General features: G+C 46.3%; 1 protein-coding gene and 1 pseudogene across 2 annotated transcripts; one reads left to right on the top strand and one right to left on the bottom strand.

Moving 5' to 3' along the window:
- Window positions 1–28,757: 28,757 nt before the first annotated feature.
- Window positions 28,758–206,395, top strand: ADGRD1 (adhesion G protein-coupled receptor D1). Of its 2 annotated transcripts, XM_006063071.4 has the most exons (26): window positions 28,758–29,418; window positions 29,508–29,544; window positions 38,247–38,330; window positions 40,480–40,575; window positions 42,430–42,552; window positions 57,398–57,577; window positions 61,814–62,068; window positions 64,994–65,058; window positions 65,774–65,929; window positions 69,125–69,184; window positions 72,117–72,234; window positions 73,469–73,579; window positions 75,410–75,485; window positions 87,986–88,127; window positions 146,840–146,913; window positions 151,012–151,135; window positions 171,183–171,286; window positions 172,910–173,021; window positions 175,537–175,690; window positions 181,609–181,675; window positions 183,989–184,055; window positions 195,754–195,845; window positions 199,681–199,807; window positions 201,063–201,104; window positions 202,690–202,782; window positions 204,165–206,395. In XM_006063071.4, exons 1-26 carry the CDS (start codon window positions 29,353–29,355, stop codon window positions 204,258–204,260), a joined length of 2,721 nt encoding a protein of 906 aa, XP_006063133.4. In that variant the 5' UTR covers window positions 28,758–29,352; the 3' UTR covers window positions 204,261–206,395. The 2 variants fall into 2 exon arrangements, with proteins under 2 accessions (XP_006063133.4, XP_006063134.4); XM_006063072.4 differs by lacking the exon at window positions 40,480–40,575 and having other exon boundaries at window positions 28,759–29,418.
- On the bottom strand, window positions 30,619–30,830 carry LOC123330055 (annotated as a pseudogene).
- Window positions 206,396–288,358: the final 81,963 nt, after the last annotated feature.

The raw sequence follows: 288,358 nt of genomic DNA on the forward strand, positions 1-288,358 counted from the left end.
TCTGGGTGGACTCCGGGAGTTGGTGATGGACAGGGAGGCCTGGTGTGCTGCGATTCATGGGGTCGCAAAGAGTCGGACGCGACTGAGCGACTGAAATGAACTGAACTGAACTGATGGTAACTCCAGTTTAGTTTTTTTTTTTTTTTTTTTTTTTTGAGGAATCTCTATACTGTTCTCTATAGTTAAGCTGGTTTCTCCAAATGAGAAATCCCCCTATGTGGTCTAAACTTTCATGATACAGGATTTAGTAAAGTCATATGTGGAGTCATTCTTCTTGTAAAGATGTGAAATGTTATATATGAGACTAGATGACCTTTTTGACTTCTGGCCCCTTTATTTCCAGAGGTACATTCTTTTCTGAGTTTGCTGCCTGTGCTTCCAGAACATTTTCTATGCCTTTGTATACACTTAAGTGTTCTGTGGCAAATTATGTCACCTTCCACTACAGTAAACAAAGGATTTGCAGTAATAAAGCCATCATCCGCTGCAGCCCTGAGGGGATTCAGGATGGAGAAAAGCTGGATGCTGGTGCTACACTGTTAAAGTGCATATCTAAGGAATCATTTCAGTAAGCCCAGACTCCTACATCTCTGCATATATAGAAAAATTCTAAAATCATTAACTTGAGATGTCTGTTTTTTGTGACTGGCAGTAATCTTTAAAATTTTTTTTATTTATTTGGCTGCACACAGGATCTTCATTGCGGTACATGGACTCTCTAGTTTGGTATGGGCTTAGTTGCTCCTAGGCATGTGAGCTCTTAGTTCCCCAACCAGGAATTGAACTTGTGTCCCTTGCATTGCAAGCTGACTCACTGGACCACTAGGGAAGTCCCCTAGCATGAATCTTTTGATGTTTGGCTGCATTTTTCTCCTCACCAAATCTCCTATGTATCCTGCCCCTCCCTGACTTCTTTGGAGCTGTCCCTTAGAGCAATCTGAGAGGCTACCATCCCAGGCTAAAGTCCTCAGTAAGGCCACCAAGTAAAATATAATTCTCAACTTTAAGGCTGTGAATTTTTTTTCAGTCAAAAGTATCTAGATAAAAATGATGGTATGTGTGTGTGCATGTACTTTACATAAATGCATGAAGGCTTGGTCGCTCAGTCAGGTCCTACCTACTCTTTGTGGTCTCGTGGACTGTAGTCCCCCAGGCTCCTCTGTCCCTGGCATTTCTCAGGCAAGAATACTGGAGTAGGTTGCCATTTGCTTCTCTGGGGGATCTTCCTGACCAGGGATTGAACCCATGTCTCCTGCATCTTCTGCATTGACAGGTGGATTCTTTACCACTGAGCTACCTGGGAAACCCACTTTACATACATAGTGTCAGTTCAGTTCAGTTCATTCAGTTGTGTCCGACTCTTTGCAACCCCATGGACTGTAGCATGCCAGGCGTCTCTGTCCATCACCAACTTCCAGAGCTTACTCAAACTCATGTCAATCAAGTCAGTGATGCCATCCAACCATCTCATCCTCTGTCATCCCCTTCTACTCCTGCCTTCAATCTTTCCCAGTATCAGGATCTTTTCCAATGAGTTAGTTCTTCACATCAGGTGGCCAAACTATTGGAGCTTTAGCTTCAGTCAGCATGAGTCCTTCCAATGGATATTCAAGACTGATTCCCTTTAAGATGGACTGGTTGGATCTCCTTGCAGTTAAAGGGACTCTCCAGAATCTTCTCCAACACCACAGTTCAAAAACATCAATTCTTCAGTGCTTAGCTCTCTTTATAGTCCAACTCTCACATCCATACATGACTACTGGAAAAAACATAGCTTTGACTAGACAGACCTTTATTGGAAAAGTAATGTCTCTGCTTTTTAATATGCTGTCTAGGTTGGTCACAACTTTCCTTCCAAGGAACAAGTGTCTTAATTTCATGGCTGCAGTCACCATCTGCAGTGACTTTGGAGCCCCCCAAAATAAAGTCGCTCACTGTTTATATACAAGTGTATGGTTCTGCATCAGTGGTTCTGTAACTTGTTTTTTTCACGCAGTATTTCTTGGACATCTTCCTAGATTGGTACCTGTAAATCTTAATCATTCTAAAGATCTAAATCTTAAATCATTTATTTAGCTACTTCTAAAGCATTTAGGGTATGATGGGACCTCTAAAAATTCATATAATCTGACTTGGTTCCATTATCAGGGAATGAGTAATCTTGGATATTTTTAAGCTTCCTAAAAACCCCAGTCATTTTGAGGATTTCCCCCTTCAATATCTGCAGCAAGTTCAGGGTTCCTTTTGGGAAAAATGGTAGAGTTCTCTTTACCTAACTCAGGTTTGACTGCTCGATGCTTGAAAGCCAATACTTGAGAGACAAGCGTTGGTTGGAACGGAAAGTTTCCTTTATTCAGGAGGCCAACAACCTGTGTTAGTCACTCAGTGGTGTCTGACTCTTTTGTGACCCCGTGGACTATATAGCCCGCCAGGCTCCTCTGTCCATGGAATTTCCCAGGCAAGAATACCGGAATGGGTTGCCATTTCCTTCTCCAGGGGATCTTCCCAACCCAGGGATCGAACCCACGTCTCCTGCATCTCCTGCATTGGTGGGCAGATTCTTTACCACTGAGCCACCTGGGAAGCAACCTGGGGAGGAGGCAAACTGGTGTCTAAAAACCAAGATCGAAGATTCTGCTCAAACGGAAAAGTTTTTAAAAGGAGAATCATTTGGGAAGCAGGGTCAGAGTTTCTGTTATCATCTGCTGTGTGCAGGCTTTTTCTGATTGGTGGGTGGTGAGGTAACAGGGTGGGGCTCCGGGAATCTTGCGCTCAGCCTGAAGTTACCATCCTCCACCTGGGTGGGGGCCTTAGTTTCTGCAGAAGAACTCAAAGACTTTGTTATGTATCTTCCTTGAGGAGGAACCGGGACCCTGCCCTGTTGCTTCTTGACTGCTCCTCCTCTCTGCAACCCCTTCCTCCCCTTATTAGCAACGGTTGCTTTGAATCTGCCCTTTGAAACTCAGCAAGGTCAAGGAGGCTGAATGAAGCCTATTTCCTACAAATGAGAAATAGGGAACACAGAAAGAATTTGTTCCTGGGAGGGTCCCACAGAGTCCTGCTCCCCTTCATTCTCCCCCATGAGGCTCCCTTGTTCTCCTATATGTTTATTTCAGGAAGGGGACCCTTCCGGGTCCCGAGAGTGAGCTCTTTTCTAACACCTGGAAATGAACTGTCCAAGGATTCATGTGTTGACAAAGTAAGAGCCTGTTGGGAAGGGGTGCCCTGACAGAGAGCAGCAGGGTAAGGTAACCCAGGAGGACTGCTCTGTCATGTGGCTCGCAGTCTCAGCTTTTATGGTGATGGGGTTGGTTTCCAGCTTGTCTCTGGCCAATCACTGACTCAGGGTCCTTCCTGGGGGCACGTGCATTGCTCAGCCAAGATGGATTCCAGTGAGGATTCTGGGAGGTTGGTTGGACATATGAACTGGCAATTCCTCCCTCCTTTTGACCTTTCCTGAATTCTTTCAGATGGTGGTAGCTTGTTAGTTCCGTGTTCCTTACCAGGACCTCCTGTTCAAGATAACTCATGCAAGCGGTTACTGTGGTGTGTGGCCAGGGCGGGTGGTTTCAGTCGGTGGTTCCCCTAACATGTTGACTTGCCTAGATTAACTTGTTGCTATGTCCTCTCCCACTCCTTGATGACTGAGGTTTGAATGGTCATGACTTCTCTGTGGTCTTTGTCAGAAACTGGTCTGAAGACAGAGACACAGTGAGTCAGAGAGGGAACCCGGGCCTGGAGCTGCTAGCATCTTCCCACAGGTCTTCCCACAAGGACAAGGTCTGAGGACAGCTGACATAGGGAGACAAAGCTGCGTAACAAGATGCCATTCAAGTTCCTGGATGCAGCTGTGCCTGCAGCCAGAAACCTCCACTGGCCATTTCTTCCCGTGGACCAATAGTACATTTTCATTTTGCTTCCATCAAATGGGTTGGCAGCAGGTATGGAACTCACTGGCAGAGCTTCTATGTCAGACTTTTTTTCACTATTTTGGTGTGTGTGTGTGTGTGTGTGTTTCTGGTTGTAGCATCTTCCATGATGCCCTTTCTTCACTATTTCTCTCATCCTTGCAGGAGACCAAAAAGGTCAACAGTCTGTATACCACTTTTAATCATCACAGTAAATTCCCTGCATACAAACAAGTTCCATTCTGAGAGCGCCTTTGTAAGTCCAATTTGTTCACAAGTTCAAAAAAGTTAGCTGAGGTACCCAACTAACACAATTGGCTATAAGTAATGTACTGTAATAGGTTTATAATACTTTTCACACAAATAATGCATTAAAAAACACAAAAAATAAAAAAGTGATCTTTTTGGTTTGTTTCTTCAAGTCTCTGTTTTGTATTGGTGTAATGGCAACCCACTCCAGTGTTCTTGCCTGGAGAATCCCAGGGATGGGGGAGCCTGGTGGGCTGCCATCTATGGGGTCGCACAGAGTCGGACACGACTGAAGTGACTTAGCAGCAGCAGCAGCATAGCCAATAAACAATGTGATAGTTTCAGGTGAACAGCAAAAGGACTCAGCCATACATATGTATGTAACCATTCTCCCCCAAACTCTCCTCCCATCCAGCCTGCCCTGTAACATTGAGCAGAGTTCCACGTGCTATACAGTATGTCCTTACTGATTATCCATTTTTAATATTGTAGTGTGTACATGTTCATCCTAAACTAACTATCCCTTCCCCCCTATTCTTTGCTCCCCACCCCCAACAGCCATAAGTTCATTATCTAAGTCTCTGAATCAAAGAAAACAGTTTTTTTAATCTCACAGTACAGGACCTTGAAAAGTACAGTGAAAAAAGTGAAAGTGAAGTCGTTCAGTCATGTCCGACTCTTTGCGACCCCATGGACTAGAGCCTACCAGGCTCCTCCCTCCATGGGATTCTCCAGGCAAGAGTACTGGAGTGGGGTGCCAGTTTCCTTCTCCAGGGGATCTTCCCGACCCAGGGATTGATCCAGGCAGATGCTTTAACCTCTGTAAAACAGCTGGCATACAGGGGCTGGTATCGAGTGAACAGACAAGAAGAGTCACTGACTGGAGGAGGGAGAGGAGGTGAGAGATGGTAGAGCTGAAGGAACGTCAACAATAGGAGACAGAGGGCAAGTTGCAGTTTCACTCATGCCTGAGGTTGATGGACTTTTCCATCTTTGAAAGTTCGAAGCTTAAAGGTTCTTATGTAGGGCACTTACTGTACTTGCTTGACTGCATCATGGTTACTATGGATGTTGTAGGCCTAGGTAATATGGCCAAAAAGGAAAAAAACCCTCAAAATCTAGCAAGAGTTCTTTTCTCTGCAGCTATAGCGTAACCTATTTGGCAACACATTTTACTGGGAAAGTAACATATGGAGAAGTGTTGCCGCCTCCTCTTTACATTTATGTTTCCTTATATTTATCATTCTTGAATTCTTTCCAAAAGTTTACATCTAATTACTGCTACATCACATTTCCCCCCATCAAACAGAAAAAATTGCCTGCCTTATAAATTGTTATAAACATGTTCACTGCACATTGATTTTGTTTTCTTGTTCCACACGGACTCACAATTTAAAAATTCTTCGTAAGGGGCCTCAGACTTTATTTCAGGCAGAGCGAAGTGTGAGTGGTACTATTTCTCCTCTAATGAGAGTCCTGCTGGGCATATTGGCGGGCTATTTCCATGCTTTATTATTGTGGCAAATGGGGAGGGACAATTGTTAAAAGGCTCAAGCAGGGATGGAATATGAAGGCTTTTTTTTTTTAAATAGGTTAAAGAAAGAAGCATTCTCCTGAGAGGAAGATGCTATGAAACTGGGAAGGTTTCCACAGTCTTTGAATCACTGCACGTGAAATCACTGTGAAAAATTTAATCCCTTCAGCGGTGCATGTGAATGTGAGCCTGTATGTATATTTGAGAAAGAACGAAATTGAGGCAATCGTATATTTTGTGTGTATGTGGTTGTGATAACTACATATTTGTGTACTAATGAATAAAATACCCAGGAAGGAGTAACCTTGAAAAATTTTTATGAGACATTTTTCTTTTGGAATATTTTGGACATAGGCTGCACAGTGTAGTGGTTAAGAATGTGGGTGCCAGAATAAGACTTCCCGGGTTCCAATCTTTATACCCCTACTCATAAACTGTTTGATCTTGGACAACTCACCACACTTCTTTGGGCTTCAGTTTCTCATATGCAAAACATGGATGAAAAATAAATCTCCAGCACCCTCTCCTTGGTATACTTTCAGAAAAGATAAAGCTTCTAATTAAAAAAGACACATGCACCCCAATGTCCATTGCAGCACTATTTACAACAGCCAAGACATGGAAGCAGCCCAAATGCCCATCAACAGATGATAGGTTTAAGAAGATGGAATATTACTCAGCCATATAAAGAATGAAGTATTGCCATTTGCAGCAACATGGATGAACCTAGAGAATATTATACTTAGAGAAGTAAGTCAGAGAAAGACAAATATTTTGTGATGTCACTTACATGTTGAATCTAAAAAACAATAGAAATGAATCTATATACTAAACAGAAACAGACTCACAGAGACAGAAAACAAACTTGTGATTATCAAAGGGAAAGGGAGGGAAGGGATGATAAATTAGGAGTATGGGATTAATAGATACAAACTGCTATCCCTGAAATAGATGAGGGGCCAGAATTTACTGAATAGCAGAGGAATGATATTCAATATCTTGTAATAACCTATAATGGAAAATAATCTGAAAAGAAACGGGATCACTTTTTGTACACCTGAAACTAACGCAATATTGTATATCAACTATCCTCAATTTAAAAAATAGCATGTATTTCATTAGGGTTGTTGTAAGAAGTCAGTGAACTATTACAGGTCGGCGCATAGAAGGAGGTCTGCACAGGGTTATTGCTCCCTAAGTGTCTGCTTTGAGGAGGAGGATGAAGGTGGTAATGATGAAGATGCTGATGAAGAAGATGATGTGACCTACCATGGTGATGAGGAGGAGGAAGTCTGTGATGATGATGGCTGCAAAGACGGGAAATGATCTAATCTACTTCTGCCAAGACTTTGCAGTGTCCAGTAGTCCGCTTGATGGAGGAGCTCCTTATGAGTGCTGAGAAAAAAATGTCAAAGGAAACTAAGGATATGCTTGTTAAAAGTCTCAAAAAGGTCATTGTTTCAGATATATTTTCTCATTTTCCAAAATGAATGAAAACTTCCTCATGCCACTGCCTCTTCTTTGGCTCTTAGAGTCTGGGTTCCTCTGGATATCCAGAGGAACTGCAGCTGCACAGATTCGAGGAAAACGAGATTGGTTATAGACACAATCATGCTTTTGCAGCGGGGCCACATGCAAGGATTTTTTTTCTCCCTCTTTGATAATGGCTGTTTCTATAGGTCTAAGTAAGGTGTGTGACCGTCTGCACACTTCAGGTCAATCTGTCAATCTGTCTTTCTGATTTATAAGCAATGGTTTATTATTATTATTATTATTCTATACAACAGCCTTCGTGGTGCTTTAACATCTTGGAAGTAACCTTCATTCTGAACTTTCAAATGATTTTTTGCAAATGATTTTGAGAGGATTTTCCTGACATTGTGAGTGTGTAGATCATGACATTTTAGCCCTATGTTATACTCCAGTTTTCAAATGGACTTTGGCCAATCCACCATTCCTCACTACAGGATATAATTTGGAATCTAGACCAACTGCTCTCAGAAGAATATACTATGGAGTAGTTTAATATGATTAATTTAGATAAATTAGAAACAATATGATTTTCCACATTTATAATTTTCATGTGTCATGTCTGATTGGAGAAGGAAATGGCAACCCACTTCAGTATTCTTACCTGGGAAATCCCATGCACAGAGGATCCTGGTGGGCTACAGTCCATGGGGTCCCAAAGAGTCAGACATGACTCTGCGACTGAGTGCATGTCTGGTAATCTCTGAGTACACATACAAGGGAAATAAAGAAAAAGATAGTTCCTGCCATTATAGGAATAATTTAATAAAAAGAAAAGAAGTGCACAAATGATGCCCACACAGCCTGCATAGTAACAGTAATAACAGGAATTGACTAGTTTGAAACAACCTGTAGGAGATTAGGTCCAGGATTCAGGTTATTGGACCTTTAATGATTGCAGAAAGAAAATATTTTTCTTCAATGATGTGGAACAATTCGCGACTGTTAAATGTGAGACAAACAGATGAGTTCAGGGCATAAAAACTTTGTAATTTCAAAAATTCTTCATGTTCTGAGGCAATTTCTTAAATATGGTTTAGAGGCATCCAAAATTTAGGGTCAAGGAAATAAAAATCATTCAGACTGGGACACATGAGCTATTTAGACATCTGAGTTCTATGACCTGGGTTACCCTACTCTGTGGCAAATGTGAAAATATCCAGTAATTAACATTAGTGATTACTGGACAGATGTTTTCTGTTGTCCCTTGACCCCCTGAGGCTGAGGGGTTGGACACTATTTCAAAAGTACAATTTGAGCATTGCCAGCTCACACTCTTCTTGCCACACCCCATTTCCCCTGTACACCAAATCTATAAATGTACTGTGGCCTTCGGTCCTCAAAACCATCTCCCCATCAGCAAAATCATTCCAGTAACACCATCTTTTTTTTAATTTTATTACTTTTCTCATGAGAGTAGTGTCCAACCCATTAAACGGTCAATGGCAGTCATCACTTTATTTTAGAAACACTGCTGAATGAGATAACCCATCTTCTTTGGAATTTTTAGTGGGTTGTAAGTCTTCATGGGAAATGCGGTTGACCAAGAATGAAATGGAACAGCTGGAAGTATGTTCAAATCTTTTCTCCCAGGATTTACGAAAGGTTTTAGGACCAGCAAATACATTGGGCCCTCTTAGATATATTACCAGCTAAATCCCAAGTAAATTTGTCTTTTTTTTGCTTTTCAAAGATAAAATGATAGAGTATCTTCTTTGGGACAACGTGAGATTACCCAAAAAACCCAACCAACCAAACCAAAAAAACAACAAATAAAAGCAAACAAAAAAAGCCAGTGAGCAAACACCAAAACAGCCTGATGAGATTTCTGCTGGCCACAAAGGGAGAGTTTTAGTTTGCTTCCCTCTCCCCTTTGACATACCCAGTAGCCAAAATCACCTCTAATCTACTGAATTCCAAGTCATTTCATTCAAGAACAGGGTTTGGCTGGGGTCTGAGGGCTCAGAGGTTGATATTGGGTCTAATCATGCTCCAGGGTCTCAGAAGAGAAGATTGAAGGAAGGTATCTCATATTCTGGGAAGATCTCTGATAGCTGAGAAAGGAAGAGAAGCGGAGAGGGTGCTTCCTCCTTGTTTTTTTCTAACGTTACTTTTAAGGAATTGACTATAGTGTCAGCTGCCTGCTTTCCTGTTCTGTTCCAGCTCAGTTGGCAAGAGAGGAACATTCCACGGACACTTAGCAAAACACCACATTGAAAACAAATAAATATGGGTGAGCCCCCTAGGAGGATCCTAGGGAGAGGTCTACGGGGCCGTGAAAGGTTCTTTTATGAACAGCTCCAGCCGCTGGAGCCCAGGGACAGACACAGTGGGACCACTCCGCTGAAGTGGAGATAAACACACTTCAGAAAGCAAACTGAGCAAGTGGGTGTTTCCACCCGTTAAAATTACAAGCCAAAAAGTCAAGAAGGACATTTTTAGTTATACAAATAGTTCCTAAAGTGGTTCTTGTGGGCAATGTGTGAATTCTCCAGAGCTCCACCAGCCCATGCTGTGGAGCAGACCATGGAGCTGTGATGTGTGATTCAACGCTGAGATGTAAGGATGCGAGAAGCTCTCGGGGGTCCCTGGGTCCCTTCTTCTGCCTCATAGCAGAAGTTTGCTCTTGGATCCCAGCTGGGAAGCTTTCACATTCTCTGATGTTCTTACAAGACCCCCGAGTCTCCTGGTGTCCAGGCCACTCCTTGAGGACCTCCAACATGGTGGAAGGGGGAGGATGTGCTCTAGTCAATCTGTCTTCACACTGGGGCTCACAGCTCACATCAGGCATCACTGAAGACCCACATGGGCCCTGGCAGAATGGGGGCCCCCTTGGAATCTGGTTATCTATCTAATTCTGGATTTCCTGTGGGCTTCCGTGGTGGCTCAGAGGTAAAGAATCTGCCTGCAATGCAGGAGACCTGGGTTTGATCCCTAGGTAGGGAAGATCCCCTGGAAAAGGGAGTGGCAACCCACTCCGGTATTCTTGCCTGGAAAATCCCATGGACAGAGGAGCCTGGTGGGCTACAGTCCACAGGGTTGCAAAGAGTTGGACACAACTGAGAGAGTAAATAACAAACAAATAAAGTGGGTTCAGTATTGCCCCCCACCTTGATTCCAAGTCTCCTGCTGCCACCAGCCAGTTCCTGTTCAAGGTCCTTCTTGGTTTCACCATCTACTTGGTTTCTCAAACCAATAACCCAGGAGTCAGTGTTGACTTGTCAGAGTCTCTTCTTGGCCTTATCCAATCCATCATCAGCTCCCACCCACTTTATTTTCAAAAGTACATCTTCATTCCCATTACTACTACCCTGCCCAAACCACCATTACCTCCTGGCTCAATGTCCCCCAAAGCTTCTAAGCTAGATTTCCTGTCTGTGGCCATACCACCCTGGATGTGTCTGATCTCAGGAAACTAGGTATCCTGCATACAACGGTGCCCTGCCCTCCAAGTGTTTAGCATCCACACAGCCTCTGGAGCAGTCTTTTAAAAATATCAAGTAGCTCATCTTCTCTCCACTTCAAAACTTTCCAGTGGTTTCCCACTCTCTGTTGAATCCAGTCCAACCTCCTTCCCATGGTCTACAAGAGCTGTTCATGATCTAACCCCTGCATCTCCCACCTTCCTTTTGGACCATTCTACCCCTTCCTACTGTGTTCTAGCCATGTCAGTTTTTCTAATTCTCATGGACACCAGGTCACTTTTGCCTTTGGGAATTTGATCTTCTCTTCATCTGGCATGCTTTTCCCTCAAGGGTTGTACATGCCTGGTCCCATCAAATCATTCAGGGCTCAGCTCAGATATAACCTGTATAGCAAGGAAGGTTCTCCCGGATCATCACCTAGTCATACCTCCATTCCCTCTCCCCAGTCTAGGACACCAAACAGTGTTTTATTGTATTTAGAATACTTTTCACAGTTTTCTTATTTTTTGTTTACTTGTGTCTTATGTGTTTCTCCTATCCACCACCGCCCTCCTCCCCCGACTGGAATATACGTTCCTTGAGGGCAGGCATTTGTTTTTCTTATTCACTGTTCCATCTCCAGGAGCTGGTGTGCAGTAGATGCTCAGTAAATATTTAACAATATAAACAAATCCTCTGAAAATGTAGTGGCAGAGGGACTGCAAATGATGAAGTGTTTTGTTCAGGGTCTTCTATGATGATGGGTTTATGGGTATATGTGAAGCTTATCCACAGATCACTTCTCCCAGCTGAAGCTTCTGTGCAGGTGTTGATGCATTAAAAATCAGTGTTTTGGGGGAAGGGAGTTAGTGGGTGCAAGAAAAAAGGCTGATGCTTAGCCTTATCTCAAGACTTCTTTAGCTTCCATAATCACATGAGCCAATTCCTCAAAGTAAATGAATCTTTCTCTCGTATCTCTCCATCTCAATACATATTTGTTGTTGTTGTTCAATCGCTCAGTCTTGTCCAACTCTTTGTGGCCCCAGGGATCTCAGCATGCCAGGCTTCCCTGTGTTTTGCCATCTCCTGGAGTTTGCTTAAACTCATGTCCATCGAGTCAATGATGCCATCCAACCATCTCATCCTCTGTTGTCTCCTCCTCCTCCTGCCTTCAATCTTTCCCAGCATCAGGATCTTTTCCAGTGAGTCAGTTCCTCACATCGGTGGCCAAAGTATTGGAGCTTCAGTTTCAGCACCAGTCCTTCCAATGACAATTCAGGGTTGATTTACTATATATCTAGACATATATACACTTATGTATATAGAATATACATATGTATATTTATTTATTCAGTTTACCTAGAGAACACTCACTAATACACCTTCTCTCCCTCCCTCTCATAAATTTGTTTTCAGCTTGAATTCTATTTAATAGGGAGTAGATATGACCTGGTCTTTGTGCTCTAGGAACTAATAATCTAATAAGAGAGTTAAGGATACAAACACTCAAAATTCAAGGCAGGATTTAATTGCTGACACAAGACAGGTGTAGACACAATACTCTGAGGATTCAGAGAAGAGAGACAGACCTTAAAGTGGTTGGGAGGATTAATTCAGGAGCCAGGCTGTCTGAGCTCAATTACCTGTTCCCCTTTTAATTACCTGTGTGATCTCTGGCAAGTTATTTAATGGTCTGTGCCACACTTTCCTTACTTACAAAATATAGAAATAATTAGTATCTACCTCATGGAATTATCAGAAATAGTAGGCAAAATAAAGCATGTAAGTCAGCATCATAATATTAGAAGTATTCAATATGTAGGACTGAGGATGGAGCATTTTATCCTAAAGTTGGGACAATTTAAATTTTAAGGTGAAGATTGGAAAGGAAATTCCAAGTGGAGTCTTGTGAACAAAAGGAGCTGGAAGGGGTGAATGACAATGGTTGAAATATTCAATTTGATTGGAAAACAAGAAGGAGAAGAAGATAATATTGGGAAATGATGTGGGAGCATAATAGCGAAGGACATAGTAATAACCATCCTCCCTTTGGTGAGTAATTATATATCACCGAAGATTTCCAAGCAGAGAATTGTTGAAATGCCTTAAATTTCTGCAACAATTTACTGGCTCAGAAATCTTTGGTGACCTATAATATCTTAGCAAGGGCTTCTCTGGTGGCTCAGTTGGTAAAGAATCCACCTGCAATGCGAGAAACCTGGGTTTGATCCCTGGGTTGGGAAGATCCCCTAGAGGAGGGAATGGCAACCCACTCCAGTATTCTTGCTTGGAGAATCCCCATGGACAGAGGAACCTGACAGGCTACAGTCCTTGGGGTCACAAAGAGTCGGACATAACTGAGCTACTAAGAACAGCACAATGTCTTAGCAAAACATTTCTTTTGATTTGGGTTCTTTCCTCTTTATTTGGGTTTATTTGACTTTCTTTTCTAGTCTTAACATGGCAGCTTAGTTTATTGATTTGGGATCTTTCTTTCTTCATTTTAATGTACTCATTTCATGCTATAAATTTCGCTCTAAGCACTGGGTTAGCTGTAGTCCACATTTTATGTTGTGGTTTTCTTTTTGATCTGTTCAAAATATTTTCTAATTTCCTTTGACTGTCCCTCTTTTGCCTGTGGATTAGTTGGGAGTCTGCTGTTTTATTTCTAAGTGACTGGAAGGTTTTCTGCTCCTTTTCTCTCACTGATTTCTAGTGATAAAAAATCTGCCTGCAAATGCAGGCGATGCTAGAGACAAGGCTTCAATTTCATTATGTCCAGAGAGCATACTTTGTATGACTTCACTTATTAAAATTGGTCAAGATTTGTTTTATGGCCTAGGATTTGGTCCATCTTGGTGAATGCTTAATGTGCACTTGTGTATTTTGCTGTTATTGGGTGGAGTGTTCCATTAATGCCAATTAGATCCAGATGGTTGATCATGTTGCTTATTTCTTCTAAATCCCTTCTAACTTTCTGCCTCCTAGTTCTATCTGTTACTGAGAGAGTGTTGAAGTCTCCACATCTTACTCTGGCTTTGTCTATTTCTCCTTTGAATTCGTCAGTTTTTTCTTCATGTGTTTTGAAGCTCTATAGTTAGATGTATATACATTTAGTATTGTTATATCTTCTTGATGAATTGACTCTTTTATGTATGTGATATTCCTCTTTATCTTTGGTAATTTTGTTTTGATGTCTATCTTGTTTGATATGAATATAACCAGCCCATCTTTTTTTTTTTTTTTTGAAGGGAGTTAGTATTTGCTTGCATGTCTTTTTCCACTATCTTACTTTTAACTTATTTATATCATTATGTGTGAGTAAGTTTCATAGAGCTAGCATATATTTAGGTCATCATATAAAATCTAATCTGACAGTTGTCTTTAAAATTGGTGTGTGCTCAGTTGCTCAGTTGCCTTCGACTCTTTGTGACCCCATAAACTGTTGCCCATCAGGCTCCTCTGCCCATGGAATTTGCCAGGCAAGAATACTGGAGTGGATTGCCATTCCCTACTCCAGGAGATCTTCCCAATCCAGGGATTGAAACTGCATTTCTAGCTTCTCCTGCATTTGCAGGCAGATTGTTTATCACTAGCACCGCCTGGGAAGCCCAAAATTGATGTGTTGTGTATAATTTACCATTTCATTATTTTTTGTTTGTTTAATGTTTTTGTTTCTCTATTTCTTCTTTCCTGATTTCTTTTGGTTTGTTGGATTGTATCTTAGCATTTCATTTTATATATTATTTTCATTTTGACTATGTCTATTTGTTCTAGAGATTACAAAATACGTTCTCAATGCTTCACAATCTGTTTAGAATATTATTAATTCAATTTGAATGTAGATGTCCTGTCCCTCTAATGTTCTTTAACCCCAAGTTTTGTTTTTTTTTTTCTTGGCCACACTGCATGGCATGTAGGATCTTAGTTCCTCGACCAGGTGTCAAAACTGTGTCCCATGCAGTTTTAACCACTGGACTTCCAGGAAAGTCCTACCCCTCTCTTTATGCACAATTGTCTTACATATTACATTCACATATGTTAATGACTTCATCTGTCAATATTGTTGTTGCTATTATTTTTATATTATTTTGCTTTCAACTGTTAACATGTTTAAAAGAACTTTTGGTGAGGGGAAGTATAGTATATGATATTTAGCCATATATCCACTTTTCCTGTTATTCTTTCTCTATTTCTAGAGAATTGAGCCAACAGAGAGTAAATGGAGACTGACAAATAGAACCTAAATTTCTGATGACCTTGACTGAGTTCTGAATATGGCTGTATTATCCTCTGGACTTTTCACAACTTTTTTTCCCTTTTGTTGAAATCTGTTTTCAGTTTGATTTTCTGTCCTTTCTAATGGAAAGCAGCCTGGTTGACACAGTCTTACAGGAGGATGTTTTGGGGAAGGGTACTATGAAAATTCTTTGGTTGTGGTTTAAGTTGTAACAGGCTAATAAATCACAAAATTTATTTTGGGTGTAATTCAACTTGATTTCAAATCCAAATGTCTTTAAAATTTTTCTAGTTTAATTTCATTTGTAGTTTAAGAAAGTCAGGATTAGAATATTTGTTGTTGTAGTCTCTCCTGGAATAAATCCCTTGAAATGCAATTCTACCTTTGAAGGTTTTTATGGATCTTGACATTGCTATTCACTGAGACAGACAGTAGAGTATTAATTAATTGCCAGTTTCACTACAGTGGTCCAGGATGGTTTCCTAAAAGGGGCACGATGACTGTCCTTTTCTCTGCAGCTGATTTCACTTCTAGATAGCAAGTCATATTGTTTGCTGGAGGATATGTTAATTGCTCATATGATGATGGTGGTGATAATGATGTACGATTATTACTTAGTGACTCATTGGCGCTGGTCCCATCTGTTAATATCTAGAGTTGTTTATCCCTCAGTTTCAGGTAGATGAAAATGAACATGGATTTGTAGGTAGGTACCCATGACTGTTTAAGTGGCTGAGTTTAGAACAAAGTGGAAAACTCACTGTGGACTGAGAAATCACTTACGATGAGTAATTATGATGAGGTCAAAATTAGTTTGTCATTTTGTATCAGTTGGAGATTATTTTCAAGTACACGTAACTGAAACTAGACTCCATTGGCTTAGGCAAATAGAGGGACAGGTATGATAGTTCATGATGTCATCAAAAGACCCAAGCTTCTGCTTACCCTTGTCTCTGCTGTTATTAGTCTACAGGACTTTTGGGACAGGTATATAATTTATATGTAGAAAAAAATCATCCCTTTTAGAGTACAGTTCTATGAGCTTGGACAAACACATAGGGTCATGTATCTGTCACCATAGCAAGATATGGAACAAGCTGAACATCCCCTACGTTTTCTCTTGTGCCCCTTTAGAGCTAGCATGTCCTTTCACCCCCACCCTGACAACCAATGATCTATTTCCTGTCTCTACTATTTTATCTTTATAAGAATGCCATATAGATGAACTTATTCTTTCACTTGGGATAATGAATTAAAGCCTTATGCTGCTGTGTGTGTCAATATTTTTCCTTTTTAGAAAAAAGAAGTACTTTTATGGATATCCCTTTTATGGATAGAGTTTGTCGATCCATTCACTAGTTGAAGCACATTTGGGTTGTCTCTAGTATTTGTTGATATGCTATCAACATCTGCATGCAGGCTTTTGTGTGACCATGTTTCATCTTGGGTACATACCTAGTAGTGGGACTGCTGGGTCATATGATGGGTATGTGTTTGGTGGTGGTGGTGGTTTAGTCACTAAGTTGTGTCTGACTCTTGCGAATCCATGAACTGTAGCCCACCAGGCAAAAATACTGGAGTGTGCTGGCATTTCCTTCTCCAGGGGATCTTCCTGAACCAGGGATTGAACCCTGGTCTTCTGCATTGCTGGCAGATTCTTTACTGACTGAACCACCAGGGAAGCTTTGGGTATGTGTTTCAGTTCAGTTCAGTTCAGTTGCTCAGTCATGTCCGACTCTTTGCGACCCCATGAATCGCAGCACGCCAGGCCTCCCTGTCCATCACCAACTCCCGGAGTTCACTCAGACTCACGTCCATTGAGTCAGTGACGCCATCCAGCCATCTCATCCCCTGTCGTCCCCTTCTCCTCCTGCCCCCAATCCCTCCCAGCATCAGAGTCTTTTCCAATGAGTCAACTCTTCACATGAGGTGGCCAAAGTACTGGACTTTCAGCTTTAGCATCATTCCTTCCAAAGAACACCCAGGACTGATCTCCTTCAGAATGGACTGGTTTATACAAAACCGAAGACTTGTTCTTCAAATGGCTGGAACATTCTTAGCAGTAATGTTTGAGAGTTCCTGTTGATTTACCTCCTCACCATTACTTGGCCTCATAGTTTCTTTCCAATCTTATATGGGTGTAACAGTATCCCCTATTTAAAAACTGTTTTCAATTATTGTTTTGTATTTGGCTGCGTCAGGTCTTAGTTGCAGCATGCAGGGTCTTTGATGCACCATGCGGAATCTGTTGTTGCAGTTCACGGACTCTCTCTAGTTGTGAGTTGTGCATTGATTCTAGAGTGTGGGGCTCAGTAGCTGTGATGCCTGGGATTAGTTGCTCTGCAGCATGTGGGATCTTAGTTCCCTGACCAAAGATTAAATTCATGTACCTACATTGCAAAGGATGCTAATTTTCCATCAAAATGTATCTTCCTTGGTAAAGTGTGTCCTCAAGACCCTTTATCCATTTTGTACTGAGTTGTTTTATTGAGACTTGAGAGTCTTTTATGAAAATATGCATTTTGCAGATATTTTCATCTAGTCTTCTGTCTTCATTTTCTTACTTACTGTCTTTCTGAGAGTTTAGGTTTAACATTTAGTTTAGTTGGATGAAGTCCAGTTTCTCATTTTTTTCTTTTATGGTTTGTACTTTTTGTATCTTTTCCAGTAAGTCTTTGCCTTACTCAAGGTCACAAATATTTCCCCCATGTTTTCTTCTAGAAGTTTTATATATTTAGATTTTATGTTTATAACTATGATTCAATTTGAGCTAAGTTTTTGTTGCATGACAAGGCTTCAGTTGAGTCTTTTTTTTTTTTTCCTTAATGTGAATGTCCAATAGTCCCAGTCCCATATGTTAAAAAATCTATCCTTTCTCCATTGTGTTCCCCTTGTTGAAAATCAATTAACAATGAGTTTGGGTCCACTTCTGCATCCTCTTGTCTATTTCATCTATTTAAACAAATAATTTTTTTCTAATGCTATGCTCTATTGATGACTGCAGGCTTATAGTAAGTCTTAAAGCTCTCCCATTTTGTACATGTTTTCCAAAATAGTTTTGACTAATCCAGTTTCTTTGTCTTTCCATATTCCTTTTAGAATCAGTGTTGATTATATATATATTAAAAAAGTGGGATTTTGATTGGGGTTGTAGAATTGGAATATGAGTTGGATTACTTGGAGAGGGAATATATATTTTAACAGTATTCAAGAATACAGTGCATCTTTCCATTTATTTAGGCATTCTTTGTACATATTTTGTTAATTTATGCATATTTAATTTGGGGGCACTACATTATTAATGACGTTTATATTTTAATTTCTAATCATTCCTTGTTCAGTTCAGTTCAGTCGCTCAGTCATGTCTGACTCTTTGCGACCCCATGAATTGCAGTACACCAGGCCTCCCTGTCCATCACCAACTCCCAGAGTTCACTGAGACTCACGTCCATCGAATCAGTGATGCCATCCAGCCATCTCATCCTCTGTCGTCCCCTTTTCCTCCTGCCCCCAATCCCTCCCAGCATCAGAGTCTTTTCCAATGAGTCAACTCTTCTCATGAGGTGGCCAAAGTACTGGAGTTTCAGCTTTAGCATCATTCCTTCCAAAGAATTAGCATGTCAAAATACAATAAATTTTTTATGTTGACCTTGTTTCATGTGACTGTGGTAAGCTCACTTGTTAGTTCTAGTAAATTATATACTCTAAAGTTCATCGATTTAAAGTGTACAATTCAGTATTTTTAGAGTATTGACAGTCATGTAACCATCACCATAATCTAATTTTAGAACATTTTCATCACCTTCAATCCAGGTAGCTCTCTTTCCTTTGGATTTCTAGTCTAACTCCATTGATTAGAGACCATACTTTATATGATTTCAGTATTTTATATTTGTTGAGGTTCTTTTTATGATCAACTTTGGTTAATGTTTTATGTGCATTTAAATATTGGAGAAGGAAATGGCAACCCACTCCAGTACTATTGCCTGGAAATCCCATGGACAGAGGAGCCTGGTAGGCTACAGTCCATGGGGTCACAATTGGTTAATGCTTTATGTGCATGTACAGGGATATCATTTCTCTGTTGTCGAGTGGAGTGTTTTATAAATGTCATTATATACCCCAGCAATGTACATTGATAGATGTGTTGGTGTTGGTCAGGTCTGTATCCTTAGTGATTTTCTGTCTACTTATTTTATTGATTACTGAGAGAGGAGTCTCCAGATATAACTGAAGGTTTACCTCTTTCTTCTTTCACTTATACTAGTTTTTGTATCATGTATTTTGTGGTTCTTTTGTCTGTTGAATGCATATTTAGAGTTGTTATGTGTTGTTGCTGAATTCATCCCTTTGTAATGTAATGACTCTCTTTATCCCTGATAACCCCCCCCCCCCACCCCCGTTCTGAAACCTACTTTGTCTGATAATATTGCCACTTCAGTGTTCTTTTGTCTAGTGTTTGCAAGATATATCTTTTCTGTCTGATTTTTAACCTTGCTGTGTATTTATATTTAAAATGTGTTTCTTATAATAGACAGTATATTTTTTGGTCTTTCTATTTTATCCAGTCTGAGAATCTTTGTCCTCTATTTGGTGTTTTTGGGTCAACCAGATTCAATGTGGTGACTGTATAAAATCTACTCTCCTTGCCAGTTCTTTTCTTTGTTTTGCTAGTTATTTTCTATTTGTTTCATTCGTCCTTCCTTATCTTTTTATCTCTCATTTATGGTCTGCTTCTGGATGAATTCAGAATTTACTATGATTCTATTTTGTGTATTACTGGAGTGTGTGTATAGTCACTCAGTTGTGTCCAACTGTTTGTGACCACATGGGCTGTACTGCACCACGCTCCTCTGTCCATGGAATTCTCCAGATGAGAATACTGGAGTGGGTTGTTATTCCCTTCTCCAGGGGATGTTCCCAAACCAGGGAATGAACCTGAGTCTCCTGCTTTGCAGGCAGATTCTTTACCATCTGAGCCACCAGGAAAGCCCTTATGTATTATTATTAGCTTGTTATTTGTACCTCTATAAAAATTTTTTTCTGGTGGTTGTTGTAAGGTTTTCTGCATTTTCTCCCAATGGTTATCGAAGGATATATTTCTTTAATAGGTTACATGCTACTGTTAACTTAAAAAACGCACAATGTGAGAGTTGTGAGTCAAGTTTCATTTGGGGGCAAAATGAGGACTGCAGCCTGGGAGCCAGCACCTCAGATAACTTTGAGAACCTGCCCCAGAGAGGCCAGTATATGGTGAAATGGGAATACATGCAATCAAGCACATATTTCTCTAGAAGATTTCTGCTAGTCTCATGAAGCTTTTGCTAGTCATGAGGAACAATTGTCACCATGAAGGATTTTAACACTTTTCTAAATGTGAGGAGATATAAGAATTGGGCTCATAGAATCTGCTCCTGAAAATATCTATCTGAAGACCTGTCCTGCCAGATTTCCCAGAGCACAGTGTGCCTCATTTCTGCTCTCTACCCTGAACTCCTTTCAGGGGCTGTTGAAGGTCAGCAGCTGCAGCAGCACATGACTTAATCCTATGGAGATAGATGGCAAGTGCCAATTTGTAGTTGACACTACCTCCAACCATATTATACCACTGTGTGTGGGGCAGGCCCTTCACAAGTGCATGTTCCCACTTTCTCCCTCCCTTCTTCTGTGGTTCTTCTCATACATCCTGCTTTTACACATGCTATCAACCTACAGCATGTTCTACTCTTTTTTTGACAGTTTAAGTTTTATAGCAATTAAAAATAAGAAAAATAGTCTTTCCTATTTACCTCAATTGTAACCATTTCTGGATATCTTGAGGGCTTCCCTCATGGCTCAGCTGGTAAAGAATCTGCCTGCAATGTGGGAGACCTGGTTTCGATCTTCTAGGTCCATCCAACTCACTTTTTTAAAGTGCAAAATTCAATGACTTTTAATATCAAACCATGATTTGTGCAACCATCCCTGCTTTCTAATTTCAGGACAGTTTTATCATCTCTCAAAAGAAACTCTATACCCAGGATCAGTCACTCCTCACTCCCCTATTCTCAGTCTCTTCTTTCATTTTGAAAAATACTATTATTAGATATAGACTTTTGAGTCACAGTTTCCCTCTTCCTACCATCCCAAACTCCAGATATTTCACTTTATTGTCTTTTGACTCACATACTTTCCGATAAGAAGGTTATTGTAATTCTTGTCTTTGCTCCTCTGTATGTAATGTATATTTTTCTCTTATTTCTCTTTTGACATCACGTGTCTAGGGGTGTGTGGTTTGTGTGTATGGTGTGTTTATCTGGTGTGTGAGGTGTGTGTGCATGTGTGTGTACATGTGGCATGAGGAATATGCACATGCATATGTGTGTTCTTTATGTGTGTACATGTGTGCGTACATGCACATGCATCTCTGTGTTGTGTGTATGTGTGTGGAATGATGAGCGTGCACATGCATATGTGTGTTGTGTGTGTGTGTGTACATGTGTGTGTGTGCATAGTTGTGGTATGTTTGGGATTTATCTTTTTTGGGGAGTGTCTGCACTTCTTTAATTTGTGGTTAAATGTAGCCCGTTATTTTCCAGCATTCTTAGTCATTTGCTCTTCAAATATATTTTGTTGTCTCAGTTTCTCACTTCTACTTCTGGAATTTCAGTATACACATATGAGAATATTGTGACACTGCTCCTTCATGCTCTGGTTTTTAGAAGTTCCTTTTTTCACTTTGTGGTTTAGCTTGGATAATTTTAATCGACCCATCACAGGGTTCACTGATTCCTTCTCTGCCTGTATTGCATCTCCTTATGAGCTCCCAGAAGGAGTGTTTGATCTGTTATATGTTTTATTTTTAGTGGCAGCATTTCCATTGATTCCTTCCTATAATTTTCATCTCTCTGTAGAATTTCCCCTTCTGTACATGAATACTGTCACACTTTCCCACTAAAGCATTTAACGTATTAGTCACAGCTATTTAAAACTTTCTGATATAGTTTTGATTTTTTTTTAATCTCTAGACATGGTTTTCCCTGCTTTTTTGTGTGTCATACTTTTAGAATAAATGCTGGGCATCAGGTGTAACACAGTGAGGACTGAGGTCAACAGTAGTGCTGCTGGGAAAAGAGTACAACAGCTCTTTTCTGCTGGGCATTAATGTGTGTGTGTGCAGTAGTGCACACGTGTGCTTATGCATGTGTATAATGCATGCGTGCATAAGCATGCATTTTAACTCATGACTGTGCACTACACATCTATGCATGTTATGTGTGTATGCATATGTGTGTACATGCATGAGCACATGTTTACGTGTGCACATGTATGTTCATAATATATGCACACACGTGAACACATATATGCATGTATACACGTACGCATGTATATGTATGTGTCTGAACATGTTCCCGTGTATGTGTGTATGTCTGTGTGTGCATGCATGAGTACAGGTTTGCTTGTGTGTGCAAGCACACACATGCATGTATATGTGTCCATGTGTACATACACATGTGTGCATATATGCGTGTGTGCATATGCCTGTTTGCATGCATGTGCATGTTAAATCAGTCTGGTGGGGAGTGGAGCTGGCTTGGGTTCTGTATTCATGGTTACCGTCAGCACCGCACTGGCTTCAGTCTCCTCTGGCATAGCCTTGCACTTGGGGTGGGGTTGGTTCAGCAGAGGGAGTTCCTCACTGTTCCTGCTCTACTTTCAGTTCCAGGCCTTTCTCCTCAGCCAGAACAGCTCCCCATGCTCTCGCCTCTCCCATTCCTAAGATGATGAGTCCAGCTGGCCTGGAAGTGTGGTGGTGGGAAGTCCATTTCCCTGGTCAGCCTCGGGCTCAGGTTGCCCTGCATTGTGGGCAGATGTCCTCAGTGGCTCTGCCCCTCTTTGGGTACAAGGGGACCTTTCTGCCCCTCTCCAGGGACAGAGAGTGGTGTCTTGCCTTCCTCCAGCCATGGAGGTTCTTCCCAGTACCCTGGGGTGCAGTGGCAGCTGTCCTTCTTCAGGAATGTCAGGATTTTGGTCCCTGGGGGAGAAGGTCCAGGCAGGTGTCATGCCTGTGCCATGGTGGCCACTCACTTCTCCTGTGAACCCCGCTGAGAGGCTGCCTCCCGGCTCGCACCACCACCATCTTCTTCTTAGCACCTGCTGATCATGGAGAAGGGCCTGGGCTGGGGTGTGAACTCCCCTCTGTCTGCAGCAACAGGGGGCCTTATGCTCTCATCTAGCTCACACCTGCCTTTCCAAATTCACTGCAGTTCTTTTGCTGAATTCTCCTTACCTGTCTGGGCCCCATTTCCTCATGCGCCCTCTCATGTGAGCCAAGACTCATGCACTCCTCTCCTTAGAGGGGTCTGTCTTCCTCACATTTCAGGCCTGGTGGGCACCCTGACCTCTGCGTGCTAGTGGACTCAAGAAATTCTCGCTTTTGTAGATGTGGAGGCTGCTCTTGTGGTGAAGGGAGTAGTGCTCTTTCCAGCCTTCCATGTCCTTGGAGAAAAGTTTGGGTTTCCATGCCCACAATCACAGCACAGCTGCTCTGTCTCTTCTCATCATTTCTGTGCTTGGGCCAGAGAAAAGGTAAAGATCAGCAGGCTTCAGGAAGAGCAAAGGTCAAGAGTGTTTTCTTGGATGCCTGTATCTCACTGTGTGTGGTCCCCTGGTTACCCCAGCTGAAAGGGAAGTGACTGTTTTTAACTGAGTTACTGGCACACTAATGCACTTATTATTTTTTGGCCATGCAGGATCTTAGTTTCCCGACCAGGAATTGAACCCATGTCCCTGCAGTAGAAGCACAGCGTCTTAACCACTGGGCCACCAGTGAAGTCGCCCCTGCCACCCCATGCACTTGGGATTCTGCCTGGGGAGAAGGGAGAGACTGGATTTGGGGCAGGCAGTTAGCCATGTCTTCTAGGCAGTCTTCTTAGAACCCTCCTCCCCAAACTCAACAATTTCTTAAGCTCTAACCCTCCCCCCATCTTTGGAAATTGGATGAAAGCTATGGAACACTCTCCCCTCAAAAGGTCATGTGTTTGCGTTCAAACAGAATTGTGCATGTGACTTCAGAGTGTTCAGTGACTCTATGAGGCTCTGCCTGCATGTCAGGACCTATGGGACTGTCACCCCTGAGGCTTAGTCTTTTTCTTAAAAAATTTTAAATTGGAGGATAATTGCTTTACAGTATTGCATCAGTATCTGCCATAAAACACAAATCTGCCGTAATTATATATACATATCTCCTTCCTCATGCGAAGAGTTGACTCATTGGAAAAGACTGTGATGCTTGGGGGGATTGGGGGCAGGCGGAGAAGGGGACGACAAGAGGATGAGATGGCTGGATGGCATCACTGACTCGATGGACATGAGTTTGAGTGAACTCCAGGAGTTGGTGATGGACAGGGAGGCCTGGCGTGCTGCGATTCATGGGGTCGCAGAGTCGGACACGACTGAGCGACTGAACTGAACTGAACTGAACTGACTGATCTCCTCCCTCTGGAGCTTCCCTCCCACCCCCAACCCCCACCTCACCTCTCTAGGTCATCACAGAGCACTGAGCTGAACTCCCTGTGTTATACAGCAGCTTCCCACTAGCCATCTGTTTTACACGTGGTAGTCTATTATGTCAGCGCTAATCTCCCAATTCGTTCTACGCTCCCCTTTCCCTGTTGTTTGCACAAGTCTGTTCTTTCTGTCTGTCCATTCCTTCCCCGAAAATAGGTTTGTCCGTACCATTTTTCTAGACTCCATATATATGCATTAATATAGGGTATTTGTTTTTCTCTTTTGGATTTACTTCACTTTGTATGACAGGCTCTAAGTTCATCTGCCTCTGGTGGTCAGTCGTATTCTTGGTTGCCCAGAAGCAGAGCCTGGGGTTGACAATGTGTGTGTATAGCTTTCTTGGAGGTTGATTCCAGGCATGAAGGTGTTTACAGGGAAATAAAACAGGCCGGTGAGAAAGTCAATTCAAAGGTTGTTATTGGGTTGCCAACCCTCGAGTAGAAGAGAAGGAGGAGGTGTTTATCTGCTGGGTCCTGAGCCCACTGGGCAGGGCTGCTCCCTGTCAGTGAGCGCCCCAGTTCTGGGTACTGATGCATGTGGCCACATGGCCCCCCCACCCCCACATCTCATCTGTCAAGTGGGAGGGGTCCTAGGCGGGCAAAGGCACACTGTGGGGAGTGAGGCTGGCAGGGGCTGCTATCAGGAAGATCATCCCAGTGTGTGGGACTAAGGAGTGAGGCTGACAGGACCAGCAGTGATGAGCAGGAGAGCCTGGGATGCCAGCAGCCAAGCTCCACCTCTCTCTCCATCCCCCCTCCCCTCCTGCCCCTTCCTTTCTGTGCCTACAGGTCACTGAAGGACAAACGACTGCAGCTTCTCAGAGTCATCCCTTTCGCCAGGACTCTTGATCACAAGGGACAGAAGCCAAGCTCAAACTTCCTCCAGGGAAATGTGAATTGATTGCTGCCTGTCGGTGAAAACTGGCTCTAGCATCGCAGATCCAGGAGCTCGGCAGACACTGTCGAATCTCTTAGTTCAGTCTGTCCATTCTTTCCACCATAGTAACTCTTTATAGTAGAAAAGCGGGTATGAGCAGCCTTAATTTAAGATCCTTTGGGGTTATAGCAGCTCCAGTGGGGGTGGGGGGGCCTCTTCTCTTCCAAGGCGCTGGTCTGGGAATATTAGAGCCTAACAGTAAGATGCACGACAGTCACAGGCCTGGGACACAGAGGTGCTGTGGGGGGTTCCCACCCTCCCCCACCACCTGCCCTCCCGACAGAAGCACGTGGGCTGATGGAGGGCGCACTCTCCAAAGGAAGACCATTTACTTGTAGCCACAGAAGAGGAAGGGGAAGGCTGGGCTGGCAGAAACAACACAGGCCCTTGGTACACCCCAGGCTACTTCCGGAATGTCTTTCCAGAATGTTCTTCCTTCCCTTGTCCCTTAAGAGGGAGAATTCCCCAACTCCCTCCCACCATTTCTACAGTGCATTCATCTCTCAAGCTCTAACCCTGTTGATTTCTATGGTATCTGTGTGTTGCTTGTACCCCTAATACTGGCTGGGGGCATCATAGTTCTTCCTGGGGCGGCATCTCCACGGAACCCAGTGAGACAGGGTCAGCCCTGCCCAGGGAGCTCTTTACAAATGTGATGGTGTGTTGAAGGCTGTGTGGGTGGGGAGGTGCTGCTGAGGGAGAGGAGAACCAGGCACTGAGAATTCATCACCCTGCCAGCGTCTGGGCAGCTCTACAGGGCTCTTCATGAGCTCCACGCTGTCCTCCTGCTGAGCAGGAGGACACATATCCAGCTGTGGGTGAATAATCCAGTTAAGCCTCTATTTTCAGTCAACTTTACACTTTGTTTCATCCCTGTAAGACTGTATTGAATAGAGCCTAATTGGAATTTAAGCTTCCTTTGATTTGTTTCAGCTTTATCACAGTGTAATTGACAAAACTGTAATATATTTAAGGTGTGCGATGTGATGATTTGATATACATGTACACTGTGAAAGGACTCCCACAGCAGAGCTAATTAACACATCTGTCACCTCACATCTCACATATTTATCTTTTTTGGGGGATGAGAACATAAATTCTACTCTCTTAGAAATGTTAATTACACCATATAGTCTTATCCACCAGAGTCACCATATTATATATTGGATCCTCATCTTATAATTGAAGGTTTACGTTCTTTTACCAACCTCTGGTAAAGGGATTCACAGGGATGGGATTCCAGACCCTCACTCCATCAGTATCTTTTCCAAAATCCCCCCACCATGGGAAAGGATGCTTTACACGAAGATGGGCTCATCTCAGCACCTGAAAAGGAACCGAGAAAGGTGAGAGATGTGAATGAGCACAAACCTGCTATCTGGGATTGAGACGAAAAGCAAGTCCATGGGGAGTGAGGGCAGGTTCCGCTGACTTTGATTTCTACGCAGTTTTTATTGCTGTTATTGTACTGAGATGCCTCCTGTTATCTGATGGTGATTTTTAAAAAATGTTTATTGGAGTATAGTTGGTTCACAATGTTGTGTTGATTTCTGCTGTACAGCAAAGTAAATCAGGTATGCGTATACACATATCCACTCTTCTTTAGATCCTTTCCCCATGTAGGTCATCACAGAGTATTGAGGAGAGTTCCTTGTGCTATACAGTAGGTCCTTATTGGTTATCCATTTTATATATAGTAGTGTATATATGTCAGCCCCAATCTCCCAATTCATCCCTCCCCCTTTCTACCCAGTAACCATAAGGTTGTTGTCTACATCTGTCACTCTATTTCTGTTTTGTAAATAAGTTCATTTGTACCATTTTTTTAGGTTCCACATATAATTGATATCATATGATATATGTCTGACTTTCCTCACTCGGTATGACCATCTCTGGGTTGATGGTGATTTTTATGGTTAAAAAAAGAACACAGCCAGCGTGGTTCAGTCTGAGTGATGGGACAGGTCCATTTAATCAGCAATCTGTCTAATGTTTCGTAAATTAAGAAGTGGACTAAAGAAAGTCTGCATTGGCTCCCCCTCCTCTTGCATCTTTCTCTTTCTTCCAGAGGGAGGCGGTGGGAAGGAGACAAAGCAGATGAAATGCAGAGATAAAGGCTGTAAGTTTCCGCTGAGGCCATCAGTCTAGGCTACAGGATAAAGGTGCAGTTATGACAGTGGAATCTGCCATTTTTTTCAAGTGCGAAGAGATGGAGAAACGTGCGCAGGAATTTTCTGGAACCCTGCTGCTGCTGTGCAGGGAAGTTCAGGCTATCAGATCATCTGAGAGGTTGTGGGCTACAGGCGCAAGTTAAAAATAATCACTTCACAGTTTTGACATCACTTTTTTTTTGTTCTCTCCCATGGAGACTGGAGGTCATTTTCTTATCCTCTTTAGGAAGTACTTGGACTCTGTTCCCATTTAAAGTCAGGACGAAGGAGCTAATAATATTAGTTAACATTTAATGAGTGTTATTTTCTACTTTATAATAATAATCACAGCTAACATTTATTGAGTGATATATATATATATATATATATATATTTTTTTTTTTTTTTGCTTGCGAAAAACAGCGAGCATTTATGGGGTGCTACATATTTTCCAAGCACTGCTTGGAAAGCCTTATATGCATCATCTCATTTCTTGTTACAGCTCTTTGGAGCTGAAACTATTACCTCCATTTTATAGATGAGGAATTTGAAACAGAGGAGTTCAGTAACTTGCCTAAGAACACACAGCTAGTTACGTGTTGGAGAGGGTACAGGGAGGTAAGTATTAGTTAATTAAGTGTGTATTAGTTAGGGGCATCCCTGATGGCTCAGACAGTAAAGAATCTGCCTGCAACGCATGAGACACGGATTGGTGTTTGTGTGGGTTAACTGTGTTACTTAATGGTGTGTGTGTGTGGACATGTATGCAATATAGATTAAAGTTTTAGTTTCTAGTAAAGTAAGATGAGGCTGGCTAAGGGTCCCTGGATGCTGTGGTTGGGGGGGAGATGTGGGGTTTGGTGTAATGGCCCAGGGCACCTTGTAAACAGTTTCATTCATCTCTGAAAGGGTTAAAGAGAAAAGTGGCCAGCATCCTGTGGAGGGCATGAGCTGGGGAATGGGTGTGGGTGTTTTTTTTTTTCCATCCCTAGATCACCTTACTTTTTTCTTTGGGCAAAGAAGACTCAGCTCTTAACAGAGTTTATTGTCTGTTGTATGTTTTGTATTTATTAGTATTTACACTGACTTTGAGGGTGTTAAGGGAAGGCAGCTAAGGTATGTCCACACCCTGGCTCTGTCTGCTCTGCTTCAGAACCGCAGATCCTGAAAATAATTCCCAGTTCTTCTTAACAGACCGGTGTTAGGACCCAGGAAGGATCCAGCAGCCATGGGATATAAACAGAGGAGCAGAGCTGAACAAAGTTTGAGGAGAGAGCCTTACATCACTCACTCTCTCCACCCCGAGCGCCGTGCCGGGGGACAGACGGAGGTGTAAGCCTGAGTCACACCAGAAGAACTTAGGCAGCAACGCGCTGGCCGGAGAGCCCCGGGAGCTCCAGACACAATTCCTCCCGCTTCCAGGAAAAAGGGCAATGTCTGACTCCGGACCTGAATGGGGACAAATGACGGCTGTTGACAGCAAAAGAAAACCGTGAGGGACCCAAGATTGCCCCCTAAGCCTCGCCACTGCAGTCCCAGCCCTGGATAGCTTTTCAGGAGTTTGGATCGGAAGCAGTTTCTCCTCCCCTCATCCCTGGGCCGGTTGGTCGCTCCAATGTGTTTATTGATCACCAAAGACTCTGAAGTTTGGAGACAGGCAAGAAACACCTCTTAACGCTCCACGACTCTGCCTTCACTCTGAAGTTCACAAACTCTAGCTAAACAGATGGTGTTCTTCTTTCTGGAACCTGTGACAATGTCCCTTTCCCAAAGAAGTGAAAGTTAAAGGCAACTCTTTGTCACAGACCCTCAGGAATTCCACTTGGATCATATTTTCACCTCTGAAAAAACCATGAAGAAGCTGCTGCCTCTTTGCTGCTGGCACTCCTGGCTGCTGTTATTTTATTGTGATTTTCAGGTAACGTCCCCAGGCGGTGCTCGCTGAGACGGGAACAGATTTCTGCTGGGAGGTTGCTTGTGTCTTATAGTGTGATGTTTTGTGTGCAGGTGCGCGGGGCCCACGCCAGGTCACAAGTCCATCCAGGTAAGGCAGCTTCCCCCATCTTCTGCTCACTACTTGTTCTCCCTGCCCAGTCCGGGGTCTGGAGGCAGTTTGCTTGTGTGTTTCTGAGGCTCTTGGGGAAGGAGCCCTTCTTGGGCTCCGCTGGCCCCACCAGCTGTCCTGACACCTTGTCCCCTGGGTCACTCATCATCCTCCACCTCTGACTTGGAGAAGCAGGTCTCTCTGCACCCCGAGCCTCTCCCTTTGGGGCATCTGAACACTTGTGATTCCGGAAACGGGATGTTCGTAGGTGAAGCATCTTCTGTCCTTGACTCATGTCGTGCGTCTCCAGCGCAGATTCACTTGAGCTGCCTTAGAGCAGCTTTTGTCCCCATCCTTTTGTCCCTGCCCTCTTTGGTCCCCATCCCTCCGATGGGAGCTTGACTGCTCCAGCCCCTCCAAAGAAACCCCTCGCCCACCCCCGGCTGGGTTTGCTTTCCCTTTGCCATCGTGAGTCCTGTCTGGATGCCTCACCATGAGGCTTTCCGTGGGGAGGACGGAAGAAGCGAGAAACTTTTCCTTGCTCCTTCCCAGAGAAGGAGGTCTCTGGGACCATGGCGGGGGTGTACTTACTGGCCCTTGTTCCCATTTGCTGCTTGGCTGGTACATGCATGGTGGAGAGGACCTCACACTAACATCCCCAAGTCTTTGCCTGGGAGCCGTGAGAGCAACACTGGCCTGGGGGTGAGCGTGCCTCTGGCCGTGATTCTTGTCTAGAGCAGCCCTGCTGCCTCCACAACCCACCAGAGATGGTGGGCGCAGCATCCCCACGGTGTGAATCCAGGTCCCAGGAGACGGACCCCAGTCTGGTGGGAGCACCAGCGTGGTGCTGGGTGAAGGTGGACGTGGGGTGGGGGTCTGTCCCTGTTGGAGTGACGCGGCCCTCACGGCGGGTGCTGGGGCATCCTGTCATCTCCCTGTCTCTACCTGCAGGTTTATCCTTAAATGTAGAACAGGTTCCAAGACAACACTTCCTCCTAGCTATAGGTGGCATCAGACATTATGGCAGGGAATCCAGATGTTTAAGCAGAAACAGGATTAAGGATCGTCATTGCCTCAGGCACCAGGACCAGCAGATATTTCTCCAGATTTCTTTATTCCACCTGTGGCCAGGGGCGTTTCCCTGGCAGCCTTCGCTTTTAGCTCCTCTGCTTTCTTCTGCTCCTCCTCTTGTTTCGGCTTGGATGTCTTATCTTCCTCATCCTTCTCCCAGGCTTCTTCTTGGGCTGCTTCAGGGGCTTCTTCTTGCCACCTTGGCAGCTCAACATAGCACCTGCCGCCCCTTTCCCAGACCCTTCCAGGTTGTGCTGCTGTTTCTTTTTATCTGCACATTCAAGTTCAATCTTCCGTTGAAAAGAATGAGAAGGTGGTAAATTTTCACCGGCTCCCCTTTCCTTGGCCAAAACGCTGAACGATTTGGGGATAAATAAATCATCCAACATCGCACTAGAGGGAGGCTGTGTGAGCCCTAACGCTAACCCACGCCTCATAGCTCACGCGGATTTCCCGGGAGAGATGAGGGGAGGGGTCTGGCCAGGAACATCAGGCAGAGCGAACAAAGCGGTCCTGAGACCCCAGCCCCGTCAGGGAGGAAAGAGAGCTGCAGGGGGGTTCCCACATTGTGCCTTTGGCCACATCTCCCCACATCCACTCGCATCCTAGGCTCTTAGCTTCAAGGAGCGGCTTGAATCCAGCCTTGGTTTCGTAGAGAGACTGTTCCTCTCACATCCTAATTTAGTGTAGAAGATGTTTTTCTGTTGGTCAACTAACTACCTTAGAGAAATCATACTAATACTGACGATCACAGACATGTTACTAAAAAGGAGCAATAGACACTGAAACCTGGGTGGGGAGAGTTCAAGTTCAAAAACCCGGATTTCTGACACATACATGTACACACACACACACACACACACGCACACACACACACCAGGCCTTGTTTTAAACAACTGGGATATGGTACAAACAGAACAGTCTTTGCACTCAAGTCGCAAAGAGTCTAATAGAGGAGACAGACTACAAATATACTAACAAACAAAAACTTTTAAATTATAGTGTGAGTGCCATGAGAAGACAAACAAGGGGGTTGGTAGAAAGAGTGGATGGTGGGCGATAAAAGGTGATCAGGGCAGGCCTCTCAGAAAGACAGAGCTGGTTATGCACAGCAAGAGAGCAAGGGGACTTCTGGGCAGGGGCGACAGCAGGGAGTCCTGCTGTGGCATGAACTCGGTGTGTCATGGGCCAAACAGGAGGGGACCACGGTTGGCACGGGATTGGCAGGGACCAGTTTTCCTCTGTGTGGTGTAGATTTCTGTCCAGTGAAGTCAGTGGAACCCTGGAGACATATTTCTCTCCACACATTCAAGGGATGAGGGCTTCTCTCTACTGACACAGAGATTAAGTAACAGGGAAAGGATGGAATAGAAAAATCTGGAAGAAAAACTGAAAAGGAAAAACAAAAGCTTTTATTAACTTTCTTTCCGAGTATTGATACCCCTCCCTCCCTCCCCCTCTCACCAAACTGGATCAACGAAACATTAAATATGGATGAGAAATTATTCCTAAAGAACTGATTTTTTAAAAATGTATTTTATTGAAGCATAGGTGATTTGCCGTGTTGTGTTAATTTCTGCTGTACTGCAAAGTGATTCAGTTATACATACGTATGTGTGTATATATATATATATATTTTTTTTTTTTATCATACTCTTTTCCATTATGGTTTATCACGAAATACTGAATATAGTTTCCTATGCTATACAGTAGGATCTTGTTGTTTATCCACTGTATATGTAATAGTTTGCATCTGCTAACCCCCAACCCCCAATCCATTCCTTCCCTCACTCCCCCCAACCCTGACAATCACAAGTCTGTTCTCTATGTCTGTGACTCTGTTGCTGTTTCATAGGTAAGTTCATTTGTGTCATATTTTAGATTCCACATGTGAGTGATATCATATGGTATTTGTCTTTCTCTGTCTGACTTACTTCATTTAGTATAAGAGTCTCTTGTTTCATCCATGTTGCTGCAAATGGCGTTATTTTACTCTTTTTCATGACTTAATAACATTCCACTGCTTACACAGGCCACATCTTCTTTATCCATTCGTCTGTCAAGAGACATTTAGGTTATTTCCATGTCTTGGCTATTGTAAATAGTGCTGCTGTGAAATAAGGGTGCATTCGTCTTTTTGAATTAGACTTTTCTCTGGATAAATACCCAGAAGTGGTATTTCAGGATGGTATGGTAACTCTGTTTTTAGTCTTTGGAGGAACCTCATGCTATTCTCCATAGCGGCTGCACAGTGTAGGAGGGTTCCCTTTTCTCCACACCCTCACCAGCATTTATTTAGTTGTAGACATTTTGATGATGGCGATTCTGACTGGTGTGAGTTTTGCAGTTTTGATTTGCATTTCTCTGATGTTTAGTATCTTTTCCTTTACCTGTTGGCTATCTGTATGTCTGAAGAACTGCTTTATAGTTGTGACCTAGGCTGGAAGTCTGTCTCTCTCAGTTTATTTTTTAGGGCTGGGGGATGTTTTGAAGACCCTGTATGAGCCGTGTTACCCCCCAGCTGTCGTCTTGTCTAAGTGGCATTTAGTCTGTTTAGGTTTCTTTGGTGAAAACCATGGTGACTGTACAACCTGAAGATTCCATATCACCTTCTTTTTGGGAAAATAGCTGAAGTGTCTAATTCACAAAAGAATGAGACCCTTTTCGTCTGACACTTTTAGGGTCATGGATTGTTTACTCTTTAGGTTGGAAAAGGAAATCTATGTGTTCAGTTCAGTTCCTTGATGTGTCTTGTTAATGCCACATAATGTTTTAATTAATTAAAAAAACCCTAAATTGCTGACATTACCATGTGGGGAGATTTCAAATTAAAAAAAATATGTATTTCTGATTTAAAAAATATTTATTTAGTATCTATATATTTGGCTGTTCTGTGTCTTAGTTGTGCATGTGGGATCTTTAGCTTTGGCATGCAAACCCTTTGTTGTGGCCTGTGAGATCTAGTTCCCCAACCAGGAATTGAACCTGGACCCTCTGCATTTGGAGTGTGGAATCTTAGCCACTGGACCACCAGGGAAGTCCCTCTGATTTCTTTTTGAAAGTGGGAGACCTGGCAATACTGGGCATATCCTCCTACAGAGGTGGGATCATTGGCTTGGGAAGAAGTCACTTTTCTTTAGACAGGACACTCATTTTCTTCCCCACCCAGCCACCACCGCCCTGAGACCTGGGAGTGAGAAACGGGGGTGGTCCCGGTGTGTGTTCCCGGCACCTTTTCTGATCACCTGTGCCTTCCAAGTCGGAAGCCACAGTGAGCACCATCCCTGGCCTCCCTGCAGGTAGCTCCTCATGCTCCTGGCCCTCATGGATATTTCAGTGTGCACCTCCTTCATGACTTACTGGACAAACTCAATGTTGATAGTTACGTCTGGGCCATTGGTGGGTAGCATGCAGGCCCTCTCCTGGTCATAGACCCCCTCACCCAACCACTGATACTTCCCATCACTGGGCACTGGCTGGCAGGCAGGTGGGGGGGGCATCTTTCTATGTGAACAAGACACGATCCCTTGATTCTATGAGCCTTCCTGCCCAGGATGGACATGGCCATTTGTCAGTGGAGCTGATAATGGAAAGAAATTTATTACCCCCAGGCTTCACTTTATGAAGACGAAGATTCTGAAGATATAACATCTGTTCTTTGCTCAACAGATGTTATTTCCTTTTCCTATTTTTTTTTTCCTCAGATGAGTTGAATATCAAGTTAATGATGTCTTCTTCTCTTCAAAATTAATATCCCAGATTTTAGGGAAAAAAATCATGGTAGAAATAGGGATGAATATTTTTGATTTTTGCATTTCATATTCTTACTGTGGAGGTCCTGGAATAGAACCACTGATTTCCCAGAGACGTCAAGTCCCTAACAGGTACAAGAGAGTTAGTTGTGCACACAGCTACCTCTCTTTGGCCCCTATTGTAGAATTAGCTAGGTTCTTGGCTTCCATTTTTGATGCATGTACATAACCCTGAAGGGACAGCCTCACAGATGCAAACTGAAAAAAGAACCCGATGATCTGGACCTGGGCACATGTTTGGCATCCTGGTAGAAATTCAGATGTTAGATGGAGTGCTTCAGTTTTCTCTGAAAATTTCATACGGACATTATCTATGGTCACTTTAATTGTGAAAGCAAGACTTAAATGGTTGTTAAAATACAGGTCCTAACATTCAATTGCTTCCCTGGTGGCTCAGAGGTTAAAGCGTCTGCCTCCAATGCGGGACACCCAGGTTCGATCCTTGGGTCAGGAAGATCCCCTGGAGAAGGAAATAGTAACCCACTCCAGTATTCGTGCCTGGAGAATCCCATGGACAGAGAAGCCTGGTAGGCTACAGCCCACGGGGTTGCAAAGAGTCGGATACAACTGAGCGACTTCACTATAACAGTCAATAAAACAGAAATGAAAATCTCGCATCTTACACCCCATTTCTCAATTTTGTCACCCCAAACGAATCTTCTCAGTTTCTAGAGTACACAGCCAAGCACCCACTCTTTCTCTTTTCCCTGCCCTCTGAAACACTGTATTTTACACAAAATAGTTCACAATATACATATTTTTTTCACCTTGATTTTTTTTAACTTAACAATATGACTAAAGAATATTCTATGTCAGTACATGTAAATCAGCCTCATTATTTATCCTAGCTACACCCTAGATCATTATATAGATGTTCCATATTTATTTAGCCAGCCCTCTGTAAATGAGCATGTAGGCTGTTTGCACGTTTCTGTTACTATTTTAAAAATTCTGCAACAAGTATCCTTGTACATAGGTCTTTGATCATATGCATGAGAATATGCTAGATCTTCAGGATAAATTTCTAGGAATTAAATTGCTAGGTCAAACATCATGTGAGCTTAAGATTTTGATAGATATTGCCCTCCAGAAAGGTGAACTCCCACCAGAAAAGGTGGTAGAACTTGCCCACTTCAGTGTGGTGTTGTTCAGTCAGTAGGTCCTGTCTGACTCTGCGACCTCATAGACTGTAGCTTACCAGGCTCCTCTGTCCTCCACTGTCTCCTGGAGTTTGCTCAGATTCATGCCCATTGAGTCAGTGATGCTATCTAACCAACTCATCCTCTGCCACCCCCTTCTCCTTTTGCCTTCAGTCTTTCCCAGCATCAGGGTCTGTTCCAATGAGTTGGCTCTTTGCATCAGGTGGTCAAAGTATTGGAGCTTCAGCTTCAGTAACAGTCCTTCCTAATGAATATTCAGGGTTTATTTCCTTTAGGATTGAATGGTTTGATCTCCTTGCAGTCCAAGGGATACTTAAGTCTTCTAATAAGTGTAACTTTTCATTTGCCAGTCTGATAAGTGAATAGGCTAGCTTGCTGTAGTTTTAACATGCTTTTTAAAATTATCAGCATGGTTGAACTTCTTATATTTCTAAAAGTAATTTGCATTTCTTTTTCCTTGAACTGTCTATATCTATTTTGTATATAGTATTATATATATTTTAATCCCAAATTTGTAATTTATCCCTTCCCCTACTTTCCCCTTTGGTAACCATATGTTAATTTTCCATGTTTGTGAGTCTATTTCTGTTTTGTAAATAAATTAATTTGTATCATTGTTTTTTTTTTTTTTCGATGCCACATATAAGTGATATCATTTAGCATTTGTCTTTCTCTGCCTTGTTTACTTCACTTAGTAAGATAATCTCTAAGGCCCATCCATGTTGGTGCAAATGGCATTATCTCGTTGTTTTTTATGGCTGAATTGTACTCCATTGTATATATATGTGCCACTTCTTCTTTATCCATTCATCTGGTGATGGACACTTAAGTTGCTTCCATGTCTAGACTGTTCTAAATAGTGCTGAAATGAACACTGGGAGTGCATGCATCTTTTTGAAATAGAGTTTTCTCTGGATGTGTGCCCAGGAATGGGATTTCTGGGCCATACGGTGGTTCTATTTTCAGTTTTTTAAGGAACCTCCATACTGTTTTCCATAGTGACTGCACCAATTTATATTCCCACCAACAGTGTGGGAGAGTTCCATTTTCTCCACACTTTCCAGCATTCATTATGTGTAGACTTTTTTATGATGGCTATTCTGGTTGGTGTGAGGTGGTACCTCACTGTATTTTTAATTTTTGATAATTAATGTTGTATTTTTGATAATTAGAGATGTTGAGCATATTTAGTAGATATTTTTTGATTTTTGAGTTTTCTTTATTAAGAATAGGTCAAGTCAACCCGTGTCTCCTGCATTTCAGGCAGATTCTTTACCAGCTGAGCTACCAGGGAAGCCCTTCATTTATTCAAGGGTTCTTTTACATCCTTCAGTATGATTTGATTGTTTTCTTCGTGAGAATGTTGTATAGTTCTTATTCTTTTGTCCTTAAATGTCTTCTCTTTATTGATTGCATTTATAAATTAAAACCTTTCTTCTATTTTTTTAGCATTATTATATGAATACAAGAGAGCTATTCACATTTGCATGTTTAATTTGTATCAGCCTCCTTACTAAATTCTTTTACCATTCGTAACAGTTTTTCACTTACTAAATTCTTTTCTTATTTGTAATAGTTTTTCATTTTCATTATCAGGCATACATCATTTGAAAATAATGATCATATTATCTCTTCTTAAAAAATATTTTTTACAGTGAGCAACACAAAGATTACTTTGGTAATTTTAACTTTACTGGGACCTGGCAGACACTGAAGGCAGTTGATTATTATTTAGTCATCTGGATCTTTATTTCCATTTCTGGGAACTGTTCACAGAGAATTAATCCAAGAGAAGATTCAAGTTAGGAGAACAGTTGAGTGTGTGATGGTGCAGCCTCTCCAGAGACTATTACCCAAACTCCATTATTAGAGTTAGAGAGAGAAAAAAAAAAAAAGAAATAATTCATATGATATTAAGTGAGAAGAGCAGAATAAAAAAGAACATGTCTGCACAATATGATGTCTACTCAAAGCACAAGGACCCTAAAGGAGACTTTTAAAGGATTGATTTTTAGTATGGAGGAAGCAGAGCAAAAATAGAAAGATCAAGATCAATTCAGGAGATGTATATGGAGGATTGTATCTAAAACCAGTTGGCTGGGTGACTGCTGAGGTGGCATTGTATTCCTTGTCTTAACAGATGGCTAGAAGTACAATTATTTTATAGATTATTGTTAGACTGAAATGAGGACGTATTTGTAAAGAATCTCACGCGATGTCTGCACAATATAGCTGCTGGTTTCCTCCTCTTTTTCAACCTTTTTTTCTCTCTTGTCTGGTTGCATCAGCTATTTCTCCTAAAGCATAGGAACTAACGGTGGGATAATGGACATTCTTATCTTTTTCTCTGACACATGTGGGCATGCTTCATGTGTTGTGCCATTAGGCAGAACGGCTTTTATTTTCTTTGGGCTAAAAGGTATCTATTCCTATTTAGTATGTTTTATCCTGTAAAAATATTCATTTATTTTTAGTTTATTGAGTTTTTGAAACCTAGGAGTGTGTGTTGAATCTATTCAAAGACATTTTGAGTACCTCCGCAGTCACTCTGATAATTAACTGTTCCCCCAATTCCTGATGTAGGTAGTAAGTAGCTCCTTATGTCCAGCTCTTTCTTTCCTAATAGTGATGTAACATTTTTATTCTTTTTTCCCTCAAGGGTTTGAGGTCCTGGCTTCTGCTTCCCATTACTGGCCATTGGAAAATGTGGACGGGATCCACGAACTTCAGGAGACAACTGGAGGTAGACAGGGGTGGAAACAGAAACTGGGGCCCCATGGGCATCTCTCAGGAATCAGGGGCAGTCTAGAGAGACAGGGAACAACAAACAGCATCAGCTGTGAAGCCAGGATGACAGAAATGAATAGATATTTGTGTTGCTTCCCCTTAATAATTGTTATTGCAAAGTATTTTCACTAGAACTTTTATATGTTTTTATGATTAAAAGACAACATTTATGTTGCAAAATATTAAGATGTGCATTTTCTCCAACAACCTTAAAACGAAAGCAGCGGTTTTCAGCTTTAACTTGTGCCTGATGGATCAACCTCTGTACGAGTCAGGATGTATGTTTTCTAGGTAGACACAAATGGTATAATCTACACTCCTGCCAAAGCAGGGGCCCATCTGAACCTAGGGCCAAAGGTTGTGCCAGTGAAGACTAATGCCCTGTTTGTGGGGTCACAATTTCATTTAGCAAAGGTAATACCACCTGCCCATCAGCTCTTCCATGCTTCACTGAAAGCCCCCCTCCACCCCCACTCCTTGAGAAGATCAAACATCACCTAACATGATTCCAGTGGTCTGCAGTTCCGTGGAAAATAAAGTTTCTATCTGACTCAGTTCAGACTTTTACCAAAAGGAGAAACCCCAGACAGCCCTGAGTACTTTTTCCATTCCAATAAGATTTTTTAAAGTGTAAGTTTTGAGCAATTTGGGATGTTCTGACATTTTAATTTTTATTCCTCTTGATTATGTCCAATGATTGATTTGTACAGCAGGAGGCTTATGTACAACCAAGCTAGCACATGCTCAGATTGTCTGTACTGGTTCTTTGCAATGGATTAAAAAAAAAAAAAAAACAAACCCACATTGCTGCTTATTAGGATTCTCATACCAGCACACTGATTTGTTCCTTATTCCCAGGACGTCATGTGCTGCCATAAATTGTCACTTCAGATTCTAAAATGTCTTTCTTAAACTTTGCAAATCAGGAAGTATTACAGTGAATGTCTCTGTTGCTGGCATCCTTAGAGGCACTCAAAGAGCAGGGCCCTCCAGAAGGATGCTGTCCTCCTGTGCACGGCTACCCAAAGCCCTGCCTTCATCTGGCATTATCTCTTCCTTGCCTGCATGTTGGGCAGCAATGGCGGCCATGATGAAAACTTACATTGAACCACTGGGGCTTCATATATTCTCCAAATAGTCTGTGCTACAGCGATAGACTGTTCCTGTGGCAGTTCGTTTTGTGACTATCTCGGGTCAAAAGAAATGGCTTTCCCTTGTCATAATCTAATTTTCTCTTCTCAGGGCTTTTATTTTAAAGCCTTTGAAAGGAGATCATTCCAAGTGGAAAATGCATTGTCAAAATAGCTCTGTGTTTAGGACCCGGGTGCTAACATTTCCGTAATTACTTTAAACAAGAGTTCAAATAATGATCCGTATAGTTCTCTCCTCACCCTGTCAACTCATCTCATTGTCATAGGTTATCAGATACAATTACATTGTGGTTGGATTTTGTTCACCCAAAATATTAATTTCCCATAAAACTCAAACTACATTGGTGTTTGTCCCAAAACACTCGAATAATAAAGGTTTCACTGCCCTTTTCCACGGGGTCTATTCTTTATGTTATAGTGCTCTGCTGGCATATTTCAATTTGATTACAGGTTTCTTAAGGCAAAAAGAAAAAGGGGGACGGTTGAATGGTGTTGGAAATTATTGCATGGATGCACTGCTTTGTTATTTGTTGCTGAGTTAAATCTCTGTTGTTTTGTCCATTTGTTGTAATAACGTGTAGTTGTTTTCATGCTGTGCTTCTGTTTCATCAGTTCTCGTGACATCACAACCGTTAATCCTTTTTGTTAAGGCTACTTTGTGGCCGAGTTCAATTTCATATCTCTCAACTAAGTATCTGAATGGGAGTTGGGGCCAGCACGTTGGAACCAAATACAACAGCCACAGCACCCTAGCTTGGGGACAGTATGGGGCTGCTGGAGTTGCCATAATGTTGACTGAATAAGTAAGAGGGAGGTGGGGCTGGGAGAGAGAACCCGAGCTGTTTGTGGGATGGAAGCACGCTTATGGATGTGTATTATGTTGAGAGATATGTCAGTTCCATTTGTTTTTTGTGTCACTCATTCATTGTGCTTTTTTTTTGTTGTTTCACCCAGCATCACGAACCCACAACCTCACTGTGCTCCCTTCTCATAATTCTACCTTTGTTTATACCAATGACTCTGCCTACTCAAATTTCTCTGCAACCGTAGGTGAGCATGTGTTACTTCTGTGTTAAGTTTGGATCTGCAATGAATTGAAAGGCCAATCCGATCTGGTTCTATATGAATTCACTATATCTTGACTAGCAAAGGAGCAAATATCTCCCCAAGAGCCAAAGAGTCAGGGTATTTGATGGTAAGGACTTAAGACTGCAGCTTAATTCCAAAGGAAATATCACAGACTAAAGGATAGTCGGGTAGGGGGTGTCTACACACTTTCAAGCAACCGGGGTCTTCCAAACCAGCTGCTTATTTTCAGAACAGTACAGACATAAGATGAGATAGTTTCCAAAAAATAAACTTTGTTTGGATTTTTTAATGGATTATATTCTTTTGGGAAGGAAAAACATGCCCTTGAAATGAAAAATTAAAGTCAATTTTAAAATACCTCATCAAAAATGTGATGTCTTGCAAACACTAGAATCAGCATTTCTTCTGTAGCTGAAATTTTTTTTTTTTTTAATCATTAGAAGCTGTTTTCTAAAAGACACACCCACAAGAGTCATGGTTAAATGATTATCTTATTTAATAACCTCCAAGGCCCACATGTTTCAGATTTTTCTTAGGCAGCACAGAACAGGACAGATAGTAGCAATTGGGCAGCTTTCTGGTCAGTATGGAAAGTTGGCTCAGATAACTTAGGTCTTGCTCCTGACCTTTTAAAAAATATATAACCTGATCGTTCTTTCAACTATGGGATGTTTCACTTCCAAAATTAATTTTGCCAAGCAAATAGTCTGGTTTAGGGGTTTATACAGCCTCATTCAATCCTGCAACTTCAAGTTGCCCATTTTAACTATGTAATATATAGATTCCCCATCCCCAGCAATAAATGAGATAGATTAAAAAAAATGAATTTAAAACAATAAGGAAAGATGTTGAAGTCCTTCAGGTTGGTATCTACATGCCAGTGGTTGTTAGAGAACTGACCTGGGGTAGTGGTCAAGTCAAATGGCTCCTGGCGCTTCTGTCCATCTTCAGCTGGACCACCAGCTCTGAGAGCAGGACGCAGCTGCCACAGGGCAGAGGCGGCATCTGGGTGGCTTTGGTCCCAGTCAACCATGTGTGACTCATCACCCTTGGCTTTTAGAGTCTTCCCTTATCTATTCTGTAAACCATGTACATCACACTGACACCATCAGAGAGGTCTGCATTCAGAATGGGACAAAATGATGGGGGAGCTGGCGTCCCCGCCAGGACTACTGGCCCTGTGGTCCAGTCACTGGCAGGCTCTGCTGGATGCCTCGAAGTATGGCTCTGAGTTTCCCTCCTAGAGCCTGAAAAGGAATGCTCTTAAAATCATGGGTTCCCATGTGTCAGATCACGGGCTTTCAATGAGAGAATTCAGAAAGAGAGAGAGTACAGGTGTAGTTTTACATTTGAAATTGAATCTCAGAGTTTCACCTGAAAATTCTCGTGTGAAGATGACAGTGAGAAGGACTCATGAAGAGGTGGATGGCATCAAAGTTTAGGACAGTAGGAGATTCTAATCATATGCCTCCTGGTAACTCAACTGTTGACAAATACAGTACTTATAATGTGGTCATATTACAGTGCATATTATACACTGGTGTGATATTAATTACTAGGATACAATATTAATAAGAAAGAATATTATTTAATATTGACACTAATATATTACTTATAGTCTAGTTTGCAATTATGAAATGTTAAATACCATTAATATTAAATAATATCTGTAACATCATTGAATAGAAATATTTAATTATAAATAGAAATAATACAGCATATTTAGATCAAAGTGGTTTGTAAGCCTGACACGTGTCCGGACTTTTCATCTCCTGCAATTATTAATCTACAATGTTTGCCATTCTTCTTACTTAGATATTGTAGAAGGAAAGGTCAACAAAGGCATTTACCTCAAGGAGGGAAAAGGAGTCACATTTCTCTATTACAGAAAGAACAAAACTTCCTGCATCAGTAATCCGGCACAGTGTGGCCCTGAGGGTGAGTGATGCGCTCCATTCTTTTCTTCCTTTCTTTGAAATTCATCTCATTGCCAGGTGGCATCTGTTCCTCTGGGCTGTGGCAGATGTGAAGACAAAGTTCAGCGGCACCATTCGTGCGCATGCCACGTACGGACTTGAGGGGAGGGGTAGGGACGGGGATGCAGAGACTGGCCCTGGAGCCGGAATTAAAACACCATTTTGCAGAGGCATGAGAGCAAAGTATTTAATCTTGTAAAGCAAAAGACAACAAACAACAACAACCAAAACCCCCAAGAAACAGACAAAAAAGAACCCTCCATAAAAAGCAGACATGGTGATGTCGCAGTGGAGTTTGGATGGGACCATGGCGTTTGTGGGCAGGAAATTGATGGTGTGGCTCACGGGACGTTATTTCTGGCTCCAGGATGTTGGCCATGGGTCTGGGCGGGGCATGCCTTTTAAGACTCGTGCCATGGGTTCGCTTCTTTTATATCCGTGGAGATTGGAGGGGGCAGTGGTGAGAGCTGTCCCAGCGAAAGGTTGTGGGCCTGTGGTTAAAATAATACCGTGGGTGAAACACATAGGTACAAAAGAGAAGTTAGGAACCTATTCCTTCTTCTTCTTCCTTTTTTTTTTTTTTTTTTATCTCTATGAAAAGTAACCAGCTCTCTAGGATCTGAGCTTCAGAAAATGAAGATTTGAGCCACATTTCAAAACATTCTGGGAAACTGTCCTCTGCCATCCAAATAAGTTTCGAGCCTCCAAATTCCATTATCCTAAGTAACTGAAAATTTTTCTTTCTAGGAAAAAAAAAATTTAATGCAAGCGGGTCTGAAAGCCCTAAGTCTTTTGGAGCATCCAATGGGCTTATCAAAACTGCCCTGTGATGAATTCATTGTTCTCCAACTCCCCAGGCCCTATGGGTTACATTCCAGTAAAAGCAAACAAAGCTTAACAAGGTGATAACGTGTGGGAGGATACCTTTTGGACTTTGCAGAACCCAGAGTTTTGAGGAAGGGATTTGAGGTCTAAAACCACAGCCAGGTTTACAAATCCACAGTTCAAGCTGTTCCTGAATTCAAACAGCCCTATAAACACAGCAGAGTTGTTTATTTCTCTAAATTTAAAACAGCCCCGCCTCAGCTACAAGGACTAAGAGAAACAAGAGGGCAGCCGGTGCCTGCCCCACCCTTTCCCTGCCTTGATCGGGATGGCCGAGGAGGAGAAGCAGGATAGGGGTGTGTTTCTGTCCAGTTTGTCTCTGGGTCTGAGAGGCAACAGCTTCTCTTTGGAAGAAAGGTGTCTCTACAGCCCCAGCTACCAACTGGAATTGACTCAGGTGGGAAGGGAAGGTCCCAGGAATTCCAGTAACTGGGCACTGTCACAGATAACCAGCCTTTGAACGATGACTATGATGGGACCAGTGGTGCCTATGATAGTGACCAGCTACTGGAAATCAGAACTATCGGAAAACTTTACCTGAATTCTCAGGTCATAAACTAGAGGCCTCTGAGCTCACCCTGCCCTGTGGCTGTGCCTGGTTTTGTAGGCATGGAGTTAAAATTTTTTGATTAGCTACCAAAGTTGAAAAATAGGACAATTTCACATAAAAACACAAATTCCCGGTTTCTCTTGAGAAATCTCCCTCCCTTATTCCGATTTTGTGGGGCTGAATGGAGGGGCCCTCTTTTGTGTTGGACATTGCCCTTCAGCTCATCACTGACTCTGACCCTTTGATCATTGGACCTGCTGGACATAGAGCATATTAATGGTTTGGGCTCCAGGGCCAGGCGGCTTGGGTTTCAGTGGTGTTCTAATCCTTTCTGTGGTGACCTTGGGCAACCACCTAACTTCTGAGTCCAAATTCCTTACCTGTAACATGAGTCAATCAAAGCCAGATTTTAGTTCCCTGCTATGGGGTTGTTCTGAAGACTGGCACGTGGCTGGTCCAACACTGAGAAGCCCCTGGGGTCCTGTCCTGTATGGGTGCCTCCCAATGTGCCTCCTATCCCCAGGATTGTGGTCCTCACTCCATCTGCCTGCTCAGATGTGACCCTCTGACAGGGCCTGACATGGTTGGACCAGTCGTCATAATCACCCACAATCACGCATCGTTTACTTGGTGCCAATGTTCTTGGACTGCAAGGAGATCAAACCAGTCCATCCTAAAGGAAATCAATCCTGAATATTCATTGGAAGGACTGATGCTGAAGCTGAAACTCCAGTACTTTGGCCACCTGATGTGAAGAGCTGACTCATTGGAAAAGACCATGATGCTGGGAAAGATTGAAGGCAGGAGAAGAAGGGGACAACAGAGGATGAGAGGTTGGATGGCATCACTGACTTGATGGACATGAGTTTGAGCAAGCTCCAGGAGTTGGTGATGGACAGGGAAGCCTGTGCAGTCCATGGGGTCGCAAAGAGTTGGACATGACTGAGCGACTGAACTGAACTAAATTGAGTGTTCTAATCCCATTACATGTATTAACTCATTTCATCCTCAAAAAAAAAATGAGACAGACAAGAGCTCACGTGGTATAGAGAGCTGTAAACTTTGGCTTCATGTTACCACCCTGTTGATAGCTTCTCATGTGTCCTGGTTAACTGGAGCCTTTGAAGGTATTTTTTGGGTGGCCACTTTTCTAGAGTATGGCCAGATATGCGGTGAAGCCAGGAAACCTCAAGTCAACTTTGACCCCCTGGGACATGCTAGCAGGGGTCTTAATGTGGCAGATGCTGAGGGAGGTTGGGTATTTCTTGGTCCACATCCTTCAGTTTGGATTTCAGATAGGACCACCAAACATGGGTGTCACCCTAAGGATCACTGTAAGCATTTCTCCATTTTATTAACCATATCCTTTGCTCTGGGGGATTTCCCTGGGGCCTCAATGAGCTTACATTTCTAGGTTTAAGGAGAACAGGATTTGAAAAGGAAAGTCCATCCAACATTTTTCAATCAAATTCCACATGGCTTTTGAAGTAGGTGAGATGATTTCAAGTGCACTTTTAGTGATTAAACTTTTTTTTTTTTTTTTGCTTTGCTGGGTCTTTATTGTTGCTTGAAGTCTTTCTCTAGTTGCAGAGAGCAGGGGCTACTCTGTAGTTGCAGAGCTGGGACCATATATATATATATGTATATATATATGTTTGGCTGTGCTGTGTGACTTGTAGGATCTTACGTCCCTGACCAGAGATTGAACCCAGGCCCTGGCAATGACAGCACAGAGTCCTAACCACTGGACCACCAGGGAATTCCCTCAACACTTAAACAAAGAGAGAAACACTTCCCACACCCAGTCAAGCAGGTCAATTATTTTCATATTTGTGATTTCCCAATTCTCTTGTGGTCTCTGTTCATATTTTTGGCTGATTTTTTTTTTTTTTTTAAGAGCGTTGTAGGAGACAGGGTTGAGGTTTGAATTTTTCAAAAAAGGATAAAACATCTGAGCAATTTAGCTGTTCCTTCTCCAAGTTCTCAGCTAGAACGTGGGATCTTCCTTCTCTGCCAGCTGCTCACTCTGACATTTTGAACCCATGACCTGCTTATCTTAGGGCTCTTCTCCACCCGCTTGGCCAGTTTCTCTGGGCTGACTGTGTGACCTGCCTTTTGGCAAATTGTGCCTCCTGGGAAATTTCCTCATGGGCGTTGGGTGCAAATGGGAGAGAGGCTCTGGAGGATCCTTTGAGAGAGAAAGTCTATTTGAACATTAACCAAAGGAAGCACAGTCTGTGTTCCTTCAATACTGAGGCAACTCTCCTCCAACTCCCACGACCAGCAGAAATCCACATGAGGAGGGAGTCTTCCTGGAGTGTTCCAGCATCTTGTTTCACTCCCCTGTAAACCTTATTTTAATTTTATTGTTTTATTGGCTTTGCTGGGTCTTTGTTGAGGTATGTGGGCTTTCTTGAGTTGCTTTGCACAGGTTTAGTTACCTCTCAGCATGTGGGATCTTTGTTCCCTGACCAGGAATTGAACGCACATCCCTTGCATTGGAAGGTAGATTCTTAATCAGTTGGAAAGTGGATTCTTAACCACTGGACCACCAGGGGAGTCCTCCCTATAGACCTCGAGGGCTCAGCTCCAGTGTGGTTCTTACAGAGATGAGTCCCACACCAGTTGCGTTCCTCTTTGCTCTCACAGGTTCCTGTATGTCCCCCTCTGTCCCTTGCATCTTTGGTGATGACCTGCTCATTATGTGTCTTCCTTCTTGGACATTTAGCTCTGCAAGGGCAGGGACTCGTCTGTCTTAGTCACTGCTGTATTTTCAGGGATGAATATCAGCATGATAGATGCTTGATCCCTGTCAACTGAACAGATACATCTAGTCTGTCTTTCTGATGCTTAAATGCCTTTGAATCCTTCCCCAGCACATATCTGATGGGCCATTATTTGCATATCACCTGTGATGAGTCCTCCTCCATCCTGAATGGGCCAGTCCCGTTTTTGCACCCCTCTGATACTTCTTTCTGATATTGGACTAAATTCATTTTGAGTAATTATCTCTAATTCCACCTCAACTCTCAATCACCTTGGATGCCTGCCAGAAAGACCTTCTTCCTGTTTTACTTGTTAATTTTTCCTCCCTCCGGAAATGTACCCTTCTTTTTTCCCTCTTGTGCATTAGAGCTTCCTCTGCTTATAAACACCAAGAAACCTGCTACTGCTCCATAGCAGCAGCTGGAAAATCTCAGCATCCACATTCTCTTCTCAGCATCAACAGGACTTTTTAGACTCTTTGCATTAGGTTACTAACTTCAACTTTGCATTAAGTCATTAACTTCAGTGCCATCAACAAAATGGTAAAATATTCTGAATGGTGTTTCAGGACAAAAATTTCCAGAAGGGCCTGATGGTTGGGCACAGATCCAGCTTCTGTCTTCCTTAGATGATTGGGGGTTTTAGGGATGTTTGAAAGCCTGATGGAGCTTCAGAGAGAAGTATTCATTCACCACGTCCATTTCACAGATGGGGAGACTGAGGTCCAGAGAAGGAACAAGATAGCCTAGAGTCACAGGGTGATTTAGTGCCGAGTTTCTTTAAGTATTGTTCCCAGACCATCAGCAGAAGAGTCCATTGCAGAGACTGCTAAAAATGGAATTTCTCAGTCTCCAGCCCAGGGCCCACTGAATCCAAATCTGTGGACAGGGCCTGGAGATCTGAATTTTAACCCAGGCCCTCTGGGTGGTATTCATGGACCAAATCTCAGAACCGCTCAAGGCTGACTCTAGCCCACAAATGTGTTTTGTTTGCTGGCATTATGTCGGTTCTCACAAATTTTCTATTTTAACAAGTTTTCTAAATTGTTTTTTGGCAGAATGCGTGCATGCTAAGTTGTTTCAGTCATGTCCAACTCTTTGCAACTCTATGGACTATAGCCTGCTAGGTTCTTCTGTCCGTGGGATTCTCCAGGCAAGAATACTGGAGTGGGTTGTCACTCCCTCCTTCAGGGAATCTTTCCAACCCAGGGATCGAACCTGCATCTCTTAACATCTCCTGCATTGGCAAGCAAGTTCTTTACCACTAGCACCACCTGGGAAGCTTTTGGCAGAATGGGTGGGTTCAAAAAGACTGCCTAACTGTTTGCAGAAACAGAGCCTCTCTCATGGTGCTTTAAATGTTTTTTTTTTTAAATTAATACTCAACTCCCCTGAAAGATAAAATTTCATTAAAAAACCTCTACTTCTGTATTCTCTTGAAAAATCAGTAAATCCTAGTGTTATCCACCCTCCTGGCGTCAGTTGGTTAGAGCTAAGGTGACTGTCCAATGGTCTCCAGGTTTCCTGAGTCCCTTGGACTCTCAGCTCTCTGGTAGTCCCTTGGACTCTCACAGCTTCCCTGGTAGCTCAGCTGGTAAAGAATCTGCCTGCAGTGCAGGAGACCCCGGTTCATGATTTCTGGGTCAGGAAGAGATTCCCTGGAGAAGGGATAGGCTACCCACTCCAGTATTCTTGGGTTTCCCTGGTGGCTCAGCTGGTAAAGAATCCACCTCTAATGTGGGAGACCTGGGTTCAATCCCTGGGTTGGGAAGATCTCCTAGAGAAGGGAATGGCTACCCACTCCAGTATTCTGGCCTGGAGAATTCCATGGACTGTATAGTCCATGGGGTCGCAAAGAGTCAGACACGACTGAGCAACCTTCACTTTCACTTTGGACTCTCAGCGCTCTGCTTGATGAAACTCAAGGGAAGTGGCCACTCACCTGTGGCTTTCTTAAAATAATATTGAGGAGAGAAATGGTGAGAGTGAAAGAGAGTCCTACAGCATCAGATATTTCTAGAAGAAATTAGAGAGCCTTCTGGGGAGGCAGGAAGCATAGGCATGAGTAGCATTTCATATGCAGGGCTTGATCTGACAAAGAGTGTGTCTGCAAGTTGAAAAATACGGCCTGAGCTGCCTACAGGAAATACGCTGGCTCTCTTATGGAGTCAGTGCCCCTGGGAAGACAGGCTTTTGAGCTTATGGCCTCTGTCATGTATATTAAAGTCAGAGAAACACTATCCCTCTGGCTCTCGATCATCTTTTTCTCTGCATTTCATTGATCACTTCTCCTACCATTGCAAACTCAACTATGACTGAAGATGCAATTCTTCATCTTTCACCCAGGGTCTCTTCTGTTAACCAGGTTCTCCACCACTATGACATTTAGCTTTTTTTCTCTCCAAATTTTGCTCTTCGTTATATCATTTCTCCCAACCTATTTTGCTTATTGCTTCCTTGTAATCATGGAGCTGAGGGGGAAAAAAAAAATCGAAGGATACAGTGTAGAAGCTTCAGCATCTTCACCACTTCTCTGTGTCAAGTGAGAATCAAGATCTTTTTAGGAAAGACAATGAATTTTGGGCCATAGAGTTGATACCTTGTAACATTTCTACTTTATGAGTAAGGTCTCTTGCATTCACTTAACCATGTATATATAGCCTCACACTTTGCTCCTCAATCGTTCTGTGATTTTTAGGATGAATAAGAAAGTCTTAGGAGCCATTCCTAAAGACTGTTTTAGCACCTGGCTCTCTGCACTCTTGAGAACAGGTGAGAATAGATCACTTGAAAGTTTTACCGAGGAAATTTACACAGCCAGACATAATTCTATCCTTACAGCCCTAATGTGGACCAAAAAAAAAAAAAAAAATGGCATGTCATCCCCTTAACTCAGCTTATATAATATAGACTATGAAGGCAGCAAGGCAGGATGTATTTATGCCAAGGAAGTCCAAGGGTGGGTTATTTACTTTAATTGGTTGAGGTTGAATGATGCAATTATCTAAATTGCCAGTCAAGCTAGAATGCTTTTAAGACAGTTTTTAAGATTCTCAAATTTTTCTCACTTTTAAATTTCTTTTATGATTTTTTTTTTTTACCGTATACACATAGCACCTGAACTATAAAACTTGGGCTTTCCTGGTGGCTTAGCTGGTAAAGAATCTGCCTGCCATGTGGGAGACCTGGGTTCGATCCCTGGGTTGGAAGATCCCCTGGAGACCCCCTGGAGAAAGGAACTGCTACCCGCTCTAGTATTCTAGCATGGGTTCATGGAGAATTCCATGGACTGTATAGTCCATGGTGTCTCAAAGAGTCGGACATGACTGAGCGACTTTCCCTCACTCACTAGATTCAATTGAAAAGGAAACTTATCATCCCCAAGAACTGAAACCCAATCATCATTTTTTTAAGTAGAAGATTCCTGCATTGTTGAATTCCATGTGGGTACCATTGCCCACCAGAGGCTCTGAATTCAAGATGTGGCATTTCTTTGTTAAAACAGAGATTAGCAATTGTTACTTACATACAAACGGACTTTCTTCTCATCATAATCAGAACTGAAAGATGACTGAGAAGGGATTAGCGTCTCATACTGTGATTCCTGTTGTATAAAGGCATGAAAGTGAAAGTGTTGGTTGCTCAATGGTGTCTTGATTCTTTGCGACCCCATGGACTGTAGCCCACCAGGCTCTTCTGCCCATTAAATTCTCCAGGCAAAAATACTGGAGTGGATTGCCATGCCCTTCTCCAGAGGATCTTTCCAACCCAGAGATCAAACCCAGGTCTCCTGCATTGCAGGCAGATTCTTTACCATCTGAGCCACCCAGGAAGCCCATATAAAGGCATGCTGATATGCTAAAATTCTCTTGGAGAATCTGTCTAAGACCAGAGTGACTGAAACTATCAATTCTTAGAAAGATGTTGGAAGAAATCAACATATTGCCCTGTACTCTACTGAAATGGGGAGGTACAGATTACACTTTAGGGTCTTAAGAAAAATCAGAGTTAGAAATCTGATTCGATGGCAGAAGCTTGCTGATTGATTGCCACGAGGTGTCTGGTCTTTTCCCAACTTAGCCAGAAAGCCCAAACCTCCCCATCATTGTCTCCCAGCCTGTGCTCTTTTAGACGCACTCAGCAGGCGGCCACTCCGTAGAGATGCTCTGTTATCAGAACCCTGTACATTCCTCTCCTCCTGCACAGTGGCCACACCACATGGAAAACCCGCTTAGAATCCTACAGTTGGTAGATTCCCTTGATGTCTTCTATTTTTTCTACAAATAAAGAAACCAAGGCCCCAGTTCTGGAGGCTCTCTTGACCAAAAACTGGGAGAACATCCAACTCCCATGCCTGAGATACGCTGTAATAAAATTGGACTTTGAACCAGCCAGATCAGATTAAAGGCCTTCCCGACCCAGCAAAATCTCTTTTATTTTCTTTTATGAGATCCTTTTTATTTTGAGATAATTGTAGATGAACAGGCAGTTGTAAAAAATAATACACAGTGATGCCATGTACTCTTTACCCATTTTGATGAAGTTGAGTGGTTAAGTTGAGGAACTTGAGATGGGGACTGTCCTGATTGTCTGTGTGGGGCAGACATCACAGGAGTCCTTATAAAGAGAGAGGGCAGAGGGGCAGAGTCAGAGATGTGGCGATGGTTTAAGATGGGGGAGGGGCTATCTTCTGTACCCATTCATCTACTGATGGACTTTTAGGTCATTTCTATGTCCTGTCTATTGGGAATAGTACTGCAATGAACATGGGGGTGCATGCATCCTTTTCAGTTACAGACTTGTCCAGATATAGACCCAGGAGTAGAATTGCTGGATCCCATGGCAACTTGATTTTTAGTTTTTTGAGGAATGTCCATACTGTTCTCCACAGTGGCTGTACCAGTTTACATTCCCATAAACAGTGGAGGAGGGTTCCCTTTTCTCACACCCTCTCCAGCATTTGTTATTTGTAGACTTTTCAGTGGTAGCCATTCTGACTGGTGTGAGATGGTGCCTCACTGTAGTTTTGATTTGCATTTCTCTGATAATCAGCAACGTTGAGCATCTTTTCTTATGCCTGTTGGGATGGCCTTGGTTTTCATGCCCTCAACTCCCCATTCCAGAACGTTCTTGAGCCTGCTCTGCAGGCTCTGGGTGGTTCTCATGGAAACTTGCTTTTAGGTGGCTGACAGGTGTGGATGAGCTCATTTCATGCTATCACATTGTAGGTGGACATGTGTCTCACGTAGGCTGAGGGCCACCTCTGTTTTGAACAAAGTCCTCTTGGAAACAGAAAAGAATAGAGCATCTCCTTGCTCCCTCTTCCCTGGTGGCTCAGATGGTAAAGAATCTGCTCAATCCCTGGGTCAGGAAGATCCCCTGGAGAAGGGCATGGCTACTCACTCCAGTATTCCTGCCTGGAGAATCCCCATGGACAGAGGAGCCTGGTGGGCTACAGTCCATGTGATTGCAAAGAGTTGGACCTGACTGAGTGACTAACACTCACTTTGCTCCCTCAGCTCACCCTGCAGCAGCTTCCCCAGCACCCTCCCCCTGAATCTGTCACCCAAAGTGATGGTCAGGAAGGAGTGAGGAAGCCATGTGCACATCCTTGTGGTGGCCTTTGGTGGCCTTCAGGGTCAGGAAGGGGACTCATCCTCTATGGACAGTCATAGTCAACTGAAAGTTTGTAAGCAATGGGAATTCAACTCAGCTAGGCTCGGGGGATTTATTGAGAGGCTCCAAGTAAGACTGTGTTCTGGTTATCAACTGCTGCATAACAAGCACTCCCAAACTTAACAAGTGAAATGCAATTTAGCATCACCTCTCACAGTTCTGGGGCTTGGCAGGGTTCTCTCATGGCTATAGCCATGGCAGCCAGGACTGGGTCCTCAGAAGGTGCCCCTGAGCTGGTTTCTCAAGACCACTTTCTTCACTCACATCTGGCACCTCTGGCTCCTCTATGTGGTTTCTTTCTCTACCAGCAGAGCCTGGACTTGTTCTGTGCTCCAAGAAGCCGAAACCTGAAGCTTCCAGACAATTAATGGCTGTCTCTGGAACCTGGCCAGGGCCACTTCTGTCATTTTTTCTTGGTCAGATCAGCAAGAGGGCAGGTGGAGAAACTGGCCTAAGTCTTGGAGGAGAATGGGAAGGTCACATGGCGTGAAAGCAGATGGGCTGGGAGATGCTGTGGCTTCTTCAGGAGATTCAGTCTACCACGACGATCTGGGTCCAGGTGCTTAGATGACGTCACCGGAAGCTCGTGTCTCCATCACTTTGGCTCTGTTCTCAGGAGGGCTTTCCAGGTGTGATAGCAATGTCCACTCAGAGCCTCCAGGAGTCCCTTTTATCAGCTGATGCATGGCCATCCCTGAACCAGTCACTGTGATTCAGACTGCTCCAGCCCTTGTGAGCCTGGGGCTGTGTAATCAGTCCGCTGTGTAATTAGTCCCACTTAACCTAGAGGACACAGAGGTTGTGGGGGGGTGGTGGTGGCGGTGATTCTCCCCAAGAATGCTGTGCTGGGTGAGGAAGGATGGATATCCAGGCTGCTACACCACCTGTGGGTCTCCTTGCCCTCCCCGCTGGCCACCGCTCTGGTCTGTCTTGAGTTATGAACGCGCAGGACATGGTGCCGAGTCTGCGGGTCTGGTCCTCTACCTGGAGAGATTCCCTGCCCATTCCTACCTGCTGCTTCTGCCCCACTCACCACAGACACAGAGATGATAATGCACAGCAAGACTTCCGCATCTGTAGGCATTTTTCTCCTCCATAGAATTCTTGAGAAACTTTGTTGTCTAATTCAGTAAGTGAGCTCTCTCCCAAAGAACGTCATCTCCATGACAGGATAGAGAGATGACAGTCGCAGATTCCAGAGCCAGACTGCCTGGTTCCAGTGTTGACTCCATCACTAGCTATGTGGCTTTAGACAAGTTACTTTACCTCTCTGGGCTTCAGTTTTCTCACTTGTAAAATGGGGACCATACTAATCCCTACTTCACAGGGTTGTTGGGAGGATTAAAAGAGTTAACTCAGGTAAAATTCTTGGGACATTTTATCTTGCACGAAGTAAGTTCTTAAACAGTAGAACTTATTTTTCTTTTTAAAGTGTTCTTTATATAGCAAGGACATTTATTTCTTGCTTGTTAAATGTTTTACAAATATTTTTTTCCTGGGTTGTCATTTGTCTTTTGACTTTGTCATGGCTTTAAGTTTTTTGGCTTGCAGAATTTTATAATATTTATGCACTCAAATGTATCCATCTTTTCTTGGGACAGCTGGAATTTTTTTTGTTTGTTTGTTTTATCAAGAAAGAACTTTCCTCTCTTTACTTTTGGGATGGATGAGGATTTAATGCTCGTAAGAAGAAGAAAAGTGTTGAATCAATTTGTCAATACTGCACTTCTTTTTCCTTTAGACTTTTTCTTCTTTGTATTGACAATTTCAAGCGCAAGAAGCAAAGTTCCTGAAAATACTAATATTAGAGGACTCATTGTGAATCTTTGAAGACTCAATGAAGACGTAAACTGATGTTTAAATACAAGCTCTTCCTCAGAGAGAAATGATTGTTTTGTCGGCCGAATGAACCAAAATGAAAAGCTTGGCTTGTAGAAACCATCATCTGCTTTGATCTTCCCTTACCTAAGCCCAAATTGAATGTTTTATGTTTAATTTTTCTTCCTGGACAGAAAGACATTCCGCCAAGACAGGATTGAGTGAAAGGAATTTTTCAATGCAGCTAAGTGTTTGGGAAAAAATGGACTTTTGTGAATCCCACTGGGACATCGTTTCATAACAGAAGTTTCACAATGTGCTGTGTTCCTGTCCCTGTGAAATTGGTTGTTTCTGAGTGGACAGGCAAAGCAAGAAGGCTTGGGGTTTAGTTTTCGGGCTCTGTGCCCCTGCAGTGGATGGCAGACAGAAGACCTGGGGGACCCCGGGCCTGGGACTCCCCTCCACCTGGTGCCTTTGCAAAGGCAAAGAAGAACAGTGTCTGGGACAGCCCAGATGCTCTCCGGACAACCTACCAAAGTCCTGTCATTTAGTTGCAGTGACCCGTGTCCCAGGGCACTTTTGAGGACTTTTTTCTTTCCTCAATAGCCCTAAGAACATACTCCTGGAGATGTGAAACTCTGCTCTGCAGTCTCTCTGAGCCTCATTCATTATTTCTCGTTTCATCTTTTTAAAAAAAAATTATGATATTGTTTTATGAATTTTTTAGAGACACGTGGTATTATGCTGTACATATTACTTTATTAGCTTTTAAAATGTATTTATTTATTTATTTTTGGCTGTGCTGGGTCTTTGTTGCCGCACATGGGCTTTCTCTAGTTGCGTCAAAGTGGGTCTACTCTCTAGTTGCGGTGTGCGGGCTTCTCATTGAGGTGGCTTCTCTTATTGTGGAGCTCACGTTCTAGGGTGCATGGGCTTTAGTACTTGTGGTGTGAGCTTAGTTGGTCTGTGGTATGTGGTATCTTCCTGGACCAGGGATTGAACCTGTGTCCCCTGCATAGGCAGGTGGATTCTTAACCACTGAACCACCAGGGAGTTCCAATCTTGGGCCTATTTTGATCAGCCCTGAGTAACTCCTCTTTCAGCATCCCTGAAGCCTGAACTAGGTTGAGGGGGCCAAGGCTGCCTGATTTATTTCCAGCTAGTACAAGCTGTGCCCGTCAGGTTGCATGCATTCTCTCTCTCTCACACTCACACAGTTTACTCTTATGCAAAGAAAGGGTAAATGTTACTGGAGTTGGAGAAGCAGAGTGGGGGTGATCGGGCTCCAAAGGGCAATGACAGGAGCCTCTAGCTGGTCTGGCCTTTGTCGGCCCTCCCTGGGGAGCCTGTCCCCCTCCCCTTCTCCTCCTTCCTCCCTTGTCTGCAAGGTGATCCTGGGTCAGGTCTTCACCATTAGGACTGGACTTGGCTGTCTTGGCTGCCAGGGCCTCCATGGGCCCTGCTTTGTTGGAAATGAACAATTATAGGTTTCATAACCTTTCGAAGTGGGCTTCCTCTTTGACTAAAAATGCTCTACTGGGAATCTATTGTAAAGGCATATAATCTGAGATGTGCAGAGAGGTTTAGTTTCCAGTTCGGTTTGGGAAATTAAAACTTGGAGAAAACTTATAAAGACTTAGTCATGGGGAGGTTGCTGTTTAAAAAAAATCTACAGGACTTCCCTGGTGGTACAGTGGATGAGAATCCTCCTGTCAATGCAGGGGACATGGGTTCGATCCCTGTTCTGGGAAGATTCCACATGCCGAGGGGCAACTAAGCCTGTGTGCTGCAACTACTGAAGTCTGCGAGCTTAGAGCTGGTGCTGCTGCTGCTGCTGCTAAGTCACTTCAGTTGTGTCCAACTCTGTGCAACCCCAGAGACGGCAGCCCACCAGGCTCCCCCATCCCTGGGATTCTCCAGGCAAGAACACTGGAGTGGGTTGCCATTTCCTTCTCCAATGCATGAAAGTGAAAAGTGAAAGTGAAGTCGCTCAGTTGTGTCCAACTCTTCGCGATCCCATGGACTGCAGCCCACCAGGCTCCTCCATCCATGGGATTTTCCAGGCAAGAGTACTGGAGTGGGGTGCCATTGCCTTCTCCGGAGCTTAGAGCTGGTGCTCTGCATTTAGAGAAGCCACCGAAATGAGAAGCCTGCACACCACAACAAAGAGTAGCCCTCACTTGCCGCAACTAGAGAAAGCCCTCGAACAGCAGTGAAGACCCAGTGCAACTAAAAATAAAATAAACATATAAAAAATGTACAGTTCTTGCTTACTTATTTGTTGCTTTACTTATTGGGTGCACCAAGCAGTTTGCAGGCCCTTAGCTCCCCAGTCAGCGATTGAACCTGTGCCCTCTGCAGTGAGAGCAGAGCCCTAAGCACCAGGTCTCCAGGGAATTCCCTACAGTAACTGTTTAGACTGTCATATTGTGCAGTTAAAAACAAAGATGACATCAAGGCATACTTATGAACATTGGAAGGAGTCTATGATAACACAAGTTTAAAAAAATGTGGCTTATAAACCAGTATGTATGAATTGGTTCTTTTCTTTGTAAAATGCTTATGGAAGAGGTTTTGGAAGGATCTGCCTTAATAGATGACATCTGTGCATCAGATTTTTTGAATCTAATCAGAGTTGGTCTCTAGTTTAGGGACCTTGGGCAAACCAGCCTTAGTTTCTTCATCTGCATAATGGGGGTGATAACCTCATTTTGTAATATTAAATTTTTAAGAGGTATATGCTGTGTTTAGTCGTGTTTGACTCTTTGCAAACCCGTGGGCTGTAGCCCACCAGGCTTCTCCATCCATGGGATTTTCCAGGCAAGAATACTGGAGTGAGTTGCCATTTCCTTCTCCATATTTAAGAGGACAGCATTTGTTTAAAACCCTTAGAAAAGTGTCTGGTACCCAGACACTTAATAAATGAGCTCTTAATAAATATTACCTGTTATTATTGTCTGTATTTTCTGCATTGAACATACATTGTCTCTAGAATGAGAAAAAAAATTACCTTTTGAATGAAAATCAAAAAGCAGGGAGACTGACCTGCTTCTATGAGGTTAAGGCCCATTCACTTTTCATTAATAATAACCGCACGTCTTTCCTGTCCTCAGGGGTCTCCTTCTCTTTTTTCTGGAAGACACAAGGAGAACAGTCCACATCAATCCCTTCTGCCTATGGAGGACAGGTCATTTCCAACGGGTTCAAAGTCTGCTCCAGTGGCGGCAAGGGCTCAGTGGAGCTATACACGCATAACAAATCCGTGACATGGGAGGCCAGCTTCAGCCCCCCAGGTAAGGGCGCCACTGGCCTGAGAGATGCTCGGGGAGGTCAGGGATGGGGGAAGGTGGGAGGAGTTCCGGTGTCCCGCCCCCTCCACCTCCTGATAGGAAGCGGATGAACCCAATGGATGTAGAGCTTCGGGGCGCTGTCCTTGGGGCACGTGAGCCCCTTCTTCGTCCAAGGGGCTGCTTGGGAAGACTTACTGGAAAGGGTGAGATAGCATCCTTTGCTTAGATGTCTGCCTGGTTAGTTAAGGGCCAGGATTCCGTCTGACTGCAGACAGTGTTACCGCGTCACGTTACTTAGTGCACGGGAGCTCAGTTTCCGTGCAGTGAAGATATTAACGATACCTCCTTCACAGGCTGGAATATAGCTCTCGGCCCAGTGCTTATTGTTTCTCCTTTTCCTGTCTTCCCCTCTTTCTCCTGCATCTTCCTTTTGCCTTCTCCTCCTCCTCTTCAATTCCTTTCCTCCATCTCTGGCCCTCCTCCTTTTTAGTGGTGCAAACTTGCAAATGTTTCGACTTTGATGTGAAAAAGCCTTTGGAAAAGAGGGGCTGATGATTGAGGGAAAGAAAGGATGCTGGAGGAGAGGCAAGGGCACCAGGCAGGGAGGGGCCCCGGGATTCAGGAAGGATGCTCCAGGACCTGGGAAGTGGAGGTGGAGGGGTGGGGAGCTGGGTGTGTGCAGATGTGCCTGAGATCCTAGGTGGGTGTTGGGAGGCCACATGGTTCTGTTCCACAGATTCCTGTTTTCTCGGGGGCACAGTGTGATTCTAGCTGACCAGGCAGGAGGGCAAAGGTGTGGGGCAGGCACCTGGGGGAGGCTGGAGGTCTGTGAACTAAGATGGAGAGAGGTGACCAGGGACTCAGAGCATCTTAAGGTAGCATGGAGGGGGCATCCAGTCCAGACTAGAGACTAGGAAGGGAATCTCACAGGTGGAAGGCAAACTGAGAGTCTAGAATGGTCTCCTCCAGGAGGAAGTGATGACATTCCTGACCTAGTTAAGGAAAACTCATTTTCTGGACCACTTCAAGGAAGGCTGCGTGTCTCCATTTTTTTTCTTTTTTTTTTTTTTAAAACATGGAGCCAAGCAGCCTGGGTCAGGTCTCGCTCTGTACCCTCTCTGCCAGCTGTGTGGACCCAAGTGCCTTACTCACCCACCCTGTGTCTCAGCGTCCTCACCTGTATCATCAGCACAGTGACAGTATTAGGTCAAAGGGCGACTGTGAGAGTGAAGTGAGTTAACACGAAAGGAACCTAGAAGAGAGCGGCGCCCAGGGAATACCGAATGCATCTGCCTGATTCTGCTGGTACTATAAGCTGGGGTCAGGCTTGTACCTCTGGAAAAGGGGCAAATTCAGTGCGTGCAGACTTCGAGAGAACTTTGCACGTCTGCCCTCTCTGATCCTCAGGGCCGGAAATCGTCTCTGCCTCGCCTCTCCTCACGGACGTGCACGTCCTGCACCTTGTTCACAGCTCTTATCATGTTCTAACTGCTATCAGTCTCTTATGTAACAGTCTGATCTCCCTGCCCCTTTGGGGCTGACACTGTATCAGGTACCGAGAAGGTTTCTTGGTATGTTTTAAGGTCAAATCTATTGAACCCTGATTGTTCATCTACCCAGAGAAATGGGGAGAATTGTAAATATTTCTGCCTGACATTGTGCTCTTATTTGTTCCTTGAAGGTATTTTCACATTCAAGGACAATGATACTTTTCTAAAAATTATGAAATGAAGAGAAACATTTTTATTTTTATTATTTAAAAAATTTTATGTATTTATTTACTTTTGTCTGTGCTGGGTCTTTGGAGAAGGCAATGGCAACCCACTCCAGTACTCTTGCCTGGCAAATCCCATGGATGGAGGAGCCTGGTAGGCTGCAGTTCATGGGGTCACTAGGAGTCGGACATGACTGAGCGACTTCATTTTCACTTTTCACTTTCATGCATTGGAGAAGGAAATGGCAACCCACTCCAGTATTCTTGCCTGGAGAATCCCAGGGACGGGGGAGCCTGGTGGGCTGCTGTCTATGGGGTCGCACAGAGTCGGACACGACTGAAGCGACTGAGCAGCAGCAGTGCTGGGTCTTTGTTGCTGTGTGTGGGCTTTTCTCTAGTTGCGGTGAGCAGGGATGTTGCTAGTCAAAATCTTGGACTTCTCTACCCACCAAAGCTGAATAAAAAAACAATATGAAAGCAGAGTTTGAAAGAAATAGAAAGGTGGCTTTAATTCTCAGCCAGCAGAGAGGGTAACACAGTAGGCTTATACCTTAAGAATTGTGCCCCCCCCCCCCACCCCATGAGGAGTCTAGGGGTTTATATAAGGCAAGGGCTCACAGTCAGGAGTCAGTGATGAGGAACAAAGGTGATAGGATCTTGACTTCTTCCTCTTGCATTGTTTCAAAGACTGTCATAAACTGGCTTCAGTAACCCAGTCATTGAGTCTGGCAGTTGGGTGGCTCTGTGGCCTTCTTTATGATATGTAACTACAAGGAGAAGGGTGTTGTAAGGATAAACACCAGATAAGGGATGTATTTAGCATAGAGTCAAAGGAAAAAATGTGAATTGTAGCTTCTGCAGAGTTAGGAGGCAGAAGAGCGAACTTAGATACAGACATGCAGAGTTAAGAGCAACTGAAGTAAAAAAAACTAGGACTATTCAGGCCTGCTCACTGTTCCCTTTATCTTCTTTGTTTTCAGGAAAGGGAAAGATAAAAACTCATTCTCTTTTTTGCTTTTCACTGCAACAGGGGCTACTCTCTAGTTACAGTGTGTGAGCTTCTCATTTGCAGTGGCTTCTCTTGTTGCAGAGCACAGGCTCTAGGGCTCGTGGACTTCAATAGTTGCAGCATGTGGGTTCAGTAGTTTTGACCCAAGAGGTCTAGAACACAGGCTCAATAGTCGTGGAGCATGGGCTCAGCTGCCCCATGCCATGTAGTATCTTCCCAGACCAGAGATGGAACCCATGCCCCTGCATTGGCAGGTAGGTTCTTTAACCACTGGACCACCAGGGAAGTCCTGACAGTGATACTTTGGACCTGTCTGGGATCCATGCTCTCCTGAGACTGAAGGTTAGAAAGTTGCCCAATCCTGAGCGAGAAGCCTGGGGTAACTGCTTATACATCCTATAAAGGGCCCCTTTCAGCAGCAGGTCACTGGGTGCATCTGAACACTCACTGAAGTGAGGCTCTCTGTGGGGCCAGCTGGTGTCAAAGTCCCGTGAAATTTCTTCTTGTGGGTCATTGTGGTTCTCATGCCAGAGCCATGAGTCACCACCAAGGCTCCTGATGAAGGGTCTGGAGGAGCCAGGAGTGGTCTGTCCTCCCCCAGGCTGCCATCACACGCTCAAGGTCAGGACGGAGTTGGGTACCGGTGGCCTGAGGGCTGAATCAGGCTCTCAGGTATGTCTCACTGACCTGCCTGGGGGTGGCCTAGGCTGGATTAAAAAATATTTTTGAACAAGTTAATTTTTTAAAATAAGCTCTCCTTTTTAAAAGTTTGCTTCCCTGGTGGCTCAGATGTTAAAGCGTCTGCCTGGAATGTGGGAGACCCAGGTTCGATCCCTGGGTCGGGAAGATCCCCAGGAGAAGGAAATGGCAACCCACTCCAGTATTCTTGCCTGGAGAATCCCATGGAGGGAGGAGCCTGGTAGGCTACAGTCCATGGGGTCGCAAAGAGTCAGACACGACTGAGGGAGTTCACTTCACTTTCACTTTTAAAAAGTTTTTTAAGTATTATTTTTTTGACATGTACACACTGGACTGAGCATTAGTTATTATTTTCATTTAACTTAAAATGGCAAAGGATATCTTTGAACAGGCTTCTGGGCTTTGGGGAGTGAGAGTAACTTCTTTCCTGAGCTCCTAAGACTGAGGGAAGTCAGATGTGTATTATGACCTGTGTGTGTGTGTGTGTGTTAGTTGCTCAGATGTGTCCGACTCTTTGTGACCCCATGGACTGTAGACCACCAGCCTTCTCTGTCCATGGAATTCTCCGGACAAGAATACTGGAGTGGGTTGCTATTCCCTTCTTCAGAGAATCTTCCCAACCCAGGGATCGAATCCAGGTCTCCTGAATTGCAGGCAGCTTCTTTACCATCTGAGCCACCGGGGAAGCCCATATTATGACTTAGGACTCAACCAATGACCTATATTGTAAGGGAGAGAAATGTGTATAAAACTAGGATAACCACTGAGTGTGGAGCTCGAACCCACGTCTTCAGAAGGTGTGTCTGCTCTTTCCCAGGCCACTACTGGACTCACGTCCTGTTTACATGGAAGTCCGAGGAGGGCCTGAAAGTCTACGTCAACGGGACCCTGAGGACCTCAGACCCAAGTGGAAAAGCGTCTCCTGCCTACGGGGAGTCCAATGACAACCTCGTGCTGGGGTCTAAGCAGGACCAGACCAAGAGCTACGAGAACAGAGCTTTTGACGAGTTCATCATCTGGGAACGGGCTCTGACACCGGATGAGATCGCCATGTACTTCACAGCTGCCATTGGTCAGTGAGAGGGGAGGGGCTGCAGGCCGGGTGTGACGTAAACTCTGGGGGGCGGGGACTTTCCTATCTACCGCCCCTTTACCCGCAGCAGATAGTTCTCTGCTCTCTCCTGCTGGGCTGTTGGTACTGCAGGGTGAATGCGTCCTGATCAGTTTTTTCTAGAACCCCTTCTCCCTAAGATGGAGGAATTCATAATTTACCAGAAACACACTGAGGCGAATATTCTCATGCTGGTCACCAGGGAATTTTTGAAGTTTGTGATAGATGGTTATGGAAAGTTTTGGGAAGCAAGTGTTCCCGGTCCATTTGATGCACAAATGTTTGCCATATCCCTTCCGCGTGTCAAACTCACCCATGGACCCTCAGAGAGCACCCCTGCCCACCTCCCTTCCTGCTCAGCACAGAGCGGTGGTTCAGATCAGGGACCTGGTGGACCGGCAGACCTGGTTTCAAAGTCTCACGCAACCACGATGAGCCGTGGGACTTGGGAAGTCACTTTGTTAAAAATTGAGCTAAAATTCATGTAGTGTGAATGTCACCATTTTACAGTACACGATTCAGTGGTACTTACTATGTCCACATGTTGTGCAACCATCCTCCCCAGAGAAACCCAGCCCCCATGAGCTGTCCTCCCCATTTCCTCCTCCCCTGTCCCTGGCAATCACTAACTTACCTTCTCTGTGGATTTACCTATCCTGGATAGTCCATATAAGTGGAATCATATAATATGTGACCTTTTGTGGCTCAAGTGATGTCACTAGGGAATCTGTTTTGGACTTTGCCTTCTTTTGTTTTCTTGTGGTGCCAGGATGGCTGCCATTCCCTCCAGGAGCACATTCCTCCCCCCACCCCCCTATCCCCACGAAACCTTAGCAGGAAACAAGGAGCTTCTTTTTTCTGTCATCCACTACAACCCGGCTGGCCATCACTGTTGTTGGCCCACACTGACCACGAACCAATTACTGTGGCTGGGGATGTGGAATATTCTGATTGGCTTAAGCCTGGCTCACAGTCCACCCCACTGAAATGGCAGTGAGGTCAGGGCTCCTCGCACCAGTCCCCCTCCAGAGCACAGTCAGGGCGCTGATCTCGGAGCCACTGTGCAAGCAAAACCAGCCTATATCCACAGCAGCCTCTGATGTCTCCATCTTTCACTGAGAAAACAGAATTCATTCCCTTTCACAGAGGTGACACAAGACAAAATATACCGTCCTTTAGGAGGAAAAAGGATATCAATCGACAGCAGTTTATTGCCTAAGATTCCGAGATTTGTCACCGAGAGACCAAGATAGCATCTGTACTTGTGTTATTGAGAGTCTCAAACGACTCCTGCCTCCCCAGGAGCTTACTGTTTTAGCATCACTGGAGAGAGGCTTTAATGTTCCTGGCCCTTTTAGCTGTCACAGCAAAACCTGTCACCAGGACATCTCTGGCCTCAGGGATGTGGCCTGTCAGTCTCCCCATCCCCACCTCCACCCCACCCCTCCACCCCCCTGCTGCCACCATGCAGTGTGTCAGGAAGTCCCTGCAACTGAACCACGTGTGTGTGTTCACCCTCACTCTTCACATTTGGGGAGGGCTCTGTGCAATTTTGGGAGACTGGAGAAGTGTTCTCTTAATACTTGTGTATCCTGGGGGCTTCAGGTCCTACCTTTACTGAACCAGAACTGGACTCCTAATCCCACATCACTTTGGGGGTTTGGTTCTGAAGATAGAGGCCATGATGTAAATCCTGTATTGAAAAGTGTCCCTCAAAGACCCCTCAAGACCTGGTGTGGGGCTCCTGGACCATTACTTAGTCCAGCTCCGCTGGGTTCAAGGCAGCGGTGCTCAGACAGACATCTAAGGCTGAAATCCAGCTGCTGTGGTGCTGTGCCCACAGGACAGGGTAGAACCTGTTCTTTGCATAAAGATCTGTCTGTACATGAAGCTGTGAGCTAGGCTGCAGGTGCCCAATGGGGGAGCATTTCCCTGGGTGACCTGTCTGGAGGGGGCCCTTCTCCTAATCTCTTAGCTGTTGACAAACAGGCAGAAAACAGTAAATCATGGCACATGTTTTGTCTTGTTTCTTTTTGCCTGTGCTGGGTCTTCGTTGCTGTGCACGAACTCTCTCTGGTCGTGGTGAGTGGAGGCTACTCTTCCTTGTGGCGTGCAGGCTTCTCATTGTGGTGGTTTCTCTTGTTGCAGAGCAGGGGCTCTAGGCGAGAGGGCTTCAGGAGTTGCAGCTCGAGCACTTAGTTGCCCTGTGGCATGGGGGAGCTTCCCAGACTAGGGGTTGAACCTGTGTCTCTTGCATTGCAAGTTGGATTCTTAACCACCGGACCACCAGGGAAGTCCCATGGCTACATCTTTGGTTTTGGATGTCTTGATGATTGTGGGCGTTCATAACTGACCGCATGGGGTCTTTGAATAGAATCCTTGGGATGGGAGGGGCTCAAGAAGATGGTCTCCCCACCACTGGACTCGGTTCCAGTGTCATCTTGCTGGAAGGGAAGGGGCCAGGTTCCCTGTCTGTCCCAGCCCAGTGATTCACAACCCTCTGTATTTTATGTCTAACTAGTCCACAGGGTGATGGAAATCCATTTCTTTTGCTTTTTTATTTATTTGAAATTGGTGCAAGCTTGTATGAAATCATCTTTTTATATGATGTTTTGCCTGAAGGGTGTTTCCAAGCAATTTAGACTATAAATGGAAAAATAATTTGATCTGTGAAAATCCATACAATCTCCCCATTTGGCTGATTTATTACACCTTTATCTTTCCAGAAACATTCCTACTCACAGCGTTCTCAGGGTCTCTTTGTTTGTGTCTGAAACTGGTAGATTTTTGTTAAAAAAAAAAAACCAAATAGGCCTTCCTGAAGGTGAACAAAGTGACCATGTTTCAGTTCTTAATTAAGTATTATTATTATTATTATTTTTCCAGGAGAGCAGCTTTTGCTGTCTTCAACATCTCCCAGCTTCTCCGTGACACCCACAGTGAACACCATGGTGAGCAGATGCGTTTAGTTTTGCCCCCCATCTTGGTGATGTCTTTTTGCTTGGACTATGTGCCAGGAGAGTGGGGATCCCATTAGACTGACTGGCTCTGTCTTGGTAGCCAGCGTTAGCACTAATTCTTGACGCTCAACATGACTGAAGGGAAGACCCTTGGCTCCCCGCGACCTGTAGCCTCAGGTGCCCACATGGAGTCAACAAGACTTACCAGGGATCACCCAACATGAGGCTGTTTCTTGGTGCACTTGGCACCATGACTGGAGAGCGAGAAGGAGGTGTCCTGGACACTTAGCTTCTCTCTGTACCATCTTCTTCTGATGTTTGAGGAAAGGATCCATTCCTTTAGAAAGTGTTCCCTTCTGATATGAGCATTTGTAATCAATCAACTTTCCTTCCATGAGAACTTTAATGTAATAGCGAAGGAACAGACTCTAGAACCACCTGTTTGGGTTCAAATCCCAGTTCTCTCATTTATTTCTGCATAAGCCTCTCCATGCTTAGTTTCATCTATCAATCGCGTGTGTATTTCATGAGGTTGTTGTAGGGAGGAAACGTTAATATATGTTAAATGGTCACAAGAGCATATAGGAAGCACTGTCATCATGATTATTACGGTGTGAGAAGTATGAGGCCCAAAGGACAGACTGAACTTCTGTAGACATCTTGGCTTTAGTTCTTAACAGGAACTCGTGTCACTGATTTCTTTCAGGCGCCCACCGATGCCTACCATCCCATCATAACCAACTTGACAGAGGAGAGGAAAAACTTCCGGAGTCCTGGAGTTGTTCTGAGTTACCTTCAAAATATGTCCCTCAGCTTACCCAATAAATCCCTCTCAGAGGAGACGGCATTCAACCTCACCAAGGTAAAGGCTATGTGATTTCTGTGCCCAGTCGATCAGGGATGGCAAACTGCCAGACCATGGCTGACAAGTGTGTCTTGTTTGACCTACATGGAGCTGAAAAACTCAGAAACTTTTATATGGAAGTCTGGATTTCAGAATTCTCATGAACAGCCAGATGGCGTGGACTACGCACTGTGTAGTCAGCTCTACACAGCTTGGTGGAATTTCCTTCAGATGAGACTCGACTCTTCATCTCCTTTTCCCAGTGTCCAGCCAGGCTGGCCTGTCTCTCCATCTACCTGGTCCCTTCGCATGCCTAGTCTCTTCAGTCGTGTCCAATTCTGTGACCCTGTGGACTGCAACCCACCAGGTTCCTCTGTCCGTGGGAGTCTCCAAGCAAGAATACTGGAGTGGGTTGCCAAAGCCCTCCTCCAGGGGATCTTCCTGACCCAGGGACCAAACCCAGGTCTCCTGCATTGCAGAAAAATTCTTTACTGTTTGAGCCACCAGGGAAGCCCCACTTGACCCCTGTAGGCATTTGAATTTGCAACTCTGGCTCTAAACTCTGGTACCTCCCTTGGCAACAGCTAGAATGCAGAGTTGGGTCTTTGGCAGATTTAGCCATGGGGTCATAGTGTGACCCCAATGCTGTGACACGTATCTCAATGGGAATTCCCAAAGTTATTGAAAACAGTGAATGCACTGTGTATGGCACGAGAACCAAGGTACTTTCTCTTTACATTCTCCTTAAGATCTTTCCAGGTCAAGGTAGAGGAGGATCCTGGGCTTGTATGCGCCTGATAACTTCAATCTCAGCACAGGGCTCTTGGCTGCTGATATCCAGAGAAAAGGAATGTGAGACTATCACACTTCAAAAGTGTAGATAAGGGTTAAGAGCAGGATGTATAGGGTCTGATTGCTGGGCTGAACATCTCTCTGCTGGTTTCTTACTGTGCACCCTTGGTCAAGTTACTTTATATCTCTGCCTCACTTTGCTCATCTGAGATATGGGGAGATAATAGTAGGACTTAACTTTATTGGGTTCTTAGAAGGCTCCTATGTGCATAGTATGACTCTGGCACTTTTTAAGAGTTCTCAATCCTTCCTGGTTTCCTTGCTGATGACTAACCCAAAGAAGCAGCCAAAGAAGCACGGGAAAGCGTGTGTTCATTAAACAAGACGTCTTGATTTGCTAGGAGGCATTTGTGCCAGTAGCTCTCCTGCCCAGGTGAGAGAAGCAAGAGTAAGCCTTCTAAGATTTTGTTCATTCATTCATAGAATGTGGTAAGTTCTGGGGATCCAGGATGACCAAGAACTACTTCCTGCTTCCAAGAGGCTCAGGACTGAGAGGGTGAAGATGGACCATGGAGCCTGAAAAGTGTCCTGAGCTGCAGCCGCTCAGTGACTCTGGAGTCAGGCAAGCCTGGGTTTAACCCTTAGATCTATGCTGTTTTCAAGCCTCAGTTTCCAAGTCTGTGACATAGGGATACTTCGATGACCCAAGTCTGTCTCTGTTAGAATGGTTTTGGTTGCAAGTAAGCAGTAATATGACCAAGTATTGTTAAAATAGGGGCATTTAATTGCTTCACTCCAGGTTTGATTACTTCAGTCTTTCATTCACAGCAGGGATCTAGGTGGCAGAACTGCAGTTCCCTTGGCATTCTATTCTATTTCCAAGTGACTGAAATGGCTCCAAACACCACACCTCACTGACAAAGACCAGGAGGAAAAGGAAAGGCAGGGGGCACTTCTGTCTTTACAGGGCAGGAAATTCTTTCTCGTGGTTCCCCTTGCAGTTCCCCTGACATGACCACGCCTAGACCAATCACCAGCCAAGGGAACGGAACTGGCTTGGTGGCTCAGCCAATCTCATATGGAGAAATGGGCGGGGCCAAGACAGCCCTGTATAAGCACTTCCAGGCTTCCTGCAGGAAGTACTTCGGGTTCTTCAATTGAGCTCAGTGGGTGGGAGTGAGGCTCCCCAGAGGGAGGGTTGAGGCCCTTCTGTAGTCTTGCAGGGATGTCTATATGGGAACATAAAATTCCATGCACGTCTACACAGGAAACTGTTAAAGCTGGGTGATTTACTCTTTCAACTCCCCTGTTTCCCCTCAGATACATTGGACAGTGTCAGAGGTAGCAAAATCAAATGCATTCAGGAGCCAGAGGAACAAAGTAAATGGATATTAGGTCGGACAGACAAGAAGGAGGAGTAGAGACTGTGGCTCACCGGGAAGTACCCACCCATGGGGAGTAGCAGTGAGCTTCTCGAAAGCCTCCTGATTTTAACCATTATGTTTACTTCTTCTGATTTTGCAAGCAAAGAAAAAACCCAGAATTTTAAAATGGAATCTCACCCATTAAAAAAAAAGAAAAGTGGGCAGCTAACAAATTTAAAAGCAGTTGTGTACAAACCAAATAAAAGACCTTTATGAATCGGATGCAGCCTGTGGGTCATCAGTTTGAAACCTCTGGTGGGGGCCGTGTGGGGATGGATGCTTGACTCTGAGTGTCCTGTAGAGGAATCATGTGGATTTACCCCAAACCCCACCAATTTGGATTGAATGAGAAATAAAAATCTTTGGCATCCATTATCCAATTCTCCACGATGTCCTGGCTTCTCACCACCAATAGTTGAACAAGAAAGTGAAAAGGAATTTCTTATGCTGGGTAATAAGGTGGCCATTAGCCACACGTGGCTCTTGAATACTTGAACTGTGGCCAGTTGAAATCAAAGTGTAAATACACACTGGAGCTCTAAAGTTTAGTGTAACAGACGAATGTAAAATATCAAACTGGTGATTCTTATATTGATTGCATGTTGAAGCGATATTTTAGCCATATTTGGCTAAGTAAAATATATTATTAAAAAGTAATTTCACCTATTTTCTTTTAACTTTTAAAAATGTGGCCACTAGAAAATCTAAAACAAAAATTCGGTTGCATTATATTTCTATTCAAATGAACTGCTCTAGATCAGGAGTCAGCGATGTAAATACTTGCCACTGACTAATGAGTGTCACCTGGAGCAAATAAGATCCCATCTATCAAAGTGCTTTGTAAATATAACCTGATGCACTGATGAGAGCTATTTTCGTTTACTGCTGTATGTATGCAAAACCCAGCCTGTGGTTGATGGAGATGAGAAAATGAAAGGTCTTATGATTTTGAGGCTTAAGAATATATGCTAAGCAGTGTCATCCTGTCTGCCTTTAGACTTTCTTAAACACCGTGGGAGAGGTTCTTCGTTTGCCCAGCTGGTCTTCTGTATCAGAGGTAAGAGAAAAGAACATTTTGGTCTTCAGAAGTACCTTGGGAACCATTTTGTCTTCCTTGAAGTGGCATAAATATGGCCCAGTTCACATCTATAAGAGAAATGATGCATCTCTCAGTCCTGAGATCTGGGATATTAGAGCTCATTTCGACAGGATATGTGATTAATTTTCAATGCTCTGTTTTCTCTGTGGATCAGAGCTCTGCAAACATCAGTACATGGTGCTGTCCTCAACACAGAGCAGGGAAATGGTTGGATTTCTTCATGAGGAATGTATGCTTGTTTATCATTTTAGTAGTTTTCTTTTTTTTTTACCATCACATTGTCGTTGAATGATAATAAAACATATTTGATTAAAGATCACTGTATTAAATGAGAAAAGTCAAACGTGTGACAATATACACTTCATGATTATGAGTGATTATATGTAGAAATCAAAGCAGCTTCTCCTTTTCTCTGTACTCTAAAGAATTAGGAGAATGAAATGCTTTTTCTTTTCTTTTTAAAAATAACTTTCCTGATTTTACTTATTTAAGAAATAAAACAAGTGAATATGTTTGGAGTAGTTAGAAAATACAGATAATAAATACATATAAAATAAAAATCACCTGAAATTCTCAGACTGAGTGATAATGATTTTTCATATTCTTATATATATGTGAAAGTGAAAGTGGAGTCGCTCAGTCGTGTCTGATTCTTTGCGACCCCATGGACTATATAGCCTACCAGGCTCCTCCATCCATGGGATTTTCCAGTCAAGAGTACAGGAGTGGGGTGCCATTTCCTTCTCCAAGGGATCTTCCCGACCCAGGGATCGAACTCAGGTCTCCTGCATTGTAGGCAGACGCTTTTACTGTCTGAGCTACCAGGGAAGTCCTATATATATATATATATATATATTTCTTACAATCTAGTTTTCAGTTCTCTTATATGTGTATAATAGAAATTTCTCTCTCTCTTTTTTGGCCACAACATGTGGTTTGTGGGATTTTAGTTCCCTGACCAGAGATTGAACCTGCACCCTTGGTAGTGAGAGCACAGAGTCTTAACCACTGGACTTCCAGGGAATTATATAATTCTTATATGCATATATATTCTATAAATATGCTATCTGAATTCACCAGTTTCTCTTTATTTAGGATCTTTCCTAATGATGTTAAGTGTTCTTCAGCAACGCTGTATAAGCAGGCTAGGTTAGGCTATGTCGCAGTAACAAATGGACTATACATCCCAGTGGCTCCACGCAGTGGACATTTAGTTCTCACCCGTGCCAAATATGATGTGAGTCCGGGGAGCCTCTTCTCTGCCCAGTGACCTGGTTCCTGGCTCTGCCCATTTTCTGAGGCTACTGTTTCAACATGTGACTTCCTGGGTTGCCCAGCAGGGGTGGAGAAGCGGGGAGGAGGAGAACTCTTGACTGTCTTGCCTGGAAGGGCTGCAAACACACCATTATTTAAAGTACTCCTTCTCCTGAACTCCTATAATGTTTAAAATGTATCTGCCAGTTTGTGGCAGAATGCCCTCTCCTTCTCATTATGAGTGAGATTGCTCCAAGATTTACACCTGAACTTTTTATTTGAACAGCTTCAAATAGAATGGGATGAGACTTCACAGTGGCAAAGGAAGAGAAAAACAGTCATGAACTTAAGATCACTATAATATTCCCTAGAAACAAATTCTGTTTTAAAAGACACAGTCCTCCAAAGTTGATGATTTCCAGGGGGACAGAACTGCCACCTAGAAAGCTCCCAGAAGATGGCCAAGGAGAACCTGAGCAAATATACTTTCAGCATCATTTTACATGAACTTTTTCTGAATGCTCTGCCACAAAATATGAATAATCATGAAACTATTCAGACTCAGGCAGGCTCTACTGTGCGTTAAAGGGAAGGTATGAATCAGCCATACCCAACAGAACTGCATGCCAGAAACACAGATTTTCATGTGCTTAACTGTGCTTGGCTGATTGAAGTCAGGCCATGGGCCTGAAAGGAAATATCTAAAATTGGCCTCCATGTTCTATTTCCAGCTCATTAGACTCTTATGGAGCATATGTTTGTGAGAGAACGCCTGGGACACTTAGCAACAGATGGATGCTTTTTTCAGAAGGGCGGGAAGGAGAGAGGGGTGTGATGGCAGAGATTCACACACCACACCCTCAGGGGAACTGAGATGCCCCCTCCCTGCTAGACGTGTGTCTGAGGATAAGGGGCAATCAGCCCAGTCTGAGCGGGCTGCAGAGATATAAGGTGTCCTAGAGGGACTCCCTGCCTCCTTGGGGGCAGCGCCCACTAGGATCGCCTCTGCTTTGGGGACTCCGAGTGGAGAGGCCCTTGGAATAAGGAAGAGACACACCAGGCTTGTCAGGGAGGCCAGGGGTGACTTGGGGTGCTGGCACCTCCAAAGTACCCTCCCCTTTGTGGAGATTGGGACAGAACTGCTGTCTTCATCCTGGAGGGTGTTGGGAGCAATGAGCCCCCTCCTCATGAAGCAGAAGAGGATGGAGTAGGGGGTGCAGATCAGAGAGATGCCAAGGTCTGCAGTGAGTTCAGAGTGGACCCAGGACCAGGTCCGGTTACTGTGTGTCTGAGCGTGGAAGCCTTGGAGCTGATGCTCTGGTGATGCTCGGGGGTCAACTTCAGCCAGTATTCACGTTGTGTGAACTCTGCTGGGCTGGGTGACCTCAGTGGTCAGACCTCCGCGCCTGTGAAATGAGTCAGCGGTGTGACTGTTTCTCCTCTCATCTGGTCGTCGTGAGGCCAGAGCTTGGCCGGAAACATCACTCAGCCAATGCTGGGTGTCCTCCTTTGCAGGAGTGTTGACAGTGAACTTGAAGCTTGATCTTGTGCGTTTGTGCGTTTGATGCCTCCTACTCATGCACGTGCTGAGTGAACACCATCTTCACGTCTCCTTCCTGTCATGATGTTGTTTCAGGACAGCGCTGTGGTGCCGGGCTTGATAGACACCATCGACACCGTCATGAGCCACATAACTTACAACCTGCAGGCAAGCAAGCCCCAGGTCGCCATCGTGGGTTCCTCGTCCATGGCAGGTAGCTCAGCAGTGGGGGTGTGGGTGAGGCTGGCTGTGCGGCAGGCGAGGGCGGGTGGAAGCAGCGGGTGCAGGCAATCCCACCTGCTTGTTGAATTTTGCTGCACTCCTGCATTTTCTTGCATGCGCCCAGGTACACACAAACCTCACACGCCATCAGTGGAGATGCACCTCTTCATTGTCCTAAACTACGTTGTCTGATGTGCAGTGACATTTTGGAGGAAGACAGAGTTAGCTCGGAACAACCGTGCTCAGTTGGGATGTACACACAGGACCACGGGAGCCTTTGAGACTGACTTAAGGGCCAGATTCATCTCGGGTGACAGCTGTCTCAGTGCAGGGCAGGAGATGAGCAGCAGCAGCCCCTGGAGTGTCTGTGGGGTACCAGGTTCCCTAGGGTCAGCTGCAGGTTTCTCCAAGATGTTGGTCACATGGTCTCTTACAAGTGGACATCACGGTTCTTGATATTTTCAGAGTCTGTGTCTAGGGAGCATGTGTGCATGCTAAGTTCCTCAATCATGTCCGACTCTTTGCGACCCCATGGATTATAGCCCGCCAGACTCCACTGTCCATGGGAGTTTCCAGGCAAGAATACTGGAGTGGGTTGCCATTTACTCCTCCATGGGATCTTCCTGACCCAGGGATCTGACCTGCGTCTCCTGTGTTAGAAGGCGGGTTCTTTGCCACTAGCGCCTCCTGGGAAACTTGGTACCCTAATACTTTATCACCAGAGCCACACTTCTGGAAAGGAAGCTTCATTCACTCACTTGGATTGGCTTTAATGGGAGTTTGTCAGCTAAGGCAGGTCCCTCCATGTGGTGATGCTTTTGCCTCACTTAGAAGATGAGTGTCATGGGCATTTCATTTGCCTGTGTTTTGTGGGGTCCCCAATGAGGAGGAGGAGCCCCTCAGCACGGGGGTCTCCCTGCCAGATTGGATGCAGTCAGTGCTGAGGCATCTTAAGCTGAGGGGCTGCCCTGAGGGCAGAGGGGTCACCTCAGGCCAGGAGCCCCACCCACCCCCACACGCAGCGGGTGGCAGTCAGACAGGTCTGCCACATGGTCACAATTACTGCTCTGGACACTCATTTTTTAGGTTCTTATTTCCTAAAGGTAATTACGCTCCCCAGGAGAGCTCATTCTGTCAAAAAAAAGCAAAAGCAGATGGGATTTTACAGCCCAGTTTCCTGCCCTGGAGTTGACTGACTACAGCTTCCCCTCTCTGGCTTGTTTTAGACTTTTCAGTGGCCAAAGTGCTCCCCAAGACCATGAATTCCTCCCACTACCGCTTCCCGGCCCAGGGGCAGAACTACATTGAGATCCCCCACGAGGCTTTCCACAGCCAAGGTGAGTGCAGCTTGGGACCCTTGCAGAGGGACTCAGCCTGTGAGCTGTGACCCGGCCGAGGGGCTGCCCCAGTCCTCCTCCCTGTGCCGATGGGGCCAGGTTTCCATGGTGGGAACACTGTGTGTCATTGATGCTCCTGAGATGTCTTCATAATGCCGACTAAAATCCAGCCTTGTGCACTGGGACTGAGGAGGCAGGCTGGCAGTCTGCACTCTACACTTGCTCACTGGAGGATTCTCAGTGGACCATGAGCTGATGTGGCCACCTCCCCTCCCTGCTGGGGTGGCCTCTGGCTGGGCGGCTGGGTGAGGGATTTTGTCTGCTCAGGAGTCTGGGGTTCTCCTCCTGGGAAGTCAAGGATAGTGATGGGACAGCAGCCAAGGTGATCTCAATTACTCTCTAGGGGGACCTGGGTGGCTCTGGCCATTTTTGCTATCATGACTGTCCCCTGCCCCTTGAAAGATGACTATGCCTCTGCAGGGGTGTCACTCTGTCCCAGGAACCTTGGGAAGTCAAGGGAGTTGTAGATTCTCGGCACCTGACCATCTGGCCAGAGGCCACACTTTTCCCATTCTGCCTTCAAGACTGAGGACCAGTCTGAGTGGTGGTCCCCTCTCCAGCTCGGGGCTCTCACTCCCCAGCCCTTGGGATCTGACCTCTGCTCCCTGTACCCTCTAGTTTGCTTTGTGAAGGGTGCTTAGGGATATTGGGGTGTCCTGCTTTCAGGGGACTGTCCTCCCACACTCGGAGTGAACTGTAGAAGGGAGAGGTCCAGGGGCAATGCCAAGGTTGACCTAATACATACCACTGCACGTGGGGTCTCATCTCATGTGCCCGCATGACAGTTAGAAATCTCCAGTTTTTCAGAATCAGCAAGATCACAGGCTCGTGTGGTCTGCCCACATGGAAACTTCTCACACTTGGCAGTAGAACTAACTGGTCACAAGCACCCACTCCGTGGCTGAAATTCCTGGGCTCGAATCCCAGTTCAGCCACTCAACTGGGCAAGTTACTGAACCTGCCTGGCCTCTGTTTCCTCATCTGTGACTTAGGGGACAGTCTTAGTATCTGCCCCAATATTTTGTGGTGAGAATTAGAAGAGACAGCTCTTACACCAGTACCTGACCAATAGTAAATGTGACGTGAATTGTTAATATATATTCCTGAAATTTCAACACACTCAACAGATATCCTGAAGAACTCAGGAAGCATTGTGGGACTTGCTCCTCCCAACCTCCTATTAAGCTAGCAGAGGGAGGTAACAGAATGGATGATTCCTGTTTCCAAGTTGGAATAGCACAGAGAGGTGGGACCCAACAGAAGGAGTGCCAGGTGTCTAGGTGACTTGTGAATCCTGTATCTGCTGCCTCACTGGAGTGCTGAGATTGCTGTAAATACTGCAAACACAGATAGCCACTGACATTCGCTCATGGCTGCAGTGCTATTGCCTGGCACCGCCAGCCACAGCTCAATCGGGCTCTGCCTTCGGAGGCGCGTGGTGTTCCTGGAATGTCTCCCCGCCCACCCCCCACTCTCAGCCAAGAGTTGTAGCATCTATGTGTCCAGAGCTGGCTCAGGGGCGGAGCAGGGAGTGGTTGCCTTGGTTGCATTCACAGTTGAAGGGTGGAGTGAATCTCTACTCAAACTCTGTCCTCATGGTCAGTTCTGCCCCTGAATGTCCCTCCCCTTGCCCTTGAGGAGCTGCTGGGTTCCCAGGTCTGAGGTCTACACTGTGTGTTGCTGGGCAAGCACTTTTGATGGGGGCTTTGTGTTTCTCTTGTTTATCACTGGGGATGCTGACAGGTGTCTGGTCGTCTGCTCTTTCCCCAGCCTGGACCACCATCGTGGGGCTTCTCTACCATTCGGTGCACTATTACTTGAGCAACATCCAGCCGGCCAGCACCAAGTGAGTTTCTGGGGGCCATGTAGCATGGAGTGGGGAGGTGGTGCCTGTTTGCTGGGTAGCAGACCACTGGGACACCCCCACCTCCATGCCACCAGAGGCTCATGCAGTATTGTTATCAGAGAACTTGTGGTGCCAGTGCCTGGTGTTTCTCTGTTTGAGCAAAAGAAGAAGACGCGGGGATGCCTACACTGGGGGTTCAGCAAGCCTCAGGGGCCTGGGCTGATAGTGCAGTGGTCAGGAGCACCGGCTGAGTGACCATTCCACCTGGAACTGTGTGACCTTGGACAAGTCAGTTAACCCCTCTGAGCCTCAGTTTCCACTTCTGTAGAATGGGAAACGAGCAGCACATGCCTACATTAGTCAAGACTGTGTTGGATATAACAGCTTAGACAGAAGGGAACTGAGGGCTCATGGGACTAAGAAGGGCAGGAGTAGTCAGCTTCAAGCATGGCTGGCTCCAGGGACCCAGAAGATAGTGCTTTGACCTGGTCTTTCCTTTCCCTGCCTCTGCTCTCCTCCATGTCAACTCATTTCCTGGCAAGCCCCTTCACAGAGGCATTGCTGGCTCCTGTAGATTCAGACCCACATCGGTTTGGGTCCTGAGATCTCAAGAAGGAAAGTAATTGTCTTTCGTGAATGAAAAGTCAGTTTCATTCGAAATCTAGGGAAGATTGTGATTGGCCAACTTGGGTCACGTGCCCATCCTGGCCCCCAGTCATGGTGGGAGAGGATCCTGCTCTCTCATTGGCCAGGTCTGTTCACATGACGTTCTAGGATTTGGGGGTGGATCAGCTGTACTGAGACCACAGGGAGGGGCTGGTTCCCCCAAGAAAGATTAGGCATGGGACCTGTTCCTCCCTTTCAAGGGGTCCCTTGGAGGGGACAGGGAAGCAGAGCCTAGGGCCGGGGCAGAGAAATTGCCAATGAGGTATGAGCCCAAGAGCCCAAGGGGCCCATTTGTACAGTTAATATTTGGAAGGCAAAGCCGTTTCTGTTGGCCGCAGATCCGCCCTAGACAGGGGCCCTGCAGAGGGCAGCAGGCAGGCTCTGGTCCATCTCTCTTCCCGGGTGTCTGGCACAGCGCCCGGCCCAGAGTGGAGGCTCTGAAAAAGTTCCTGGAGACAGAGCTGTGCATCTCAGAGGAAGCCGCGCAGCGCCTCCACCCCTAGCCCCGACGAGGCCCCGCTTCGCTGCCCTGCCAGGACCACGCCTGGAAGAGCTGATAGTATGAGAAAGCGTGTTCCTGCAAGCTCACTATCTCTGTTGATGGGAAGGCGCTGCGGGGGCGGGTTTCAGACACTGGTGCCGCTGCTGGGTATTTGGAGTCCTGTGTGATGGAAAGCAGGCAGCTATTTTTAACCGCCTACAGATAAACGAGAAATGATAAATACTTTCTAATGATGCAAATAGTCCTGTTATCGTGGGCTCTCTCAGAGGAAGACTCTTCTCCCATCTGATACCAGGGACCAGCTCTTGGTACAAAACCCTAGGCTAGGCCTGGGGGAAGCAGGCAGTCGTGGCTTCGCTGACTTGGAGGGAAGCCTTGTTCTGGGCGTGATTGCGGGGGAGAGCCTGCAGGTTGTCGGGTTCACTTTTAACCTGGCACCCTGGGTGTGCTTTCCAGAATTCTTCAGGAAAGTCACAATGGAAGCAACCCGCTTTCCTCGGAAATATGCCTTCTAGACTATTTAAGGGAAATTTCTCCAAACCCAAGATTATGAATGAATAGTGGACCCAGCCTTAGCCCCAATTTATGTATATACCTCTCTCACTGCTGGAGGTTCAGACTGAAACAGACTTTTCAGTGAAATCCATAAAAATGTGTATTTCTGGGGATGGCCAAATCCTTCTGTGGGTTGGAGTAAGGGTGTGGGGAGGACCGTGTTTATACCACATCTGCAGTGCCCCTCATCCTTGGGAAAGGGGACAAAGGCAGAACTGAGGGTTACACACGGAGAAGGCAGTGACACCCCACTCCAGTACTCTTGCCTGGAAAATCCATGGACAGAGGAGCCTGGTGGGCTGCAGTCCATGGGGTCGCTAAGAGTCTGACACGACTGAGCGACTTCACTTTCACTTTTCACTTTCATGCATTGGAGAAGGAAATGGCAACCCACTCCAGTGTTCTTGCCTGGAGAATCCCAGGGATGGGGGAGCCTGGTGAGCTGCCGTCTCTGGGGTCGCACAGAGTCGGACACGACTGAAGCGACTTAGCAGCAGCAGCAGCAGCAGAGGGTTACACATGACAGTGGGTACTTTGATTCACTGTGACCAGAAACACACTCTCTCTGGGTGTTGGCAAAGTTTTGCATAAAGGTCCAGATGGTTAATATTTTTGGCTTTACCTGCTGTACTGTTTCTGTCACATCTGCTGTGTAAAGGCAGCCCTGGACAATACATAAAGAAGCGGGGGTGGCTGAGTGCCAATAAATCTTATTTACAGGCCAGGCAGTGCCTATGGTTTGCACAGCCCTGGGGGACACTGTTATATCGGTGCTGGCGGCAGGGACGGGGACAAGGCTAAGTCTGCCCTGCTCTGGGGAGTTGAACCCCATTCTTAAAGCTTGACCACCAGGTGTGATTATCCTCCATCCTAAGCAGGGGTCTCCAACCTCCAGGATCTAATGCCTGATGATCTGAGGTAGAGCTGATGTAATAATAATATAAAGTGAACAATAAATGTAATGCACTTGAATTATTCCAAGACCGTCCCTCAACCCCACCCCTTGTTCATGGAAAAATTGTCTTCTACAAAACTGTTCCCTGGTGCCAAAAATCTGATCCTAAGGGGTCCAACCCTCCCATCCCTCTGCTACTCTCACTGCCCGGGGGTCTCCAGGCAGGACTCCCTGGAGCCTCAGGACCCAGGGCGCCATGATCTGCTCTTACACCCTCTGCAAGTTGTGGGCTGAGAGACTCACACAGGCAAAGAACCCCCCAACTCACAGCCCTCTACCCACTGAAACATTAGTACCATGGACCTCTGAACTCTGCCAGCAATGAATACAAGCATTCAGTTATTTTCCTGAAGTCAAAACAGAATGATTTTCTGATGATGGCCACTTATTTTTCAGGTGTTGGGTCTTCAGTTCTAAGGTTAACACGTGATGCAAAGATGTCTTGTTGTCAACATTAACCTCAGAAAGAATCACCCTGTGGGCTCATCAAGTGTGGTCCCTATATTTGTTGTCTTAGCTCCTGTAGCACGAGGTGGCACAGGGGTGACGCCAGCTGTGGTTCACACGCAGACTAGGAGCCAGGCTCCTGGCTCTTTACTCCCAGTCGGCCACCCCGCCCAGCTGCTGAACTTGACACAAGCCTGGCGGTCCCTCTGCCTGCTTGCTTCTTTCTAAGATAGGAGGGCTGTCCTGATTTCTGAGGACTTCTGTGAGCTCTGAGTTAATGGTTTAAGTAAAGCTTGGTGCCCTTGAACATATGTAAGCTCTTCCTTTGTCATTGCATAAGATGCTTGGCTGTTCTCCCGTTCTCTGCCTTTAAGATAATTATCAAATTCCATGCACAATTAGAAGCAGATTAGTGCAATCGCCTTGATAATGTTCTGGTGTTCCCACTTGCTTGCACAGCTGATGTCATTCCACTTTAGTTTTGTGTGTTATTACCCTCACACATTTATGTTTTTTGGGTGTGAGGTTGAAAGGATGAGGTGGAATTGTGACATCCTTTAAACCTCCCTGGGGTGTGGAGTCAGTGCATGAGATTAATGGGGTAGGAGTGCGACAGGGCTGGATGGGCTCTTCCCCCCACCCGTCCTCTGTTGACCACTCGGGCCCCACTGATGTCTGTCCTGGGGCAATGACTGACCATCCACAGGTCCTGGATGGGGGTGTCCTTTGTCCCTGCATGGGCCTGGACACAAGGGATCCTCTGAGGTCCCTGTCTCTGGCCCCATAGTGATGAGAAATGTGCAGTTCATCTGCCAAGTGGGCAGCTAGGACAGCTGTTCCTTCAAACCAGCAATCCGAGCTGGACAGGGCGCAGAGTCACCTGCTCCTCCTCCATAGATGGGCCTGGGACTCAGAAGGGATGGGACTCCTTGACTGCAGGGCTGGGACTCGGGCCTCTGGATTTCAGCCTCTCAGTGATGGACTCACTTGTGCTTCAGAAGGATATGTTCCAGGGGGTAGACTTTAATGTCTGCATTTCTTTTTACTTTTAATGCTATATGTTTTCATTTATTTTTGGCCATGCTGTGAGGCATGTGGGAGATCCCCGGCCAGGAATTGAAGCCTTGTCCCCTGCATTGGAAGCATGGCGTCTTGAACTGCTGGTCCTCCAGGGAATTCCCCTGTCTTCATGTCTTTGTAAAGCCAAGCCATCCAGGCAGAAGGAAGGACAGGGTCAGAATCACCGTGTAGCAGCCCTCGGTATAGCCACTGATTCGGGCAGTCGTCCTCAATGCTGACACCCCTGGGTGAGGGATTATGTGGAGACAGGGTTCTTTCCTGTTGTCCCACAAGGTACCTGTTAATCACTATGTGAGAACGTCCTGGAGAGCAGAGATCACTTTAGTCAAGGGGTCATGCTCAGTCTCACGGGCATTGGGGCAGGCTGATATACTGCGTCCCCCGATGGGAGGCAGTGGCAAGAGTCATCCTGCCCCCAGATGCTCGGCCTGATGCTTCCCATGAAGAAACAGTCAAGGGCTGTTTTGTAAAACCTCGGTTTGGACTATCACACGTCCATGCAGTGGAAGCAGTGACAGGAGCAGGGCCTGTTCCAAGTCAGAGGGGACGAGGGGACATGGTGACTAAATGGATGCTGCCCCTTCCTTGACAGGAAAGCAGAGCTCTGACAGACACCCTGGGGACACTGAGGACGTTCGACTGTGGACCAGGCACCAGATCACGGGTTGAAGCTGGGTCAGATTTCTGAGCGTGGTGATGGTTAGGGTGGTTATGTAGGAGGCAGTCTTTATTTTTAGAAGATACACTTAAAGTATTTAGAGTTGGAGTGTCATGATGTAATTTCTGATGATTCAGCAAAAAGAAGGTGTGTGTGTGTGTGTGTGTGTGTGTGTGTGTGTGTGTGTGTATGTGTGTGTGTGTGTGTGTGAGAGAGAGAGACAGAGACAGAGACAGAGATGCCAGACAAAGCAAAAATGGCAGAATGGTAGGAGCTGGGAATCTAGGTGCGCTGCTTATACAATTTTCTGTTGGCATGACTCTTGCAATGCAAGGTTTGGAGAGGAAGGTCCTGGTTGGGGCAGAGATTCTGGTTCTTGCCATTGTCTCTTGAGAGACCCCACTGAACTACTTTATTATATATTGGCTGTGCTGAGTTTTCACTGCTGTGTGGGCTTTTTCTCTAGTTGCAGTGCACGGGCTTCTCGTGGCAGTGGCTTCTCTTGTTGGGGAGCATGGGCTCAAGGCCACGGGAGCACAATAGTTGCTTGCAGCATGTGGGAGCCTCCTGGATCAGGGATTGAACCTGTGTCTCCAGCATTGGCAGGCATATTCTTTATCACTGAAACACCAGGGAACTACTTCTTGATACCAAGAACTTAGCGACTAAGCCACCTGAACACCACAGAGGTCATGTCCACCATCCTGGTGGATGCTCTCTTTTTTTTTTGTCTGTCAGTCAGAGGCTTCTCATACCACTTGAGAATTCTCCCAGATCTCTCCAAGGCCCTTCCCATGCCTCCATGTGCAGCATCTTTCAGGTCTTTCAGGAGGTTTAAGTTTCCTTTGCTTAGCATTTCCTGTCTCCTCACTGCTGCCTCAAGCATCAGTGAGAATGCAGCTCTGATAGAAAGGATGGAGATAGACTCCAGAGTGAGCAGGACACCATGTTTGAGCAGGAACTTGCTAGAAAAGGAGTTCATTTACTACAGGATATTTCCAGTTTTACTTTTTGTATTAAATCTCCCTGTACAACCTGGTTTACCTGTTGCTGTTGTTCAGTCACTCAGTCATGTCTGACTCTTTGCGACCCTATGGACTGCAGCACACCAAGCTTCCCTGTCCTTCACCATCTCCTGGAGTTTGCTCAAACTCATGTCCATTGATTCAGTGATGCCATCCAACCATCTCATCCTCTGTCACCCACTTCTCCTGTCCTTGATCTTTCCCAGCATCAGGGTCTTTTCCAATGAATTGGCTCTTAGCATCAGGTGGCCAAAGTATTGGAGCTTCTGCTTCAGCCCCAGTCTTTCCAATGAATATTCAGGGTTGATTTCCTTTAGGATTGACTGGTTTGATCTTCTTGCTGTCCATGGGACTCTCAAGAGTCTTCTCCAGCACCACAATGCAAAAGCATCAGTTCTTTGGTGCTCAGCCTTCTGGTTCACCTGTGGGTTCACCTCATACCTGGAGTGGTCTTTTAATGAGACCGCTTTTTCTTGTTCCATGCATGCTGATTTCTCTTGCTTGAGGACCAGAACTCATCTCTCCATGTGCTTGGGTGTTCTGCTTGCAGATTTCAGAGTTCCCAGATCTGCCCTAGAGATCCTGAAATCTTCCATCCTCTCTATGCTTTCTTTCTTTTTTTAATTTTTAAATTTTTGCAATGTTATGTTTGTTTCTGCTGTACAACAACTTGAGTCAGACATACATCTATCCCCTCCCTGTTGAGTTTCCCTCCCCTCTCCCATCCCATCCCACAGAGCACCAGACTGGGCTCCCTGTGTTACACAGCAACTTCTCACCAGTTATCCATCTTACACATGATGGTGTATATATGCTGATGCTACTTTCTCCATTCGTCCCACTCTCTCCCTCCCCCATGGTGTCCATGTCCACAGATCCATTCTCTACATCTGTGTCTCCATTCCTTCCTGCAAATAGGCTCTTCAACACCATTTTTCTAGGTTCCATATATATGTGTTACTACATGATATTTGTTTTTCTCTTTCTGACTTACTTTACTCTGTATAACAGGCTCTAGTTTCATCCACCTCACTAGAACTGACTCAAATTCATTCTTTTTTATGGCTGAGTAATATTCCACTGTATATATGTACTACATCTTCTTTATCCATTCATCTGTTAATGGACATCTAGGTTGCTTCCATGTCCTGACTATTGTAAATAGTCAGTGTGCAATGAACACTGGGGTACATGTGTCTTTTGGAATTGTGGTTTCCTCAGGGTATATCGGAGAAGGCAATGGCACCCCACTCCAGTACTCTTGCCTGGAAAATCCCATGGACGGAGGAGCCTGGTAGGCTGCAGTCCATGGGGTCACTAAGAGTCGGACACGACTGACCGACTTCACTTTCACTTTTCTCTTTCATGCATTGGAGAAGGAAATGGCAACCCACTCCAGTATTCTTGCCTGGAGAATCCCAGGGACGGCGGAGCCTGGTGGGCTGCCGTCTGTGGGGTCGCACAGAGTCGGACATGACTGAAGCGACTTAGCATAGCTTAGCTTAGCTTAGCTTAGCAGAGTATATGCCAGTAGTAGGATTCCTGGGCTGTATGGTAGATTTATTCCTAGTTTTTTAAGGAATCTCCATACTGTTCTCCGTAATGGCCGTATCCATTTACATTCCCACCAACAGTGTAGGAGAGTTCCTTTTTATCCACATCCTCTCCAACATTTATTTTTTGTAGATTTTCTGATGATGGCCATTCTGACTGGTGTGAGATGATACCTCACTATAGTTTTAATTTGCATTTCTCTGATAATTAGGGATGTTGACAGTCTTTTCATGTGTTTATTGGCCATCTGTATGTCTTCTTTGGATAAATGTCTATTTAGGTCTTCTGCCCATCTTTGGATTGGACTTTTTGCTTTTCTGATACTGAGCTGTGTGAGCTGCTTATATATATTCTGGAGATTAATCCTTTGTCAGTTGTTTGTTTTGCAGTTGTTTTCTCCCATTCTGAGGGTTGTCTGAACCTTGTTTATTGTTTCTTTTGTTGTGCAAGATTCCTCCTTGACCCACCTCCTAGAGTCATGGAAATAAAAGCAAAATAAACAAATGGGACCTCTCCACGCGTAATCTCAGGCACAGATGACCAGCAGAGGGGTCGTGGCTCAAATGTGCTGAAATACGTGAGGCTGCAGGCCTGGACTTTGGCCCGTGTCAATCAGGTCCCCAGCAGACCAGATGGTAATTTGGGGGAAGTTAGAAGGCGAGGCCATTTGCCAGGCTGTGCTCAGGGTGTGCTCCCTACTATCAAGGATAGAGTAATAACAGGAGGGCTTCCCAGGTGGCTCAGTAAAGGGGGTAAAGAATCTGCCTGCCAATGCAGGAGACTCAGGTTTGATCCGTGGGTTGGGAAGATCCTCTGGGGGAGGGCATGGCAACCCACTCCAGTATTCTTGCCCAGAGAATCCCATGGACATAAGAGCCTGGCGGGCTACAGTCCATGGGGTCACAAAAGAGTCCACACGACTTAATGACTAAATGACAACATAATAACAGGAAGTGTTCTCAGAAAGAGGGAGTGGGGCATGATGCTGCCACCCTGGGCTGATGGGGTCTGGAGAACACAGTTCCTAGGGCAAAGATGCAGGGCTGTGGGGATGGGCACCACGCCCTTTTTGTGACCCCGCAAAAACAGTGCTATCTGGGTCTCACTCTCCTCTCCGACTGGCTCTGATTTCCTGTGGATGCTGCCATTGGCTGAACGCCCCAAAGCAGAGGGCAGGGCCTGTACAGGGGGGCGCAACCATGTGGCCCCTACTCCCAGGACTGTCTTCTTTGCCATTTCTCCCCTGGCATCTAGAAAGAGCCTGTTTTCTTATCCAGGAAGGCCCCTAAGCCCTGGTACAGTCAATTCCAAAGTGACAGATAATCCAGTCTCCAAGTGTTACTGCTCCCCAGATAACAGGTTAAAATAAAAGAAAATCAAGCCTGGATCAGATTTATGAAGACAAAGGAAAACCCTTATTAAAACTGGAGGTACCAGAGAGATTAAATGAAGTCATAAAAAAACCCTCTTTTTATTATGAAAAAAAATCGAACATCTGTAAGAACAAAAGAGACGGTCATCACCGGGTTACAACCGGGACCACCCACGGCCGTTTGGGCTTCCTCTGCCCACCCTGCTCCCTCACCCTGGCCCCACCAATTATTTTGAGGCAAATCTCTGACATCATGTAGTTTCATCTGTAAATATTTAGTCTCTATTTTTAAAAGACAAAGACTTTTAAAAATACAGAATAAACTCCATGCCATTATCCCATCTAAAAAGTAAACAGTAATTTCTTAGTCCATCTGATGTCTTGTGATTGTCGACTTGGGTGGTGGTGTTGGATGGTGGGCTCCTCCTGGCTCAGCCACCATGGACCCCAACCTGGGCCTCTCTGCAGGGCAAACCCAGCCAGAAGGAAAGGCTCCCTGGCTGCATGAGCAGTGAGTCACTGGAGACCATCAGTGTAAACCCATCCGTATTGGGAAATTGTACTTTTCCAGATTAAAAATGCTCCTGAGGGCACAGTGTAGACTGTTGAGTCTGATATCAGTTCCTGCCCTCAAAGGCAGTGTTTACTAGGCTACATTTGGCTGAATCCATGTGTTCCTGGGGCCAAATCCAGGAATCTGCTCTGGATTTGCACTGTGTTTGTGGAGAGAAGATTCTCCATAGGTTTTCCATTTTTTACATGCTTTTCTTAAGATTTTGATCTAAGTCATCATGGTCTGTCTGTGAGAAGATTAATTCACTGAACACATATTAGTTGAGAACCTACTGTGTGTCAGGCTTGGTTCTAAGGGCTTAGAGAGCTGTGAACAGAATGGGTAAGAAGCCAGCCCTCAATGGAGCTTACATCCTAGTGGGAGATGACAGCTGACCTGATGAATTGTTAGAAAATGGACGTGGATGATGTGACAAATAACGATGTGTTTGTAGGGTCTTATGCTCATGGTTGTGATTTTACTGTTGGCTAATATATAGTCCTAATTTTTGCTAGACAAATGATTTCTATTATGTTGGTGGAATTACATACATGCTGACTTCACAGAGAGAAGCATAGACTGTGAGGTGTTGGCAAGCATTTCACCGTATCTCAGTGGGTACTGCGCTGAGCTCAGAACATCTCAGCTCCCTGAAATCACAAGCAGAGAGGTGGTCTACCTGGGCAGCCTCATTGTTCTGTAAGAGAGCAGGCCTCTGTATCACTGAAGACCACTCTTTCTATCTTTGGGTCTAAACTGGTCCCTGGTGACATCCAGCCAGTTTTAACTTTCCATAGCAGTGGCTGAACTCCCTGCCTTTTCAGTGGGGACAACATCACCTCCAGAAGGTGAAAATTGGTTTTGAGGGCAAGGAGTCTGAGATATTACAGTGTCTGTGGCTCTGCAAAGTTACCTAAAGCGTATTGAAGTACATAAGCAGATTTACTCTATGTGTGTGGTACTGTGATTTCACGGGATGGGCAGGTGTTGATGGAGTAATGGTGGGGTGTTAGGAAAAATGGGTCTAATAGGACTCTTTAGGGGGCCATAATGGAAAACAATGGCTGAGAACCACGAGCTGGAGTGAGACTTGCTTTTCAGTTTCTTTCACTTTTTTAAACCTGTGTGACTTATTCCATATGTGTCTTGTAGCTTGGGGCTTGCACAGTGATGCCTTTCCAGAGAAGAATGATCAGATAGCAAATCAGCCGTGTTCTCTGAGTTTCCAGCAGCTCCTCAGCTTTCCAACCTTGGTGATACTCACAAACATGAGGAATCCATGCCTCTGTTTTGCTACAGGAAATATTTTCTGTTGGAAATACCCTTAAGCAGGGTATTTCCATGAAGGCAGGGCTAGGGTTTTAAATCTTTTTTTTTTTTAATTTTGGACTATGCTTGGTCTTCTTTGCGGCATGCAGGCTGTTTGTGGAGGCATGTGGACTTCTTTAGTTGTGATGTGCAGGCTCAGTAGGTGCAGATTCTTAACCACTGGACCACTAGGGAAGTCCCAGGGGTTTTAAATCTTTATGATATTTTTAAAAAACATCTCACATTGACAATTCCAGGAATAGTTCTGTGTGCTGCTGGGGACCTGCTCTTTTTTAAGGAACTCATGTTAGGGGCTTGTTTAAAGAGCTGGGTCCCATGGTGATGATGGTGGTGTTAGCGGGGAGACGCGTGGGTCCCACTGGCTCTAGTCCAGGTCACCAGCTTTGAGTCTAGTTAACAGGTAAAACTAGTTGAGGGAGGAAGTAGATTGTACACCCAGCTGCCAGGGATCTGCTTGATGTTATGAAGATGGTTCTGTGAGTATAAACACAGGGAAGGGACAGAATCCCCATGCAAAAGTCCAGATTAGGAAAGAAATCAGCAGATGACTGGGTGACCTGAGTCGGGGCTGAATGACTTCATGTCGCAGGCATCCTAGTGAAATGTCTTGGAATTCAGAGTAAGGCAACAGACATTTGCTGATTACTGACCATATACCAGGCAGGGCGAGGGTGAGGGCTAGATAAGCAGTCACCAAGAACACAATGTTCAGAGTGGTGTTCATTCTTGGAGTCATTCATGTGCTGCAAGTGGCAAACCCTGAATGTGAACACCTTCTTAGATCTTGCACCCCAAGTTCCTTGCTTCCCTCATCCTAGTCCTGGCCCTGAATGTCATTTCAGCTTCATAACTCCATGAGACAAGCACTATGTCTATCAGCCAAGATTCTTTTGATTGGGCATAAGCAACAGAAACCCAGGCGTAAGCTGCTTTAAACAAAAGGGGAGTTTGTTGGATCACATAAGCTGAAAGGTGCATGGACAGCCGGCTTCAGGAGTAGCTTGATCCAGCATCCAGTTGCTATCACCCAACTCCATCTCTCAGCTTTTCCTGGACGTGGACCTCCTTCCCAGTCAGTCTCTCTGTTCATGACTATAAGCCACTGCTGGAACCTCAAGGTTCTGGATTGACATCTAGCAGAGAGAAGTGAGGATCTCTGACCCAGCATTTCCATCTGAATCTTGTTACGTCTCTTCAGATCTTAATGGAACATGTGCTTGCATCTGAACAATCAGTGTGGTCTGAGGAATGCAGTGCACTGATTCACTCAAATTGTGATAGAGGGGTTTACTCTTGAGTTAAGGATGGAGGTCCCTCCAAAGCATATGGGCTACAAGTCAGGAAGCGGTGGTCACTTGGAGGGAAGCTGAGGTGCCTTTATCAGGGGAGGGATGAAGGGCTACTGGGTGACAAGACAACAGGTGTCCATCACATTACTGTTTGCCACAGCGGTTTATAATTTGGGCATGGAAAATTCCAACAGGTAAGTCACTTGTCCCAGGTCAAGTGAATGTATGGCTGAGATTTAATCTCATTGTTTTGATCTTCCTGTTCTTCCCCACTTCCTGGGTTACCCTCTCCTTCTACTTGACTGTAGACTCTGTGAGGTCAAGGGCTCCATCTCACCTTTTAGTACCAACACCGAGTCTTAGAGCAGAATGTGCTGTTTGATAGAAATCAAAACTCCACCCCCAAAAGATTTCAGTCTCAAAAGTCCCAGGCTTAACGTGAAATTTTAAACTCAAGGTTTTTGTTTTTGTTTTTTTAATTTCTGTTTTGTAATGATTTTTCATTTGTTCCCAAGGATTGCTGAGGCAGCAAATTATAAAAACTGCTTGCTCTCTGCGACCAGCTATCTGATCTCCCTGGAGGTCTCCCCGACGCCGAAGCTCTCCCAGAATTTATCGGGCTCCCCTCTTATCACTGTCCACCTCCGGCACCATTTGGTGAGTTAGAGTGAATTTGTCCTCATTTCTGCTCTTTGATTTCCTTTTGCAGCAAGGAATATTCGATTGTCTGTATGATTGTAGAAAGAATCTTGGATGGATTGGTGCTGGCCAGAATTAGGATTTTGGCATCCATTCTTGTGATTATTTCTGAACAGCAGTGGAAAGTCCCCTGGATAGCTCTGGGGTTGGACACACAATATTAATTTTGTGTAAAAAGGCCTCTGAGATCAGACGTTGCTTTTACAGATGTGTGCACAGCAACTGTGGCTATTTCTGTTTTACAATAAATGTTGTCTTTGGAGGATGGGATATCTTGGCTCATTCTCACTTATCTTAGTTGATAGCCATTAGCGAGACAGAGAGTTTGGTTCTTTCTGGGAAATATGTTAGCATTTCAAAGAGCTGTTTCTATGCTTTCAGTTTTGAGCTGTTTGTTTTGCCCCGTTGTAACTGTGACTGTCTCCGCCTTCACTCTGTCTTTGTCTGTGATAAGAATGACAGGTGTATCAGGGACACAGGTGTGCACCTGTCTTTTAAAAAGTGTGACTTTCCTTGTGCCAGAATCGTGCACTGTGGTTGAAGCTTGACGTTCTCAAGGAATTTATTAAACAATACAATATATATATATTAAAATTTTATTGAAGTTTAGTTGATTTACAATGTTGTATTCATTTCTGCTGTAGAGCAAAGTGATTCAGTATACGTTCTTTTCCATACTGCCTTCCATGATGGTTTATGATAGATGTTGAACAGGGATCCCTGCACTGAACAGTAGGACCTTGTTTATCCGTTCTGTGTGTAATAAGAACTCAGTCCACTTTTGATCCTTTGAAGTCCTACAAAGACTGTTCCCGCCAGGATCTTCTGTTTTGTTCCATTTTGTACTGTTCCATCCCATTCTGCCAACATTATCTGAAGACCTACTATGTGCCGACCCCTGTGTCTGTCTACCTGTGTTTTTATCACCTCCTCAATGATACAGCATTGAGGGAAGCTGACGAGTCAGGACAAGTTGCTCTCACTGCAGCTCCTGTCTCACCCTGTCACCCCCCAGCCCTGATTCCCCACGGAGGTCAGGCCCCTCAGAACCCAGCTTTGCCCATTTGTCCACACTTTCCGGCCAGTGTCTGTCTGCACTTGTGCTTTCCCAGGCAGATAGCCACCACCAGACAGCTTGCTCTTGGTTGCTCCATTACCTCTTTCATCCTGACCATCTTGCTGATTGGTATTGAAATGAAAACAGACCTTTTCCAGTCCTGTGGCCACTGCTGAGTTTTTCAAATTTGCTGGCATATTGAGTTCAGCACTTTCACAGCATCATCTTTTAGGATTTGAAATAGCTCAGCTGGAATTGTAGCGCCTCCACTAGCTTTGTTCGTAGTGATGCTTCCTAAGGCCCACTTGACTGAGCACTCCAGGATGTCTGACTCCAGGTGAGTGATCACACCATCATGGTTATCTGGGTCACTAAGATCTTTTTTGACTAGTTATTCTATATATTCTTGCCACCTCTTCTTAATATCTTCTGCTTCTGTTAGGTCCATACTGTTTCTGTCTTTTATTGTGCCCATCTTTGCATGAAATGTTCCCTTGGTATCTCTAATTTTCTTGAAGCAATCTCTAGTCTTTCCCATTCTCTTGTTGCCAGAGGATGTTCAAACTACTGCACAATTGCACTCATCTCACACGCTAGCAAAGTAATGCTCAAAATTCTCCAAGCTAGGCTTCAGCAGTACGTGAACCAAGAACTTCCAGATGTTCAAGTTGGATTTAGAAAAGGCAGAGGAACCAGAGACCAAATTGCCAACATCTGTTAGATCATAGAAAAAGCAAGAGAAAAACATCTACTTCTGCTTCATTGACTATGCTAAAGCCTTTGACTGTGTGGGTCACAACAAATTGTGGAAAATTCTTAAGAGATGGAAATACCAGACCACCTTACCTGCCTCCTGAGAAATCTGTATGCAGGTAAAGAAGCAACAGTTAGAACTGGACATGGAACAACGGACTGCTTCCAAATTGCAAAAGGAGTATGTCAAGGTTGTATATTGTCAACGTGCTTATTTAATTTATATGCAGAGTACATCATGCGAAATGCCGGACTGGATGAAGCACAAGTTGGAATCAAGATTGCCGGGAGAAATATCAATAACCTCAGATATGCAGATGATACCACTCTTATGGCAGAAAGAGAAGAGGAACTAAAGAGCCTCTTGATGAAAGTGAAGGAGAAAAGTGAAAAAGCTGGCTTGAAACTCAATATTCAAAAAACTAAGATCATGGCATCCGGTCCCATCACTTCATGGCAAATAGATGGTAAACAATGGAAACAGTGACATACTTTATTTTCCTGGGCTCCAAAATCACTGCAGATGGTGATTGCAGCCATGAAATCAAAAGACACTTTCTCCTTTGAAGAAAAGCTATGACCAACCTAGACAGCATATTAAAAAGCAGAGACATTATTTTGCCAACAACGGTCCATCTAGTCAAAGCTAGGAGAAGGAAATGGCAACTCACTCCAGTATTCTTGCCTGGAGAATCCCAGGGACAGGGGAGCCTGGTGGGCTGCCATCTATGGGGTCGCACAGAGTCAGACACGACTGAAGCGACTTAGCAGCAGCAGCAGCAGCACTCAAAGCTATGGTTTTTCCAGTAGTCATGTATGGATGTGACAGCTGGACCATAAAGAAAGCTGAGCGCCGAAGAATTGATGCTTTTGAACTGTGGTGTTGGAGGAGAAGACTCTTGAGAGTCTCTTGGACTGCAAGGAGATCCAACCAGTCCATCCTAAAGGATATCAGTCTTGAATATTCCCTGGAAGGACTGATGTTGAAGCTGAAGCTTGAATACTTTGGCCACCTGATGCGAAGAACTGACTCATTGGAAAAGCCTGTGATGCTGGGAAAGATTGAAGGCAGGAGGAGAAGGGGACAACAGAGGATGAGATGGTTGGATGGCATCACCGACTCAATGGACATGAGTTTGAGTGAATTCCAGGAGCTAGTGAAGGACAAAGAAGCCTGGTGTGCTAGTCTGGCATCTCAAAGAGCCAGACAGCACTGAGCGACTGAGCTAAACTCGCTGATCTTGCTGATTCCTCACTGCCCCTCTCATCACTCCTTCCTTCTCTACTCCATGGCCAGCCTTTCTTCAGGAACCTTCCCTCCATCCACGGCCACCCCCTGCCCTGCCACCTGCTCCTTCGCCCTTCTCTCGTCCTCTTCATCCACCTGCAAACAGTCTTCACCTGAGAATGTTCCCCCACCCTGTCTCTCTCCTTTCTTTTTGAAAAATCACAAGACATTAAAAAAATTGTGGTAAAATACACATGACATAAAATTCACCATCTTGACCATTTTTAAGTGTACAGTTCAGTGGTGTTAAGCACGTTTGACATTGGTGCACATCCTTCACCACCATCCCTCCCCAGAACTTTCCTGATTTCCAAAAACCCAAACTCTGTCCTCATTAAACACGAATTCCCCCTCCTCATCCTCCGTCCCCGCCCGGCACACACTGTTTTCCTTTCCATCGCTATGGCTTTGACTACTCTGGGGCCTTCGTGTAAGTAGAATCAGAGAGGATTTGTCTCTTTGTGTCTGGCTTATTTCACTGAGCATCAAGTCCTCAGGGTTCATCTGTGTGATAGCAAAAGTCAGAACAGAAAGAACAGAATGTCCTCCGTTTTTTTTTTTTTTTTTTTCTGTTATGGCCTCGCTGTGAAGCATTTGGAATCCTAGTTCCCAGTCCAGGGATCGAACCTGCGCCCCCTGCAGTAGAAGTGCAGAAATTTAACCATTTGGACTGCCAGGGAAGCCCCAGAATGTCCTTCTTTTTAAGGCTGAATCCTAGTCTATGGTGTGGATGGACACTTTGCTCATCTATACATCCATCAGTGAACACTTGGGTTGCTCCCACCTTTAGGCTGTTGTGCGTAATGCTGCCATGAACTTGTGTGTGCGCAAGCATTTCTCCCAGATCCTACTTTCAGTCCTTCTGGGTATGACTTGCAGAAGTGGCTTCGCTGGATCTCATGTTTCAGAGATCTTATTCAACATCCATCTCCCCTTCTCTTCTTCAAACTAGGTTGATTTTTACCATCTCCACTTTCTATATACATTTTCACACTGCAGAGATGGTCTCACATGTCTTCAGAGGAGCTTCCCAGGTGGTGCTAGTGGTAAAGAACCTACCTGCCAATACAGGAGACATAGGAGACTCGGGTTCCATCCCTGGGTTGGGAAGATTCCTCCAGTACTCTTGCCTGGAGAATCCCCATGGACAGAGGAGCCTGGTGGGCTATCGTCCATGGGGTAATGGAGAGTCAGACACGACTGAAGCGACTTAGCCTGCATGCAGTGCCTCTCCAGAGTCCTCTGCTCACCTGCACTCTGTCAAAGCCCATCCCACCCCCTGCAGCCCCTGAGGTTCCCACTTCCGGGTCTGCAGGACGTGTCCCCCTGCAGGTGGTGCCCTTACTCTGGTATCAGCCCCTCCTCCGCTGCACCTCCTGCTCCAACTCCGTCTGCAGGAACGTTTACCTCTCTGAATTCATGGGGTTGCCTTGATTTCAGCCACCACTCCCGGACTGATGTTCCTGGTGACACAAAACCCACCTCTCCCCATGGCGTCACTTCTGTTCCCCGGCAGGTTTCTCCACCCAGGTGTGCAGGTGGGCACGTTACCCCCCAGCCTTCATGTCCTCTGTGACCTCCTGTCACTGTATCGCCTTCTCTCTGCTCAGAGCCTGGCACCCTGGTGCCCTCCTGGCTCTTGGTCTCTGGGTGGGACCAGCTGTGACCCTGTTTTCCAAGCATCCCTCACCTTCTCCCTCCCGCTGCCCCACCCCTGGTTCGGAGTCTCATTGCTCGTTTGGTTCTGCCTGAGCTAGAAGCTTCCTGACTGTTCTCCCCACTTTATTCTCCCCGAGTTCCCAGGCTTATCTTCCAGAAACACATGCCAGGTGGTCTTACTCAGCTATTTAAAATCTTTCAGTAACTCAGGTTTCCCTGAAGACTCATTTCAACTTCGGGCCACACGGTCAGTCTTGAGTGGACCTTTCCAGTGTGACTTTCTGCTTGAACCTCTGTCCAGAGGAACAGAAACACTCGCTCTCCCGTGAAGTCTGGGCCTGGTGGGCCTCTGCCTTTGTGTGTGCCTCTCCTGTTATCTGGAAGGCCTTCCACATCTCGGGTCTAGTCCCACCCGTGTCAAGGTCACTGGAGAAAAAAAAAAAAAGTCACTGGAGTCATTACTGACTCCTCCACGAAACCCTCTCTGATCTCCCCAGGGAAGAACCGCGTCTCCCTCTTTAACGTCTTTGCTCAGCCCTAGTGCCGCCTCCAAGGATCGCATCTTACTATTTATGCAAACTGACCATCTCTTCTTTTTTTTGACATTTGTGTGCAAGAAGTTTATTCGAGAGGGATTGCAAGCTTGACTTATATGGGAAAGGAAGGAAGGCTGAGTAGAAGGAGAAGGCGGCCTGTGATGCAGTCTCAACAAAGACTGAAGGTTACCCCGTGGTGAGCTCTGAAGCTGGGATGGCCCTTCAGAATGGTCCCCTTGAAAGTTAGGGGCTCTCGCCTTTAGTCCAGTACATGACTGAGGGCTGTATAGGAAGGGAGTGACCTTGGACAGGGAGCTCTTACCTACTAACAGCAATTCTGGCAGTTGAGGACTCTCAGTAGCTGAACTCAAAGCAGTTGTGGGTGTACAGAAAGTATATGTAAAAGGGAGGGTAGCTAGAGAGGAGTGGGAATCAAAATAAGCGTTCAAACTGACCATCTCTTAAACCAGCCTGTGCATTTGCGGGGAAGCTGCCCTGGACCCCATTTGGAATCATCTATTCCTTCCTCTTGATGCCTGGCATTGAGCTTTGGCTCAGAAAATATTTGTTGAACGAGTGCTGAGCTCAGAGGCAGCAGCACCATATAAGTAGCTCTGTCCTGATTTGTGTGTATTTGTGTGGCTCCTCTTTCTATGGAGAGGGTGCTCACCCAGGCCAGAGGCTCTTCCCCGGCTGACATCCAGAGGAGGCAGCTAACTAGGCAAAATGAGCTCGGTGGGCTCGCCTGTGTTGGAAATTTGGTTCTAGTGTGAAACAGAGGCATTTTTAGTGCTTCTTGTGTTGGGGGTTTTATGATGTGGCATGGAGGTATTGCAAGTCTGTAATCCAAGTGCATAAAAGCAGAGAAGGCTTGCTCTGAATGATTCTGGAAGCGATGTGTGTTTGAGGTTGAAGTGGCCCTAGGAAAGGGGGCTGTGAGTCTTGGCGGATGTCGGGGGGTGGGCTGAGCTGGGGCTGCAGGTGCTGGGGAGTTGGGGGCTTGGGAACAAGGTCCTGAAGCTGAGACAGGAGGCTGAGTGGGCAGGGGAGATGGGGACAGAGGACTGAATGCAGGGCTTCTTGGTGTCCGGACCCCCCGTGAGTTCACAGGGCATGGATGTCCATGTGCACACACACACATCCCCAGGACACACACTGCCACACAAATAATATGTGCACAACCAGATCCAGCAGACACAGACACACACACATACACAGTATACACACCTAAACACACATATATGCACACACTATTATGTAGCACACATACAGACACACATGCATACACACACACCCCAGTACATACACTCACATACAAATACACACACAAGTGCAGACCCAGCATATATATAGACACACACATGCACACACAGACACACACACATACCCACAGCTCCCACAACCACCATCCTTGTTAGATCAGGCTGGTGTGAACCTGGATTTGAAGAGTAGAAAGGATTTTGTTTATTTATCTCGGCTCCCTCCCAGTCCCTTTCTGAGTCGGATGGTGTCCAAGACCCTTGGGCACCCTCAGGACCTCGCATCCTTCCCCTCTCTCACTTTTCCTCTCCTTCAAAATAGGCTGCCCCATGTTCCGATCCACAGAACCCTCTCCCAGCAAGTCAGCAAGGCCATAAATGGAGTCCCCCCATCGTCAGGTTGTGGGGATGCCCTTGACATTTCCTGATGCTTGTGCATCTGAGGGGCTCTGGTTCTGGGGTCGCATCCCATAACACACCTGCGATGCTGCCTGATCCAAACTGTACTTTTAGAGCGAGTTTCATTCTAGAGTTTTCCCAGAGAGACTTTTCAGCCAATGAGACAAAAACTCACATGTTGCCAGAGTCAGCTGTCCCTGCCGGCTGGTGTCCTGCTCAGCCAATATCTTTTGTGATGTTTTGCCATCAGTTTATTTCAAGCCACACAATACTTTTTAAAATTTTATTTTATATTGGAATACAGCTGATTAACAATGTGACAGCTTCAGATGGGCAGCAAAGGGACTCAGCCATACATATACAGGTATCCATCCTCCCCCAAACTCCCCTCCCATCCAGGCTGCCACCTAACATTGAGCAGAGTTCCCTGTGCTATACAGTAGGTCCTTGTCGATTATCCATTTTAAATACAGCGGTGTGTACATGTCCATCCCAAACTCCCTAACTATCCCTTTCTCCCATCCTTCTCCGCCCCCTTGCCCCCAGAAACCATAAGTTCATTCTCTAAGTCTGTGAGTCTCTTTCTGTTTTGTAAATGAGTTCATTTGTACAGTTTCTTTTTAGCTTTCCCATATAAGGGATTTCATGCAATATTTACCCTTCTCTGTCTGATTTACTTCACACAGTATGACAATCTCTAGGTCTATCTGTGTTGCTACAAATGGCATTATTTTATTCTCTTTAATGTCGTGCCACTTGATTCTTTACATTAAAACAATGTTCTCACTATTTTTTCTTTTTTTAGGAAACCAACTCAAGTCAGTTATGGGTACAGTGAAATAAACCAGAATCCACTGCCCTGATATCAAGGGGCCTTGCTTGGAGACCCCATTGCTAACTAAGTGTTCCATGTTACCTGTGGGTGGGGACCTGGGCCAGGTAGACCATGATGGCCAGTGTGGCCTGGGCTCCTGCTCCACACCTTGTTCAGAGTTGATGTGTCAGGCGTGCCTGGTACCCAGAGTGTGTATCATCAGAGCCCATGCTCAAACCATCACAGTGTCTTCTTACTTCACATTCCTTGCTCCCCAAACCATCAAACAGTCCAGATTCTGACCCATCCTTTGGCTGATGCCAGTTGTGCTGATTTGCAGGTCTCTGCTGACGGGTTCCTGTAGCTCCTCTGAGTGTCCTGTCTGGTGTGGGGAGCCTGCAGGGCTGTTACCTTCCCAGCTCAGAACATGTGGCCGGGCAGCTGGCACCGGGGTACAGGCTGTTGCAATAGACAGTCCAGTTGAGGGGGATGGAAATGGGGAGCAGATGTACACCCTCGAGACGTTACTGAGGGCATCTCCTTGCTGTAGTCAATTCTGGGGCAAGAGCCAGAGTCCCCTGCCTAAAAGATGCTTCATAAATGGCAGCTCTCTGGCCAGTTAGAATTGCTCTTAGCCACTAATCAGAACCTTTATTTGAGGATCAAGATGGAATGGTCAGCTTTCCTTGGTCAATGAAGATGTGTGCATGCGTGCTCAGTCACTTAGTCATGTCCAACTCTGTGACCCCATGGACTGTAGCCCACCAGGATCCTCTGTCCATGGGATCTCCCAGGCAAGAATACTGGAATGAGTTATCATTTCCTTCTCCAGGGAATCTTCCCAACTCAGGGATCGAACCCGCATCTCTTGCATCCCCAATGAAGATGAGACCTTTGTTAACCTCAGAAAGAAACAGACTGAGAGAAGCAGATTCTTTGGAAACTTTGAGAATTCGAAAACCAAAAGTCAGTGTCTTGAAGCACTAAGCGCTGTTAGTTTAAATAGCTGTTGTCTAAAATTCACTCATCTATTGGCCTTCAATCCATCTGACTCAGTCCTAAGACAGGCCGTCCATCCTTCAGGCTTGTCATAAAGTTTGGAAGGGATTGAGCCCAATATTGGTGATGTTCCAGTAGCAGGACTCTGGGAAGTGGTCAAAATGGAGGGTCTGTCCCTGGGTATATCTGATACCATTTCCTGGAGGACCAGTGACGGGGCTGTGGACAGAGCCAGACGGTGCTGTGTCTGCCTGCCTCTGACCCGAGGCTGCTGTGCGTTTCTCAGCGGGAGCTGCTGCAGCCACCACGGGGGAGGAGACCCAGGCGGGATGGGGACCACAGTGACCAGCCCAGATACTGGGGAAAGTGTGCTGCCATCGCAATTCACAGTGTGAGCCTCATGTGGAAGGGGCTGGTATTGCCTACCCAAACTCATTTCGGGGTAAGAGAGGTGAGTAATCTAGGAGATAGTAAGAAAATCTGCATCACAAAACTATCACAGGTATAATTTGTCCTCTGAGATGATGTTTATTCATTGGCTCATACACTGACTCAACAAATACAGCTGTGTGCTCCCCAGTGAGGCACTAGCCTCCCTGCTTCTGTTTCATCCTTAGTAAGCTGAGATAATGACACCCACCTAGGAAATAGTTAGCGTGTGTTCAGTTCATAGTCTGCAACACAGGAACAGACTCCAGCTTCGGCTGACTTTAGCGAAGAGAGAGTTTTCCAGAAGGGCACCTTGCAGCTCGCAGGACTGGAGGAGCTCCACCCAAGGGTGGTCTGGGCCGGTTAGGGACCCCGTGCTGGTGCTGAGTGAGGACTGCCTCTCTGTGCATGTCCCCTTGTTACCATGGGAGGCCCCAGGAGAGAGCAGGAGGGAGGGTATGTAAGTTGGTCTGCCTGGACCATGAGCCTGTCCTGGGCCAGAGGGTGGCAGGCAAGTGGGTGCAGTTCCCCCAGGATCACATGTGGGGAGTCATGCACCTGGACCTCTGTAGCATCTAAATGATGGAGTGCAGCTCCCCAAGCTGTGGACTGTGAGAGCAGAAACCCTGATGAATTCTAGCACCTGGACTTCTGAGTCTCAGGATGCCCAGGTTCTTGAGGACTAGGGCTCTGAAGGAAGCCCTGGACTCCGCCCTGTGGGGAGCTGGGACCCATGTGCCCTTGGGATTCCGTACCCTCTCAAACCGTCTGACTGCCTGGGCTGAGCCGTGCAGTGTGCGAACACGGCTCTGGGACACCGGGGCCTTTGGTCCTGAGGATGGGGGTGTGCAATGGGGCTTCCTCGGCAGTAATGCCACAACTTCTGATGTTCTGAAAGGAACCATACATCTGGATGTAAAATTGCATCTCTGGATTTGTATTGTTGGCAGCTCATTCAAATTTGCTTTAAACATTTTCAACCAAAATTCATACATCTGTGGGTTGAATTGGGTCAGCTGATCACCAGTTGACAACCTCTGTGATTTTTTTTTTTAGATTTTTATTTGAAATGATTTTAGACTTAAGGAAAAAAGGGAAAATTGCAAAATAAGACAGAGTTCCCATATACCCAGCTCATCCTAATGTTAATATTTTAAGGTACAATTCTTTATTTTTTTATTTTTTTAAATTTAAATTTATTTATTTTAATTAGAGGCTAGCTACTTTACAATATTGTATTGGTTTTGCCATACATCAACATGAATCCGCCACGCGTGTACACATGTTCCCAATCCTGAACCCCCCTCCCACCTCCCTCCCCATACCGTCCCTCTGGGTCATCCCAGTGCACCAGCCCCAAACATCCTGTATCCTGTGGTCCTCGGGCCTAGGTCTCCAACACAGGGATTTTGGGGGCACAATTCAGCTCAAATACAGACATTGAAGATGGTATTCATTATCACCAGTGATGCTCACTTTGATTGCTTGGTTGAGGGGGGTGTTTTCCTAGTTTATCCACTTTGAAGTTATCATTTTCCCTTTGCAAATCATAATCTCTTGTCAGAGAGGTACCATGACACTACACAGCTGTCTTATATCTCATGATACTTTCTCCATGAATTTTAGCATCCAGTAATGGTTATTACCTGCAGAAGTTATTACTGTAGTATTTGCCAAAGGTTGATTTTCTATGTCCATCATTCTTTCTACATTTATCAATTGGAATTTTAATACGAGGGAACCTCATTCTATTATTTATTTATATCAATGTATTTTAGATACTTATTTTTGCTCAATAAGCTATAATCCATTGCTATCATTACTTATTTTGTTGTTTAAATTGTCCCAGCTTTGACCTTTGAGGGCCTTTTCCAGTTGGCTTCTGTGTCCTTTTGATATGTCCTCATCATTTTTGAGTCTTTCCTAACTTTCTAGCACTAGAGATGTTCTAGGCTCATGGAACCCACCATTTCTCCATGGAGCCCTGGTTCATTTTCTTGGAGAGTAGTGTTTAGAAACCAGGCTCTGGGTGCCACGTGTGCTCATTTCTGTTGTTGTTGTTCATTTGCTAAGTCATGTCCAACTCTTTGCAACCTCATGGACTGCAACACACCAGGCTTTCCTGTCCTTCACTTTCTCCCAGTGTTTGCTCAGATTCCTGTACACTGTGATACTGTCTAACCATTTAATCCTCTGCCACCCCCTTCTCCTTTTGCCTTCAATCTTTCCCAACATCAGGGTCTTTTCCAATGAGTCGGCTCTTCACGTCAGGTGGCTGAAAGATTGGAGCTTCAGCTTTAGCATCAGTCCTTCTTCCAGTGAATATTCAGGGTTGATTTCTTTTAGGATTGACTGATTGGTTTGATTTCCTTTCTGTCCAAGGAACCCTCAAGAATTCTACTCCAACACCATAATTCAAAGGCATCAATTCTTTGATACTCCTTTATGGTCCAACTCTCATATCCACACATAACTACTGAAGAGCCATAGCCTTTGTCAGCAAAGTGATGTTTTTGTTTTTTAATATGCTCTCTAGGTTTGTCATAGCGTTTCTTCCAAGGAGCAAGTGTCTTTTAATTTTGTGGCTGCAGTCACTTTCTGCAGTGATTTTAGAGCCCAAGAAGATAATATTTGCCACTGTTGCCACTTTTTATCTATCTATTTGCCATGAACCAATGGGTCTGGATGCTATGAGCTTAGGTTTTTGAATGTTGAGTTTTAAGCCAGCTTTTCCACTCTCCTCTTTTACCCTCATCAAGAGGCTGTTTAGTTCCTCTTCACTTTCTACCATTAGAGTGGTATCATCTGCGTATCTGAGATTGTTGATATTTCTCCTGGCAATCTAGATTCCAGCTTGTGATTCATCCAGCTTGGTATTTTGCATGATGTACTCTGCATATGTTTCTGCTGGAGTGTTATTGCTTCTTGATCCTCTGAACAGAATTTGGAAATGTATGTATGTACTTAAACAAGCAAACACATGCATCATATTATGTATTTATATTAATCCATCTGTATGTTTTTCTAGATTCCATATTGAGCCTTTTCTCACATCCTTCATTCTCCAAAACTGGCTGTTATGATTCTCAGTGTTTTTACTGATTTGTGTAAGCCCCTCACACATACACAGTAGTTCTGGGATTGCTAACCCACCCCCTGTGGGAAACAAACATACCAACTAGAGCGCGGTATTTGTTTCTCTCCTCTCTGTCATTTGCTTAACTATACAGTTGAAATTCTCTTTTATAAAGTTACCTAGGTTCGTTTCTTTCTTGCCTGTTCCCTTCAAGTGATTTAATCATTTGTGACCCAGTTAGATTCATCTGTGCTTGTTTGTGTTCTGTGATGGCTGTGCCCCGTTCCGGCTGATTTTAGCGACTGATTTATTTGGGAAGTATGTGGGGTGTTACCGCAGTCCTAAGGGTTAGGTCTCCACGAATAGGTGCGCTCGGAGGAGTGACACCCTCCTCTGCCCTACGCCTCCTCTGCGCCTGCCACTCCATCCCACCACACGCTCTAGGCGAGCAGTCCTCTTGGTTTCCGGTTTCTCCTTCCGTGTGCCATTGTTGCTGAGCAAACAGGTGCACGTATGTTTTCTCATATCTCCTCTTCATTCCACGAAGGGTAGCATGCCATAAAAACTCTTTTAAAAAAAAATATTTTATATTGAAGTATACTGATGTACAATGTTGTGTTAGCTTCAGGTATGCAGCAAAGTGACTATCAGCTCAGTCGTGTCTGACTCTTTGCGACCCCATGAATCGCAGCACGCCAGGCCTCCCTGTCCATCACCAACTCCCGGAGTTCACTCAGACTCATGTCCATTGAGTCGGTGATGCCATCCAGCCATCTCATCCTCTGTCGTCCCCTTCTCCTTCTGCCCCCAATCCCTCCCAGCATCACAGTCTTTTCCAGTGAGTCAGCTCTTTGCATGAGGTGGCCAAAGTACTGGAGTTTCAGCTTTAGCATCATTCCCTCCAAAGAAATCCCAGGGCTGATCTCCTTCAGAATGGACTGGTTGGATCTCCTTGCAGTCCAAGCGACTCTAAAGAGTCTTCTCCAACACCACAGTTCAAAAGCATCAATTCTTTGGTGCTCAGCCTTCTTCACAGTCCAACTCTCACATCCATACATGACCACTGGAAAAACCATAGCCTTGACTAGACGGACCTTTGTCGGCAAAGTAATGTCTCTGCTTTTGAATATGCTATCTAGGTTGGTCATAACTTTCCTTCCAAGGAGTAAGCGTCTTTTAATTTCATGGCTGCAGTCACCATCTGCAGTGATTTTGGAGCCCCCCAAAATAAAGTCTGACACTGTTTCCACTGTTTCCCCATCTATTTCCCATGAAGTGATGGGACCGGATGCCATGATCTTCGTTTTCTGAATGTTGAGCTCTAAGCCAACTTTTTCACTATATATATATCGCTCTAGGAGTTGGTGACGAATAGAGAAGCTTGGCATGCTGCTGTCCATGGGGTTGCAAAGAGCTAGACATGACTGAGCGACTGAACTGATATATGTGTGTGTATATATATGTGTGTGTGTGTATATATAATATCTGTCTGTTAATCTGTTAGTTGCTCAGTCGTGTCCAACTCTTTATGACCCATGGACAGTAGCCCACAAGGTTCCTCTGTCCATGGAATTTTCCAGGCAAGAATACTTATATTAGGTATAGTTTCTTGTGCTATACAGTAGGTCCTTGTTGATTATTTAATATATAATAGTGTGTATATGTTAACCCCAACCTCCTAATATTAAAAACTCTATTGAACTTTACAATTTTTACAAAAGCTTTGTTCGTTTATGTTTGGCTGCCTAGGCTCTTCCTTGCTGTGTGTGGGCTTTCTTTCGTTGTGGCCAGTAGGGGCTCCCCTTCGTTGCTGTGTTTGAGCTTCTCATTGCAGTGGCTTCTTTTATTGCAGAGCGCAGGCTCTAGGACACGCTGGCTTCAGTAGTTGTGACACAAGGGCTTAGTTGCTCTGCAGCATGTGGACTCTTAGTTCCTGGACCAGGGATTGAACCTGTGTTCCCTGCATTGGCAGGCAGATTCTTAACCACTAGATTGCTTTTTCACTTCACAGTTTACCCTGGAAATAACTCTAAACCAGTTCATGGAGATTGTCCATGTCTTTTTTTTTCTTTCCACTGCGTAGTACTCTGTTGTGTGGCTTTATTCAACCATCCTGTGGTTATCAACTCCTGTCTTGCATATGGGCATTTGAGTTGTTTCCAGTATTTTGTAAGCGGTTTGTTAGAGGGAAAGACCTTGTGCATTTTCCTGTTGTGAGAGGTACCGCCTCTATTCTAGGCTCTTGGGAAAGTGTGTGTCTACTTGCAAATAGACCCCAGGCTGCTCCCTCCCTCCCCTGTCATGGCCTCTGGCTGTTCTGGGGCAGTGGAGTGACAAATAACAGAGACAATGGGAAGAGCTCAGTCTCTACACATGAAGTCACTTTGAGAATGGATGCTGCCGGCCAGATTCCTTCTTCCTGGCTGCTCTGGTGATCAGCATGTCTGTGTTTAATTAATTTCAGAAAATGCAGCATTAAGAGCTGTCAACCACACGTGATATAGAATAGGTCTCACAGATTAAATATCTCACTCCGGTTATCACCCACATGACCCAGATGAATAGCAGTGTGGGGAGCAGCAGAGCCTGGAACTAGCCACCCCCATAGAGACAGAGTGTTCCTGCCCTCCAGCACAGAGGCTCCGGAAGGTGTGGGTGGGAAGCAGGTGCAGACAGCTCTGCCTGAGCTGTGCTGGGTAACCCGGGGCCTGGCTGGAGGAAGATGGGGGTCGGCTTCAAGGGGTGTTCTATGTATGATGCAGGGAACCCAAAGCCAGGGCTTTGTGACAACCTAGAGGGGTATGATGGGGAGGGAGGTGGGAGGGGGGTTTGAGAGGGAGGGGACATATGTGTACCTAATGCCGATTCATGTAGATGTATGGCCAGACCCATCACAATATTGTAAAGTAATTATCCTCTAATTAAAAAACCAACAAAAAGCCACTGGCCTTCAGGTGTGGCTGGAGAAGCAACACCAGATACAGCTGAGTGTTGCTGTGCTTTTTGAAAACATTTTTTTTTTTTTCTTTAAGAACACCACCCTTCCAGACTCCAGCAGCTAAGGAGAGATGTTTCGATAAGCATCCCTTTACTCTAGAAGGCTCTGGTCAGGGGCTCCCGGTGACACTGTCTCTCCCTGGTTCTTGACACCTTCTTGTCGCTGGATTGGTTCAGAAAGTGGTGTGCATTAAGGGAGTGAGATGGTGGGGGACTTAATCCTCCAAAAATACATGTTCTCTTTCTTGGTGGAGCTTGAATTCCAGCTTCTGCTGGACTTGCTGCAGCTGCTGGACATTTTGTAGAGGTTTACATTTTTTTTTTTTCCTTCTCTGAAATCAGGAAGGTGCCAGTTTGGAAACCAGAGAAAAAGAAAGGGTGGATTAAAATGCAATCCCCATTTTAATAGTGGGTTACTGTAGTTATTTTTAAAAAAGAAAGTTTTCTGAGTGAAGACTGTCATCCAGAGGCGAGGCGGAGAGGAATTTTTATCAAACCAACCGAGGACGATAATTGAGGCTTGTCTCAGCCAAGCGTTCTCCAGGGTTTTGGAGGTTTTTCTTTTGAAGGTTGCTTTTACATTTCTGAGGATGTTTTTGGAGGCATGCTTTTTTAAGTTAAAATGATTTGTCCGATGGGAAATGTTTTTTGTGGAGGCTCGTGCCAGCGGGCAAAGTGGGGGTGAGCGGGGCTCAGTGGAAACGTGGGGGCTGGGGGACTGTCCCCATCATCACTGAGAGACACGTGGCTTGGAGCTGCTGCACTTTATCGCAGCAGCAGGGACAAGACTGATGTGGCTGGCATCTTTTCCTGGCACAGATCAGGGGCTCCACGGGGTCTCCAAGGGACAGTGGCCACAGGCCTGTCCTGGGAGTCTTGTAGAGGACACTTAGTTAAGCCCAGGCATGCAAGAAGGTGACCCACCAGAGGGTCCAGGTCTGTGTTTCTGGGACACACAACCATGCCATTCAGTCCACTTCCAGGTTCCTCAGGTACCGTCAGTTAGTCTGAATGGTCAGGGTGCAGAGGGCAAGTTGGATCAGGGCATTTGTGAGCCCAGCTTGGCCTCTGACCGTGGGCACTGTGAGAGGACAGAGGACTCAGTCACCGCCTCAGCCTGTCCCCGTGTCCCCCGGTTTTACTAAGCTTTCCCATCTGAGCAGGACAGATTTCCTCCCTGAAGAGTCTTGGGGGCACCTTGACCCGAGTCGGCATATGTGTCTCATCAGCCAGGGCATTTGAATCGAGAACCTCTGGGGATGGACTCCAGGTGGGTCCCGAGGGACACCGAGCTCCGGCATTAACGTCCCCACCACAAAGAACCGTGGCTCAGATGTGCTTGGGCACTTGAGATGGTCAGCATCACTTTGATGAGATGTGTGTTGACAGGGCTTCTTGTGTGCAGAACTATTGAAGTGGGGCGTCACATGCACCTGAGCAGCTTCCCTGACCTCTACCCATGCAATGCCAGTAACCGCCTCCCCCAAGTAGTGACAACCAAATACTTCTCCAGATAGTGCCAGAGGCCCCAGAGACTCTCTGCTGTGTTGTTGCAGCACCAGCAATGGCCAGGTTGCTCTCAGGGCGGTGTAATAGTCCACCCAGTTTATTTCTCCATGATCAATGGATTTGGTCATTTCCTGCTTTGTACTATTAAAAATAGTCACTTTTCTATGCTTCTTAAATTTTAATATTCAGAACCAGATTGAAGAGAGAGGCACAGAAGTGGGCTGATATTATTGTAAGGAATGAACTCTCCTGGCTGGGGTCATGGCATGCAGCTGTTATTTCTCTAGGGTTTATTGTGGAGGAGAAAATAGTTTTATTTGGCATGAAATAAAAGTTTTATTTTCTTCCTAGGGTCATTCTTTGGTGCACTAGGGACCTAGGTTATTCCTGGTCTGCAGACTGCCTTGCACACCATGGTGCCTACACATGGCTATTAAAAAACACACATGTACCCACACATGTCTGCACACACACATGTGCAAACATATAGACACACATGTGCACACACATACACACACATGCACACACCCACACGTAGCTCAGTATCATTTGAAACTCCCCCAGTATGAACACCAATATGAATGAGCTTCCTGCAGGAGCTTCTGGGTAAACGTTTTTGCTGTGCACACAGCTTCCTGTCATGGGGCCATGCTTGTGTTGTGGTGTCCACTTTTGAATGTTTGTTTTCATGCCAATAGCGATACATTAATCATTTTCATGGCTGCATGATAGCCTATTTATTTATCATTCTTCCATTGTTGTCTATTTAGTTTATTGCATGTGTTCATGATTATAAACAACTCTATAATGGGCCTTCTGTGCTCTAGTTCAGTTATCTCTTTAGGATAAGTTCTTAACAAGTAAAATGGCCCTGCTTAATGTCTACTCATTACTCTTCTTTGAAAATTTCTTTTGGGATGTTTGAGCTAGATCTCCATTTCCTTCCCAAGGGAGCAAATAGAATCAAGGAATCCAAATGTGAAAGCTGGGAGTTCAGATTATTCAGAGCAAACTTCTCATTGCCTCCTGGTTTGAAAAGCAGATGTCTTATTCAAGTAATAATGGACTTACAGAAAAGCACACACAGACATGTGCAGTGTGACACTTTTGCAGAGCAAACACACTCATGAAATCATCTCCTCCCATCAAAAAACTGAGCATGACCAGCATCCCAGAGTACCCCTCTGGGATTCCCCCATCAGACCATTTCAGTTCAATTCAATTCAGTTCAGTTCAGTCGCTCAGTCGTGTCCAACTCTTTGCAACCCCATGAATCGCAGCATGCCAGGCCTCCCTGTCCATCACCAACTCCCGGAGTTCACTCAAACTCACGTCCATTGAGTCGGTGATGCCATCCAGCCATCTCATCCTCTGTCGTCCCCTTCTCCTCTTGCCCCCAATCCCTCCCAGCATCAGAGTCTTTTCTAGTGAGTCAACTCTTTGCATGAGGTGGCCAAAGTAGGAGTTTCAGCTTTAGCATCACTCCATCCAAAGAACACCCAGGACTGATCTCCTTTAGAATGGACTAGTTGGATCTCTTGGCAGTCCAAGGGACTCAAGAGTCTTCTCCAACACCGCAGTTCAAAAGCATCAATTCTTCTGTGCTAAGCTTTCTTCACAGTCCAACTCTCACATCCATACATGACCACTGGAAAAACCATAGCCTTCACTAGACGGACCTTTGTTGGCAAAGTAATGTCTCTGCTTTTGAATATGCTATCTAGGTTGGTCATAACTTTCCTTCCAAGGAGTAAGCGTCTTTTAATTTCATGGCTGCAATCACCATCTGCAGTGATTTTGGAGCCCCCCAAAATAAAGTCTGACACTGTTTCCACTGTTTCCCCATCTATTTCCCATGAAGTGATGGGACCAGATGCCATGATCTTCATTTTCTGAATGTTGGGCTTTAAACCAGCTTTTTTACTCTCCTGTTTCACTTTCATCAAGAGGCTTTTTAGTTCCTCTTCACTTTCTGCCATAAGGGTGGTGTCATCTGCATATCTGAGGTTATTGATATTTCTCCCTGCAATCTTGATTTCAGCTTGTGCTTCTTCCAGCCCAGCGTTTCTCATGATGTACTCTGCATATAAGTTAAATAGGCAGGGTGACAATATACAGCCTTGATGTACTATTTGGGATATTACAAATAGTGCTTCTTGAACATGTCTGGGCCATTTGGTGACTGTGTACAGACATTTCTGCCTGGCGCAAGCTTAGGAGAGGAACTGCTAGGTCATAGGGTGTGCATATGTTCCTTGAATAGGCAAATGCCAAACCAGTTCCCCAAAGTGGATTGCTGGTTTCCACTCTCCCATCAGTGTGAGAGTTCCAGCTGCCAGCACTTGGCATTGTCTGCTGTTTCCAGGTTAACTATTCTGTTGGTTAACAGTGTCTCATTTTGGTCTTTATTTACTGTCCCCTAATGACTAATTCCTGGGTTGGGAAGATCCCCTGGAGAAGGAAATGGCGACCCACTCCAGTATTCTTGCCTGGAGAATCCCCATGGACAGAGGAGGCTGACAGGCTGCAGTCCATGGGGTCGCAAAGTGCCATGTGACTGAGCACGTGCGCGCGCACACACACACACACACACACACACGGGCACACACACGTGCACACACATGCACAGGCAGAATGACTAATGCAGTCAATCACCTGTTTATACACTTATTGACCATCGTGATATGCTTTATTTTGTCCATATTATTCAAGTCTTTTGCCTATTTATCTATTGGATGTCTGCTTTGTCCCCGTGTGATTATTTTAGGCGTTCTTTATACATTTTGAGTGTGAGATATTTGTTGACTATATGAACTGCAAATATCTTTTCCGACTGGATCTTGCCTTTTTACTCTGAAGCTGTCTCCTGGTGAACTGGAGTTTGAAGTTTTAGTGTGGTTGACTTCATCAAACTCTCCTTTTACGCTTCATGCTTTTTGTGTCCTGGTCAAGGAATGTCGCCTCACCCAAGGTCATGAAGATAGTTCTCTGAGTTACATGAAAGTTTTATTGTTTTCTCTCTCACCTTTACATCTAGTCCTTCTGTAAGGGTTTCTGTGTGCTATGAAGGAGCGGTCAAGATTTATTTTTCCCAGGTGGCTATCTAATTTACCTCGCTCTAGTTGTTGAAAAGCTATGCCCCCGCCCTGTTTTTTACACTGCGGTGTCACCTTTGCCATAAATCAGTTCACTGTTTACATGCAGTTCTGTTTCCGGACTCTGCCCCTACTTCACTGTGTATTCTGTGCCAATACCTTGCTCTCCTAACTGCTGCAGATTCCTGAGAGATCCTGAGATGGGCTCAGGGCCCCCAGCTTGGTTCTTCTAAGGCTGGGTTGACAACTTTTGGTGTGATACACATTTTAACATTTGATACACATCAACCCACACATTTGATACACAAAACGCCCTTCAGAAACCTTGTAACAATTTGTATTGTCCAGAAGAGGCACCTATTTCCCCACATGATTGCAAATTCTCATGGCAAGAAGTCTCGTGCTGTTCTTGTATTTTTATTTGCATTTCTTTGATTATGAGTGAGGCTAGACACCTGGTCCTATTGAATCAGCGATTTGCATTTTTATTGCTTATATCCTTTGTTTCCTTATTGACTTCTAAGGGCTGTCAGCCTCTCACAGTGTTAACTCTTGTCTGTTATGTTTCATTTTGACTATTTTGGCCACGTGCAAGTTAAACATTTTTAAATCCTCAAATGTACCCACCGTTTTCTCCAGAAGAAGGATGTGTTTAGTTTCCTACTGTTGATGTAACAAAACACCACAAAACTAGTGGTTGAAAACTGCACAACCTAATGTACAGTATTTGTTTTTCTCTTTCTGACTTACTTCACTCTATATGACAGACACTAGGTCCATCCACAGCTCTACGAATGACTCCGTTTTGTTTCTTTTTAAGTCTGAGTTAATATTCCATGGTATTTATGTACCACATCTGCTTTATGTTTGCAGATGAACCTGTTTGCAGGGTGAGAATAGAGACACAGATGTAGGGACAGAGTGGGGCGGGGAGGAGAGGGTGGGGCAAATTGAGAGAGTAGCGTTGACATATATACACTACCATGTGTGAAATAGACAGCTAGTGGGAAGCTGCTGTAGAGCACATGGAGCTCAGCTTGGTGCTCTGTGATGACCTAGATGGATGAGATAGAGGGGTGGGAGGGAGGTCCAAGAGGGAGGGGATATATGTGTACATATAGTTGATCCACTGTGTTGTAAGGCAGAAACTGTTTAATATCACAACACTGTAAAGCAATCATTCTTCAATAAAAAAAATAGACAAATGAGATACACGCACACTTTATCATCTTACACTCTAATATTGATCCCCTTGGACTGAAATCAAGATGCCAACAGGTCTGCATTCCTTCTGGAAGCTCCAGGGGAGCTCTGTTTCCTTGCAGCTTCTAGAGACCCTGGCATTCTTTGGCTCATCGCTCGCTTCTGCTCCCAGAACTTGCAGCACGGCATGTTCAAACCTCTCTCTTTGACCGTGGCTTCCGTTGTCTCGACTCCTCTGTTTCTGCCCCTCCTCCTTCCCTCTTATAAGGACCCTGGGGATCATACCAGGTCCTTACAGAACATCTAGGATAACCTCCCCATCTCAAGAATTTTAACTTAACCCCACTTGCAAAGGACTTCCCTGATAGCTCAGGTGGTAAAGAACCTGCCTGCAATGCGGGAGATCCGGGTTCAATCCCTGGGTTGGGAAGATCCCCTGGAGGAGGAAATGGCAATCCACTCCAGTATTCTTGCCTGGAGAATCCCATGGACAGAGGAACTGGATGGACTGCGGTCCATGGGGTCACAAAGAATCAGACACGACTGAGTGACTGAGGACACACCACCTGCAAGTCCCCTTCCCCTATAAAATAACATTCCCAGATTCTGGGGATTGGAATATGATCTCTTTGGGGGAGGGGGCATTGTCTTGTCTACCACAAAGGGTAGTTTACGAGTCTAGTAAGTCAGTAGGGCTACTGAAACACTCAGGGAGGGTGACCAGGTTGCTGAGTTGACATCCATCATTCTTGGGTGGGGAGACTTCTCTAAGCGGTGAGATTTCTGTGCCCAGACCTTTCATTCTGATTAGTGTAATGGGTCACAGAGGCAGATACATGCTCACCGCACCTTGTCCCTCCTCCACAGAGGAGCCTACTCAGCTGTACCTCAGGGCTAGGATGCAGGATGTCAGCCTGCTTTCCTAGGAACTGTGGTCCTCCCACTTCCATGGAACAGTGCTCTCCTCCTTCTTTTGTGGCCAAACATGAATGCTGGATAATTCAGCGTGTATCGCCTGCCATGTGTCCCAATCACACTGAAAAGAAACAGAAGACCAGTAATCTACATTTGTGTAGAAGCCCATCACTTAACCAGCCAGTTTGCTGAACACAGAACATCTGTTGTGTGCTGACAGTGTGGTCCTGGAGTGACCATGGGTACCAGGCTCCTCTCATCTCTAAGTGAATCTTAACCACGTAGCATCTTCCCGTGGGGCATTCTGGCTACACCTGCGCAGAGGAGATACTGCTTCTCATTCTGTGTTTTTGAAATCACTACACAGACACCCTGGGAACAAGGACTAGGCAAAGCTTTGGTCCTCACTGCCTGCAGTTCTAGTTAAACATGGATGGAAAGGCCTGTTTGAACTCTCTGTGTTTAGTTTTATGGCTTTTCCTGAGAAAACTGCTGAGATTCAGTGCCTCCAGCTGGTTCGTGTCTTTCCAGTTCTTTCTCCTGGGCCTGCCCACTTCCCTCCCTGCAGATTGCTGGGCTGAGGCCTTTGAGAGCAGAGCCAGCTTGGGTGGGGGAGGAGTGAGTGGCAGGTGTTTGCCCAGCTCAGCTAAAACCCTGGGTTATCATCTTATTCTCTCCCTTCAGGCCTGGCTTACTGTCTTCCAGGATCTGAGTCCATGGGTCCTGGTGTATTTTGTGGGGTTGATGGAGACTCTGGGGCTTGGCTGGATGCATCTACATATTGGCCCGTTATTGGCATGACTTGTTCACAACTCAAGACACCATGCAGTCACATCACACATATGTTCTTTTCAATTGATCACCCCTTTACCCAACTCCAGCTTCCATGTTCCCAACGCTCAGATTTATTCTCCTGTTATTTCTCATTCATTCTCATGCTCTTTCCCAAAAGGTTGGTCTTAGCAAACACCAGCCCTCCACCCTTAATTCAGTCCTTGTCTTCCATAGATCATTGGCTTCAGGGGCTTCAGCCTAGACATCCCCTCCGTCAAGGCAGGGATGCTTCTAGGCCACACTTCCTTTCTCTGCCACTGACCTTGACTGGACCACCCAGGTCTACCGCAGAGAGCTCTGAGACTTTGCAGCTCATGATGGGGGTGCCAACTCCCTGTGTCCCCAGAGACCTCAGGCTCCTTAGGCAAAGTGACCTACCTTCCCTCCAGGGACCAGCTCTGTGTTCCAAATAGTGGGGTTGCTTTTGTGCATGTGTGCTAAGTCCCTTCAGTAGTGTTCAACTCTGTGAGACCCCATGGACTGTAGCCTGCCAGGCTTCTCTGTCCATGGGATTCTCCAGGCAAGAATACTGGAGTGGGTTGCCATGCCTTCCTCCAGGGGATCTTCCAGACCCAGGGATTGAACCCAGATCTCTCATATCTCTCCTGCATTGGCAGATGGGTTCTTTACCAGTGGTGCCACGTGGGAAGCCCCATGGCTTTTGCTACTGCTCAAAAATCTACAAGATATTGTCATCCCCCACCTCCCACATCCGGGGTGTTGACCTGCTGTTCAAGTGAATCCTCTGTGAAAGGCCACATGGGCAGGATGCCTTTGAGATAATCCTAGCTGGCCTCTTTCCTGGTGCAGATTCTGACAGCCCCATCCCCACCACTGCCCTTTATGGGCTATGCCATGTCATATGGGATCTTGGTTCCCTGACCAGGGATCAAACCTGTGCCCGGTGCATTGGCAGTGTGGATGGAATCCTAACCACTGGACCACCAGGGAAGCCCCATGATTCATACCCCCTTGACCCTCAGAGAGAAGAGGTGATGTTTCCGTCCAGATGCAGCCCTGAGCCCTTCAGACACAGCCACGAGAGCTTAGCCCAAGGAATCAACACCAGCTCACAAGCTCTCACCTGCAGAGGTCTTATCAGCTCCATCCCTGACCCCTGCCACTGGGTTGCCACTCCCAGGCTGGCTGGAGCAGCCCTCCTGCCTGGGGTCCTGATCGAATTCATGAGTTCTTCTCTTTAGAGACAGTCTCATAAATCCACCCTTTATTGTTCAACTTTGGACAGAGGAGCCTGGCAGGCTACAGGTCATAGGGTCGCAAATGTTCTGACACGACTGAGTGACCAACGCTCTTGTAATTCCATTTAGACCCTCCCCATGGAGGAGTCATCTAACGGATTCTGACACTGAAAGTTCAGGTTTGTGGTAGGTTTCACAACTCAGTTTGTTTTCCTGGAAATAATCTGATGCCTCGGTTGAAGCTTCCAGCCATCATCCTGTGACTTTTATGATGAGCAGTGGCAGCCAGCTAGCTTATGAGGTACATGTGGAAGTTCCAACTACGAATCCATCTGTTTTCCTCCAGGGAGGCAGCACAGGGTACTGACCCTGCAGCTCTGGTAAAGCTTGGTGGGTTTTCACCAGTGATCTCTCTCCTTCCTCCCCTCCCCGTCCCGAGGCGGTTATGTTTGTTGGAGAAATACCGAGACTGTCCCCACAGCCACTTCATTAGTCTGATCACTCTCTTCCCCAATTAAATAAATCTGTCACTAACACTCGTTTCTGAAATTCTTGATGAGTCTGTGGTTCCTCCCCTGGTGGCTCAGTGGTAAAGAGGCTGCTGGCAGTGCTGGAGATGAGGGTTCAATCTCTGGGTCGGGAAGATCCCCTGGAGAAGGAAATGATAACCCACTCCAGTATTCTTGCCTGGGGAATTCAGTGGACAGAAGAACCTAGTGGGCTACAGTCCATGAGGCTGAAAGAGTCAGACAGAACTTAGCGACTAAGCCACCGCCTGTGGTTTGTGCAGCGAAACGTGGTGAGATTTGCCTGCATTTATCACTCAGCCATGCAGGAGCCTAGCTGGCGATGCTGTTTTCTGTTTTGTTCGAGAGCTGGCGTTTGGGTGGGTCCCCTCTGAGCTCATCCAGATGGGGTTGGGCTGTGGTTTGGAGCAGCAGTGGCAGGGGTTGGGGCTGGTGGTGGTGGGGAGGAGTCTGAGGAAGCAGAGGTTTCAGAGCTGGCCATGTCCTCGGCTGCCTTCGTGTCGGGTGGGAATCCTGCAAGCTGGCAATGCAGACACTCCTTCGTTCATTCAACAAACATGCTTTAGAGCCACGTCCGTGCTCTGCTCCTCTGTGGGCTCTGGGAGGGGCGCAGATGAGCAGCACAGACTTGCCTGCACGTGGTGTTCTCTTCCCCACTGGGGCGGGGGTGGGTGTGCGGTATTGGATTATTGATTTTTTCTCTTTCGAGGTTAGCCTGGATACATGGAATTCTTATGTGTGGCTGGGCTGAGCCAGCAGTGTGTGCCCTGATGAGGGATCTAGACAGGCACTTCTTTGATGCGAAAGGGAGTGAGCACTCCTTTTCTCTAGCTAACAGGAGTTGGGGTGATGGGGGCTTGGAGCTGCCACTCTGCCTGCCATGGGGAGCACAGACTGTGGGTGGGGGTGACCACAGAAGGGGAAGGGACGTGAACCTAGCCAGGGGCTGGCCCAGCTGCATGATGCCCGGTGGTGTTTCCATGGATGCTGCATCTGCTTGGACAAGGGTGTGTGGGGGGGTGACAGCTGAGTCAGGTTGGGGCCTCAGTGAAGTGGGTGAGGGCTGGGGACACACACGGAGTCACCCAGTGCTGAAGAAAGTTCTGGGTGTGTTGATGACCTGGGGCATCCCTGCCTGCAGTGTAGGAGATGCAGGAGACACAAGTTCCATCCCTGAGTTGGGAAGATTCCCTGGAGGACACGGCAACCCGCTCTGCTATTCTTGCCTGGAGATTCCCATGGACAGAGGAGACTGGTGGGCTATGGTCTGTGGGGTCACAAAGAGTCAGACATGACTGAGGGACTGAGCATGTACTTGCCAGGACAGAGCCTGCCCTCTGCTGGCCCCACCACAGGGACGGCTCTGAGCAGGAGCAAACAAGACCAGCCTACTGGCTGGGTTCCCAGCTTGTGTCCCAAATCCATTCCTGTCTGGTCTCCACGGTCCTTGCCCAAGAATGTCATCTCCCCTTCAACTGTATGACTATCTACTGCCAGACTTGTCCCCTCTACACACAGCATCCAGAGGAATACACTCAGTCCTCCATACCTGTGGGTTCAACCAATCTTGGATCAAGAATATTAGAAAAGCAAATTCCAGAAAGGTCCAAAAGGCAAAACTTGAGCATATTGTGTGCTGGCAACCATTTGCATAGCATTTATATGGAATTTGCAATGAATTATGCAGTATTTACATTGTATTAGGTGTTCTAATGGGCCTCCCTGGTGGCTCAGTGGTAAAGAACACACCTAGTGATGCAGGAGATGCAGGTTCAGTCCCTGGGTCGGGAAGATGCCCTGGAGAAGGGCATGGCTACCCACTCCAGTAATCTTGCCTGGGAAATCCCATGGACAGAGGAGCCTGGTAGGTTACCGTCCATGGGTTCACAAAAGAGTTGGTTACGACTTGGCAACTAAACGACCATAATGACAGATGTTTTAAACATTCTAGAGATGATTTGAAGTGTGTTGGAGTGCGTGTATAGCTTACGTGCAAATATTACACCATTTTAAATAAGTGACTCAAGCAGATTTTGGTGTTTGAAGGGCGTGCATGAGCCAGTCCCCTGCCGATACTGAGGGACGACTGTCTTTGAGGTGTCCATCGCATCATGTGATTTCTGTGCTTAAAAGCCTTTCCCACCTTTTTTGCATTTTGAATAAGTTCTAAGTCTGCAAATTCTTGTCTTTTCTCTCAGCCTCATTCTGTGCCAGCCTCCTGCCCCCTCTCTGCCTTAGCCACAGGGTCTTGGCACGCGCTACATCTGCCCACGGCTTAGATCGGCTGTGTTGTCATGTTCTGAGAGGCCTTCCTTCCCTGCCCCACCTGGACCAGGTGGGAGTCACTGCTGTGGCCTGTTCCCTGGTGGTACTCACACTCATCATGCAGTCATTTGATGAATGCTTGTCTTTTCCCCTAAATTGTCTTGTGCATTTTTACGTGTCATGCTGTGTGCAGCACGTGGTGCCATAGTAGGATCTTTTGATGACAAGGACACTGAGCTTGGAAAAGTGGGATGACTTTCTCCTGGTGATCCAGCTGGGAAGTGCTGGCTACGGGGATTGAATCCAGGTCTGTAGCCATCCAAGCTCTGCCTTAAAATGCAGCCTGGATTCTCTGTGGAATAAATGTAAACTTCAGTCAACATCTTTGAACTTGGTCCGTGTTTTATGCCATGAACAAGACAAATACGCCACTCAAGACTTAGCTTTTCTACATTAAGCTGTTGCTGTGATGTTAATAGCTGGGCCCAAAACATGATGTTTAGTTGTTTAAAGATCTGAACATAGAAACACTGCCATGGTCCATCACTTAATTGGAGTGATACTGTTATTATTTTTTTCTAAAGGAACTCATATTATATTAATGTTAATAGAAGTCAAAATAAAGGAAGAAAAATTTTCCTAGATATGGACCTATTAATACCTTATACACACGCCTGCATTTTATATTGCGCGAATTACAATGTGGAGAAGTTTTTGTGCTCTCAGTTAATTATTTCCATTATATTTATAAAAGGCAAGATGATTGCTTGGAGATTCATTCACATCAAAACCAATAGAGAGAAAAATTATGACGCTATTAAGTGCTCTTAATCTCCTTCTTGTTTATGTACTCTTAAAAAAAAATAAGCAAAGCTTTGAAAACAAATCCGTGTCAGGGAAGCATGAAGCTGCTCCTGTGTCCAGCCTGCCCAGGTGGGTGCTTGTTCGCACCATCCATACACGTGTTCCCACCACTGCCGGGGGCTCGGTGACCCGGCACCTGGGCCAGCCCCACCTCCCTGCCAACTGAATGGGTCCCCAGCTCAGCCCAGGCAGCATCTTGGCTGTTTTATTTGGTATCTCCAGGTGAGGGTTGTGTTTGTTGGAGAGTGTATGTATTTTCCAAACTGGACTTGACAAATCTAGTTTTTCAAGTGAATCTGGAATTTTTAATGAGAAATTTTCCAAAATTTTGGAACACTGTTCAGGCCATGTAAAATACGCCTGGAGGCAGGGATGGGCCAGCTGCAGGACTGCCCCTCCCTCGTGTTGCTCACAGATAGTTTGCTCTGGGACGGTGGAAACACAACCAGGAGAGGGGCTCTCCAGTGAAGATGGGGGAAGGGACTCAGTGGGCTGGGACGTTGGTGGGGCATGGATAAGGAATTCCAGAGCAGGCGAGGAGGGGTGGGGCTCTGCAGGGGCGGTGACTCCTTTCTGTCCTGAGGGGATTAAGGGTGCTGGGATGACACCAAGTCAGATGGAGGTGGAGAGCTGGTCAGCTCAGGTCCCTCCAGGGGTGAGCCTGCTTTCCCAGGAGGATGGACATCACCTCTGCCCACCACCCTCCACTGTGATCATGACGCCAACAGCAGTAGAGGCTCCTGAGCCCTGCCCTGAGCTGGAGCTCCTCCCAGAGGGATGAGCCCACGCCCCTGTCTTCCTGAGAGCACACCCTCTCTCCTCCCCTACTGACGCCAGACAGCCAGGGGACTGGTACTGGGATCCTGGGCAAATGTAATGAACTGATGCTCCCCTGGCCAGCCCCAGGTCCAGTGGTAAGACACATGGACACTCACCCCTCTCCCCCAACCTGTGAGAGCTGCCCCTGCCTGGTTAGAGTCAGACGTAATGGAGGGGCCACCTTCCTCTAACTCTGTGACAAGACCAGTGGCCCCGGAAACCATGCCTGGGATGGACCCTTGACCTTGGAGTCGGGAGAAAACTGGGCATGACTAGGGACCCCCCCACCCCACTGATGGGGCAGCAGCAGCAGGGCACACATCCTGTCTCCTTGCCCTGTAGATTTTCCCAGAGAAGCTGCTTTTACATAAAACCTGATTTTTCACTACGGGTATGCGTGCGTGCTAAGTCACTTCAGTCGTGTTTGACTCTTTGCGACCCTATGGACTGTAGCCCACCAGGCTCCTCTGTCCATGGGATTCTCCAGGCAAGAATGCTAGAGTGGGTTGCCATTTCCTTCTCCAGGGGATCTTCCCCTTCACTGTGTACAGCACTCAAAGAAGAAGAAGAACAGGTGCAGGCTGAGGGGGAGGGGGTGGATGCACCTCTGGGCCCTCATATGGGGGAGGGGCAGGGAGCACCCCAGTCCTCGGGGGGCGGGGGAGGAGGAGCCACTGACCTCTTGTTAGGGACCTTGAGACAAAATTCATAAGGGTGCACATCTGAGGAAGAGGCCTATGTCTTGGCCTGGACAGAACAGGTTCCCCTAGGGGAGCCCCAGAGAGAGGCTGCTGGCTGATCCGGGGATCCACTGCCTTCTCTTCCACAAGGACAGTGGGCGGAGGTGGGGGGCGGTCAGTGGAGGGTTCAGCTCTTCCAGGGCCTCATCTAAGCTCCCATCCCAGCAGGATCCTCACAGCGAACACAATTGCTCTGGTCTCCAGGACCAGGGACATGGGGAGGGGGTGGGAGCCATGCATACACACAGGTTCCCGGGTTGGGACTGCATGGGCATCACCTGGAGGATCGCACCTAGCGCTACTCAGGGCCCACGGAAGCCGCTCACAGACAGCGGAAAAGCAATGAAGCAGGGAAACAAGCGTCACCCCTGCAGAGGTGCCTGAAGGGAGAGCTGGGCACAGGAGACTTGAGGGGGCTGGCTTTGTGTTTATCAGGAGGGAGCCGACCCCAGCCACACACCCACTGACAGCAGGGTGGCGACATCTCAGCATGAGGAGGAGCGTCCACCTGGCGAAGGTCAGCTCTGCCCTGCGTCTGGAGAGGCTTCCCGCTTTAAAATAGTGATTTCGTTGCAAACACTTTAAGATTGGAGATTTCTCATGAAAAATCTGGGTTTCTGTCCGTTTTCTCCCCTGGGCTCTGGGTCCCTGCAGAGGCCCACCCCCTGCAGAGGGACTGGACTGCTCTGGGCATCACCCCCCTGGTCCTGCAGAAACTCATGTGAGACCCCCGAAGTGACTCTCTCCACTGGGGTGAGGGGTCTGTTGTGGCTCCGTGGGTTTCCCAAGCTCTGGAAGAGATGGATGGGGTTTGTTGTCCCTCTAACAGGACTCGGAACTGTTGACCATGAGACGTGGGTCTTCCCTGGTGGCTCAGACAATAAAGAATCCACCCGCAAGGTCAGAGACCTCAGTTTGACCCCAGGGTCGGGAAGATCCCTTGGAGGAGGGCATGGCAACACGCTCCAGTATTCTCTCCTGGAGAATCCCATGGACAGAGGAGCCTGGCGGGCCCTAGCCCATGGAGTAGCAAAGGGTCGGACATGGCTGAGCAACTGAGCACGCACGTCGTGAGACATGTGCAGCCAGAGCGGAGAAGTGCTTTGTCGCTGCCTCCTAGTTCTCCCCTCCCCTTCCTTCCTTCCACCCTCCCCTTCTTCCCTCCTCCCCTCCCTCCTGTTCCTCTCCTTCTCATCCTGCCGCTCTCCCTCCTCCTCTCCTTCCTTCTTATCCCCATCCTCCCCCTTCCTCCTTTATCTTCTCTTCTTCCCCCCCACTCCTTCTCCCCCCACATCCTGTCTCTCCTCTCCCCCTCCCCATCGTCCTCTCCCTCCTTCCCTTTCCTCCTCCTGCCTCCCTCTCCTCCCTCTTCTTCCTCTGCTTCCGCCCCCTCCTTCAGAAGGAGCTGACACTCATTAAAAAGAACCTGCTTGTGAATCATGGATTTGATGTGTGGTTATGTATATTTCAGTTACTTAGTAAAATAGGTTTACATTATTTTCTTAAGACAAGGGTAAAATCTTAAGCACCAACATCCATGACATCTTGTGCTTGGCCAACATTTTTCAAATATACCTGGAGATATATTACTGTTAAATAGAAAACGCTGACATTTCTCTCCCCTGTGTGGACCTGACATCACTTTGCAGCGCCCGTGGTAGACGACCGGACCCTCGGGAAGCTGTGGGCTGACTGGGGCTCAGACAGCTCTCGCCAGATCCCGATGTACCCCTGGATTTTGGGCAAACAGTGTGATTTAGGGTAAATCGTGCACCTGTGGGAGTTTGTTGTCCACACTGCAGAGACCACAGTAGTGATGTCTGCTCCAGCCTTGTGGGGCAGTTGGCAGGACCCATCCATCACAGGCGAATGTCCCCGTGAACCTGCAAAGTTGAGTTCACACTTGGCTCTGAGCTTGCACAGTGGTGGCCCTCGGACCACCTTCAGCCCATAGAAGACCTGGGCCCTGTTTCAAACAGTTTTGAAACCATTGCCAGTATCAAAATCAGGGGATTTTTAACCTTAACATCTTAACTTCCAGGTCCTCTCCAGAAACCCAAGCAGGTCCTGCTGCCTGGCGGGATGGCGGGGCTGAGTGACAGCTGAGTGGTGGCTGCCTTGTCCCACTGGCCTCCCCTGTGGACACCTGAGTTATGACCTCGGTCAGCAGGGTAGCCATTCCTGGGACCGCCCTTCTGTGTTCTGGGTGGGTGTTCCATGTGCAGTTACCGGGAGGGGGAGCGGGGAGCAGGGACTTCATGCAGCATACAAGTTGGGGGCGCTGGTCCCTGTGGGGGTGAGTTTGAGAATGCAGCCTTGGGCTGAATTAGGGATCTGTCTGTTCTCCCTCATGTGAGAGCCCCCAGGGCCTGGACTTCTTAGAGAGCAGGCTGTGCACGCAACACTCCACCTCTGAGGCCCCAGGGCAGCCTGAAGTGTCACCCACAAGTCCTCTTTCTGGCCCTTGGCTCCTCCCGCACTTCTGTCTTGCTCAGAGGGGACCAGACCAGGGCGGGGCAGGAGGCAGACAGGTTACCCCCTTGGCTCATCAACCTGGATTCTGGAAACAGCTCTTCTCCTTGGGGCTGGTGGGAGTCCTGAGCCCCAGGCTATGAACTGAGTGATGAAGTCAAGGATGGAAGGGGAGGTGAGGACACGCCAGCTAGGGCAGGAGGCTGAGGAAGCTGCTGGGGGTGGGAGTGTGTGCCCAGCAAAGGACAACCCAGCAGACAGAGGCTTTCCAGGTCAGTGTCAGGGGCCAGAACCCCTAACAGGCATGGGATGACAAATGGGGAGGTGACTCAGAGGACACGGCCCGTCTGAGGTCACAGCTGCAAGGGGCTGCAAGGCCAGAGGCTTGTGTGGAATCGCCTTATTTTCAAACATTGGCATCTAACCCTTGCATTCCCACCCTTACAATTCCCAAGTTCTGTTTTACTTTTCTCCATAGCACATAACAGAGTCTAAATATTATGTATTTCATACATTTATCTTGTCTCCCTGCATTAGAAAAATAATTCCATGGAGGTGGGAAATAGACATTTTACTCTCTGCCGTGTCTCTTCTCATAGCAGACATCTAATAAATGTTTGTTGAATGAATGATGGATGTGTAGGTTGAAGAAAAAAATGCATCTTAGTTTTTGACTTCATATATTTTCTGTTCGCCAAAAAAAAAAACCAGTTCCCATTAATCACTTTCCAAACTGAAGACGTTTTGTTTTTGAAGGAAATACCTGCCATGTATAAGGGATGTCCCCCCACCTCGCGCTGTCTGAGGGGCCCCTGGGGTGACAGCTCCTTGTTTATGGGGTGACCTAAGTGAGCAGGAGGATGGAATGTGGGTGAACTACGTCCTGAGCACGTGTTCGGTTCTGCAGCACGAGCTCTGGAGTTTGCGTTTCTTCCAAGCGAGTTGGGGGCAGGATTCAGGCCACAGTTTGACATGATGGCTTCCCGTCAGATGGATAATTTGGTTTAACTGGGGACATTTAAAAACTGGTCAGTTTCATGTGAGTTCCGGTCACAGGCCCTGTTGGGGAAAACTCAGAGTTTGGGGCGGAGGGGCGCCTCCCTTGGTCATGACAGTTGTCTGAGCTGAGTGGCCTCTGGCTCCTTACATGGAGGGGGAGGTTAGGGAGAGTTGGGGGGTGGAGGTGTCTCCTACCATTGGCCCACCCGCACTTCAGTTCTCTTACCTGTCACTGCCTGTCTCCCTGGGAAGGTGGTTTTGTTATTCTTGCTCTCAGCTGGGGGCCTCCAGGTCTCCTGAGTCCACCCAAAGCCGAGCGAAGTGTGGAGTTCGGGGAGGCCTGGGGTGGGTTCATTCAATCACATGTTCATTCTGACAGCGTTACCAGACTGGGCCACCCGATAAGTTACACACACACAGGACTGGGAAGGTTATTGCACAGTGTTTCAAGGGTCGAGGCAGGACTAGGCATGACCCCCTTCCCCACAGCCAGGCTCTGAGTCCATCTTCCACGAGGACCCCTTACTCCAAATAGGCTGCGGGGTGGCTGCCCTCAAACCTTGCCTCCGGATTGATTCTATAACCAGTGAAGTTATTAGCACGATTCTCACGGCTGCGCCCACTGCTGCAGGGTGTGGTGTCTGCGGAAGTGGGACTCCGAGCACTGCCTGCTTGTCAGCAGCATGTCCTGTAGAGTCGCGATGGTGGGCAGGCCGCAGGGAGACATGCCAGCAGCCTGCTCCAGGACAAGGCAGCCCTGGCCTAAGGATCTCTGCCCCCAAAGATTAAGACTGTTTGCTAGTTGATTCTTTTTTCTGACAACTTGATGGTTTTGAGTTGGCTGTGATCCAGGGGTGTTCAAGTACTTCTTTGAGGGTGGACCTCTGGCTGGGATTGTGCTTCAGCAGTCTTGAAATGAGGTCCCTGGCTCCCTCGGGCACGCAGTCAGGGAATGTGACTAGCATCCCTAGAAGCAGCCAGGATGGTATTAATTCTTTGTTGTTGTTCAGTCATTAAGTCATATCCGATTCTTGAGACCCCATGGAATGTAGCCTGCCAGGCTCCTCTGTCCTTGGGATTCTCCAGGCAAGAATACTGGAGTGGGTTGCCATGTCCTCCTCCAGGGACTCTTCCTGACCCGGGGATCAAACCTGCATCTCCTGCACTACAGGAAGATTCTTTACCATCTGAGTTCTTTGCTGTTATATAAACCACTCCCGTCTGTTTTCATTCACTTCCACGACTCTGGGAAGGAGATGATGGAGCAGGTGTGCTGTGCTAGGTGGGTCAGGACCCATCTCTGAGAGCAGGCAGAACAGGAGGGGGCCTAAGTGTTTGGACCCTCTGGAGGAAAGATGGCTGAATGAGCCCAGTGCTGGTCCCGTGCTGCCCCACAGCCTGTGTGGACACAGCACAGCCATGGGTATGTCAGTGCACGGTCACCTCAGGGTGGGTGTGTCACTTTCTGCAGTCAAGTGTGCAAGTAACACTAGGGTTACAGGTGACACTCCTGGAGGAGACCCATGTGGGTATCAGCCACGTGCTCTCATGCCCAGGAGGTGACTGTACCTGTTCCCATTTGCTCCCTGGGAGGGGGGCGGTGAAAGGCAAGAGACCCACAGCCAGGAGGCGCTGATGGTTCCCGTGAGCCCCCTCGCCACTGCCTAGCCCTTGCACCCACACCTTGTTCGTTGGGTGAAGGGTCTTCCGGGGACCCTCTCCAGTGCTGCCACCCCTGGTCGGCTGCTGGGATGGAAGCTGATATGATTGGGGTCTGGTCAGCAGCCCTGATAAGAGAAGGGGCAGAGGCAGAGGGGATTTCAGCTGTGAGATGTGGAAATGGCCAGCACTGCCTTCATCACCAACTGCGTCCTTCTGCTGAGTCAGGGTGGGAATTCTCGTCTTTGCGGACAGAGGCTGGCATCAGCGGGAGAGGCATTCCCGCCACGTTCTGGGTGATGCCATGCGTGCCCCACTTCCGTGCTTCATGGCAGGCAATGAATCAGTACGAGAAGTTTTGGCTTCCGTCTGTGGGGTCGCACAGAGTCGGACAGGACTGAAGTGATTTAGCAGCAGCAGCAGCAGCAACATGACATCCTCAAAAATCCTCACCACCTCCCATGATAGTGGCGTGAACAGCGGGCTGTTTCTCTCTCGGGGGTGGTGCTCCACTTGTCATCCCCACATCACACATCGGCGTGGGGGGAGATTTGGGGCTGGGGGCTCCATCAGCTCCTCAGCAGGAGGCTCCTGACATCTCGATGCAGCGTGTCCACCCATCAGCATTTAGTCACGGGGCAACTCCAGCTTCACAGGAGGGATGTGTGGTCGCTGTTGGTGGTCAGTCAGAGATCCTTTCCCTGCACAATGGAGAACAGATGTCCGTCTGTCACAGACCTCCGTCTTGCTCCCCACCTGGCACTCAGGGTTGTGTATCCTGTTTGCTGAGAGGGAGTCTGTGAACGCAGGGTCAGTCCAAGACCAGTGACCTTTCTGAGACTGCATGGGGGCAGAGACGACCCTGGGTGGGGAGTCCCTATTATCTGGGAGTCTCCCCTCCTTGGGGAGGGCGTTTCCTTCAACTGTCCTGCAGCTGGCTGGGAAGGCACGGCCACCCATCCTCTGGGCTCGGAGTCCAGCCGTAGTTCTGGTGCAGCCCAGATGTGCCTGGGGCTCACCCGAGTCTCCTGGGTTTGAGCTCCCGACCTCCGGGAAGCAATGGGATGGGAGAGTGCTTGGGGTGCAGCCCGGGAGAGAGATGCCGGTGCTTTGGGCTCCTTGAACTTGTAGGGTGGAGGCCTTCCAGGCATCCCAGCTGACGCTCAGATCAGTGACTCACTCCACAATGATAATAGGTTGCTGATCCAGGAACTTTTTGTAGCTCACATCAAAGGTTCTTGTCCTCGTTTGTGGGGAGGATGAAATCACTTTCAGATGTTGGTATGGCTCTTCTTCACAGCACGGGACAAACCTGAATTCAAGGGCATCCAGAACCAGATCTGTAGTCCAGGGCCTGGGCAGCAGGACCTACCTTCTCTTCTCCCCGAGACTATGAAGGGACCCAGACCTTCTCTTCCACTTGCCCCCTCTCCTGCACTTCATTCTGCCAAGAGTCCTGGTGCTCAGAGTGCAGTGGGGAGGCTGGCTGCCTTGTCCTCCTCTAGATCCTCCATGGGGCTAAACCAGGCCACTGCTTTCCCCATCGGCTGAGTGCAGGCTCTGAAGCTAACCCCCATGTTGAAGTCCCAGTTCTGTCATAGGTTACTCTGTAACCTTGAGCTGGTTGCTAGAGGTCTCTGTTCTCAGTTTCCCCCTGTGTCTAATGGAAGCCGTGATGCTGTCTGTAGACAGGCATGAGGGCTATGTGAGCCCCAGGTGTGAAGCAGGTGCGGCAGGGCTGGCTGGTGAGTCAGTGGCTCTCAGGAGGGCGCAGCGGCCAGGTTCAGCCCTGAGGCCCACTCTCAGCATTGCTCGTTCACTTCCAGTCCACCCTTGTGGTTTTGCATGTCTGCACCCCACACACTTGTCTGCCTTCATATGCTTTTCTTTAACCTGCACATCTGCTCTTCTCTTCGTGGTCCAAAATGCTGGGAATGAAACGCTCATCATAGTATTTTCTGTGTTAGATGCAAATGTAACCAAGACATAGCCTTCATCCACGCACCCCCTGCAAAATGATCAGGTGCTCCTGGAGGGGTCAACTGAGCTGGCTTCTGGTGGCAGCCGAGTAGGGATGTTTGCTTCCTTCTGACCACATGGCATAACTGTGAGGCTGACCAGATGGCATAACATTTGGAGGACACATGCTCTGTGGGTTGGGTGTGATACCAGGGTCACCCCTGAGGACATCTGTGAGTGAAGGTGAGTCTGGTACCCAGCTCTGTTGGATGAGAGCAAGATGTGAGCCCCTCACCAAGGACTGGCTACATCTCTACTTGGGGCTGGTGGTGAGACCGAAAGTCTGTCACCCAAAGGAGAGGTGTCTGGGGAGGTGGAGCGGGGGGAGGTTGAGCAGTGGGAGGTGCACCAGGAGGAGACCAGAGCCAGCACTTGAAGCCTGAAGTAAGTCAGGGCTTATGAGGTTACCCTGGGTGGTGCAGGAAGGCATCCACCCACTGCTTCAGCTCTGTCTCATCCCTGTGAAACTAGGCAAAGATGCTTCATTTGCAAGGTATTTGGAGCGTGTATTGGATCTACGAGGTTCCAAGAATTTGTGCAGAGAGCTGGGAATTTAGCAACTCCCAGTTGCCTCAGTGGTAAAGAATCCGCTTGCCAGTGCAGGAGATGCGGGTTGGATCCGAGTCAGGAAGATCCCCTGGAGAAGGAAATGGCAACCCACTCCAGTGCTCTTGCCTGGGAAATCCCATGGACAGAGGAGCCTGGTGTGCCGCAGTCCATGGAGTCACAAAATAGTCAGACAAGACTTAGCAAGTAAACGATGAAAACAGCGTCTGGGACAGCACTGCACTTGTGGCTGTTGGGGCCCGTTACGCAGTACAACAGCAGACCTCTTGTCCTTTCCACAAGAATTATCACCATCATCACCACCATCACCACATCATCATCATCAACGCAGTTCTCAAGACTCACTGGCTGCGTTTGTGGCAGGAAGTGCTGTGAACTGGGCAGCCAGGTGTTCTGGGGTTGCTCCAACTACAGTTTGAGTTGCATTTTCTAGCCCAGATTTCCGGATGCTGTGAACCACTCCTATGGTCCTCCACTGCTGATGTTCACCGTCTGTGTTTAGCTGGAGGAACAAGGACGCGGTCTTCTTGGTGAGGCCGTACCAGGGTAACATTGAGGATTCTGCCGCTACACCCCAGGAAATGAGAATTCATTGTCTCTTTCCGTAGATTCCAACAAAGGCTGCTGGCATACTTCACTGTCTTTTCTACAATTTGATTTGACACAGAACTTGGGTGTTTGTATTTAAATGATAAATTTCCATCGAGAATCCTCTGTTGAAACAGACTGGGAAATCTGAGTAACGACATAGACTTGTCTGGAGTGTAAGATCTTTGGGACAGCAGTAAATGTCTGAATTTCTAAAGCTTCTTAACCTTTCTTCACTAATAAGGAGCTATTTAAAGGAAGGCACTTCCCTGGTGGCTCAGTGGGAAAGAATCCACCTGCCAATGCAGGAGACACGGGTTTGATCATTGGGTCAGGAAGATCCTCTGGAGAAAGAAATGACAACCCACTCCAGTATTCTTGCCTGGGAAATCCCATGGACAGAGAAGCCTGGCGGGCTATAGTCCTTGGGTTCACAAAAGAGTCGGACATGACTTAGCGAGTAAATAATATGTAAGGGAAGAGGAGGGCTTCTCTTTTCCAGGATGCCTGGGACAATGAAATGATACTCACCTGAGAAGGGACTCAGGCTTGTTTCAAAGTATGTTTCCAAACCCATATCTTACCCAGCAGTTTTTAATTAAATGGTTCACATTGAGTTCTCCTCTTCCTCACATTTCTGCAGAAATCTCATCTTTTGTAGCCCGATCTGGTGAGTGCTGATCTGAGAATTTCCAGATGACTCCTGGGGTCTGTTGGTAAGACCAAGAAAGACAAAGTGTCGGGAGGGGAGGGGGGTCCCAGGAGCAGAGCTGAGGGAGGTCACTGCCCACACCACATGGTGGAAAAGCTTTGCCTGTAAGTGATGCCCTCTGGAGGTGGCCACCTCCACCCAGGTGCTCACATTCCGTCTCTGGCCACTCTGAGTCTCATCCCAGAAGCCGGCTTAAGGGCTGGAGGAAGACAGGTGGGGCTGCAGCTGCAGGAGGGCCCGAGAGCCTGCACTGAGTTCAGCTCTGGAAGGGCTGGGGTCCTGAGCTGTTCTGGGGGTGCTCCTGCCTAGCCTCCTGCCACTCCACTGACTCTTGTAGTCACTCCTCATTCATCTCTCTCATCTGCGCCTGGACTCAGCACAACTTCTGCTTGGGGCAGGAGCACTGGTCTTTGTGGAGGCGGAGTGACTGCTCCTGTTCACCGTCACACAAGAGCCAGCGATGCTTCCAGGGCTTTCCTCCTCCAGGGGCCGACGGACTTCTCTTTCAGTGAATGGTCAGGAGGTGAAGGTGCATGGATTAGCTTAGACCCAAGTCACGTGGAGCTGTCGAGAGAAAGGGAGAGTGAGGAGAGACCCACTAGAGTGAAGTCGGGGGACACCGAGAGGTGTGAGGGCAGATTCCGAGCATCCAGAGTAATGGGAATCGAGGGTGCTATCCTTTCTTGGTGGCTTTATGGAATCGAGTCAGGAAGACGGTTTCATGAACTCTTTAGGGGATCATAGGAGCCTCTGGAGGGGTGAAGGACAGTTGTGACATCACCCACCGGACCGGCTGATCCTGCGGTGGACTGAGCGCTCCCTGCGCAGTGGGTTCAGGAGCTGCGCCCCAGGCATCTCAGCCCTTGTTCACAGCACAGAACTCACTTGGGGGATACTCCGCCAGCCACAGGGTCCCCTCACATGCGCAGAGCCTGGGCCTGTTCTCTCTCAGATCCAGGCACTGAGACCTCCCCTGTAGGGTGTGGGTTTTCCAAAACATCATGTCCAGTCTTTCTTGCATTTGCCTTTCTGACATTCCTCATGGCCCCGCCGCTGTCATGGCAGAACCAGGAGTGTTCACCGGCCGGATCCCCTCCTCGCTGCCGTCTGTTGGCTTTTTCTTTCGTTGTCCTGTGCACTCACATTTGCATCTTCCTTTTTGTCGTATTTACATCATGACAAATGAGAAGTGTTTTTTTTTTTTTTTTCTTGGAAATGCTTCTTGATCCAATGCTGCTAAATTCTAGCAAAGTACTATGCCAGATCAGGAAGAGGTTTATCTTTAAGTAAGAGCCTTGTGTTGAAGCAAACATGGTGGTTTGGAAAAAAAAAAAATCTCAAATGGCTTTTATACCATGAGAATAACAGGTGTTCATTTCACAAGTAATTGGTCGTGTTCATATTTTAGGACCTTCGGGATCTGGCTTACAAAATCATTTTCTGTGAACTGTTCACATTGAAATCTTTAATTCTTCCCATTGAAATGCAAATGTTGTCTGGCAGAGACAGAGTGTCAGTGAGATGATTCATATCCCTGTGGATTGCAACACCGTTTTGCCAGTTTTGTATCTATTAAGTAAATTTATTTCAGTGTTCCTGATGGTCTCATAGGTGCATGATTCTTTGAATTTTCCTTTGAAGTGATACTAACATTTAGTGATTGCTTCATTCATTAATGAGTTAGATAATATAGTTTATAGATATTCATTGTATATGGCTTCCCTGCTGGCTCAGATGGTAAAGAATACGCCTGACCGTGCAGGAGACTCGGGTTGGATCCTTGGGTCTGGAAGATCCCCTTGAGGAGGAAATGGCGACCCACCCCAGCATTCTTGCCTGGGAAATCCCATGGACAGAGGAGCCCGGTGGGCTACAGTCCATGGGGTTGCAGAGTTGGACATGACTTAGCCACTAAACAACAATAATTCTTTTTAATTCTACAACATCATATGGAAAAATTCAAATGGACTTTTTGGCCAACCCAGTTTATCTGTTTGAGAGTCATGGTTTTACCCTTTTCAAAGGTAGGCTTTTAATATGTGGGAAGAGAACTTCAAGGGAAAGGTTTTATGCATTCTCTCTTGCTTTAAGAAAAGGATGTTTTTACATGTGTGAGTTTAAGGCCTGGGGAAATTTGGGTTAAACTATATGGCTTCCCTGATAGCTCAGTTGGTAAAGAATCCGCCTGCAATGCAGGAGATCCTGGTTCGATTCCTGGGTCAGGAAGCTTCCCTGGAGAAGGGATAGGCTACCCACTCCAGTATTCCTGGGTTTCCCTTGTGGTTCAACTGGTAAAGAATCCGCCTGCAATGCGGGAGACCTGGGTTCAATCCCTGGGTTGGGAAGATCCCCTGGAGAAGGGAAAGGCTACCCACTCCAGTATTCTGGCCTGGAGAATTTCACGGACTGTATAGCCCATGGGGTCACAAAGAGTCAGACACAACTGAGCGACTTTCAGTGTCACTTTCATATATAATATATGAGCTAGCAAAATAGAATAGCAAACAGGAAAGTGGGAAGCAAAGATGATTAACAGGAATGTCTCACGGTGCACACTGAAGAGAGTTCTTAGGCTGTTCAAGAATGAGAATTGTGGGCTTCTAAACTCCTGCTTTCTTTTCTAAGTAAAATTGCTCTTCATTCATGAAAAATAACATCATTTTAATGTGGTTTATTAGAGGGTTCAAGGCTGCAAACCTGATTTATTATTATTAACAGCCACAGAACCAGGCTGTAAAACAGATCAGAACTTTATAACCTTTAAACCTTTCTTGTTATTTGCATAGAAATTAAAGTATTACACTCCCTGGGACCTGCCCATGTGACCCCCAGGGGCATACCTGTAATTGAAATTTCCTGATTATGTGCAAATCCTAAAAGTTTTTACGCTGAGAGTTCTGCTTTGTGGTTTGTGATATGAAAATTATATTTTTCCCTCCCATCTGAGGATGCATATACATGAGGCACCATTCACCTGTTTTAATTGAAAACTCTTTTCAGAGATACATTTGAGATTATAGTTGAGTTTATAGTCCTGGAAGCTTTTCAGGCTGTAGGAAAACATTCCAATGGGTGAGAGCAAGAACCGATGTAGTCGATTGATTTAGGGACCACCTCCCTTCCTTTTCCCTTCATGGAGACAGTTGTCAGGGCGGGAGAGAAGGGCAGTAAGTTCATTTGAGGAAGATCAAACAGATCAGTGTTGAAGCCATATTTTAAGTCTAGCTTCTTTTTTCCCCTTCTTGTATCACAGTTCAAATAACATTAAAGTTTGTGGAATATCTTTGAAAAATTCAACCCAGGTATCCAGGGAAAAAATTTTTTAACACAAATATTCTATGAGCAAGAAGCATGTGGGAAGAAAAATTTTCCAGAAGGAGACCTGGGGGCAAAAGCTGACCACTTTGATGTGGGTGTGGGATGGACTCTGACATGGAGGGGCGGGGCGCGGAAGCCTGTGGACCGACCCTCTGTGGGGCCATCGCTTCCCTTTGTTCTGGCCCAGACCACACAAGAGATACTTGTGCTTCAAAGGGGGAACAAAACACAAAAATCTCAGGATGCAAAGATGGGCGTTAATGTAGCAACCAGGGCCCCGCGAGATGGAAGGAGGCCCCGGGGAGGAAGTGAGGGAGCCTACCCAGCCTACGCCAGGGTCTGCCTGCATCTGTCTGTGCTGGGCTTGCCTGGGACTCATATGTGGTGACAAATAGTTGAGATCCAAGGTGCTGGGAGGAAGGAAGGATAATTACAAATCTGGTAGTATTGGCCCCAACAAGGAGAGTAACAGTCTATCACCTGTGATCCCCTTAGCTGGCTTACTGACAAACTTCTGTGTTCCTCTGCAGATTTCATCTAATCAAAATGAGGCTTAAATATTAAAATCCCAGGCTTAATGGTTAGGGACATTTTATCTCCTGCTTGAGTTGTGTTTATTCCAGCTAGAAAGCTTGGCTGGGTGATTGCTGATCTGATGCTAAACTTTTTTTTTTTTTTTAATTGGGGTAGAGTTGTTTTACAATGTGGTGTTAGTTTCTGCTGTACAACAAAGTGAATCAGCTCTATGTATACGTGTAACCCCTCCCTCTTGACCCTCTCTACAGCTGCCTCATCCCACCCATCTGGGTCATCACAGAGCTGTGGAGCTGAGCTCCCTGCTATGCAGTGGATTGTATGGTACCATCCCATGAGCTATCTATTTACATCTACCTATAGAGATGGTAGTGTATATATGTCAGTCTCAATCTCCCAATTCATCCCCCCGCTTTCCTCCACAACACTGGGTCCACACATCTGTTTTCTACATCTGCATCTCTATTCCTGCCCTGAAAATAGGGTTTTAAAACCATTTGTTTTGGGATAATGCTCGATTCACCAGAACATCACTGAAATCAAGGGGCAGAACCATCTTACCACCCAAAACATCTCCTTTGGCTGTACTTCCTTCCACTCACCATCCCTCATTCCTGGCAACCAATGATCTGTTTTCCATCTTTATGGTTTTGTCATTTTGAAAAGGGTGCCTAAATAGAAGCATACAGATGTTGCCTTTTGAAACTGGCTTTCTTCACTCAACCTAATGCCCATGAGATCCATGCAAACTGTCAACGTGTATCACTAGCTTAAACCCTTTCCGCCAAATAGTCATCTGGGGTCTAGATAAACTGCAGTGTGTTTAGCCAGTCACCCGCTGAGGGATGTTTTAGTTGTTACCCGGTTTTGATTATTACAAGTAAAGCTGTAATTCTACTTCTTGCATGGAAGTAGTTTCTATTTCTCTGGGGTAGATTCCCAGGAGTACAATTGCAGGATCATGGGATAAGTATTTTCAATATTTCTCAAAACTTCCAAACTCTTTTTTAGAGTGGCTGTGCCATTTCACGTTCCCACCAGCAGTGTATGAGCGATTTAGTTTCCCTGCATCTTTGCCAGTGTTCGGTTCAGTCTTTTATTTGAGTTGTTCTCATTGTGGTCTGAATTTGAATTTCCCTGAGGGTTAGTGATGCTGAAAATCTTGTCTTCTGCTTATTTGCCATCTGTGTATCCTCTTCAGTGAAATGTCTGTTCATGCCTTTTCTCCCTTTTCTAATTGGATTCTTTGGTTTTTTTTTTTTACAATTGAGTTTTGAGAATCCTTTATGTATGCTTGATATGACTCCTCTGTCAGATGTATGGTTTGCAAATATTTCTCCTAGGCTGTAGTTCATCTTTTTATCCTCTTAACAGGGTCTTCCACAGAGTGTGAAGTGTTTAGTTTTTATGAAACCCGATTTATTTATTTTTCAATTTTATGGCATGTATTTTTGGCGTCATAGCTCAGTACTCTTTAATGAACTCTAGGTACTGAAGATTTTCTCCTGTTATCTTCTAAACGTTTTCTAGTTTTATGTTTTACATGTAATGAAGGGCTTCGCTCGTGGCTCAGTGGTAAAGAACCCGCCTGCCACTGCAAGGGACATGGGTTCTACCCCTGGTTCGGGAAGACCCCACGTGCCACAGGACAGCTAAGCGCCTGTGCCACAACTACTCAGTCTGCACCCTAGAGGCCAGGGAACTGCGACCACTGAGCCCATGTGCCGCAACTACCGAAGCCCACTTGCCCTAGGAACCGTGCTCTGCAACAGGGGAGGCCACTGCAAGGAGAAGCTGGCACACCACAACTTGAGAATGACCCTCCTTGCCACAACTAGAGAAAAGCCTGCACAACAGTGAAGACAGCACAGCCAAAAATAAATAGATAAATAAAAATTATCTTAAAAAACCCATTTAATGTAGGATCTGTTTTCTTTTACTTTTCTTGTAAGGTTGGGATTTAGGTTGGGTTATTGACTGACTGATTGTCCTATGGATGTCCAGTTGCTTTGGCATTATTTAGTGAAATAGCTAGCCTTCCTTCATTAAATTACTTTTGTTCCTTTGTCAAACGCCAGGTCACTGGATTTGTGTGGAGCTGCCTCTGGGTCCCTGCTCTGCCCCACTCATCTACTTGCTGACTGTCCGGATGTGTCTTTATAACTCATTTTCTTTCTTAAAATCCACCCTGTATATTATGGCGATATCATTAGCTCAGGCTCATGGATTCATACAGAATGTATTTTGAGGCACTGTAAGAAAAATAATGGCATTTATTTCTTTTTTTAAGGCGTATATTTTCTCATGGGAGGAGATGATCCCAGAAAAACAAGGATTTCATGTTTTCCATAGAAAAGATATTTTTGCTACTTGAGTGAACTTGTCCTAATTCAGACAATTTTAGGTGTCTTCCACTCTCCCCTCTTGGATTAGGAAGGAGAGGGCAAAGAGGGTCTCCTTTGGGATTTAAACCCTCCAGGGTCAAGGTGCCCCTTTTGGGTATAGCTGGCCTGGCTCTGAGGTCTGTGAGGCACCATTCCCTGGGGGTTTTCTGGGGACACCTGCTGTCTCTGTGTTAACTTGAGGGGGGAATAAGTGGGTGAGGAGGGAGGTGGGAATAAACATTAGGGATCTGAGACCAGGACAGTTGCCTTTGTTCTTTTATATTTGAATCAAACTGGAAGCAAACCTATGTAGTGACCCCTATTCTTGTGAGCCATGAGTGTGTGGCTCAACACAAGGTTTTCCTTGTGTTTTACAAGCAAGAATCTGGACTTCTCTGGTGGTCCAGTGGTTAAGAATCCACCCGCCAATGCAGGGGACTCGAGTTCCATCCCCGGTCCAGGAAGATCCCACATGCCACAAGGCAGCTAAGCCCAAATGCCTCAGCTACTGAGCCTGCATGCCCTAGAGCCCACGCTCCGCAACAAGAGAACCCACCACAATCGGAAGCCTGGGCACCACAAGTAGAGAGCGGCCCCTGCTTGTCACAACTAGAGAAAAGCTGGCCTAGCAACGAAGAAAAAAAAAAAAAACACACCAAACAACCAGCAACAACAAAAAACAAGAATCTTTGCAGCCCATTCATGTGAAATAGGGATGGAGACTTTTAGAAAGAACCCCAACCTCCAGGCTGACAAGAGCTCATAGCTGCCCTCGTCCCCACACATTCCTGCCTCTTTCTGCTTCTGTTTTCTGCCCCGCACTCTGCCTTCCCTGGGACTCATCTCTCTGAGACATCGCAGCTGTAAATACCACATGTGGGAACAGGCCTGGGGATGTGTATAGTTTATGTCCACGCATTGTCCACTGAGACATTCCTGACTCCTGTTACCTGGGCCACAGGGATAATGTAAGAACATTTTCTGTTCAGTTTGAAGCAGGCTGTTCTAATTCCAGATTCCCCTGTAACTTCTTGGGTTTTTTCCTTTTTTTCCTTTTTTTTTTTTTTTTTTTTTTTGCTGGAAGCAGCAAAGCAGTTTTCTCTCTGCATGTTTCCCTCACCTGCCTTGCAGGTTTACACACCAAATATAAACCATGAATGTGAGAATCAAGAGGCTGGGGGCCTCACACTGGACCCATGAAATTTAACAGAGGAGAGAGGACTTGGGTCTGGAGATCACAGAGGATCACATTTAGAATTTAATTCCCTTCTGTCACCAGACCTGCCCCTGCCCAGAACTCCACAGGGACAGTGAAGGCGGAAAAACTCAAGTTTCCTGCAGGTGTGGGACTCCGCCGTCCCCAGGCCTCTGGATGGGGTTCTTGGTGGGCATCTCTGACCCACTCCTGATGGCCGTGGGTGTGCTGATGTGTCCCGCCCAGGCCCTTCTCGGTGTCTCCGGCTGTGCTCAGCTTGCACGTGGAGGGAAGAGGCAGGTCGGGAGGCTGGGGTCCATCTGGGACTGAGGCCCAGCTGTCCTCTGAGGATGAGAACAAGTGTGTGTTAGTGCCTCTGGGGCCATCCGTGCATTGTGTAGTCAGGATGTGTCTGTCCACAGAGAGGACAGACAAACTTAAGCCCAAAGGAGCTTCTGTTGGCTGGTGGGCCTTGTAGGGTTGATGGAGATGGGGATTCAGGCAACATTTGAATGAAGAGAGCCTGGGGGCCGTGGACAAGGGTCTCTGATGAGCTGATCACACACTGAGGGATCTTGGGAGGGTCTGAGTGCAGCGCTTGTGGGTTCTCAGTGCCCCAGGCATGGCCCACTCCTCCTGGGAGCCAGAAAGGGCAAAGCCCAGTGCAAATGGTGCTGGAGTTGGGGGGCTGGTGTGGAGCCAGAGAGCCTCCTTGATCTGCTCCAATGGGGTCAAAGGTCTCAGTTTCTCAGCCCGCCTGAACTTTCACCCTCAGCATTTGTGCAACTCAACCCACCAGGCTGCCTTGGTCTCCCCGTCCAGAGGTGAATCTCAGGGGTCTCTTTCTTGGGGCCCTGCCTTGCCCCCATCCTGCCAGTGCTGGAACCTGTCTTACCATCTTCAGGAGGGGCTGCTTCTGCTGTGCTGTGCTGCCTGTGATTCTGTGAGCAAAAGAAACACCTGAAAATTCCAGAAGGCTGAGGCTGGATGAAGGGTGTCCCCTGTCATCCCCCACTCAACAATACCTCTGCCATTCTTGCTTCCATAAAATGGGAATACATTTCAGCCATGCAGAGGCCTGGCCCTTGGCTCATGAGATGAGCCTGGTCAGAGAGGCGGGTGACCAGCAGAGGGGGGCTGCAGCAGACCTCCTGCTGACTAACAGTCTTGCACACATGTCTGCAGCTCTGGGTGGGAGGCCGGGGTGCGCTAAGACCCCTGCCATTGCTTCTATTGTTCAGTCTCTCAGTCATGTCCAACTCTTTGAGACCCCCTGGACTGCAGCATGCCAGGCTTCCCTGTCCTTCACCGTCTACCTGAATTTGCTTAAGCTCACATCCGTTGAATTGGTGACATCATCTAACCATTTCATCCTCTGTCATCTCCTTCTCCTCCTGCCTTCAATCTTTTCCAGCATCAGGGTCTTTTCCAATGAGTCAGCTCTTTGCATCAGGTGGCCAAAGTCTTGGAGCTTCAGCTTCAGCATCAGTCCTTACAATGAGTATTCAGGGTTGATTTCCTTTAGGATTGACTGGTTTGATCTCCTTGCTGTCTGAGGGACTCTCAAGAGTCTTCTCTAGCACCACAGTTTGAAAGCATAAATTCTTTGGTGCTCAGCCTTCTTTCTGGTCCGCCTTTGCTTTACTAAGTGTCAAATTAAGGGACATAGTGCTCCATGTGTGTTTCTTGGCACAGTGAAAGACAAGTGTCCTTTCAACTAATGCGTAAGTTTAACTATATACAGTTGGCCCTCCATATCTGCCAGTTCCACATCCATAGAAACAACCAACCTCCACTGGAAAATATTGGAAACAAATTTCAGAAAGTTCCAAGAAAGAATATCAGTTTGCCTTGCACTGACAACTATTTTGCATAGCATTTACATTGTATTAGGATTATACATAATCTACAGATGATTTAAAGTATATGGGAGTTGCTTATTTTGAAGAATCCATGCATCCAGGGGATAAATCCCACTAGATCATAGTGTATGATCCTTTTAAATGTGTTCTGTTTAATGTGGGATTCTGTTTGCCAGTGTTTGGTTGAGGACTTTTGTGTCTATGTTTATCAGTGATATTGATCAGTAATTTTCTTTTTTTGTGATATCTTTGTCTGGTTTTGGTATCGGGATGATGTTGACCTCATAGAATGAACTTGAGAGTGTTCTTTTCTCTGCAGTTTTTTGGAAGAGTTTGAGAAGGGTGGGTGTTAGCTCTTTAAATGTTTGATGGAATTTGCCTGTGAAGTCAACTGGTTCTGGACTTTGTTGGAAGATTTTTAATTACAGTTTCAAATTTATTACTTGTGATTTGTCTGTTTGTATTTCCTATTTCTTCTTGGTTCAGTCTTGGAAATCTGTACCTTTCTAAGAATTTGTCCATTTCTTCCAGGTTGTCCATTTTATTGGCCTATGCATGCTTATAGTAGTCTTTTATGATCCTTTGTATTTCTGTGGTTTCAGTCACAATTTCTCCGTTTTCATCTCTAACTTTATTGATTTGAACTCTCTTTTTTCTTGATGGGTCTGGCTAAAGGTTTATCAATTTTGTTTATCTTCTCAAAGAATCAGCTTTTAGTTTCATTGATTTTTTTAAAGATTTTTTTTCATATAGACCATTTTTACAGTCTTTATTGAATTTGTTACAATATTGCTTCTGTTTTATGTTTTTGTTTTTTTGGCCCTGAGGCATGTGGGATCTTAGCTCTCTGACTGGGGCTCTGACTGGGGCCCAGACTTATGTCCCCAGCAATGGAAGGTGGATTCTTTACCACTAGGCCACCAGGGAAGTCCTAGTTTCATTAATTTTTGCCAATGTTTTCTTCATTTCTCTTTCATTTTTGTGCTGACTTTTATGATTTCTTTCCTTCTACTAACTTTGGGTTTGGTTTGTTCTTCTTTCTCTAGTTGCTTTAGGTATAAATTTAGGTTGTTCAGTTGAGATTTTTCTTATTTCTTGAGGTAGGATTGAATCGCTATAAACTTCCCTCTTAAAACTGCTTTTGCTGCACCCCATAGGTTTTGGGTTGTTGTGTCTTTGTGGTCATTTGTTTCTATGTATTTTTTGATTAGATGCTCAGCATCACTAATGTCGACTGGAAAAAATAGTCACAACCTAAAAGTTGAGAGTTATGTTTTGTTTGGTGGGAATTTTTAGGACTTCAAGCCTGGGAGACAGCATCTCAAGTGACCCTGAGAGAACTGTTCTGAGGAGGTGGTGGGAAGGAGTCAGGTTATATAGACGTTGGCAACAAGGGGCAGGTAGGTTGAACAACAAAATATTGAGGAAAACCAGATATCTCAAGTTAAGGACTTTAGCACTTTTCTATGTATGGGAAGATGTAAGAGTCTGGGCTTACTGAAATCATTCCTTTCGTATGCATCTCAGCCCTCTGGGGCCAGCATCCTCGTTTTTTTCGTATCCCCAGGCTCCTCGGTGCTCACAGTAGGGAGTGGCTGCAGCTTGCTGCCAAATCACAGGCCTCATTCTTCCTGGGCCCCCTCTGGGCTCAGAAACTCACATTTGGAGGGCCGGAATTGCTGATAGCTGTAACATCCTTGTTTATTGATATGGTGGGAAACACTCCATTCCTCACTAATTATTAGAGAAATGCAGATCAAAACAATGAGGTGTCACCTCACACTAGTCAGAATGGCCATCATCAGAAGTATCTGCAAACAATAAATGCTGGAAAGGGTATGAAGAAAAGGGAACCCTCTTGTTCAGTTAATGGGAATATAAGTTGATACAGCCACTATGGCGAACACTACAGAGGTTCCTTAAGAAAATACAAATAGAACTACCATGTGACTCAGCAATCCCACTACTGGGCATAAACCTGAGAGAACCCATAATTCAAAAAGACACTTGCATCCCGGTGTTCATTGCAGCCCTATTCACAATAGCCAAGACATGGAAAGAATGTACATGTCTATCAGCAGATGAATGAATAAAGAAGATGTGGTACATATATACAGTGGAACATTACTCAGTCATAAAAGAAACAAAATTGGGTCATTTGTTGAGAGATGAATGAACCTGGAGTCTGTCATAAATCAGAAAGAGAAAAACAAATCTTATATATTAACGCGTACATGTGGAATCTAGAAAAATGGTGCAGATGAACCTATTTACAGGGCAGAAATAGAGACGCAGACATAGAGACCTGACGTGTGGACACAGCAGGGAAGGAGAGGGTGGGACAAACTGAGAGAGTTGCATTGACATTTATATACCACAGTGTGTGAACCAGACAGCTCGTGGGAAGCTGCCGCACAGAACAGGGAGCTCAGCTTGGGGCTCTGCGATGACCTAGAGGGGTGGGATGGGCACTGGCAGGGAGGTCCATGAGGGGAGGGGATATGTGTATACATATAGCCAACTCACGTTGTTGTTCAGCAGAAACTAACACACCATTGTAAAGCAACTCTACTTGCCCCCCCTCCCCCTCCAAATACACTGTCCTCTCTGCCTAGATAATAAAGGAAGGCATTGACCTTGCTTGTGAGGCTCTCCTCAGTTCCACAGCAACTGGGATAGGAATGAGCAGATCCTGCCTCCTAGTTAGAGGGCAGTGTGGCAAGTGATGCTCTCATCTCATTTAAAGGGCCTCTGTGGTTGTTTAGTCACTCAGTCATGTCTGACCCTTTGCAACCCCATGGACTGCAGCATGTCTGTATCTGACCACAAACAAAAAAACAAAACAACCCCCATAGAAATAGATGCCCGATGGAACAAAGCAAAAGCCCAAAATGATATAGAAAGTGAAATGGATATGATGTAGCTTTTGAATTTTATTGTTTGTTTTATGATTTATCTCTTAATTATTAAGAATTTCATGAGGGTGCTGGTGGGATAACATGTCTTACAGACACGTATCAATAGCATGAAGCCCTGGCTGAATCACGACATTTTTAGATGCTCTCCTGAGATTTTAAGCAAATGATCTTTTCTAATACATAAAGTGGGAGTAATGATTCCTACTTCAGAGCGGTATTGTGAATTAAAAGTTGTAAGTACTCATCTACCATGTTCAATCCATAATAGGCACTCAGTGAATAGACTCTATACTGATTATTCTATGGTTAGAATTTTCAATGATTTTCAATAAAGCCAATCTAAGATTTAAAAAAAAGTATATGGGAGGATGTGTCTAGGTTATATGCAAAACCTACACCGTTTTGTACAAGGCACTTGCGCATCCATGGATTTGGGTGTCCTCGGGGGTCCTAGAACAAGTCCCCCATGAATACCCAGGGACGATTGTCCTTGAATGAAAAGCAAGCAAGTTTCTAAATGAGGAACATTCACAGGCTGCTGTGGGGTAGATTTTCTCTCTTCTAAGGTGTGTCTTTCAGATAGAGACATCTTGCCGAACCTGCAGCAGACAGTGAACACCTGATTAATCCCACTTGCTTCTCCCCAAATGGGAAACCCTTATGGTTGTTTGTGGGAGTCTCAGATCCCATAGGAGACGTTCCCCGTGTAGCCTTTTCCCCGTGGGAGTTTGGTGCTTAGGAAGAGATGTCTGGTGAAGAATCAGACTTTCCCTATGGACCACAGGGCTCTGCAGGGTCCTCAGCCTCAGGGCCCAGGGAGGTCAAGGTGGCTGCTGCTTCTCCCCCTTCCCAATGGGGACCCCCGTTTCCTGGGTCCTGGGATGACTGATGGGGATGGTTTTCACGATAGCCAGACAGCATCTCCCACATCTCTGTGGGAAAGTGGGCCATGACCTGGCAGACCCGCCCTCCTTTCTCAGGCAGCACCACGCCCAGTGCGTTCACACGCCCTTCCTTCCTCCTGTGCTCCTGGGAACTGTCTAGTCTTTCCTAGAGGCGTGCTGAGAGCCTTTGTTCCATTTTGGCTGCAGATTCCAAACAGAAGGAGGGGATCTGCTTTTCCCATCGCAGGAGCCCAGCCGGGAGGAACCCAGATGGGGTTTCCTGTTTCGGGTGTGATCCTGGCCCCAGATCCCGGGGAGCGCCGTCTGCTCTCCACCCTGCCGACCACACAGGCGCTTGGCTTCTGGGTTGTGCCTGATTTTTAAATTCCCATTAAAGAGTGATTTAGGTCCAGAGTCAGAGGGTCAGGGCTCCAGTCTCTGTGCCGCTCCCACGTGGAAATACTTCCTCGTGCTCAGAGCAGGGCTGGTGATGAGAGAAGGGATGGCTCCTCTTCCTGGGGAAGCCCTCAGGGCCTCGGACAACGTTGCTGGCTTGCTCCTTCTAGTCCTGGCTGCCCTAATGTTTATTCCATTACACAAGCATCACACAAATGCATTCCTTGTTTAAAAATGGCGCATAGTAAACAAATGGGACCTAATTAAACTTAAAAGCTTTTGCAAGGCAAAGGAAGCCATGACAAAATGGAAAGACAGCCTGCTGAAGGAGAAAAGGTATTTGCAAATGATATGGCTGATAAGGGGTTAATATCCAATGTATACAAACAGCTCACACAATTTGACATTAAAAAAAACTGATTTAAAAATAGGCAGAAGAACTGAATAGATGTTTTTCCAAAGAGGAAATGCAGATGGTCAACAGGCATGTGAAAAGATGCCTAACATCTCAAGTCACCAGAGAAATGTAGATCCAAACCTTGAGGAGTTATCACATCACACCTATCGGAAAATGGCCATCATCAAAAAATAACACAAAGAGCAAATGAGGATGTGGGGAAAAGGGAAAACGCTGTTGGTGAGAATGGAAACTGATGCAGCCACTGGGGAAAAGGGTATGTTGTTGTTTGGTTGCTAAGTCATGTCTGGCTCTTTGCGACCCCATGGACTGCAGCACACCAGGCCTTCCTGTCTCTCACCATCTCCCAGAGTTCGCCCAAGTTCATGTTAATTGAATCAGAAAATAGTATAGAGATTCCGTAAAAAACTGAAAATAAGAACTGCCATATATATGACCCAGCAATTCCATTCCTGGGTGATGTCTAAAAAAAAACCCCAGAGCACTAATTTGAAAAGATACACGTACCCCAGTGTTCACAGCAGCATTTACAATCTCCAGGGTATGGAAGTGTCCATTAACCAATGGATAAAGGAGATGTCGCATATATACACAATGGAATACTTCAGTTCAGTTCAGTTGCTCAGTCATTTCCAACTCTTTGTGACCCCATGAACTGCAGCACGCCAGGCTTCCCTGTCCATCACCAACTCCCGGAGTTTACCCAAACTGATGTCCATTGAGTTGGTGATGCCATCTAACCATCTCATCCTCTGTCGTCCCCTTCTCCTGCCTTCAATCTTTCCCAACATCAGGGTCTTTTCAAATGAGTCAGCTCTTTGCATCAGGTGGCCAAAATATTGGAGTTTCAGCTTCAACATCAGTCCTTTCAGTGAACACCCAGGACTGATTTCATTTAGGATGGACTGGTTGGATCTCCTTGCAGTGCAAGGGACTCTCAAGAGTCTTCTCCAACATCACAGTTCAAAAGCATCAATTCTTCTGCACTCAGCTTTCTTTATAGTTCAACTCTCACATCCATACATGACTACTGGAAAAACTATAGCCTTGACTAGGTGGACCTTTGTTGACAAAGTAGTGTCTCTGCTTTTTCATATGCTGTCTAGGTGGGTCATAACTTTCCTTTCAAGGAGTAAGCATCTTTTAATTTCATGGCTGCAGTCACCATCTGCAGTGATTTTGGAGCCCCCCAAATAAAGTCAGCTACTGTTTCCACTGTTTCCCCATCTATTTCCCATGAAGTGATGGGACCGGATGCCATGATCTTCGTTTTCTGAATGTTGAGCTGTAAGCCAACTTTTTCACTCTCCTCTTTCACTTTCATCAAGAGGCTCTTTAGTTCTTCTTCACTTTCTGCCATCAGGATGGTGTCATCTGCATATCTGAGGTTATTGATATTTCTCCTGGCAATCTTGATTCCAGCTTGTGCTTCATCTAGCCCAGCGTTTCTCATGATGTACTCTGCATATAAGTTAAATAAGCAGGGTGACAATATATAGCCTTGATGTGCTCCTTTTCCTATTTGGAACCAGTCTGTTGTTCCATGTTCAGTTCTAACTGTTGCTTCCTGACCTGCATACAGGTTTCTCAAGAGGCAGCTCAGGTGGTCTGGTATTCCCCTCTCTTTCAGACTTTTCCACAGTTTATTGTGATCCACACAGTCAAAGTCTTTGGCATAGTCAATAAAGCAGAAATAGATGCTTTTCTGGAACTCTCTTGGTTTTTTGATGATCCAGCAAATGTTGACAATTTGATCTCTGGTTCCTCTGACTTCTCTAAAACCCGCTTGAACATCTGGAAGTTCACAGTTCACGTATTGCTGAAGCCTGGCTTTGAGAATTTTGAGCATTACTTTACTAGTGTGTGAAATGAGCACAGTTGTGTGGTAGTCTGAGCATTCTTTGGCATTGCCTTTCTTAGGGATTGGAATGAAAACTGACCTTTTCCAGTCCTGTGGCCACTGCTGAGTTTTCCAAATTTTCTGACGTATTGAGTGCAGCACTTTCACAGCATCATCTTTTAGGATTTGAAATAGCTCAACTGGAATTCCATCACCTCTCCTAGCTTTGTACTTCCCAAGGCCCACTTGACTTCACATTCCAGGATGTCTAGCTGTAGGTGAGTGATCACACCATTGTGATTATCTGGGGCGTGAAGATCTTTGGAATACTTACTCAGCCATAAAAAAAGAATGAAATTTTGCCATATGCAGCAACATGGATGGAGGGCATGATGCTAAGTGAAATAAGTCAGACAGAGGAAGACAGATACTGTGTGATATCACTTGTCAGTTCAGTTTAGTCGCTCAGTCGTGTCCGACTCTTTGCGACCCCATGAATCACAGCACGCCAGGCCTCCCTGTCCATCACCAACTCCCGGAGTTCACTCAGACTCATGTCCATCCAGTCAGGGATGCCATCCAGCCATCTCATCCTCTGTCGTCCCCTTCTCCTCCTGCCCCCAATCCCTCCCAGCATCAGAGTCTTTTCTAATGAGTCAACTCTTCGCATGAGGTGGCCAAAGTACTGGAGTTTCAGCTTTAGCATCATTCCTTCCAAAGAAATCCCAAGGCTGATCTCCTTCAGAATGGACTGGTTAGATCTCCTTATATCACTTGTAGGTGGAACCTAAAAGAATACAACAAACTACTGATTATAACAAAAGAGAAGCAGACTCACAGATATCAAGAACAAACTAGTGCTTGCCAGTGGGGAGAGGGAAGCGGGGAAGGGTACACAGTGGTGTTCTGAAGAGGTCTGGTGTTACTCAGGGCCAAGGAAGCCTTGCTGGTACTGGGTGGGGCTCTCCACCAAGTTCTTATTGTAGTTTTGACCTTATGGGTTTCACATGTTGCTGTTTCCCGCTAATGACCTTCTGTGGTTCCGAATGGCTGCAGCCACAGGGCTGTCTGTGTCTGAACACAAAGGCCACAGCAGACTGAGACAGGAGGAGGGGACAGAAGAGGGAGCCTCTTGCTAGCTTTTAGTGGTTCTCAAGTTCGTGTGAGAACCTGAAGGATTTGTGAAAACCCAGAGGCTGTTCCCACCCCCAGAGTTTCGGGTTCTGTGGTGGGGCCCTGGGATGCTGAGGCTTCTGTGGGGACCACACTTTTTTTTTAAAGGTTATACTCCATTTGCAGTTATTATAAAAGATTGGCTATATTCCCTGGGTTGTACAGTTTACCCTTGTGGATTGTGTTTATGTGTTAGTCGCTCAGTCATGTCTGACTCTTTGTGACCTCATGGACTGTAGCCCACCCGGCTTCCTTGTCCATGGAATTTCCCAGGCAAGAATACTGGAGCGGGTTGCCATTTTCTACTCCAGGGGTCTTCCTAACCCAGGGATCAAACCTGCATCTCTTGTGTGTCCTGCATTAGCAGGCAGGTTCTTTACCACTAGTGCCCCCTGGAAAGCCCATCCTTGTAGCTTATTTTATTTTTATTTATTATTTTATTTTTTTGTTTTTTAAAAAATGTTTTCTCCTTGCAGCTTATTTTATTCATGTTAAGTTGTTCAGTCACTAAGTCATGTCCAACTCTTTGCAACCTCATGGACTGCAGCACGCCAGGCTTCCCTGTCCTTCACTATCTCCCAGAGTTTGCTCAAATTCATGTCCATTGAGTAAGTGATCCTGTCTAACCATTTCATCCTCTGCTGCCCTCTTCTCCTTTTGCCTTCAATCTTTCCCAGCATCAGGCTCTTTTCCAATGAGTTGGCTCTTCGCCACAGGAGGCCAAAGTATTGGAGCCTCAGCTTCAGCATCAGTCCTTCCAATGAATATTCAGAGTTGATTTCCTTTAAGACTGCCTGGTTTGATCTCCTTGCTGTCCAAGGGACTCTCAAGAGTCTTCTTCAGCACCACAATTTGAAGGCATTTATTCTTTGGTGCTCAGCCATCTTTATAGTCCAACCCCCACATCTGTACATGACTACTGGAAAAACTATGACTTTCACTATATGAACCTTTGTTGGCAAAGTGATGTCTTTGCTTTTTAATACATTGTCTAGGTTTGTCAGGAGAAGGCAATGGCACCCCACTCCAGTACTTTTGCCTGGAAAATCCCATGGACAGAGAAGACTGGTAGGCTGCAGTCCATGGGGTCGCTAGAGTCGGACACGACTGAGCGACTTCACTTTGACTTTTCACTTTCATGCATTGGAGAAGGAAATGGCAACCCACTCCAGTGTTCTTGCCTGGAGAATCCCAGGGACAGGGGAGCCTGGTGGGCTGCTGTTTCTGGGATCGCACAGAGTCGGACACAACTGAAGCGACTTAGCAGCAGCAGCAGCAGCTAGGTTTGTCATAGCTTTCCTTCCAAGGAGTAACATCTTTTAATTTCATGGCTGCAGTCATCATCATTTTCCGCACTGATTTTGGAGCCCTAGAAAATAAAATCTGTCACTGCTTCCACTTTTTACCCTTCTATTTGCCATGAAGTGATGGGACCGGATGCTGTGATCTTAGGTTTTTGAATGTTTGGTTTTAAGCCAATCGCCCCTCCTCCCTTTCCTCTACCCGCTGGTAACCACTAAACTTGTTCTCTATATCTGTGAGTCTGTCTCTTTTTTGTTATATTCACTTTGTTGTTGTTATTCAGTCAGTCGTGTCCAACTCTTTGCAACCTCATGGACTGCAGCATTCCAGGCTTCCCTGTCCTTTACCATCTCTTGGAGGTTGCTCAAACTCATGTCTATTGAGTCAGTGATTCCATCCAACCATCTTGTCCTCTTTGTCCCCTTCTCCTCTTGCTGTCAATCTTTCCCAGTATCAGAGTCTTTTCTAATGGCTCAGCTCTTTGCATCAGGTGGCCAAAGCTTTAGAGCTTCCGTATCAGTCCTTCCAGTGAATATTCAGGACTGATTTCCTTTAGAATTGACTGGTTGGATCTCCTTGCAGTCCAAGGGGTTTTAAAGAGTCTTCTCCAACATCACGGTTAAAAAATATCAGTTCTTCGATGCTCAGTCTTCTTTATGGTCCAACTGTCACATCCATATATGACTACTGGAAAAACCATAGTTTTGATTATATGGACCTTTGTTAGCAAAGTAATGTCTCAGCTTTTTAATGTGCTGTCTAGGTTTGTCATAGCTTTTCTTCCAAGAAGCAAGTGTCTTTTAATTTCATTGCTGCAGTCACCATCTGCAGTGATTTTGGAGCCCAAGAAAATTAAGCCTCTCACTGTTTCCATTGTTTCCCCATCTATTTGCCGTGAAGTGATGGGACCAGATGTTATGATCTTCGTTTTTTGAATGTTGAGTTTTAAATCAGCTTTTTCACTCTCCTCTTTCACTTTCAGCAAGAGGGTCTTTAGTTCCTCTTCACTTTCTGCCATAAGAGTGGTGTCATCTGCATATCTGAAGTTATTGATATTTCTCCCAGCCATCTTGATTCCAGCTTGTGCTTCATCCAGCCCAATATTTCGCATGATGTACTCTGCATATAAGTTAAATAAACAGCATGACAGTATACAGCCATGATGTACTCTTTTCAAAATTTTGAACCAGTCTGTTGTTTCATGTCTGGTTCTGACTGTTGCTTCTTGACCTACAGACAGGTTTCTCAGGAGGCAGGTAAGGTGGTCTGGTATTCCCATCTCTTGAGGAATTTTCCACACTTTGTTGTGATCCACACAGTCAAAGCCTTTAGTGTAGTCAATGAAGCAGAAGTAGATGTTCTTCTGGGATTCTCTTGTTTTTTCTATGATCCAACAGATGTTGGCTATTTCATCTCTGGTTCTTGATTTATCGACTGGGAATTGGTTAGATACCGTTTATTCTGGTTTCCTATGGAACTGCTGGCTTCCTGAGCTCCCTGGCAAGATTCTTGGAGAAGCCTCTGTGTGTTGCTGAGGGCAGAGCAGCTGATAGCAGATACCCGGAGTTGGCATCCAGGAGTAACCTGGGGACAAGACTTTCTCTCTTAGGGGAGTGAGAATCCTAGTAACAGGGCTGTTGATGGATCTGTTCACTTGTTCATTGGTTCAGTAAGTATTTAGTAAGCACGTGCTGTGTGCCAGACACTAGGGTAGGCACAGGGGATATGAGGAAACCAGATGCCACAGGTTCTCTGTGTGCACGTTCTAGAGAGGAAGCTAGCAAACAAGGAAGTAAGTAAATATGCAACATGCTGCGTGATCAGTACTATGAAAAATGCAGTAAGAGGAAGGGGTAGGTTGAAACTGATTTGAATGGGCAGGTGGATCTCCTGAGGAGAGACCTGAAGGTAGGGAGGGTTGTCTTGGGGGAAGACCTTTCTAGCAGAAGGACCCAGCAAGTGCAAAGGACCTGAGTGCAAAGGAGCCCTGATTTGTGGGCAAAGGAGCACCATGTGAGAGATGGGGCTGGGTGACCCACCTTCTCTGTCCACAAGGGTTGCAGTGGAAGGTCAAGGGCTTTGTGTGTCCACAACCTGGACTCTTGGGGGTCGTGAGCGTTTGGCTCTCCCATCAGTGTTGGCAACTTGTCTTCTTGGCTGTATCATGAGGTGTGTCCATCCTCTCTCATTTCAGACTCAAAGGCAGTACACTGAGGCCACCAATGAGAGCAACCGAATCTTCCTGTATTGCGCCTTCCTGGACTTCAGGTACTGTCTGCATGGGAGGGTCCCTAGGCGAGGAGGGGGCAGAGGAGGGGACGGAGGGAGTGGGGAGAAGAGTGAGGGAGGTGGCCAGGATGTCCATGCTCGATCACACACCCGACCAGCTCATGATCTACTTTTATTTTTTTGCTTCTTATATTCTCCCTTTCTTACTCCATTTGGATTTTTCTGTGTATTTTTGATGCCATTTTTTCCTCTGCTATTGACTCCTGGTGTCTACTTCCTTTTAATTTTTTTGTAAGGTTGCCCTAGAGGGCTTAGAATATATATCTTTAATTCATCTGTGTATACCTGCCAATTATATTATACCACCTCACATGTACTTGGAGACAATACAACAATCATTTCATAACTATTCTTGCCCATAATTAGTAGTATTCTTATTACACGTTTTATCTTTACAGATGTCATAAATGCACAGTATGTTGGGAGTATTGTTACTCTAGGTAATTAGTTGTCCTCTAAGGCAATTAAAATTAAGAAAGTGATAATTGTGGGTACTTCCTTGGTGATCTAGGGGCTAGGACTCTGAGCTGCCAATGCAGGGGCTACAGGTTCAATCCCTGGTCAGAGAACTAGAGCCCGAATGCAGCAACTGAAGCTCAGAGCAGTCAAATAAATAAATAAAAATAAATATTAAAAGCATAATAATTTCCCTTCATGTTTTCAATCTCCAGCTAGTTTATCTCTTTGTGTAGAACACACTTTCTGTCTGGTATGTTCCTGTAACTCTTCTTGTAGTACGAGTCTGCTGGCAGCAAGTCCTGTTATTTTTCTGAGATCGTGCACTTTTATTTTTGAAAGATGGTCTCATTGAGCTTAGAATTCTACGTTATTTTTTTCCTAGACTTACACTTTAGCAAATGATAGCAGCAATATATTAACGCGTTATTCTTTTAAAAAATAAAACATTATTTAGAAAAGCACATGTCCTGTTGGACTTTTAGATCTTATCCTGATCTCCTTTCCTAGAGCCTGCAGTAACACAGCGGGCAGATTTTTGTGTGTATTTTTCAGTAACTTGTGCATGTTTTATATTTACATTCCCAGGAAACATATGGTTGTTTAGTTCCATGTTTCTTGCATTATTCCACCATCCTTTCTTGTGTGTGTTCTGCCCACATCTACAGAATATGCATAATATGAAGCATTTTCATATTTATATATACATGTTCCATTTATGCATATGGGTGAATGGTTTTCTGCTCAGATGCCAACTTCCTCGGTCACAGGGTGAGACGCATATTTTCCTGTTATTTGACATCGCTTGGCCTGGCTTCCATGGTGGATTTATTGACGCACAGACTGGGGAGCGAGGCTTCTTGTTTCCACAGGCTCCCTGGGATGCAGCTCTTTACACGCAGGCAGAGGCAACACTACACGGGGCCCAGGTCCCCTGGCTAATGAAGACATCGTCACGCCTTCATGGCTCCGTTTGGGAAAATGTGACTTTCATGGTTGGTTTTTAATTCATTGTCACTCTTGGCGTCCATGCAAGGTGCACTTTCCACCCCTGTGATTGTGCTCCCCAAATTCTGTGCCTGCTAGTTTTCCGGTCACCCTCTAATTCAAGTATGGCATTCGTATATTCAGTAGACAGAGGTCGCATACAGCCCAGCAGCAGGTGTCTCTGGCTTTCCTCAAGGAACAGGAGCCAGTTAGCCCTAACAGGTGGCATGGTGGGGGAGTTCCTGCCCATCTCTAAGGCCCTTTTATTCTGATCTCATCGGGGGGTGGCGGCTCTAAACTGATAGGTTCCAGTGGTCCTGACTGTGCTGTCTGGTCTCTGCTAAATGCCCCCACCTCGCTTGACATGAACCTCGCCTCCAAAGTCCCTGTTCCCATGTCATCAGGCTCAGCACCACCCCGAGTCCCTGCCCGATGACCCCTTCAACCCCACTCACCCTTAGGTTGCATGCTGCCCAAGGCTCACCCAGAGTTATGATCACAGCATCCTCATGGGGACACCGTATGCCTCAGGGATGAAAATAAAGATGCCGCCTGTGTGTGTTTCGTTCACTGGGCGTGAGCAGGAGCAGGCAGGACTGTCTTTATACACCACCCTCTGGGACGGCCGCATTCCTCATTCACAGCTGATGTTGTCATGAAAACTGAACATAAAGCAAAGCGGAACTAGAGCCTTTAAACTGCTTCAGCTTTATAAAACCTTTCCCCAAGGGCCCCTGCCTTTGGCCAAAGCAAAGATTTGTCTTTGCTGATCACTCAGAGTTGCAGTTTCTGGGAAGAACCATTTAAACATCTCTCTCTCTTTTTTTTGAATTTGAAAATATACAGCAGTACAGAGAGGAAAATTGTAATTGCTAATATTCTCACCACAAGAATGAACCCCAGTTAGCATTTGAGCACCCTTGCTTCAAGTAATTTTTGTCTTGGTTTGTACTTGAAGACATGATGCAGGTAATATGTCAAAATGTGATTGTTTAAAGAATTAGAACATTATAAAGAAAAGCAAACACGTAAAAGATGTTTACATCTTATTCTAGTCTTTTGCTCTCTCTGTCGGGAGTTTTCTGAATAACTTATGTATAGTGTGTAGTTATATTCATAGAAAATATTTGATCTTCTTTTGCGTCATGCCCTTGCTTCATTATTATGCATTCAACATTGGATGTTATGTTTGTGTGTTTTATCCGTATGAATACATGTTGCTTTGTACTAGTGTTCATGCCTTATCCAGGTCCCTGAGGTAGACATTAGTGTGAAAGTGTTAGTCGCTCAGTTGTGTCCAACTCTTTGCAACCCCATGGACTGTAGCCTGCCAGGCCTCTCTGTCCGTGGGATTCTCCAGGCAAGATTACTGGATTGGGTAGCCATTCCCTTCTCCAGGGGATCTTCCTGACCCAGGGATCAAACCCGAGTCTCTTGCATCACAGGCAGATTCTTTACTGTCTGAGCCACCAGGGAGGTGGACATTAGGTAACTTTAAAGTGTTCTCTAACATCACCCGTCATTCAGGAAACATCCCAGATGTGTCCCTGTGCACATAGCTCAGCATTCTCTAGCTGGGGTTGCTGGGTTGCAGGACCTACACACTCCATTTTTATGAAATTTTTACTGAAGTATAGTTGATTTACAATGTTGTGTTAATTTATTCTGTACAGCAAAGTGACTCAGGTATATATACATATCCATCCTGTTTCATATTCTTTTCCATTATGGTTCATCACAGGATGTTGAATATAGTTCCCTGTGCTATATGGTAGGGCCGTGTTTACCCATTTTATCTATAATAGTTTGCATCTGCTAGTCCCAAACTCCCAACCCTTCCCTCCGCTTCCCCTCCCCCTTGGCAACCACAAGTCTGTGCTTTGTGTCTGTGAGTCCTTTTTGTTTCTTAAATATATTAATTTGTATCATATTTTAGATTCCACATGTAAGTATATATGGTATTTGTCTTTCTCTTTCTGACTTATTTAGTGTGGTCATCTCTAGGCTCATCCATGTTGCTGCAAATGGCATTATTTCATTCTTTTTAATGGCTGAGTAATATTCCACTGTATACATGTACCATATCTTCTTTATCCATTCATCTGTCAGTGGACATTGAGGCTGCTTCCATGTCTTGGTTATTGTAACTAGTGCTGCCGTGAATATTGGGGTGCACGTATCTTTTCAAATTAGAGTTTTGTTTGAGTACATGCCCAGCAAAGGAAACCGTAAGCAAAAAGAAAAGACAACCACAGAATGGGAGAAAGTATTTGCAAATGATGTGACCGACAAGGGGTTAATTTCCAAAATATACAGACTGTCCATACCACTCAGTAACAGAAACAAAGACACTTGATCGAAAAATGGCACAAGACCTGCATAGACATTTCTCCAAAGAAGACCTTCAAGTGGCCGAGAGACACTTCGTGTTTATTGGACCTCAGACCAGGTGTTTTCCAAAGTGATTGTGCTAACATGGCTACACAGCTTCCCCCTCCCAGAAGGAAACAGGTGCTTGTTCCCTTGTGGCCCGATCAACAAGAGTCATCAGCCTGATGAGTGAGAACAGTTTCTCAGCCCCTGGGGCAAGGCTGGGCGGTTGCTTCCCGCTGACCTTTCCTTCTGTGTCCTCAGCTCCGGAGAAGGCATCTGGTCGAACCAGGGCTGTGCGCTCACGGAAGGGAACCTTAGCTACTCCGTCTGCCGCTGCACGCATCTCACCAACTTTGCTATCCTGATGCAGGTGGTCCCACTGGAGGTAAGCGCCAGGCAGGGAGGGGCTCCTGGGCTTCGAGGAGGCGCCCTTTCTCCATCAGCCCACGGTGGAGGCCGGGTCAGGTCTTTGTCGTCAGTCCCCAGGGGTTTCGGTTGCAGCAGGGCAGATGGGAAGGGAAGCCCAGTGGTTGGGGACATCTGCGAAGCTCCAGTTCTTTGGTGAAACCCCCTTTGCTCTAGGTTTACTCGGGCAACATCTGTGCAGACTCTGGGTCCCTCTCGAGGATTCATGTGCAGCCTGGGAGGTGGTCATTGCAGCATTTTCTGCCTTTGGATCACTGGGTGTTGAAACCCTTCCTGTGCCATGGGATCCAGCAGAGCATGGTCCTCGACTATAAGCAGTGTGCCTGGATGTCCAGAGAAGGTGTTGCCAGTGGTGACATGCAGGAGCATGTATGTCCAGGGTGGCCACACCATGTTCTCTGAGCATTTCTGCCATGACATAGGAAACCTTGGGCTTCGGACCTGTTTCTAAGGGACCTGACTTCCAGCTCCAGCAGGAGTGAGTCCTGAGGTGGGGGAGGGGATTCCCAGCTGACTCCTGGGTCCTCCTCTCCAAAGAGGGCCAAGATGTCTACCCTCACGTTAAGGAGCCCCTCCTGGCTGGGTTTCTCTGCTTCAGAATATTTCATCTTTATTACCTATTTGGCTTGGTCAGCACTAAGGAATGGAGATTAATTTCTTTGGTTCAAGGCAAGCATAGCTTTTAACAGGAGAGAAAAATGGCCTTTAAAAATGCAGATGCCCTAAGTATAGCCCAATAACAAAATTGGAAATTGACATTGGTACAACCCATAGAGTTTATTCAGACTTCTCTAGTTCTCTATATGGCAGTCTTATCGTGTGTAGTTTCGTGTACATGTCCAACCAAAATATAGAATTGTTCCATCAACACAGGCTCCCTTGGGCAACCCCTCTAATTTCCCCTTCTTCTGTCCCAAACCCCTGGCAACCACTAATCTATTCTCTGTGTGGAATTTTGTTACTTCAAAAATGCTATATAAATGGAATAAGACAATATATAGCAGATTGACTTCTTTGCTCTGCATAATACACTTGGAGTCCATTCCAATTGTATCAGTAGTTCATTTTTCAAAATTGCTGAGTAGAATGAACTGATTCCATGGTATAAATGTACCACAGTTTGTTTAACCATTCTCCTAGTTTGCTGACTGCTTTTTATCATGAAAGGGTACTAAATTTTGTCAAATACTTTTTCAGCATCAACTGAAGACATGTGGCTTTTCGCCCCTTAATTCTGTTAATGTAGACAGTTTTTTTTTCTCACAATATTGATAGTTCTTTATTCAGTCCAACTACAAGTCCTTTGTTGAATAAGTGATTTACAAATAGTTTCTCCCCAACTAATTTTTTGTTATTGTTGCTATCCTTTTTGCTGCTTGCCTTTTTTTTGAGGTAACATTGGTTTATAACATTATATGTTTCATGTGCAACATTATTTTTCTACTTCTGTATACATTACATTGACAAAGTGGCAAAAGCAATTCAATTTCTCTGAGAAAGAATAGTCTTTTCAACAAATGTTGTGGGAGCATCCATAGAAAAAAGGATGTATGTTCCTACACAAAAGAATGAACCTCAACCAAAACCTCCCAGTTTATACAAACATTAATTTGAAAGAGATCACAGACAAATATAAAATGTGAAACTACAGAACTTTTAGAAAAAAAAAAAAATAGGAGAAATCCTTAGGACCTAGACCTGGGTGAAGAGTTCTTAGATTTAATTCCCAAAAAAGGGAAGAATTGATGAATTAGACCTCAGCATAATTAAAAACGTCTCCTTTTTGAAAGATTCTGTTAAGAATATACAGAGATTTTGAAGTAAAAATGAAGGGCCTTGATAATCATGGATAGTTTTGCAAAAACAGGAATCTTCAGCCTGGCCTTCCAGATACCTTAAAGTATGTCAGAGCTTAAAATCTACTAAAAAATATTATCTCAGGACTTCCCTGGTGGTACAGTGGATACGAGTCTGCTTGCCAATGCAGGAGGCACAGGTTTGATCCCTGGTCCATATGTCTGATCCCTGGGAAGATGCCTCATGCTGCAGAGCAACTCAGCCTGTGGGCCACAACTACTGAGCCTGCACTCTAGCGCCAGGGAGCCACAAATACCGAGCCGGCGTGCACCAACTGCTGACGCAGGCGTGTCCGGATCCCACGGTCCATAACAAGGGAAGCCAGCACAGTGAGAAGCGCGATTGCCGCAACTAGAGGAAGCACTTGAGCAGCAACAAAGCCCCACTGCAACCAAAAGTAATAAAATTAATTAATTAATAAAAAAGAATATTATCTCAAACTGCCTCTCCCTACCTACCCTCCCCCCGTTTCCATCCCCCACACTTGTGTTTATACAAGAACAAGACAGATGTTAGGTGGGCCAAACCTTAGACTTCCTAAAAGTATATCTTGCCCTGTGATAGAGCAATTCTACAGACAGGAATGAAGAAATGACAAGAGTTATGTGCAGAAGTGTTCGTAGCATCTTTACTTATAACTCAGATCTGGAAATCATCCAAATGTCCACCAACTCTATACTAGATAAAATCTTATATAGTCATAGAAGGAATGATTACAACAATGATAATGATATGGCATGAACTTTGTGTCCCCCTAAAACTCACACATTGGAATCCTAATACTTAATGTGATGGTCATGAACAGGATTAGTCCCCTTATGAAAGACACCCAAGAAAGCTCTTTTGCCGCCTTCCGCCATGTGAGAACACAGAGTGAGTTTGGCAGTCCACAGTGTGTGGGCCCTCACCAGAACCTGACTGTGTTGGCACTCTGATCTCAGACTTCCAGCCTCCAGAGCTGTGAGAAATAAATTTCTGCTGTTGACAAGGCAAAACAAAAATGCAAATGCCCTGGCATGGGATTCTCTGAACCACAATGGGTCCCTGTGCGTGATGGCTTCCTTGGCTTCTTAGGGCCCCAAAGGAAATTGAGTTTTCCTGGTGGGGGCGGGAGAGCAGCGAGGTGATGGGATGCCTCCTGGGATCTCCTAAGAAGCAGAACAGGCCAGGCACCTAGAGACAAGTTTGGTTTCATCCCATACTGTGTTTTGGAAATTGAAAAATTTTATTTATGACTCTGAATTTCTGGCTCCTTTTGAAGATTTTGGGTGATGCTGGGACAGCGTTCTCAGAATAGTGAGGCAAGAGCTGGGTAGGGACCTCTTCTTCCTCCTTCGTCAGCAGCGCTGAACCCTGCTGGGAAGTGAGGTGCCAGCACAGGGTGGGTCTCTTTGGCCATATGACCTTCCCTGGGAGGCACTCCGGCAAATCCACCTCCAGTTAACAGGGACCCACTCTCTCGGGGCACATCCATTCTTGGGTCTGTCTGTTTATGAACAGACTCTATTCTCCTGAGGTTTTGTAGTCCAGGTGCTGCATATATTGGGTGTCAGCAAATATTTGATAAGCCCACGATTGTATCAGTTTTGTTAGGGAAGGAGAGATCTCTATAGCAACACCCAGGCTGCAAGCAGTGTTTACCTAAGGATCGAAATCTCATCCACCATCATTCGACAAATACCCATCAGGGACCTAAGGTGTCAGGCCTGGAGTTTCATTTGTAAACAAGAAAAGCCGTGCATTTCTGCTTTGGAGTAGTTTATATTCTAGTGGGAAAGACAGATCATAAACAAATTAGCAACTAAATAGGTAATTTCAAAGAGCAATAAGTTTAGGAAGACCCTTGGGGAGAAGGATGGAAGAGATGGCAGGTGGGAAGGAGGGAGGTGGTGGGGAGGAGGCAGGTGTCTCCGAGGAAGTGACAATTGAACGGCCAGAAGAGGCTCATCTCTAGAAGGCCTGGGAGAGGAATATTCCAGGTTAAGAACCAGCAAGTGCAGAGGACAGCAGGCAGGAATAGATGAGGTTGGTGTATATGGAGGGAGGGCAGTGAGCATGGGGATCTTCCTGTTTGCAAAGCACATCATGGGTTTTCCAAGCAGACTGTGAATTACTTATAGAGACTCCAGAGAGGACTTCCGGGGGACGTGGGGGGGCCCGACACCCCTACACAGTCCACGCGTGTACATGCCCGATGCTGTCTATCTGGACAGACGACCCCCTTTGGTCTTGTGATGAAGCATCAAGTGAGAGTTGGGTAAGCAGACTTTTCAGCAACCCCATCAGACAGAATCGCCAAAAGCCTCTGGGTTTTGCCTGGGAATCCTGATGACGCATGAAATGAAGCCCAGGTCTGACGTGTCTGGGTCCTTTGGGTAGTGAGTATTTAGAGGTTCAGAGCAGATGGTTCTATCATAGGCCTGAGGGGCATGAGCCCACCTCTCCGCCCAGCACCCTTCGTGGTGAGTCTTTGTCCAGGCAGGTATGAGCCCCAACACTTCCAGTGGGAATGGTTTTTTAAAGGTGTGACATTTAGGGATGAGTTGATCGGTGCTCCTCCCTTTCTGTTTTCAGCCTTCCCGCGTGTTCAGTCAAAACCCTTTCTCTTGTTGACCTGCAGTTCTTTGATCCTAAATCAGGGAGCATGCTGGGTTGGGAACCAATGGTAGCTGGGGAGACCAGCCGGGGGCAACTGCTAGTGATTTAAAGAAAAATGAAATAAGACAGCAAGAGTGCCTTGAAGTGGAGAGGGTAAGTCCCTATTTGCAGGACCCAAGCATCAGCTACTTTGACTGCAAGAGGTGGACCCATTCCAGCCGTCCATCCACTTGGTTCCTTTCTCTGCCTCCCTTGCTTGTCCTGGTCCACAGGTTCTGCTCCCACTCGTGTCTCTTAGCACATCAGGCTCCAGAAATGAGGAGCATGGCCTCCAAGAGGCTCAGTCCTCCCCTCTGTCCTCCACACTGGCCCCTTTGTCCTCCCTCCTGCCAGGGCCTTGGCCCTCACGGCTCACTCAGCGTCCCTCTGGTGTCATGGGGAAGATCCAGCCACTCTCTTTAGTCCCTGGAAGAGGCACTGTGCTGCCTTGACGCAGAACCTATGTGGTCCTGTGGCCAAGCCCCCTTCCTTGACAAGTGGAGAAAGTGAGGCCCAGAGGGCGGGGTGGCCCGGCCTGTCGTCCATCCATTCATCAGTGAATTGCTGAGTTCCAGGTGACCCCTAGGTTTTGCCTTATTCTGGAAAATTCAGTGCTCAAGATCTTGAGTGGGGATGGAGAGACAGCATGTGAAGGCAGTCATGGTAGGGTAAGGTGGGAAGACAGAGGTGTCCCTGCGGGGCCTCCTGAGCTGGGGGTGATGGGTAGAGATCCCAGGGGAGTGAGGGAAGAACCATGCAGACGTGAGAGAAGGGAGCAGCAGATGCAAAGGCTTGAGCAGGAGTGGCCAGGGGCTGGTGCAGCTCCCAGGAAAGGTGCCAGGGACTTCAGACCTGAATTTCTGGGGGGCTGAGAGTGGTGCAAGTGGGGGCCGTCATGGAGGGTGGGGGCAAGGTGAATTGAGACCCCTCACCCAGCTGACCGGGCAGCCACTGCGGATGCAGATGATGTTGCCCCTTCTTCGATTGAGTAAAACTGGAGATTAGTTTTGTGCAAAATCTCTCGATTGTTTAGATGTGTCGTTAATTATCCTTTCTAGGCCACGTGTCAGAGGTGTATCCGTGGCCTGGCCCAGTCCGATGCCCACAGACCAGCAGCCTGAACTGCACGTGCTCAGGGACCACTGGGTCTTGTGAAGATGCTGACCTAGGCTCCACAGGTCCGGGTGGGGCCTGAGTAGTGCTCAGGCTCTACTGGCTCCAGACCGCGCTCTGAATAGACCCTGGGTGCAGCCATCTCCTCTGTAAAAGTCAGGTCAAGCTTGTGCTCACGTCCTGTGAAAATGGCCAGGCCGATCATTACAGATAAGAGGGGCGGGTTAGGGTTAGTCTGATTCCAAGTGTGTGCTCACTAGAGACGGGTGATCTTGGGTGATTTTGGTTGGGGTCTGAAGGGAGGGAGTCGGACAGATCCCCGCCAGGAAGTTAGGTGCAGAGGAAGCTAGTGAGACTGCCTTTGGGGAGAGGAGTACCAGGGACACAGGAAACAAAGAAGACAGTGAGCCGTGGCCAGGGCAGACCCAGAGTCAGCAGGGCTAGTGTTCTGCCCACAGGGGGGTCTTCAGGGTGCTCCCCTGACAAGGGCGGTTCTGGAGTCCTTGGAGGCAGCTGTGGTCCAAGGGTGGGTCACAGAGCTGGGTGCCTGCTGATGACAGTAAAGACAGGACTGCTTGGGGTCTGTTGCCTCCTTCGGGCTTTGCCATGTGGGTGGGGGGTGGGGGACTTTCACCATCACCATCACAGATGAGGGCTTGGGGACTTGCCTGAGGTCACCTGGGGACAGAGTCTGGAACTGAGCTCTGCTCTCCAACCCCAAAGCTTAGGCTGGTGGCCATGCCCATGGATGGCCCACAAGCAGAGCTTCCTCCTCTGCATCCTTTACGTGGGTGTGTGTGTGCTAAGTCACTTCAGTCATGTCAGACTATGCAATCCCATGGGCTGTGGCCCACCAGTCTCCTCTGTCCATGGGATTCTCCAGGCAAGAATACTGGAGTGGGTTGCCATGCCCTCCTCCAGGGGATCTTCCCCAGCCAGGGACTGAACCCACATCTCTTGTGTCTCCTGCATTGGGAGGCAGATTCTTTACCACTAGCGCCACCTGGGAAACCCTGATCCTTAAAATACCAAGGACTAAATCTGATTTCCTGTATGATGTGGGTAGGTCTGCAGAGCAGTGGGAGCGGGCAGGGGCTCCCAACACTCAGCAGGAAGTTGTGTTTGTGCCTGTGGGTGGGAGAGGATGGAAGGGAGGAGCTCAGTCCAGGAAACTAAGAAACCGGGGTCACAGAGCATCTGTGATTACAGATCCATCCCTACTCAGCGGCGATGCCAGATTTAGACAGCCTGTGGGTGTCTTCATGGAAGCAAATCATATCTACTCATTGCCAGGAAAGGTCGATTTGAAAATGGTTTAAAATTATCCATGCTAAAAATGAACATTTTCATGAACATTCAAAAAAAAAACAAGGCAGTTATCACAAGTAGATGCCAGATCTGTGGTGCTTTTGGAGAATTAGTAAAAACAGCACAGATGCTTTTATTTTCCTGATGTTGAGGCTAAATCTTCCTAAGCTCTGCCTCCAGGCCCAGGTCTCAGGCTCTTGGACAGGTTCTCTCCTTTGAGCTTACATCCACCTGTCAAGCCCTTCTCTCTGTCCGTCTCTCCTGGCTCCTCTCCCACCCAGCTTCCTCCTTGGTGGTTGGCTCTTGGAAGACCTTTCCTCCCAGAGTGAGTCAAATAAGAGTCAAGAGAGACTGGGCTGAACCCCGGCCTGTGTGATACACTCCCATTGAGGCACTTGTGTGGAATGATCCCAAATGAGTGAGTAACGATTCACAGCTTGGAGAAGCAGTTGCTAAAGACTGAGAGCATATCATTGAGGGCTCCTTCCTGACTCCCAGTGCCATGTGGCTGAACAAGTGCATGGATGAGGGAGTCAGTTCCACCCAGGAGAGGAGCTTAGGGAAACACAGAGTGTTCTTCCTGGACGCTGGAATGCTGAGTGCATGTGGGGTTAGTCTGTAACCCCGATTCCCAGGCACAGGGACTGCAGATGCACAGATGCTAGAACCTCCCTCATCTCCAAGGATTGACCAGCAGGGGGCGCCGGGGACCGAGGAACAGAGGCTCCTACTGTCGGGCTGCTCAGGTGGGCTGGTCCAGGCAGGATCCGGGGATAGGGGCAGGTGGGTTTCTTGTTGAAGCGACGGTAACCGCAGTGTCAGACTTATGCATGGAATTTATAGGCAGGGAAATCAGAACAGGCAGGATTTGGAGGAGGTGAGAACAGAGAGACTCTGGAACAAAGGCTGAAGGTATCTCTTGCCTTGGGAATTCAGTCCTTCCTGTGTCTGGGATCCCCACCCGAGGCTTGCATTTCAGAGCACAGGCTTGCTGTCTAATGTGGGAAAGCTGTGCTAAGACAGACATGTGATGGCTGAACCTGGTGATGCTCAAGGTGAGGTGGTGGTGGGCACAGCCCAGAACTGGCGGGAGCACTGGAGGCCCACGCAGCACAGCTCAGACTTTCTCCAGGGCGCTGGCCCCTGGCTCCCTCGTGGGCTCTTTCAGAGAAGCCTGAGTGTGGGCATCTATCCTGGTGGGGGCAGGAGCTCTGTGCCAGGACAGGTGCCCCTGGGAGAGCTGGACCCCAGGGGCCCCCTCATGTTCCCGTCAGCCAGGTAGCCTAGGGAAGGAGCAGTTCCCTAAGACAGGGTCACAGCCTGTGGTCTGCAGGCTGACTTTGGCCTGTAGACCTGTTTTGGTTAGCCCTTTTGTCCATGAAAGTGAAAGTGTTAGTTGCTCAGTCATGTCCAACTCTTTGTGATCCCATGGAAAGTGGCCCGCCAGGCTCCTCTGTCCATGGGGTTATCCAAGCAAGAATACTAGAGTGGGTTGCCGTTCCCTTCTCCAGGGGATCTTCCCAACTCAGGGATCGAACCCAGGTCTCTCGCATTGCAGGCAGATTCTTTACTGTCTGAGCCATCAGGGAAGCCCCCCATTTGTCAATATTTCTTTTTTCAAAAAATTATTTTATTGAAGTATAGTTGATTTACAATATTGTATTGATTTCTACTGTACAGCAAAGTGACTCAGTTATGCATATACACATATTCATTTTCATTATGGTTTATCACAGAATATTGAATATATTTCCCTGTGCGATACAGTGGGCCTTGTTGTTTATCCATCCTGTATATAACTGTTTGATCTGCTAACCCCAAACTGCCAGTCCTTCTCTCCCACAGCTCCCTTCTCCCTTGGCAACCACAGATCTATTCTCTATGTCTGTGAGTCTGTTTTTGTTGCATAGATAAGTTCTTCTGTATCATATTTTAGGTTCCTCATATAAGTGATATCACATGATATTTGTCTTTGTCTGAAAGACCCTGATGCTGGGAAAGATTGAGGGCAGGAGGAGAAGGGGACGACAGAGGATGAGATGGTTGGATGGCTCAATGGACATGAGTTTGGGTGAACTCCAGGAGTTGGTGATGGAGAGGCAGGCCTGGTGTGCTGCGGTTCATGGGGTCGCCAAGAGTTGGACACGACTGAGTGATTGAAGTGAGCTGAACTGATTTGTCTTGGCTGTTGGAAATAGTGCTGCAGTGAACTTAGGGGTGCATGTACCTTTTTGAATTATAGTTTTCTCCAGATATATGCCCAAGAGTGGGATCGCTAGATCGTATGGTAGCTCTATTTTTTGTGTTTTGAGTAATCTTCATACTGTTCTTCATAATGGCTCTACCAATTTACATTCCCAAAAACACTGTAGGAGGGTTCTTTTTTCTCCACATCCTCTCCAGCATTTGTTATTTGTAGACTTTTTAATGATGGCCTTTTTGTCATTTGTCGATACTTCAAAATTCAGCTATTATCTAAAATTTTGGATTTCTGGTTTTCTTTTTTAAAAAAAGGAAAAAAAAGATCTGACCACAGAGAGCTTCCACTCCTGAGTAAGCAGCCATGGCCCCTGCAGGCAGGGGTCTGCACTGCAGTTCTCCACAGCCCCCACCACTCCCTATCGCCTTCCTCATGAGGGGCCGTTCATCATCATGTTCGCACTGTGCTTTTAGGAAGGCAGCAAAATGCTGCTTATTCTTTTCTAGGGAAGAGAAATGACATATCCACTGAGAGGAACTTTGGGAAAAGAAATGCAGATAAAGATGTTTCTTTCTGGAAGAATAGTCTTGCTTGTTTATTATGTATGCAAGCTCCCAGATGGCCTCATGAATTTATATAAGCTGCCTCTCTGAGGGCAATGGTGTTTGTGGTCTCTGACTCAGAGGAGTCCATGTCCTGAAGCAAACTCCAGGTTTTTCTGGGCATTTCTAAATCTAGCCACTGGTGGGAAAGGAAGGGCATGGCTAGGGCACACCACGCGCTCCTGAGACTGGAGCTGCAGTGGTGGTGGGGGGCACCTGCTTTCACCAGAGGCCCTCCCCCACCTCTCAGGGCCCATGTCCACTCGGGGCCAATGGTTAGAGGATCGCCTGGGCTGCAGCCACCTGAGGCCATGCCCCCAGCTCTGGCTGCCAGGGAGGGCACGAGGTGGGTGTGGGGTGGAACCTAATTACAAGGCAGCCCTGGGGCTAGTGAACTGGCACCTCTCTGAGCTGTATTTGTGGTCCTGGTGGGTGTATCAGAGACAGACTGGGCCAGAATTTAGTTGGTGCTGGCAGAGGGCTCAGTTCACCATCAGGATGATGTCTCCAAGGGTGCACATCACTTACTCTGATGAGTACCTACTGTATACAGCTCTATCCCTAAGCAGTGGCCCCATTCTGTCTCTTGGTCAGTTGAATGCTTGGTCCATCCCCTAACACTCTGCATGGCTTTGGGCAAGTGCCTTCTCTGAACCTCAGCTTACCTGCCTGTGACATGAGTGGGGACCCTGTCCTTGTGGAGTTGTAGTAGGGAGTCAGATGCATCTCGGCCCTGAGAACTGAACTCCAAGCACCCAGTTGTTAGTACTGAGTTAGAGCACCCAGCCCAAGTACTGAGCTCCAAGCACTGAGTCATGAGTACTGAGCTCTGAGCACCCAGCCCCAGGCACTCAGGCTGATTGAGACTGCAGTGATGTCAGCAGCAGCACCCGCCTGGGATGTGGCCAGTGGAGCCATGTCAGAGAGGAGTAGGCAGGGGACTGGGGTCCCCTGAGCCTGGGTACCCCAGACCTCCCCACGTGGCAGTATCACAGCATGCGTCCCAGCGTCGTCGTCCTCCTTTCATTCTTTGAAAGGACAGTAGGGTCCTGTGCTCTGGGCACAGAGTCGGGACTACCATTTCCCTGTTAATGGGAGTCCTGTGGGAGGAGGGAGCTGAAAAGTCTCTTGTTTTGCCCTTTTCTCTCCCAGGGTGTGATGCCTCACCCTGTGGGTTTCCCCAGAAGGGGGCTGTCCTAAATGCCTTTCTCTTATGGATGCAGAAAGTCTCCCTACATCACTCCTCAGTTCCCTTGCCTGTTATGTAGCAAAAGGGGGAGCTGACAGGCTCCCACTGGCTCCTGGCTCGTCCTCTGGGCTCTGACTTGCACACCTGCCCTCTGTGCGTGTGTGTTATTTGCTCGGTTGTGTCCAACTCTTTGAAACCCCGTAAACTGTAGCCCACCAGGCTCCTCTGTTCTTGGGATTCTCTGGGCAAGAATACTGGAGTGGATTGCCATTCCCTTCTCCGGGGCATCTTCCAAACTGAGGATTGGACCCAGGTCTCCTGCATTGCAGGCAGATTCTTGACCATCTGCACCACCAGGAAAGCCCGCCCGCTCTCTCCCTTTTGCTGATTCACCAGCCAAGGCCTTCAGGCTGTGTGTGGACCAGGAACTTCCTCTTCTGACCCTGCACCCTCCATGGAGCCTGAGAGCCTGGGATGGTGCTGAGCTGGGCACTGGGGACTGCAGAGAGTGCCTCCCTTCTCCCTCCTCCCTCCCCCCTCCTCTGCCTCTCCCATCTCTCTCCCTCCCCGTCCTCTACCCCTCCCACTTCTCTCCCTCCTGCTCCCTCTCTCTCCCTCCAGGGCTCCCAGGGCCCTTTCCTTGAGTCCTCACCTTGCTGCCTCTCTGGTGGGCATGTTGGCTGAGCTCTGGGGCTGGGCCACTGCCTGTCATCCTTCTCTCCCCTCTAGAACCCCAGGCATGCAGGCACTGACCTGGGAAAGAGTTGCAGGAGGAGGAATCAGGTGTTAGGGGAGCTCAGCTTGTCCATGAACCTGACCCTGATGTCCTGGGGACAGTGCCTTGCTGTGGGCTCAGCATCCCCTCCTGGCAAATTTAATTATCCTCCTGTCCTTCAACCAGACCCAGGCTACTACCTTAGAGGAAAAGCAGCTATTGCTGTATTTATCCTAGACTCTTCTGAGAAACCACTGCTCAGGGGGAGCTGACAGTGGGATCCTGAGGGCTCCTGTCTCTGAACCCCCCTCAGGAGGGAGAGCTCGCTTCCTGTGGGGAAGGGGCGGTGAGGGTAGCTGCCAGGAGCAAGGATGCAGGGGTGGAGTCAGGGTGGAGCCGGGGGCATCTCCATCTCGAGGTAAAAAGACTGCTGTGCAGCCCACTTGCCAGAGGGAGGCCAACAGGAGGGAGAGACAGAACACAGGGCAGAGAGCCCAAGGGTTCTGTAGCCATTCAAGGTGGTCAGCTCTGGGCTGGAGGACTGAGCTGGGGACTGAAGTGCGTTCTGACCCAGATTGGGTGCACTCTGCATTTTTTGTCATAAACATCATGGATCACCACATGGTGATGGGAAAGGGGACCCTCTTGGAGAAGTTACCTCCCCCCATGTCAGGGGTGAGGTGAGGGGCCCTGCAGGAGCCCGAGGGCTCCTTGCAGGACTGAGACAAAGCCAGGGCCAATTTCTCAGGCTATGCTTGCTGTAAAGATGCTACGCTACTTGGGAAAATGCAGTAAATAGCACAGAAGGCGGAGGTGAACACATGGGCCCCATCCCCTCTCGTGTCTCCCAGCCCCTTGCCCAGAGCAGGGCTGACTCTGTCACCTCAGAGACAGTCTTCGTGTCACCCTCTGCTCCTTAAACACAGAGTTGTGTGCTGTAAAAACCATTCTGTGCTTTTGAGAGACGTATCAGTACATCCTGGCAACTGCTTCATCTCTGTCTATGCGGACCTGCCTCATTCATTTTCACCACTGGGTACCCCCCTTCCCCCACCCTCAACTCCGGGATTTCTCTAAGCCTCTGTGGATCCATGTCAGGTGACAACAGTCTTTGGCTGCTGCAAACAATAAATATCTGTGAGCAGACACCCTTCCCGTCACTGCAAGTGCGTCTGTAGGACAAATTACCGCAGTAGACTTGCTGGGTAGAGCAGCACAAGGTTTGAACTTCTCGTAGGTGCTTGAAGCCACCATGTATGGGGAGGGCTGCTCCAGCCCCGCCTCTGTGCAGAGAGCGTCGGGGCGGCTGATGTGTTGGCTCCATGTCACCCCATCGTCCACATGCCTCCCGCAACAGTTGCTCTGTGTGCTTTGCAATCTCGGTCTTGAGTTCCCCCCCATCCCCACCCCCACATATAAAGCTGAGTTCCCCCTGATCCCCACCCCCATGTGTAAAGCCGGAGATCACACAGCTTCCAGTTAGCATCTTGGGATCTGGCAGCCTCACAGCCATGCTGGCAGGCTCAGGGGCAGAGGCACGGGCTCCCTGACTCCCACGGCCCAGCTGCCCAGGGCTGGATGCAGGAGGGATCCAATCCCCAGGACCCTAGGCATGTCTGGATCCTGGGCCTTTGCTCTCAGACCCACCCCTCCCCCTGCTGGACTCAGCATCCTAGGGCTGACCAGTGCTGGCTGCCCTTTGGGGCTCTGGCAGGAGATGGGAAGGGTGAAGCCAAGTGCCATCCTCTCTTCCTGAGCCTCAGGCAGCTTTCCTGGCAATGGCCTTGTCTCTGCAGCCTCCTTCTGGCAGCTCCTCCAGCCCGTGGCCCTGGCTTCCCCAGGTGACCTTTGACCAAGGCCGGTGGCTTCCGGCTGTGATTTAATTAATACCTGGGTAACACCATCATTCCTGTGGCATCTCTGTTCCCCTTTGCAAACATTGCCCTGAATTAAATTTCTCATTTTTTTTTGAAAGACTAAAGTAGTCTTCCCAGTCAGCCTCAGACTGGTACACAGCTGTATGACTGAGTGGAGATGGTTAAGACAGCCCAAGGGGCCTAGTCTGGGTAACCAGGGAGTGAAATGGCTCAGTTCTAGCCCCCAGCTGACTCTTCTGATGAGGTGACTAGCCTGAGGAAGGCAGGTCGATGACACCTTTTTAAAGACATGGACCCAAGTCTTCGTGCATCTGGTGGGGTTTCTCCCTGACCAGTGCACCCCTGTAGGCCACGATGGTGCCCTTCAAGCAGCCGAGAAGCTTGGAGCTCTGGTCTCATTTTCATCACTGGAACATAGTGAAAGTCACCTGCAGTCTGGACTGCATGCAGAGGGTGTTGGTAGTGAAATCCACAGATGATTAAGCCCAGGGACTGTTGTCAAACCGCGGCTGCCCAGTGAGCCACATGCCCCTCCTGTCCAGGGCTGAAGGAAGGCACGTGGTTTAGCCAGGGGCAGAGGGGACCAGGGGAGGGGCAGGCTCCAGCAGAGCCTGGGTCCCAGCAGAAGGTAGACCAGAAGGCAGGACGGAGCAGGCCTTGCAAAGAGCCAGGGGTGGGGTGGTGGAGGCAGGGGAAACTGACGGAACACAGGGTCCAGGAGCAGTGAGAGGCTGAGAGCATCTACATCTGGGCTGACCCAGTAGGTGGGCTGCATGCTCTCAGATTGTCCCCACTTGTCCTTCACTCTGCTCGGCGACAGGTTCCCTTGACAACTGGCTTCCTGCCGAGCCCAGCCAATGAGAGGCAGGCATGAAGTGACACCCATCTGCTCTCTGCTCAGATGCTCCTATGCCGCCCGTGGCCCCTCCGTGGTCCCTGCTCCCGCCGTACCACCCTCCCCCCATGACCCCAGCTCAGGGGACAGGCCTGTTGTGTTTCCAGCACTCCAGTGGTCCTGGCTCTGCTCACATCACCCCCCCCCTCCCCGTTGTCCTTCCCACCCTCAAGGGTAGAAGTTCTCGCTGCGGCTGTTCTCTGGGGACTGTCACCATCATCTCCTTTTCTGAGGGTTCCCATACTTTGTCCCCCACTTCCTATGTTCAGTCCCCTCTGCTGAATTCCCAGGAAGGCCTTCCTTTCCTGTGTGGACCCTCCTGAAAGAGTAAGTGTGTAAGGCGGTGAGGCAGAGATGCTGGCGGGACTGAGCACTGGGGGCCTTGCAGACCCGGGCAGGAACGAGGATTTCATTCTGGGTGCAAGGGTGCCCACGAGGTGGGTGACCTCAGACCCATGTCTTCTGAATGGAGACTTGGCTGAAGATGGGGTGCAGTGGGGGAGCAGCAAGGCAGTCCAAGAAGTAGAGGAGGTTAAGATAGAGGCTCTGGAAACTGAGGATAAGGAGATGTATGCCTACGTGTTAGCAGAGGAGCCAACAGGACTGTGTGGGGATGAGCTCTGAGGGGAGAGAGAGGCCCTGGAATGACTCTCACATCTAGGTACCCCCTCCCGTCCCTGACAGTCACCTCCAGCAAGGCCTCTGATTATTTCCATCTAAGCCTGATCAAGCTCAGAACTAGTGACCTTATTTATTCACTCATGTATTTATCAGTATCTGTTTGTGCCTTTGTTCATTATCTGCTTTCCGTACTGCAAGTTAAGCCCCAGGCTTGGCACTCAGTGGGTGCTTAATACATGCTTGCTGCTGATGGGGGTCCAGGCCATCTGGGGTCAGTCCAGTACTGCCTTGCCAGCTGTGCAGTGATGGGCAGTCATGTTTCTTCAACATGAGAACCAGGATCCCCACTCACAGCCTCCTCTGCTGGTTTGGTGCCTGTATACAGTAGATGCCCAATAAAGGCACTTCTGTTATCCCCATCTTAACCATCCAGTCTGCTGTGAATGCTTCACGACCCCAGGTGAATCTGATCTTTGGTTCATCTCTCGAACATCTAGAGTTTGCCAGTCCTTGTCAGACGCTGGGGATCTGGACAGGAGCAAGACAGACAACCCTTGTCTCCATGGACCTCACCACAAGAGTGCACCCTGCTTCCGGTCCAGGAGGTCCTCTCCTGTCCTCTCTGTCTGCTTCTGGTTGCATGCTGGAGCCAGTGTGAAGCCCACTTTCCCTCCTATCCACCTTCACAAGGCACAGGCTGTTGGCAGCTTACAGTGGAGCCATGTTTAACACAAGCTCACTTAACACACTGGCAAACCAGTGGGCTGAACATGCGTTAAAGTTATCAAGCTCTTATATAAAAAGAGAGGGGGAGTAAACCCTTCAGGCAAGCAGAGTCTCTCAGATTATCCCAACACCAACACACACACCATTCTGCTCTGTGGATTTGACAGCTGTTTTAAACAAGAAAAATCTGAAGCTTTTTCTTCAAATTCTGCAGGCAGGTTCCTCCTGTGGTCTGCCTCAGTGTTACTCGGACCACTGTGCTGAAGAATGATGTATGAGGTTACCTGCACAGACCATGGTTCGTAGGGGACCTGAGAGGTTTTCCAAGGTCCTTCTGATCACCTCTCATTTTCCTCTCATAGGCGTGCTTTATCATGCAAGTGCCGTGTAAAGTATGACCTTCCGATATATTAATAGCTTGCCTTCTGCTCTGTATGAGCATTTTGAGACTGGCTAAGAAGGCAATGGCACCCCACTCCAGTACTCTTGCCTGGAAAATCCCATGGACTGAGGAGCCTGGTGGGCTGCAGTCCATGGGGTCACTAAGAGTCAGACACGACTGAGCAACTTCACTTTGACTTTCCGCTTTCATGCATTGGAGAAGGAAACGGCAACCCACTCCAGTGTTCTTGCCTGGAGAATCCCAGGGATGGGGGAGCCTGGTGAGCTGCTGTCTATGGTCGCACAGAGTCAGACACAGCTGAGGCGACTTAGCAGCAGCAGCAGCCAGGGTGATAGCTCTGCTCAAGGGAGGGGCCTTATCTCATTTCTAAAGTGTTCCCTATTGTGGTTGGCTTAAGGCTGGCTTTGGTGGGGTTGGCAAAAGCTGTGATGAAGAGTAGGTTGATGGTGAGTTTTGATTAATGGTCAAGTTGGTCGATGGGTTGAGTTGGTTGGTAATAGGGTTGGCTAATGGTGGGGTTGATTGACAGTGGGGTTGGCTGATGGTGAGATTAGCTGATGGTGGGGTTGGTTGCTGGTGAGATTGACAGATGATGTGGGGTTGGGTGCTGGTGTAGAATTGGTTGATAATAAAGTTGTTGATGGTGAGGTTGGCTGATGGTGGGGTGGGTTGATTGTTGAGTTGGTTGATAATAGGGTTGGTTGAGGGCTTCTGTGGTAACTCAGATGGTAAAAAATCTTACTGCAATCCAGGAGACCCAGGTTTGATCCCTGGGTCAGGAAGATCCCCTGGAGAAGGGAATGGCTACCCACTCCATGATTATTGCCTGGAGAATTCCATGGACAGAAGAGCCTGGTTACAAAGAATTCTTTGCATCAGGTTGCAAATATCAGCCTGAGCAACTAACACTTTCAGTTTTCCGCAGGTTGGTGGACAGTGGGGCTGCGGGGCATATGGTAGAGTACTGGGTGGCTGTGGGTATGAGGCTAGGGCTGGACTCATTTATCAGAAGCACTAGGCAGAGCCTGTGTGCAGAAAGCAGGCAAAGATTTCAGTGAGTGTGGCTGGCCAGGTATAGCCCTCACATCTGGAAGCTTTTATGCTGTGCAGTGAACCTCACATGAGCCCACAGGAAGCTCACTAGAGCTCTGTGAATGGAGGAGGTAAAGTTTCATTATTTTTCTAAGAGGTATACACACAATGGTGTACATTAAATTCATCTTTTGTGGTGAATCAGTGGGGGAGTCAGGGGAATAGACTCCAGGGCTCTTTCTACCCTGAAACCTTCAGCAAATGAACCCTCATTCTCAGTAGTACCTGCTGGTCTCAGAGCTGTGGGTGATCAGGCAGTGGAAGTTTCAGGAACGTAATCTCTGTCCTCAAAGAGCCCCCCATCTCTCTGGGAGAGAGAAGACTCCCCCCATGAAATATGACTGGTGTCAGAGAGTGGGATGCTCGCACTGTGGGGATGTGAGATGTTTGGGCAGTAGAGCGATGAACAGGGAGGGGGACGAGCTGAGACCTCAGGGTGCAGAGGACTCCATGCACGTTTGCACTTCAGGGCCAGACTAGGGAGGGGACTTCCCAGTGGCAATGAAGTGAGCATGTCACCAGAGCCAACCTACCTTGTTGATACAGACATGCGGCTATATTTCATTTGCTGGCATTTCCATTGGTCATTTAAGTTAATTTCAATTTAGTGAGTGCTGCCGAGGTCGATCTCAGTTTCCAAGAACTGTTGATGGCCTGCTGATGTCTATAAACTCTGGTAACCAACACTTCACACCTTCTCTTGTTGGCAAGGATCATTGTAACGGTGACAAGACACTTCTATTGTCTTATGAGACAGCAAGGAAAGATGACATAGTCAGTATAATGTTAGTGTTTCCTCTTTGGGTTTTCATTTCCGTTTCTCAAAAGCATCACTTGAAGTAACAGCACTTCCAAAGATGTACTCTATTCCCCTCCCCCAAAGAGTTTGCGAAATGCCAAGTTTAACACAGCGCTCTCTCTCTCTCTCTATATATATATATTCACCTGTAGGATTTCTCAGAAGCCTTATATTGCTTATATTCACCAAAACATCTTTAAAGGCAGATAGAGAGTGCAGCTTCTCTGAAACTTATCTAAAACCAGAAACGTCATTTCACAGAAGACCAGTGACAACATCTCACAGGAATTAGAGTGTTGAGTGATACCGTGTGGGAGCGTGGCTCCAGGAATATATTTCCGTTTGTCTTCCTCGGGGATCTGATGACTCGGAGCACCGTGTGTTCCATCTGCAGATGGGGAAGTTTAGGATCCAAGATCTTGTGATGTTGCTGAGAAGGAAGGCTGCTGGAGGAGCCCACTAGTGGCCCCACCCGCCTAGGAAGCTTGCTGTGCTGCAAAGATAGGAGTTACTCACAAGGGCCCTGCCTTGACGTCTAGGGTTGCTGGGTCCAGGCTTCAGCCTCCCCCACCTCCCTTCAGCCAGAGATCTGAAATGTTTCCTGACCCCTGGGGATGAGTTGAGTGACTCAGATCGGAAGGAAGTAGACCCCATTAAGTGATGAGTCCTCAGGCACAGACCTGCTGGCTCCCAAATTGTTCCTTGCGATCCACTTACATTTCCTGGTGGGGCCTCCTGTGCCTGTAGCATTTCCCTCATCCTGGCCAACAGCCCTTTTACAGATCTCAGTGTTTCCTCCTTTTGTTCCTGGTTAGGTCCCAGGTGGCTCAGTGGTAAAGAACCTGCTTGCCAATGCAGGAAATGCAGGTTCATTCCCTGGGTTGGAAAGATCCCCTGCAGGAGGGCATGGCAACCCAGTCCAGTATTCTTGCCTGGAGAATCCCCACGGACAGAGGAGCCTGGCTGGCTACAGTCCATGGGGTCACAAAGAGTCAAATGTAACTGAAGTGACTTAGCATGCATGCTCAGGTCCCAATGAACAGGGAAGAAGGTGGTTTAGCTGGAGGTCAAGGTTCTGGGTGTCCTGGACAAGGCTGGAGGGTCCTTGATGTCCAGGGCTGGACACAGATGCAGAATGAACTCCAGGCTGGGCCTTTAATGCTGGTGGAGGAGCCATGAGCCCCAGCAGGGAGTGTACTGCAGCGACCTCTGCCGGAAGCTGGTCTTCTAGTTGTGTGGCTTAGGGAGCTCAGAGTTTCTTGGATCCCAGGTTCAAATGTGTGTGACCTTGAGATGCTAGCTCCTGGAGTCTTGGATTGGTCTCTTAAGTGAGCTGTGGTTTCTGTCACCATCCTTTGTGACTTTGCATCTACTTAACCCTCTGAGTTTGTTTATGTTGTATTTGACATCAGGGATAATAGCAAACTCTTATGTCACTCTGAGCATTTTACATGTGTAAATTCATTCCTAGGTCATTGGCTGGGGACAAGGGCATGTTGTGACTTGAACCAGGGCCTATGGGTCAGGCTCTTAAGCAAACACTACATCTCCTGGGCAGCTGTGGATGTCACATTCTAGACAGGGAGGCACGGAGGAGGCAGGCTGCATGGGGGTGGGTGGGGGAGGGGTAGGCAGTAGGCTCACAGAGACTGGTGGGTGGAGGAATCTGAGAAATTGGTGGAGCCGTTTGGAGCATCTGAAATGTACAGAACCAAGGGCCAACATCAAAGGCCTCATCCTCTTGATGGCAACAGCAGGGTATCTGGCAGAGGCAGGGACTGTCAGTCACCACCAACTCAGAACGGCCCGATGACTACCTGGTGCTCAGCTGTGCATTAGCCCGGGACCCTTTCCAACCTGAACTCTACCCTCCGTCTCCTCAGTCAGGCTCGGGCGGTACTAACCACTGGGCCAGTCCCCCTGTAGGACCTGGACCAGATGGCTGACCACCTCCGCTCTGCTTCCCGCACAGCTCACACGCGGACACCAGGTGGCGCTCTCGTCCATCAGCTACATCGGCTGCTCGCTGTCCGTGCTCTGCCTGGCCATCACGCTGGTCACCTTCGCCGTGCTCTCGTGAGTCATCTTCTGTTCTCCTCCAGGGGCCAGGAGGTTGGGCAGCTTCGTGCGAATGTCAGTGCCACCCCTGCCCACCTCGATTTCCCTTCTGGCACTTGTACTGGGCTGGGAGTGGGGATGGGACGGCAAATGCTGGCCTCTGTTTAGATTCACACACGGTGTGTGACAGGTGGATGGTTGTTCTTCAAGTACCTTTTGTTTTGAGATCTGGGGTGTGGGGGGCCTGTGGGGTGCTGGAAAAGACGGAGGAGAGAGGAGGGGTTGTCGAATTGGAGGGCACCTGACTTGAGCTTAGCTGGAAAGTTCCCCAGCCCACAGGACTTTCTGGCCTTTGACCAGGTGAGTGCCAGAACAGAGGACCCCCCGCCCCCCCCCCCCAAAATGTTATCAAAGCAGCCAGATCCTTGTGGAGCTGGGCTGCTGGAAACCCCAGGGGTAAGATCCCTGGAGGGCCCCTTCCGCCGGCTGAAGTCACATCAGTCTGGTCAGAGCTTGAGGGGATACCCCCAACTCCCGCCACCAAGTGGATACTGGCAGCTAAGTCTGCCCATGGCTCTTTCAGGACTGGGACAGAAAAACAAGATCAGAGCCGAGAGTCTGGGCAGTCAGCCGGGAAGATGGGTTTGCACACTCCCCTCAGAGCTGTTGGACCTCTAAGAAGGGCGTGTTACTCACACCTGGATGGGCCTCAGTCTCAAGGGGCGCTCAGGTGCTTCCTCTGGTCACGGGGTTCCTCCTGGAAGTTGGCACCCCTCCTCACCTGCCCTGTTCCCTGAGGACACTGGTCACCTGGGTGACTCTCTGTCTAGAGGGGTCCCTGGTTTGGTTGGTCCGGGATCTGCAGCCACAATGGCAGGGGAGGCTGTTAGCTTCCATGGGCCCCTGCTGCAGCCCACCAGGGACCTGGGCACTTTGAGGGGTGGAGCAGGGGTTCCCACTGTACACAGGAGCTTCTGGTGGGATCTGAGCCAGGTGAGAGGAGATGGAGGCGGGTTTGGAGGGGCCTCAGTGTTACGCTCAGGATGTTCCTGCTTTGATTCCCTTGTTTCTCAGCCATTTACTCAGCAAGTCCAAACCCATCACCACCCCCACTCCAACCCACCCAGGCCTATAGTCACCTCTGAGAACACAGTTGCACCCCAGACAGTAAAAGCATGCCTGATTGGGGGCAGGGGTGGGGAGGCAGATGACAAGTGAGGATGCAAAGGCCTGAACACACATCTCCACAGCCGTCCGAGCCCTGAGGGCAGTTCAGAGAGGAAGTGGGGCTCCCTCAGGCTCAGGAAGTTCTCTCTAAGGGGAGACCCGGGGAGGGACTTTACTGCAGAGTAATAGCTGGTGCAAAGATGCCGAGGATGGAGCGGGCTGGGGATCTTGGAGAACCAGAAAAAGGGGTCTGTGACCAGAGGAAGGAAAGAGCTGAGTCGGAGTGATGGGCAAGGGTCAGGTCCTGCAGGGCCTGTGGAATGAGCTGGGTCATTTCCAGGAGTAATAGGGAGGCACTGATGCTTCATAACCAGAAGTGGCAGCACCCAGGCAGGCTTATCAAGACCTCTTTGGTGGTTCTTGGAGGAGCAGTAGGGGGCAGCCACAGCTGAGCCAGTGTCTCTCTGCCCCCAGCTCTGTCAGCACCATCCGGAACCAGCGTTACCACATCCACGCCAACCTGTCCTGCGCTGTCCTGGTAGCCGAGGTCCTGCTGCTCATCAGCTTCCACTTTGAGCCAGGCACGGTGAGTGGGTCCCCTGAGTCCTGATGAGTCCACAGTGGGCCTCCCTCCCATCCCCTCCTCCTATCACCAGGGGGGCATCAGCAGGGGTGGCACCTGCTGATTTCACTTCCGAATTCAGACCACGAGATAGCCAGGCTGTGGTTCCTCTGGGAGAGACAGGGAAGATGACCGGCATGAACTGGCCTCCCTGCTCACATCAGTCTTGGTAGTGAAGACAGGTATGGCCCTGACTGCATGCTGGGCGCTGTACTGAGCGCTTACATAGATCCACTCAGTTAATCCTCATATCAAGCCCAGGAAGTGATGCCACAGAGGCAGGACTGAGGCACAGAGGGTTATAGTGACTCGCCCAGGTAAGTGCCGACCAAAATCTGACCTTGTGCGGTCTTGCTGCAGACACTTCTCTCCATTTCTGCTCTGACTGCACACAGCCACACCCCTCCTCTGACTACCCAGGGCAGGTGCTCTCCACAAACAGACTGTGAAGACCTAGACCCACATTTCTGTACCCTTTGAATCAGGCAGGGAATTCTCTGGGGAGCTAGGAAGTCTTAGATCTCACAGTAAGTCAAATGCTGAGACTAGAATGACCCAGGCTTGGGTGATGTGGGTTATAAGCCTGGTTGATGGGAAGGAGAAGCAGAGATGGGCTTGCTCTAAAGTAGGACAGAAAGAGACCCGAGCGGTATGAATCAGTGGTCCTGGGATACAATCATATTTGGCTAAAGGAAGATGAACTCTTTATCCCCCTACCTGAGGGTCAGCAGAGCCTCTTATCCTTATGCCCAGCAGTGTCCTCAGCCCACCTGCCTGTCCTGGGGCTGCTGCCTAAGGAGAGATCCACTTTCCTCTGCTCGCAGGTTTAGGGGTTCAACCAAGCATCTAAGAAGTTCTTGGCTGTGCCGTGGACAGAAGAACCTGCACCAGCCTCATTCTCTCCTACAGGATGCTTTTCAAAATCCACTGTGGATCATCACATGGGATTTTCTTAAAATGTAGATTCAGGTTCAGCAGGATCTGGAGTTCCTGTTTCCATCCAGTATCTGGGTGATGCTGCTGGCCCGGGCCACACTGAGAGGAGTGAGCTCCTGCGGTGTGATGGCAGCAGGACGGGAAGTGGTCCAGGCATCCACTGTCCAGATGATGATCCCAGGGACCCGGGAGTATTCTCCCTCTCAGAGCCCATGTGTCTGAAATCCAAGGCAGGGCTCCAGTGGGTGGATCTGCTTGAGTGATCCACCCACTGGATGACCTCTGTGGCAGACAGGAAAGGTGACTGTGGTGGCTGGTCTCGTCCAAGCCTCGTGTGCATAGGGGGGTAAGGTGCTCCCCACACCAAAGGGGAAACTGGGTCCTGAAAGACCCAGAGCCATGAATACTGGGACCACAAAAACAGTAGATGTGTCCCATATTTACATCTAACTTTAACAGAGCCTGGTGACAAGAAACACAGCATTTTAGCAACTTGTTCCTTTTTCTTCCCCAAAGAATTAACTGTCCAGGGGGCCTTGGGAGGGACAGGACATAGAGCCCCCACAGAGATGGTTGTTCTTGGTTTTCATCTTTGTTTTCCTCCCTGACTCCTGGTTCCCTGGCCCTTTGATCTGAGCTTAGGGATGGGTGGCTGTGGACTTACAGAGAGCATAGTGGCCCGGGGGGGAGAGGGGTTGAAATTTCTGATCGAGGTCCCGGGAGAATCTGAGGCCACATGGCTGAGCCTGAAGCTGTGGCCGTAACACTAGGAGCAGGAGGGACCAGATGCCCGTGATGCTCTGAACAGAGGAGAGGAGCACAGCTGCCCTCCTCATCTAGTCAGAGAGAAGGCAGGTGGGCCTTCTGGATATCAGTGCCCCGAACAGCCAAGAAAAGCAGACATTACAGATAGTTTGTACATTTCTTGTTTATTACACACCCTTGAGAGTAAACTCCAGAGAAGCGGCCGTGTCACTCAGGCTGTTCAGCTCCAGGTAGATAACCAACACCTTGAAGTAGAGAACTAAAACAGACACATCACATGCTGATTTGTCTCTTCCCCTCAATTCCATTCCCCTCATACACTTTGCTCTGCAGCACCTCCCGACTGCAGAGCCAACGTTACTTCATAAGCTCCAGGCTAGGGTCCTTAGGTCTGGAGCTATGAGGGAAACCCGTTTGCTGATGGCTCCGCCCCCTCCAGAGATCAGGCCATCCACCTGGCCAGTCACATGCCCGCCCCTGGACCAATCCCATGGCAGGGATGGGGATATTTATGCTGATTGGCCGGGCCAATTCCCTGCCCTGTCATGAACCAATCACTGTGCCTGGGAGGGGTTCTGATTGGCTACTGCTTGAGTCACGTGCTCCACTCAAATCACTTCCCCCCGGGAAAAGCAAAACATGACTCTCCAGAAAGAAATGAAGCCACATGACCATAAGGCACCCCCAGAAAATCTGTGGAAGGAGGTTGGGACAACAGCAAACACGCACTGCTCACACCCTGAAAGAGCTTATTTTCTATGCATTGCGTTGATCCTAGGCCCCGTGCCAGGTGCTGGCCATGCTCCTGCACTACTTCTTCCTGAGCGCCTTTGCGTGGATGCTGGTAGAAGGCTTGCATCTGTACAGCATGGTGATCAAGGTCTTTGGATCAGAAGATAGCAAGCACCGCTACTACTATGGGATAGGATGGGGTAGGTGGATGAGATGGGAGGTGGGGATGGGATGGGGAGGTGGGGATGGGATGGGGCCCGGGGCAGCGGTGGGTTGCGATTTCATCTTCATGTGAAACACCTTGAAGAGGCCAGGTACTCTTAGTCTTGAACTTCCCCACAACTCTTTTTCAAAAAAGTCAGTTCCCATGGGGAGTGCTTTGGAGTGTTCTATTCTAATGGTTGGCTTCCCTTCTGTCTAGTAAAGATCTCAGAGGCATGCTCCTGAGCCAGTGCGGGAACAGTGGCCTGCTTCTCTTGTATTGACACCCAGCTTTAGTGTAGGGTGCTGGGCGGGGGCGGTAGCCTCTAATACCACAGTATATGGGTGCCCTAGGGGGAGGGCAATCGGATCCCTGTGTTCCCAGCCAGTCACACGGTGGGTGGACTCTGTAGACTGTGGGTTGTGGTTGGAGGCGGAAAGGAATTCCAGTCTCTTGGCTGCTCATACCTGGAATAGAGTTTCTGCACCGTGGTGCTAGGGAGAATGAGCTATGCAGGCAGTCTGCCCCAGGGAGATATTGTGGCTTTGGATTGGGCCCCGGGGGAGGGCGTCTGTCTTGTTAGCCATGCCTGCCTTGAGTGGAGCAGATTGTAGCCCAGGTGTCCTAGTCTCTCTGTTTTCCTCTCTATTTTTAGTAGGTTTTCTTGAATAAATTCTTAATTTGCAGCAAGCCCGTAGGAAAATTTACAGAGACTTTATATGCTTATGTTTTTTTAAAAGCTAACTTTCATCAGTTATGGTAGTACTTTATCCTGGGAGTTACCTCCCCATCGACGTGACTTGTTTGTTGAACTTCCTCCTTGCCCATCTTGTGGTGGAGCACCGGAGCACAAGAGACCCTGCTTCTGGCCAGAGTAATGGACATCTTGAATTCTTGCATTTGCTATAAAGCATTAGTCCATCATCAGGGACCTGCTACTCCTTTCTAGTTTTCTTGCAATAGATTTAATTTTCACAGTCTTAAGCGTCTGTCTACAATGTGGGAGACCCGGGTTTGATCCCTGGGTCAGGAAGATCCCCTGGAGAAGGAAATGGCAATCCACTCCATTACTATTGCCTGGAAAATCCCATGGACTGAGAAGCCTGGTAGGCTACAGTCCATGGGGTCGCAAAGAGTCAGACACGACTGAGCGACTTCACTTCACTTCACTTCATGGTGCAGGGAGCAAACAAACATTTTATTTTGTGCTTTGAGCTGGCTAACGGAATGGAGAAAGAGGAGACTCACGGGCCCCACTCAAGCATAATTGTCTCCTTTCATCCTGCTGTGACTCCCTGAAAGAGGTGGGTTGCTCCTGCCTCTGACTTCTTCATTTAGTAAGCATTTAGTAAGCTTACTAAATGCTTCATTTAGTAAGCATTTACAGGATGATGTGTGATCAACCACCTGTGATGACTAGTTTCTTTATGGAAATGGCCATACAGTTTGGATTTGTGTGTACGTGCGCATGCACACACGTGCGTGTGCACACATGCACACCCCATAGCCACAGCAAGGACGGCTGAAATGAATTTAGTGTGGAATTTGTCTCTGCAGTGACAGGAGCCATCTATGCTGGTTCAGGGTAGAGGTGGGGGTCACAATCCAGCCATGAAGGATGGCTTCTTTAGCCTGCAATGTATTAGAGGAAAAACAATGAAATATCTGCCAATATATAAAAATGGAGAAGGTTTACATAAAATTATGGGGTTCTTTTGAAAAATGAGGAGATCTGGAAACCCTGAGTTTCCATTCCTGCTTGACAGCAGTGGCTGTGACTGTGTGGTTTCTGGTCCCAGTGTCTTCCCTGTGGGTGTTCTTAGGCCTCCACAGCCTCCATCGGAGACTCCCTGCAAACAGAGGGCTGGGATGGGTTCCAGCAGGCCTGCCACCTCTGTCTCCAGTCTGCGTCCCCTTAACTGATTTCATCAGGGCTCAGAACTGCATCCTTCCTTAAGATTGGTTAGACTTAGCTCTGGGCCTGAGTACAGACAGTCTGCAGGTGGCTGGACTCTCTCTACATGCAGTTATTAACTAGGAGGAAGCTGGAGGCTGATCCAAGGCCCTGGGAGGTCACCTATAGGAAGGATCCCCCAGAGAGAGGCCACTTCCCTAGAGATTTTCAGCCTGCTCTTACAGCGACCTTCAAACGGTATCATTTTTTGAAACTCAAGGATTGTGGTTTTAGCTGACTTGGAATTGGAGGTGTCCCATGAACAACCTACCCAGGGTTTTTCTATATGTCAGGCCCTATGCTTGAACTTGTAAGGTGGGTAAAATGTAACCTGTGTCCTCAAGGAGTCCACCTGGGAACCAGGAGAGGGGGTGAGTGATAAACAGTTGAGTGTTTGTTTACGTGTTGGTGCAGCAGACATGAATCTCTGACCACAAATTCAAAAGTGGTCAGAGAAATGATCATAAACTCAGAAGCGAAAGAAATGCAGCTTACTTCATTTTTCTCTGTTATGACTTCATTTCTTTTGTGAGCATCCACTCATCTAGGCTTCCCTGGTGATTCAGATGGTAAAGAATCTGCCTGCAATGCAAGAGATCCCAGATTCGATCCCTGGGTTGGGAAGATCCCCTGGAGGAGGGCATGGCAATCCACTCCAGTATTCTTGCCTGGAGAATCCCCATGGACAGAGGAGCCTGGTGGGCTACAGTCCATAGGGTGGCAAAGACTGGGACACGACTGAGCGACTAACACTTTCACTTTCACTCACCTAGGGTTGAAAACTTCATCGTAGTTCATTCTGGACCCTGCCTTTCTCTGAAATCGTGCTGGTGTCCCAGGGAAGTGAGATAGTACCGAGATCTTGGGAGGTGTATCAGTCAGGACAGGCTAGGTCACGCTGCCATAACAAGCGGCTTCCAACTCACATCGGTTGAAAACAGCAACGTTTGTCTCCTGTGTACACTGTGTATCCTCAGTGGGCTGGTGGCCTCAGAGGGGCTCTGCTCAGGGCAGTCCCTCAGCAGCCCAGGGTGATGGGGAAGTTGCTGCCTTGAGCCATAGCTGGTTGCTGTGAGAGAGAAGATGGTCTGGGTGGATATCACCCTGGAAATGAAACACTTAACTGATAGAGGCATGTGTCCCTTCTGTTCACAACTCACTGCCCAGAAGGAGTCGATGATCCAACAGCCTTGGATAAGGAAGTGCAAACCTCTCATGTGCCCAGAGCGAGGCATCCAGAATACGGCCTCAGTGACTTCTACCAGAGGGGTGGACCACTTGTCTCCTGGCATTGTTATCTCTCTGCCCCTTTCTGCTGAGACCTCCCTGCCCCTGTGTTGGATTTCACATTATCCATCCTCTCCATGTGTTGCTCTGTGTGTCCAGGTTAATATTTCATAGCAATGCTCCTTCTGGTCACTCCTTACATCACCCCTCCCCACTTCCCTGAGTCTTAGGAGGCAACAGCCAATGTGGTTCCTCTGAAAGGTCACCACATTCCAAAGAGAACACTGCTTTCTTTAAAAGATTTATTTATTTGCTTGTTTTTGGCTGTACTGGGTCTTTTCTGCTGCGTGGGCTTTTCTCTAGTTGCAGAGAGTAGGGACTACTCTCTAGTTCCGATGCACGGGCTTCTTATTGCGGTGGCTTCTCCTGTTTCAGAGCACGGGCTCCAGGGCACATAGGCTCAGTAGTTGTAGCTCCCAGGCTCCAGAGCACAGGCTCAATAGTTGTGGTGGACGAGCTTAGTTGCACCATGGCATATGGGCTCTTCCTGGACCAGAGATTGAACCCATGTCTCCTGCATTGGCAGGCGATTTTTTACCACTGAGCCACCAGGGAAGCCTAAAGAGAGCACTTCTTGAGCTCCATAAGGTCAGCATCCTTGGACAGGGCCAGAGGGACTTCAAGTTGTTTGCAGGAAGCAGGTCACGTGTCTGCATGGGTTATTGAGGTGTGAATTTCAGATGATAGCAACAGTGGAAAAGACATCTGAGTTTGTTAGTAATAGTGGAGGTTATTGTACAGAGATGGACTTTGTACATCAGTGCCTCCTGGACCACGTCCACAGCTCAGCTCGTGTGGTCCTCACAATAAGTAGCCTGATGTCACCTCCATTTACAGAGTGAGAACCTGGTGACCCAGAGAGGTTCAGCCGAGCCCTTGAGGCTTCACAGCTGGTCCAGGTTGGCCCTGGGGCTAGAACCACGTGTCATTTGGCTCCAAAGCCCAGGCTCTTCCTGCTGGCTGATGTCTGCATCCTGCTCCCATGCTCATCCTCCTGCTGCCTGTGACTTTTCCTTCTTAACAACACACTCACCCGATCCCTGTGGCTCCTGTAGCGTGTTTCAGAGAAAGCAGAGTGGAGCTTGCCCTCTTCTCAGACCCTTCTGGTCACCTTTCCGTGGCCTGTCCTCTGCAGGACACAGAGGATGGTGCAGGGGAAGCTGCGACCAAGGACTGTCAGTGTTGCTTTGGGGATCATGGGAGAAACACATCACACTGCAGTTGTGAAGGCAGAAAAAGAAGCTTCTACTCTTCATTTAACTCTGGGCAGTAAAGAGATGACAGCCTCTGACTTGGGCCCCCGCCATGGCCACGATCAGCGGAGAGAGGTGTGGCGGCTCCAAGTGAAGCCTCAGCCACTGAGTTTGAAAATCTATCCTCTCTGGCACCTCCAGTTCTTCCTGCACCTTTCAGAGCCCATCCAATGGGGCCCTGGGAACTCTGCAGGGCCCCATGTGCACCTGCCAGGCTGTCCTGTGGACCCAGTGCTCCTGCAGTACCTGCTTCTCCTGCACCCCGAGGCTTGGGCTTCCTCGGGAAGATGGGAGTGGGGGGACCTTGCTGTGCGATGCCCCCAAGGTCCCTCACCATCTCAGGTCCCGTGTATTCCTCCCACCCCAAGTAAGCCAGGCAGTGGGGGTTCTCTGTGACATCTGAGGAAATGGAGGCTCTCAGTGAGTGAGCAGCAGGGTGGGGGCCTGGTTCCAGGTCTCCGCTTGTCTCCTGTGACTCTGGGTCCATCAAGGCAGGAGGCAGCCAGTGGCTCCAACACCTGGAAAGGCTCTGGCTCCTATGAGGTTGTGCACGCGGGTAGAGAACCCAGTGTGGTAGTGGGTCAGCGATGAGAGGCGCAACTCCTCCTGGCCCCGGCACCTCTCCCCAGAGGCTGCTCTTCTCCTGTGAGAGCCCCGGTGATGTCTTATGCAGACGTCCTGTGATGCAGACTATTTTGACATCAAATCAAAGTGTTTCAGAGATGGGATGTTTCTCCAGAAACTCCTTTTCAAGATAATTTAAAATTGATCCTCCAAAGGGCAGGTGTGCTGTCTGCTGACCGAGCTGCCAGACATCCCAGCCGCCAAACATCCCAGGAGGGCTGCGGCCTTCAGGTCCCAGGCCTGGAGTGAGTGGGGGTGGGGGGGAAGAGGAGCAGGCTTCCCTCTGGGTCCTGGAGCTGGTCTCCCGTGGGCGGGACAGACTCAGCTCAGGGGCGGGCGACAGAGAGCCACTTGTTGTAATGTATCCCCCCACCCTTTTTTCCTTGGAATCTGCCAAGTGCAGTTTCCTGGTCGGGAGCCCTTTCTCCTGGAGGGGAGGGTCAGTGGGTGGAAGGGACCCCTTGCTGTCTCCGCACCTCCTGCTGTCCCTTCCTTGCAGGGGAGCAGAGGGAGACCCTGTGCTCATGGCACTGATCAGTCAGAGGCCCGGAGGATGCACGGCTGCTTTCTGAGCAGCCAGAAGTGGTTGTTTTCAGATAAAGAATAGATTAATAACGGATCTGCCCTAAAATGCACCTGTGTGTTATCTCTTTGTTTAGACTCTAAGTCCTTGGAGCCTAGAGGCTGTTCTGTGCCCTCAGCACTCAGCACACAGGTTTTTGTATCCGTCAGGTATAAAATGAATAAATGCATCAAAAGAGAGTGGCTAATACAATACTCTGCTCTCATTTTCTGCAGGTTTTCCTCTTCTGATCTGTATCATTTCAATAGTCTTTGCCATGGACAGTTATGGAACAAGTAAGAAGTAAGTGAAACAGTGATTCCTGTGTTGGCAGGACTCCCGTGGGGAGGGTCCCCATGGCCCCGGCTCCTTGTCTTCCTGTGTTCTTCTGGGGGAGGGGTCTGTCCAAGGCTGGCATCTTCTAGCCCTGACAGTTTTTTTTAAAAAAGTGTTTTGGGCTTTCTCCCACCTTGAAGCTAGCAATGAGGGCGTTCTAGTGCCTCCAGGACTGGGCGGCCAGTACAGGTTTCTAATGGGAACTTTCCATCCATGCAGTTTTCCTAGACATGCTGTCTGGTCCCCTGTGGAGCCCAGTTTTGTGTCGAGTCCTTTCCTTGGTTGGTCAGCAAGTGCTTAGTTCATAAGAAGTCTCATTCAGTTACAGCCCAGTGAACATAAGACTGTGTGCGTGTAGACCAGCGCGTGTCAGCAGTGGGCCCCAAGGTTCTCCTCGCGGGGGCGGCAGCAGATGGGACCCTGTATGTTCTAGACCTCATGCCACCGTTTTGAAACTGCAGCTGGTGGGTCCAGAGTTGAATCAAGAAGAGGCTGGGTTGGTGCTGTGCAGCCAGGCCAGGTGTTCAGGTTCTAGAAAGTTGATTTCCTTTCCTCCCAAAGAGAAAAAGGCTTTAGCTCAACCGTCTTTAGGAGGCTGCCCCCTTGAGCCACTGAGAGAAAACACCATGGAGAGAGTTTAAGAAGAGAGAGGGAGTTAAACTTGGTCACAGCTTCAGCCTGAGATAATTTCTCAACTGAGTCACTAAACTGGGAGGAATCTGGCTTATTCCACTTTAGGGCAACAATTTCCTGGAGATGAGGCTTTTAAAGAAAGTGCTGTCTGAGTGCATACTGAAATAAGAATGATTAAACAACCACTGTTCTGGCCCATTCCTTGCAAGCCTGCGTGGTATCCAAAGTCAAGGTGCAAATTAAAAGAAGAAATTTCGTCTCAAACACATCTCGTTGGCATTTGTTCAGTGTCTTTCCATCTGGGAGTGCAGATGCTGGCCGCCCACAGCATGTGGCTCAGCTCCAGGGTCTGAGTCTGATATAAACCTCTTATCCACTCATGTGCCTGAGAGCGAGGCATCCTTGGCAAATGTCCAGAGGGTCACTGAGTGTCTGGTGGGGATGGGGGATCTGAGGACACCCGTCCACTTAGCACTCTGCATGACAACAGTGGAAAGCATGGGCTTCCTCCTGCAGAGCCATCACCCTCTCAGGGAGCCTGGGTTGGAGACCACTGTACTCGCCGTGTGTTTCCATGGGAGATGGCGCATCCTCAGACAGGAGGCTCTTTCCCCAGGGTCTGGGTTCCAGACAGGAACAAGCCTCTTACAGGCACTGTCACGTGTCTGGGGCACTTCATGTCTCCTGATCCAGGAGGTCTCAGGTTGGGGGAGGACTGGGGCCAGAAAGGCAGGTGCAGGAGCATGGACTTGGGTCCCCTAACCTCCCTGGGCCTCAGCCTCCTCCTCTGCAGGGCGAACGTCATCAGAGCGCCTGCCTTGGGGGGGCGCTATGGAGTTTCAGGGGATGATGTGTCTCTGGGTTTGCGGAGCTGGGGGCGGGGTCAGGCTCCTTAAGTAGCTGTGAGTGAGTGACCGGGTGACATTCACGTCCTGAGTCAGTGAGGATGTGTCGTGGGCCTGACCAGATCCCGGAGGGTGTGCCAGGCCCCTGGGGCTGCACCCAGATCCAGGGAGGGATGTGTCTAAGGGACACCCAGGCTCTTGGCAATTCTGAGGCTTTGGAGAGAAATGAGGTAGTAGAATGGCTGGCGGTCCTGCCTGAGCCCCTGGAATCACATCTCGGAATCCAGGAGGAATTTCACAACCTTAAAACTGGACCCTACATCCCAGACAAGGCTTCTCTGGAAGTCAGAGCCCTGGCTGGGATCCACTGGGGAACCATTCCTCTCAGCTGAGGGGGCACCGCCAGGAGGGGCACTGACAGATAGCTGATGAGCCGATGAAGATGGTCAGTCCTGTGCCACGTAATGCCTCCTCACTCCTCCAATAGACAAAAGCCTATTTATCATAATAAAATTAAAGCCTCTGTTGGATTTTGGCTAGACTCTTCAGAGATGGTGAAGTTTTTCACTAACTAGGTGACCTGTAAAAGCCTTCTTTTCCCTGAGCCGGTCTGCAGACCCAGAACGTTCTTCCCAAGAGTGGAGTGCTCTTGAAATTGTGAGCAGGATACGGGCACGTCTGTTGGGATTAACGCATTATTGTCACCATGCCCACATTGTCCCTGTCCTGTTCTGGATGCAGGGCCCCTGTGCTGGAGTGGGTGGGGTGATGCACTGAAGTAACCGTCTGTCTCCCTCTGCAGTTGCTGGCTATCACTCGGGAATGGCGCCATCTGGGCCTTCGTGGCCCCTGCCCTGTTCATCATCGTGGTATGTTCTCTGTCCTGTGGGCACGGAGCTGGGCGGGGCTGGGCGTAGTGGAGTAGAGGGAGCACTGGGCTGTGTGGAGATGGGGCTGGGATCCCTGGGAGTAATGTCCGAGGCTGTGGCAGCATCAGTCCTGTTACAGCCCCTCTTGTGGCCCGTGACCCAGAGCCTCATTACTCCAAGAGAACTTGGCAAGGTCGGCCATGTTTTCAGATTTAATGCAGACTGGATTAAGGCCCTTGGTGCTTTTCCCGCCAAAGCAACCGGTATGGATGTGCACCCAGGAGGGGCAATGCAGACCCAGCTGGTTCTTTTCCTCCTCACTGTTCTTTCATAATTTCCTCACATGCACATCTCCATGGTCAAGGAGATGCAGGATCCAAGGCTGCGTTAGGAAGTTTTAGTCAAAGCTCCCTGGGAACCACAGGTAACAGAACTCCTGTGATTATGAAGGACCTACTCAGAGAGGTTGACAGAAATCAGGATTTATAAACTCATAGTCAGGAATGCTTGCTGTGACTGCTGGGTTCAAGATTCAGACGTGGCCATCTCCACGTGTTTCTGGCTTCTCACATCTCAGCTCTGTTTTCCTATAAGTTGGCTCCATTTTTAGGCTGCCCCAGATGCTGGTAAGAAACTTTTAGGACCATACAAAATTCCATTATCCGTCTTAGGGGGAAAAAACTCCTTTGCTCTTCCTGTTATTGTTCTGCTGACATGTCCCACAAAATCCTAGGATCAATTCTCTTCATTTCTAATGGGCTTGACTTGGAACTCTGCCTGCCATGGACCCCCTCACTGAGGTCAGAGGAGCAAAATGCTCTGATTGGCCAGAAGAATGGAATGTTCTGATTGGCCAGCCTTCACTGAGGCCAGTGGAAACAGAATGTTCTGATTGGCCAGAGGAATGGACTGTCCTGATTGGCCAGCCCTCCCAGAGGAATGAAATGCTCTGATTGACTAGGCCTAGGTCAGAGTTCTCGGAGAAGGCAATGGCACCCCACTCCAGTACTCTTGCCTGGAAAATCCCATGGATGGAGGAGCCTGGTAGGCTGCAGTCCATGGGGTCGCTAAGAGTCAGACACGACTGAGTGACTTCACTTTCACTTTTCACTTTCATGCATTGGAGAAGGAAATGGCAACCCACTCCAGTGTTCTCGCCTCCAGAATCCCAGAGACGGGGGAGCCTGGTGGGCTGCCGTCTGTGGGGTCGCACAGAGTCGGACATGACCGAAGCGACTTAGCAGCAGCAGCAGGTCACAGTTCTAACCCTGGATCCTTATACTTGGTTTCTGGTGAAGTTATTTAACATTAATGATAAAGGTTCAAATTTATAGAGATCTTTTAAAAAAGATGTTTTTACATTAAATGTCTCTTTTCCTTGCCCTTAAAATAGCTACTTGAAGAGATGGTGATTTCTGTTTTATAGAGGAGCAGATTGAATGATAAACTCCTGGCCAGTGATTGCTTTAGATGTGCCCTTCCTCTCCTCCTCCCCTTCTCCTTGCCATCTTCCTCTTGGTATCCTCTTCCTTCTTCTCAGGTGCTAGTAAACCAGCTTGAGCTCTCTTGAGCAGAAAAGGCTCAGTCCTGGGAAGCACAGGGGGAATCAGATTTGGCTGGTTCTGGGCACTCAGTGCTGTCAGCTGGTATCTCCTACTTAGCTCTTGACCCCACTGCCTCCTTGCTGGCTCCATCTGGATCAGGCTTTCCTGGGGAGGAAGTGATGGAACTGGCACCCTAACAACATCCTCCAGCTCTGCAGCTCAGGGTGGGGAGGAAGGCACTGCTCCCAGCAGTCCTAGCAGAAGTCCCAGGGCAGATTCTGATTGGCTTCTGTGGGTCAGGTGCCTGTCCCAGAGCCAATAACGGAGGCTGAGCTGGAAACCGATGATTGTTCGGCCTGAACCACATGACTGCCCAGGGATCACCCCCCTGAACTCCAGGGTCTGGAGGTGGGGGTTCTCAGGAAGCCCTGTGGGGAGGAGGCTTTGGGGAGAGGGGAACAGCATCCTTGCACCCTGCTCAGTATCTGGGGTCTGGTTAGGGCTGAGGCATCCCCATGCTGTCCCAGTCTGAACATCTCTCCTCTCAGGTGTTGGGGACTGACACCGGGGAACCTCCCCCACATCCCTCCTGCCCACCCTGAGCATCCACAGAACACACTCTTCACAATCTGGGCTGGGACTCCAGAGCATGCTCTCCACACACCCCCAGGGTGGGATCCAGGCTGTGTTTATTACCTCTCCAAAGGGTGCTGTCTTTGAAGCACCCCTGGGCGACCCTGATACTGAAGGCATGGGAAGGGACTCCAGCCGGAGACACTTGTGCCTTCGGTGTCCTTATTCATCGCCTCCCAGTCCTAATGACAAACCCAAGGTCCCATGTCACCAGTGATGGTGGTGAGAGGATGGACTTAGAGAGGGTCTGCGGATGGCACTGAAGCCACCACCCTGCTCCCCTCCCCCATGTGGATATTGCCTAAATATTGTGAACCCAGCCCTCCTTTCTCTCACCCCCTGCTCTCTTGCCCAGCTGCTGATTTGAAATCTTCTTTTTGACTTTGTTGCATATTCACTGGCACTGACTGAAGCCGTGGGCCCTGGTGGTTAATTAGAAATGTGTCCAAGGGAAGATGCCTGAAGACGTGGCTTCCTGCTTCTTAATTAAAATTCCACTCAGGCCTCCTCATGCCACACAAAGTGCAGCAGCATCTTCTTGGTAAAGGATTTCCGGAAGGGCAGAGAAGGGACCTCATTGTGGTGTCCTTGTCTGTCTGGGACCCGAGGGAGGGTGGGTGGTGCCAGTCCCGCACACGATCCCCTCGTTCTGGCTGCACTGACTCACTGCCCTCCATGCCCATCTCCTTCCAGGTGATGTGGGCTCTGGGGTGTCCACAGGTACAAGCAGGAGATGGGGAGTTGGTGGGGGGTGCTACAAGCCTCCTGGATCCCCAGTGGTCCCAGCCTTCAAGCATCTGTGCCAGAGGTGAGGCGGGGCTGCACTCCCAGCTCTGTGGGGCTTCAGGGCCCCTGGGCTATCTGTAGGATCCACGTGGAGCCCTGGTGGGAGGGGTGGGCATCAACCAAGTGCCCCTCCTGATACTGTGCCCCTTCTGCCTGGGGTGGAGGGGTGACCTGTGTGGATGTGGACGAGACTCAGAAGAGGAGGGCCCAGGAGTGCATCCCCAATTCCCTCAAGCAGGACAGTGGGTGGCAGGGGCTGCTCCATCCCCCACAGGCCACACTCCTGTCTGCAGCGGTAGTGCAGCCTTGGCCACAGACTCCCTGGGGCCCAACACTATCCCTCTGCCCTCAGCTCCTCTGTCTCGCAGGAGCCAATGTCCCAGGCACCCCATCTCCAATTGCTGGCTCCCTTGTGGTGCTTGGGTGTTTTCTTTCTTTGTCTGTCACGGGTAGTCAGAATCATGTAGCTGGGTCACCGCCATGAGGGAAGGGGGCACAGCTGTCTCTTCAAGGCCAGAGCGACGCACACCTGCTCTGTGAAGGAGGGCTCCTTCCAGGAAGGGCCACCAGGTTGGGGAAGGGGTGGGACTGTCAGCTCAGGTGTCCCTCCTCTGCGTGAACTCCGGGCTCTGAGCACAGACCTGGGTTCTTCAGTTAATTGCTTTCAGCTGCAGGAGGTGGCACGTTACTGTGGTGACGTGTCCCTGAGCTTTCAGTCCAGGCTGTCCCCTGTCCCAGGGCTGTGTGAAGACTGTCTACAGTCATGTTACACCCAGCCTTTCACAGGATGACAGAGGCCCCCGTGAGCGACCTGGCGGGCACTCTCGCCTCCTGCTCCTGGGGTCAGGGAAGACCCTTCACTTTGTCACCCAAATGGAGACATAGGCTCAGACTGACTCCAGTCCCCCCGACAATTAAACCCTCCTGGTCAGAGCATGGGTGGCGGGCAGGGGTGGAAGGGGAGTAGTTGAATGTGTAAGTCCCCTGTTCTGTCTGTGCTGACCTAACCCACCAGGTCTGGAGGGCTCGGCAGCATCGCCCCCTCCGACTCCCTGGGTGATCTGAGTGTTTCATCTGACTTCAGTCAGTGACAGCAGGGGATCCAAGGCTGCCCTGCCTGGATCCTTACCCCCTACCCATGCAGCATGGGGTCCAGCTGCAGCAGGGTCCCCACACCTTGAGTCCTCCAGGATCACTGGAGCCCCACTGTCCTCCCTGGGGGCGGTGTTACCTCCAGCCCCACTCCAGCCCCTCTCCTTGACATCAGCCATCAACACCTGAGGACTGCAGTTCTCAAACTGGTTAGTAAGGGAGTTACTGGGGAGCATGGGAGCAGTTCCCACCTTAGAGGTTCTAGATTTACTGGATGTGGGCTCCAGGACCTTTCAGAGCTCCAGGGGAATCCCACCGTGGAGCCAGCTTGGGGTCTGAGGAGGGCCAGGGGAAGTCAGGGAGCCCTGGATGATGAGGAGGGAGGTGTAGGCCTAGAACTGTTCAGCGACTTCACAATCGAGTGCAGGGTCAGCGGGCTGTGGCCCACGTGGTAAATCCTGTGCAGCAGCACAGGTGATTACTTACAAGTCGTCTGCAGCGGCTGTCATGCTGCAGCCATTGAGTTGTTTCAGTAGAGACTGTGAGGCCTAGAAAGCCAAAAGTATTTGCTACTTGAACCTTGAGAGAAAAATCATGCAGACCCTGGGCTGGGGGACGCAGTGGAGGGGTCCAGAGACCCAGCCTCTCTGAGCCTCAGGGCTCACGCTGGCTGCAGTTGGGTGTGTCTCATGTTCCTTGTCTCCTCTGAGGACCCTGGGTTTTGCATGTTGAGTTGTTCCCCATTGTTCAGAGGGGCCCCCTGAGGACAGCAGTTTTCAGGACCCAGGTAGGGCCTGGCCCCATTGTGTAAAGTGTGCACAGTTCTGTCTGGGTGCAGGCTCACATGAGTATGTCTGTGGGAAAGAAATGTCTGGACGGATGCAATGGGATGGGGTTCCCTCCAGAGGGATTCATGTCTGGGGGCTACCTGCTTGCATATCCCATGCATTTAAAAAACACCCGGAAATTTTAAACTAAAACACTTCAGCAAGGTGCAGGTTCATGTTGGGGCATGTGGTTTCTGTGTGTCCTGGTGAGGTTGATCTTGGAGGGCAGGAACCTGGGGGACAGAGATTGTCACGGTGATGCCTGCTGGGCCCATGGCGGGGGCTGGGGAAGGGCAGATCCAAGCCCCTTCTGGGAACAGCTCATCCTTTACCCCACTGTCAGATACTGACCCCCCCCTCCCAACTGTCCCTTCACAAACCATCCTACCTGATTATGAAGGGACACGGATGTCATTCCCTGGGTGACTTCAGTGAGCCTGAGTGCAGATGTACCTATGGGGCCAGCAGGTCTTACAGAAGCAGGGACACAACCTGAGCCCCCTAAAGGGCTTGTTCCATGCCAGCCCCACTGGGGAGAGAGCCTCCAAGCCAGGGAAGAGAAAAGTCTGGAGATTTAAAGTCCTCTCACATGAAACAATGGACTGGTTCAAAACTGGGAAAGGAGTATGTCAAGGCTGTATATTGTCACCCTGCTTATTTAACTTATATGCAGAGTACACTAGGTGAAATGTCAGGCTGCATGAGGCACAAGCTGGAATCAATAACCTCAGATAAACAGATGATACCATCCTTAAGGCAGAAAGTGAAGAACTAAAAAGTCTCTTGATGAAGGTGAAAGAAGAGAGTGAAAAGGCTGGCTGAAAACAACATTCAAAAAACTAAGGTCATGGCATCTGGTCCCGTCACTTCATGGCAAATAGATGGGGAAAAAGTGGAAACAGTGGCAGGTAATATCTTCTTGGGTTCCAAAAATCACTGTGGACGGTGACTATAGCCATGAAATTAAAAGATGCTTGCTCCTTGGAAGAAAAGCTATGACAAACCTAGACAATGTATTAAAAAGCAGACATCACTTTGCTGACAAAGTTTTGTATAGTCAAAGCTGTGGTTTTTCCAGTAGTCATGTATGGATGTGAGAGTTGGACCATAAAGAAGGCTGAGTGCCAAAGAATAAATGCCTTCAAACTATGGTGCTGAAGAAGACTCTTGAGAGTCCCCTGGACTGCAGATCAAACCAGTCAATCCTAAAAGAAATCAACACTGAATATTCATTAGAAGGACTGATGCTGAAGCTGAAGTTCCAGTACTTTGGGCACCTAATGTGAAGAACTGACTCATTGGAAAAGATCCTGATGCTGGGAAAGATTGAGGGCAGGAGAAGAGGGTGATAGAGGATGAGATGGTTGGATGGCATCACTGACTCGATGGACATGAGTTTGAGGAAACTCCGGGAAAAGGACAGGGAAGCCTGGTGTGCTGCAGTCCATGGGGTTGAAAAGAGTTGGACACAACTGAGCAACTGAACAACAACCACTTCTCACCTAGGAAGAAGCCAGAGTGGTTGTGTGACTCTACAAATACAGGTGCATAAAGATACATCAGTCAGTTCAGTTCAGTTCAGTCGCTCAGTCGTGTCTGACTCTGCAATCCCATGAACGCAGCACGCCAGGCCTCCCTGTCCATCACCAGCTCCCGGAGTTCACTCAGACTCATGTCCATCGAGTCAGTGATGTCATCCAGCCATCTCATCCTCTGTCATCCCCTTCTCCTCCTGCCCCCAATCCCTCCCAGCATCAGAAGTCTTTTCCAATGAGTCAACTCATTGTATAAAGATACATAGATACGGATATAGTTGTTTAGTCACTAAGTCATATCCGACTCTTTGTGACCCTGTGGTCTCTAGCCTGCCAGTCTTCTCTGGGCAAGAAACTGGAGTGGGTTGCCATTTCCTTCTCCAGGGGATCTTCCCAACCCAGGGATTGAACCCACGTCTCCTGTACTGGCAGGCAGATTCTATACCACTGAGCCACCAGGGAAGCCCCATGGATACAGTTACCAATTCCTAAATACAGATACAGAAATGGGCACAATTACAGTTACAAACATATAAATACAGAGTCATAAATGCCTATGCTGCTAAGTCACTTCAGTCGTGTCCGACTCTGTGCGACCCCATAGACGGAAGCCCACCAGGCTCCCCAGTCCCTGGGATTCTCCAGGCAAGAACACTGGAGTGGGTTGCCATTTCCTTCTCCAATGCGTGAAAGTGAAAAGTGAAAGGGAAGTCGCTCAGTCATGTCCGACTCTCAGCAACCCCATGGACTGCAGCCTACCAGGCTCTTCCGTCCATGGGATTTTCCAGGCAAGAGTACTGGAGTGGGGTGCCATTGCCTTCTCCATAAATGCCTATAGGGACATAGAAACAAGTAAAGATACAAACTGCAGCATTTACTATGTCTATATGTGTCTCTATACTTTCATTGGGAAATCGTAGGCACATCCCAGTGATTTTTCATGAATACCTGATTAGCCCGGAGTCGGGTCAAGAAACACAGCATGGTCTGAACCCCAGAAGCCCTGCCACGATGTTCCCTCCTCCCAGCAGAGGTCCCCATGGTCTTGAGTGTATATCCTCCCCCCGCCTTTTTTTTTTCTGCTGAAATGCAGCTTTTGAATTATTGGTTTGATGTTCTGTCATAAGTGGCTTGTTGGCTATTCTAATGCAGAGACACTTAGTTGATGAGATAGATGATATTCACGTTACAGACGCCTCACTGCAGAGCCTTTCCCAGTTTGCAGCCAGGCACAAGCCAGGGCGAGTGAAATGCAGGTGGGGAGCTGGGTCCGCTTCTGCTTTGTATTTTCATGAAAATAGAAAGATTTGTTTCACCCACAGCCACCATCTCCCACTTAACTGTGCGTTGATGCGGGATCACAGGTTCTCTGCGCCTTCTCTCGTATTGCCGTGGCGGACGTGACTGTCTTACCAACTCAGAGGAAGCATGCACGCCAGATGAAATCAGACAGGCCCATGCTGAAAGAGAGAGGGGAAATAAATAAACCCCAGCAGAAGCTTTGGAGAGATGAATTATAACATCCAATCATGTGGCAGCTTAACCATTATTGAAACGCTTTCTTCCGGGTCTTAAATACAGAGACCAGGAAATAACACAAGATCTGAAATTAGATCAGTCACTTGTAGCATTTCTATGTCTGTTAAACGATTTGCAGTAATCTGATCATGCATTTAGCGACCACATCATGGAGTCTGTGAACCGTAGCCTGAATCGTCTGGCTTCACACCTGAGAAGTCTGGGGCAGGGTCCCAGTTCAACCTTCAAGCCAGCAGAAGGAGGGGGCGGTTGTGTTGTGACCTCCGGGGCCATGTAGGGTGTTCAGGCTCCTCCCCTGGCGTCCCTCTCCCAGGTTCTGGGCTTTGTGGCTTCTCCATCCTCTCCCCCAAATTATTGGGACACTTCATGGTTAAGCCTGTTTTCCTCCTGAGACCAAGGACATCACTGAAACAGTCACAGGAAAAGGGATTTATGTTAATCCCCTTTTATAATTTAAGTAATTTGACTTTTGAACATTAACACACATGGCTAAAAATTTGAAAGCAAAGCTTAATAATATATGTGAATAGTCTCTGCCCACATCTCTCTCTCAACTCTCTGGTTTCCACCCACCTCCTCAAACAGATGCCCCTGGTACTAACTTCTTGTGTATCCTAGGAGTGCTGCGCAGATATAGGTGAATATAAATATACATTCACCTTGTTGTGTGCATTTTCTGCACAGAAAGTGCTGCCTTGGTTCATAATACATCCAGGGAGCAGGCTGCCCATGGTAGCCCCCAACCTGCTCCTTGTCGGAAAGAATTCAGGTTGTTTCCAGTCTTTTCTTGTTATAAACAAGGCTTCAGCTTTGGCCAGTATGTGAGGAACCCAGGATATAAATTCCCAAAGTGAGAGAGGCAGGAGAGGACCACGCTAAGCATTCTTCCCCTGGAATGCAAGGAATTTACTGGAGGAAGTATAGGGGGGAGAAACCCAGATGTATCAGAACTCTAGAAATCAACCAAAGGCATAGAAACTGAAAAGCATTTAATCATGAAAATCATGAGTCTTGGTGAGATAAGCAGGGTCTGTGCTTTCGATTCGCCACTCCAGCTGATAGTCTCAACTCCATGACACAGCTTTGTCGCCTCCAGAGACGATTGTGCAGTGTCCACCTGCCCTCAGAAGATGCTGTTTGCAGACCTCCCTGAACCTCAGTGTCTGGAATTAATTAAATTCACATTATTTTCTGTTTTTTAATGGTTATTTTTGGCTGCATTGGGTCTTTGTTGCTGCACGTGGGCTTCTCTCTAGTTGAGATGCACAGGCTTAGTTGCTCCGTTGCCTATGATACGGGATCTTAGGTCCCAACCAGGGATCAAACTCATGCCCCCTGCCTTGGAAAGTAGATTCTTAACCACTGGCCCACCAGGGAAGTCCCTAAAATTCCCATTCTTAAAGCGGCTACCAGTTAGTTCCCTCACTCTCTGGTCACTGTCCCACTTGAATGGGCTGCCCCCACGTTTTTCACATCCGTGCTGGCCCACCTCTTTCTCATCTGCTGAGTGTGGCTTTCCTGTGGGTGTTGCCCAGTGTGGAGTGGGTAGGGCACTGGCGTTGCTGGTTATTCGTGTTTGCCAGCTTCTTCCATCCTCCCTGACCTCGGGAGATGTCCACCTTTAACCTCACTTTACAGGTGAGAGAATGGGAGTGAATGAGGGGGCCTGACTATCTGGAGCCAAGCTGCCAGGTGTGGAGGTGGTCAGTGAAGACAGGGGTCCCACTGACAGCATCTGTTTGTTATTTGCTATAAAGGCTAATGGGGCTTCTCAGGTGGTTCAGTGGTAAAGAATCTGCCTGCCAATGCAGGAGACATGAGATGTGGGTTTGATTCCTGGGTGGGGAAGATCCCCTGGAGGAGGACATGGCAACCCACTCCAGTATTCTTGCCTGGAGACTCCCATGGACAGAGGAGCCTGGTAGGCTACAGTCCATGGGGTCACAAAGAGTCAGACACAAATGTATGATAGACACACACATGCATAAAAGCTAATAAACCCTTATTCACTTACTGTGATGGTGTGAGCAAGGGGCTGAATGGGCACAAGGGCCAGCTTCCTAGTGCTCCATCCCAAAGAACAGTGCAGGCAGGGATGCTCAGTGATGGAGAGGCTGCTGCTGAGTCCTGGACCAGGGAGCCGGGGAGGAGGAGGTAGGAGGAGGGCTGGGAGTGGAGAAGGTGCGGGTCACTGAGGCAGAGTGGGGAGACATGTCTGCAAGACTCCTGAGATAAGGGGTATCAGCAGAGGTGCTTTGGAAAAGCCCCAGGCTGGACCCCCTAAGAAGGCCAGGAATGCAGGTATTCAGGCCAGGAATGCAGATATATGTGTGGCATGGCCGGTCAGGGTGGGAGGGGCCTGAGTCCCTGCCTGCAACTTCCTTCAGACCTTAGGATGCTCTGATGTACCACAGGTCTGGGATGGGGAGGGCCACTTTCCCTAGGAGGCTTGCCAGGGAAAGTCTTTGTTCTTACCTGTGGTCGGGCCTGGAAGTTCACACATGGCCAGGAGCCGGACTCCTCAGTGATTCTGTAAATGACCTCTGAACTTTTCAAATACAAAGAAGTCCCTGGCCACAGCACGACCCTGGATTCCAGCTGGCGTGGATCCTGTAGCGGAAAGAAATCTAGAGGGAGGGGATGCTTCTGCTGTCATCTGCCTGGTCAGACTCCTGTTCAGGACCCTGGAGAGCTGCCCACGGGAGAGGACGGGTTGTGCTGGAGCCACTGCCACCGACCCTTGCAGCCCCCCGCCCCTAGCCCTCAGACCCCAAGGGGAGCCTCCCAGCCCCCCAAACCCCAAGGGGACCTTGCCTAGCAAGGAGGGAGCACTGGGCAGAAGATGAAGAATCCTCTACCATGGCCTCTGTGGATCCCACAGCTGGGAGCCTGGAGTGGGGGCAGGAGGTGAGAGTCAGGCTGTACTGGGGCTTTGGAGATGTGATTTCCTATCTTTCCAACACTCAAACGGCACTGTGGGTGTTAATACTTATTAAGTCGAAAAACTGAGGTTCAGAGGACTTCAGTGTCACACCCAGGGAGTACATGGTGAAAGGAAATTGGAACCAGTTCTGTCTGATTCTGAAGTTCACAACCTCCTTACCTCAGTGCTGAGTGGAGCAGTGCTTTCTTTCTTTCTTTTAATGTTTATTTATAAATTTTTGGCTGCACTGGGTCTTCATCGCTGCATGCAGGCTTTCTCCAGTTGCAGCGAGCAGGTGGCTACTCTTTGTTGCAACGCATGGTCTTCTCACTGCAGTGGCCTCTCCTGCAATGGAGGATGGGCTCCAGGGTGTGCAGGCTTTACTGGTGCATGGGCTCAGTAGTGTGGCTCGCAGGCTCCAGAGCGTAGTCTCATTAGTTGCAGTCCACAGGCTTCATTGCCCCATGTCATGTGGGATCCTCCTGGACCAGGGACCAAACTCGTGTCCCCCGCGTTGCAAGGCAGATTCCCAACTACTGGATCACCAGGGAGGCCTGAGAGGTGCTTTCTTTGATGTGCTTCTGGGGACTAGCCCTGGGATGTTGGGTTGTCTTTTCTCTAGCATAGATGTGTGCTCCTGGAAGCAGTCTTGCAGGGGATCTCTGTAGGTGAAAGTTCAAGGACACTTGTTAGATTTCTCCCAGAGATGCCACCTGTTTGCTCGAGAAGCCCAGCTGGGGAGTGGGTGCCGCCAGGTGGACTCAGACGTCCTGCAGGTGCGCTCCAGCCCTTACCTTGTCTCCTGTGTTCCTCGTGCAGGTCAACATTGGCATCCTCATCGCGGTGACCAGGGTCATTTCACAGATCAGCGCCGAGAACTACAAGATACACGGAGATCCCAGCGCCTTCAAGTAAGCTGGACCCGGGGCTGTCAGCCATGCCCCATCCCCACCCCCCCACTGATGCTGCAGGGGTGGCAGGAAGGCGGGTCACACTCTTGGGCTAGCTCTGTGTCCACTTGACATCACAAGGAGCACAGAGCTCATGCCCTCATCTGTCTCAACCAGGAGCAGCCCCCTTTCCCAGCTCGCTGCCCCATCTGTAAAAAAGGGGGTTTATTGGATGATCCTCCAGAGACAGCTTCACCCCTAGAGTTAGAGGAGCTTGTGGTGGGGTACAGAGGTACTCAAGCCTGACTGTCCTGCTGCGTCTGTCATGGCTCAGCCCTTACCATCTGCTGAGACCTCGTGAGCTGTTCAATCCCATAGCACCCTGCTTTGCTGATCTGTGTGGTGGGGGTGATAGCAGGCATCTCAAAAGTTGGCCAGACCTGTGCTGGGGCTGATCCATCCACAGAAGGAGCAGGTGTCTCCACACTCACATTTGCTGCCTTCTGGGGTTTCCTCACCCCATTATTGGGGATCTGCTGCTTGCAAGTGTCAGAAAACCCAACACAAGCTGACTCAAGCAAAAGGCAGCCATGAGTCTAGGGGTGAGTCTAGAATGGCTTAGTCCAGGACCCAGTCCGCCTGCATTTCTCTGCCCCACATCATCTGTTGGCTTCACCCTGAGATGAACTGTGCCTCCTGGTGACAAAATGGCTGCCAAAGAAGGTTCAAGTCCATGGGAAAGTGTGTCTCTTTCCCTCAAAATCAGACAGAGGTCCTGAGCCTGCAAGCAGACTCAGACCAGGCCATATGCCCATTCATGAGTCAGTTACAGTGGATGGAAGTCAGCAGTTAACTCAGGCCTGAGTCACATGGTCCATCCTGGCTCTGGGGTGCAGGCAGCACCTCTAAACCACAGGGCCAGGAAGTGGGCGAGGTGGCTCCTTGCAGGGAATTTAGGGGCTGTTACACAAAGAGGGCAGGATTCCCAGGTGGTGCTAGTGGTAAAGAACCGGTCTGTCAGTGCTGGAGAAGTAATACACGTGAGTTTGATCCCTTGGTCAGGAAGATCCTCTGGAGAAGGAAAAGGCAACTCACTCCAGTGTTCTTGCCATGGACAGAAGAGCCTGGCAGGTCATGGGGTCACCAAGAGTTGGACATGACTAAGTGACTTATAAACACGGCACAGTTACTAGGCAGCTAGCATTTTGTAAGTTACTTTAGCTACACTACATCTCTTCTGATCTGAAAGGGAAAAGAGTAAATATATCTGCAACAAATCGATAAGACAATTATTCTGTAATGAATTCCAAACACTATAAATTAACCTGACAGGTGGCTCTGGCTTCTTGGACTTTTTCAGCCCCTGGAAACCTTGGAGATGCTCCTGGGTCAGGGTCACTTGCTTTTCTCTTTCATTAGCGAGAACAGGCAGCGCTGCTCCATGAGGCAGCCTGTCCCCAGCCAAGGGACCTGGCCAGGGAGGAGCCCGACCCTCCCTCACCCCAACCTCAGTCTGCAGGCCCCCCCCCCCCCCACGGACAGGGCCCCAGTCTGTCTCCAGCACAGGCTCTTGCTGCCCCTCTGACCTGGCACCCAGGGGACCACTGGCCTGGCTGTGCCCAGAGCAGCCTAGGTCTCAACTCACACCCACCCCTCCTCTCTGGCCCCTGTCCCCTCTTTATGCATCATGGCCCAGGAGGCGGCTGAGCCCATGACCTGCCTGCTCTCCGCGGGGACCTGGTCTCGGAGTGGAGGCTGACACATGGGAGATGGGGCTGTGATCTGGAGGGTGTTTCTGCCTCTCTGAGGAACCATGACTGGGGCAATGCTGCTGTGCCCTCCCGTGTCCTGTGTCCTTCAGGTGACACAACGGCCCTGGGCCGACCTCCTGAAGAGAGTCCAGCTGGTCTCTGGACAGACCCCTGACTCTGATGTCACCCAGCACTGACTCCTCCTCTTCACGTGATACAGCTGGACCCTGAGTAGCTCTCTCACTCCCTTCTTAGTTTCATTAGAGTGACCGCCCCCTCCCTGGACTGGTGAAGCAGGAGCCCCGGAAGCTGGGCTGGAAGATGCAACACAGCCTCCTTGGGACACTTCCGGCTCCTTGTCTCTTGGATTCAATCTAAGCCTCTCCTTCCTATCCATCAGCTCAATCAATGCTCAGTGACTAACGGGATCAGATGCTTCCTCGGGAGCCCTAATGGGCTGCCTTCCACCTGCTTTCTCATCTCTTATTTATTGGTCGTGATTTCAGGCTCCCCAGAAAGCGGCAGAGAACATTCAGTTTTCCCAGTGAGATCAGGGACTGGGGATGGGGAGGGAGGTGTGAACCACGTGGAGCCTTGGGTAGTTAGAGGATGCAGGAGGTGGAGCCCCATGCAGGCCCCGCCCCTGGGGGGGAGCGAGTTGGGGCGGGGCATCAAGGAGTCACATGCTTACTTGCGTGCATGCGTGGTGCGTACATACGTCGTGCATGCGTGCATGTGGACAGCGTCCCCCTGCCCAGGCCTTCAACTCTTCAGGGACCCTGCTCCTTCCACCTTTGACAAGACCTGGCAGCTTGGTTAACAAGCCCTCAGAGAGCCTCAACTAGAGGAGTTTCTCCCAAGATTCTTATCATTTATTGCTCTATTTTTTAAAGTAAAAATGAACCATCCCTTTAAAGTAGCACATTTGATACCGATTGGTCGGCGGCTGCTCCTTTCAATTACAGAATTTTCCAGGATCTAAAGTTTGAACCTAAATCATTCACGATATTTTATTTCCCAGATTCAGGTGTTTTAACGGTGTTAACATTATGATAACACACGGCGGCAGCTTCCCTGAGAGCTGACATTCGGGAACAACCTTTGGTTTCTCAGGAATTTGCCGCCAGGAGCTGTCAGTGCCGGGAGCTTGGCTTTCTGACCCGGAAGTGCCTTGGGGCTGTTACACCACCTTCCGGAAAGGGTTGGATCCATGTCCCCCACGTCTGCGGGCTCATCCATGAGCTCTTCCTTCATCCGTTCAGTGACCACTTCCTGAGAGCCTGCAGGTCCTGGCGCCTTGCTGCGCTTTGGGGCTGCAGAGATGCAGACAAAGTCCAGCCTCCAGACAACTCACCCTCCAGTGAGCGAGACCGTGTCAGCCACTGTGCTGAAGGACGAGGGGTGTGCCAGTTGCTGACCTGGGCAGCACGGCTCCCATCAGCCTCCAGACTTTTCTCTAAAGCTCACATGCAGAGCCTCCCTCCACCCCCATCCCCATGGAAAGCTGAGCTGTTTCAGGAGTCAGGTAGCCTGGGCTTCAGTTAGCATGTGATTTGCCGGGCATATCAGAGACAACCAGGATTCGGACAACCTCATGGGCATTGCCTCAACACCAGCTCTGTCTGGGCTCTCCAGACACTGGGGAACCGAGATGCTTCTTCTCGAGGAACTCATATTCCGAGGGGGAGCCTCAGGGCTGATGCTGCAGGTGCCCCAGCACTGGGTGTGTCTCCCACCCTACCCGCCCCACAGCTCTGCTTCCCTCTGTGACACCTGGGATCAGCATTTGCGTCAGCATCACCACCGGCTGAGTCAGGGTGGCCATACCGAGTTTGCCCAGTGGACGTGCTGGCTCCCAGATGCCCAGAACGGGCTGCGGTCCAACCGGAGCAGAACCAGCCCTGGGTCAGCTTGGCCCAGGGCTGGCGTGGCAGCGACCTTGTCTTATACATCTGGGGTGGTCAGCTCCTCACCCAAGGTCTCCTGAAGGGAGGAGCCAGGTCTCACTTCTAGCAGCCGCTCTGTCTGCTCCCATCCAGAAGCCTTGCATCTGGACCCTCCCTGTCTGCCCATCACCAGAGTGCCCATCCCTGTTTCTCTGGCAGGTTGACTGCAAAAGCTGTGGCCGTGCTGCTGCCCATCCTGGGAACCTCGTGGGTCTTTGGCGTGCTTGCTGTCAACAACCAGGCCATGGTCTTCCAGTACATGTTTGCCATACTCAACTCCTTACAGGTGAGGGCCCAATGGGATTGTCAGCCTGGGAGCTGTCAGCTTTGTGAATAGATGAGTGGGTGCAGGTTGCCATGGCAACAGGAGGGAGACACTCTGATCTGTTCCCTCCACACGTGTTCACCTTGTGAGCCCGTAGGGTGGGAGCATCCCAGAGGACAGAGGCATGGATGGAGCACACACCAGGGTCTCTGAGCAAACAGGGCCTGGAGGACCCCATTTACAACAGGGTTGCCTCATCTTTCAGGGCAGTACCTGTGGGAGATACATCCAGCCTGAATGGAAGATGGTCAGCATGTGGGTGGCTCCTGAAAGGGAGCCGGGCATGGAGGGGTGGTGAAGCGGGAGGTACCTCAGGTTCTGAGTTCTCATCTGCCCTCTACATGGAAGGACAGAAAAGGTAACGGCCTGAAAACCGGAGATCTGAGATGCCCAGAGTCCGAGTCCCCAGATCCACAAGCCCCTGCTGGAAGGATGGAGGCGAATGCTCATTGCCATCCATAGCCTACACAGCCGAGCCGCGGGCTGAATCCTGGCCAACGTCACTGCGGCCCGGCCCAGCCCTCACAGTGATGTCCTTGCTGCCTCTGGGTCTTCACGACCAGCAGCTGTGTTGCACTTTTAATCTGTAATAAGCCCCTATACACAGCTTCTTCTGGTTGTCATGGTGACAGGGGATAGGTTGTCGTGGCAGCAGCCCATACACACCACAGGTCCTGGGTTCCTCATTTATCCTCTGTGTCCCGGTCTCCACTTCCATAAAACGGGAACAGTAATAGGACCCACTCCATGGGCTGCTTTTAGCACTCAATGAGATGAAGTGTTTGCCTAGTGCTGACACAGAGGAGAAGTCTCTAGATGTTTGGGGACATCCTCGTCTTGGATTTGTTTTCGTTGTCATCATCATCCTTGGTCTGCCAGTGAGGACACAAGGGCTGTTTAGCTGATAGGCTCGTGCCCTCCCACCTGTCCTCCCCAGCAAGTTTGCTCCTCTTCCAGGTTAAGCCAGTCTGGGCATGTACCTGTCTCTGTATCTTGGCCATGGTGTCTGCCTGCATCTAGGTTAGATTACAGGACACCCTTCCATCCTCATGGTTTCATGGTGAAGCATCACAGCCTGCTCCCATCCTCTCCAACACCAAGCCATGCCGATGCCACTCTAGAGTCCATGGGTGACATTGGAAGGAACCCTCAGAAAGTGTTTGTAACAAAAATGCAAGAGGCTCTAATTCTGTGTTTTCTTCCCTTTCCTTCCCAGGGATTTTTCATCTTCCTCTTTCACTGTCTTCTGAATTCAGAGGTATGTCTGCTCCACTTCCTGCCAACATGAAGCTGGTTTTTCATTTCTGCAAGGGCACAGAGAGCAGGAAAGGTGTGGCCTCATCTGGCTGGTTTCTGGGACTGTAACCCTGAATGAGCCTTGGTTTCTGTAGCAGGTTGTGTGCAGGCGGCTGCTTCCCATCAGTCCCTCCTCCCTCATCCCGGTTGCTAAGCAACATACACAGATCCTCCCTCACTGATGTCACCCAGGGGCTGCTGGCTGCATGGAGGACCAGGGGAGATGGAGACAGTGTGGAGTAACTGAGTTGGAGACTCAGGACCTTGCTTGGCATCTGGTGTATTAGGGAGAGTGAGATGCAGATGGGCTCCCAGCAAACCCTCCCCCAAGGCATACAGGAAGCTGGCCTGGGGTGTAAGGAAGACTCTTGACTACAGGGATTAGAGATGGGGCTTTTGTGATGTGGCTTCCAAGGGCACTGGGGCACTTGGAGTGGGCTCATCCCTCTTGGTGCAATCTGGGCCATTGCCCCTGCCATGTACTTGGCCACGGAGATGGTGCAGGCTGCTCTGGATCCCATCTCTCAGGACCAGTAGTCCATAGGAAAAGTTTTACCCTTACATTGTGGGTTTGGTACCATGTTTCTCGGCATTTGAGCCAGGTGGTACTAGTGGTAAAGAGCCCACCTGCCACTGCAGGAGACATGAGACGTGGGTTCGATCCCAGGGTCGGGAAGATCACCTGGAGGAGGGTATGGCAACCCAGTCCAAAATTCTTGCCTGGAGAGTCCCATGGACAGAGGAACCTGGTGGGCTACATACAGTCCATGGGGTCGCAAAGAGCTGGTCATGATTGAAGTGACTCAGCACACACACACACACACACACACACACACACACACAACAGGCTGGGATTATGGGGAAATGCCTCTGGAATGATGATTGAGGACAGGGTGGGAATACCCACATCTGTGCTCTTTCAGGAGATTCTGTCCATTTGCACAGGAGAGGTCGGGCAGAGAGGAAGGAGATGTGGGGTGGAACACGCAGGGTGAGTTGCCCAGGATGATGGCAGCCAATGGGAGAGGGAGGTCACATGATTGCAAAGACCAGGGAGCAGCCCTAGCAGAGGCTGAGACTGATCCACGTGGCAGAGGGAGCAGGAAGGGGAGCAGCCTCAGAACCACACACAGCCTGCCCCACACATGCATTTGTTCATTTACTGCTCTGGGTGATGTCTGTGCCAGTCACACGCCCTGCCCCCATGCTGTTCATTGTTGAGCATGTCCTGTCTCTTCACCCAGAGCTGTGAGGTCAGCAAAGACCAGGAGATCCAGCTTTCTCCCCATGCAGGGCTGGGTATGGCAGGAGTTGGTGCAGGGGATGGGCACAGTCTGTATCTGCCAAACGAATCAATGACACACAGCGCAGCTCTGGAACCACTGACTGTTTGGACCCAATATCTCCGAATCCTGTCTCACACTGTGTGCAGTGTTCTGGGCCTGGCATCAGCACAAATTCCTCAGGACCTTTTAGGATGACCTCTTATTGTTGCTTTTTCCACTTCTGAAATTGCTTCCATTGAGCCTTCCATTCTGCTTTTGAAGGTGAGAGCGGCTTTCAAGCATAAAACCAAGGTATGGTCCCTCACGAGCAGTTCCAGCCGCCAGGCCAACGTGAAGCCCTTCAGCTCGGACATTGTGAGTACATGTGGTGTCTTGTCTACACCCCTCCTGTGCCGGCCCATCCTTCTCCAAGTGCCTTCCATCCTTGGCCCACCTTGACCCAGGGCTCTTGTTCCTTGTCCTCATTGCCTGCAAAGCCAGTCCCTGCCGGCCGGGGACTTGCTCCAGCTTCACTGAGCTGCACGCAGCTCCCACCTTGCTGAGGACCAAGGGGTCCCGAGCCAGTGTCTTTTGAGTCCTGAGCCCCGGCCCCTCTGCTTCCTCCTTCCCTAAGCTCCTTTGTCCGCACCATCTGTGTCGGGGCAAATGGCTGCCCAGGTCGGGGTGATGGAGGCTTGGCTCAGGTGCTGGTGCTTGTTGGTTGACCCTTTCACACCTGACATAGGCCTGCAGGTGGCACAAGCTGATGTCACACCCCAACAAGGTCCCCTCCTCATGAAATCACCTGAACCTCTCTCCTGCACTTTCAAGGATCAGAACTTCTTATATTGACTCAGGGGGATGGAAGGTCAGTTGACCAAGAAGCAGACGCTGGACACACTGGTGACCCACAGAGGCACAGAAGTCTGCTGGCACAGCCCGGCCTTTACATCAGGGCTCCTCCTGCTACAGATGCCTGAAAAATTGATCATGAGTGGTCAGGGGTCTGAACAAGCCACACACTTTGCAGTGCTGGGCTTGGATGTGTGGTTCCTTGTCCTCTGCCCTGCAGACAGACCCCTGGGCAGGGTCCTGAGGCAGCCTGGAGCAAGCGGTGTCCTTCATTCTCACTGCAATGCAGCTTCCTACCTGTCAGGTCCTTGCTCAGGGATCCCATCTCAGGAAGTCTTCCCCGGACAGCACTGAACAAAGGTGCTCCCTCCCTATTCAGCATCATACACCTGCCTGCCACTCCCGGGAATTGTTCAGTTTATTCATTTGCTTGATGGCCATTGTCTACCTCTCCCGTCAGAATGTAAGCTCCACGAGAACAAAAGTCCGATCAGCTTGGCTCACTGGAGTGACCTCAGAGCCTACCTCAGTCCCTGGTGCATGGCCTGCTCCATAAATCAACACAGAGGGAATGACCGAATAAGCAGATGGACGAATAAATTTGCAAATGAATGAATACATGTGCGAATGAATGAAGGAAGGAAGGAAGGAAGGAAGGACAGATTGATGAGTGAATGACTGCAGGGTTGAGTGCACCCCAGAAGCTGGGGGCTATGAGGCAGGCACACGCTTGCCGAGAAGGTGGGGAAAAGTGCTCATTTTTCTGGGGAGCAGTGCCCCTTCCTCCCACTAGGGAGGATTCTCAGGCAGCTTTCTGGCCCAAGGCTTTGCTCTCCACACTCCGGGGCACCATGGGTTTCTTGTCTGGGAGCAGTCTTCACTCCTCACTCCTTTGTGGTTTGCAGATGAACGGGACCCGGCCTGCTACGGGCTCCACCAGGCTCAGCCCTTGGGACAAGAGCAGTCACTCCGGACACCGCGTGGACCTGTCTGCCGTGTGAGCAGAGAGGCTGAAGACCCGGCCGGCCTGCTGATCAGAACCCCTCTACCTGCTGCAAACAGAACGCAAGCAATGCTCTGCCGTCGCCACTGGGACCCTCTCCTCGTTACCGTCTGGACCCAGGGGTCACAGCCCCGAGAGAGCTGTCCTCACCTGTGACCTGCCCATGTGACAGAGTCTGCCAGTCTGCCTGCAGCCTGATACACAGAGGAGGGGGGAGGACCCTGGGGCACACACTTCCCCTTCATCCCTGCCAGTGCACACAGAGCACAGGACCCTCCACACTGGGCGCACAGGGGCCATAGCACTGGGTGAGAAGTTTAACCTCTGCCTTGTGGTGGGGACTTTGGACCAAAGTCCTGCTGTCTGCAGGGGAGGGTCGGGCTGAGGCAGCTGCCCATGAGCATGTTTTCCACCTGCCGACTCCACCTAACAACAGGGTCCCCAATGCCAGGCACCTGCCAAAGAGGGATTCTTTCTGCAGGGTGATGCCAGCCTGAGCCAGCCCCACGTCTGCTCGCATGGCCCCGCTGGGCCTCTGCTGATGCCCAGGGCTGTGGGGTGGAGACGCTGGCTGCCAGGCCCCTGTCTGTGCATAGGGATCTCGCCAAGGCAAAGAGCTCCACAGAGGGTGGGGTCTTTTGCTCCGAAAGCATCTCAGCCCCTTCCTTATGAGTGTTGGCTCTTCAGATTCAAAGTCAGCCTTAAAATCCACCCCCTCCTCCTTTCCTGGCACCTGAGCCTTCTCTGTGTTCACGATGGGCCAGAAGAGCCACTGTTTTCCAAGACATAACATCCCTAGGATTTCTTCCTCATCACTTGCAAATGCTTTTCCAGTTTTCCAAAAAGTGGATTACAGTGGAGAGTAGCACGGTACGGTACGTGACTGCACATTGCTGCAAAGACGCCTTGACAAATAGAGCCACATGGCAGGCTGCGCTTGAATGCAGGGGAGAATCAAGAACCCCTGTCCTGACCGACCTAGGGAGGTGGGAGGTGGCATTGGTTGTGTCTTCTGAGTTGATGTTTATTTATAGACCTAGACCTGGACTCAGCCCCCTAGGAAACGGAATGATCCTTACGACCCCATGTTTGGGCGAGATCCCGTGGAACGCTAGGGTTTGCGATCCTAGATGTGAACCAAGACGCCATGGAACCGTTGGGAAACAAGACTGCGAAAGGTTGCACTGTGATGACCGCACTGAGAGTGCTTGTGAAATGTGTGGGTAAGAAATTCCAACCTGTTTTTGATACTGGAAAATCTTCCTTGAAATCTGTGACGGCGATAGCATTAAAGCCCCTGCTCCCCACGACCGTCCCGCCCCGTCCCCTCACCTCTGCTTTGTCTCCTGGTGAGTTTCTCTGTGGTTTTGTAGACCTTCTCCCATCTTCCTTTGCACCTTCGTAAAGGAACTGCCCTGACGACAATGAGTATTAACAGTCATCTTCAAGCATCTCCTGCTGTGTTGAGGGTGGGACACAGTGGCATGTTGATGGAGGGGTTAACCTCTATCCCTCCACAGGGAGGAGGGGTCCTCAGATGTACCAACCTCAGCACCTGTGACAGTGCCCTGTGTGGTCCCACAGATGTGCCCTGGGGGGTGAACCTGCCCGATGCAGGCAAAGACCCCAGTGTTTGGTGAAAAGTATGGCTGGCCCCACTCTAAGTGTCTTGTGATTCCAGAAGCCAGGTCACCTGTAACTTGGCATTATATCCTTGTGCCCAAGAGCACCTAGAAGTGAGAACACTGTATTCCTAAGATTTACACTTGGATTTTTTTTTTCTTATTTAGTTTCTGGTGAAGCAAATCAAATAAGGAACTGTCTTTATTTTACATAGAATTCTTTGGTTTTTTTAACTCTGCATATTCACTCTACACAGCTAATATATATCAGGAGAAGTAATGAACAACTTCTTATTTCTAAAAATGAGAGTAGTGCACTTTATTTATAGGCTATATATTTTGGCTTCTGCGGCACTCAATTATCTACATGTAATTTGGCCGAAGATAAGCAATTGGAAAGAATTCTGTGTTTAAAGTAGTTTATAGCACAGAAAAGGTGATGAATGCCACTATGTAGTGAATATGTGTTGTGACTTTTATGAAATAAACTCTTAATGCCCTTTAAGTAAAATGTGGTTTTTAGCATCTTTTGCTGGTGAAAGGCAAGCAAGACTGTGTGTCTCTTGACAGAAATCTATAGGGAAACGCACATGGGTAAAATCCTATCCTGGGATTCACTCGACAGACTTCTACTCAGTGCTTTCTATGTCCTCAGCACATTCTGGCTCTGGGGACTGTGCCATGGACGATGCCCCACCCTACCCAGGAGCCTCCCTGGTTGCCTCCCTGGGTAGGGAAGAACGACAGACAGTGGGATTTTTGCAGCCCTGTGTTCCTCAGGTTAATGTATTGCATGGAATATTGGTGCTTTTTTTTTTTAACTTACCAACATATTTTAGCTAATATATCAAAAATATTTCAACACAATATCAAAGAATTATCGAGCTATTTTATATTCTTTTTATATACCAAGTCTTTAAATATGGTTTATTATTTTTATTAAAAAATGTTGTACAGTTTTTAAAGTTAACACTCCATTTACAGTTATTACAAAATATTGGCTGTATTCCCCATGTTGTACAATACAGCTCTGTAGTTTATCTCACACCCAGTAGTCTGTACCTCCCACTCCCCCACCCTGTACCGCCCCACCGCCACTGATGGCCACTAGTTTCTTCTCTGTATCTGTGAGTCTGCTTCTCTTTTGTTATAGTCGCTAGTTTGTTGTGAACCCCTAGTGTCTCAGGCAGTAAACAATCTCCCTGCAATGCAGGAGACCTGGGTTCAACCCCTGGGTTGGGAAGATCCCCTGGAAAAGGGCATGGCAACCCACTCCAGTAGTCTTGCCTGGAAAATCCCATGGACAGAGGAGCCTGGCAGGCTATAGTCCATGGGATCGCATAGAATTGGACATGACTGAGCATGCATGTATGGCATAGTTTGTTGTATTTTTGTAGGTTACACACACACACACACACACACACACACACACATATACACTGGTGATTCTTCATGGGAGGTTCAAAGATCCTCCCAGTTATAGTTATTCATTTGCTTTGTCATGTTTCTCTTGGTTCCTTTTACACGTGATCTACTTGGTTCTACATCTTGTCTGCTATGCAGACATCTGCTTTTAAACTTGATGTACTGACATACTGTAGGGACTTCCCTGGTGGTCCAGTGCTTGAGAATTCACTTTGCAGTGCAGGAGAAGTGGGTTTGATCCCTGGTCGGGGAACTAAGAGATCACATGCTGTGGAGCAGCCAGTCCTCGTGATGCAACTACTGAGCCTGTGCACCCTGGAGCCTGTGTGCCACCGCTAGAGAGTCCACGTGCCGCAACGGAAGAGCCCACGTGCTGCAGCTAAGACCAAACACAGCCAAATAAATAAATAATATAACAAAAGTTAAGTTGATGTACTCTCTTAAACTGTTTTCCATATTACTAGGTATTATTCATAATTATAATGTATATACATAAACATTTAATTACATATATTTTACCAAAACTTGGCACTATTTTACAATGTAATGATTGCTATGCTTCTATAGCCCTCCAGGCTCCTCTACCATGGGATTCTCCAGGCAAAAATACTGGGCTGGGTAGCCATTATCTTCTCCAGGGGATCTTTCCAATCAAGGGCTCGAACCCAGGTCTCCTGCATAGCAGATAGAGTCTTTACCAGCTGAGCCACCAAGGAAACCCTCTATATTATATACAACATATATAATAAGTATTTCGTTATATTCATATTATATGCATTTAATGTATTTTATATCTATTTTACATAGATTGATGGGTATTGGTATCTTTGAGGTCTTTCTGCTTATGACTTTTTTTCTTATATTGATTACTATCCAGGTTAAAATTTCAAAATTGGATTTTTGCATCAAAAAGAGTAAATAATTCCATCACTCTTGAAACATTTTGCCAAAATATTGAAAGTAATTTCTCACTGCCAATGATAACTTATTAATATTCTCGGTTTCCAAATGTTTTACCAGCAAAGAGCATTATCAGTGTTTTTATCACCAACTTAGTATGTGTGAAATGTCATGATTTGCATTTCTCTGCTCACTGCTGGGGCTGAGGTATCTTGCACATGTGGGCTTGCTTTTTCCTCTTTCTCATGGAAGCGGGGGATGAACGCACTGACTATACAGGGGAAACGTTTCCCTTCTTTGTGTACTTCCTCGCTGTGCTCTGAGAGCATCTCAGTCAGATGCTCTGACGGCTGAGGTGAAGGGGGCTTGTTGAGGGTCGGAGTCAGATGATGCCCTCACACCAGCTGTACTGTGAAACCATGAACCAGAGCCTCCTGCTCTCGGTTTAGGTCCATCTTGGAGACGGGTCAGCGCTCGGGGCATCATTCCGGCTCTCTCTTGGTGTTGGAGGAGGCGGGTGCAGGCCGGGTGGGGTGCCGTGGCTGCCCCTCCTGCCGCAGATTTCCTCCTCCATCAGCCGCGAGCCCTGAGTGTAGTGGGTGGGGCAGGGCGCCCCCAGAAAGGTTGCCTCAAGGTGGAGCCGCATCGCAGTCCTAGAGGGGTTCTGATGCCCTCTGGGTCCCTGCGCGCCTTCCGCCACAGCCCACAGACCTGCCTTTCACAGCAGTGTTCTCAGGCCGTCTTTCCTGCAGAGATTCCTCAGCACTTGGAGTCCAGACACAGAGGACTGTTTTTCTGGGCTGCAATTGGCCTTTAAACTCTTTTTTCACCGTGTTTGGGGAGTTTGGGTGTGAGTCCTGGGCTGTATGGCATGGGTGGGGGGCGCGGTGGGTAGAGGTGGTGCTCTGTTCTCATTATTGGCTAGTTTCCTGCTTCCTGTCTGTTTTTCTAACTTTATGATTTTTAATTGAGGTACAGTTGACATACAACATTATAATATTGTTAGGTGCACAACATAATGACTTGATATTTGTATACATTGCAAGATCACCACAAGTCTGATTAATATCTATCATAGTATGTTGCTACAGAATTTCTTTTCTTGTGATGAGAACTTTTAAGACCTATTCTCAAAAACTTTCAAATATGCAAATAAAACATTATTGACTACAGTTACCATGTTGTATTTATGTCCCCAGGACTTACTTATTTTATAACTGGGACTTTGTACCTTTTTATTCCCTTCATCCATTTCACCTACCCCCAACACCCTACCCTACCGCCCCATCCCTGTCTCTGGCACTATCAATATACTCCCTGTTTCAATGAGTTTGGCTTTTGTAGATTCTTCCAGTAAGTGAGGTCATACAGTTCTTATCTTTCTCTGCCTGACTTATTTCACATGGAAAAATGCCCTTTGGGGACATTCATGTTGTCTCAAACTGCAGGGTTTCCTTCAGCTGAGTAATATTCAGTGTGTAATATATATTCACATGTATCTATATATACGTATATGCCACATTAATTTATCCATTCATTCCTTGACATTGATCCTGTATCCTGCAACTTTATGGAATTCATTTGTTAGTTCCAACAGTTTTTGGTGGAATATTTAGGGTTTTCTAAAAATCCTAATTTCATTTTTCCCTTTATGATTTGGATGATTTTTATTTCTTTTTCTTGCCTTAATTTTCTAGCTAGGATTTCCAGTGTTATTCAACTCCTGTGTTGAATAAGAGTGGTAGGAGTGGGCATCCTTGTCTTGTTTATTCTCTTAGAGGGAAAGCTTTCACCCTTTCATTATTGAATATGTTATTTGTGGGCTTGTCAAGTATGGCCTTTATTATGTTGAGTTTTTAACCATGAATTAATATTGTATTTTGCCAAAGAGTTTTCTGCATCTATTGAGATGGTAATATGATTTTTTCTTTCATTCTATTAATATGGTTTAACCCATTATTGATTGAATATGTTGAACCATCCTTGCATCCCAGGGATAAATCATGGTGTATTATTATTATTATTTTAAGATTCTGTTGAATTCAGTTTTCTAGCATTTTGTTGAAAATTTTTCCATCTGCATTTATCAGAGATATTGGCCTGTGGTTTTCTTTTCTTGTAGTGTCCTAGCCTGGGTTTGATATCTTGGTAATACTGGCCTTGTACAATGAGTTTGAAAGTGTTCTCTCCTTTTCAATTTGTTAGAAGAGTTTGAGAAGGATGGTGTTAGTTTTTCTTTACATTCTTGGTAGAATTCACTGGTGAACCATCTGGTCTTGGGCTTTTCTTTTTCGGAAGGTTTTTATTGATTCAACCTCATTACTTAATATTAGTTGGATTTTTTTTACTTTCATGATTCAATGTTGGTAGGTTGTATCTTTCTAGGAATTTATTCATTCTTCTAGGTTTTCCAAATTGTTGGCATATAATTGTTCATAGTATACTCTTACAATTCTAGTATTTCTGTGGTATTAGTTGTAATATACCTCTTTAATTTCCAGTTTTGTTTGAGTCCTCTATCTTTTTGTGTGTGTGTGTGATACCGTCTCTCAGCTCTAAGTGTTCTGAGGCTTTCTCGGGCCTGTTCTATGGACACACCTACTCCATACATCTTATTCCCTCTTGTGATAGAATTCTTAAGCTCACACACCTTCTCTCCATCCTGCAAAGCTCTGGGCTGAGTACTGAGCTTCCTTTTGCTGTCCCAAGGGTGGTGCTGATTGCTCAGATTTGTGGGGTTTCTCCCAGGCTCACATAGTCAGGCCAAATTTCTGCATATGCTCACAGTCCTCTTTCAAAAGCCTCCTCTTGCGGCAGTTGGTAGTATGCACAGGGACCTGCCACATGGTGGTTGTGTGTGTGTGTATGTATCTGTGTGGGTGTCTGTGTGTATGTCTGTGTGTCTGTGTGTGTGTGTCTGTGTGTGTGTGTCTGTGTCTGTGTGTGTCTCTGTGTGTGTGTCTCTGTGTGTGTATCTGTGTGTGTGTGTGTCTGTGTGTATGTGTCTGTGTCTGTGTGTGTCTCTGTGTGTGTGTCTGTGTGTGTATCTGTGTGTGTGTATGTGTGTGTCTGTGTATATCTCTGTGTGTGTCTGTGTGTGTGTGTGTGTGTGACTCATGGAGCACTGAGGGTTCCTGTGGGCCAGCTTGGGGATTAAGGTCCAGCGTCCTGATGGAGTCTATAATGTGTTGGGGTCTGTGTCTTTTTCATGCAAGAGCCCTGTCTGCTATTCTCCCAGCCTGCTCCCTGCCCCTGGTAAGGCAGCACATCCTAGCATTTTGCATGGGATGAAAGAGATGTGAGGCTTTGGCAACATGAACAGTTGGGGAAGCCAGGTGCTCACTCATACTGTCTCATTTTACCCTGTGGGAGAAATCAGAGTCCAGGAAGCTCTCTCTTGGCCCCAAGTCGTGCAGGGAATGAGTAATGTGGGTAAAGTGAAACTGCTCTTCTGCATTTTTAGCACGTCCAATTTCAGATTGTTTCGCTCTGACAGTACCTGGAACTTCTCCACCGGACTTCTGGATTTCCACAAGGCTTTCTCCTCTGTCGGTGGTTGTCTAAACGGATGATCTTTGGCAGTAAGATGGTAGAAAACTCTGCCTGCCATGATGATGTCACTCCAGAGAAAATGCTTTATTTTGATAAAGTGAAATATATTAATTTTATCTTTTGTCAATTATACTTTTGGTATTATGTCTAAGAAATATTTAACAAATCTTAGTTTAAAAAGATTTCCTCCTATATTTTCTTCTAGGCATGCTATAGATTTTTTATTTTATTGAAGTATATTTGATTTACAGTATTGTATTGATGTCTTCTGTACAGCAAAGTGACTCAGTTATACATATATATACATAAACATATTCTTTTCCATTATGATTTGTCACAGGGTATTAAATATAGTCTATTCATTTAAATTGTTTTTCTTTTTTATGGCTGAGTAATATTCCATTATATATATATATATATATATACCACATATTCTTTATCCACTCATCTGTCAGTGGGCATCTAGGTTGCTTCCATGTGTTGGCTATTGTGAATAGTGCTGCTATGAACATAGGGGTGAGTGTGTCTTTTCAGATTCCAGTTTTATCTGGATATTTACCCAGAAGTGGGATTGGTGGATCGTATGGTAGCTCTATTTTTAGTTTTTTAAAGAGCCTCCATACTGTTCTCCTTAGTGGCTGCGCCAATTTACATTCCCACCAACAGTGTAGGGGAGTTCCCTTTTCTCCATGCCCTCTTCAGTGTTTGTTATTTGTAGACTTTTTGATGATGGTCATTCTGACTGGTATGGATGGATGGATACCTCATTGATTTACATTTCTCTAGTAATTAGTGATGTTGAGCATTTTTCATGTGCCTATTGGCCATTTGTTTGTCTCCTTTGGAGAAAGTAGACATGTTATAGTTTTAGTTTAAACATTTAAGTATACAATCCTTTTAAGATTAAATTTTGTATAAGGTTTGAAGTTTGAGTCAAGACTCATTCTTTTGCCCATCAGTATTCTTGTGGACATCCAGTTGGGCCAGTCTCCTTCATCTGAGGCTCTGTCCTTTCGCCATTGAATTGTCTTTGCTCCTTTGTCAAATATCAGTTGACTGTATGTGCATGGTTTTCATTCTGGGATCTCTTGTCTGTTCCATTGTCCATGTGTCTGGTTTTTTTCTACCAATACCACACTGTCTTGATTACTACAGCTTTTTACAGCTTTATAGGAAGTCTTGAAATCAGGAAGTGGTGTGAGTCCCCAGACTTTGTTCTTCTCCTTCAGTGTTGTGTTGGCTATTCTTGGTATTTTGCCTAGAATTATATTCATATAATTTTTAGAATCAATTTATCAATATATCTCAGGTTGCTGAGGTATTGATGGGGATTGCAATGAGTGTATAAAAATCAATCTTAAACAGTTGATTTCTTAACATTATTGAATCTTTCAATCCATGAATATGGAGTATCTCTTTATTTTTTTAGATTTTTAGAATTGGTATAACATCTTTAAATGCTTGGTAGAATTCAGACTGACTGACTTTTGGGTTCCAAAATATTTTTATACTATTTTTTTAAAAAGTGATTGCTCTAAAGTTTGCAAAACAGATTTCAACTAATCTAAATCCATCTTCAAATAAGAGTGTACCACTGATACTTCAGCCACCTTTAACACTGCAATCTTATTCCTCCCTTCCATTCCTCATGACTTTGTTGTCATTCATTTCCTTATGGTATAATCATCTGTTACTCTGTGTGCTGTGCTCAGTCACTCAGTTGTGTCCGACTCTTTGCAACCCCATGGGTTGTAGCCCACCAGGCTCCTCTGTCCATGGAATTCACCAGACAAGAATACTGGAGTGAGTAGCCATTTCCTTTTCCAGGGGATATTCCCAACCCTGGGATCAAACCCGGGTGTCCTGCATTGTGGGTAGATTCTTTGCCATCTGAGCCACCAGGGAAGCCCTCTTAACATATTAATAATGGTTATTTTACATTTCCTGTCAACAACTGTGTAATAGTATGTGGTCTAGTTCTGATACTTGCTTTGTTGTTTTACTTGCCTTTTGTCGTTTTAATTGCCTTACAATTTTTTTCTTGTTATTGAAAGCTAAACATATTTGTACTGGGTATTAGAAACTGAGGTAAATAGGTCTTTAGTGTAAGGATTTATGTTAATCTGACTAGAAGCCGAGCTGTGTTGAATGTTCACTATAGCCTTAGGTGCCTGAGCTTCAATTCCTTCTTTGCTCTTGACTTTGAACTCTCCCTATGGACCGTACTCGTCATAGAGCCTGCATCTTACAGCACTTTCGACCTAATGTATTAATATACTGGCTCTTTTTTGCTGTGATGTTAATACGTGAAGTAGGAGAAATGTTCTATAATATTATAATAAATCTCCATCTTTTAGAGAGTCAGTGTCTAGGGAGGTGACTCTCAGAACTGTTTCTCTAGTGATAGAGTGTTTCTTCCCTCTCTGGGGAGACAGGAAGCCCAGAGGGGGCTAGGAAGTCAGGAATGCCCTTCCCCGCAGATGGAAAAAGGCTTTGATAAAGCACTTCCTGCGAAAAGTAGGGTAGTTGTTGATAATATGATGAGAGGGAGCTATGACTCCTTGTTTTCTGGCTGCCATTTTTTTTTCTGTCACTTAGCCAAGTGCACATTAGCTGCGGAGAAGATACTTTCTCTCCTCTAACCCCCTGACCTCTTTATCGCCTCCCTGGAGACTCAGAGACCTTAGAACAAAGAAGCCAGCATGCAGGGTCTCGACTGCAGTTCCCAGGGCTCTGATCTTCCCTCCTGGAAACTTTGGTGTTGCATAAACCCCCTGGGACGTGGACTCAATGCTGGAAACAAGACAGAAAGTGGGTACAGAATCCTCAAATCCCCCAAGGTTAAGTTCCCACTCAGGCAGAGTGGAATCTGAAACAGAGAGATCAATTTCTTCAAGTCAGTGTGACTTTTGAGTTCAAGTTGCAGCAGCTTGAACTCCGTCCTCCGAACAGCAGCAGCAGGTGCAGCAGACACGGGGTCTCCATCCAAGACCCCTTGTTCTTTGTTGAGAGAACGCTGAATCTCTTGGGTGACTCAGGGAAGGGTAACCCAGCCCCAGTGCAGGGGCACATCCTGATGGGTCTAAATGGCCTAGGTGGGTCGTTGGTTCACATGGCCAGGTGGTCCAGTGGTTAAGACTCCCTGCTTCCAATGCAGGGGTTGTGGGTTCGATCCCTGGTAGGGGAACTAAAATCCTGCATGCGTGCGGTGCTGCCAATAAATAAATAATAAAAAATTAAAGATATTTAAAAAATGGCCTTTGTGGTCCCATTCTCCTTCCCAGAGATTGGTTTGCTCAAAGGCACAGGATGATGTGTGAGGGGACACTGGTGTCTGCCCAGGAAACCTGGAGCCATGGTGTGACAGAGGGCAGGCCACAGCTGACCCCCGAGAATAGGTGTGGAAAAGATGGAGAGGACTGGGGCTCCTGTCTGCAGGCAGGCTGGCTTTGTGGATCATCCTGGAGGTGCAGCCAGGAGAGACACCAGCAGAGTTCCCTGTTGCTCACAGCTGGGCTCCCCTCCATGTCCCCAAGCAGCAGGAAGGGCCCTCTGTGCCTCTTGCTTGGGGCTGAGGGAGGGAGGGCTGAGGGGAGTTGCAGAGTCCACGGGGCGGGGACACTTCTCAGAGGCTGCCCTGTCATCTCCTCAAGCCCATTCCTCCAGCTTGGCAGCCATCACGAAGAGTAATGGACCAAATGGAGTCTGTCCAGATAAACGAGTTAATGGCCTGACGGCTGCATCTGTGTAGCTTGTTCACTTAATTGGATATTCTGGAGCTTCCTCTGCTTCAAGCTGTGTTTGTCGATTAAACAGCAAGCATCCCTGGCCCCAGGTTCTATTCCTGGCTTTACGGATTCCCTGGGGTGAGAGAGCTTTCCTAAGTGTATTGACTTTCTCCCTTCCCTCTGCTGGATCCTATAGATGGATGCTGTGCTGTGTTTAGTTGCTCAGTCATGTCCGACTCTTTGTGACCCCGTGGACTGTAGCCTACCAACCTCCTCTGTCCATGGGGTTTCTCCAGGCAAGAATACTGGAGTGGGTTGCCATGCCCTCCTCCAGGGGATCTTCTCAACCCAGGGATCAAACCCAGGTCTCCCACATTGCAGGTGGATTCTTTATCAACTGAGCCACCAGGGAAGCCCTATAGATGGATACTGGGCAGGTTCTTTCCACATTGGATGCAATGTCTGTCTCTGTCCCGTGATACAGAGAATGTTCACACCTGGCTCTGCTGGAAGAGTTACTCTGACTTCCCCAGCACTCATCCCGGGACACAGGCCGTGGGTGCCATGGCTTTGTGTGAAGCTGGTCTCCAAATTTGGAGGTGGCTGAGAAGGCTTACTCCTTGGAAGAAAAGTTATGAGCAACCTAGATAGCATATTGAAAAGCAGAGACATTACTTGCCAACAAAGGTCCATCTAGTCAAGGCTATGGTTTTTCCAGTGGTCATGTATGGATGTGAGAGTTGGACTGTGAAGAAAGCTGAGTGCCGAAGAATTGATGCTTTTGAACTATGGTGTTGGAGAAGACTCTTGAGAGTCCCTTGGACTGCAAGGAGATCCAACCAGTCCATTCTAAAGGAGATCAGCCCTGGGTGTTCTTTGGAAGGAATGATGCTAAGGCTGAAACTCCAGTACTTTGGCTACCTCATGCAAAGAGTTGACTAACTGGAAAATACTCTGATGCTGGGAGGGATTGGGGGCAGGAGGAGAAGGGGATGACAGAGGATGAGATGGCTGGATGGCATCACTGACTTGATGGACGTGAGTTTGAGTGAACTCCGGGAGATGGTGATGGACAGGGAGGCCTGGCGTGCTGCGATTCATGGGGTCACAAAGAGTCGGACACCACTGAGCAACTGAACTGAGAAGGTTGGGAGAGTAGAATCAGATAAGGACAGTGGCTTTAGCCAGAATGTAGATGTGGGGGCTGGAGCTCAAGCAGCCATCTTGGAACATGAGGAAGAATCAGCTATTGGGGAATTCCTAGACACAAGACAAAGGAGCTTCCTTCCCTATGACCATGAACAATATTGCCAGTGCTGGCCACACTTCTCTAGGCTTGGGTTTTGTGAGGGAGAGTAGCTTCTGTCCTGTGTGAGTGCCTGTGGACTGTGGTTTGTAGTTACTCACAGCTGTCTCACCCAACCCGATGCAGCCGCAGTGGGTGCATTTCTTCTTTCCGTACTGTGCTGACTGGACAGAGCAGCTGCTGTCCAGCTCCTCAGAGAACAACGTGCTCGAGAGTCCCCTGGGGCTGCTGACACTGCAGATACGGATGCCGGGGCCTGGGATTCTGCATTTCTGACCTCCCAGGGGATGCCAGGTATATGCAACTCCCTGACCACACTTGGGGCCTAGAACTCCTCTGCCTCAAGTCTCAACCCAGGTGTTCTCACCGTCCCAGCCAGGGTAGCTCCTGCCCGGCTCTGCCCACAAGAGCAGCTGCTGGAGAAGAGCAATCAACAGAGAGGATTTTCATGTGATGGGTCAGTGGGGAACAGGGGCTCTGCAGTGATGCGGGTCCTAGAGGAAATCCATCACCTCCCCTCACCTGGCTGCTCCTGCAAGCTTCATTCCACAGCAGGAAACTGGGCCATCGTGATATGAGAGGCTCAGAATGGGTCCAGAGGATGAGTTAATATTTGAAGCAGGTTTTCTGAGCCTTTTCTGGGTTTTCAGAGTGGTTTCCCTTCTACCTTCCAAAGATTGGTTAGAAATTGAAGGCTGCAGCCTAGGATCCCTGATTATCATTCCATCCATTCGCATCCAAAGATGCTCAGTCCCCTCCCAGCTGCTGGCCAGCCTGGACTCAGAAGGTCACTCCCTCCAGCCCCTCCCACTATCCCTGTGGCCTCTGCACAAACCCTCAGTGTAAACACTGCTGGGGAAAGCCCAGCGCCTGGACAAGAGAGCGGGGCTGCAGGGACGGTCACAGCCTCTCGCCGGGGCCCACGGTCCTCAGCGCCTCCTCTCATTACCACACTGCTCCACAGGGAATGGGTCAGGGCTTCACCAGCTCCTATGGTGGATCCTCAGACCTCCCACTCATACTTGTGCAGTCTTCCTGGCCAGCTGAAAGATTTCTGCTGCGTTGTGTCCATATCGCTTTTTTTTTTTTTTTTTTGGAGCAATGAATCAAGCTTTAGGGAGCTCATCTATTTATTTGTTTGCATTTATGAATTTTTAAAGAGTATTTTCTTGAGTCAGAAGTTTCAAGATCAGGGATTATGGGGAGAAAATTAGCCAGTGAATATTAGACTCCAGGTACACTAATATATTTAAATTAATTTCCAACTCGCATCAATTTCCATAGCTGTAATCAGTGCTAAAATAGTTTTTTTGGGTTCTGCTATATCATCATCATTGTCACCTTTTATATCCATCCCCAAGCATCCAAGAGCTAGCAACTCTGTTTGGATGATAAAAAGCATTTAAAAATGTTTTCTTTTTTCTTATAAAATGCATAATCATTGTAGAAAATGTGTTAATTACTGATGAGCAAAAGGAAGGAAAAGAATCACCTATTAATATGATTCTGCCAGTGAGACAACAGTGACAAATATCCTGTGGTGTTTCAGGTTGTGTGTATGAGTTTGAGTGTGTACACACATACCTGTGTGTGCATCTATCTCAATGACAATGAATTCTGATTGCACATACTTTTTTGTACTCGCTTTTCCCTAACAAATGTATCAATAGAGTGTAACTTTTTAATGACATCAAATCATTCTCCTGCAGCAGGAATTGTCCTCTGGCTCTCAGAGTCCCCTGAGGAGTCTTTGAAAGTAACTGGACTCCTGGGTTCTCCCTGGAGGCTCTGATGGCGGTGGTGCCTGCTGTCTTATCTTATGGACAACCAGGTTCTTATATTTACTCAGTTACATGCTGTTGGAGTCTTAGGATATTTTTGCCATTATAAGTCTATACGAGATATAATTGCCATTGTGAAATATCTGTAGATGTACCTTTGCATACATCAGTTATTGTGGATAAATTCTGGAAGTTGGATCACTGGGTCAAAAGTTTCCACCCTCTGTCACGTACCGACTTGTCACTCATGCTTCGGAGAGAAGAGACCCAGATACCCTGTGTGGCAGGAAGGACTGAGCCATCTGCCCACAGCTTAGCCAGCCTGGGAAAGATGAGAGTTGTTCCTGGTAGGAACAACTCCTAGAAGTAAGATCTAAGATGGGGATACAGACACCCCCATGGCATTGCATCCTAATGAGGTGGGCTAGGTACTCCTGTGGTGATGGGTCTGTCCTCAGGTGGAGAAAGTGCCCAGACTGACGGCCTGCATCCACCCTCCGTGCTGCCTGGGAGAATCCACGTCACCAGTTACAGAGCTGCTGCTGCTGCTTCAGTCGTGTCTGACTCTGCGACCCCACGGACTGCAGCCTACCAGGCTCCTCCGTCCATGGGATTTTCCAAGCAAGAGTACTGGAGTGGGGTGCCATTTCCTTCTCCAAGTTACAGAGCAGGAAGCCCCAAAGACAGTGGCTGAGCCCACACAGCGCTCAGACTTCCACCCACCTCCAGAAACGTCTGAGGCTCAGTCTTTCGTGACCCCTTTGTCGAGCTCCTTCCTTAGGACAATGACTGGCTGTGTGCGGCCCCCAAAAGCATCTCTTACAATCGACTGGGAGTCTCAGACAGCAGACAAAGGTTGCTTCACAACCACGTTTAGCTTATCTGTTGCAAGGGCTTAGCTGTTGCCTGGTTATCTTGCATTCCAGGGCTTGGAGCTGGAACACAAATTTCCTATATAGCATACTCTTCCTGCATGGATTAGGATTTATTTATTTGACTCTGGTACATCTGTTTTATTAGTTCTAATGTGCTTAATCTTATTTAAAGCTTTATTTGTATCTTATTTTTGCTTCAATGGTCTCTCCTCAAGTCATAGAATTAGAATCTTATTGTAGTTTTTTGTCCATTAATTTCACCTCTGGGTTCTCAAATGGTTTTCAAAGCCAATACACATGGTTCAAGAGTGTTTTTACTCAGTGTTCTCACTTCTGAGTGGCGCATTCACCATTTATAAACGGGCTTGAAGCTCAAAGAGGTGCCACAAACCACTGTTATACTTAAAATTAGGTCAATAAGACTGGAAGGAGGAATATACCATTATTTGATTAAGTTAAATACTCAAAGAATAAAACATTTGTTGCCACTATATAAACCTAAGAGAGGACTTGCATATTTAAAGACATACACTGCAGTGATACATTTAGGAAAGACTGAATTAAAAAAAAAATGTTTCAGAATCACATTCGAACTTTACACAGAACCACTCCACGTCTGCCACTGATGGGTCAGTCTGCAGGTTTATAAGTTAACACAGGTGGTTTCCATTGGTTTCCACAGGGATGACGCACACTCCCTGGCTGGAGAGAACCCACACAAACCATCCTGCAGACTCTGGGAATTGGCTGGAGGTTGGCGTGTGGGAAGGCGCAGTCCAGGTGAGAGCTGGCTGGGTGTCAGGAGCACCAGATCCTCACCCTGGTGCATGAGGCAGGTGGGACTCCACCCCTTATCTCTGTGAGGAAACAGAGTCCAAGACCTGGGGAGGATGGGGCAGGTCTGTGCTAACACCTCTAAGGGCAGTGTGATCAGTGTGGTGGGTGCAGAACTGGGGGTGGGGAAGGATAGTGGTCAGTGGGTATGGCGCAGCCCCTGCCCAGGGGTCTGGGGTCATTGATACAGCCTCTGGACTTTATTGAGGATGAAGCCTCTCTCATCATCCAATACATGTTCATTGAGTACCTGCCACATGGTAGGGAAAGTTCTAGAAGTTGAGGAGGAGACACTGAACAGGTCAGACCAAGCTCCTGTCCTGTTAGAGATGATGTCCTGGTGGACAAGGCCAATGGTGATCAAGTGATGGAACCATGGACATGGTGACACCAGGTGGTGATGTGTGTTCTGAGGACCAAGATGCAGGGCAATGTGATGGATTGTGTGTGTGTGTGTGTGTGTGATCTGTAGGAGTGTGTGTGTAAATGGAGTTTGTGTGGATTTGTAAGTGGGTGGGGTATATGTGGATGTGAGTGAGTATGTGTGAGTGTGAGGGGTGCATATATATCTCTATGTATGAAAGTGTGCATATATGCGTAAGTGTGTACACATAATACAGGTGTGTTTATATGTGTGAGTATGTTTTGGGCTTCCCAGGTGGCGCTGGTGGTAAAGAATGTGCCTGGGAATGCAGGAAAATTAAGAGACCCAGGATCCATTCTGGGTTGATAAGATCCTTTGGAGGAGGGCATGGCAACCCTCTCCAGTATTCTTGCCTGGAAAATCCCATGGACAGAGGAGCCTGGCAGGCTATAGTCCATAGGGTTACAAAGAGTTGGACACAACTGAAACAACTTAGCACAGAGCATATGTCTACACACACTAATTCTAAGGTAGAACAGGGGTCAGTGAAAGCCTTTCTGAGGATTGACAGTTAAGGTGAAGTTTTTGGGAAAACGGTAGAAGAAGGAACAGGAAGTTGAGAGGAGCTGAGCCGGAGCAGGTGAAATCTCAGAGGACAAGATGCAGGAGACAAGGCAGGCGGAGCAAGGTCACATATGGAACCAGGGGGACAGCAACGAAGACAAGTACTAGGGATCAACTCTCCAGGACTTATAAGATTCTGGGTGTGGGATATGATGCTAATGGGGAAACCATGGATGAAGCCCAAACCTCTGCCCTGAACACGAAGGCAGCTTTGCTGTCAAGATGGGGATCATATGAAAGAAAAACATCCCAGGACAGGGCACATGCTAGCAAAATCCTGATGGTCACATGGCCGGATGCTTCCTCAGCAGCCTCAGGATAAAGGGCTGTGAATATTTCTAGAATTTCAATAGCCCCAAGATCCAGATCCCCAGTGGGTCTTTTCAAGTCTGCCTGAGAGCTTCAGAGAATACTTTTTATCATCTACCAGCAATGGATTATTCACATAGCTTCCAATGGGCACTCTTCATTTCTGTGTAATAGGTCCAGACACTCCCCAGAAATTATTTCATTAGTGGCCTCATTTTCAGCCTCACATGACTTTATCAAGTTTTCTCTTAGGAATTAAAACGTCATGTCTCCTCTCCACCTGACGGTGACCCCACTGCAGAGTTTAGCTTTGCTGCAGAGCCTCGTGAGGTTGCAGATTGTCTGCATCTAACCACAGGCAGTTTTTCACAACGTGACCTTTGTACACTCCTGGGAACTGTTGAAGGCATTCCCCTGGAAACATGAACTTTTCTCTCCAAACATGCACACCACAGGGACCAGGGAAGGGACATTCTACTGCTGGGAAATACAGGGGCTCGGGGTGTGGACGTAGTAGGGGCTGAGTGAAGACTGCTGTGGGTCCTGGGAAGTCAAAGGAGGGGTGGGGCAGCAGGTCAGACTGAGAGGAGGTGGAGAGAGCTGTCCACCCCAGGACTGGATCCTCTGAGGTGTGCGATATGAATGGGCCACATCAGATCTGATCTTAGAGATACCCCTCTGGAGGCCTGGGATGGAGCCGCTGGCGAGTTTGTTAAATAGGAAATTTCCCAGGGCAGTGATGGTTAAGTGCAGGACCACAGGCTGGGAGACTGCCAGATGCTTAACCTGGCCTACATCTCGCCCCGTATCCCTCAGAAACTGCTACGCTGCTTATAAGGCAATTAACCCCCAAACCATGAGTTGTTTCCTTGAATAAAGGACAAGCTCATTACTATGTTATTTTATTTTTGTCTTTTGCTAAAAGGGAGGTCACGATCATCACCCCATCTTAAATGTTTTCCATAGAATTTTGCAAAGTTGTGTCACAAATGTGCCACCGTTTTCACATCAGCACCTCATGGTGGGAACTTCTAGGTGGCGGGACAGCAGACATCAGTCATTTTCCTCATGGTGTCCCATTAGCTGGAGTGTTCATAGCTTTGTCACACTCAGAGCTCTCGTTAGGGAGGACGGTGTCATTCCTACAAGAAGGCTTCAGAGTCAGGGCAGAACCAGATCCCCTGGTGAAGGTTCCTGTGCTCTGTTATGAATCACCTGGCCCAACAGCATGGCCATGCTCTGACTACCAAATTCAGACGTGCTGGTGGGAGACCTTGGGCTCCAGTCTAGTTCCTGTAAACTTGGGGGACACAGAGATCACCCCAGAAACTTGGCATAGAAATTCACATGGGCAGATGCTGGAGGAGGAGGAGAGGGCGCACCCTTCCTGGGGCTGGTGAGGGAAGGAGCATCGTAGAACGGGAAGCTGGCTCCCCAGGCTGACTGTGGGGTATAGGGTGCAGTCCCCAGGGGACTTGAGGCTCTTATTCCTGAAGCAAGGATCCCTGCAGGACGCCCATTCAAGCCAAGTTTCTGGGAAGGCTGTTCAGCCCGAGCCTGGGTCTTGCTGACTGAGCACGTGCTTAGGAACCTGGTTGACAGGTGTCATCTGCTCCAGGTGACGGTCCCAGGATAGGCATCCACTCACCAGGTGAAAATGACAAAGGCAACCCACGCTGGGTAACTGAAGCATTGGGCCTGTGTTCCCCTTCCCAGACCCAGATTTCAGAGACAGATTCAAAGGCAGGTCTCCCAGGTCAGTCCAGGACCCTTTCCTGCGACTGTGAGCCCGTTTCAGGCAAAATCTCTTACATGACTGGACAGCAGCACATACCACCTGGGATGTGTCCACGGGTGCATTGATTATTCAGAGCTGTCTGCATGGAAGAAACAGCAAATGCAGGGAAGGCATTTGCTGAGCCCCCTTAATGTGCCTAAAGTCAGATCCTTCCAGGAACTCAGTTGTCACAGATCCCCTCCTGGAAGGCTCACCAATGGGGATGGTTGACTCTTGTCACAGGAGAGGAGACACTGCATCCAGACAAAGCTTGTCACAAGCTATCCTACCTCGCATCTGTTCTTCCAAGCTTCCTGCCATCTTTTCTAAAGTACCCTTCACTCTCCCCTGAGAGGCCTACATCTCCTTCCCCTTTCCTTACTAAGATCATTTTTAGTCTTTATTCAAGTCAGCTTGGGAGAATTACTCATTTTCCTGGGTGTCTACCGTGCATGTTGAGGTGTATATGTTAATAAAGTTCTGTTTGATTTTCTCTTGTTAACCTGTCTTTCATTATAGGATTCTCAGTCAAGGAGAACACAGGAGGGTAGAGGGAAAATATTTGTCCTCTTTACATCAGCAAGCTTAACAAGCTAGCCCTTTCTCACATGGAGCTCTCCTAGCCGATGCTGATGCTTTTGTTTTCAATTAAGCTTGTTGATTAAGGGCAAGGCTCCCTTTGCTGATGGTTGTGCAACAGTAATTAGTACTGAGGCTGCAAAGAGCAAAGAGCTTTATTTGGGAGTCGCAGATTCAGGTAAAACCAGAGTTCCAGGGAAGACAAAGAGTCATGAGCTTATAAAAGCCAAAGCCAGGAGGTTGCTCAAGAATTGTGATTCACTGTGATTCAAGAAAGGAAATATTTGTGCCCTAAGGGATAGGCTGTCATGAGTTATTTTAGGGTAATGGCCTGATAAATATCTTGAGTTTCTGGCACATATTATGGATGCCTGCATTAAGACAGTAAGTGATCAAATAAACCTTAATTATGTCAAACTGGTTCATAATACTTTTCAGGTCTACTACATTCTTCTACTCCTCTCTACATTCATCCTATTAATTTCTGAGAATTCAATATTGAAATGTCAACTAAAAAATCTTAATTTATCTACTTAAACAGTTGTAATATATAGTGGAACTATATGTAACTTTGTCCTATATTTTCCAAGTCTCCTGTAAATGTGTGATCATTTTTCATAACTTACAAAATAAAGAAGAAAGATTTAAAAGGCAGTAAGTGGTCAAAAGATCAGATTCCATCTGGGCTGAAACATACATAAATCATACTTCCTTAATGACCTCCCAGCTCCATTTTAGGGAGCTGTCTTAGAAAGTCACGTGCCATGGTATAGGGAAACAGGTGGTTATGTGAGAGTTATGCTTTTGGAGAGTTTATGGCTACATTTGAGCAACAGGGATCCATTTAGGAAGTAAGCTGTAAATGGCATTCAAAATAGAAGTTCATGGATCTTTACTGGGCTTCCCAGGCGGCAACAGTGGTAAAGAACCCACCTGCCAATGCAGGAGACATAAGAGGCGCAGCTTTAGTCCCTGAGTCAGAAAAGTTCCCTGGAGGAGGAAATGGTAACCCACTCTAGTATCCTTGCCCGGGAAATCTCATGGACAGAGGTGAGCTACAGTCCATGGGGTTGCAGAGAGTCAGAGGTGACTTAGCGAATAAAATGACAACCAGCTTGAGATGCTATAATAATGTCAAGAACCATTCTGTTTTGTAAGACTGTCTTTATTATTAAAGATATTTCAGAATTTTAAAGACTTATAACTTGTTGGGGAAATTTGGTTAAAGCTTGTATGTGAGTAATGACATCTTCAAGTTCCAGTGAGGGAAAAAAATAGATACCAAATGGCAAACCTAGCCCATCCTGCTTTTTAAAAGGAATAATTTTCAGAGGTTGTGTTGAGAGTTGTGTGAATATGTGCTTCAGTTTAGGGAAGTCCTGTGGTACAACATCCTATCCACCTTGGAGGGACCAAGTCTATTTGCTGTGTTTCCTGGGAGGAGAGGAAAATGTCCGACAGATGCATAAACAGGTTTTCCTAGGTTATAGTTAGGACAATTTTGACATCTCTGATAAATTCAGGAGGCTTTCTTTGGGCCTCCAATAACATTGCTTTCCCCCATTTTATCACTATTTCTAATGAGTTAATTCATATATGTGATTCAAAATTTATTTTTACATTAAAGATCTGATTCATTAGAACAGAATTGACAATGAAAATTGATTATTTCATGACACACATAGTCTTAATGTAATAAAAAGAATTATGACTGATAACATACTAGGACATATCCAAATTTTGGGAGTTTCCTGTAATTTCTAGAACATTTATGGTAATAACATTTATCCATACAGTACAACCTAAGAAGATTTATTGTCCTTTATTTGACAATGCTTTCCTTGTAATTTAGCCTACCAAATAAGCTTGATTAGTTTAATGTCTCTTTTATAAACAGAGAAAATAAATCTTTTGAGGTATTCCAGGGACCCTTCTGGAAAACCTCAAGGTTATTTCCAAGTTAATAAGACTACAGTTAGAATGTGATTTGTGGGGAGCTTATTAAAAATATTGAAAGTTTTACAAACATTTGATCAAATAGGATCTTAGATCACTGAAAAACAATATTTAGTTATCCATTTACTCAAAGTGACAAAGATGCCACAGGCAAGTATAGAAAATTAAATAGTTGTAAAGAGTCTTACCTACAAGTTATAGAATCTTTGTTTTTCTATACAGATTACATCAAAAGTAAAACCTTTGCCCACAGTTTCTCATTAAGACTAGACCAATAATCTAAAACACTTTGTTCTTTTAACAGAGAGAAAAAAAATGTATTTTGATACTAGCTTTTGATATTGAGTCATTTACTCAATTAAGTTCATTCCAATCTCAACCAGTTCTGACCACACACGAAATTCTCTTCCAAAGATTTCTTTTTAATAAACCTTCTTTTACCTAAAACACACATTCTACTTTCCTTGCATATGTAGATGTTCCTTTCCTTCCTCCCCCACTCTCTCCATGCCTCTCGCTATATATATAACTTTAATCACATATATTAGAAATTTTAAACCCCAAGAAACTTTTGATTTCCAGTGAGAACTAAAAGGGAAGCAATTTTCTTTTATGTTAGAATTCTGTAGGTTGGCAAGTTTATATGTTTGATAATTTCTAGAAATATGTTTTCTCATAGAAAAATTTCACTGTGGCACTAAACATATTACTAATTGCCCCAAATACCTTTTGTTTCTCTGCAAAACTGCCTATGTTTATCAGCCTGTGTTCAGTAATTAATGTTTTGGTATCACATATTATTTAGGAATGAGCTACATATTGAATGACTTTAACTTAACTCATTATTTAACTTAATTTAGCAAAATGCTAAGGGTGAAGTTACTAAAGAGATTTGGGAAGCTATTTTAAGTTGATATATCACAAAACATAATTATTCTTAAAGTGTTCACCTAAAACTCTTATTCAATTTATGTTAATTTACATTCTTATGAAACAGAAGTAGATGTTTTTCTGGAATTCTCTTGCTTTCTCTATGATCCAGCGAATGTTGGCGATTTGATCTCCAGTTCCTCTGCCTTTTCTAAACCCAGCTTGTACATCTGGAAGTTCTCAACTCAAGTACTGCTGAAGCCTGTCTTGAAGGATTTTGAGCATAACCTTACTAGCGTGGGAAGTGAGTGCAATTGTCCAGTAGTTTGAACATTCCTTAGTACTGCCCTTCTTGGGAATTAGAATGAAGATTGACCTTTCACAGTCCTGTGGCCACTGCAGCTATGAAATGACAAGATGATTGCTTCTTGGAAGGAAATCTATGACAAACCTAGACAGTGTATTAAAAAGCAGAGACATCACTTTGCCAATAAAGGTCTGTATAGTCAAGGCTATGGTCTTTCCAATAGTCATGTACAGATGTGAGAGTTGGACTATGAAGAAGGCATAGTGCTGAAGAATTAATGCTTTCAAAGAGTGGTGCTGGAGAAGAAGACTCTTGAGAGTCCCTTGGACAGCAAGAAGATCAAACTAGACACTCCTGAAGGAAATCAACCATGAATTTTCATTGGAAAGACTGATGCTGAAGCTCCAATACTCTGGCCATGTGATGCAAAGAACTGACTCACTGGAAAAGACCCTGATGCTGAGAAAGACTGAAGACAGAAGGAGAAGAGGGCAACAGCGGATGAGATGGTTGGACGGCATCACTGATTCAACAGACATGAATGTGGGCAAATTCTGGAAAATGGTGAGATGTCAACAGGGAAGCCTGGTGTGCTGCAGTCCATGGGGTCACAAAGAGTTGGACACGACTGAGGAGCTGAACAACAACAACAACTTATTAAAGTATTTTTCTGTACAAATTTCATAATAGAGATAACATAATATTACTTGACTTTTAGTAAACCTAGATAAAATAAAAGTGTTATACTTAATGTTGCTAACTCTGAAGAACTGTTTATATTAATTAAACCAACAGACTTAAACTAACTATAATATTGAATATTTTCCCAGATCAAGTGAACCCAAAACTCATTTGGGTTGCTTTTTTTATATATTTCTGAGAAGTTTATATAAAGTGCTTGTTGGTTTAACCTAATTAAATAGAGCTCTTTTAAAAATTAATTTTGGCAGTACCATTTTGGAGGTATAAAGACACCATTTTTATAACATACATGCATAGACATACTTACATACAGGTATACACAGAAATCTCATAGTTTTCACTTTAAAAGCTTAGTCATGAATCAGGTACAATACAAAACTCATTAGTTTATAAATAACAGTTGAAATAAGTAAGTCCACCTGCTCAGATGGCTAAAGTCTTTCATTATGTGTGGAGAAGACTTTAAGATCTGTATTTGTGCTTGACAAAGAATTTTAAAAAGGCTATTTGAGCAAGAGAGCCCTTCTAACAGTTTGTATATAAAAACGCCTTGCTCCTTTTCTTTTTTCTTCCAATCTTGGGAGTTGGAGGTGGTCTAAATAAGAGTTCCCAGAGAGGTTACAAAGCTTTTGAGACAAGTAGGGGAGATTTTGGGGTTGTTGAAAAAGAATCTGTGGATTTTAACTGCCTTGAACTGCATGTCTAGTTTTGCAAAGATTTATAAGGTATAACCTAAATGATAAATATGTTGATCCACCCATCCGACTACATTATACCTGATTTAAAAGGGACCGTCTTTAACAGGGGGTGGGCAGTATGGCTAGTCTTCTGCAAGGGCTCAACCTCAGCGTTAGAACAAAAAAGGTCAGAGAGGGAGATGAATTGCAAGAAGGAGAGCCTTGTGGGGACAGTTAGAGGAACAGGAAAGAGCAGAGGGAGCCAGAGAGAGAGTTCTCAGAAACCTCACAGAATTTTTCCAACTGGGAAATCCTTTGAGATAATAGTAAATTAGTTTCTTTGAGGAAGCAATAGTCAATTCATTTGGGGGCCTCAAAATATCAGTTGCAATACTCTTCCCATGCTAGTCTTATCCTATAGGTTTTTTTTTTCCCCCAATTGAGCATGCAAATAGACTAATTTAGGAATCTCAAATGAGCCCCAAGCAAACCAAAAGAGTTTCAAGTTGTTGTGGGTAATTTTAGTCCAACATCTGAGAAATATACAAGAGGAAGTTTTCAAATAAGCTGGAGTTCTGGATGATGACTGTCCGTCAGCCCTTAGAAATTGAACAGTACTCACAAAGTGAAGGATTTCCTTCCCAGATAAAGCCAACACCAGATAAACCCCAGTTACTCAGAATCTTGACCAAAATGGGAAGTTAGAAATCCGAGAGGACTTACTCCCAAGACCCAGGGCTGCCGAGGAGATGACTGAACGATGATGAGAACCTTTCATAGGTGCCTTACTCATTTCATGGTGGTGTTGGAGGTACAGGTCTGGATCCCCCTTGTGACACCATGTAATGCTGAAAGTTAATTGGTATCAAAGCTATAAAGAATAATACGATTTGCTGTTTGGGAGACGCAAATCTGGATAAACAGAAAGAGCATTCCAGAGACGAGAAAGAGTCAGAGGCTTATAAAAGCAAAAGCCACAATGTTGTTCAGGAATTATGATTGATTCTAGTGCAATAAAGGAAATACTGTCTTTAAAGAATATGTTGTCACTAGTTACTTTAGGGAAAGAATCCAATTATGTAGGTAGTTACTTTAAAGTAAGGGCCTGAGAATATCTTGAGTTTCTGGAAGATTGTTTTGGATGCCTGCATTAAGACAAGAGATGTGGATTCGAGCCCTGGATGGGGAAGGTACCCTGGAATAGGAAGTGGCAACCACCTCCAGTATTCTTGCCATGGAAGATTCCATGGACAGAGGAGCCTGGAGGGCTACAGTCTATGGGGTCACGAAGGGTTGAACATGACTGAGCAACTGAGCACACATGCGCATTAAGACAGTAGTGGTCAAAACGGCAGATTCTACCCAGGCTGAGATGCGCATAAGTCATGCTTCCTTAATGGCCTCCCAGCTCTCAGCAACACCAACTCCATTTTCACTTGCTTTCACATGTTGGAGACACTGTTGCTGTGGGAGAAGACACAGCTCCTCTTCCTAGAATCTAAAGACTGAGTCCCCTTTCTCTGGGTAGAAACTTCAGTGCCCAATCCAGATGAGAATTCCAGATAACAAACTCTAATTGAAGAGGAGTGAGTGGGGGTTAGTGGTCACAGTGAAAGTCCTGCCCAAGTCTAAGACACACCCTTTGGCTTCAGACAACTTCTGACAGTCAAGGCTTCCGAGGGCACCCCTCTCAGGTGAGGAGTCTCATGTAAGGAACCCCTAGTGGAGGACTCTGCAGGTGAAGACCCAGAAGAGCAGTCCTTGGGGTCTGAGTCCAAGGGCTTGACAAGTGTAGCAGCCATGAGTCACGGGCCAGCTGACAGGTGGATGGGGCCCCTTCTCTCTCCCTCAGACCATTTCTCTGCCTGTGGGATGGAGCTGACGTGTCTCTAGAGAATGAAGTTGGACCTGTTCCTGCACCCACAGTCAGAAGACCCTGGGTCCCCGCAGCTCCCTGTCCTCTGTTCCCCCAGGTACACTCAGGGCTGGTTGTGGGGCAGGAAGCAGGTTTCATCCACTGTTCACACCTGCGTGAGTCACCAGGTGAGTGGCTTTGTAGGAAACGCAGTCCAGAGAGTGGGTCTGAGCCTCCCAGGGACCCTTAAAACCCTACTCCATGTGCCATGTGAGCTGCGCCCAGGGATGAAGGGCAGTTGAGTTTCCTGCTCTGTGGCTGTCACTGCAGATTTGAGCTACAGAAGGGGGAGTTTGAACTCCAGAGAGGAATAATGGAGCTCCTTTGTAGAGAGGGGCTCAGAGATTTCCAGAATGCAGAGCAGACCTCCTGCCTCCACCCAACCTGAGGTTGGAACCACAAGGTGACTGGGTCCCTAAACCCCAGTGCCTGTGGGGTCCATGTCAAGGATCAGTAGAGCCCAGACTGCAGGTAAAGATTCAGTCCTTTCCTGCAACATAAATGTCGATGTAGCAGTTGGAGGCTGGGAGCACGCAAAATGCAAACACAGCATCTGGCAGAATCTTCTTTCCCCTCTAATCCCCATCTGAGCTGTCAAAGGGACCCTGACACCTGACTTGAGGGGGCAGTGGGGTGTTTACTTTGCCCCTGAGGGTGCCGGAGGGAAGTAGGGGGAGGTCCGCAGGGAGAGGCAGCAGCTGAACCAGGAGTCCTAGGATACCTCCCTGTTCAATGGGGACAGCTGGGAGGTGATGTGCAGGGGCTCTGCTGGGGACCAAGTTTCAGGACAGGCAGGGACCTGGGAGTAGAGGATGGAGCGGAGCCACCTGCAGAGCTGGGCTAGGATGAGAGCTGAGGATGGCTGACTGGGGCCCACAGGGAAGTTGTTTCTCACAATCCCGTGAAGGGACTGCTTCATGGGTGGTGAGCTCCCCATCATTGGGAGCATACAAGCAGAGATGGAGGGACTGATCTGCAGCTCAGTCCTTGGGGGGAAGTTGGACTAACAAGGTTGCGTTCCATCAGGTTCACTGATGATCAATCTTGGAAAGTTTAGGAAGCTTTAGTATTTTACTGTTTAGCTCCTCCTTGCAGAGTCTGACTCAGGGTTTAGGATGGGGTCTGAGGACCCCCTTGCCTCTGCAGATCCTCTCAGGTCTGAGAGTCTTGATTCCTGGGGTGTGAGAGCCCAGGCCTGGAACTGGCCTTGGACCCTGCTTCATGCAGACAGGGTTCCAGGAAGGCAGGTCTCCATCCTGGTGCTTGGAACAGCTCTGGCTCTCTCATGCAGTGTGTATTGACATATCAGGCTCAATGTTCTGGGAACTCCCTCTCCAGGAGTGCAAAGTGTTTCCAACCTGCTTCCTGCCTGGGGTTGCCCTTGGCAGCCTCTGCCTTGGCAGGGGGTCTGATTTGCAATTCAAATAAATTTTAAGCAAGGAGTAATGAGTCTCAGAGCCCTTGGTCAGCTGCTGTATCTTGCATTATTTAATCGCAAGGGCTATCTGTGAGCAAGTCCATGCATTATCTAAGAAAAATATGAGTCATTATTTTAAAATACTTTATCTTTTTAAGTGTAGTTTTAGGTCCACAGCAAAATTGGGAGGAAGGTACAGACATTTCCCATATACCTCCTGCCCACCTCTCATACACAGCCACCCCCTGTAGCAACACCCCCCCCCCCCCACCAGAGTCCATAGTTTATATTACATTTCATTCTTGCTACTGTACATTCTGTGGGTTTGGGCAAATGTAATGAAACGTGTACATCATTAGAGCATCTTACAGAGCTCTACCCTGGGAACCCTCTGCACTTTGCTTGTTTCTCCCTTCCTCCCACTTCAACCCCTGGCAATGACTGATATTTTAAGTCTTGCCACAGTTTTGCCTCTTCCAGAATGTCATATAGTTGGAATCATACAATAGGTAGCATTTGCAGATGGCTTCTTTCACTTAGGAAAGTGCAGTTAAGGTTCTTCCATCTATCTTCTGGGCTTGATAGCTCATTTATTTTTTCCAGCTTTAATGAGATATAATTGACATATTAATTTGTGCAGGTTTAAGGTGTACTTGGTATTCTTGCCTGGAGAGTCCCCATGGCAGAGAAGCCTGGTGGGCTACAGTCCATGGGGTTGCAAAGAGTCATACACAACTCAGTGACTAAGCACAACCCAGCACAGGGTATATACTTGGGCTTCCGAGATGGCGCTAGTGGTAAAGAACCTGCCTGCCAGTGCAGGAGACTTAAGAGACGCAGGTTCCATCCCTAGGTCGGGAAGATCCCCTGGAGAAGGAAATGGCAACCCACTCCAGCAATCTTGCCTGAAGAATCCACGGACAGAGGAGCCTGACAGGCTATAGTCCATAGAGTCCATGGGGTTGCAAAGAGTCAGGCACGACTGAAGCGACTTAGCACGCATGTGTGCATGAACGTTGTGGGTTTTAAGTTTTCTAAGGTGTACTTACAACGTGTTTATTTAAAACACCTCTATATTGCAAAAGCTAAAACTTCTATCACATCACATAATTACCATTTCTTTTTTTGAGGTGAGAACATTTAAGGTTTACTTTCTTAGCAAATTTCAAGTATATAATACTGTGTTATTAACTATAAGACATGCTTACTTTACATTAGGTCCCCAGAACTTATTGGTCTTATAACTAGCAGTTTGTATCCTCTCACCAATATCTCCCCATCCCTGAACCCCTAGTAGTCACCATTCTACTGCCTGCTTTTATGATTTTTGTTTTTTTCGAGTCCATGTATAAGTGATATTATACAATATTCGTCTTTCTCTATCTGAATTTTTTCATTTTGAGTAATTCCCTCAAGGTCCATTCATGTTGTTGCAAATGACAGGATTTCCTCTTCTCTCATGCCTGAATAATATTCATATGCTGCTGCTGCTGCTGCTGCTGCTAAGTCGCTTCAGTCGTGTCCGACTCTGTGCGACCCCATGGACGGCAGCCCACCAGGCTCCCCCGTCCCTGGGATTCTCTAGGCAAGAACACTGGAGTGGGTTGCCATTTCCTTCTCCAATGCATGAAAGTGAAAAGTGAAAGGGAAGTCACTCAGTCGTGTCCGACTCTTAGCGACCCCATGGACTGCAGCCCACCAGGAACCTCCATCCATGGGATTTTCCAGGCAAGAGTACTGGAATGGGGTGCCATTGCCTTCTTGGAATATTCATATATACATATATAGATAGATAGATATAAATAGATAGATATTTGGGCTTCCCAGGTGGTGCTAGTGGTAAAAAAAAAATCCCGCCTGCCAGTGCAGGAGATGTAAAAGACTCGGGTTCGATCCCTGGGTCAGGAAGATCCCCTGGAGGAGGGCATGGCAACCCACTCCAGTGTTCTTGCCTGGAGAATCCATGGACAGAGGAGCCTGGTGGGCTACAGTTCATAGTGTCGCGAAGAGTCAGACACAACTAAAGTGACTTAGCACACGCCTATCTATCTATCTAATCTTCTTTATCCATTCATCCACTGATGGACCCTAAGATTGTTTCCATGTCTTGGTTACTGTGAAAGCTGCTGCAAAGCACATAGGAGTGCAGATATCGCTCTGAAATCCTGTTTTCATTTCCTTTGGACATATTACCAGAAGTGGAATTACTCGATCACATGAAATTTCTATTTTGAATTTTTTGTGGAAACTCCAAGCTGTTTTCCATAATGGCTGTACCAATTTACATTCCTACCAATAGGCCACCATGGCTCCCTTTTCTCTAAGTCCTCACTGACACTTGATATCTCTAGTCTTTTTGATAATGGCTATCCAAACAGGTGTGAGGTGATATATCTCATTGTAGTTTTATTTGCAGTTCCCTGATGATTAGTGATGTTGAGCAACTTTTCATGTACCTGTTGGCCATTTAGATATCTTCTTTTAAAACTGTTTTTTCAGTTCCACTCCTGTTTTTAAGTTGAATACATATAAATATTTGTTCTTGTGTTGTGTGAGTTCTTTATACATTTTGTATATTAACCCCTTATCAGATGTATGTTTGTAAATATTTTCTCCCATTCTATAGATTGCCTTTTCATTTTGTTGAGCTTTTCTTTTGCTCTGCTGAACCTTTTTAGTTTGATTTAGTTACACTTATTAATTTTTGCTTTTGTTGCTTGTGATTTTAATGTAATATCCAAAGCATTGTTGCCAAGACCAATATCAAGGAACTTCTTCCCTATGTTTTCTTCTAGGAGTTTTATAATTTCAGGCACTATGCTTAAGTCTTTCTTTTTTTCTTTTTTAAAAATTTATTTATTTATTTTAAAATTTATTTTAATTGGAGGCTAATTACTTTACAGTATTGTGGTCGTTTTTGCCATACATTCACATGAATCAGCCACAAGTGTACATGTGTCCCCTATCCTGAACACCCCTCCCACCTCCCTCCCCATCCCACCCCTCAGGGTCATCCCAGTGCAGCAGCCCTGAGCACCCTGTCTCATGCATCGAACCTGGACTGGCAATCTATTTCACATATGATAACATACATGTTCCAATGCTCTTCTCTCAAATCATCCCACCTAATCAGTTCCAAGCTACGTTTGTGAGTAGTGTAGGTTAGGGCTCTAATTTCACTCTCTTGCGTGTAGTTACCCAGTTTTCACAATGCTGTTTATTAGAGACAATCCTCTCCCCACTGAGTAATCCTGGCTCCCATGTCAAAGATCAGTTGACCTGTATATGCAAGGGTTTATTTCTGGGCTCTAAATTTTGTTTCATTGGTTGATATATCAGTAACTTTTCTTGCTGTTCACTCAATGCCAGAGCTTATATGCCAGCTGTTTGCTGTACTGTACTACTGTATTTTTCAAGGTACTTTCCTGTAATATTAAAAATGCTTTCTTTATTTTTTGTGTTTTTTTGCTTTTTAGGTATTATTGCGTGTAAACCTATTATAGTAAAGTACTATATAGCTGATTGTGTTAGTTGGGTACCTAGGCTGTCTTTGTTGAACTCATGAACACATTGGACTTATGAATGTGCTCTTGAGATGGAGTTTGTTCATATGTATGGGACTTACTCTAATTTATATTAAGTCTTGAAATTGGGTAACATCAATCCTCTAACTCTGTTCTTCAATATTATGTGGGTTCTTTTGCTTCTCCATGTAAATCTTAGAATCAGTTTGTCAATAATGATAAAATAATTTGCTTGAATTTTCCATGAGACTGAATTTAATCTATAGATCAATTTGGGGAAAAAAGAACGAACATCTTGACAATATTGAATCTCCCTCTTTATGAAGATGGAATGAGTATCTTTCCATTTATTTAGTTCTCTGATATCATCAGAGATTTTTAGCTTTGCTCATGCTCATATCTTGTTATGTTTTGTTAGATTTATACCTAAGTGCTCAATTTGGGGCATGCTAAAGTAAGTGGTATTGTGTATCAAATTCCACCTGTTAAAAGTGGGTCATTTTATGAAAAGTAAAAAAGTATTAGCAAAGGCAATCATATAGATATGGTATGCAGAAAGCGAGGGTTGGTCTAACTTTGAGGAAGATGGAGATGTGATCTTCTTATCCCAGACCCCAGCCAATTGTCTAGTGTGCTAGACACATCCACATGCTCAATGCACCCCTACTTATTTCATCACTACACAAACCTGCCTTTCCTCTTGACTATCTCACTCACAGACTCTTCCTCCTAGCAGGAGCCACAACTCCATTGTGTAGGCTCTGGCTCCCTCCCTCCTCCCTTCCTCCATCTCCCTGGTGCCCTCTTCCCCCTCATTCTCCTCCTTACTTCTCTCCTCCCTTCTCCTTTCTCCCTTTCGCTGCTACCTCAGACTCTCTTTAACAGGTCCCATTGCTACTGTCTTTCCCCACAAAGGTTTTCCCCCTTTGCCTTTCCCATAGGATGATATTTATTGGCAACAAGTCAAAGGCACCATGAATCAAAGGACTGGCAAGTGGGGGAGGGGGAGAGAGTGAAGGAAGAGTGATAGAGACGAAGGGAGGGGAGAAGGGATAGAAATGCAGGGGGAGAGAGGGACTCAAAGCCTTTGGACAGAAGTGACAGTACATTCCCTTCACATGTATTTGGCTGAAGCAAGGTGATGCTTGAGCACTTCTGAGTTGAGCAGGGAATATGTGTTCCTTTCCCAAGTATGAGAAGCTAATAAAAACAGTGGCGTCTGTTTCTTAAAATAGAGTGTCCTTGATTACCTCAGGGAATGGCTTATTTTTCCTTTTATTGCAATTCAATTACAAATCACAAGTGCACAGCCCAGTAGATTTCCATCTGGGTGAGGACACCTGGGTGACCTGCACTCAACTCAGAAAACAGCCTGGAGTAGAAGACCCCTCCTGTCCCCTCCCACTCAGGACTTGCTTTGGTCTGGAATCCAGCAGATGGCAACTGTAATCAGAGAAACCACTATTCAGTGTGTCTGAAAAATATAATTAAAAGCAACAAGTTAGAAATATGGAAGGACCTGTGTTGATAGAACTGTGGCTCTGGAATAGAAGGGTCTTCTGGATCTGTGCCTGAGATGCGTTGGTTCTAATTACAAATCCCACTGGACTCTGTTTTCATTTGGCCTTTCATTGTCTATGGTTCTGGCTCTGTTTTCATTGCTTCATGTCCCCCCTTTATTCATAAGGAATCAATCCACCAGAAAAACCAATTAAAAACTAAAAGAGATTAAAGGCATTTACTGTTATCATGTGAACATTTCTATAGCATTGGGAACAAGCAGCTTAAAACCTACTTACATTAAAATTAAACAAATACTTTACATTCAGTGTTCATTTCCTTGGTCATATTTTGTGTTGTTTCTATGGAAACATGCAACATTTACGCTAAAAGCACCACTCTTCATGGTTTATGTACTTTTATGCCCAGCTCTGGATACTTCCACTAACATCTGAGTACTTCTTCAGTAAGGTTTGTCTCTGATGTGTGGCATGCAGTGGCTAATGCAGCATCATTTTAAGCAAGTTTCGTGGTAAGGAAACAGAAGTTTTGCTTTAGGGGCATCTGCACTGTATCTTTGGGGAACAGAACAATGTGTCCCAAGATTCCTTCTGGCGCACGGTTTTGTATCTTTACAGTAAATAGAAGCAGACTTTTCAATGGCCTGCCTCCAGGGGAATTCAGCATCTGTCCCAGTTCTCATTCAACCAGCAAGAACAGACCTCAATTCCAATGGACAGTGGTGAGCTCAGACAGCTTATGATCAGAGATTGGAAAGAAAAATCCAAACCATCAACTCTGCTTTTCAGCCAAGTGATACAATTAGGTAATTAGATAACACCCCTGTTGCCTCAGAAAGTAGAAATTATCAGGAGTGAGGCAGTACTCAGTAGAATCTATGAAAACAGGGGGCTAGCTAGCTGTGGGGTCTTGGTGGCAGCACAGTTCACCGCAGGGAGGAGCTGATCGCAGTGACATCTGTGATTATGAGAGATTCAGGCAGTGGATCTGTCACTGGGAAGCTCTGGGTGACTGGGAGCAAATTGTGTGAGATACAGACATGAAGCTGCTCTGCCTTGGCCATCAGTGTCCAGTTCTACGAGTCACTCAGTGTGGATATGTTGCTTTTCTGAGCATGCTTGTAGCATATAGAGACCCATGTCTTTCATACAACATGGCTCTTAAACGCAAGCTGTCTCCCTTACCCGTTGCCCAGCTGGAGAAACATGGATCTGGTCCATCACCGCAGGAAGACTGTCCATGGTGGGTGCATGAGAGATGCTGGGTCCTCATATTGCAGTGCTGTGGCTCCCTAAGGTATGATGTCAAGGGCAACTTTGATTATTCATGATTATATTCCATGTACTGACTTTAGAACTTAACTTCTGAAAAAGATATGACTCACCTATTCCATTAAAAAAGTGTAAAGTTTTTCTAAAGGGACCAATTGCCTGAAGGAACCCTCTATAATTCTAGGGTCAGAACTGGAGCCTCAGGCCAAGTGATTAGGAACAGGAAGAACGTCTTGGCAGAAATGGTTGACACATTTGTAAAGGAGACTTCTATTAGCTCCATGTTTGAGGATGAAAAGGCATGTTGTAACTAACACAGAGCATTTACTATGGGCCAGCACTGTTCAAATTAAACCCACACAGAAGCCTGCTCTGCAGATAAGGACACAGAGACACAGAGAGATTAAGCAACTTCCTTGCTGGCTCCTAGTTTATAGACAACAGAGTGAGTGTAGAATCCAGCGTCTGTCTCCAGAATCTGTGACTTGACCACTATGTATCTGCTAATAGGAGCACAACTCCAGGTTATTGGTTTAAATGAGATCAAACCAGCTGGTCACCTTGGCCTGTCAAAATAGAGACTTCTCCCCAGAGGATTAAGAGTGAAAGGTTATTGGATTCTAAGTCTCAGTGAAGGTCCCTTTCTAGGAAGCAGCTCCCTTAGACAGGATCCCTCTTCCCGCATCTACGTCTGGGACCCTGGGTTGGCCCACTCAGCTGCCCCTGGAGGTGTGTGCCCCATGCTCACAGCTCTGTTCCTGTTAGATGAGTCACACCCTCCCCGAGGCATCCTGGTCCCTGTGCCCACATCTGCCTCAGCTCTGCATCCCCAGTTCTCCCACTGCTCACAGCTAAGGAGGTGTCTGAGCCCAGGATAGTTCCCAATGCTCTCTCTCCTGTCTCATCCTGGGGATCCCTGCCCACCCTCTCATTTACCGTGTCTCTGTATGGACATTCTTAGGGGCTGATACCCAGGCATTTATGTAAAAATTTCTTAAAACTTCCTTTTATGTTAACATTTGACCTGTAATTGAATCTATTCCCACACTTTGCCAAGGTGGGCCATAGGAAAGATCATCCAGTCCAGCCTCCAACTTGAGTTTTCATCTTTGGGTTCTGGTAAAGGAAGACTTGCTGAAACCAGCCCCAGAGAAACCGTCTGGGCACATTATAAGAACAGAGATGACTCAGGTACCTCCCACGCTCATTTCATCTGTGATAAAATGATTTCTGTGAGGCTCTTTTGTATTTTCATTATATCTGACCTTTATGTTAGTGGCAACTGGAAAGATGACCACAGCTCAGCTAGTGAGGGCACCAGTACCAGGCGTAGGCCTGTTTTCAAAGAGTCTCAGGTAAGGAAATGGAGACAAGGAGACATGATTTCACATATATGAGAGCTCCTTTAAAGGGACAGAGATGTGAGTTCGGGGTTAGATGGTGTGGATTCCAATCCAAACCCTTCTGCATTAAAAATGATTGTCAGGTGGTCAAGACAATAGAGCAGGGAGACCCTGAGGTCACCTCTTCCCATAAGCACCAAAATTACAACTCTTTGCAGAATAACTATTGATGAGAACAACCTGAGGACTAGAAGAAACTATTTTCCACAACTAAAGACAAAAGAAGGAACCCCACAATACGGGTGGGAGGGGAGAACCACAGCATAGTAAAGACCCATACCCCCAGGTGGGTAACCAACAAATAGAAAGATATTCACAATTGCAAATGTTCTCTTTATGAAGTGAGGAGTCCGACCTGGGTGCTTTCCAGCCCAGGGGTCCTGCACTGGGACCATGAGACTCCACAACATTTGGCTTTTGAAGGCCATCAGGGCTCTAGGATGGAGAAGGCAATGACACCCCACTCCAGTACTCTTGCTTAGAAAATCCCATGGACGGAGGAGCCTATTAGGCTGCAATCCATGGGGTCGCTAAGAGTCGGACACGACTGAGCGACTTCACTTTCATTTTTTCACTTTCATGCACTGGAGAAGGAAATGGCAACCCACTCCAGTGTTCTTGCCTGGAGAATCCCAGGGACGGGGGAGCCTGGTGGGCTGCCATCCATGGGGTCGCACAGAGTCGGACACAACTGAAGTGACTTAGCATAGCATAGCATAGGGCTATAGGAAACACTCTTAAAGAGCTCACACAAAGGCTTACATGTCCTGAATTTCAGAACAGAGGCAGTAATTTGAAAGGACCCTGGATCAGACCCACCTGCTGATCTTGAAGAACCTCCTGGAGAGGCAAGAAGCAACTGGAACTCCCACTGGAGACACATTTGCTGGTGTCAGCTATTTGTGGGAGTTTGTTTTACCAGAAGGACACTGGTGCTGGCAAGAGACATTTTGGGGTCCTCTCTCTAGTCTACTAGCCCGCCAGTCAGTTGGCACAATTAATAGGAGACTCTGGACCTGTGGGGACCCAGCCCCACTTCCTAGTGGAGTAGCACCAGCTCAGGGATCTTCCAAGCCTCCCTAAACACAGCCCCGTCTTCAGTAGGCCAGTCCTGGAACATGCCCTCAGGCCATGCAGCCTGCCAGCCCAGGCACCAGCCTTGGACGCTGGTGAGCCAGCCCTAGACTCAGAAATCACTGCATCCCACAGCCAGACACTCTGGGATTCAGCCCTGACCATCAGTGGGTCATTGGGTCATCCCAAGGACTCCCAGTGCTGGGCAGACAGCCATGCCAGGACATGACCCTGCCCACCAATGGGCTGTCAGATTCCACACAAGGCAGAGCCTGGCAGTCAACTGAGTCAGGACCAGTTCCACCTAGCAGTGTGCCCACAGCAGTCAGCTCTGCCAAACAGAAGGGCTCACACAGACCACATAAAGTGCTCTCTTAGAGCACACAGTTCTAGTTCTAGAGGGGAGCATGCTGCTGGTTCTCGTAGGATATCTCCCACGTAAGGCCATTTCTCCAGGACTGGGAAGTGTACCCAACCTACCTAATACACAGAAATGAAAACAGAGAATTAGACAAGATGAGGTGAGAGAAGAATGTGTTTCAAAGGAAGGAACATGATAAGACCCTAAGAGAAGAAATAAGTAAAGTGTAGATAAGCAATTTACCTGATAAAGAGTTCAAGGTAATAATCATAAAGATGCTCAATCAACTCAGGAGAAGAAAGCATGGACACTGTGAAAAGTTTAACAAAGAGTTAAAAAACATAAAGAAGAACAAAACAGAACCAAAAAATATAATAACTGAAATTAAAAGTACACTAGAGGCAATCCACAGTAGATTAAATAATATGAAGGAAAAGATCAATAAACTGGAAGGGAGAGTAATGAAAACTACCTAAGCTGAACAGAAAAAAGAATATTTAAAAATAAGGATAGTTTAACACACCTCTCGGAGAAGGCAATGGCACCCAACTCCAATTGCCTGGAAAATCCATGGACAGAGGAGCCTGCTAGCCTGCAGTCCATGGGGTCGCTAAGAGTCGGTCATGACTGAGCGGCTTCACTTTCACTTTTCACTTTCATGCATTGGAGAAGGAAATGGCAACCCACCCCAGTGTTCTTGCCTAGAGAATCCCAGGGGTGGGGAAGTCTGGTGGGCTGCCATCTATGGGGTCGCACAGAGTTGGACATGACTGAAGCGACTTAGCAGCAGCAAGACACCTCTGTGACAACATCAAGTATACTAACATTTTCATTACAGGGGTCCCAAAAGGTGAAGAAAAAGAGGAAGGGGCAGAGATCTAGTTTGAAGAAATAATAGCTGAAAACTTTCCTAACATAGGAAAGGAAAATTACATCCAATTCAGGAAGTACAGAGAGTCTCAAACAAGATAACCCAACAAGATCCATACCAAGACACACTATAACTAAAATGGTGAAAATTAAGGATAGAGGGAGAATCTTAGAAGCAGCAAGAAAAGCAACTATGCAAGGAAACTTCCATAAGGCTGCAGAAATGTTGCAGACCGGAAGAGACTGGCATGATATATATAAAGTGATGAAAAGAAGGAAAAAAACTCTACTAGTAAGAATATTCTACCAGTAAGGCTATCATCAGATTTGAAGGAGAGAGAAAGAGTTTTACAGATAAGCAAACTAAGAGTTCAGTACTATTGATTCAGCTTTACAAGAAATGTTAAAGGGGCTTCTTTAACTGTAAAAGTCCACAACAAGAAATATGAAAATTGTAAAAGGAAAAATCTCATTGGTAAAGGCAGATATGTAGTAAAAATAGTAGATCAGCAAATTATTAAGCTATCATAAAAATTAAAAGACAGAAGTAGTAAAGTCACCCATATCCACTTAAAAATACACAAAAGAAAAACACGTAAAATATGAAGTAAAAAAAGTTAACCATGAAGGAGGCAGTAAAAATGCAGGTTTGTTAGAATGCATTTGAACTGAAGAGATTATCAACTTAAAATAGTGACAAACATATACAGGTTGTTGTAAGTAAACCTTGTGGTAACCACAAACCAAAAATCAATAACAGATACACATAAAAAAAAGGAGTCCAAACATAAAACTAAGGTAGTCATGAATTCACAGGGAAAGAGAGGGGAGAAAAGGCAGAAAAAAACAAAAATGAACTACAAAATGACCTACCTAAAATGAACAAAGTGAAGAGGAAGGAACACTCCCAAACTCTTTCTGTGAAGCCAGCATCACCCTGATAACCAGACAAAGATACCAGAAAAAAGGAAAATCACAAGCCAATATCCTTGATAAACATAGACACAAAAAACTTAAAATCAGCAAATGAAATTCAAGAACACATTAAAAGGATCACACAGCATGATTAAGTGGGATTTATCCCAGGATGCAAGGAAAGTTCAATATACAAAAATCAGTGTAACACATCACATTAACAGAACAAAAGGGTGAAGTAATACATGATAATCTCAACTGGTGCAGAAAAAGCATTTGGCAAAATACAACACACTTTCATGACAAAAACATTTAAGGAACTTGGAACAAAAGAAAACTTCCTCAATATAATATAGACTATACATGAAAATCCACAGCTAACATCAAACTCAACAGTGAAAGAGTGAAAGCTTTCCTCTAAGATCAGGAACAAGATAAATCACCTGCTTTAGCTATTTCTATTAAATATAATATTGCAGGGTATAGCCAGAGAAATTAGAAAAGAAATAACAGGCATTGTAATTGGAAAGGAAGAAGTAATGTTGCCTCTATTCACAGGCAACATGATCTAATATAAAGAAAACTCTAAAGTCTCCAAAACCAAAAACAACTATTGTAACAAATAAACAAACTCAGGCAAGTTGCAGGATATAAAATCAAAATGCAAAAATCACTTGTGTTTTGATACACTAACAGTAAGCAATCCAACAAGGAAATTAAGAAAACAGTTACATTTAAAATAGCATCAAAAGAATAAAATATTAAGGAATAAACTTAACCAAGGAGTCAAAAGACCTATACACTGAAAACTACAAATTGTTGCTGAAAGAAAATAAAGCATTAATAAATGGAAAGATGTCTGTGTTCATGGTCTGGATAACAATGTTGCTTGGATGTCAATATTATTAAAAGTTACCTGCAAATTCAATACAATCACTACCAAATCCCAAATACCTTTTTTTTTTTTTGTAGAAAGAAAAAAAAAAGTCCTATATTTCACACACACTTACAAGGCTCCCAGCATAGCCAAAACAATGTTGAAAAGAAAGAACAAATTTGGAGGACTCACTTCTTTATTTCAAAACTTTCTGAAAAGACACAATAATCAAAATTGCATGGTACTGGCATAAGACAGAAGTACAGACCAATAGAATAGAAGAGACTCATTAATACACCCTCACATACATGGTCAAATGATTTTTGGCAAGAGTGGCAAGACCATTCATGGGGGAAAGACAGTCTTTTCAACAAATGGTGTTGGGAAAACTGGATGCTGCTGCTGCTGCTGCTAAGTCGCTTCAGTCGTCTGTGCAACCCCATAGATGGCAGCCCATCAGGCTCCACCATCCCTGGGATTCTCCAGGCAAGAACACTGGAGTGGGTTGCCATTTCCTTCTCCAATGCATGAAAGTTAAAAGTGAAAGTGAAGTTGCTCAGTCATGTCCGACTCCCAGCGACCCCATGGACTGCAACCCACCAGGCTCCTCCATCCATGGGATTTTCCAGGCAAGAGTACCGGAGTGGGGTGCCATTGCCTTCTCTGGGAAAACTGGATATACACATGCAAAAGAATGAAGTTGAACCCTTATATTTCACAATATTCAAAAACTAACCAAAACTGGATCAAGTACCTAAATGTAATAAGTAAGACTGTACAACTCTTAGAAGAAAACTTAGGAGAAGTTTCATGATATTGCATTTATTAGCGATTTATTGGTGCAACAGCTAAAGCAGAGGGAGCTGGAAAAAAAAAGTTGGACTTCAACAAATCAAAAACCTTTGGGCATCAAAGGATTCTCTTAAGGAAGTAAAAAACAACCCACAAATTGGGAGAGATATCTTTGTGTCATATATCTGATAAGAGAATAATATCCAGAGTATACAAAGGATTCTTACAGTTCTACAACAACAAAAAAGAACCCAATTACAGACTCAGATGTAGAAAACAGATGTTTGGGCATGGGGGGAGAAGGTGGGTGTGAGATGAATTGGGAGAATGTGATTGACGTAAATACACTACCTACTTTACCATGTATAAAATAGATAGCTAGTGGGAACATACTGTATAGAACAGGGAGCTCAGTCCAGTGCTCTGTGATGACCTAGATGGGTGGGATAGCAGGGTGGGAGGGAGGTCCAAGATGGAGCATATATATGTATGAAAAAGTGAAGTCACTCAGTTGTGTCCAACTCTTTGTAACCCCATGGACTGTAGCCTACCAGGCTCCTCCGTCCATGGAATTTTCCAGGCAATAATACTGGAGTGGGTTGCCTTTTCCTTCTCCAGGGGATCTTCCTGACCCAGGGATCGAACCCAGGTCTCCCGCACTGCAGGCAGACGCTTAACCATCTGAGCCACCAGGGAAGTCCATATATACGTATACATATGGCTGATTCACTTTGTTGTATAGCAGAAACCAACACAACATTGTAAAGCAACTGCACCTCAATAAAAAATAAAAATAAACATACACATGCATACAAATATACACCCTTCCCCACATACCTTGTTTGTTCTGCTTCTCTGGAAACCCTGACTAATACATGTATCAAGGCCCTGTAAAATAACCTCTTACTTGAGATGCCCAAGGACAATAGAAGCAATTTTCTTCCTACTTTCAAATAAATGGACAAAGGGCTTGAGTAGACATGTCTTCAAAGAAGATACACAAATGGCCAAGAAGCACATAAAAAGATATTCGACATCACAAATCATCAGGTAAATGTATATGAATATTACCATATACCAAACAGTTCACAGACATTAGGACTGCTACTATAAAAAAAATGAAAAATATCCATTTTTGGCAGGGAGATAGAGAAACTGGAACCTGTGTGCATTGCTGATGGAACGTACAATGGTGTATCCACTGCGCAAGTAGTATGGAAGTTACTGAAAGAATTAAAGAATTTTCAGGGCAGTAGTGGACAAACAGATACAAATAGACCTATGGACATGGGGGAGGAGAGGAGGGAGAAGGGGAGATGTATGGAGAGAGTAACAGAAATTTACAATACCGCATGTAAAACAGATAGGCAATGGGAATTTTCTGTATGACTCAGGGAACTCAAACAGGGGCTCTGTGACAGGCTGAAGGGTGGGGTGGGGAGGGATATGGGAGGGAGGTCCGGGAGGGAGGGGACATGGGTGTACCTATGGCTGATTCTTGTTGTGTGACAGAAAACCACAAAATTCTGTAAAACAATTATCCCTGAATTAAAAAATTAAAAAATATAAAAACAAAAAAGAATTACCATATGATTCTGTAACTCTGTTCCTAGGAATTGGATATAAACTCAATGTTCAAGGCAAGACAATTCATAAGAGCAGATGGCAAAACCCTTGATGTCTCCCCCAACATCACCCCAGCCCCATGGGACACCCCATCACCAAATGCCCCTGAACCTTGATGGGGCAAACCTGCGGTGCTCTCTGGACCTCAGGTCTGTGCCAGGGGGTCAACGCCGCAGCAGGGCCCCCTCCCATGAGGCTGTCTCTCCCTGGTGGACCAGCCTCCAGCCCCTGGAAAGCAACCACGTCCGAGGTCAGGAGATAGAGCACTTTCCAAAATTAACTTCCTCTGCGAGAGGTGTTTCACTCAAACAGCAGTCTCTCGTAGTTGCTCATTTTGGGATCTGATAAGGTAGTTCCTTCACAAGAGCCTATGGATATGATGTTAAAAGAAAATATTGCATTTCTGTGCTCTTTTTGCCAAAGGCACCAAATCTCGTTTCTTATTAGTTTTCTGCTGGCAGGTTTATTTTTGCTTTTCCTCTTTATTGCTGGTCTTGGGGGAACCAGCGCAGTTTGAGGGGAGAGAGATTCTGACTTTCCAGCTCTGCCATGCGGCTCATCAACACTGTGCTCGTAGCAGAGTCTGGCCCCAAGTCCAGACTCAGTTGGCTTTCAGGGGACAACCATGAGGGCACCCGGTGGGGGCTCTGGGAACTGGATTGCATGCACCCGTTGTGACCCCTCTGTCCTCCAGAGCCACACTCCACCCTCTGTCACCCACTGCACCCCGACGAGATGACCTGGGGGCCAGGTCACCCAGGCTGCCTTGCCTCCTGCCTTCTGTTCTGGCCCCCACAGTGGGAGGCTCCTGGGAGATCTGAGGGTGGGTGGAGAGAGAGGGTGGGGCATTTGGCACCCACGTCTCCCTGCTGGGGGCTGCGCTGCTGGCAGGACCTGTGATCCTCAGCCCGCAGCCCCTCTCCCTGTGACCATCTCCCCCTACGTCGTCCCCTCCTGCCCTTCTGGAGGGGGTGGACACAGCCTCCCACTGTTGTTCCTCTCTGAGTGTCCCAGCCTCTCAGTTTGCTTCTCTGTACCGAGTTCCTGCTTTTTAGTTTCCTCCTCCTCACTTGAGAGGAATTCTCTTCCTGCCAGGACTCAGGCTGACAGAGCCTTAAATTATTAATAAACAACAAGAAAATACAAGTGTTTGATCCCCTCCCTCATCTGGCAAAACATCAACCACCCCTTAATTAGAACAGGCAAACAATCTCCACATCTGTATCTGACTTTGCCCTTGAACTAACGTTCGGGACCAGAGCACAAGATCAGACACTGCCCACCTCTCAATCCACTGTGGCCACGACACGGCCCTGGAGCCTGGCCCTTCCTGCAGGCTGGCTGGCAGTGGGCAGCTGAAGGCAGGAGAGGTGCAGAGGGGAGGGCTGGGGAGTCTGGGGCAGGAATTCCTGGGACAGGTGGGTCCTTGGAACAGTGTAGAGAGATCAGGAGGTCAGCAGAGAATCCGTGTCAAGAAAGGATGTCTGTTCTTCAAAGGATGGAGGCTCCTGCAGGGGCAGCCTGTTCCCTGAAAGGAGAGCCCCCAGCCTGGCTGTGAACCTCGGAGCTGGGAAGAAGCAGCCATTTGGTGGGATTGCTTCCCCGACACACGGGCCGGCCAGCTGCCACTCGTGGCTCTCATTCATGCCGGCAAAAGCACAGGCTTCTCCTGGCTCCGCAGGGGCCATGTGTCCCCTGACCGGTGGATGGTGAGCTGGCAGTTACCTCCCAGGCATGTTCTTGTCCCCAGGCAGCTCCAGTAGCCTCGCTCTCAGCTAAGAGAAGGGCCTGTGGTCCAGAAGGAAGGGGGTGGTGCTCCTCCCCCACTTGGAACTGATGCATCACTTTGCTGCTTGTCAAAGAGATTTGTTGAGGAAAAAAAAATAATAAATGAAACAATGGAAAAGTATGTTGAATGAAATAGGAAGCACATGGAGGAGGAAGTCAAAGCGTCCTTTTAGCCCCCACCCAGTAAGCATCCTGTTGATATTTTTCCAGATTTTAAAAAGTTTAATATATTAATCTCATTCATATATTTTGAAAGAAATTGGGTCACACTGTAGCAAAAATTCTTATTTTAATTTCATATTCTGACATGGGCTTTATCCCAGTGAGCAAAGGTCGATAGCATCTTTTAAAAGGGAAATGCATCTTGTTTATGGTTTCCTTTTGCTGTGAAAAAGTTTGTAAGTATAATTAGTTCCCATTCATTTATTTTTGTTTGTTTTCATTACTCTAGCAGGTGGGTCAAAAAGATCTTACTATGGTTTCTGTCAAAGAGTGTTTTTCCTATGTTATCCTCTAAGAATTTTAGAGTGGTCTCACATTTAGGTCTTTAATCCATTTTGAGTTTATTTTTGTGTATGGTGTTAGGTGGTGTTCTAACTTCACTCTTTTACATGTAGCTACCAGTCCCTTGGACTGCAAGGAGATCCAACCAGTCCATCCTAAAGGAGATCAGTCCTGGGTGTTCATTGGAGGGACTGATGCTGAAGCTGAAACTCCAATATTTTGGCCACCTCATGCGAAGAGTTGACTCATTGGAAAAGATCCTGATGCTGGGAGGGATTGGGGGCAGGAGGAGAAGGGGACGACAGAGGATGAGATGGCTGGATGGCATCACCGACTCGATGGACCTGAGTTTGAGTGAACTCCGGGAGTTGGTGATGGACAGGGAGGCCTGGTGTGCTGTGATTCATGGGGTCGCAAAGAGTCAGACACGACTGAGCGACTGAACTGAACTGAACTGAATCCAGTTTTCCAGAACCACTTATTGAAGAGACTGTCTTTTCTCTAGTGTATATTCTTGTCTCCAGATCAGTGTTCTGTGATGACCTCAATGGGTGGGATTGTGGGGGATAGGAGGGAGGTCCAAGGAGGGGGGGATGTATGCATACATATAGCTGATTCACTTCATCGTACAGCAGAAACTTACACAACACTGTAAAGCAATTATACTCCCAGTTTAAAAAAAAAGGAAGTATAACATTGCACTGGGTGGGTGCATCTCTTCGTGTAAAACCCATGTTTCTCTTACTGGAGCTTTATTTGTGGTCCATGTGCAACCAGCATAAATGTTGTTAGTGGAAACTCCTGTACACTTGTCCTGTGAGCTGGTCCTTGCAGGAACTTATTCATTTGCCAAGTTGAAGACTTGATACCTATCATCAAATTGCCGCAGAGAAGAGCTCTACATCTGACCCTTCCCCAACCTGGGGGAGACCGGAGGGTGACATTCTCTGGATCCTTGTCAGCGAAAGTTATTATAGTGGCTTTACTCTTTGCTAAACCCAGTGAACACAAAGTATTTTCTTTCACTTGTGTAACTTTGATAGAGAGATGCAGGGGTTTTTTTTGTTTGTTTGTTTGTTTTTTGTTTTTTTTGCAGTTGGATTGTTTATATGTGTATCTTATTTTTGATATCATTTTTATGCTCTCTCTTTTCTCACAGAGATCTTCCTCTTATTGATTTGAATACACTCAATATAGTAAAGCATAAATTTGTTGTTTATCATATTCTCATATTTTCTTTAATTATCTCCCTTCAGTTCACTTGCTATGTGAATTTCCTGTGTGGGTCTACCCGGATGGGTAATTTTTTCCCCTCATTTTTCTGATGTGTCTTCTCACAATGTAGATGACTACCCACTATCTCACGTGTACATTCTAAGTCGATTGACACCATCTTAAACAAGTGCTTCTGTTCTGAACTTGTATGTCCCTCTTCTTCCCTAGTTGTGTCCATTTAGAGAGTGTTTCTCTAATATCTCAAGTGTATCTACTATGACAGGAGATGACTCTAATTCCTCAGGTATTTTCTCTTACCTGGAATATCACCCCGATTCCCAGGTGAGTCTTCACAAACTTGGGATGTCTCCATAATTCCTCAGGTTTGTCTATCCTGACCTGAGAGTGTCTCTCTTAGCACAGGTGCGTCTAAACTCTCCTAATCTGTCCCTAATTCCCATGTGTGCCCTAATTCCCAAATGAGGATGTCTCTCTCATTTCCTAGGCTTGTCTATCCTGACCTGAGATTTCTGCCTAAATTCTAATGTGTGTCTACCCTGAACAGGTATGTCTGCTGCTGCTGCTGCTGCTGCTAAGTCGCTTCAGTCGTGCCCAACTCTGTGCGACCCCATAGACGGCTGTCTACTGACCTAGAATATCTTCCTAATTCCCAACATGTGCATTTTGACAAAGGGATTCACCCCAGTTCAGCAAGTATGTCCACAGTCACCTGGGACATCTCTCGGATTCCCAAAGTGTATCTTCTCTGACTTGGATGGTCTTCCATCTTCCCCAGGTATGTAGAATAGACCTGGGACAGCTCCTTAATACCCAAAGTGTGTTTGTACTAACATGAAATATCTCCCTAATTCCCATCTTGTTTCATACGAGTTAGGATGGATTCCCAATTCCCCAGTTGTATCTACCTTGACCTGGTATGTCTCCCTAAGAATCTAGTTGTCTATTCTGACTTGGAAGTTCCCTATCTTTCCCAAAGTGTCCACTCTTACTTCAGGTGCCTTCATAATTCACCCTTCATAATTCAAGTGTATTTCTACACTTACTTGAGATGTCTAATTCCCCATGTGAGTCTTCCTTGACCTGGGCCATCCTTATAACTCCACATGTTTTTCTACTCTTACTTGGGAGGTCTCCTTAATTACATTGTCTACACTGACATGACAGCTTTCTCTAATTTACCAGCTCTGTCTATACTGATATCCCTCATTCCCAAGGCATACCTATTCATATTTAGGGTGTCTCCTAATTCTCTAGACATATCTATGCTGACTTGCTATGTCTACACCTTGTATGCTAAGGCATACACCTTGACTTGGGATGTCACACTTATTCTCAGGAATGTCTACCTTGATCCAGAATGTTTCTTCAATTCCCTTGTGTGCCCACCCTGATCTCTGGAATCTATTTTTCCCAGGGTATGTCATCTGTGGCTGTGCTGCCTCACCAGTTCCCCAAGTGTGTCCTCCCTGATAAAGAACGTTTCCTGTGCTCCCCTGAGACATCACTCATGACCAGGGATGCCAACTTAATTCTCCAGGTGTAACTACTCTGAGCTGCATTCTCTCCCTGTTTCACAAGGTATATCTAGCTTTTCCTGGCAGTTCTTCTTATTTTCCCATGTCTCTACTCTAACTTCGGATGTCTCTCTAAATCCCCAAATGTGTCTATCCTGGCCTGGGAGGTCACCCTCATTCCCCAGTTGCATCACCACTGATGTCTCATCCTAATTCCTTCGGTGTGTCTATTCTGCTCAGGGATGTCACCCTAGTCCCTAGGTGGGTCTATACTAACTCGAGATATTCCTTCATTCCTCAGGTTTATCTACACTGAACTGGTATATCTCCCTGGTTCCCAAGCTTGTCTACACTGATGTGGAATGTCACACTTATTCTCCATGAGTTTCTACCCTAAGCTTTCTATTTCTTAAGGCTTTCCAACTCTGCCTTGGAGTATCACCCTAATTCCCCAGTTACGTCTACTCTGATCCGAGTTGTTGCTCTAATTCCTTAGGTGTGACTACTTTGTCCTTGGATATCTCTCTAATACCACAGGCTTGTCTGCTCTCACCTTTGATTTCTCTTTAGTTTCCCAGGCATGCCTTCTTTATTGTAGGATTATTTATTGTCTCCTTAGTTCCCCATGTGAGTCTTTTCTGACCGATAGTGACACCCTGTTTCACTGAATGTCTCTCTAATACTGTATGTGTGTCTATTATCAAAAGAAAATTCATAGAGCTTTATTTGATATGAATATTTTATTGAGTGAGAAACAAACTCAGAGGAACAGGAAAACTTCCAAACTGAAAGTAGCTAAGACTCCTGGCTCTCAGCAGAACAGCCCAGTTCATAAGTCATGAACACGCAAGTACACTGTTTACTTTTGTGTTTGGTTACTGGAAACTCAAGTTGGCTTCTCAGGTGCCACAATGGTAAAGAATCCACCAGTCAGTGGAGGAAACTGAAGAGACACAGCTTCAGTCCCTGGGTGGGGAAGATCCCCTGGAGGACGAAATGGCAACCCACTCCAGTATTCTTGCCTGGGAAATTCAATGGACAGAAGAGCCTGGTGGGCTACAATCCACGGGGTCACAAAAAGTCAGATCTGACTGAACAATTGAGCATGCGCACACTAGAAGCTCACATTCCTTTTCATTACAGGAAATCACTTGACTGTAGCTGATTAGCTTGAAAGCTGTAATGGCATGCTGACATGAAGAAGCTTATGTTTTGTTTAAAATCAGAGTCAGCATTTTGTTAATTAGGACACTTTTAAGTTTTGGTTAGGTGATTACGAGTCTTTGGTCTTGGGGTATATTCAAACTGCATCCTCTATTTTTTCTTTCCCTCTTTCCTTTCTTTCTTTTTTTAAAACAACTCCCCCACCCCACCACTGCTTTTGATCATTCTCTTCATTGAATCAAGAGTGGCCAACTATTTAGCATTATTCTTGGCCACCACTTGTTCCTTTTTCTGTGGACATCTGAAGACCATGAATCAGAATCTCAGTAGGTTTTTCTGATGATTCTCTTTTTTAATTAAAAAATTATTTTATATTTGAGTATAGTCGATTGCCAATGTTGTGTTAATTTAAGTGTACAACAATCTTCTGATAATACTTGCTCATATAGCTATGTTGCTCAATTCACACAGAGATCATTTGATTAGTCAATGGCTACTGCAAACCACTGAAGATGCATGAGAACATACAATACATAAATGACATTTTAAATATGATTAATAGGAGGATAATATCAAGTGTTTGAAAAAATCCCCAAACCAAGGTGCCCATTTGCCCAAATTTAACCAATTAAAAAGATCAAATGGGTTATGATCAGATTCAGTTTTTGCTTTTACAAGCCAACCTACATTATTTGCATAATGTTTAACTGGGTTTCAATTTTCTTTCTGAGTCATTTATATAAGCAAGACATATTGTATTAATATTAGTAATAATGTATATTTCTTCTTGTTCAGATAATAAATAGTCTAATGGTAACCCACTCCAGTATTCTTGCCCAGAACATCCCATGGACAGAGAAGTCTAGCAGGCTCCTATCCATGGGGTCACAAAGAGTTGGACATGACTGAGTGACTGAGCATGCATGCCAGTGTCTAATATAACTCTGGCTAAAGAGCTCATAGATTCTTCTTGTAATTATAGGGATTCTGCTATAGATAAGGTCTGTTAGATAAGATAACAAGTGTCAATTGGACAGCCCTGGGGAATTTTGGAGACGTAACCTGTAAAGGTGGAGAAGGCAATGGCACCCCACTCCAGTACTCTTGCCTGGAAAATCCCATGGACAGAGGAGCCTGGTAGGCTGCAGTCCATGGGGTTGCTAAGAGTCGGACACGACTGCAGTGACTTAGCAGTAGCAGCAGCAACCTGCAAAGGTAGGCCTCCTGGGCAATTAGGTCAAGACCTCAGATCAGACTGGACACATTTGATGAATTAGGCAGACATACTATGTCAGGGCAGACCACTAGGGGGACAAGGTATACCTCCCATGTCGGAATAGCAATGTTTGGAGTTTAGAGAGAATTATAAGTCAGGGTGGACGTAATTGGGATGTAGGGATAATTCTAGGTCATAATAAACCTTGGGAACTATGGAGACATCCAAAGTGAATGTAGACATAACTGGGAAATCTCCATTAAGTGTAGACAAATCTGTAGAATTGAAGTGACACCCAGGTAATAGTTGTCACACTTGGGAAAAAGACAGACATTTAAGGTAAGTGTACACACACCTGAGTTATTAAGCAGGATACATTGGTGTTCATAATCTGAACCTGATAAGTAGGGAGGCATCCTTGATGATATGTCAAACTGAATGCAGAGAATAGCAAGGAGAGATAAGAAGGCCTTCTTAAATGAACAATGCAAAGAAATGAAGGCAAATAATAGACTGTAAAAGATTAGAGATCTCTTCAAGAAAATTGGAGATATCAAAGGAGAATTTCATGCAAGGATGGGCACAATAAAGGACAGAAATGGTAAGGACCTAACAGAAGCAGAAGATATTAAGAAGAAGTGGCAACAATATACAGAAGAGCTATACAAAAATAGTCTTAATAACCTGGATAACCACGATGGTGTGGGCACTCACCTAGAGCCAGATATCCTGGAATATAAAGTCAAGTGGGCCTTAGGAAGCATTACTATGAATAAAGCTAGTGGAGGTGATTGAATTCCAGCTAAGCTATTTCAAATCCTAAAATAAGATGCTGTTAAAGTGCTGCACTAAGTATGTCAACAAATTTGGAAAACTTAGTAGTGGCCACAGGACTGGAAAAGGTTAGTTTTCATTCCAATCTCAAAGAAGGGCAATGCCAAAAAATGTTCAAACTACCATACAATTGAGCTCATTTCACATGCAAGCAAGGCTATGCTCAAAACCCTTGAAGGGGCTTCAGCAGTACATGAACCCAGAAATTCCAGATGTACAAGCTGGATTTAGACAAGGCAGAGGAGCCAGAGATCAAATTTCCAGCATTCATTAGATCATAGAGAAAGCAAAAGAATTCCAGAAAAACACCTACTTCTGCTTCATTGACTTTGCTAAAGCCTTTGACTATATGGATCACAGCAAACTATGGAAAATTCTTAAAGAGATGGGAATTCCAGACCACCTTACCTGCCTCTTGAGAAACTTTTATGCACATTGAGAAGCAACAGTCAGAACCAGACATGGAACAACTGAACTGGTTCAAATTGGGAAAGGAATACAAGAAGACTGTATACTGCCATGCTGTCTATTTAATTTCTATGCAGAGTACATCATGCAAAATGCCGGGCTGGATGAAGTAAAAGCTGGAATCAAGATTTCTGGGAGAAATATCAACAGCCTCAGATATGCTGATGATACCACTCTAATGGCAGAAAATGAAGAGGAACTAAAGAGCCTCTTGATGAGGGTGAAAAAGAGTGAAAAAACTGGCTTGCAACTCAACATTCAAAAAACTAAGATTATGGCATCTGGTCCCATCACTTAATGGCAAATACAAGGGGGAAAAGTGACAGCTTTTATTTTCTTTGGCTCCAAAATCACTTCAGATGGTGACTGCAGCCATAAGATTAAAAGACACTTGCTCCTTGGAAGGAAAGTTGTGACAAACCTAGACAGAGGATTAAAAATCAGAGACATCACTTTACTGACAAGGTTTGTATAATCAAAGGTATGGTTTTTCCAGTAGTCATGTATGAATGTGAGAGTTGGAGTATAAAGAAGGCTGAGTGCTGAAGAATTGATGCTTTTGAACTGTGGTGCTGGAGAAGACTCTTGAGAGTCCCTTGGACAGCAAGGAGATCAAACCAGTCACTCATAAAGGAAATCAATCCTGAATATTCATTGGAAGGACTAATGCTGAAGCTCCAGTACTTTGGCCACCTGATGTGAAGAGCTGACTTATTGGAAAAGACCCTGATATTGGGAAAGATTGAAGGCAAAGGGAGAAAGGGGTGGCAGAGAATGAGATGGTTAGATAACATCACTGACCCATGGACATGAGTTTGAGCAAACTCCAGGAGATAGTGGAGGACAGAAGAACCTGGCATGCTGCAGTCCATGGTGTCACAAAGAGCTGGGCACTACTTAGCAACTGAACGGCAGTCCTTGAGCAGAGTAGAGACAGCTAGGGAATTAGGGAGATATTCACGTTTAAATTCACATTAGCAGTATTCATATGGTGGAATGTTCCCCAATGTGTCTGCCCCCAGTGTCTATGTCTCCAGGATGAGCCACAGCTGTTCTAGTTTTTTAGAAGACTCTCCAAGACCAGCAGATAAATTTTATATTCTCTGTGGAATTTTCAATTATTGAAATTGTACTGAAAGAAAAGCATAAAATGGTAATGAATTTTGAGGAGGAGGGCAATTCTTTTGGGTCGAGGTGATGCTGGTAGAGTTGGTGGTGAAGATGGTCCTCCATCTGTCTGTGAGTGTAGTTCCAGAAGCCCTGAAATTTACAAGCAAGCTGAGGGCTCATGCTCCTGTAATAGAAATAATTCATTGTTTAAATAGTTATAATAAATATACATCAAACAACTAAAGAAAGAGTAGACATACTTGAGGAAACATAGAGACTTCAGGTCAGTGTAGAAATACTTGAGGAATGAAGGTCATGGTAGCTTCATTCCTAAGGTCATGACATACTGGGTCACGGGAGCTTCCCCTGGGGAAAGAGAGGTCGTGCATCAGGTGGCACACACCGAGGGTTTTAGGGAGACATCCAAATTCACAGTAGATGAAAGTGAAGGATAAATGATACATCTCAGGTTGTGATAAACAAACAAACTCGAGGGAGGCATCCTATGTCAGAGTAGACACTCCTAGGGAACTGGGGAGTCAAAGTAGAAATGAAATACTGGGTATTTCAAAGCAGTGGTATTTTCGGTTTGCATTAGATTCCCCATGAAACTGTAGAGGCACCCCTGGCCTGTAGGGGAAGGGAAATGCTGGCAAAGTTCCTGTGATCCATTTCAGTGCATCCAAATGTGTATTTTCCCCCAAAGGTATTCTGAAATCTTCCCTCAGGAAGGCTGCTGCTGCTGCTGCTGCTGCTGCTAAGTTGCTTCAGTCATGTCTGACTCTGTGTGACCCCATAGACGGCCTCCCACCTGGCTCCCCCATCCCTGGGATTCTCCAGGCAAGAACACTGGAGTGGGTTGCCATTTCCTTCTCCAATGCATGAAAGTGAAAAGTGAACGTGAAGTCTCTCAGTCGTGTCTGATTCTTAGAGACCTCATGGACTGCAGCCTACCAGGCTCTTCCATCCATGGGATTCTCCAGGCAAGAGTACTGGAGTAGGGTGCCATCGCCTTCTCCACTCAGGAAGGCTAGACTTCTACAAAGTCTCCCTTGTCTGTGGGTTTCTGCCCAAGTGAATGACAACAGAGAGATTAGGGTAGACATTGCTGGTGAAAGAGGAAAACACCTCAAGTCAAAGTAGGCACACTTTGGGGTTTAGAGCCAACTCAGTTTAGTGTAGCTATCTATACCTGAGAAATCAAGGAGATATTCCATGTCAGGTAGACACACTTGGGTGACTAGTGAGATATCTCAACTTAGGGTAGAAACACCTGGGTAATTAGAGAGACGTCACATTTGGAGTTAGAGACGTCACATTTGGAGTTAGAGACGTCACATTTGGAGTTAGAGACGTCACAGTTGGTGCTACAGACATCATAGTCAGTGTTAGACACACCGGGGCAGTTAAAGAGATGTAATAGTTCAAGGTGGGGCTTCCCCGGTGACTCAGTGTAAAGAATCTGCCTGCAATTCAGGAGCCGCAGGAGACTTGAGTTCGATCCCTGGTTTGGAAAGATCCCCTGGAGAAGGGCATGATAATCCCTCCCAGTATTCTTGCCTGGAGAGTCCCATGGACAGAGGAGCCTGGCAGCCTACGGTCCATTGGGTTGCAAAGAATCAGACGTGACTGAAGTGACTTAGCATGCACATACTTAGGGAATTAGTGCGACATCTAAGTTCAGATTACAGGCATGTGAATTAGGGAGATTTCCTTGTATTGGGGTTTTATGTGGACATACAAGGTCAAGATAGACATACCTGCAGAACCCGGGAGACATCCCAACTCTGGGAAAACACACATGGGGAATTAGACATCACAGGTCAATGTGAATATACCTGCAAAATTATGAACACATCCAAGGTCAGGTTATACATACCTGGGGTTCTAGGAGGACATCCCTGTTCAGTGTAGACACATCTGTGCAGTTATGAACAGACAGACCTCGGTAGTTAGGAAGACATGTAAGATGAAGGTGGGCACACCTCTAGAAATAGGAAGGCATCTCAAGTCAGGGTGGACACACATGAGGTGTTAGGTAAGCATAACAAACCAAGAGCGCACACCAGAGGGGAGCTAGGGAAGTATCCCAGGTTATTTTAGACATACCTGAAATCTTAGAAAGTTATTCAGAGCATCTTGGCAGCATAAGATATCGATCCTTTTTGTCCCTCTTTTAAAACAACTAATCAGGCATCCGTCACAAACAAAAGTGCTTCTAGGAGGTGTGGGATATAGCATCATATACCAAAGGATCCAGGAGGAGTGTCACCCAACTGTGCATCACGTATGCGCTGTGAAATCAGCAGGAGCTAGCTAACCTGTCCAAGTTGTCTCAGCTCCTGTTTGGGAAAACCTAGAGAGCATCAACTTGGGCAGAAACCCACAAATAAAGGAGACTTCATAGAAATCTACCCTGAGGGGATATTCCAGAATGTCTTTGGGGAAAAATACAAGTTTGGATGCACCAAAAAGGATAAGAGGAACTTTGCCAGCACTTCCTCTCCTAAAATGACACGGTAGGGATAAACTAGTTGGCGGTGATGTCTTCCACCAGGAAAGGGAAATCGGCGAGCAAGTGATAAGCTTCTAGCTGCTGCCTGATGCTGCTGGAGAAATTTGTTTCTCTCCAGTAGCACCCAGAGTACTGAGGCAATATCTTGTGACTGGGGACAGAAGGAGATCTGGGAGAGGCAGATAAGCATTATCAAAAGGCATTAAAGGGATGCAGTTCCTGCTGACTGCACTCAGCAATTCCACCCTCCAGTCTCCAGTCTCTGGAAGAACCTCACTTGAGGATCCCCCAACACCTTGAGTACTGAGTGCACACACACATCTCCCCCACTTCTGCCACTGGCTCCTTATGCATGTTCCCAAGTGTGGCAGCAAGAACAAGCTCCAGTAAACTGAGTGCTTTGAGAAAAAAGACCAGGGTTTGAAGGCAAGGGAAAATCACAAATGTGAGCTTTAGCTCCACCTTCTGGGAAACGAAAGAGGCTTCCAGGGACCAGTCTGGTGAGTTGTTGTTTAGTAGCTCAGTCATGTCCGACTCTTTGTGACCCCATGGACTGCAGCATGCCAGGCTTCCCTGTCCTTCCCTATCTCCCAGAGCTTGCTCAAACTCATGTCCATTGAGTCGGTGATGCCATCCAAACATCTCATCGTCGGTAGTTCCCTTCTCCTCCAGCCTTCAATCTTTCCCAGCATCAGGGTCTTTTCAAATGAGCCAGTTCTTTGCATCAGGTGGCCAAAGTATTGGAGTTTCAGCTTCAGTCCTTCCAACGAATATTCAGGACTGATTTCCTTTAGGATTGACTAGTTGGATCTCCTTGCAGACTGAGGGACTCTCAAGAGTCTTCTCCAACAGCACAGTTCAAAAGCATCAATTCTTCAGAGTTCAGCTTTCTTTATAGTCCAACTCTCACATCCACACATGACTACTGGAAAAACCATAGCTTTGACTAGACTGACCTTTGTGGTCAAAGTAATGTCTCTGTTTTTTAATATGTTGTCTAGGTTTGTTATAACATTTCTTCTAAGGAGCAAGCATCTTTTAATTTCATGGCTGCAGTCATTGCAATGATTTTGGAGCCCAAGAAAATAAATTCTTTCACAGTTTCCATTGTTTCCCCATATGTTTGCCATGAAGTGATGGGACTGGATGCCATGATCTTCGTTTTTTGAATGTTGAGTTTTAAGCCAACTTTTTCACTCTCCTCTTTGACCTTCATCAATAGGCTCCTTAGTTCTTCTTTCCTTTCTGCCATGAGGGTGTGTCATCTGTATATCTGAGGTTATTGATATTTCTCCTGGCAATCTTTATTTCAGCTTGTGCTTCATTCAGCCCAGCATAAAAGCTTAAGAAAAGCTGTAAAAGCTTAAGAATTCAGACACAAGAGAGAACAAGAAGAGTGGAGTAAGTATATCCACACACTCATGGTGGGAGGAAAACCCCAGATTTGCCCAGAACTTCAGGTGTGATTAAATGTTTCCGACTGGGTGGTAACTAGAAAAGGTTTGAAGAAGTATATGCTATTCCAGATGTGAGAGAAGTAGCACAAAAATACAATTAACATGAAGAATCAAAGAAACATGTCATCATTAAAAAGTAACAATAATCCTTCAACAACAAATGCTGTTTTGAGAATGTCAGTGTTCTACCAGAAAACACAGAAAGACAATTCAACAATATCAGAAAAACAATACACAAACAGAAAGAGAAATTTAGCAAAGAGAAATTATAAAAGAAACAAATTCTGGAACTGAAGAATTCAACACGTAAAATGAAAAATGCAATAAAAAGTGTCTACAACATAGTAGATAAAATGAAAGATAGAAAGAACTGGTGAGCTAGAGGATAAAAATTTTGAAATAACCCAATCAGAGGAGAAAAAAGAATGAAAAAGAGTGAAGAAGGTCTATATGATCTATAGGACTCCAACAAATATTAGAAAAATTGCAGTCAGAATAGTAAGAGTAGGAGAAGAGGCAGAAAATGTATTTTAAGAAATAATAGCTGAAGCTTCCCAAATCCAGGGAGAGACTGTTAGCTTCACCATCCTATTATCTCAATGCCAAAAGACCTTCTTTAAGACATATTACCTTTAATTTTTGACAGTTTTATTATAAAGAGGAAATCTAAAAGCAACCAGAAGAAAATGATTGTAACCTATAAAGGAACCCTCAATGGGCAATCATCAGATTTTTCAAGAAAAACCCTACAGGCCAGAAGAGAATGGAATAAAATATTAAAAATGTTAAAAGAAAAAAAAAAGAGAGAGAGAAAACAAAAATATGTATTAAAATAAATGAAAATTGAAAGTCTGAGAGAAGTTTATAGCAACAAATTCATATGTTCAAAAAAAGACCTCAAGCAAACCAGCTTTACGTCTCAAGGAATGAGAAAAATAAAACACACTACTAAGCACAGAGTTAGCAGAAAGAAGGAAACAACTAACATAGAATGGAAATAAACAAATCAGAGATTAGAAAAAAGCAGAGACCTAAGAACTGTTTTTTTTTAAATAAAATTGACAAAGCTATAGCTAGACTAAGAAAAAAGAAGATTCAAAATATAAAATCATAAATTTTTTAATTCTATGATTTTACAGCTGATATTATAGAAATACAAAGGTCCGTCTAGTCAAGGCTATGGTTTTTCCTGTGGACATGTATGGATGAGAGAGTTGGACTGTGAAGAAGGCTGAGTGCCCAAGAATTGATGCTTTTGAACTGTGGTGTTGGAGAAGACTCTTGAGAGTCCCTTGGACTGCAAGGAGATCCAACCAGTCCATTCTGAAGATCAGCCCTGGGATTTCTTTGGAAGGAATGATGCTAAAGCTGAAACTCCAGTACTTTGGCCACCTCATGCAAAGAGCTGACTCATTGGAAAAGACTCTGATGCTGGGAGGGATTGGGGGCAAGAGGAGAAGAGGACGACAGAGGATGAGATGGCTGGATGGCATCACTGACTCGATGGATGTGAGTCTGAGTGAACTCCGGAAGTTGGTGATGGACAGGGAGGCCTGGCATGCTGCGATTCATGGGGTCGCAAAGAGTCAGACACGACTGAGCAACTGAACTGAACTGAACTGATAGAACAATTATACAGAGGGAACAGCTGATACTAGAGAAATACATGATACTACAGAACAATTATATAGAAGTAACATATCTCAACATAATAAAGCCTGTATATAACAAATCCACAGCTAACAGCATACTCAATGCTGAAAGACTGAAAGTGTTTCCTCTAGGATCAGGAAAATGACTAGACAGTTCTTATTCAACGCAGTACTAGAAGTCCTGATTAGAGCAATTAGGCAAGACAATGAAATAAAAGGCATCCAAGTCATAAAGGAATAAGTAAAATTGTCATTATTTGTAGAAGCTGTAACCTTATATATAGAACATCCTTAATATTCAACCCCCAAACTGTTAGAACTAATCAATGAATTCAGTAAAGTTTCAGGATACAAAATCAGACGCAGAAGTCAACTGTGTCTTTATATGCTAATGACAAAACATCTGAAAAAGAAACAGAACTATCCCATTCACAGTAGCAGTAGACACAGCTGGGCATGTGGGGAATATCCCAGGACAGTGTACACACAAACATGGTATTAGAAGATATCCGAAGACAGGATGGATGCAACTGAGATATTAGAAAGAGACCACTTGTCAGTTAATATCATGTCAGAGTAGACACACATGCAGTGATATAGGGTGACATCCTGGGGAATCAGGGAGACTTTCCAAGTCAGTGTAGACACGTTTGAGGAAATAAGGGGGCATCCCAAGAAAATCTAGACACAGATGGAGAATTAAGGAAATATACTGGTTAAGGGTAAACACACCTAGGAATTAGGAAGAATACTTGGGTCAGCGATGACACACCTGGGGAAGAAAGAAGAAACTAGATCAGAGTAGACAAACTTGGGGTACTAGGGATCCGAGGTCAGGGCAGATACAACAGGAGTTAGGTGTTACCCCAGGGAAGAGTAAACATAACTAGGGAACTAGTGACATGTCCCCTGTCAGGTTGGAAACACCCAGGAGTGAGGAAGTCTCTCAAGTTCAGGGTAGACACATCTGGGAAGTAGGGATACATCATAGGGCAGACAGAGAAGGCAATGGCTGCCCACTCCGGTACTCTTGCCTGGAAACTCCCATGGTCGGAGGAGCCTGGTAGGCTGCAGTCCATGGGGTCTCGACACAACTGAGCGACTTCACTTTCACTTTTCACGTTCATGCATTGGAGAAGGAAATAGCAACCCACTCCAGTATTCTTGCCTGGAGAATCCCAGGGATGGGGGAGTCTGGTGGGCCCCCCTCTATGGGGTCGCACAGAGTCGGACACGACTGAAACGACTTAGCAGCAGCAGCAGCAGCATAGGGCAGAATTCATATACTTGAACAGGGAGACAGCCAAGATCAGTGTAGACACACCTGGGAATTAGGGTGGCATCTCCTGTTAGGGTAAACACAATTCAGTAATTATGGAAATATCCCATGTCGGTGTATATGCATCTTGGGAATTAAGAAGATATTCAAGGTCAGGGTAGACACATCTGGGAAACTGAGACATCCAGGTCAGTGGTAGATACTCAGGCACTCAGGCGTTTCAGAAGCAACCAGTGTCAGTGTAGACACACAAGGGGACTTAGGAACATCTGACATGAGTACAGACATACCTGAAAAACTAGTGAAACACCTCAGGTCAGACACTCAAGGGGAGTTAGGAACATCTGACATGAGTACAGACATACCTGAAAAACTAGTGAAACACCTCAGGTCAGAATACCCACATCTAGGAGGTAAAGGAGATACCACAGGTCAGATTAGAAACAACTGGATTGTTATTCAGACTATTACTAAAACAGCATTGGTCAGAGTTGACACAACTGGGTATTTGGGAAGACATCCCAGGTCAGAGTAGACAGACCTGGGTTATTTAAACAGAAATCAGGTTAGAATAGACACTCTAGAGGATATAGAGAGACATCCTAGCTCATAGCCTGGAGTAGGAAATAGCAACCCACTCCAGTTTTCTTGCCTGGAAAATTCCATGGACAGAGGAGCCTGGAGGGCTACAGTCCATGGAGTCTCAAAGAGCCTGATAAAACTGAACAGCTGAGCACACCCCAGTCATAGCAGAGACATCTGGGGAGGTAAGGAGTTTTCGCACCCAGTGAATGAATATCATCGTGGGCCATAATCCCATGATTAAGACAGAGCTGGGCATGAAATTTGAAGGGGATTCTGAGGGTGAGAGAGAAGACTGTGCTCCCTGGAGGAACGTGGGGAGACACTCAGTGATGTGCGATTAGTGCCCACAGCATCAGTGTCAGGGTTGGGTGGACTAGGCACCTCCTACGAACCTCAGGTCCTGAATCACGATGGTGGAAAAGATAATCAAGTTACTGAAGGAGGAAAAGAAATCACTGTGGTACAGAGGCTGTTCCACTGCATTTAGAAAAGGTGGTAGTAAAACCTCTTGTCTGGCTTTGCACCATGATCACTGGTGCTTCTAGCCTCACAGAACCGGTATTTTGTCATGGCTGAACCTCCACGGTGGACGAGACAAACAGTGCACCAGGCATGGTCCAGTTGGAGTCACGAAGCTGACTCAAGATATTTCAAATGAAGGAAATGCAGTCCAAGTGGATTGCATCTGGTGATGGGCAGACTTAGAAAACAAACAAGAGAGAGTGAGACAAGCCAGAGTTTAGTGATTGCAGTAAGTCATAACCACTTGTCACTATCTTGGAATGCAGAAAGAAAGATGCAGGGAAAGCTGGAACCTTAGGAAAGACAAAGATGTTGGCAGGGAAGCCAATCAAACTTGCTGAGGTGGCAAAACAGAGAGAGGCTGGCATTCTGGCTTCTCCCTTTCCCATCTTCCTGTATCCAGGCAATTTGTCCCACTGGCCAAGCTACCTGGAAGCACAGGACAAGGTGGCCAGGGACATTTCATCCCTGGGAAACAAAGGAGAGCAGAGTCATGGAATAACAGGTCTGTGGGCAAAATTGAATGACCCGCACACTCATGTATCTCTGTGGTCTTTGCAAAGTGAGCAGACTTTTCTGTGGCTTCAGAATAATGTTTCTTGAAGTGCATTCCACTGATCTCTAACTTCATTCAGATCACCTTGATACTTTTAAAATGTGGATCTCCAGGGCAGCACCTCTCCTGAGTCAGACACCATGGGTAGGATTCTAGCATCTGCATGGTAACAAGCCTCCAGGTGACCGCCACACTGACATTTCAGGTCAATTGCTTCAGATTTGCATTCCCTAACCTGCCTGATGTACCTGGAACTGTTCTGAAATGTGCAGACCCTGCATCCCTACCCTTGGAGATACGGATTCAGGACATCTGAGAAGACCTCAGGAGCCTGTATTTTAAACAAGTGTGTCCCCCATTCTGATTGTGCAGAAAACTGGGGAAGGTGCTTTAGAAGACTGCCCTTGGATGGTGCTGAATGTCTTCAATCAGAGACAAGAGGACATACCATCAGTTTCCTGGGACTGTGATAACAGGTAACATCACAGCAGGTCCGTAAGAGCTGGGGGCTGTGCTGCTGCAGGGGGCCAGGTCAGAGCATCACCTTCCTCCTGTGCATCATTTGCCAGTGGTGCCCCTGGGGCGCTGGATGAGCAAGGACTGTGTCCTGGAAACCCTTTTCCAAGTTACTTGCAGGAGCTCAGTTACAGGAACAATAGAGTAGCTAGCAGGGAGCTGAAACACACTTGACTGTTCAAAATGAGTAATATTCTTTCTGAAATTCCACTCACAGCCTCTGTTGAGCTGCAACACTAGCCCCTGAAATTAGTCTATAATTAGTCCTGAAATTAGTCTCCCAGCTCACCAGACGGCATTGATCCTTTCTCTCACTGATTTTTCGTCTTCTGTTTTCAGTGTTTTACTCCACTTAAAAAAAATTAATTGTCTGAAAGTTGCAAGATTGAGGATTGCTAATAGAAATGAAAGGCATCAATTAATCCAGCTCCCAGAGGTAAGCACTATTAGAAAACATACAAAAAGCCAACAGGCACAGGAAGAGATACTCAACACCATTAATCCTCAGGGAATTGCAAATGAAAACCACAGTAAACTACCACCTTACACTTGTCAGAATGGCTGTTATCAAAAGTCAAAAGATTACAAGTGTTGGTGAGTACTGGAGAAAAGGGAACCCTTGTGAAGTGTTGATGGAAATGGAAATTGGTGCAGCCACTGTGGAAAACAGCATGGAGGTTCCTCAAAAAATTAAACATAGAGATACCATTTGATCCACCAAAATCCACCGATATCATTTCTGAGTATATATCCAAAGATAATAAAATCACTATTATCTGCAAGAAGAGATATTTGCACCCCTGTGTTCATAGCAGCAGTATCCACAATAGCTGAGATATGGAAACAACTTACATGTCTGTCCACAGATGAATGGATAAAGAAAATTTATATATTTTACTATATAATATATATATAGTGAAATGTTAGCATTTAAAAAGAAAGAAATCTTGCCATTTACAACAACATGAATGAACCTAGAGGACACTATGCTAAGTGAAATAAGCCAGACACAGAAAGTCAAAATTACATAATCTCACTTCTGTTATTATTTTTAAAAAGCAGTACTTCTAATAACAGAGGTAGCACGGTAGGTGCCAGAGGCTGGGGGGAGGTAGTCCTGGGGAGTTATTGTTTAATGGGCAGAGCTCCATTTTGCAAGATGAAAAGAGTTCTGGCAATGGGTGGTAATGATGGTTGCAAAATGAAGGTACTTAATACCACGGACTGTACACTTAAAACAGGTAAGATAGTAATTTTATATTATATATATTTTACTACATAAAAAAATGGAAAAAACAGATCGATGCATAGTTTTTCAGTTATTCCATATTTACATCAAACAGAACATAAGAAGGTGTGTGATCTGTGTATATGTGTGTACGTATGTAACATGTATGCATGTATAATCTTTCAGTGCACTGGGATGGCCTCACTATTTTCAGTAACTACTGCTCAATATTTCATGGCATAATTGTACTGTAATTTATTTCACAGAATTCCTATTGGTAGAATTGCTTGCTCTTACTTTTTTGTTCAGTTTCATTTCTCTTACAGTTCTGCCATGAATAATTCTAAAAATACTCATTTGTGTAGCTCTAAGAGAGATGCTATCCAGTACTGGTTGACAGCAGGCTCGGGAATTAGATGCATGGGTTCAAACTCTGACTCACAAACTTATTAGCTCTGGGCCCACGCACACACTGCTTAACCTCTCTGTGTCTCAGATTTCCATCTCCTATGGGGGATGATTGGAAATAGTGTTACATAATGAGGGTAATGTGAGATTAAATTATCAGCATCCATAAGGCATTTTACAACTCTGCCTGCTTCATAGTAAATGCTCACTAAGTATTAACTATGGTTTTGTTACTTGTGAGAAATTTTCTAGTAAGTAACTGCCGGTAGAATCATTGCATAGAAACAGATGTATATTTAAAATATAATATTCATTGCCAAACCAAAAAAAAATCAGTCCATCAACTTCACTGAGGATGATTGTGCCTCTCCCCCTACTCCCTTGACGATCTGCAAATTTTTGCTAACCTGAGACACTTTATTAATCATCCCATTTTGCACCATGATGCCTACCTGTTGACTGCTATGTGAACTATGAGCTAGAGAAAAATATCAGGAGGCTATCACAGCCATCTAAGTGAGAGGTGATGGTGGCTTGAGTAAAGGTGTGAAGGGGAGATAGAAAGCATATAGGAACGATATAGGAAATGTTCTGAAAGTTGATTTGGCAGCATTTAATGTTGGACAGTGGGAAGACTCAAGGGTGACCCCCAGATTTCAGGCACCAGAAACTTGGGGGTCAGTGCATAATCCTGAGAAGGCTTTGGAAGAACCAGAAGTGGAAAGGGATAGAGGTAAGGTTTCAATCTGATGAATTGGAGAGGTGGTACATAACAGTGGATAAAGTGTATACTCTGAGTATCAGAGAATTAAATGAGATAATTTATGAAATATGCTTATGGCTCAGTAAGTGATCAATAATGTCATCATGTTCAAGGGAGCTTTCCTGGAGGAGACGTCAAGTAGTCTACTGGATACACAATCATAAGGCATTAAGGTGGAGATGTAGCAGTTTGTGATATACTGGTATTTGAGGCCATGGGAGTGCATCAGGGGTGGCAAACTAAGCCTGAGTAGGTAAATCTGGCTGGCTGTGTAATGTAAATAAAGTTTTATTGGCACACAGTCATGCCTATTTATTTATGTACCACCTATGGCTGCTTTCATTCTACAAAGGCAGAGATGAATAATCACAACAGAGATTGTATTGTCTGCACAACCTAAAATAGTCACTATCTAGCCCTTTATAAAGAAAGTTTACCAATAGCTGGATTATAGTTCTGAGCTATAATGTACAATGGAGAAAAGAGGGGCAAGTCTAGGACTCGAGGAGCTTCAGTATTTAGACGGAGCACTTAAATGCTGTTAAGAGGCAGTTCAGAGGGAGTGTCCCGGGAAGGGAGGAAAGCTAGGAAAACTTAATGATAGAAATCAAGCAATGGGAGGATTTCCATAAGAAAGGGACCAGCTCACCCCTCTGCCCCACGTAATTTCATCATTCCTCTGAGGATGATGAAATCTCTCTGTAACTCCATCTCTAAGGCAGAGGAGACACTCTCAGTCCCCAGACTTGACATGTTCTTCATTGAAGAGATGGGCTCAGCCTGAGATGAGAATCTCTTGGCTCCAAGGCCAAATGCTTGGGGCAAGAATGGGCCCTGGTTAGACTGGCTCACGTCAGGTGGTTCAGCTGTGCCCAGGAGGGTGGGATCAAACTGTGGGCACATGGCAGCAAGTCCGCCACTGATTGTATCCTCAGGGCCCAGCCACACCCTTTCTAATGGCCACCTTCCCCCAAATTTTACCAGGGGGTTTCCTTTATTTTTAGAGCCTTGGTGCAGTGGAAAAGTCCATTCACTGTTGCAATTCTACAAGGCAGGCCATTAACTTATGCAACTAGCTTTCAGAAATTCAGGCCTCAGGCTATAGACAATGTCACAGAATTTTCCCCTCCAGCAAGGCAACCTCAAATTAAAACTGAATCTTTCACATTGCTCTTCAGTTCATGCCAGCAGAACATAGTTACATTTGACTACTAAGTCACCCAAGGTTAACCAATCATGGACCTATTGTCTGAACCTCTCATGATCACACATATTTGCATCACCATCTCCTTCCTTCCCACACTGAGCTGGTGGAGGCTCAGGACTGCCCTCCTGCCAGGACAATAAACATCCTTTTTGAGCAGAGTGAGTATGTCTGATTAATTCCTCTGCACTGTGTTGCCTCAAAAAGCAAAAATTGGTATCAGGAATGGGGCAGTGCTCAGTAACTCTGTCAGCTACAAATTGGCACTTCCATTGGTGCTTGCCACCTACCTCTCCAAGGATTAAATCATGTGCTGCTGAGGCTACTGATTTTCAACATCCCCTGAAAGGAGTTCGGGGTGCACAGCAGAAATGAGACATTCAGTGTTCCGGGGAAAACTGGTAGAACAGGTCTTCAGATAGTTATTTTTAAGAGCCAATTTTATGAGCCCAATTCTTGCATCTCTTCATATCTAGAAAAGCAATAAAATCCTTCACAGTGATGACTGTTCCTTGTGACTAGCAGAAAACTTCTGCAAAAAAATATGTGCTTGATTGCAGGTACTCTCCTTTCACCAAAATTGCATATATACTGACATTCCTCCCTACCTCTATGGAGCAGTTTCTCAGAGCTACCTGAGGTGCTATCTCCCAGGCTATAGTCCTCATTTTGCCCCAAATAAAACTTGATTCACACTCTCATGCTGTGCATTTTTTCAAGTTTCATTTTTTAAGAATCGTTATTACATGCCGACCACAAGCATGTGGACCCCAGACTGGCTGAAACCAGAAAGTTGATGATTAAGATTCCTGAAACATCACCCTGTTACCATCCACCAATCAGAAGAAAGTCATACACCGTGCTGCCCTCACTTCAAACGTTGTCTTTAAAACAGCTTCCCTGAAGCCATCAGGGAGATCAGGTCTTTTGAACACAAGTTGCCCATTCTCCTTGCTGGGTACCCTGCAAATAAACACTGTATTTTTCTTCACCACAACCTGATGTCAGTAGATTGGCTTTGCTGTGTAACTGGTGCACAGACCTGAGTTTGGACTGGTAACATTCCCTTAATTATCAGTATCTGAGAGATAAAGACCAGGGAGTAAACATGTGTTTGCCTCCCATGGAATCTAGCAATCTCCTTGCTAGGACCCCACAGCTAGCTCCCCCTGTTCTCATCTCTCAGATGCTGATAATTAAGGGAATGTTACCAGTCCAAACTCAGGTCTGTGCACCAGCTATGTAGAAAAGCTAAGCTACTGATATCAGGTTGTAGTGAAGAAAACTACAGTGTTTATTTGCAGGGTACCCAGCAAGGAGAATGGGCAACTTGTGTTCAAAAGACCTGATCTCCCTGATGGCTTTCAGGGAAGCTGTTTTAAAGACAACGTTTGAAGTGAGGGCAGCACGGTGTATGACTTTCTTCTGGTTGGTTGATGGTAACAGGGTGATGTTTCAGGAATCTTAATCATCAACTTTCTGGTTTCAACCAGTCTGGGGTCCACATGCTTGGGTCAGCATGTAATCACCATCCTCCACTGGATGGGAGTGTTAGTTTCTGCAGAACAACTCTAATATATGCATGAGTTTATTCTGTGTGTCCCTTCAGAAGGAACTAAGACTCTGCTTTATCACTGAACTAGTGTTTAAGCCATCATTACTTTTCTTGCTTGACTGCTTTTCCTTTGTTTATTGTTCCCTCACTTCTCTAATTAGTAACTGCTTGAGTCTGCTCTTTAGAACACAGGGGAAGCCTAGGAGGCTGAAGCCTTTTTCTACAAACAAGCAACAGGGGACACAGAGGGTCTTTTGTACCCAGGAAGACCTTGCAGGGTCCTGCTTTGTTTCAGTCCCCCCTTTTCCTTGATACTCCTCAATCCTGAGAGGAACAGAGGTGTAACAAGAAATGGAATAAAGTTTTGGATACAGAAGTAAATTATAAACTCTGCAAGGGAGTTCAGTCTTAGGGGGACTTGATTTCAGGAATGAGAAGACTAAGGACTCACCTTTGTTCTCCAGATTAGATAATGGGGTGAAATAAAAGATGCTCCAGGAGATTTTGCAGTTAAGGATGGGGAATTACAGCCGTGGTTTATGATGGAGACTGTACTTCTGCACCCAGCTGGAGGAGGATGGAGCTGGGGGGCTCACCTTATTTCATCCTAGGCCCCATCTCCCTGCTGTGCACCTGTCAGGCCTTGCACTGTCCCTCAGACTGGCCGGGCTCATTCCTGCACCTTCTGGACATCAACTTGGATGTCTGTTTCCCAACACTTGGGTTCTCATCACAAATGTCTCCTCCTCGGGGGGACCCCCTGACCCTCTGTCACCTCTCAGTCACCCTTCCTCACCCAGTATTTTTTTGTGGAGCATGTCAGACTTCCTAGAAGTCAGAAGTTCCCAGGCTCCTGGACTTCACTGTAACAGAGCCTGGCTGCATGAGGACAGCAGGTATATGTGTCAGGGGGAGGGGTAACCTGCCTGATCCCAGAGCCCTGAGCAGCAAGGGGCCAGAGAAAACATCTGCCTCCCCCTCCTCATTCCCTCTGTTCTCCTGCTGGTGCCCTTGATATCCAAACCCTGCAGAGGCCAGAGGAGGGGGAGCCTGGGGATACTGCCGATGGAAGTCAGTGGTTAGCCTCTCAGACAGGGCAGGGCAGAGGGGATGTGGAAGATGAATGAATGGAAGAATGAGGAATCCAGGGCAGAGAGAATGGGGTGTCTCTGCCCCTCTTTCCTCTTGCATCCAGCCTGCTGCACCCCAAATGCCTCAAAGCCAGACCCTTTGCTGAAGCAAACCTGCTGCATGAAACCAGGCTTGACACTCAAGGCCATCTCTCCCCTCATCTCTGCCTGCTTCCTGTCTCCAGCTCACTCCAGTTGGGTGACAGCTGCCTCTTTGTCTGAAAACCCCACAGCAGGTCCTCCTGCATGGGGCTCCTGAATGCCCAGGATCTGCTGCAGAAGTCAGGGCCCTCAGAGCCTGAGAAATACAGTCTCCTTTCTTCCCTCCCCTTTCACTGGAAAACAAGAAACACCACAAATTTTCTTTTAGAAATTAATATTCATTAAAAATCTAATAAGTGAATGTATGGTTGCATTTGAGTGCAAATTAAACAAATAAATAACCTTTAAGTTTCTAAATGTGTTGTCTTTAAGTAGAAATACCTCCAACTTGACTTCCATACTTCCTACTGAATTATTTAAGTTAACTTTACTCAGTTCTCAGTCTTAATTTTAACAATTCTAGCATCCTTTCTATGCAAAATATTAACCTTTTATGCGAAATACATGAATTTAATGAAAGTTCAGTAAACTCTAAGGAAGTCATATTTTAAAGAAACTTTTTAATGATTCAGCAAAGTTCTGACATAAATCACCATTTCTAACAGAGGGCAGAATCACAACCAGTTCATTCCCAACTGGAGGGGTCCATGGAACTCCAAGTGGGCTCAGCCTATGTGAGTTTCTCTGTGGGTTTGTGCCTTTGGGGAATTTTACCAAAATACCAGTAGGAGGTGTTTTGGAGCTGAATCCTGGGTTCCTGATGTTACTAAGTCCAAGCTCACTCTGCTCGCTGCATGACAGGGTAATACATTGGAGACAAAGTGTTAAGGCAAGGAATACAACTTTATTCAGAAAACCATCAGACTGAGAAGATGGTATACTAATGTCTCAAAATAACTATCTTATTGGGGTCTGGACGCCAGATTCTTTTATAGAATCAGAGAGAGAAGAGGCGAGGAAGTAAAGTAAAAAAGGGCCATCAGTCTTACAAGAAAATCTCCTGGATTACAGGTGGGCAAGGTCAGATCACCTCCCTGTGAGCTGAAGAAAGGCACTTTAGATTAACATTCAGGGGCAGGGTTTCTGAGACAGGCTATAATGTATGATTATAATAATAAAAGCAAATGAAACACAAAGATTAAAGTCAAAGAAACAGATCAAACATGGAGTCCAGTTTTAGCTCTTCCCTGTTACACTAATGGGGTCAGAACAGTTAGCCTGGATTCTATCTGCAAACTGCAAGCCAGTCCTTTCTCAGGCAGAGGCTGTCAAGGGCAGTGCTGGGCAGGAGGCAGGTGGGAAATGCTTTGCACTCCCTGAAGAGTGAGTTTCTCAGAGCTTCAAGCCCAAAAGCACCTTGAGGGTCCAAGTCACAGCTACCGGGGGCTCCACCAGGTGTCCAGGGTGGTCTGGAAACCTCACTTGAGACAGAGCCCCTTTCTCAGGCTCCCTGAGGCCTGCTTCCCACCCCCAATGGGACTAATCACAAGCAGGAGTAAAACTGACCTAATCAACAGAATCCAGACACTTCCTTCCTCCAACTAACATCATCTCTGGAGGTCCTGGGGTTCCACTCACACCCAGCAGCCATAGTAAAGCCTGTCTTCCCCTGTTTGCCCCAGGGATTTGCTATCTGAGCAGCCTCTTCTCTGAGGTTATACCCCAAGCTGAGAAAATTCTGGACCCCCACCCTTGGGGGTGGGGATGCTGGTGGCTGCTTTTGATAGCTTACAGTGGTTGGTGTTGGGTTTGTGGTCTCCAAAGGAGATTTCACTCCAGGACCAAAGAGGTAGTCTCAGTCACTCAGAGCTTTGTGCAGCAAAGATTTTTATTAAAGTAAAAGTGATAGAGAAAGCTTCTGGCATAGACATCCAAAGGGGGTAAAAAGAGTACCAACTTTGCTAGTTTGAGCATGACATTATATATTTTTAAGCTGGCTGCTGAAATAGATAAAAAGAATACCTCAAGGTTGTAAAAGTTCCACCAGACCCTGAGTTCTACCATCCTGAGATAACTTCAGTGCAAGATTAGTCAGAAGGAATGGTTCTGGACAATGTGTCTCTGGGTGAGACATACTGTTGCTGAGGAAGAGGTTCCCAAGCAAGATTTGTTGCAATTACAATCATTAACTTAGAGCCTAAGAAAAGCATACCCAGCAGTAATCATTAGCTCTGGACCTAAAGAAAAGCCAGTTCCCAGGCAAAATATATTGTTGCAATATTATCACAGAGCTTAAGGAAAGCATGAGCAAGATACAGTGTTGCTTGTGCAGCCTATGTGACTAAGGCAAAAGAATGTGAGCAAGAAAGTTCATCTCCTCCTTAAAGGGGCCTTGGACTCCTTATCAACCTGCCTAAGCTTTAACTTTCTCAATTTTATAGGTTAAAATAGGAAAATATGTATGTGCATGGCACCTACACCTCGGAGGTTCCAGACCCCCACAGTAAAGTGAACGTAGCAATACAACAAATCATACGATATGTTGGTATCCCAGTGCACACAAAAGTATGTTTAGGGACTTCCCTGGTGGTCCAATGGTTAAGACTCTGTGCTTCCAATGCAGGGGGTGTGGGTTTGATCCCCGGTTGGGGAATGAAGATCCCACATGCCTCTCAGCATAGCCAAAAAAATTAATTAAAAAGTTATGTTTGCATCGTACTACAGTCTGTTACATGTGCAATAGCATTATGTCTAAAAACCCAATATACACACCTTAATTAAAAAATTTTTTATTGCTCAAATATGCTAACCATCATTTGAGCCTTCAGTGAGTCATAATCTTTTTGCTGGTGAAGGATCTTGCCTCAGTGTTTTTTTTTTTTTTTTTTCAAATTCACTGCTTTATTTCTTCAGTAATTATTGTTAATCTTATTCTATGTATGTTTTTTTGTGTGTGTGTTTAACTTTTATTTATTTTTTTAATATAAATTTATTTAATCAGAGGCTAATTACTTTACAATATTGTATTGGTTTTGCCATACATCAACATGAATCTGCTATGGGTGTACACGTGTTCCTCATCCTGAACCTCCCTCCCACCTCCCTCCCCATACCATCCCTCTGGGTCATCCCAGTGCACCAGCCCCAAGCATCCTGTATCATGCATCGAATTTCAATGCCTTTCTCCCAAATCTTCCCACCCTTGCCCTCTCCCACAGAGTCCAAAAGACTTCTATACATCTGTGTCTCTTTTGCTGTCTTGCATACAGGGTTATCATTATCATCTTTCTAAATTCCATATATATGTGTTAGTATACTGTATTGGTGTTTTTCTTTCTGGCTTACTTCACTCTGTATAATAGGCTCCAGTTTCGTCCACCTCATTAGAACTGATTCAAATGTATTCTTTTTAATGGCTGAGTAATACTCCATTGTGTATATGTACCACAGATTTCTTATCCATTCGTCTGCTGATGGACATCTAGGTTGCTTCCATGTCCTGGCTATTATAAACAGTGCTGCGATGAACATTGGGGTACACATGTCTCTTTCAATTCTGGTTCCCTCAGTGTGTATGCCCAGTAGTGGGATTGCTGGGTCATATGGCAGTTCTATTTCCAGTTTTTAAAGGAATCTCCACACTGTTCTCCATAGTGGCTGTACTAATTTGCATTCCCACCAACAGTGTAAGAGGGTTTCCTTTTCTCCACAACCCTCTCCAGCATTTATTGCTTATAGACTTTTGGATAGCAGCCATTCTGACTGGCATGAAATGGAACCTCATTGTGGTTTTGATATACATTTCTCTGATAATGAGTGATGTTGAGCATCTTTTCATGCGTTTGTTAGCCATCTGTATGTCTTCTTCGGAGAAATATCTGTTTAGTTCTTTGGCCCATTTTTGATTGGGTCACTTATTTTTCTGCAGTTGAGCTGCAGGAGTTGCTTGTATATTTTTGAGATTAATTCTTTTTCAGTTGCTTCATTTGCTATTATTTTCTCCCATTCTGAAGGCTGTCTTTTCACCTTGCTTATACATTCCTTTGTTGTGCAGAAGCTTTCAATTTTAATTAGGTCCCATTTGTTATTTTTGCTTTTGTTTCCAATATTCTGGGAGGTGGGTCGTAGAGAATCCTGCTGTGATGTATGTCGGAAAGTGTTTTGCCTATGTTCTCCTCTAGGAGTTTTATAGTTTCTGGTCTTACATTGAGATCTTTAATCCATTTTGAGTTTATTTTTGTGTATGGTGTTAGAAAGTGTTCTAGTTTCATTCTTTTACAAGTGGTTGACCAGTTTTCCCAGCACCACTTGTTAAAGAGATTGTCTTTAATCCATTGTATATTCTTGCCTCCTTTGTCAAAGATAAGGTGTCCATAGGTGCGTGGATTTATCTCCGGGCTTTCTATTTTGTTCCATTGATCTATATTGCTGTCTTTGTGCCAGTACCATACTGTCTTGATGACTGTGGCTTTGTAGTAGAGCCTGAAGTCAGGCAGGTTGATTCCTCCAGTTCCATTCTTCTTTCTCAAGATCGCTTTGGCTATTCAAGGTTTTTTTGTATTTCCATACGAATTGTGAAATTATTTGTTCTAGCTCTGCGAAAAATACAGTTGGTAGCTTGACAGGGATTGTATTGAATCTATAGATTGCTTTGGGTAGTATACTCATTTTCACTATATTGATTCTTCCAATCCATGAACATGGTATATTTTTCCATCTATTAGTATCCTCTTTGATTTCTTTCACCAGTGTTTTATAGTTTTCTATATATAGGTCTTTTGTTTCTTGAGGTAAATACATTCCTAAGTATTTTATTCTTTTCGTTGCAATGGTAAATGGGATTGTTTCCTTAATTTCTCTTTCTATTTTCTCATTATTAGTGTACAGGAATGCAAGGGATTTCTGTGTGTTGATTTTATATCCTGCAACTTTACTATATTCATTGATTAGTTCTAGCAATTTTCTGGTGGAGTCTTTAGGGTTTTCTATGTAGAGGATCATGTCATCTGCAAACAGTAAGAGTTTTACTTCCTCTTTTCCGATTTGGATTTATTTTTTATTTATTATTTATTAAAGATATTTATTATTATCTTTTATTTCTTTTTCTGGTCTGATTGCTGTGGCTAACACTTCCAAAACTATGTTGAATAGTAGTGGTGAGAGTGGGGACCCTTGTCTTGTTCCTGACTTTAGGGGAAATGCTTTCAATTTTTCACTATTGAGGATAATGTTTGCTGTGGGTTTGTCATATATAACTTTTATTATGTTGAGGTATGTTCCTTCTATTCCTGCTTTCTTGAGGGTTTTTTTTTTTTATCATAAATGGAAGTTGAATTTTGTCAAAGGATTTCTCTGTATCTATTGAGAGAATCATATGGCTTTTATTTCTCAATTTGTTAATGTGGTGTATTACATTGATTGGTTTGCGGATATTGAAGAATCCTTGCATCCCTGGGATAAAGCCCACTTGGCCATGATATATGATCTTTTTAATGTGTTGTTGGATTCTGATTGCTAGAATTTTGTTAAGGATTTTTGTATCTATGTTCATCAGTGATATTGGCCTGTAGTTTTCTTTTTTTGTGGCATCTTTGTCAGGTTTTGGTATTAGGGTGATGGTGGCTTATGGAATGAGTTTGGAAGTTTACCTTCTTCTGCAATTTTTCTGGAAGAGTTTGAGTAGGATAGGTGTTAGCTCTTCCCTAAATTTTTGGTGGAATTCAGCTGTGAAGCCATCTGGACCTGGGCTTTTGTTTGCTGGAAGATTTCTGATTATAGTTTCAATTTCCGTACTTGTGATGGGTCTGTTAAGATTTTTTATTTCTTCCTGATTCAGTTTTGGAAAGTTGTACTTTTCTAAGAATTTGTCCATTTCTTCCACGTTGTCCATTTATTGGCATATAATTGCTGATAGTAGTCTCTTATGATCCTTTGTATTTCTGTGTTGTTTGTTGTGATCTCTCCATTTTCATTTCTAATTTTATTGATTTGATTTTTCTCCCTTTGTTTCTTGATGAGTCTGGCTAATGGTTTGTCAATTTTATTTATCCTTTCAAAGAACCAGCTTTTGGCTTTGTTGATTTTTGCTATGGTCTCTGTTGTTTCTTTTGCATTTATTTCTGCCCTAATTTTTAAGATTTCTTTCCTTCTACTAACCCTGGGGTTCTTCATTTCTTTTTTTTCCTTTCTAGTTGCTTTAGGTGTAGAGTTAGGTTATTTATTTGACTCTTTTCTTGAGGTATGTCTGTATTGCTATGAACCTTCCCCTTAGCACTGCTTTTACAGTGTCCCACAGGTTTTGGGTTGTTTTCATTTTCATTCATTTCTATGCATATTTTGATTTCTTTTTTGATTTCTTCTGTGATTTGTTGGTTATTCAGCAGCGTGTTGTTCAGCCTCCATATGTTGGAATTTTTAATAGTTTTTCTCCTGTAATTGAGATTGTGGTCAGAAAAGATGCTTGGAATGACTTCAATTTTTTTGAATTTACCAAGGCTAGATTTATGGCCCAGGATGTGATCTATCCTGGAGAATGTTCCATGTGCACTTGAGAAAAAGGTGAAATTCATTGTTTGGGGGTGAAATATCCTATAGATATCAACTAGATCTAACTGGTCCATTGTATCATTTAAAGTTTGTGTTTCCTTGTTAATTTTTTGTTTAGTTGATCTATCCGTAGGTGTGAGTGGGGTATTAAAGTCACCCACTATTATTGTGTTATTGTTAATTTCCCCTTTCATGCTTGTTAGCATTTGTCTTACATATTGTGGTGCTCCTATGTTGGGTGCATATATATTTATGATTGTTATATCTTCTTCTTGGATTGATCCTTTGATCATTATGTAGTGTCCTTTGTCTCTTTTCACAGCCTTTATTTCAAAGTCTATTTTATCTGATATGAGTATTGCTACTCCTGCTTTCTTTGGGTCTCTATTTGTGTGGAATATCTTTTTCCAGCCCTTCACTTTCAGTCTGTATGTGTCCCTTGTTTCGAGGTGGGTCTCTTGTAGACAACATATATAAGGGTCTTCTTTTTGTATCCATTCAGCCAGTCTTTGTCTTTTGGTTGGGGCATTCAACCCATTTACATTTAAGGTAATTATTGATAAGTATGATCCTGTTGCCGTTTACTTTGTTGTTTTGAGTTCAAGTTTATACACCCTTTCTGTGTTTCCTGTCTAGAGAAGATCCTTTAGCATTTGTTGGAGAGTTTGGTGGTGCTGAATTCTCTCAGCTTTTGCTTGTCTGTAGAGCTTTTGATTTCTCCTTCATATTTGAATGAGATCCTTGCTGGGTACAATAATCTGGGCTGTAGGTTGTTTTCTTTCATCACTTTAAGTATGTCCTGCCATTCCCTCCTGGCCTGAAGAGTTTCTATTGAAAGATCAGCTGTTATCCTTATGGGAATCCCCTTGTGTGTTATTTGTTGTTTTTCCCTTGCTGCTTTTAATATTTGTTCTTTGTGTTTGATCTTTGTTAATTTGACTAATATGTGTCTTGGGGTGTTTCGCCTTGGGTTTATCCTGTTTTGGACTCTCTGTGTTTCTTGGACTTGGGTGATTATTTCCTTCCCCATTTTAGGGAAGTTTCCAACTATTATCTCCTCAAGTATTTTCTCATGGTCTTTCTTTTTGTCTTCTTCTTCTGGGACTCCTATGATTCGAATATTGGGGCATTTAACATTGTCCCAGAGGTCGCTGAGATTGTCCTCATTTCTTTTAATTCGTTTTTCTTTTTTCCTCTCTGTTGCATTTATTTCTACCATTCTATTTTCTACCTCACTTATCCTACCTTCTGCCTCTGTTATTCTACTATTTGTTCCCTCCAGAGTGTTTTTGATCTCATTTATTGCATTATTCATTATATATTGACTCTTTTTTATTTCTTCTAGGTCCTTGTTAAACCTTGCATCTTCTCAGTCCTTGTCCCCAGGCTATTTATCTGTGATTCCATTTTGTTTTCAAGATTTTAGATCATTTTCACTATCATTATTCAGAATTCTTTATCAGGTAGATTCCCTATCTCTTCCTCTTTTGTTTAGTTTGGTGGGCATTTATCCTGTTCCTTTACCTGCTGGGTATTCCTCTGTCCCTTCATCTTTTTTATATTGCTGTTTTTGGGGGTGGCCTTTCTGTATTCTGGAAGATTGTGGAGTTCTCTTTATTATGGAGTTTCCTCGCTGTGGGTGGGGTTGGACGGGTGGCCTGTCAAGGTTTCCTGGTTAGAGAAGCTTGTATCGGTGTTCTGGTGGGTGGAGCTGGATTTCTTCTCTCTGGAGTGCAATGAAGTGTCCAGTAATGCGTTATGAGATGTTAATGGTTTTGGAGTAACTTTGGGAAGCCTGTGTATTGAAGCTCAGGGCTGTGTTCCTGTGTTGTTGGAGAATTTGCGTGGTATGTCTTGCTCTGGAACTTGTTGGCCCTTGGGTGGTGCTTGGTTTCAGTGTAGGTATGGAGGCATTTGATGAGCTCCTATCAATTAATGTTCCCTGGAGTCAGGAGTTCTCTGGTGTTCTCAGGTTTTGGACTTAAGCCTACTGCTTCTGGTTTTCAGTCTTATTTTTAAAGTAACCTTAAGACTTCTCCATCTATACAGGACCATTGATAAAACATCTAGGTTAAAGATGAAAAGTTTCTCCAAAGTGAGGGACACCAAAAGAGGTTCACAGAGTTACATGGAGAAGAGAAGAGGGAGGAGGGAGATAGAGGTGACCTGAATGAGATGAGGTGGAATCGAAAGAGGAGAGAGCAAGCTAGCCAGTAATCACTTCCTTATGTGCGATCCAGAAACCAGAGATGTTCACGGAGTTATACAGAGAAGAGAAGAGGGAGGAAGGAGACAGAGGTGACCAGGAGGATAAAGGGGGAAATCAAAAGGAAAGAGACAGATCCAGCCAGTGATCAGTTCCCTAAGTGTTCTCCACAGTCCGGAACACACAAAGAGATTCACAGAGTTGGGTAGAAGAGAAAGGGGAGGGAGGAGATAGAGGTGACCTGGTGGAGAAAAAGGAGAGTCCAAAGTGGGAGAGAGCAGTCAAGCCAGTAATCTTGCTCCCAGGTAAAAATGGGTACTGAAGATTGGGTTCTTAAAGGTACAAAATTGATAACAAATACCAAAAAGCAAAGATTAAAACTCTAGAGTAGAGGTTGGATTTTCAAAAATACAAAATTAAAGAAAAGAAAAAAAGTCACAAAATTATAAAATACATATATATATATATATATATATATATATATATATATATGAAGTTTGCTCTAAAAAATAGGGTCTATCTCTCTCTCTCTCTCTCTCTCTCTGTTTTTTTTTTTTTTTTTTTTTTTTTGCAAAGTAATAGTAGGTTATAATGGAGAAGGCAATGACACCCCACTCCAGTACTCTTGCCTGGAAAATCCCATGGACGGAGGAGCCTGGTAGGCTGCAGTCCATGGGATCGCTAAGAGTTGGATAGGACTGAGCAACTTCACTTTCACTTTTCACTTTCATGCATTGGAGAAGGAAATGGCAACCCACTCCAGTGTTCTTTCCTGGAGAATCCCAGGGACGGGGGAGCCTAGTGGGCTGCCGTCTATGGGGTCGCACAGAGTCAGACACGACTGAAGTGACTTAGCAGCAGTAGCAGCAGCAAAAAGTCCTTTGTTCTGTGAGCAGGCCTGGTGGTGTCTTCAGTTCAGTTCAGTCACTCAGTCGTGTCTGACTCTTTGTGACCCCATGAATCGCAGCACGCCAGGCCTCCCTGTCCATCACCAACTCCCAGAGTTCACTCAAATTCACATCCATCAAGTCAGTGATGCCATCCAGCCATCTCATCCTCCGCTGTCCCCTTCTCCTCCTGCCCTCAATCCCTCCCAGCATCAGAGTCTTTTCCAATGAGTCAACTTTTCGCATGAGGTGGCCAAAGTGCTGGAGTTTCAGCTTTAGCATCATTCCCTCCGAAGAAATCCCAGGGCTGATCTCCTTCAGAATGGACTGGTTGGATCTCCTTGCAGTCCAAGGGACTCTCAAGAGTCTTCTCCAACACCACAGTTCAAAAGCATCAATTCTTCAGCGCTCAGCCTTCTTCACAGTCCAACTCTCACATCCATACATGACCACAGGAAAAACCATAGCCTTGACTAGACGGACCTTTGTTGGTAAAGTAATGTCTCTGCTTTTGAATATGCTATCTAGGTTGGTCATAACTTTTCTTCCAAGGGGTAAGCATCTTTTAATTTCATGGCTGCAGCACGGTGTCTTAAGTTAGGGCTTTTCGCATGGTAGCTATCCCATAGTCTGGTTTGTTATCTCAAGTTAGTTCCCTCAGATTGCCCTCGGGGTATTCAGGCCCGGTCCTTACTCTAAGCAATGCAGCCCGCGCCTCCCTGCCCAGTCCCTGCTTGCTAGTGGCGGATGCAGGCGTCTGCGCTGCTTCTCCACTGGGGGAGTTACCGCTGGGCTCGTAATCTGTGGGGTTTAATTATTTATTTATTTTTCCTCTCAGTTATGTTGCCTTCTGTGGTTCTAAGGCTCACCACAGACTTGGCAGTGAGAGTGTTTCCTGGTGTTTGGAAACTTCTCTCTTTTTAAGACTCCCTTCCCGGGACGGAGCTCCGTCCCAACCTCTTTTGTCTCTCTTTTTGTGTTTTATATTTTTTCCTACCTCCTTTCAAAGACAATGGGCTGCTTTTCTGGGTGCCTGATGTCCTCTGCCGGCATTCAGAAGTTGTTTTGTGGAATTTACTCAGCGTTTAAATGTTCTTTTGATGAATTTGTCAGGGAGAAAGTGGTCTCCCCATCCTATTCCTGTGCCATCTTAGGACCGCCTCCCTTGCCTCAGTGTTGATGGCTGCTGACTGATTCGAGTGGGGGTTGCTGGAGGTTGGGGTTGCTGTGACAGCCTCTTAAATAGGACAATAATGAAGTTGGCCACATCGGTTGACTCTTCCTGCCACGAATGATTTCTCTGTAGCATGCAGTGCTGTTTGATAGCATTTTACCCACTGGTGGAACGTCTTTCAAAATTGGAATTATTCCTCTCAAACCCTGCTGCTGCTTTATCAACTAAATTTATGCGATACATAATTACCAAAATGTAACTCAGAGACTTGCAGTGAGCAAATTCTGTTGGAGTAATGGCACCCGTAGACTTGCTAGATGCAGGGTTTTCATAAAACTTCAACTGGTTAAAAAACCCCCACAGTACCTGTGAAGTGCAGTAAAATGAGGCATGTCTGTATCCGCAATAGAAAATGACAAGAAACACCCACACACCCACCAGAATGCACAGTTGAGCTGAAGAATGTCCTTCTTTGTGGCTCTAAATCGGAAAGAGAGAAAATAAATATTTCCACAAAGTGAGCTCCCGGAACTTTTGTTAAATATAATATTGTTAATTATGTTTACGTTGTTAAAAAGGAGCAACTGGGACATCATTAGACACTAATAATAGGAGAAAGAGAGACTGAGGGAGCCCTGTGTCTCTAGATGGGTTATGACTTTCATCTTGGTACACTGTAATAAAAATCAAAAGCCAAAGCCCTTTAAAAATAATGAAGTAAATGAAGCTAAATGCATGGCAAGGTGATGGTGTAGTTACTCACAGGAGGATAACTGAAGGGTAAAGAGACGGGCTCAGGGAACCCTGGTCCTACCCAGTTGATTTCTCTGACCTTGGTCAGGGTCAGAGGGTGGGGTGAGGGGTCATGACCAGGTGTGATGCTGCAGAGAAAATTATTCTCTCCAACCTCATGGTGAGGAAGAGGGCACTCTCGACTCGCCTTGCCACTCACTCACCTCCAACCAAGGACAAACACCTAACCTCTCCAAGCGTCAGAACCTCGTTTCCTCACCTCCACTCCAGGAATGAGGCTGGGATGAAATGAAGGGTTTGAAATGACTTTGCAAGTATTATATGGCTGCCTGGCTGTGCGGGCCTGCCATATTCCTCCTGGAGGACAGGGTAGGACTAGTGGGATGTATCAAAAAGGTTAAAATAAATACATGGAACTGCATTCTGGTGTGTACACACTAGAAACCAGTGTTTTCAGAGGATGCAGCAGCCGGCCTTATGGATCACTCACTCCATAGAGTTGACTCCCAGTCAAAAGACTCAGTTTATGGCCAGACAACAGCCAGGCTAATGAGGCAGAGGACACCTGCCCCTTTCTGTGCCAACATCACTATGCCCAGCAGAGAGCACGATCTGGGATCACTTCCTGTGGGAATCTGGGGGATCCAGCACAATGTCCCTGCCTGGGCAGATGGATCTGCCTGGAGGGACTGGAGGGCTGTGCTGGGGGTCCCAAGCCCCCTCAATTCAGGTGTCAGGGCCCCTTTGACAACTCAGATGGGGATTAGAGGGGAAAGAAGATTCTGCCAAATGCTGTGTTTGCATTTTGCATGCTCCCAGCCTCCAACAGCTGCATCAACATTTATGTTGTAGGACAGGACTGAATCTTCACCTGCAGTCTGGGCTCTACTGATCCTTGATGTGGAGCCCATGGGTGCTGGGGTTTAGGGAGCCAGTCACCTTGTGGTTCCAACCTCAGGCTGGGCTGGAGGCAGGAGGCCTGCTCTGCACTCTGAAAACCTCTGAGCCCGTCTTGACAAAGGAGCTTCTTTATTCCTGCCTGGAATTCAAACTGACCCTTCTTCAGCTCAACTCTGCAGTGACAGCCACAGAGCAGGAAACTCACCTGCCTTTCATCCCTGGGTTCAGCTCAGGTGACACCCAGAGTAAGTACGGTTTGAAGGGCCCCTGGGAGGCTCAGATCCACCCTCAAGGCTGCATTTCCTGCAAAGCCACTCACCTGGTGATTCACGCAGGTGTGAACAGTGTTTGAAACCTGCTTCCTGCCCCACAACCGGCCCTGAGTGTACCTGGGGGAACAGAGGACAGGGAGCTGCGGGGACCCAGGGTCCTCTGACTGTGGATGCAGGAGCAGGTCCAACTTCTTTCTCTGGAGACACGTCAGCTCCATCCTACAGGCAGAGAAATGGTCTGAAGAAGAGAGCAGGGGCCCTATCCTTTTCCCAGTCTGCTGACCCATGGCTCAAGGCTGCTGTACCCATCAAGTCCTTGGACTCAGATCCCTGGAGCAGCTCTTCTGGGTCTTCACTTGGAAGGGTCCTTACCTTGGGGGTCCTCATCTAGAGAGTCCTCATGGGAGTGTCCTGTACCTGGGAGTCCTAACCTGGGGATCCTCAGAGGCCTTGATTGTCAGAAGAAGCATGAACCTTTCCTGGCTGCAGCCTGCAGTTAAGAGAGGGTTGTGTCTGAGACTATATGTTAGTACAGAAAGGGGTGGGGGGTGTAAGCCCCACTCTCTCAGGAAAGGGTGAAGGGATTTTAGGAAAGCTGACATGGACCTTGGAAGAAGAAATGGGAGGTAGGATAGTTTGTGACAAGCTTTGTCTGGATGGACTGTCTCCTCTCCTGTGAGTCAACCATCCCCGTTGGTGAACCTTCCAGGAGGGGATCTGTGACAGCTGAGTTCCTGGGAGGATCTGACGTTAAGCAGATAAGGGGGTTCAGAGAAAGCCTCTCCTGCATTTGCTGTTTCTCCTGTGCCAACAGCTCTAAATAATCAATGCACCAACAGAGCATATTGGGGGTGGTTTATGCTACTGTCCTTCGGTGATATAAGAGATTTTGCCTGAAATGGGCTCACATTCACAGGAAAGGGTCCTGGACTGACCTGGAATATCTGCCTTTGAGTTTGTCTCTGAAATCTGGATCTGGGAAGGGGAACACAGGCCCAATACTTCAGTTACCCAGCGTGGGTTGCCTTTGTTATTTTCACCCAGTGAGTGGATGCTTATCCTGGGACAGTCACCTGGAGCAGATGACACCTGTCGACCAGGTTCCTAAGCACGTGCTCAGTCAGCAAGACCCAGGCTCGGGCTAAACAGCCTTCCCAGCAACTTGGCTTGGATGGGAGTCCTTCGGGGATTCTCACTCAGGAATCAGAGCCTCAACCGCTCTGGGGACTGTGACCCTGTATCCCTCAGTCAGCCTGGGGAGCTGGCTTGCCACTCTGTGATACTCCTTCCCTCACCAGCCCTAGGAAGGGTGCTCCCTCTCCTCCTCCTCCAGCATTTGCCCACATGAATTTCTGTGCCAGGTTTCTGGGGTGTCCTCTGTGACTCCCAAGTTTACAGGAACTAAACTGAAGCTTGAGGTCTTCCACCAGCACATCTGAGTTTGGTAGTCAGAGCACAAGCATGCAGTCAGGCCAGGCGACTCATAACAGAGCACAGGACCCTTCACTAGGGGTTCCTGTTCTGCCTTGACTCTGAAGCCTTCTTGTAGAAATGACACTGTCCTCCCTAATGAGAGCTCAGACTGTGACAAGGCTATGAACACTCCAGCTAATGAGGCACGGTTAGAACATGACTGTGATGTCTACTGTCCTGCTACCTAGAAGTTTCCACCATGAGATGCTGGTGTGAAAATAGTGGCACATTTGACACAACTTTGCAAAATTCTAAGGCAAATATTTAAGATGGGGTGATGATTATGACATCCCTTTTAGCAAAAGACAAAAATAAAATAACGTAGTAATGAGCTGGTCCTTTATTCAAAGAAACACCACACGGATTGGGGGCTAAGTGCCTAACAGGTAGTGCAGCACTCTTTCTGAGGAATTTGGGGCAAGATGGAGTTTTGCAGGATGTTAGAAGCAGCAATGTGGAAATAGGGCATGACTGGCTGGGGTTGCTTCTCTGATTTTGTTTAGAAAGGTTAAAAAACAGAAAGTAAGTAGAGAAACCAGTGTTGGCTTGGCCTTTGGGGATTGTCTGACTGCATATATAGGCTGGCCTCATATCCTTGATATGGAGGGTCAACACTACTCCACCATTTATATAGGGGACTTGAGCAATCACAGATTTTGGTCTCTGCTGAAGTCCTGGACTGAATCACCATGGACACCAAGTGGTACTGTTCTGCATTCCTGGTCAGTCAGTTCAGTTCAGTTGCTCAGTCATGTCTGACTCTTTGTGACCCTATGGACTGCAACACACCAGGCTTCCCTGTCCATCACCATCTTCCCGAAGCTTGCTCAAACTCCTGTCCATCGAGTCGGTGATGCCATCCAACCATCTCATCCTCTGTCGTCCCCTTCTCCTCCCCTCTTCAATCTTTCCCAGCATCAGGGTCTGTTTCAATGAGTCAGTTCTTTGCATCAGTTGGCCAAGCCAGCTCTGGTCTCTCTACTTACTTTCTGTTTCTTAGACTTTCTGATGCAAATATTGGAGTTTCAGCTTCAGCATCAGTCCTTCCAATGAACATTCAGGACTGATTTCCTGGTTAAGCAGACATTAATAAAACTGTGTAAGTATGGTTTGTTCACATAGTATCTGGTGGAAGATATGTTCACATACAAGGTGCAGGGAAGTCATTCAAACTTACACATGATTTAACCTGAACTTTATGCTAACTAGAACACGTGGCTTATTAAACATGCATTGTACATATGCTTCAGCCAATAAAAGGTAGAATGCATTAAAAAAATCAAACCTCAAAATAGAGTAACTGTGGTTCAGGCATTCAAAAGTGGAGCTGGGTGGCCATTGTGGATATGGTTTTAGACACATTCATGTATTATTGAAAGCGTGAATTTTCTGAACTCTATCAGACTCAACAACACCACCAGCCATTCTCAAAACAGTATCCATGAGCCACTGCCAGCAGCCTTATGGTCTCAGGGCCTCCCCTTGTAACTAAATGACCATTTCAGACCCCAACCTATCCTTGCTAAATAAACAAAAGCTTTATTGCATTTACTTCTTGCCAATTCCAACCCTATTTCTTGGCAAACAATTTATATAATTTTGTGAGGCTTTTTTTTTTTTTTTTTTTTTGCCTCTGTAAGACTCCCTCATTTTGTATTCAGGAGGAATAAAATTCAAGTACTTCTTGAATCTCCTAGGCTATAGTCATCAATTTGGTTTAAATAAAACTCTTATCTGTTTCTGTGATAATTTTCTTATTGATTATGTGCATCAATATCGCTTGGTGTAGTTGGCAAGACATCAGAAGAATCCATAGAGTCTCCTGGAGGCTACTTTGAACTGGTCCTTTACCAAGAATGAACGAGCCCCTTCAGCACCTGTGGGCACCCCCACCCCTGCCCACTGGCTTCAGAACATCCTTCAGGTGCTTTGATGAGTTCTTCCTATAATCTGGATTTCCTTAAGTTGATATTCCTATGGCTCCTAAGACTTGGAGTCCTAAGGAGGACTGGTACATTTCCTAGGTAAAGAGGACTGAGGCGGGGGTGGTAATTTTAAGCAGGAAAAGCCTAGAAGAGTCTACTGTGATCTTTTAAGCAGAGACCTAGAGTGAATTCCTAGGCAAGGAAGCCTTGCAAGGAACTTTGGCGTGAACTGGTTTGGCTGACATCTTTTTAAAAATTTGGATTACAATTTTAAATCTTTGTACTTTGCAGTAAATTGAAACAAAGAAAACAGGAAATTGTGCTTCTAAAGCCTACCAAGCCCTCGGAAAGGTCAGCCATCCACCGGAACTCCAGCTGGCCTCATGCACATTTGACAGGAAGCCATTATTTGAAAGTACTGATGCCAGGTAAGTTGGCCAGGTTGGGGCTCTTTTGACCTTCCGAAAGTGGTTTTTACAAACACAGTTAGAGAAAGCTAGCTTGATAAAACATCTTTTTAAACTACTGACCCGAGACAACAAAAGTACTCCTAGGAGAAATACAAAAATTATAACTCTTATCCTGTCCTTGAAATATAAACACAGCCCACATCACTTGGGACTACTGCCTTGGCTCAATTAGTAGAAACTAAAACTGAATAAAATTAAGGAAAAGAGGCCTTTTAAAACTCAAGCAAGACTATTTTTTAGAAGCTGAGCCAAGCTCTTGACTGAAAACTTTGGTTTATATCAAGAGAGGAGTGACTGTGTAACCAAATATATTCAAATATTAAATCTGTAACTCCATCCTGGGCTTCCCGGGTGGCTCAGTGGGAAAGAATCTGTCCGCCAGTTCAGGAGACACAGGTTCGATCCCGGGTGGGGAAGATCCCCTGGATCTTCTTGGAGGATACCCTGGAGGAGGATATGGCAGCCCACTCCGGGATTCTTGCTTGGGAAA

Source organism: Bubalus bubalis, chromosome 17 (genome assembly GCF_019923935.1).
Source record: "Bubalus bubalis isolate 160015118507 breed Murrah chromosome 17, NDDB_SH_1, whole genome shotgun sequence".
In the NCBI taxonomy this organism is placed as follows: Eukaryota; Metazoa; Chordata; class Mammalia; order Artiodactyla; family Bovidae; genus Bubalus; species Bubalus bubalis.

Excerpts from the sequence above, each read along its gene's own strand:
- ADGRD1 (XM_006063071.4), top strand. The coding sequence starts at position 29,353 with ATGAAGAAGCTGCTGCCTCTTTGCTGCTGGCACTCCTGGCTGCTGTTA. Across the intron at positions 29,419-29,507 it reads TATTTTATTGTGATTTTCAG|GTGCGCGGGGCCCACGCCAG; the intron begins GTAACGTCCCCA and ends TTTTGTGTGCAG. Across the intron at positions 38,331-40,479 it reads ACTTCAGGAGACAACTGGAG|CATCACGAACCCACAACCTC; the intron begins GTAGACAGGGGT and ends TGTTTCACCCAG.